The sequence below is a fragment of the Coregonus lavaretus genome, assembly GCF_964263955.1.
Source record: "Coregonus lavaretus genome assembly, chromosome: 14".
NCBI lineage: Eukaryota > Metazoa > Chordata > Actinopteri > Salmoniformes > Salmonidae > Coregonus > Coregonus lavaretus.
This window is the reverse complement of record NC_140001.1, coordinates 13,652,749-13,941,106: the sequence shown is the minus strand read 5'-3', so window position 1 is coordinate 13,941,106 and position 288,358 is coordinate 13,652,749. Positions and strand designations below refer to the sequence as shown.

Below are 288,358 nucleotides of genomic sequence, written 5' to 3'. Positions count from 1 at the left end.
CTGACATCATTCGGGTTCAGAAATTGCCAGCAGGTGTTAAACGCAGTCCCCTGGGGGCCCCTCAGGTTTAATTCCAGGTACATCCCTCCCAGGGGCAGAGGAAGCACTCAGCCTAACGAAGCACACATCTATACCAAGGTCCATTTGCAGGTTAAACAGCTCCATGCAAAGTTCCCAATATATCCCAGTGCCTGGGCTGGCTCTGAGGGCAGGTAGAATGCCCCCTCACGTACCTCCATTACGGCCCCTTCATGGAGCTCCCAGACAAAGGAGCAGAAGACATAGCCCCACTTTCTACTTCATCACAGCTATTATCAGTGACAAAACTTTTTCATTTCCATCAGACAAAACATTTATCACACAAATGTCTGCAAAATTGGAAGGGTGATTCTAGCTGATGTTAGACCCAATTGTTCCCAGGAGATTTCAAAATTGAGGAAACTTGTCTTTGATCTTTTCGGGGAGATTTGGGAGCTTTCTGTGAAGTCAAGAGTATTTTGATAGAGCTTTTCTTTATTTGGTTTGTCTTTAGTATAGTTTCTCCACCCTGCTACAGGTGGAAACAGGGTGACCCATGTTATCTACTGAATGCTGACTTAGCTTCTGGGTCACTGTTGCTGCGTTTACACAGACAGCCCAATTTTGATATTTTTTTCACTAATTGGTCTTTTGACCAATCAGATCATCTCTGAAAAAGATCTGATGTGAAAAGATCTGATCTGATTTGTCAAAAGACCAATTAGTGGAAAAAATATCAGAATTGGTCTGCTTGTGTAAACGCAGCCTGTGCAGTCCGATCTGATTACAGACTGCAGGGTGAATAGCTGCAGACCCAGACTGGATCACTTTCCAGCACAATGCATTATTAATCTAAGGGATAGATGACACAGAAACTCAGGGTTTATCAGGCCATGCTGTAGCGTAGCTTCACTGTGCACTGTTCAGAGTAAAGGCACAGCGGTAACACGTTACTTAAAGCATGCAGGTATAATGCTTATAACTTGTTGTAAGTATGTTTAAGCCTTTATATTGTCTTACAATTAAGTCTCTCTATGTATAAAAATGCCAACTTAGATTATCATAAACTCTTGAGTCTATAGCTTTCATGATTAGGTGCTGGGACATGCACGTTCTTTGGACAATTTACCATTGGGCAGTTTTCTAGGAATTGTATAAAAAATGCAGTATGTGTGTTGAAATTATCATGGAATGCACTTTATTTTGTTTTTGTTTTTTATTTGTTCAATATAAACCTAGTAGTTGATGTGAAGTTATGCAATGCACACTTTAAGTGAATACATTGGCAAAACAACAATATTGCTTGAGAAATGTATGTCATTGAAACACAATGATCTAACAATAGCACATAACATGATGAGATATTTCGGTAACAATTTACTTGACATCCGGCGTCATAACACGTTATGACATGGTCATAACCTGTCATAATATGGTCATAACACTGTCATGACACATATGTAGACCTGTTGTGACATATATAGTGTTCTTTTATGGCTGGTAATGACCCCTACATAAGATTGTCAAAACCCACGAAACCTACCACACAAGGCAAAACATTCCATTACACCATAGCCTACTTGTCAACTGTTTGTTTATGTTATATAACATTTTCCGTAATTGACCATATTAAATTATCATTGTAATTGGGTGTACATTGATGTCATACATGCACCTACCCCAATGCTCTGTTGCTGATGACTGGGATGAATGCAGGAGCAGATTTCAGGAGCAGGACAAGACACCCTCTTTGTGACTGATGACTGACATAAGGGCATGTACGTGATAGGCCTATCTGGCTTATATGATTATGATGGTCATAATGCTTCTTGGCAGTGTCATAAAGTGTATTTTCTTAGTCCAAGTAAAGTGACACAGGATGGTCCTAATTCTTCTTGACAGTGTCATAAAATGTATTTTCTACAAGCTTTTAAAATTTGATGAAAAAAACATGACTGTGAAGAATTCATTACAACAACAACAAAGGAATTAAGAAACAAACTTTCAAATGAAAGGAAACTTATTTGCAGGGAAAAAACACATTTGAATAAATGTGGGTTTGACGCTCTTATGTAGGTGTCATAACCAGCCATAAAATAATATTGTGTTATGTTTTATCACAACAGGTGTAAATATATGGGTCATGACAGTGTTATGACCATATTATGACAGGTTATGACAAGTTATGTCAACTGTTGTGACATTATGACATGGTTATGACCGTGTCATAACGTGTTAGGTGCTGGGTGTCAAGTAAAGTGTTACCCAAATTTCAATTAAGCCTAGAGATAACCAAAACGTATTGAACAGAGTGGATGTCTAAGAGTTGTTCCATTACCGGAGGCACACAATGTCCTGATTGGAAACAGCCATCTGACTGAGCTGCTGTGTGTGTTCCCAAATAATTGGCCACAGGAGACAGTGGATCCAAGGGACTAGCACAATCCATGTCAATTATAAAGTTGAGGTCATCGATGAACCATAATCTTAGAAGATTTCAGGACTGCCAGTCCATTGTTTTGGTACACTGGATAACTTCAACTTATTTTTCCTTCAGATAACTTCTATTTGGAACCATGGTTGGCAAACAGGGGAGGCAATGGAGGTCGTTGTGCAAAGGCCTTGTCCTGGGTACCCTACTCACTAGCTGTATGATCCTGCTCTACTGCCTTTCTGGGCCACAGGCCCAATTCAACCTGCCTGAGTAAGCAGGGGATGTTGGTGCAATGGTTGGGCATCCTTTGCAGTAGATAACGCATCAACAACATTCAGTAGCATTATACAGTGCATTCTGAAAGTATTCAGACCCCTTGACTTTTCCCCAAAAAAAATTACGTTGCAGCCTTATTCTAAAATGGATAAAATTACTTTTTTCCCTCATCAATCTACACACAATACCCCATATTGACAACGCGAAAACAGGTTTTTCTATTTTTTTGTGGAAATGTCTAAAAACCAGTTTTCGGTTTGTCATTATGGGGTATTGTGTGTAGATTGATGATGGGGGGGGGGGGGACAATTTAATTCATTTTAGAATAAGGCTGTAACGTAACAAGATGTGGAAAAAAGGAAGGGGTCTGAATACTTTCTGAATGCACTGTATATGATATAGCCCACAGATGATACAGATAACTTTATTTGCCATATTAATGATTGTAGTAATCTACTGTACTATGAGAGGCAAAAGGAGTTTTGCAGTCTTCTACAACATTGCATAATAGTAAATCAGTCTATAATGTTGGTAATTTCATAATGTGTTGTATTTGTACGCTTACTCTCCATAGGGGTCCAGTGCCTTACTCCTGTGCCCATCGACCTGCTCAAGCCCACACCAGACTTATCACAAACAGCTCCCACCATGCAGCGGGGCAGACAGGCATCTGCACTCCCAAAGTGGACATCATGTTCATGAAAACCCACAAGACAGCCAGCAGCACGCTCCTCAACATCCTCTTCCGATTTGGAGAAAAGCACCGGCTAAAGTTTGCCTTCCCAAACAGCCGTAACGACTTCTTCTACCCCTCTCCATTCCAGAGCTCCCAGGTCAAGGACTACAGGCCTGGCATGTGCTTCAATATCATCTGCAACCACATGCGCTTCAATGCACCTGAGGTGGCCAAGGTGCTCCCTACAGACACCTCCTACATCACCATCCTCAGAGACCCGTCTGAGCTCTTTGAATCCTCCTTCCACTACTTTGGCCGCCTGGTGCCCATGACCTGGAAAATACCAGGCGAGGACAAGGTGGGGGAGTTCCTGCGCGACCCCCGCCACTACTTTGACCCCAATGGCTTCAACTCCTTCTACCTCAAGAATCTGCTGTTCTTCGACTTTGGGCAGGACAACACTCTGGAGCTAGGCGACCCGCGGGTGGAGGAGGGCATCCGGGCCATCGCAGGCCGCTTCCAGCTGGTCATGTTGGTGGAGCACTTTGACGAGTCCCTCATGCTGCTCAAGGATGCCCTCTGCTGGGAAATGGACGACCTGCTCTTCTTCAAGCTCAACGCCCGGAAGGGCTCCACCGTGTCCAAACTGACCCCGGAGCTGAGGGCCAAGGCCCTGGAGTGGAACGCCGTGGACTGGAGGCTTTACCAACACTTCAACGCCACCTTCTGGAGGAAGGTGGAGGCATACGGACGCCAGCGGATGGCCGACGATGTGGCGGAGCTCCAGAGGAGGAACGCAGAGATGGCGGCCGTCTGTATCGAGGGAGGCCATGCTGTGGACGCAGGGAGCATCCAGGAGACAGCCATGCAGCCCTGGCAGCCCATCGGGGAGAAGTCTATCATGGGCTACAACCTGAAAAAGAATGTGGACAAGGCCCACCGCAAGCTGTGCCTTAAGATGCTCACCCCAGAGCTGCAGTACCTGACAGAGCTGGGGGTCAACCTTTGGATCACTAAACTGTGGGGTCATGTGAGAGACGTTATCAACTGGTGACTAGAGGGTCACTAGAGAGACACGAGCAAGAGGGGCCAAGAGAGCATGGCTGTGGCTGTGTGCCTGCTTGTGTGAGAGCCCCTATTGGATCGCATATGACCTCCATGGCCTGAATGCCTGCATAAGATCATAGGGGGTTTTGTTTTGCATAGCCTCCTCAATCATCGCATGATGAACTCTTCCTCTGTGTCAGCAGTATTGACTTGTTTGCCTTAAATAGAGTACATGTTTGTAGTATGTAATGTACCTGACAGGTGCTTGAGAACCGCAACGTTTGCGTTAGAATCTGAAGATAAGCATACCTCTTTAAAACGTGTTTGTGTTTATAGGTATAGCATACTGAATACCCTTTATACCCTCAGCCCTGCCAATCTTAGAGTATTTTTTAAATAAAGACTAAATTAAAAAGATGTCTGTTGATTTGCTTTATCAAGGTTGTTCGCAAAGTTAAGTTAATGTCTTGATGTGCATTTTGCTTTACTTTTCAAGACAGATATCTAGAAATCACAATATCTCTATTTTACACCCACTTTAGAAGTCATGCTAATAACACCAGATTATGTAATAACTTGTAATAATGTACTACTTTTTTCTGGATAATGTTATACATCACCAGATAACGTAATTGTTGAACAGATAACATAACTTTTTCTTGATAACATTACATTTTTCTGTGATTATTCTGTAAATAAAAAAGTAGTAGACCAATTAGTAGAACATTTGTAGAAAAAAGATCAGAAATAGGCTGCCCATGTAAAAGGCTATTTTCTATCCACTGCTTATGTCTTTGATTGGTCGGCTTCGTGGAGGGGGAGGAGCGTGGTTGGCAAGGGAAACAGGTGTGGGCAATAAGTAAATAAAAGACATACAAAATTATTGTAAGTAGAAGAGTATAGGATAAGATAAAAGGTAGAAATATAAGATTATTTCTTCATTTAAAAATGTTTTGGCTACAGCCCCTTTGTGTGTGAATTGTCTTGCTTCTTTTCTTCTTGATGGGTTTCATTTGGCTTTCATGTGTTGAGTTTAAGGTTGAGTGTTTAGATCTGAGCCTGGGTCAGGGAAGGTGTCTGGTGGGTGGGGGCTTAGATAGGAACCTTGTTTAGGGTAAGGGATACGGGGGGTTTGGGTATGGACTCGATTTAGGATAACTAAGGGGTATAGTTGGGTTTTCTTGTAGGTCAGGTGTCCAGTAGGGTGAAGAGAGGAGTGTCCTTGTAATTAATGCTTCTTCAATTGTTTTCTTTACTGATGGGTTATTTTTTGCTTTGGAAATGTATTGTTTTCCTAACAGGTCCAGGCATTCAGTGATGGTTTTCATGCCAGAGATATCATGGAGGTAGGTAACAGGTAAGTTGCTTGGGAGGCGGTAGGCTGCTCTTATTGCGGTGTTCTGCATGACTGGTAGTTTGTTTGTTTTTGAGTTTGGCTGATGACGTTTTCCAGGCTGGGGAGGAGTTCTCGATAACAGGCCTGATTTAGCTCCGGTACACTTTCAGTATTGTAGTTGCTCCAGGACTCCTCCCACAGGGCTTTTAGATGCTTTATTCTTATTTATCCTTCGGTTTCGAGGTTTTGAATGTGTATTGTCAATTTCATATCTTGCTGGAATGTCACCCCCAGGAACTTTGCGTTTTTTTCTGTCTTTAGGTTGTCTTTAAACTGTATAATTGATCAATGCACCATCATACCAGGTAATTTAATGCTTAAATACAAAGAAATTGATGAATAAGATATTTGGCTACAGAAGTACCATTTCTTACCGATCTCTACAGCTTTGGTCCAAAAACAAATCTTGTGAAATGATGTCAACACATGCTGGAGGAGTTATTGGCTAGCTACAAGTGGCTAGCTTAGCTAACGAACTAGCTACGTCGGTCGCGGCGTGGCACAGCGCGCATGACCAGAATGAGACATCGATGAATCACCAAAAGGCACACCCCATTTCTGTTAGAAAATTTAGAAAGAGGAGTTGGAAAGTTTTACATGCCCAAAGTCAACCTTTAAAGTCCAGGTAGCAGATAATGGACCCTAACATATATTTATGTAGTTGGTGCTGTACACTGAGTGTACAAAACATTAAGAACACCTTCCTAATATTGAGTTGCACCCCCACTTTTGCCCTCAGAACAGCCTCAATTCGTTGGAGCATGGACTCTACAAGGTGTCGAAAGCATTCCACAGGGATGCTGGCCCATGTTGACTCCAATGCTTCCCACAGTTGTGTCAAGTTGGCTGGATGTCCTTTGGGTGGTGGACCATTCTTGATACACACAGGAAACTGGCGTGAAAAACCCAGCAACGTTGCAGTTCTTGACACAAACCAGTGCGCCTGGGCCTGGCACCTACAACCATACCCCGTTCAAAGGCACTTAAATATGGTGTCTTGCCCATTCACCCTCTGAATGGCACACATACACAATCCATGTCTCAATTGTCTCAAGGCTTAAAAATCCTTCTTTAACCTGTCTCCTCCCCTCCATCTACACTGATTGAAGTGGATTTAACAAGTGACATCAATCAGGGATCATAGCTTTCACCTGGATACACCTGGATACACCTGGTCAGTCTATGTCATGGAACGAGCATAATGTTCATAGTGTTTTGTACACTCAGTGTATATTAACTGAACAATAATATAAATGCAACAAGCAACAATTTCAAAGATTTTACTGAGTTACAGTTCATATAAGGAAATCAGTAAATTTAACGAAATGCATTAGGCCCTAATCTATGGATTTCACATGACTGGGAATACAAATATGCATCTGTTGGTCACAGATACCTTAAAAAAAGGTAGGGGCGTGGATCAGAAAAACAGTCAGTATCTGGTGTGACCACCATTTGCCTCATGCAGTGCAACACATCTCCTTCGCATAGAGTTGATCAGGCTGTTGATTGTGGCCTGTGGAATGTTGTCGCACTCCTCTTCAATGGCTGTGCGAAGTTGCTGGATATTGGCGGGAACTGGAACACGCTGTCGTACACGCATCCAAACATGCTCAATGGGTGACATGTCTGGAGAGTGTGCAGGCCATGGAAGAACTGGGAATTTTTCAGCTTCCAGGAATTGTGTACCGATCTTTGCAACATGTGGCCGTACATTATCATGCTGAAACATGAGGTGATGGCGGCGAATGAATAGCATGACAATGGGCCTCAGGATCTCATCACGGTATCTGTGCATTCAAATGCAATTGTGTTCATTGTCCGTAGCTTATGCCTGCCTGCCCATACCATAACCCAACCACCACGGGACACTCAGAACATTGACATCAGCAAACCGCTTGCCCACACAACACCATACACGTGGTCTGTGGTTGTAAGGCCGGTTGGACATACTGTCAAATTTTCAAATGGCATTGGAGGCGGCTTATGGTAGAGAAATGAACATTATGTTTTCTGGCAACAGCTCTGGTGGACATTCCTGCAGTCAGCATGCCAATTGCACGCTCCCTCAAAACTTGAGACATCTGTGGCATTGTGTTGTGTGACATAACTGCACATTTTAGAGTGGCCTTTTATTGTCCCCAGCACAAGGTGCACCTGTGTAATGATCATGATGTTTAATCAGCTTCTTGATATGCCACACCTGTCAGTTGGATGGATTATCTTGGCAAAGGAGTAATGCTCACTAACAGGGATGTAAACAAATGTGTGCACAGAATTTGAGAGAAATAAGCTTTTTGTGTGTATGGAAAATATCTGTTATCTTTTATTTCAGCTCATGAAACATGGGACCAGCACTTTACATGTTGCGCTCCTATTTTTATTGAGTGTATATGGGTTCTAACTTGAACAATTATTTGTTAGTTTACAATTACAAAATGTATGCTCTCCGCATATAAAAACCACGAAGACTGCCGGAAAGGCACGAAGGCAAGATCGTAATTTTTGACTCACACCGTGAGCCTACTGTACTAAAACGTGAAGTTGTACTTCACGTTTTAGTATGGAAAACGGCTGTGAGGATTTTGTTAGAAATTGCGTAATTCAAATCTGGTATTGGAATAAGAGAAAACATAATCAAGAGATATTCAATCCAAGCTAAATTTATTATATGCAAAATGTATGTATGATAAGTATGAAGGTTCGTATACGGGCTCACTGAAAAACCACGCAGGGCAGACAGAGAACTAAACCATTGTTTACAGGTACTTTCTCAAATACTCTGACAGAGAGTTCCCACCTCTTCTGTTGGCCAATCAGAGTAAAGGACTGAGTGTGGTTTAGACTTTACTCAGCCAATCCGTTGGCGCACGGGTTAGTCCCACCCCTTGGCGCTCCACCGTTCCCAGGCATAAGTTGCTATCATAATAACCTGTAGAGTCAGCACCCAAAAGACTGTACATTCCTACATCCAAGGACGGTTCACAGACAACGGTTCACAGACAACAAAGAGGCAGTGTTCGTATCTGTAAGAAATACAAGTCTTATCTGTCCTTACCCTAACGTTCCACACATGAATCACAGCCTGTTATGTGAAACAATTTATATCAGTATAGTACAAACCTATGCTCCTCATTAATGCATTCCTTCTAAGCTATTCATCACTTCAATCCAATTATTAGAAAACAAATCCCAACAATTTTTCTACAATATTCACATCATATTGACACAATTTCAATCTTTATAGAATTGTTTTTTCATCAATTACATGCGGAAAAACATATTTGAGTAAACATTATCAAGCCAGCAGCAGATGAAACAGAAAGTGAATTCCCTCCTTCCTCTCTCCCTGGTTTTAGTTGCGGCTATCACTATCTAGTTGGCTAGCTTTAGGATATTTACTAGCCAATACCAGTGACAAACTTGGAAGTACACAAACAAAATCTAGCTAACTTATTTTGCCAGCTAGAAAAAAACTGCCACAAATGAATTCAGAAACAGAGAAAGAGGATAGCTAGCTATAGCAAGATAACGTTAGTTTCCTCTTCAACAAGAACCAACTGTGACAGCATTGATTCCAAGCATTGAACAAAATGCACAATCCACCCTCTAAAGAAAACCTGGCTCCTTTCTCTGAAATGCCACCAGATCCATTGACCTCCATCGCGACCAGAACTACTATTTTCCCATAGGCTTGTATTATCTATAGTATGACAGCACCAGCAGTTAGATACCAACAGCTGACAGACATGTTAATTTGGTTACTTTAGCGTTAATCAGTGTTATTTAGATGGAAGACGTGAGCTAAATGTGGTAGCTCTATATCTAGCTAACGTTAGCATATAGGTAGTAAACTATCTCTTTCACTTACCCGGTGAAGCCCTAATAATGCTCTGTCTCTGCTGGTACTGCTGGCTGTTTGTGATACTTTATAAGCCACGTTGTTGGTAGGAACAGCATCCACTTTGAAAAGCAATGTTTTGGTGAAGCCCTTCTTCCATTGTTGATAGCCATGGAAGTTCTCAAGGATGAAATGTGCCCTGCAGATTGACAGGTAGATGCCCAATTCACCTGTCTCATTCTCACAAATGTATCCCACTTTTTACTAAATGTTTAATTTGCGTGGCCATAGAGGCATACTCACAATTGCATAGCAAGTGTTGCTACATCCTGCTACCACACAAAGCTTGGCCATGTTGATGAATAAAAATGTAATTTCTAGCTTGCTCCATATTATATACTAACCCACAAGTTATTCATTATTTATTTAACCCCCACCAGTATATGGTGAGCATGGATTTTTATTTCCTCACTGTGTGACGCTGACCGCAGGCCGTTGTGGGATTGTTTCCGAAGTTAGAGATGATTTGGAGAAAACCTCAAACCTAACTTTTAGAACAATATTACAGTATTATAAAAATTGATATAAGAGTTTGTAATTTGGGAATGTTTTCTTGGGGTGGTCTCAGTTACTATTATATGTGTTTCTGGCATTGAGAAATAGCTGCTACATGCCCTTTAAAGGGCAACTCCCTACCCCAATTTCAGCCTTTGCCCAACCCCTTCATATAAATAAAAAATGCATTCAGGTGAGAAGTTGTGGGAGGGGGGAATTGCTCATTAATATTTATTTTGCAGGTAGGTAAACAATTTCAAGTGTGCTACAGGTATACTCCCCATTTCTATATGGCTCAAATCTCGCAGAGGCCATGGCTAGCTGCTCGCTTTTCTAATAGGCCAACGTGGTGCTGGGGGCGTCCAGCTGAGAACGTAGTTGTACCTGATCCCAACACTTTCTCACTAAAGCATACTTATTAGAAGTCCACTGACACGTTCTGATAATTCAATAAACTACATCACGTGAAAATGTGTATCTGGACAGTTAGCTCACAGTGGGAAGGCACTGAGTTTCTGACATCTATTTCCACTTGTGGCATGAGTTTGAATCCCCCATGTTTCTTATTTATTTTTTATTTTTTGTGGACTTACATTCATTGCAGCATTGTGTTGATACACTACATGACCAAAAGTATGTGGACACCTGCTCGTCGAACATCTAATTCCAAAATCATGGGCATTAATATGGAGTTGGTCCCACCTTTGCTGCTATAACAGCCTCCACTCTTCTGGGAAGGCTTTGCTGCGGGGGACATGCTTCCATTCAGCCACAAGAGCATTAGTGAGGTCGGGCACTGATGTTGGGCGATTAGACCTGGCTCGCAGTCGGTGTTCCAATTCATCCTGAAGGTGTTCAATGGGGTTGAGGTCAAGGCACTGTGCAGGCCAATCAAGTTCTTCCACACCAATCTCAACAAACCATTTCTGTATGGACCTCGCTTTGTGAACGGGGGCATTGTCATGCTGAAACAGAAAATGGCCTTCCCCAAACGTCTAGAATGTAATTGTATGCTGTAGCTTTAACATTTCCCTTCACTGGAACTAAGGGGCCTAGCCCGAACCATGAAAAACAGCCCCAGACTATTATTCCTCCTCCACCAAACTTTACAGTTGGCACTATGCATTCAGGCAGGTAGCGTTCTCCTGGCATGGATGTGTGCTTGATTTTATATACATGTTTGCAACGGGTGTGGCTGAAATAGCCGAATCCACTAATTTGAAGGGATGTCCACATTCTTTTGTATTTATAGTGTAAGAAAAGTGCAGTCATCACCTTGAAAATAAAGATTAAGAATTAATTTCATACGGAAATATGTCTTTATAAGCATTTTTCACAAACACACTGCTAGGGCCTAATCATATTACATACACTGCTCAAAAAAATAAAGGGAACACTTAAACAACACATCCTAGATCTGAATGAATGAAATAATCTTATTAAATACTTTTTTCTTTACATAGTTGAATGTGCTGACAACAAAATCACACAAAAATTATCAATGGAATCCAAATTTATCAACCCATGGAGGTCTGGATTTGGAGTCACCCTCAAAATTGAAGTGGAAAACCACACTACAGGCTGATCCAACTTTGATGTAATGTCCTTAAAACAAGTCAAAATGAGGCTCAGTAGTGTGTGTGGCCTCCACGTGCCTGTATGACCTCCCTACAACGCCTGGGCATGCTCCTGATGAGGTGGCGGATGGTCTCCTGAGGGATCTCCTCCCAGACCTGGACTAAAGCATCCGGCAACTCCTGGACAGTCTGTGGTGCAACGTGGCGTTGGTGGATGGAGCGAGACATGATGTCCCAGATGTGCTCAATTGGATTCAGGTCTGGGGAACGGGCGGGCCAGTCCATAGCATCAATGCCTTCCTCTTGCAGGAACTGCTGACACACTCCAGCCACATGAGGTCTAGCATTGTCTTGCATTAGGAGGAACCCAGGGCCAACCGCACCAGCATATGGTCTCACAAGGGGTCTGAGGATCTCATCTCGGTACCTAATGGCAGTCAGGCTACCTCTGGCGAGCACATGGCGGCTGTGCGGCCCCCCAGAGAAATGCCACCCCACACCATGACTGACCCACCGCCAAACCGGTCATGCTGGAGGATGTTGCAGGCAGCAGAACGTTCTCCATGGCATCTCCAGACTCTGTCACGTCTGTCACATGTGCTCAGTGTGAACCTGCTTTCATCTGTGAAGAGCACAGGGCGCCAGTGGCGAATTTGCCAATCTTGGTGTTCTCTGGCAAATGCCAAACGTCCTGCACGGTGTTGGGCTGTAAGCACAACCCCCACCTGTGGACGTCGGGCCCTCATACCACCCTTCAGGAGTCTGTTTCTGACCGTTTGAGCAGACACATGCACATTTGTGGCCTGCTGGAGGTCATTTTGCAGGGCTCTGGCAGTGCTCCTCCTGCTCCTCCTTGCACAAAGGCGGAGGTAGCGGTCCTGCTGCTGGGTTGTTGCCCTCCTACGGCCTCCTCCACGTCTCCTGATGTACTGGCCTGTCTCCTGGTAGCGCCTCCATGCTCTGGACACTACGCTGACAGACACAGCAAACCTTGCCACAGCTTGCATTGATGTGCCATCCTGGATGAGCTGCACTACCAGAGCCACTTGTGTGGGTTGTAGACTCCGTCCCATGCTACCACTAGAGTGAAAGCACCACCAGCATTCAAAAGTGACCGAAACATCAGCCAGGAAGCATAGGAACTGAGAAGTGGTCTGTGGTCACCACCTGCAGAACCACTTCTTTATTGGGGGTGTCTTGCTAATTGCCTATAATTTCCACCTGTTGTCTATTCCATTTGCACAACAGCATGTGAAATTTATTGTCAATCAGTGTTGCTTCCTAAGTGGACAGTTTGATTTCACAGAAGTGTGATTGACTTGGAGTTACATTGTGTTGTTTAAGTGTTCCCTTTATTTTTTTGAGCAGTGTATATAGAGCCAAACAGTGGATTTGTCATAACACCCATAAAACCTAGCGGTCAAACACGGAAATTGTTCCAAAAGTTTTCACAATCCATTTTTACCATAGGGGATTTTAGAACCACTTTAAACAAGGTCTGTGTTTCAGGTAGGCTTCACATGGCGTGACGTTTTGATAACCATGTAAATATCTGTAGGACAAGGTGACTTTTATCAATATATTCGGCTCTAGTTACTCTCAGCTTCGAAAATGCTAATTAGCATCAAAGTAGACAAGATGCAAGACTACAAATCGCAGCAAGCTCCTGCATGTCATCTATAGCTGACACCTTTGCTATCAGCAAGCTAGCTACCTTGATGCAAAACGAAATATATATTGAGCATTTTCATTTACTGTTTCATATTTTATTTAAATAATATTTGTTGGTTTATTTATGCATTCGGTCTTGTACAGAATACTATCCTATTAGCAGTCAGATATTTACAATGTGCCTTGAATACTAGGCTAGTTTTTGCAAAGAAGCTAGCTAGCTACCTACGTAGATTATATTAGTAACATACCCTTATTTTACCAGATCCTCTATATTTACCTGGTATATATTTAATCCCATATAATTACTGCCAAGAATATGAATGAGGTGAAATCTATTTCAATCCATGGTGTCAGAATGCACTGCTGTATTAATAGCCAGGACAAACGTATTTTCAAGATTTCACTAATGTCACTGAAATCAATAAATCATAGCACGTTTTGGGGCTCATTCAGTAGTTTTTACCTGATAAAGTAGAATCCTGTAGAAAAATTGTTAAAAGTTCCATTTATATTGCTAAAACATACATTGAAAATGATACTGTTGCTGCTTCCTGTTGTCATGGCTTTATGGTTTATGGCTGAGTGTCAAAACACGAGTTTTAGATGTTCAAACACGAGTTTTAGATGTTCAAACTCTGTCACGACTTCCTCCGAAGCTGCCACCTCTCCTTGTTCGGGCAGGCTGCTGCGTTCGTCGCCACTGCCGCTCATCATTCCATTTGTTTTGTCTTGTTTATTACACACACCTGGTTCATATCCCCTCATCAGTACCTGTATAAGTGTTCCCTCTGCCCCCTTGTCTTTGTGTGTGATGGTTTATTGTGGAGGATAGCTAAGCTCGGTGGAGCTTCGTGTATTTTGTATCGCCGGGATATTTCCCCGTGTGCCTTGTATTTTCCAGTGCGTCTGTTTTGCGCACTAGAGTGTTTGACGCATTTCTGCATAACTCTGTATTTACGGAATAAAGCCTGTTATTCTGTGATTTACCCTCCTGCGCCTGACTCCTTCGACATCACCTCATCACAAAATCATAATCAATATGCTGAAATAAATTGTACATATACAATACATAAAAGTTACTCCCTACACACGTGAACACTTGTGTTAAGATTACTTGGATTTTGCTAAATTAGTACCTTCTAAACTGCACATGCACCAAATATTTACCAAGCAGTCACTCTAGACTGGAATTGATTAGCTTGTGCTACTGTAATAAATAGCGCACGCAAATGAAGTTGCGCAGGACAGACAGTGATGAGCACAGAGAAAAAGAAGATCCAAAGGAATTGACATCCATTAGAAAAATGGAAATCACTTGCAAACCACTTGACCAAGAGGCAAGCAATGACATGATGTACGCAGGCTAAACAGCGTTTGTTGTTGAATATCTACATTTAATTGAAATACATGTAACCTACATTTAAGTATTATTTGCAGTTGTCATGACAATGAACACACCCTGAAGCACTGAATCAAAGATTTGTTATAACTAAACCATTGTTCTGTGACTGAATGGTCTGTGTTATCACCTTAATAATAGGCCTATACAGCGTGCAGTAGGATAGGTTGATCAGTTGATTGACAGGTGTACTACTGTAGAGCGATACACTTTCCTCTAGTGTGCATGCTCGCTAACGTTTTATAGTTATGTATAATGTATCGTTATAGTTATCGTCCTTGGTGTGGACGGCCCTTAACGCTTAAATTGGTAAATGCCGCCCTCTAGCGGATAACATGAATATGGTATGAATACAAGCAGTCGTTATAAAAATCAGATTGATTTGATAGATATCACGACTGCAACATTGATAGCCTACAAGATGGCGGAGTAGTGCAGTTGTGTTTTTATCGTATGTCTGTAAATGTCTGTAAATAGCCTGTAAATACCCTATTTTTCGTACATATTTCCCTATCAGACTTTTCATCCTTCTACAAGATATACTTTCCTGCAACCCGCCTCACTCAATGTGGAACGGATTCTATTATTGACTTACCTTTATCTAGAATCTAGAATCTCCAGTTGAAACTAGCTAGCCAGCTAACTAGCTACTTGCTATTAGCCACAGCTAGCGGTGTTTCACCCAGAACATTGGATTTTTTTCTGCGGGATTAATTTTAATCACTGGACATTGATCACCGGATATTCGGCCAGTCTGCACAGCGCGTTATCGACCCAGAACATATCAGTTTTTCCGCCGGTATCACTGAATCACTGGACCTTTAACTCCGGATTCGTCGCTACCAGCTAGCTACAACAAAACAGACGCTGTGGTCTGGCTAATCATCCTGAGCTAGGCCCATCTCCCGGCTATCTACCTCTCTGTCAACCGGACGGGACCACCTAGTGTTGACACGGAGCCCCGCCGATCCTACACGACTGGTCTGCCGACGAAATCGTCTGATGTGGTTACGACGTTAACCACGAAGATTCCATCCATCTGCTAGCCCTGGCCCGCTAGCACACGCTAGCCGTGGCCTCTTAGTCACTAGTACTTCACCACCGGACCTTATGATAACTCAGCTATACAGCTGATATCTGCTGGACTGTTCCTTTTTACGACCCCCCAGCCTAGCTAAACCTGCCAGCTAGCTACAACAAAACGGACGCTGTGGTCTGGCTAATCATCCTGAGCTAGGCCCATCTCCCGGCTATCTACCTCTCTGTCAACCGGACGGGACCACCTAGTGTTGACACGGAGCCCCGCCGATCCTACACGACTGGTCTGCCGACGAAATCGTCTGATGTGGTTACGACGTTAACCACGAAGATTCCATCCATCTGCTAGCCCTGGCCCGCTAGCACACGCTAGCCGTGGCCTCTTACTCACTAGTACTTCACCACCGGACCTTATGATAACTCAGCTATACAGCTGATATCTGCTGGACTGTTCCTTTTTACGGTACTACATCCTGTTTATGTTTAGCCTCAGCCCAAACATGGTTAGTTTATTGTTGTTTCGGTTATTTCTAATTGTACTATATCACTGTAGACCCCCCAGCCTAGCTAAACCTGCCTTAGATAGCTCCTTTGCCCCTCCCCCAATACACGCGGAGACCGACTCAATTGATGCCTCCAGCGATGCTATCTCTTTCATTGTTACCCAACGCTTAGGTTTACCTCCACTTTACTCATATCCTTCCATATCCTTGTCTGTACATAATGCCCTGAATCTTTTCTATAACACCCGGAAATCTGCCTCCTTTATTCTATGTACCCAATGCACTAGAAGACCAGTTCTTAAAGCCTTTAGCCGTATCCTTATTCTAGTCCTCCTCTGTTCCTCTGGTGATGTAGAGGCTAACCCAGGCCCTGCAGCCCTCAGTATCACTCCTACTCCCCAGGCGCTATCATTTGATGACTTCTGTAATCGCAAAAGTATTGGTTTCTTGCACATAAATATCAGAAGTCTACTTCCTAAGTTTGAGTTATTCACTGCGTTAGCACACTCTGCCAACCCTGATGTTCTAGCAGTGTCTGAATCCTGGCTCAGGAAGGCCACCAAAAATTCTGAAATTTCCATCCCCAACTATAACATTTTCCGTCTAGATAGAACTGCCAAAGGGGGTGGAGTTGCAATCTACTGTAGAGATAGCCTGCAGAGCTCTATCATACTATCCAGGTCTGTGCCCAAACAGTTTGAGCTTCTACTTCTAAAAATCCACCTTTCCAGAAATAAGTCTCTCACTGTTGCCGCTTGCTACAGACCCCCCTCAGCCCCCAGCTGTGCCCTGGACACCATATGTGAATTGATTGCCCCCCATTTATCCTCAGAGTTTGTACTGCTTGGTGACCTAAATTGGGATATGCTTAATACCCCAGCCATCCTACAATCCAAGCTAGATGCCCTCAACCTCACACAAATTATCAACGAACCTACCAGGTACAACCCTAAATCCGTAAACATGGGTACCCTCATAGATATCATCCTGACTAACATACCCTCTAAATACACCTCAGCTGTCTTCAACCAGGATCTCAGCGATCACTGCCTTATTGCCTGCGTCCGTAACGGGTCCGCGGTCAATTGACCACCCCTCATCACTGTCAAACGCTCCCTAAAACACTTTAGCGAGGAGGCCTTCCTAATTGACCTGGCCCAGGTATCCTGGATGGATATAGATCTCATTCCGTCAGTAGAGGATGCCTGGTTGTTCCTTAAAAGTAATTTCCTCTCAATCTTAAATAAACATGCCCCATTCAAAAAATACAGAACTAAGAACCGATATAGCCCCTGGTTCTCCTCAGACTTGACTGCCCTTGACCAGCACAAAAACATCCTGTGGCGTACAGCATTAGCATCAAATAGCCCCCGCGATATGCAACTTTTCAGGGAAGTTAGGAACCAATATACACAAGCAGTCAGGAAAGCAAAGGCTAACTTTTTCAAACAGAAATTTGCATCCTGTAGCACTAACTCCAAAAAGTTTTGGGACACTGTAAAGTCCATGGAGAATAAGAGCACTTCCTCCCAGCTGCCCACTGCACTGAGGCTAGGAAACACTATCACCACCGATAAATCTACAATAATCGAGAATTTCAACAAGCATTTTGCTACAGCTGGCCATGCTTTCCATCTGGCTACCACTAACCCGGCCACCAACTCTGCACCCTCTGCTGCAACTTGCCCATGCCCCCCCCGCTTCTCCTTCACACAAATTCAGACAGCTGATGTTTTGAAAGCGCTGCAAAATCTGGACCCCTACAAATCAGCTGGGCTAGACAATCTGGACCCTTTCTTTCTAAAACTAGCCGCCGAAATTGTCGCTACCCCTATTACTAGTCTGTTCAACCTCTCTTTCATAACGTCTGAGATCCCCAGAGATTGGAAAGCTGCCGCGGTCATCCCCCTCTTCAAAGGGGGTGACACTCTAGATCCAAACTGCTACAGACCTATATCCATCCTGCCCTGCCTTTCGAAAGTATTCGAAAGCCAAGTTAACAAACAGATCATCGACCATTTCGAATACCACCGTACCTTCTCCGCTATGCAATCCGGTTTCCGAGCTGGTCACGGGTGCACTTCAGCCACGCTCAAGGTCCTAAACGATATTATAACCGCGATTGATAATAGACAGTACTGTGCAGCCGTCTTCATCGACCTGGCCAAGGCTTTCGACTCTGTCAACCACCGCATTCTTATTGGCAGACTAAATAGCCTTGGTTTCTCAAATGACTGCCTCGCCTGGTTCACCAACTACTTCTCAGATAGAGTTCAGTGTGTCAAATCGGAGGGCCTGTTGTCTGGACCTATGGCAGTCTCTATGGGGGTGCCACAGGGTTCAATTCTTGGGCCGACACTTTTCTCCGTGTATATCAATGATGTCGCTCTTGCTGCTGGTGACTCTCAGATCCACCTCTACGCAGACGACACCATTTTGTATACATCTGGCCCTTCATTGGACACTGTGTTAACAAACCTCCAAACGAGCTTCAATGCCATACAACAATCCTTCAGTAGCCTCCAACTGCTCTTAAACACTAGTAAAACTAAATGCATGCTTTTCAATCGAACGCTGCTGGCACCCGCCCACCCGACTAGAATCACCACTCTCGACGGGTCTGACCTAGAGTATGTGGACAACTACAAATACCTAGGTGTCTGGTTAGACTGTAAACTCAACTTCCAGACTCACATAAAGAATCTCCAATCCAAAGTTAAATCTAGAATCGGCTTCCTATTTCGCAATAAAGCCTCCTTCACTCATGCTGCCAAACATGCCCTCGTAAAACTGACTATCCTACCGATCCTTGACTTCGGCGATGTAATTTACAAAATAGCCTCCAACACTCTACTCAGCAAATTGGATGTAGTCTATCACAGTGCCATCCGTTTTGTCTCCAAAGCCCCATACACTACCCACCACTGTGACCTGTACGCTCTTGTTGGCTGGTCCTCACTACATGTTCGTCGTCAAACCCACTGGCTCCAGGCCATCTATAAATCACTGCTAGGCAAATCCCCGCCTTATCTTAGCTCATTGGTCACCATAGCAGCACCCACCCGTAGTCTGCGCTCCAGCAGGTATATCTCACTGGGCATTCCCAAAGCCAACACCTCCTTTGGCCGCCATTCCTTCCAGTTCTCTGCTGCCAATGACTGGAACGAATTGCAAAAATCTCTGAAGCTGGAGACTCTTATCTCCCTCAATAACTTTAAGCATCAGTTGTCAGAGCACCTTACCGATCACTGCACCTGTACACAGCCCATCTGAAATTAGCCCACCCAACTACCTCATCCCTATATTGTTATTTATTTTGCTCTTTTGCACCCCAGTATCTCTATTTGCACATAATCTCTTGCACATCTAGCATTCCAGTGTTAATACTATTGTAATTATTCTGCACTATAGCCTATTTATTGCCTTACCTCCATAACTTGCTACATTTGCACACACTGTATATATATTTTCTGTTGTATTTCTGACTTTATGTTTTTTTACCCCATATGTAACTCTGTGTTGTTTTTATTGCACTACTTTGCTTTATCTTGGCCAGGTCGCAGTTGTAAATGAGAACCTGTTCTCAACTGGCTTACCTGGTTAAATAAAGGTGAAATAAAAACTAAAATAAAAACTAAAAAGGGATTTAATATCCCCTGCTATTTGGTTTTAATGATCATTTTGGAGGGGATGGTTACATGTAAAAAATATATTTTCCTCAAGGGAGGGCTATCTATATTCATTTCAAAGAGGTCCGATTACCTCCAGGTATCCCTCAATAGAAACAACGTTCACTCCCTTACCCCTAATGCGTTGACAAAACAGACCATGGGATGCCTTTTCACACTGAGATTTATTTGTCATGTTTATAGCAGTGAATGTCATATATTAATTTACAGTTATAGTATTTCTAACAGCCAATTTATGCTTGATCCAAAAATGTGGTCGGAGGCGCGGTATGGATGGTGTGACGCAAATTGCGGAGCCTCTGGAGGCATGCAAAGGACAAATGGATCTCTGTACCGCATCGCCGTGCACATCTTACATTTTGTAACAATGCGGAGGGCTCCATAAACTGTAGCTCCGCATTGACATGATTGGTTGACCGTAGGTGAGAGCGGGAGGTCCTGTGTAAATAGAAATTCACTTCCTTGACAACTTCCTCCACAACAGCTCTGCACTGCTCAGCGAAGCTCAAGAAGTATGAATGCCCTGACTTCTGCAGAGGCCAGATCACCATAAATTCTGCACGGCCAATGTAGAAAGCAGATGACCATGCAACGCTTTAAGTAGCAGCTATTGCCTACGTATAACAGGGGAACCAATTATTCTCACATTATGATAGAACCTTCAGATTTTTCTGCCTGACTGTGGCGCTCTTTACCTGATTTGTTACGATTTTCTTGTAATCACAACAAAACTACTTATTTTGTTCAAAGATATATAATAAATAACAAAGAGATATATTTAAATTGTGTTTTCTATGAAAAGATGGCTGGCTGAGAATAGAACATTGTTTTCTGCGTGAGTGTGGCGCTGTTTACAATTTCCTGGATTATCTTGTGACCATAACAAAACGATTTATTTTACTCAACTAGAGATTGAAATAAATGGTGTTTCTTTAAAAAGACTGGGCCTGGCTGACCTGAAAAATACATTAAGGGGAAAGGATCCACAGACACAGAGGTTGATTATCATTCTACAATGCTGGTTGCCATAGTTAACACAAACACAAGACAATGTAGGGTACCTGAATTGACTTAGAAAAGTAACATACGTAGCCCTACAGTATCACAGCAAGGTCAAATGTGTGTTAGTCAGTCAGATTATCCTGTGTCCACAGCAACACTATTGATTATTCTCTACCCCCAGTGCATGTGATGTACTATGGTCTTAGCCATGCTCTCACTAACCCTCATCTTTTCTCCTTCACGGTCTCTGTCTCTGTCTCCCCTTCCAGAGTGCCTGAGGCTCTTGGACCAAGACTGAGGACACCCTGGTCTGACACCTGGATGTGCTTGGCCCAATCCCACCTGGGCCCCATCTACCTGCTACCTGCTACCTGCCTGTTGCTGCCTCCTCTGGTTCTTTCTCCCCCTCAAGTCACACACACACACACACACACACACACACATTTCGCTACACCTGCAATAACATCTGCTAAATATGTGTATGTGACCAATACAATTTGATTTGATTTGATTTGACACACACACACACACACACACACACACACACACACACACACACACTATGCTTCAGTTCTTGTTTCGTTTTCAGTTCTTGTTAGAAAAATCGGAATATTCTATCATAAAGTGAGGACAATTAGTTTCCCTGCCTATTATATACAGTGCATTCGGAAAGTATTCAGATCCCTTCACTTTTTCCAATTTTTGTTACGTTACAGCCTTATCCTAAAATGGATAAAATAAATAAAAATCCTTAACAATCTACACACAATACCCCATAATGACAATGCGAAAACAGGTTTTTAGATTTGTTTTGCACATTTATAAAAAACAACAACTGAAAACCCTTATTTACATAATGTCACACCCTGGCTCTGGGGACTCTAATACAGTGGGGAGAACAAGTATTTGATACACTGCCGATTTTGCAGGCTTTCCTACTTACAAAGCATGTAGAGATCTGTAATTTTTATCATAGGTACACTTCAACTGTGAGAGATGGAATCTAAAACAAAAATCCAGAAAATCACATTGTATGATTTTTAAGTAATTAATTTGCATTTTATTGCATGACATAAGTATTTGATCACCTACCAACCAGTAAGAATTCCGGCTCTCACAGACCTGTTAGTTTTTCTTTAAGAAGCCCTCCTGTTCTCCACTCATTACCTGTATTAACTGCACCTGTTTGAACTCGTTACCTGTATAAAAGACACCTGTCCACACACTCAATCAAACAGACTCCAACCTCTCCACAATGGCCAAGACCAGAGAGCTGTGTAAGGACATCAGGGATAAAATTGTAGACCTGCACAAGGCTGGGATGGGCTACAGGACAATAGGCAAGCAGCTTGGTGAGAAGGCAACAACTGTTGGCGCAATTATTAGAAAATGAAAGAAGTTCAAGATGACTGTCAATCACCCTCGGTCTGGGGCTCCATGCAAGATCTCACCTCGTGGGGCATCAATGATCATGAGGAAGGTGAGGGATCAGCCCAGAACTACACGGCAGGACCTGGTCAATGACCTGAAGAGAGCTGGGACCACAGTCTCAAAGAAAACCATTAGTAACACACTACGCCGTCATGGATTAAAATCCTGCAGCGCACGCAAGGTCCCCCTGCTCAAGCCAGCGCATGTACAGGCCCGTCTGAAGTTTGCCAATGACCATCTGGATAATCCAGAGGAGGAATGGGAGAAGGTCATGTGGTCTGATGAGACAAAAATAGAGCTTTTTGGTCTAAACTCCACTCGCCGAGTTTGGAGAAAGAAGAAGGATGAGTACAACCCCAAGAACACCATCCCAATCGTGAAGCATGTAGGTGGAAACATCATTCTTTGGGGATGCTTTTCTGCAAAGGGGACAGGATGACTGCACCGTATTGACGGGAGGATGGATGGGGCCATGTATCGCGAGATCTTGGCCAACAACCTCCTTCCCTCAGTAAGAGCATTGAAGATGGGTCGTGGCTGGGTCTTCCAGCATGACAACGACCCGAAACACACAGCCAGGGAAACTAAGGAGTGGCTCCGTAAGAAGCATCTCAAGGTCCTGGAGTGGCCTAGCCAGTCTCCAGACCTGAACCCAACAGAAAATCTTTGGAGGGAGCTGAAAGTCCGTATTGCCCAGCGACAGCCCCGAAACCTGAAGGATCTGGAGAAGGTCTGTATGGAGAAGTGGGCCAAAATCCCTGCTGCAGTGTGTGCAAACCTGGTCAAGACCTACAGGAAACATATGATCTCTGTAATTGCAAACAAAGGTTTCTGTACCAAATATTAAGTTCTGCTTTTCTGATGTATCAAATACTTATGTCATGCAATAAAATGCAAATTAATTACTTAAAAATCATACAATGTGATTTTCTGGATTTTTATTTTAGATTCCGTCTCTCACAGTTGAAGTGTACCTATGATAAAAATTACAGAACTCTACATGCTTTGTAAGTAGGAAAACCTGCAAAATCGTCAGTGTATCAAATCTCCCCACTGTATGTTGAGCCAGGGTGTGTAGAGTCTATGTGTTTTGGTTCTACGTTCTATTCTAGTATTGTGTTTCTAGGTTGGCCAGTGTGGTTCTCAATCAGAGGCAACGAGTATCAGCTGTTGCTTGTTGTCTCTGATTGGGAGCCATACTTAAGCAGCCAGTTTTCCCACAGTGTTTGTGGGATCTTGTTCCGTGTTGGTTTGTGTTAGACCGAGGACGTCACGTTATCGTTTGTTGTTTTGTTGGTCGTGTGTACACTTAATAAAATAAGTATGTTTGCATTCCACGCTGCGCCTTGGTCCTCCTCCTTCGACGATCGTGATAGAAGATCCCACCAAACCAGGACCAAGCAGCGTGTCCAGGAGCAGGCAGCCTGGACATGGGAGCAGATATTGGACGGGCAGGGGTCCTGGACCTGGGAGGAAATCCAGGCCGGGATGGATCGCCGTCCGTGGGAGGAGACGGTGGAGGCGCGCCGGAGAGAGGAGCAACGGCGTCAACAGTGTCGTCGTCGGACGGACGAGAGGCAACCCCAAAACATTTTTAGGAGGGGGCACACGGCATGGGCGACGGGGCAGCAGGAGGCAGCTATAGGGCGTATTGGGAGGTTAGGTGAGGAGGCCACCAGGTTAAGGGGGCTATTGGTAAGGAGAGAGCAGGAGTTAGTGGGTCAGAGGGAGGAGCTACTGGAGGCTAGAAGGGAGAAGCAGAGAGTAGAGGCAAGGCGAGAGGAACTGAGTAGGCAGCTGAGGGAGCGGAGGGTTATGAAGAAACCCACTAAGTTAGTAGTGCGTGTGCCCAGTCCGGCCCGACCCATTCCTGCTCCCCGCACTAAGTTAGTAGTGCGTGTTCCCAGTCCGGCCCGACCCGTTCCTGCTCCCCGCACTAAGTTAGTAGTGCGTGTTCCCAGTCCGGCCCGACCCGTTCCTGCTCCCCGCACTAAGTTAATGGTGCGTGTTCCCAGTCCGGCCCGACCCGTTCCTGCTCCCCGCACTAAGTTAATGGTGCGCATCGTCAGCCCGGCCCGGCCTGTTCCTGCCCCCCGCACCAAGCCAAGGGTGCGCGTCGCCAGCCCGGCCCGGCCTGTTCCTGCTCCCCGCACCAAGCCAATGGTGCGCGTCGCCAGCCCGGCCCGGTCTGTTCCTGCTCTCCGCACCAAGCCAATGGTGCGCGTCGCCAGTCCGGCCCGGCCTGTTCCTGCTCCCCGCACCAAGCCAAGGGTGCGCGTCGCCAGCCCGGCCCGGCCTGTTCCTGCTCCCCGCACCAAGCCAATGGTGCGCGTCGCCGGCCCGGCCTGTTCCTGCTCCACGCACCAAGCCAGGGGTGCGCGTCGTCAGCCCAGTCCGGCCCGTTCCTGCTCCCCGCACCAAGCCAGGGGTGCGCATCGTCAGTCCGGTCCGGCCCGTTCCTGCTCCACGCACCAAGCCAGGGGTGCGAGTCGTCAGCCCGGTCCGGCCCGTTCCTGCTCCACGCACCAAGCCAGGGGTGCGTGTCGTCAGTCCGGCACAACCCGTGCCTGGGTCACCGGTGCCGGGTCAGGTACCGGTCAGCTGCTCCACATCGGAGCCTAAGCAATCCGCTCCACCGATGTCCAGTCCAGCTCCAGCCAGCGGGGCCAGACCGGACCAGGGGCGCTACGGGGGGATTGTTGGAGGGTGGTGGTCAAGCCCGGAGCCGGAACCGCCTCCGAGGAGGAATGCCCACCCAGCCCTCCCTTGTTCGGTTATGTTTAGGCGCGGTCGCAGTCCGCGCCTTTGGGGGGGGGGGGTACTGTCACACCCTGGCTCTGGGGACTCTAATATGTTGAGCCAGGGTGTGTAGAGTCTATGTGTTTTGGTTCTACGTTCTATTCTAGTATTGTGTTTCTAGGTTGGCCAGTGTGGTTCTCAATCAGAGGCAACGAGTATCAGCTGTTGCTTGTTGTCTCTGATTGGGAGCCATACTTAAGCAGCCAGTTTTCCCACAGTGTTTGTGGGATCTTGTTCCGTGTTGGTTTGTGTTAGACCGAGGACATCACGTTATCGTTTGTTGTTTTGTTGGTCGTGTGTACACTTAATAAAATAAGTATGTTTGCATTCCACGCTGCGCCTTGGTCCTCCTCCTTCGACGATCGTGATACATAAGTATTCAAACCCTTTGCTATGAGACTCGAAATTGAGCTCAGGTACATCCTGTTTCCATTGATCATCCTTGAGATTTTTCTACAACTTTATTGGAGTCCACCTGTGGTAAATTCAAGTGATTGGACATGATTTGGAAAGGCCCACACCTGTCTATATAAGGTCCCACAGTTGACAGTGCATGTCAGAGCAAAAACCAAACCATGAGGTCGAAGGAATTGTCCGTAGAGCTCCGAGACAGGATTGTGTCGAGGCACAGATCTGGGGAAGGGTACCAAGCCATTTCTGCAGCATTGAAGGTCCCCAAGAACACAGTGGCCTCCATCATTCTTAAAAGGAAGAAGTTTGGAACCACCAGGACTCATCCTAGAGCTGGCCGCCCGGCCAAACTGAGCAATCGGGGGAGAAGGGCCTTTGTCAGGGAGGTGACCAAGAACATTTTAAATTTTTTAAATTTTAGTCATTTAGCAGACGCTCTTATCCAGAGCGACTTACAGGAGCAATTAGGGTTAAGTGCCTTGCTTAAGGGCACATCGACAGATTTTTCACCTAGTCGGCTCCGAGAACCCGATGGTCACTTTGACAGAGCTCCAGAGTTCCTCTGTGGAGATGGGAGAACCTTCCAGAAGGACAACCATCTCTGCAGCAATCTGGCCTTTATGGTAGAGTGGCCAGACGGAAGCCGCTCCTCAGTAAAAGGCACATGACAGCCCGCTTGGAGTTTGCCAAAAGGCACCTAAATACTCTCAGACCATGAGAAACAAGATTCTCTGGTCTGATGGAACCAAGATTGAACTCTTTGGCCTGAATGCCAAGTGTCATGTCTGGAGGAAAGAGTGTCAGATCGAGGGAAAGATGAACGGACCAAAGTACAGAGAGATCCTTGATGAAAACCTGCTCCAGAGCGCTCAGGACATCAGACTGGGGCGAAGGTTCACCTTCCAACAGGACAACGACCCTAAGCCCTAACAGCCAAGTCAATTCAGGAGTGGCTTCGGGACAAGTCTCTGAATGGCCTTGAGTGGCCCAGCCAGAGCCCGGACTTGAACCTGATCGAACATCTCTGTAGAGACATGAAAATAGCTGTGCAGCGACGCTCCCCATCCAACCTGACAGAGCTTGAGAGGATCTGCAGAGAAGAATGGGAGAAACTCCCCAAATACAGGTGTGCCAAGCTTGTAACATCATACCCAAGAAGACTCGTGGCTATAATCGCTGCCAAAGGTCCTTCAACAAAGTACTGAGTAAAGGGTCTGAATACTTATGTAAATGTGATATTTCAGTTTTTTATTTTTAATACATTTGCAAACATTTCTAAAAACGTGTTTTTGCTTTGTCCTTATGGGGTATTGTGTGTAGATTGATGAGAAAAATTGTTTATTTAATCCATTTTAGAATAAGGCTGTAATGTAACAAAATGTGGGGAAGGGGTCTGAATACTTTCCGAATGCATTGTATGTAATGGGGAATTGACAAAAATAAACAATTTAAGGGCAAACAAGTCACACAATGAAACGATGAAGGCACAAAAATTGGCGGGAGACAGCTGAGGTATTCTAGAGAGCTGCACACATGCATTCTGGAGAGAGACACCTATATCTTCGCCACACACACCTCCCCTTCTTGTCTCAACATGTTTAATTATACATATTTTAGATGCTTTTCTGCATCTAAAATATTCAACGGGCTGCCCATATTGGCATAGGCCTACAAGCTTGTGATTTGAAACAATCCACAGGTATTTTTTAATAGAAGCTAATGATCCTCGATTCCTCTGTGGCTAAGTCAATCAATCAATCAATCAAATGTATTTATAAAGCCCTTTTTACATCAGCAGATGTCACAAAGTGCTATAAAGAAAGTCCATGCCTCAGGACTACCGGGCCTGACGACTCCTGGCTGTCCCCCTCCCCAGTCCACCTGGTCGTGCTGCTGATCCAGTTTCTGCTGTTCTGCCTTCAACTATGTCACCCTGACCTGTTCACCGGTTGTGCTACCTTGTCCCGGACCTGCTTCTCTCCCTCTCGCTCTCTCTCTCTCCCGCACCTGCTGTCTCGACCTCTGAATACTTGGCTTTGAAAAGCCAACTGACATTTACTCCTGAGGTGCTGACCTGTTGCACCCTCTATAACCAGTGATTATTATTTGACCCTGCTGGTAATCTATGAACGTTTGAACATCTTGAAGAACGATCTGGCCTTAATGGCCATGTACTCTTATAATCTCCACTCGGTCAAATAAATTATCAATATTTTAATATTGTATTTGGATGGGCAAGGAGGTACTGTCAAGGCGTCAGTGTAATGCAGTAGGACGAAGTCAGGCGCAGGACACAGAGCTAATAGAAAAAACGTACTTTACTCGTAGGTATCTTAATGAACATACCTCCACGCAGGGAGGAACAAATCCGCTCACATACGACAACCAAAACATGAACAAACACGCACAACACACAGTGTGAGCCAGAGGGTTAAATAGGGAAGACATAATTACATGATGGGAAACAGGTGAGACCAATACAGACAAAACAAGTAGAACATAAAAACATGGATCGGTAGCAGCTAGTACTCCGGTGACGACGAACGCCGAAGCCTGCCCGAGCAAGGAGGAGGGGCAGCCTCGGCTGAATTCGTGACAGGTACAGTAGGGCGGGCCAGGCCCCCTAAGGCCCGCCCATAACTCCATCTCTGTCTGCATCATAGAAACAATTACTAGTACTAATCAATTTTTCCTGAGCATATTTCAGGTCTGCTGAGCGCAAACTTGTTAATTGTGAAAATTCTGTGCAACTTCCAGCAGGTGTTTATTGTGAACACTGAGGCTGTAGCCGCTTTAAGTTACAGTTTTAACAGTGGCCAAGTAGGCTACTGTGGCTATTTGATCATAATTTACGCCTACCATAGTGGCCTACCATCAAAAACAATGGAGAAAATGCATCCCATAACATTTTAACATGGAAATAGCTGTTCTATCATTCAGCCTACAGTAGCAGCCAATGTGTGGTGTTCGATGTAGGCCTACATTCCATGAGACTTTTGAAAAAAACATGCAGGGCTTGACATTAACCTGTTTATCCACTTGTCCTTCACACAAGGAGGTGACTGAAAATGTTGTTTTGTTGTTTGATGCAAGAAACAACTTTACAAAATAAAATGCATTATTATTCCAATACCATTATTACAGAGAATCAGACAAATTATGCTACCCTCTGCTTATTGGCTACTTAGCTTATTCAAGCCTGTCTCAGAATACAACACTGCCCCTTTAAGAAAAAAACAAAGCTATTTACCTGACTTGCTTTTCGAAGATGTCTAGAAATCAGTGGAGGCAGGTGGGAGGAGCTATAGGAGGACAGTTCATTGTAATGGCTGGAATGGAATAAATGGAACGATATCAAACAGTATCAAATCACGTTTGACTCCGTTCCATTAATTTCATTCCAGCCATTACAATGAGCCTGTCCTCCTATAGCTCCTCCCACCAGCCTCCACTGCTAGAAATGTACACGTTTTGTGCTCTTGTAGGAAGCAATCCCTCCCCTATTGCTGACTTCAAATTATCTATAACTGGCCTTATAACTCACTAACTAGCAAAGGATATGAACAAAATGTGCACACGTGGCTACATGCAGCTCTCGCTTTGATCTCAAAACAGTTATGAGTGTCATTGCAGTAACCGTTTTGTATCGGTATGTTGCATTGTAAGTGGCTAATATTGATTTGATTCGATCACAATTGCCACAGTAAAGGGAAACGTTAATAGTGTTAACTAACAGGGAAAGCTCTAGAAAGTTGAGTGAAGTTCAGTATCGTGCTTCTCTCAGTGGGCTGATATTTCTACTGAGTGGCAGTCCCCAGGGGAGCTGCATAGCAGTCTCGGAGGTACTGCACACCTGCAGCTTAGAGGGAACATTGGTGCTATTTATATTTCTATGGTCCCCATAGCAGTAAAGCAGGAAGTAAAAGCAGTAACTACTCAACTGACATTACAATAAATACATTCCATTTATACATACATACCTTTTCGGATGCAGTTCAGTCACTCTTGTTCCCCCTTTCCCATATTCAAGTAATTTTACATATATTCTTATTAGCCTTTATAAACATAGAAACTTGGTTGCAGTTTCTATCTGTGCTAGAATGGTTAAAAAGGCCATAAAATGGAAGTAAATATTGGATATCGATATAGCCCAGAATCTCCATATCTGTGCATCCCTAACTTGAAAGTCTAAAACCACATAGAGAGTACATAGAAGTGATAATGGACCATATATTTTGAAATAACTGCCTTTTTTGCTGTCCCGCAAATTGATTTTGATGAACAAATCTGTCTCCAAAATATGTTCTGTCCTCTGTTGAATTATATTTTTTCTTGGTGTGTGAGTTAAAGGTTAAAGGGTTAACCACATATCTCATGCTGAGGAGAATGTGTGTGTGTGTGTGTGTGGAAAGCAGGTGGAGGAAGTCTACAAACCACCATCTTGTCACGCCCTGGCTCTGGGGACTCTAGTATGTTGAGCCAGGGTGTGAGTTTTCGTTTGTTTTCGTTCTAGTTTAGTATTTCTATGTTGGCCAGTGTGGTTCTCAATCAGAGGCAACGGGTATCAGCTGTTGCTTGTTGTCTCTGATTGGGAACCATACTTAAGCAGCCAGTTTTCCCACAGTGTTTGTGGGATCTTGTTCCTGTATAGGTTAGTGTTTTGCACCTTTGGACGTCACGTTATCATTTGTTGTTTTTGTTTGTGTTATCATTCAAATTAATAAAATATGTTCACCTTCCACGCTGCGCCTTGGTCCTCTGTACCCGACGAACGTGACAGAAGATCCCACCAACACTGGACCAAGCAGCGTGTCCAGGAGCCAGCGCCAGAGGTATCGCTAAAGGACATCAACCTCGACTGGGCTTGGCCCACGGGGAGGAGAGACCCCCAGACATTTTTTAGGGGGGGGCTCATGCCATGGACGACGGGGCAGCAGGAGACCGCGATAGAGCGGTCCAGCGGGTTTGCAGAGGAGGCCGCCAGGTTAAGGGGGCCACTGGTCACAGAGGAGAGGGAAAGTGTAGAGGCACGGCGAGAGGTACTGGGGTGTGTTACCAGTCCGGTCCGGCCCGTTCCTGATCCCTGCGTAGGGCCAGTGGTGTGTATCCCCAGTACGGTCCGGCCTGTTCCTGTTCCTCGCATCGAGCCTGTGGTGCGCGTCGTCAGCCCGGTTCGGCCCGCTCCTGCTCCCCGCACCAAGTCAGTGGTGCGCTTCGTCAGCCCGGTCCGGCCCGCTCCTGCTCCCCGCACCAAGTCAGTGGTGCGCTTCGTCAGCCCGGTCCGGCCCGCTCCTGCTCCCCGCACCAAGTCAGGGGTGCGTTTCGTCAGCCCGGCTCGGCCCGTTCCTGCTCTCCACACCAAGCCAGTGGTGTGCGTCGTCAGTCCGGCACAGCCCGTGCCTGTTCCACCGGTGCCTGGTTCGACACGGGTCAGCTGCTTCACGCCGGAGCTAGAGCAATCCGCTCCACCAGTGTGCAGTCCAGCTCCGGTCAGCAGGGCCAGACCGGACCAGGGGTACTTTGGGGGGTTAGAGGGGGTGGGGATCATGCCCGGAGCCGGATCCGCCGCCAAGGCGGAGTGCCCACCCGGTCCCTCCCCTGTGGTGTTTGGTTGGCGCGGTCGGAGTCCGCGCCTTTGGGGGGGGGGGTACTGTCACGCCCTGGCTCTGGGGACTCTAGTATGTTGAGCCAGGGTGTGAGTTTTCGTTTGTTTTCGTTCTAGTTTAGTATTTCTATGTTGGCCAGTGTGGTTCTCAATCAGAGGCAACGGGTATCAGCTGTTGCTTGTTGTCTCTGATTGGGAACCATACTTAAGCAGCCAGTTTTCCCACAGTGTTTGTGGGATCTTGTTCCTGTATAGGTTAGTGTTTTGCACCTTTGGACGTCACGTTATCGTTTGTTGTTTTTGTTCGTGTTATCATTCAAATTAATAAAATATGTTCACCTTCCACGCTGCGCCTTGGTCCTCTGTACCCGACGAACGTGACACATCTCTCATATCTCGGTAACACTTAATGAACTGATTTTGTGGGTTAGAAAAAAGGAAATAGCAGTGCAGTTGTTAACTTGTGGATTTTCACACACACACACACACACGCACACACGTTTGTCCTAATCTTAGTAAACAGAAGAAGAAGTGGTTGTTGGTGCAGGTCTCAGAAGACACTGTACCTGATAGCCAATAGCAGACCTGTTCAAAGTTTAATACCCAAATAAGGAAAAACTAAATTTGATGACTAATGACGTCTATAGTTTCTAGACTATAAAAGAGAAGAGACCTTTTGCGATCCATTATAGCATATTCATCATAACATTTTAACATCAATATCAGCATCACTTATACTCACACGTATCCTACAACCTTTTTTGATTAATCTACTTTCAACTCTCAAAGACAGGGTAAGAAGTTCCTTTTAGCTATTTTTCTTTGACTAATCTGGATATATATATATTTTATGTTTTTCTAAATATAAAAATATCTGACTTATTGGTGATTTAGCTGGAAGGCCCCCAAACAGAGCGTTGCTGTAGTAAATACAGGCGAATGAAGGTGTGGATTAGTTTCTCTGCTTCAGGCCGGGAGAGCGATGGTTTGAGCTGGGCGATGTTCTTTAGTTAGAAAAAGGATGTTTTACATACAGTATGTGCTTCATATGGGCATCGAAGGACAGATAAGGATCAAACTTGACTCTCAGGTTGTGCTGAAGGTACCGAACTGTCTGTTCAAGCAGTTGGCACACAGTTCGGAAAAAACTATTTAATCAATTTTAGAATAAGGCTGTAACTTAATAAAATGTAGAAAAAGTCAAGGGGTCTGAATACTTTCCGAATGCACTGTATATAACATTCTATTGGTTGCAAGAATTTTGTATAATAATTTAAACTGAACAATTCTAAGTTTTGAATCTGCCGTCGTTTTGTGTATCAGTTCATAAACCATGTGCCATGGAATCGGTACATTGAAAATCTCTTTCCAACTATTTTGGAATCTATATGGCACAGCTGTCAATTTTTTTGTTGTTAAATGAAACTGGTATACTTTTTTATTTATCACAATTTTCTTTAACCAATTTTGGTCTTTAAGGCACGGCCAACAGACAAGTTCCTTACTTTTTTCCCCTTCTACTTGCCTCTTCCATTTTTGCGGTAATGCTGCAATTAGTTGGTTGTAATTTTGGGTAGAGCAGACATTTCCATATTTTTTTGTTAGCTGCATGTGTGACCACTCCACAAGTCCTATTTATGATATAATTTAGAAAAATTATACCTTTTATTTATATTTTTTAAATCAATTAGTATATTTGAGTTTAACCATAATATTTGTTGTATTATTTGTTCTTTATTTTCTGGTGGATTAAACTGAAATTGCAACCAACTTTCTATAGCTAGTTTTAAAAATAGCGATATTTTGGAGATTATTTAATTTTCAAATAACCGAAAGTGAGAGGTTGTAATCTGAATAAAGGGAAAAAAGACATTCTTGAACATGGGGTGAGATGTTCTTACTAATCTGCTAGAGAACCAGTTCGGATTTAAGTATACATTTTGTATGACTGAATTCTTTAGTGAGAGGTCTAATGCGTTAATATTTAATCATTTCTGCCCTCCGAAATCATATTCATTACATAAATAGGCCCATTTAATTTTGTCTGGCTTGCCGTTCCAAATAAAATTGAATATTGTTTGCTCATATAATTTAAAAAACAAGTTGCTTGGTGTAGGCAGGGCCATAAGCAAATACAGTGGGGGAAAAAAGTATTTAGTCAGCCACCAATTGTGCAAGTTCTCCCACTTAAAAAGATGAGAGAGGCCTGTAATTTTCATCATAGGTACACGTCAACTATGACAGACAAAATGAGGAAAAAAAATCCAGAAAATCACATTGTAGGATTTTTAATGAATTTATTTGCAAATTATGGTGGAAAATAAGTATTTGGTCAATAACAAAAGTTTCTCAATACTTTGTTATATACCCTTTGTTGGCAATGACACAGGTCAAACGTTTTCTGTAAGTCTTCACAAGGTTTTCACACACTGTTGCTAGTATTTTGGCCCATTCCTCCATGCAGATCTCCTCTAGAGCAGTGATGTTTTGGGGCTGTCGCTGGGCAACACAGACTTTCAACTCCCTCCAAAGATTTTCTATGGGGTTGAGATCTGGAGACTCCAGGACCTTGAAATGCTTCTTACGAAGCCACTCCTTCGTTGCCCGGGCGGTGTGTTTGGGATCATTGTCATGCTGAAAGACCCAGCCACGTTTCATCTTCAATGCCCTTGCTGATGGAAGGAGGTTTTCACTCAAAATCTCACGATACATGGCCCCATTCATTCTTTCCTTTACACGGATCAGTCGTCCTGGTCCCTTTGCAGAAAAACAGCCCCAAAGTATGATGTGTTCACTCCCATGCTTCACAGTAGGTATGGTGTTCTTTGGATGCAACTCAGCATTCTTTGTCCTCCAAACACAACGAGTTGAGTTTTTACCAAAAAGTTATATTTTGGTTTCATCTGACCATATGACATTCTCCCAATCCTCTTCTGGATGCACTCTAGCAAACTTCAGACGGGCCTGGACATGTACTGGCTTAAGCAGGGGGACACGTCTAGCACTGCAGGATTTGAGTCCCTGGCGGCGTAGTGTGTTACTGATGGTAGGCTTTGTTACTTTGGTCCCAGCTCTCTGCAGGTCATTCACTAGGTCCCCCCGTGTGGTTCTGGGATTTTTGCTCACCGTTCTTGTGATCATTTTGACCCCACGGGGTGAGATCTTGCGTGGAGCCCCAGATCGAGGGAGATTATCAGTGGTCTTGTATGTCTTCCATTTCCTAATAATTGCTCCCACAGTTGATTTCTTCAAACCAAGCTGCTTACCTATTGCAGATTCAGTCTTCCCAGCCTGGTGCAGGTCTACACTTTTGTTTCTGGTGTCCTTTGACAGCTCTTTGGTCTTGGCCATAGTGGAGTTTGGAGTGTGACTGTTTGAGGTTGTGGACAGGTGTCTTTTATACTGATAACAAGTTCAAACAGGTGCCATTAATACAGGTAACGAGTGGAGGACAGAGGAGCCTCTTAAAGAAGAAGTTACAGGTCTGTGAGAGCCAGAAATTTTGCTTGTTTGTAGGTGACCAAATACTTCTTTTCCACCATAATTTGCAAATAAATTCATTAAAAATCCTACAATGTGATTTTCTGGATTTTCTTTTCTCAATTTGTCTGTCATAGTTGACGTGTACCTATGATGAAAATTACAGGCCTCTCTCATCTTTTTAAGTGGGAGAACTTGCACAATTGGTGGCTGACTAAATACTTTTTTTCCCCACTGTAGGTAAACTGGGATATGACTAAAGAGTTAATCAGGGTGATTTTTCCACAAATAGACAGGTATTTTCCTTTCCATGGTTACAAGGTCTTATCTATTTTTGCAAACTTTCTATTCAAATGTATTGTAGTGAGAACATTTCTTTATTTCGGGATATACATACCAAGTATGTCCACATCACCATCAGACCATTTTATTGGTAAACTACACGGTAATGTAAAAGTTGTATTTTTTAGTGATCCAATACGTAATATAGTACACTTATCATAATTTGGTTGTATTCCAGAGAGGTTAGAGAAATTATCTAGATCCTCTATGAGGCTGTGGAGGGATCCAAATTGTGGATTTAAAAGAAAACATGAATCAGCGTACAATGACACCTTTGTTTTTAAGCCCTGGATTTCTAGCCCCTTGATTTTATTGTTGGATCTGATTTTAATAGCTAACATTTCGATGGACATAATAAATAGATATGCCAATAGTGGACAACCTTGTTTTACTTCTATTGACAGTTTAATACTATCTGAGAAGTAGCCATTATTTAACAACTAGGGTTACTATACATAACTTTAACCTCAATCATCAAGTTTGCAGACGACACAACAGTAGTAGGCTCGATTACCAACAACGATGTGACCAATACATTTGATTTGATTTAAGAGTTTCTCCAAAATTGAAATTTTCCAGGCATTTATATATAAATTCCAGTCGTACTTTATCAAAAGCCTTTTCAAAGTCAGCAATGAACACCAGGCCTGGTTTCCCAGATTTTTCATAATATTCTATTGTTTCCAGTACTTGTCTTATATTATCTACAATGTATCGTCCATGTAAAAAACCTTTCTGATTAGGATGAATAATATCCCACAATACCTTCAATACCTTTAATTCTATGCCCTATGCGTTTTGCTAGATTTTTTGCATCACAACACTGAAGTGTAAGGGGCCTCCCAATTTTTTAAATGGATCTTTGTATTTACCACTTGGGTCCTGTTTCAGTAATAATGAAATCAGATATTCTTGTTGAGTATCTGATCATCTATAATTTTTATAGGAGTGATTAAAACATGCTAATAACGATCCTCTGAGTACATAAAAGGTTTGGTTTACCTCAACTGGTATGCCATCCAGCCCTGGAGTTTTCCAAGACTTAAAGGCTTTAATTGCATCAAGAAGTTGCTCCTCTCTAATTTGGCCTTCACATGAGTCTTTCTGTACAGCTGTTAATTTTATATTATTAATATTTTTAAAAATCCATACAATTAACTTCGGTTAGTGGAGATGGAGACTGAAATGAAACATATGCTTAAAATACTTTGCTTCCTCTTTCAAAATATTGTTTGGTGAATCATGGGTGACTGTCATTTGTAACAAGTTTAAGTAAATTCTTTTTGGTAGCATTTCTATGTTGAAGATTTAAAAAGAATTTGGTACATTTTTCCACAAATTCCATCCAGTTTGCTTTATTTTTTATAATATATTACACTTGACCTTTCTTGAATAATTCCTCCATTTCTTTTTCCTCTAACTTACTCTGTGCCTCTATGGTATTTGTTTCTTCTTCTATCTGTATTGTTAGTCCTTCTATTTCCTTTGTTAATATGAACTCTTTTTACCTAAATTGCTTTTGTTTTAGAGATGAGTATTGAATTGCCTGGCCTCTAAAGTCCCATACAATAATACGAAGGAAGGAAGGAAAAGCAGCCAACAAGTGCTCAGTATATGTGGGAACTCCTTCAAGACTGTTGGAAAAGCATTCCAGGTGAAGCTGGCCAAGAGTGTACAAAGCTGTCATCAAGGCAAATGGTGGCTACTTTGAAGAATCTCAAATATAAAATATATTTGGATTTTATTTTATTTTTATGTTTACTACATGATTCCATATGTGTTATTTCATAGTTTTGATGTCTTCACTATTATTCTACAATGTCGAAAATAGTACAAATAAAGAAAAACCCTGGAATGAGTAGGTGTGTCCAAACTTTTGACTGGTACTGTATATGTCCCCCATCAACACTTTTTAAACTTTTGGTGCCAGCGAGAATGACTGTTACGAACCCCGTGGCTTTAAACGTCTAGGGTGGATGGACAAGAGACCCGTAACATAATTCATGCAAATTAGAAGCGTGACATGGAACAGTGAGAACAAAAACTACATGACAACCATAAACTACCGTCAAACATAAAAGGTTTATTTTTGAACACACGGTAAAGGTTTGGGAAAAAGGCTGAGCAGGACCCAAGGAATGAAACAATAGTGTAAAAAAAAAAACTAAACTGATCTTGCCTGCCTCAAGAACCGCTAAGCTACTGCTAATCATACAAAAATTACAGTGGGTGGTCCGCTCAGGTCTAACTAGTGTTTTTAGACAGTTTTCTTCCTACGGGTAATGTACGCCCAAGGGCAACTTGCTTAAATTCCCCTTTTCCCAGAAACACACAAAGTTACCAAACAGAGTAACCAGCAAATGAGTGCGTACACAAAACACAGGACACCACAGTATCCATACTCACATACGGAAAATAGTCTCTCTAACAACAAACACAACTGACCGGCTTTTAAACAATGGGATGTGATTGAAAAACCAAAAACAGGTGGTGCAATGCAGAGGAATGTCCACTGATTGGTCCACCTCAGCAATCAGCAGACACCCCGACGACCACCAATCAGGAACATACAGGACACCTGTGATTAGGGCAGAAGGAGAGGAAAAACACAAAAAGACACAGGATACCTGTATCCGTAACAATTACATAAGAAAGTAGAGAATGACATAAGAAAGTAGTCAAGACGACTAGCTTGATTGAGCCTCCGCCATGTATATGCAACACAATCTCACACTCAATTTGAGCAAATATGTACAAAAACTATTTCAGCAGATTTCGTGCATTTTTGTGTGGCTTAATTCGTGTGAAAATACACACATTTTTGTGCAACTTAATTCGTAGGAAAATACACAAATGTTTATGCGACTTAATTAATAGGAAAATACATTTTTTGGGGGAAAACTTCGGAACAATCTTTTGAAAGTTATTGGAGCATTGCATTTTGGCCAATGGTGTTCTACACTGCCTTTCTTTGTGTCCCACATTTATTTATATAAAAAAACAAACGCGTTAACAAACAAACCCAAAATAAGTATAGCCAGTTATAATTGTAATGGTTTAGCAGATAATAAGAAAAGACGATCAGTATTTACCTGCCTAAAAGAGAAGGAATAATATATGTTTGTAAATGTACCATTAAAAAGTACCATAATGATTGAATGTCCATATAGCTGTACCATGATATTTGCACTGCTACTAAGTAAACCTCCAATTGTTCTCCACTTCTCCACTGTATACCCCCCTACCTTGTCACAACACAACTGATTGGCTCAAACGCATTAAGAAGGAAATCAATTCCACACATTAACTTTTAAGAAGGCACACCTGTTAATTGAAATGCATTCCAGGTGACTACCTAATGAAGCTGGTTGAGAGAATGCCAAGAGTGTGCAGAGATATCATCAAGGCAAAGGGTGGCTATTTGAAGAATCTCAAATATAAAATATATTTTGATTTGTTTAACGCTTTTTTGGTTACTACATGATTCCATATGTGTTATTTCATAGTTTTGATGTCTTCACTATTATTCTACAGTGTAAAAAAGTGTAAAAATAAAGAAAAACCCTTGAATGAGTAGGTGTGTCCAAACTTTTGACTGGTATCTTAATTTATTTCCACAATCAACGAATAATATTTATAATAATATAGGCAGTTCATGCAAAGGATTGTTACCTATAACCAGGATTGCCATTACAACAATTACGTTTTTGGCAAGCAATTATTATTTTGGCAAACAATTATTGTGATGGATCCTATATTGTCCCTAACATCGTTACCCCATAACAACAGATGTGGGATACACACACACACTCATACACAAACAACCACAAGCTCAGATGTTCAATAGTTGTTCCATCCCCGAGCCCAACTCAAGAAAATACTTGATGTGCGAATGTATATACAGTTGTAGCTGTTTGAGAAGGCACACAAAATTGAGCAAGAATGGGGAGATTTGATTAACCAATGTCAAGTCCTAGCTGATGGAGCTCAGATACACCCCCTTCCCCTGAAACACACACACACTGGTCCCCCGTTGTGACCATTTACCCAAACATCTCTGTGCAGTCAGAACTTTGATTATTTTGTGCCACCAGTCCTTTATTAAATTGGCATGTCCAAGGGCTGGGTTCAAATATGGAACACCTAGGCTGGGATTCAATTCAAGGCGCATTATAGAGCAGCACATTAGACAGCCAACAATTGAGCCTGAGGCTATGGCCACACTGAGATGCCTGAACACAGATTAAATTGTACAGTGGGGAAAAAAAGTATTTAGTCAGCCACCAATTGTGCAAGTTCTCCCACTTAAAAAGATGAGAGGCCTGTAATCCAGAAAATCACATTGTAGGATTTTTTATGAATTTATTTGCAAATTATGGTGGAAAATAAGTATTTGGTCAATAACAAAAGTTGCTCAATACTTTGTTATATACCCTTTGTTGGCAATGACACAGGTCAAACGTTTTCTGTAAGTCTTCACAAGGTTTTCACACACTGTTGCTGGTATTTTGGCCCATTCCTCCATGCAGATCTCCTCTAGAGCAGTGATGTTTTGGGGCTGTCGCTGGGCAACACAGACTTTCAACTCCCTCCAAAGATTTTCTATGGGGTTGAGATCTGGAGACTGGCTAGGCCACTCCAGGACCTTGAAATGCTTCTTACGAAGCCACTCCTTCGTTGCCCGGGCGGTGTGTTTGGGATCATCGTCATGCTGAAAGACCCAGCCACGTTTCATCTTCAATGCCCTTGCTGATGGAAGGAGGTTTTCACTCAAAATCTCACGATACATGGCCCCATTCATTCTTTCCTTTTTACGGATCAGTCGTCCTGGTCCCTTTGCAGAAAAACTGTCCCAAAGCATGATGTTTCCACCCCAATGCTTCACAGTAGGTATGGTGTTCTTTGGATGCAACTCAGCATTCTTTGTCCTCCAAACACGACGAGTTGAGTTTTTACCAAAAAGTTATATTTTGGTTTCATCTGACCATATGACATTCTCCCAATCCTCTTCTGGATCATCCAAATGCACTCTAGCAAACTTCAGACGGGCCTGGACATGTACTGGCACTGCAGGATTTGAATCCCTGGCGGCGTAGTGTGTTACTGATGGTAGGCTTTGTTACTTTGGTCCCAGCTCTCTGCAGGTCATTCACTAGGTCCCCCCGTGTGGTTCTGGGATTTTTGCTCACCGTTCTTGTGATCATTTTGACCCCACGGGGTGAGATCTTGCGTGGAGCCCCAGATCGAGGGAGATTATCAGTGGTCTTGTATGTCTTCCATTTCCTAATAATTGCTCCCACAGTTGATTTCTTCAAACCAAGCTGCTTACCTATTGCAGATTCAGTCTTCCCAGCCTGGTGCAGGTCTACAATTTTGTTTCTAATGTCCTTTGACAGCTCTTTGGTCTTGGCCATAGTGGAGTTTGGAGTGTGACTGTTTGAGGTTGTGGACAGGTGTCTTTTATACTGATAACAATTTCAAACAGGTGCCATTAATACAGGTAACGAGTGGAGGACAGAGGAGCCTCTTAAAGAAGAAGTTACAGGTCTGTGAGAGCCAGAAATCTTGCTTGTTTATAGGTGACCAAATACTTATTTTCCACCATAATTAGCAAATAAATTCATTAAAAATCCTACAATGTGATTTTCTGGATTTTTTTACTCATTTTGTCTGTCATAGTTGACGTGTACCTATGATGAAAATTACAGGCCTCTCTCATCTTTTTAAGTGGGAGAACTTGCACAATTGGTGGCTGACTAAATACTTTTTTCCCCCACTGTATATGCATTCATCAATTGTATGTTTTTGTACATCAAAAGTCTCTGTTGTCCAACATCGGGCAACGGATCACTCCCATTGAGAAACCATTGGCTCCATCCCGAATTTACGGGCACAAAATATCAAGTGTAGCCTAATTTACCTTTAAAAGTCTGTTATAGTACGCTGCTCTATAATGTGCCTTGGATTGAATGCTTGCCCTACTCTAAGCATTTTGGCAATAGGTCTTTACCTTTTGGCCAAAACAGACAAAACATGCTCAATTCTCACAGATGTAAAAATAATTGAGAATTGGTATGAAAAACGTAAATAATATTTTTTCATTACATTTTTTGTTTGTTTATTTGCTCTCTCTCTCTCTGACCCTCACAGCCTTACTCAGAATGAAGTATTTTTTATCCCTGGCTGTCGTCTGTGTGCTGTTCTCTGCAGGTAAGACTTAAAGTTTGTTTATTAGTCATATATGCATGATGTACGTGGAGTACACAGTGCAACGAAATGCTTACAGGTTCACCTCTCGACAATGCAACAACATTAAGAAAGTAATTAGGTGAATAAAAGAGTACAAAAAAATGCAAGGTCAATGAATAAAACATTTGATACAAATTTAGCGCACTCAAACAAATTAGTCATGATGACTACGTACAGTAGCTGATGAACGAGAAAGGAAATGTTATTTAAAGATAAAGGTGAAATAAACACAAAGATAAAGTTGTCCTCCAATATCTCTAACATCCTTATGTCCAGTGGCTGACCTCTTCTCTCTCTAGCTTATGGGTTAAAATGCTACTGTTCTGGCTGTGCCGGCGGAATAATGACCTGTCTCCACACCACGGACCGCTGTTCAAGTAACAATAACTATTACATTATTTATGTTATTGATAATAATAATCAATGAGTGAGGATATCTCTCTTCTATCATGTTGCGGACTTGTTTATGTAACAAAGAGACATACAGTATAATTTTTTTTGTATCAGTCCAAAGTTTGCAAAGTGATGAAGTTTGTACAGTGATAAACTTGAAAACAAAACAAAACTTTCCTTATGTAGACTTTGTCCTATTCCTTGTTTTAACCTTTATTTTCAACAAAGACCCGGAAGATGATGGGATGATGGTATAACATTCATTTATTTTTCAGCTTCGAGTAATGAAACTACCTGTACAATGGATTCTAACTGTGGAAAAACAATCTTATGTTGTGCGGAAGACCTGTGCAACGGTGCAAAGCATATTGGTCCCAGTGCGGTCATCCTGATGGCGTCTACAGCTCTCATCACACTCTTCCTCTGAAGCTCTGTAAAAACCTAATCTCTCCCTACAACCAACATCTATCACCTCTTAATCATCATCGTCACACTCGTCCTCTGACGTTCTGCTCTCTGTCCATCTTGTGGTCACTCTCTCTCTGAGTCTTCCCCTCTCCCATGCTCTTTACCTCTGTCTCTCTCGGTCTCTGTCTCACGGCTTCTCCCAGTCTATCTGTATAACACATTATTGATTGTAAAACGTAAAACATGTATGATGAAGAGTCTGGCTAATCTCTGTTTGTTGTTTTTGTTTAAACCAAATGAATAAATATTTATTTGATGTGCACCCTGTCTCTAACATTTACTGACTGTTGAACAGTCAGAACCTCAGGAAGGTGTCTGTTCAAGGCATTGTTTCTACCAAAGGCAACATTCATGTTTGACTATGAAATTCCTCACAGTAATGGAGAAAATAAGCCCCAAAAATAAATGTTTTAAATGTTTTGAGCACCCTACAAATGTTTGAAGAAGTATTGGAGTATAAGTGCTTCTATGACAAAGAAGCATTCTGCATTCTAGCCAAACTATGTTTGGATGAAATCACCAGAGAAAACAAAATAAACAAGGTAGGGTAATTTCCCTCTCTGTTGCAGCAAGTTTGGTTTTAAAACAGCACACAGGGGAAAAATGCAATTCAAGGATCTGTCTGCCCTGGCCTTCATTTTTTACGTCCCAAAAATAGACATCTATAAATGGTTCAGGTTTGGTCCGGTCCAGACCAGCCTTGATTTGGCCCAAACTGGTCTTGTTTGATGGCGGAGCTCATTAGAATAATACCCAGTGTGCTTTGCAAGTGTTCATTTTTACATCCGCATTTACATTTAGGTAATTTACCAGACACTTTTATCCAGAGCGACTTACAGTCAGTAAATTCAACTAAGACAGATAAACAACCACATATATCACAGTAATAGCAAGTAAAACATTTCTGTAACCTTAACTGAGAATTTTGTTGTAGTTAAACTGTTCTGTTAGTTGTGTCAGGGAACTTTTGAACAGGGTCATTGCCAGTTCTGAAGCTTTTGAAAAGGCTAACAAAAGTGCAAGTGACAGATGGGCGCAATAAACATGACACAATGCTTGCTTCGCTGACATGTAGATACAACTGAAATTATGTAAGATTGAAAATAAATGTTCAACTTCCTTAAAATAAGTTTTTTCAACTTTCACTTAGAACTGAAAATGAATGTTACTTCAATGTAGTTTTGCTCACTGGGTATTGTGAAGTTATCACTGCAACACTATTGTCAATAGAGCCCAAACACAATGTCATTAAGTTATTACTTGTACTGCATCATTGGTTTCTATAGAGACCTAACACATCATAATGGTCATGTCAAAGTCACACCCAGGCCATGTCAAAGTCACACCCAGGGCCAGAAAACCTGATGTTAAGGACAACATGGACAACCACAGCTCTAAGTCAGTGGCACGTTGGAGCGGAACACTTTGTCAAGACGTTGACCAATGTTGATCATTGCCTTTCTAGGTGTGCTGCATTATGGGTATAACATTTGTCCAACTCGCAACTACATGTCGACTGCATGACCTTTACAACAACCATGTGATCAAAGATCATGAACTTTCAACTGCAGTCAACTGGAAATGTCTGCAGTTGCTCCTCACCAACTGCAACTAGAAGTCAGAACCATAGAGATAGAGGACTCATCTTTGTATCTGTGCCATTATAGTGTTGTGACAGCATGGACAGCGCCATTGAGGCAATCTCCATTTTTAAGTAGTCAATTGTCTTCTTCACGATTGGCTGATCCCTCCTGATGACACGTCTTGACATGACTCCAACAGGGTCATCAGCCGGGATCAGCCAATGAAGTTGGAAGTCCCACTTACTTGACTACATTAAAATAATGGAAGCCCTCAATGGCGCTGCCCATGCTAATATAGCCTTTTGGACACTTTAGGCCTCTAGTGGCCGACCATCATTCTCTATGGTCGGAACCAAAGCATTGTGGGAGACAGCCTTCTTATTTTTTTGGGAAGCAAAAGGCACTAGATGCTCATAAATGGTTGATGTCGCCACCCAATGCTCCCTCTGCTGCTTAGCTCACTGGGACTGCGGCTCAGTCGAAATATCAACCCATGGAGAGAAGCACGAGATTGAACTTCACTCAACTTTCTAGAGTTTTCCCTGTTAGTTAACATTATCAACGTTTCCCTTTACTGTGGGAATTGTGAAAGAATTAACGCAAAATTAACCACATACCGAAACAAAACGAACAATGCAAGAGATGTGTTGTAGGCAGAGCGCATCGGAGTAAGATTCTATTGCATTGACACGCACGACTCAGCCCATACTCTACACAGTCCCGTGCGGCATTAACCAATCAGAGCTGCAGTAAGCCTACAGTGGGGAAAAAAGTATTTAGTCAGCCACCAATTGTGCAAGTTCTCCCACTTAAAAAGATGAGAGAGGCCTGTAATTTTCATCATAGGTACACGTCAACTATGACAGACAAAATGAGGAGAAAAAATCCAGAAAATCACATTGTAGGATTTTTAATGAATTTATTGGCATATGATGGTGGAAAATAAGTATTTGGTCAATAACAAAAGTTTCTCAATACTTTGTTATATACCCTTTGTTGGCAATGACACAGGTCAAACGTTTTCTGTAAGTCTTCACAAGGTTTTCACACACTGTTGCTGGTATTTTGGCCCATTCCTCCATGCAGATCTCCTCTAGAGCAGTGATGTTTTGGGGCTGTCGCTGGGCAACACAGACTTTCAACTCCCTCCAAAGATTTTCTATGGGGTTGAGATCTGGAGACTGGCTAGGCCACTCCAGGACCTTGAAATGCTTCTTACGAAGCCACTCCTTCGTTGCCCGGGCGGTGTGTTTGGGATCATTGTCATGCTGAAAGACCCAGCCACGTTTCATCTTCAATGCCCTTGCTGATGGAAGGAGGGTTTCACTCAAAATCTCACGATACATGGCCCCATTCATTCTTTCCTTTACACGGATCAGTCGTCCTGGTCCCTTTGCAGAAAAACAGCCCCAAAACATGATGTTTCCAACACCATGCTTCACAGTAGGTATGGTGTTCTTTGGATGCAACTCAGCATTCTTTGTCCTCAAACATGACGAGTTGAGTTTTTACCAAAAAGTTATATTTTGGTTTCATCTGACCATATGACATTCTCCCAATCCTCTTCTGGATCATCCAAATGCACTTCAGACGGGCCTGGACATGTACTGGCTTAAGCAGGGGGACACGTCTCGCACTGCAGGATTTGAGTCCCTGGCGGCGTAGTGTGTTACTGATGGTTGGCTTTGTTACTTTGGTCCCAGCTCTCTGCAGGTCATTCACTAGGTCCCCCCGTGTGGTTCTGGGATTTTTGCTCACCGTTCTTGTGATCATTTTGACCCCACGGGGTGAGATCTTGCGTGGAGCCCCAGATCGAGGGAGATTATCAGTGGTCTTGTATGTCTTCCATTTCCTAATAATTGCTCCCACAGTTGATTTCTTCAAACCAAGCTGCTTACCTATTGCAGATTCAGTCTTCCCAGCCTGGTGCAGGTCTACAATTTTGTTTTTGGTGTCCTTTGACAGCTCTTTGGTCTTGGCCATTGTGAAGTTTGGAGTGTGACTGTTTGAGGTTGTGGACAGGTGTCTTTTATACTGATAACAAGTTCAAACAGGTGCCATTAATACAGGTAACGAGTGGAGGACAGAGGAGCCTCTTAAAGAAGAAGTTACAGGTCTGTGAGAGCCAGAAATCTTGCTTGTTTGTAGGTGACCAAATACTTATTTTCCACCATAATTTGCAAATAAATTCATTAAAAATCCTACAATGGGATTTTCTGGATTTTTTTTCCTCAATTTGTCTGTCATAGTTGACGTGTACCTATGATGAAAATTACAGGCCTCTCATCTTTTTAAGTGGGAGAACTTGCACAATTGGTGGCTGACTAAATACTTTTTTTCCCCACTGTATATGCAAATAGACATTGCCATATCTGGATCTGTGCCATTTACTTTGAACTGGACTGTGTTTACAGCATGAGCGTTCGTGAGTAGATGCGCTTGTTTTGAGATCAAAGCAAGAGCTGCATGTAGCCACGTGTGCACATTTTGTTCATATCCTTTGCTAGTTAGTGAGTTATTAGCCCAGTTATAGATCATTTGTAGTCAGCAATAGGGGAGTGATTGCTTCCTACAAGGGCACAAAACGTGTAAATTTCTAGACATCTTTGAAAAGCAAATCAGGTAAATAGCGTTTTCTTGTGTTGTATTTTGAGACAGGCTTGAATAAGCTAAGTAGCCAATATGCAGAGGGTAGCATCATTTGTCTGATTCTCTGTAATAATGGTATGGGAATAATAATGCATTTTATTTTGTAAAGTGGTTTCTTGCATCAAACAACACAACAACATTTTCAGTCACCTCCTTGTCTGAAGGACAAGTGGATAAACAGGTTAATGTCAAGCCCTGCATGTTTTTTTCAAAAGTCTCATGGAATGTAGGCCTACATTGAAGACCACATATTGGTGCCTACTGTAGACTGAATGATAGAACAGCTATTTCTATGTTACAGTGTTATGAGATGCATTTTCTCCATTGTTTTTGAAGGTAGGCCACTCTGGTAGGCCTACATTATGATCAAATAGCCACATTTCCTACTTGGCCACTGTAAAAAACTGTAACTTAAAGCGGGTACAGCCTCAGTGTTCACAGTAAACACGCGCTGGAAGTTGCACAGAATTTTCACAATGTTCAAGTTTGCACTCAGCAGACCTGAAATTTGCTCTGTTCAGCGGCAGCTGTCTGCGGCAGCTGTTCCAAAAATGAAGACTGTCCCTGAAACAAAGACAGTTCTGCCAAGTTGTTCTGCGGGAGTTAGTCGAGGGAGGCCCCGCTCTCTCGCTTCCCCAGATGTTTAGTTAATTTCTTTTGCATTATTGTAGACTTTTCTGTAGCCTGTCAACTATGTGTCTGTCTATCCCTGTTCTCTCCTCTCTGCACAGGCCATACAAATGCTTCACACCACGTGGCTACTACCACTCTAATCTGGTGGTCCCTGCGCGCACGACCCACGTGGAGTTCCAGGTCTCCAGCAGACTCTGAAACTGCCGTTCTGAGGCCAACAAGGCAGAGTTCATCTCAGCCTACGCTACCCTCCAGTCTCTCGACTTCTTGGCGCTGCCGGAAACATGGATTACCACAGAAAACACTGCTACTCCTACTGCTCTTTCCTAGTCTGATCATGTGTTCTCGCATACCCGAGAGCATCTGGTCAGCGCGGTGGTGGCACAGGAATCCTCATCTCTCCCAAGTGGACATTCTCTCTTTTCCCCCTGACCCATCTGTCTATCTCCTCATTTGAATTCCATGCTGTGACAGTCACTAGCCCATTCAAGCTTAACATCCTTGTCATTTATCGCCCTCCAGGTTCCCTTGGAGAGTTCATCAATGAGCTTGACGCCTTGATAAGTTCCTTTCCTGAGGATGGCTCACCCCTCACAGTTCTGGGTGACTTTAACCTGCCGACACCTGTCTTCGACTCATTTCTCTCTGCCTCCTTCTTTCCACTCCTTTCCTCTTTTGACCTCACCCTCTCACCGTTCCCCCTACTCACAAGGCAGGCAATATGCTTGACCTCATCTTTACTAGATGCTGTTCTTCTACTAATCTCACTGCAACTCCCCTCCAAGTCTCCGACCACTACTTTGTATCCTTTTCTCTCTCGCTCTCCTCCAACACTACTCACTCTGCCCCTACTCAGATGGTAATGTGCCATCACAACCTTCGCTCTCTCTCTCCCGCTACTCTCTCCTCTTCCATCCTATCATCTCTTCCCTCTGCTAAAGCTCTGTTTCTGCTGCTAAAGCCACTTTCTACCACTCTAAATTTCAAGCCTCTGCCTCTAACCCTAGGAAGCTCTTTGCCACCTTCTCCTCCCTGCTGAATCCTCCTCCTCCCCCTCCCTCCTCCCTCTCTGTGGATGACTTTGTCAACCATTTTGAAAATAAGGTTGACGACATCCGATCCTCATTTATTAAGTCAAATCACACCGCTGGTCCTGCTCACACTGCCCTACCCTATGCTTTGACTTCTTTCTCCCCTCTCTCTCCAGATGAAATCTTGCGACTTGTGACGGCGGGCCGCCCAACAACCTGCCCGCTTGACCCTATCTGTCACGGTTTCGTCCGAGGCTGCTCCTCCTCCTTGCTCGGGCAGGCTTCGGCGGTCGTCGTCCCCGGAGTACTAGCTACCACCGTTGTATGTTATCGATGTTTGTTTGGTTTTGTCTTTATTGTACACCTGTTTCCGTTTGGGTTAATGATGTCCCCTATAAGTTTCTCGTTTTGTTAGTCATGTGTTGTGTGTTATTGTTCGCCTGTCATTTTGGTGCTGCTCGTGTTTTGTATTTTCCTGGTCTGTCGCACTGTGTGTTTTCGTGCGCTTGGAGTATTGTATTTTACGCACTGGTGCGTATCACTCGCCTCCTGTTTTGTTTGAGGTCAGTGTCTTGTTTATTGTTTTGTGCAGTAAAAGTCAGTTGACTTAGCTTCTGTGTCCTGCGTGTGACTCCTCCACCACATCCACCTCAGCCGGTTACTGACAGAATAACACACCCCCATGGAGTCAGCAGGAACCGCAGCAGCGCACGATCCTATGGAGGAGCGCGTCCGCGGGCAGGACGAGAGGATACAACAGCTCACGGTCGCCCTGCAGGAAGTAATCACCACGCTCCACCGATGGGATAACAGAGGGGTACCCACACCTCCACCTTCCGGACCTCCACCTTCGACCAGTCCTGCCATCCAAGTTCCGGAATCCAGGGGAATTCGGCTCTCGCTCCCGAGGGCGTATGATGGCACCGCAGCCGGGTGTCAGGGGTTCCTTCTGCAGGTGGAGCTCTACCTGGCCACCGTACACCCGGCGCCCTCGGGACACGAGAGCGTTTCCGCCCTCATCTCCTGTCTCACCGGCAAGGCGTTGGAGTGGGCCAACGCTGAATGGAGGGGGATAGACGCCGCCACCATCACCTACGCGGAATTCTCCCGCCGCTTCAGGGCCGTGTTCGACCATCCACCTGAGGGGGAAGCGGCGAGGGAGCGTCTATTCTAGCTCCGACAGGGGAAGAGGAGCGCACAGGAGTTCGCCCTGGAATTCCGGACCCTAGCGGCGGATGCAGGGTGGAATGAGCGGGCCCTCATCGACCACTACCGTTGTAGTCTACGGGAGGACGTCCGTCGAGAGCTGGCCTGCAGGGATACCAACCTCACGTTCGACCAGTTGGTGGACATGTCCATCCGGCTGGACACCCTGCTGGCCACCCGCGGACGTTCCGAGTGGGGTTCGTCCATTCCACCCTCCAGCACCTCCGAGCCGAGCCCAATGGAGCTCGGGGGTGCTGGCGCTAGAGAGAGGAGGAGGAGGAGCCCGAGGGGGGCCGTCCCCTGCACCAACTGTGGCCGTGGAGGGCACACCGCGGCTAGGTGCTGGGGAGGGTCTCCTAGGGGAGATGACAACAGGCCACGCACTGGGGAGCCCTTCCAGGTGAGTAGGCATCCCACTTACCCAGAGCTCTCTGTTGTGCACTTCTGTATACCTGTAAGATTTCCACAGGTTGCACCTCATTCCCAGCATAAGGCGCTAGTAGATTCAGGCGCAGCTGGGAATTTTGTTGATCAGAAATTTTGTTTAGAGTTAGGGATTCCCCTCCTCCCTGTTGACGCCCCATTTCCCGTTCATGCACTAGATAGCCGTCCGTTGGGATCGGGATTCATTAGGGAGGTCACAGCGCCACTTAGGATGTGTACGCAGGGGGGTCATGAGGAAACTATTCAGCTATATCTGATCGACTCTCCTGCGTATCCGGTGGTGCTGGGAATTCCCTGGTTGAGTACCCATAATCCTTCCATTTCGTGGCAACAGAGGGCTCTTAAGGAGTGGTCTGCCCAGTGTGAGGGGCGGTGTCTAGGTGTTTCCGTGGGGGTGACCTCAGTGGAGAGTCCAAACCAGGGGCCCGCAATGCACATTCCCCCTGAGTATGAGGATTTGGCACTTGTGTTCAGTAAATCGAGGGCGGCGCAGTTGCCTCCTCATAGACAGGGGGATTGTGCGATAGACCTCCAGGCAGGAGCAGCGCTTCCGCGGAGCCACGTGTATCCTCTGTCTCAAGAGGAGAAGAGGGCTATGGAGACTTACATAGCCGAATCTCTGAGACAAGGATACATACGGCCCTCCACTTCCCCTGCATCCTCGAGCTTCTTTTTTGTGAAGAAAAAAGATGGAGGGTTGCGCCCGTGCATTGATTACCGTAGTCTCAATCAGATCACTGTGAAATACAGTTATCCACTCCCTCTGATTGCGACTATGACGGAATCATTGCACGGAGCGCGTTTCTTCACAAAACTGGATCTCAGGAGCGCGTATAACTTGGTGCGCATTAGGGGGGGCGATGAATGGAAGACAGCATTTAGTACCACCTCGGGTCATTACGAGTATCTCGTCATGCCATACGGGTTGATGAATGCTCCTTCAGTTTTCCAATCCTTCGTGGATGAGATCTTCCGGGACATGCAGGGGCAGGGTGTGGTCGTGTACATAGATGACATTCTGGTGTACTCTTCTACCCGAGCCGAGCATGTAGCCCTGGTGCGCCGAGTGTTGAGGAGGCTGTTGGAGCACGACCTGTATGTCAAGGCAGAGAAATGTCTGTTTTTCCAGGAGTCGGTCTCCTTTTTGGGTTATCAGTTGTCCGCGTCAGGGGTGAAGATGGAGGTGGACCGTGTGTCAGCCGTGCGTAATTGGCAAACCCCAACCACTGTTAAAGAGGTGCAGCAGTTCTTGGGTTTTGCGAATTACTACCGGAGGTTTATCCGGTGGAGCGAAATTATGACGTAGGGGACAGGGAGCTGTTAGCCGTGGTACAGGCCCTAAAGGTGTGGAGGCATTGGCTTGAGGGGGCTCAACACCCTTTCCTCATTTTGACTGACCACCGTAACCTGGAGTACATCCGGGCAGCTAGGAGACTGAACCTGCCTGTGCCATTAAACCCCTGCAACTTATCCAGAACACTGCAGTCCGTCTGGTGTTCAACCTTCCCAAGTTCTCTCACGTCACCCCACTCCTCCGCACACTCCACTGGCTTCCAGTTGAAGCTCGCATCTACTACAAAACCATGGTGCTTGCCTATGGAGCTGTGAGGGGAACGGCACCTCCTTACCTTCAGGCTCTGATCAGACCCTACACCCAAACGAGGGCACTACGTTCATCCACCTCTGGCCTGCTAGCCCCCCTACCTCTACGGAAGCACAGTTCCCGCTCAGCCCAGTCAAAGCTATTCGCTGCTCTGGCACCCCAATGGTGGAACAAGCTCCCCCACGACGCCAGGACAGCGGAGTCACTGACCACCTTCCGGAGACACTTGAAACCCTACCTCTTTAAGGAATACCTGGAATAGTATAATAGTAATCCTTCTACCCCCCTTTACTACCACTGTCTTTTGTCTAAACTAACACCTGACTTATTTCACCTGCTAGCACTGACTTGTTTAAAGAAATGTACTTATTGTGATCGAGATGTAGTTGTCCCTGATTGCACTGACTTTGCTCACAGCTGCTTGTTTGAAGAAGTGTACTTACTGTGATCAATATGTGGTTGTCCCACTGGCTATCCTAAGTTGAATGCACCAATTTGTAAGTCGCTCTGGATAAGGGCGTCTGCTAAATGACTTAAATGTAAATGTAAATGTCAAAAATAAATTAGAGGGAACGTTGTCGCCACCTATCATTGGTTTTATCAATGCATGTTTACTGTTTTGGGTGGATGACTATTTAGAGCTTAAATACATATTTATCCTTACATCATTACAATCAAATTAAATGGCCTACATGTGATCCATATTTTTAACATAAATAAACGAAATATTCTACTTGCGACAATATAGCTAATGTATTTACCTAGATGTTACTGTAATGTTGTGTCCCATGTTATAGCCTACATTTAGTATTGTCTGTAATATTGTTGCCACCAAACAAATTAATATTTGTTGATTGTCTAAGTGTGAATAAAATTGCATACATATTGTAGGCTACACATGGGTTATTGTAGGGTACTTGTACACTGGCAATTTTAGAGGCTTAATCTGTGTCCAGGAAACCAGCCCTTAATGAGCAAGTACTGTACGTACATGGGAAAATAGCTACAAATGCATAGGAAAGCAAATGCTGATGCCATTTCTGTTGTTGAGGTGTGCAGGGGAAAGATGTTTGTGTTCTCCGGCCAGAGTGGAGCCAAGATCACCTCTTCCAGTTTAAGTTCAAGGGCCACATGTAAGTCAGAGCATACCAAGTAAGCCAGAGAAGACTGAAAGTTTATATAGCTTTAAGAAGACTGAAGGTTTATATAGCTTTAAGAAGACTGAAGGTTAATATCAAATCAAATCAAATCAAAAAAGTGTTAAGTAAAAAATAGATAAGTAAAAAATAAAAATAGCAAATAATTAAAGAGCAGCAGTAAAATAAAATAACAGTAGGGAGGCTATATACAGGGGGTACCGGTACAGAGTCAGTGTGCGGCAATGCAAATAGTCCGGGTAGCCATGGCTTGGGGGTAGAAGCTGTTAAGAAGCCTTTTGGACCTAGACTTGGCGCTCCGGTACTGCTTGCCGTGCGGTAGCAGAGAGAACAGTCTATTACTAGTGTGGCTGGAGTCTTTGACAATTTTTAGGGCCTTCCTCTGACACCGCCTGCTATGGAGGTCCTGGATGGCAGGAAGCTTGGCCCCAGTGATGTACTGGGCCGTACGCTTTAAGAAGACTGAAGGTTTATTTAGCTTTAAGAAGACTGAAGGTTTATTTAGCTATAAGAAGACTGAAGGTTTATATAGCCTTAAGACTGAAGGTTTATAAAGCCTTAAGACTGAAGGTTTATATAGCCTTAAGAAGACTGAAGTTATATATAGCTTTAAGAAGGCTGACGTTTTATATAGGCATTTTAAATGAGTAGACACAAAAGAGAGGTATTTAATGATGCTATGAAAGAAGTGCTTGTGCTGATGATGTCTGAGGGTCAGATTACCGAGATCCTGTCTTGTTAAACCTCCCGTTCCACCCAGGTGGATACGCATCCTGACCGAACACCTGCTTTCACCATATTGCTTAAATTTATCAAATCCTCTCAGATCTCCAGAAGTGCATAGGGTAGAAGGGCTTAGGGGTTGAAATGTATTCTCTGTACCCCAAGAGCAGTTGTGGAAATGTGGCATGTTTGCATTGTCTGTTGCATTGTCATATTTGTGGGTGTAGCCCTAATCTGATGTCAAAGAGGTACCCATGCGTCTGTATTGACCAGGCTACCAATACCTGAGTTGCATAGCAAGTGTGAAAAAAGACTAAGGTAACTTTGAAATGCTCCCACAGTGATTCATTGAGACTCGTACATTACATAAAACTTTGTCTCAATAAATCACTGCGAGCGTATCAGAGTTGTGGACATAACTTCAGATACTTCAGGTTCTGTTCTTTTTTTGTCTAGCACCTTAAGATATTGGATGTGCGTATTTGTAATCTTTTCTGACTTGCATAGGAAGCATGGCATTTGTGCCATTGTTTGACATTTTTAAGTACCAATGCTCTCTACCTTTTCCAGGATCCCCTTGGAAACGAGATGACCTCATCTCAAGGGTCAGTCCTGGTAAAAGATGTTGAATCAAATAGAAAATGTCTCTTGTGAAATGCCTTTGCTCTCTCGTCTTTCTTTTTCTACATTCACAGTTACAACTCAAACAAAACAAAAACAAAATAAACAACAGCTGTTTGGTTTAAGCCAATCAGGGTTCTGTTTACTCTTCTTTATCTTCTTATTCTTCTTCTTCTTCGATTTTGCACATGCCTAAACCCTCCCTTCTCAGTCCTCAACAACAGAAACAAACAAGCCACAGAGGAAATGGGAAATAAGCTACTGAAGCCACAGAGTGCAGCTTTAAGAACGTCAATGTCTATATAGTCAGCTTCTAATAGCGCAACAAGCCAAAGGTTGAGTATGTGCGTGGTTAGGGAGCAAAACTCAATTGTATCTTAAATAACCAAGCACATCCAAAGACCCCATAGAGTGATGGATTGTCTCCTTTGGATCTTCCCTTGCCTAAAATAATAATAATAATAAATAAATAAATAAATAATAATAATAATACATTTTATTTTAAGAGCTTTTCACGACACCCAAAGTCACTATACATACACAAGAAAATCAGCAGGATAGAAAACAATAAAATCACATATTAAAATAAGTAAGTACAGTGCATTCGGAAAGTATTCAGACCCCTTGACTTTTTCCACATTTTGTTACGTTACAGCCTTATTCTTAAATTGATTAAATAAAAATGTTTCCTCATCAATCTACATTTGCAAAAATGTCTAAAAACCTGTTTTCGCTTTGTCATTATGGGGTATTGTCATTAATCGTTAAAGACTCCAGCCACCCAAGTTCTATCCCAAGCCATAAGACTGCTAAATAGCCAACAAAATTGCTACACGGACTATCTGAGTCGACCTTTTTGCACTGTCTCTATGCACACTCACAGGACTCTACACAGTCACACATACTGACACTCCAACACACACATAACATGCACACACATTTATACTGACTCTACACACACACACACACACACACACACACACACACACACACACACACACACTCATATACAATCTTCATTTACGCTGCTGCTACTCTGTATATCATATACAGTGCATTCGGAAAGTATTCAGACCCCTTCACTTTTTCCACATTTTGTTACGTTACAGCCTTAATCTAAAATGGATTAAAAAAAAAAAAATCCTCATCAATCTATACACAATACCCCATAATGACAAAGCGAAAACAGGTTTTTAGACATTTTTGCAAATGTAGATTGATGAGGAAACATTTTTATTTAATCAATTTAAGATTAAGGCTGTAACGTAACAAAATGTGGAAAAAGTGAAAGGGTCTGAATACTTTCCGAATGCACTGTATATGATATACAGAGTAGCAGCAGCGTAAATGAAGATTGTATATGAGTGTGTGTGTGTGTGTGTGTGTGTGTGTGTGTGTGTGTGTAGAGTCAGTATAAATGTGTGTGCATGTTATGTGTGTGTTGGAGTGTCAGTATGTGTGACTGTGTAGAGCAGTCTTATGGCTTGGGATAGAACTTGGATGGCTGGAGTCTTTAACGTTTTTCCGGGCCTTCCTTTCACACCGCCTGATATAGAGGTCCTGGATGGCAGGGAGCTCGGCACCAGTGATGTACTGGGCTGTCTGTGCTACCCTCTGTAGCGCCATGCAATCGATGGTGGTGCTGTTGCCATATGTTGAAATGCATTTAAGGTCAAAACACACAATTGTGTCTCTGTGTTGTTCAGCATAACGTTTACAATCCAAGTATTGACTGAAGTAAATGAAATGGGCTGAGGTGGGACTGTTTAGTCACTCACTACCCCTATTAACCCTTATAAACTTTAGTTTTTCTTATCCGGCAGTTTTCTTGCTACCCAAAGTGCATGGTCCACGTGGACTACTGCGATTTGGAGTACATCCTTGGAGAGGTGGGTTCTGTCATCATGTGCTGCTGGGAGACTGAGCTGGGCTGTGTTCATTAGGCACAAAATGGAAGAAACCGGACTGGAACAGGAACTTGTCCAATAAGAAACACAATTTTTTTGTCTTCCTTTGCAAAACATTTTTAAAAGTTTCCTGTTGCATACCCTAATGAACATGACCCTGTCACGTAGAGGACAAAGGAAGGATCGGATGACTTTTAAGTGAACATCTCACTCCCTGGTTCCCTCGCTCTCTTTCTCTCTTTTTTCTCTTTTTTCTATATCACTCTCTTTTTCTCTGAGTGCAGAGGGAGGAGAGAGGCCTGGGTCACATTGCCATTGTTACTGCAAGATGCCAGTGGCTGAGAAAGAAGATCCTGCAGGCTCTGGATAGACAGAGACAGGTCAGTGGAGAGAGGTCTTCATTATTCTCTAGTCCTCAGGCACCCATGTATAGTAACAACAATATGTTCAATCACAGGGCTGTTGCGGTGACCGTATTACCGCCACACCGGCAGTCATACTGACCACAGTAAAATTCCACGTGACCGTTGAGTCACAGTAATCTCCTTTTAGTAATCTCCGCGCTGGACATGCGTTGGTAGTACCCAACTCGCTAACGATCGTCAGGTCGCTAATGGAGAGGTGTCCCTCTAACCATTCTGACATCAATGCAAATGCAATCAAAAATCACATCAAACACTTTTAATCAAAACAGTATGTGCTTTTAAAACTTACCTCACTGTGATTGATCAATTTGAAGAAAGAAGTTCAAAAACAGGTTGAAACTGAGTGGAAAACATAGTTGTTGTGGATGTTGTTTCAAAGCCTAACAGAACGAAATGGACAGGTGATGAAATGGACAGGTGACGATTAATTCAAAACACAAAACGCATAGGCCTATATATGAGCCTATATATGAGCCAGAAAAACATGAACAAATATGTATTTAAGATGTCTTTGGTACATAATTGGTCTAGCCTATACTCCAAAGTTAAACAAATTCAGAGTTAGCCAACAATTATAGTGAATTTCTATTTGATTTTGAATAGCCTATAGTAATAGGGCATTTTTTATATTTTCATAATTAATAGGCTGACACATTACCTTTAGCTACAGAATATCTCACCACCGTAAATTTCCATCTCCTCCCCTCGCTCCTTTATTCCTTTCTCGAGCGCGCAGAAAGAGGGGCTGTCAACAGTTTAATGAAATATGTTTCGTTGTGAAAACATGTTACTATCGATATTCCCAAACAGATTTCACTTGGTTTCCCAAATTAAGCACTGGGTAGCTGCAGGAACAGGGTTGGAGAGCCCATGGCATACAGAGTTTGGGCGGAATATCACCTGTCGCGCAGCGAGTGCATGCTCCTCAAACAGTGGTTGATGTGTGGAGTGAAATAACCGGAGTAGCCTACCCAGCATGAGTGAACAATGAACCAGTGGGAAAGTGGCCATTCGCTATTCGAGTGCATACAGATAACATGTATTTTTTCCCCTGTTCCTGCCCATTTGACAATGGCCCATTCTAAATCAAAACTAATTTTACATATTAGTAAAGACAAGATTAAATTGAGAATAATCTGATGGGTGGAAATATGATCACTTGATGAGAGAACAGCGTGTGCAGCCTGAGTCAAGGAACAGAGATCAAGCTTTTTTTGTGACTTTAGCCTATAATCATATAGGACCTGTTTCAATAATCACTTTTATGCTCAACATAGCCACTTTCTATGTGCACTCTCTCCGAAATGGGAAAAATAACCTTTATGTTTTATTCAGCTAAGTTAAATTATATTCTTCTTACTATAAAATCATATAATATAAAATAATGGCACAGGACTTCTAAGCATATCTTGTCTGCTAAATGAACAAGCCTACAGCCTATGGCATGGAGAATAGCCAGATAACATACAGTAGGCCAACTCATATTCTGTTCTTCTGAAATATGTTTTCTCCATATCATAATGGTTCTTTAGACCTGCCTAAAATGAATAATGGATTTAATGTGATGGTGTATATTCAATTGATTTATTATACTTTTTTTAATGTTCCAAAGGTGCGCATCACTGGCTTGTATGTGGCCTGGAGATGCTAAACGTGTTTATGTTCATTAACAGTCAATAACCATGAGACCGGCAGGCTTTTGCATGACAATAACCGGTTGGCAAAATTTCATGACCGCCACAGACCTAGTCAAGCAGACACTTTTATCCAATATCACGTACAGAACTGTCAACATTGACACATATGCTGTAGACCTGGCAAGTTGACTTGGATAGGAAAAAGAAGAGCGTTGAGTTCCAGGAGCCGGTCGAAGTAAAAGGCTTAATATAGAGTTTTTCAAGGGTACAGGTAGTAATGAGAATGCAAAGGCAAATCCACCAGTGGCTAGAAAGGATGGTATAACAGTCCTAGTGGCCAACAACGGGCAAAGTGGCTAAAAGTAATTATATATAGTCATTCTGAATTACTTATACATGCATCAGTACAGATGTTGGTTGATATGAAACTGATACTTATTTCAGTTGAAAAGTAAAAACATTTGCTGCTTTGGGTATAGAGAGTGGAGTTCGGATTGTCTCAAGTTGAGGCCTCTGAGAATCCTGTGTCCTGTGTGATTTGGGTCACAGGCTTATGGAAAACATTTTCATACTTCAAACTGTTTTAACTAACGTGTAAACTATTGACCTGGCTAATCATGTTATGATTATAAGCAAACATATGTGAGGATATGGTGATGGTGGATCTTGGTCATCTGGGTCGGCTCAATTTGGGTTTGGTTTGAGGGTTGCCCTCAATTCACTATTATGTTACCGTGCAGGAATCGAACCCTCAATGCTGGTTGCCAGCAACATGCCCCACCCACTGAGCCAATGGAACAATTCCTAATGATTTGAATGTGACGATTTCCTGGACACAGATTGAGCCTAGCTCTGGACTGAAAAGCCCTTTCAAAGGAGGTTCTCCATGAAGCATGTTTTTTAGTCCAGGACTAGGTTCAATCTGTGTCTGGGAAACTTGCCCATAAAGTGACTCCCCTGTCTGGTAGTAAACGTCCTGTCTCTGTGTGCAGAGGAGTAAACAACCAGAGGGGCTTGAGTAGGGGGCAGGGCCCTGAGGTCCCAGAGATATCCCAGCGGGCACCAGGGCATCGGGGAACCAGCCCATGCTGGAGGTGCACATCAGGGAGGCCGAGGCTCAACCCTTCGAGGTGCTGATGTTCCTCTACACAGACAAGATCCAGTACCCGCGCAGAGGTCAGAGTTCACCCACCGCCTCCTCATACCTATTCATAACTGAGTTCCAAGTCGACCGCTAACACACTAGTACCCTGCACCCCTGTACATCCGAGAGGATTGGATAGGTGTAAGAAATATGCCGGAAACTCTGCACTGCCTATCAGAAGGCAAGGTGGAGAAATTACCATGTTGCTTGAACCCATCCACTTGTCTCAGATCTACAGGAGTGCCTAGGGGGCTAGAGGGTGTGGGGTCGATTAGGGATTAGACACATACTGCATATGAACTCTCTTCAAAAGAGCCCAACATTGTTCCTGTCTTTCTTGCACTTGTCTTTTCTTTCTAGCACTGAATTTGCTGATAGTGACTAGTTTGAATAAGGTTTTATTTGCAATGATTGTGATGTGGTTGTTTTATCTAACTTAGTCGAATGCACTGACGTCTGTAGCCATGAAGTGCTTTGAAAGGCTGGTCTTGGCTCACATCAACACCATTATCCCAGAAACCCTAGACCCACTCCAATTTGCATACCGCTCCAACAGATCCACAGATGATTCAATCTCTATTGCACTCCACACTGCCCTTTCCCACCTCGACAAGAGGAACACCTACGTGAGAATGCTATTCATTGACTACAGCTCAGCATTCAACACCATAGTGCCCTCAAAGCTCATCACTAAGCTAAAGATCCTGGGACTAAACACCTCCCTCTGCAACTGAATCCTGGACTTCCTACGGGCCGCCCCCAGGTGGTAAGGGTAACAACACATCTGCCACACTGATCCTCAACACGGGGGCCCCTCAGGGGTGCGTGCTCAGTCCCCTCCTGTACTCCCTGTTCACCCATGACTGCATGGCCAGGCACGACTCCAACACCATCATTAAGTTTGCCGATGACACAACAGTGGTAGGCCTGATCACCGACAACGATGAGACAGCCAATAGGGAGGAGGTCAGAGACCTGGCCGTGTGGTGCCAGGATAATAACCTCTCCCTCAACATGACCAAGACAAAGGAGATGATTGTGGACTACAGGAAAAAAAAGAGGACTGAGCACGCCCCCATTCTCATAGATGGGGCTGTAGTGGAACAGGTTGAGAGCTTCAAGTTCCTTGGTGTTCACATCACCAATGAACTATCATGGTCCAAACACACCAAGACAGTCGTGAAGAGGGCACGACAAAGCCTATTCCCCCTCAGGAGACTGAAAAGATTTGGCATGGGTCCTCAGATCCTCAAAGAATTCTACAGCTGCACCATCGAGAGCATCCTGACTGGTTGCATCACCGCCTGGTATGGCAACTGCTTGGCCTCCGACCTCAAGGCACTACAGAGGGTAGTGCGTACGGCCCAGTACATCACTGGGGCCAAGCTTCCTGCCATCCAGGACCTCTATACCAGGCGGTGTCAGAGGAAGGCCCTCAAAATTGTCAAAGACTCCAGCCACCCTAGTCATAGACTGTTCTCTCTGCTACTGCACGGCAAGCGGTACCGGAGTGCCAAGTCTAGGTCCAAAAGACTTCTCAACAGCTTCTACCCCAAGCCATAAGACTCCTGAACAGCTAATCATGGCTACCCGGACTATTTGCACTGACCCCCCACCCCCACCCCCCACCCCATCTTTATACGCTGCTGCTACTCTGTTAATTATTTATGCATAGTCACTTTAACTCTACCCACATGTACATATTACTTCATCTACCTCAACTAGCCGGTGCCCACGTACATTGACTCTGCACCGGTACCCCCCCTGTATATACAGTGAGGGAAATAAGTATTTGATCCCCTGTTGATTTTGTACGTTTGCCCACTGACAAAGAAATGATCAGTCTATAATTTTAATGGTAGGTTTATTTGAACAGTGAGAGACAGAATAACAACAACAAAATCCAGAAAAACGCATGTCAAAAATGTTATAAATTGATTTGCATTTTCATGAGGGAAATAAGTATTTGACCCCCTCTCAATCAGAAAGATTTCTGGCTCCCAGGTGTCTTTTATACAGGTAACGAGCTGAGATTTGGAGCACACTCTTAAAGGGAGTGCTCCAAATCTCAGTTTGTTACCTGTATAAAAGACACCTGCCCACAGAAGCAATCAATTAATCAGATTCCAAACTCTCCACCATGGCCAAGACCAAAGAGCTCTCCAAGGATGTCAGGGACAAGATTGTAGACCTACACAAGGCTGGAATGGGCTACAAGACCATCGCCAAGCAGCTTCGTGAGAAGGTGACAACAGTTGGTGGGATTATTTGCAAATGGAAGAAACACAAAAGAACTGTCAATCTCCCTCGGCCTGGGGCTCCATGCAAGATCTCACCTCGTGGAGTTGCAATGATCATGAGAATGGTGAGGAATCAGCCCAGAACTACACAGGAGAATCTTGTCAATGATCTCAAGGCAGCTGGGACCATAGTCACCAAGAAAACAATTGGCAACACACTATGCCGTGAAGGACTGAAATCCTGCAGCGCCCGCAAGGTCCCCCTGCTCAAGAAAGCACATATACAGGCCCCTCTGAAGTTTGCCAATGAACATCTGAATGATTCAGAGGAGAACTGGGTGCAATTGTTGTGGTCAGATGAGACCAAAATGTAGCTCTTTGGCATCAACTCAACTCGCCATGTTTGGAGGAGGAGGAATGCTGCCTATGACCCCCAAGAACACCATCCCCACCGTCAAACATGGAGGTGGAAACATTATGCTTTGGGGGTGTTTTTCTGCTAAGGGGACAGGACAACTTCACTGCATCAAAGGGACGATGGACGGGGCCAGGTACCATCAAATCTTGGGTGAGAACCTCCTTCCCTAAGCCTGGGCATTGAAAATGGGTCGCGGATGGGTATTCCAGCATGACAAAGACCCAAAATACACGGCCAAGGAAACAAAGGAGTGGCTCAAGAAGAAGCACATTAAGGTCCTGGAGTGGCCTAGCCAGTCTCCAGACCTTAATCCCATAGAAAATCTGTGGAGGGAGCTGAAGGTTTGAGTTGCCAAACGTCAGCCTCGAAACCTTAATGACTTGGAGAAGATCTGCAAAGAGGATTGGGACAAAATCCCTCCTAAGATGTGTGCAAACCTGGTGGCCAACTACAAGAAATGTCTGACCTCTGTGATTGCCAACAAGGGTTTTGCCACCAAGTACTAAGTAATGTTTTGCAGAGGGGTCAAAAACGTATTTCCCTCATTAAAATGAAAGTCAATTTATAACATTTTTGACATGCGTTTTTCTGGATTTTTTTGTTGTTATTCTGTCTCTCACTGCTCAAATAAAGCTACCATTAAAATTATAGACTGATCATGTCTTTGTCATTGGGCAAACGTACAAAATCAGCAGGGGATCAAATACTTTTTTCCCTCACTGTATAGCCTCCCTACTGTTACACTTTTTTGTTGTTGTTTTATTTTACTTTTTTATAAAAAATAAATGCACTGTTGGTTAAGGGCTGTAAGTAAGCATTTCACTGTAATGTCTGCACCTGTTGTATTCGGCGCATGTGGCCAATACAATTTGATTTGATTAGATTTGATTTCAAAGTCTCTCGGATAAGAGCATCTGCAAATGACTAAAATGTCAAAATGTTTACCTGGACTCTCCTCAGGTCACGTCCAGGATGTTCTTCTGACCATGGACTTCTACAAGCTGGCTCCGGAGCAGCTGCGCGTGCAGTACATCGAGGCATCCGTGGGCCTGCAGAATGTTCTGAGCATGTGCAAACAAGCCAACAAGCTGCAGCTGGACCAGCTCAAGGTAAGGGGCCAGGCAGGAATCCAGAAGAGGGTTTTGCTAATACCAGGTTGTAAAATAAAGCATAAGCAAAACATTATTCTGTCATTAATCTACCGCTCACACGACCTGTTCCACTGTAGGAGCAATGCCTTAACTTTGTGGTGAAGGAGATGCACTGTAACCAGGTGATCATGACCAAGGAGTTTGAGCACCTGTCCACCCCGCTGATCGTGAAGATAGTCCGTCGGAAGCAGCAGCCTCCCCCCAGGGTGTACTCAGGCCAGCCCGTGGACATCGGCACCTCCCTGGTGCAGGACAAGAAGGCCTACTTGGAAGGAGGCGGCCTGGACTTTTGTGACATCGTCCTGCTGTTGGACGGACACCCTCGGCCCGCCCATAAAGCTATACTGGCCTCATGCTCAAAGCACTGTTACTGTATAGGGCTGTGTTCAGTAGGGAGAAACGTTTTGAAAAGGGGGATGTGCTACCTGAACTTGTCCAACGAGAACACAGGTTTCATTCCCCGTTGAGAAACGCTCTTGTTATGGTGTCGGCGTGTGCCCTACTGAACATGACCCAGGTCCATTTGAGTCACATGTGGACTCCCACAACCACTTGGAAGTGTGGTTGATGACGCATGTTGAGTGAATTTCCCTGACTGTGTGGCAGGTTGATGTTTATTGGGATGAATCTTGTCCTAGAGGTAGAACTGAGCGATTTCCACTAGACGGGCCAGCTACAAAGTCAAAATTGGCTATACATCGAAAACATTCATGAAAACATACATTCGCTTTTTGGACTTCATTTAAGGTAAGGGTTAGGCATAAGTTTAGCAGTGTGGTTAAGGTTAGGGTTGGATTTCAAATCAGATTTGATGACTTTGTGGGTGTGCCAGCTAGTGACTACGCTGCAGATCTGCCATTCACAATAAACAATAAACACTGGTGTGTGCGTGCGTCCGTTTGGATGTGTGCAGACTTGTATACAAGGTTAGGATTAGTGTGCAGACTTGTATACAGGGGTAACGGTTAGTGTGCAGACTTGTATACAGGGTTGGGTTAGTGTTCAGACTTGAATACAGGGTTAGGGTTAGTGTGCAGACTTGAATACAGGGTTAGGGTTAGTGTGCAGACTTGTATACAGGGTTAGGGTTAGTGTGCAGACTTGTATACAGGGGTAACGGTTAGTGTGCAGACTTGTATACAGGGTTAGGGTTAGTGTGAAGACTTGTATACAGATGTAAAGGTTAGTGTGCAGACTTGTATACAGGGTTAGGTTTAGTGTGCAGACTTGGATACAGGGTTAGGGTTAGTGTGAAGACTTGAATACAGGGTTAGGGTTAGTGTGAAGACTTGTATACAGGTGTAAAGGTTAGAGTTCAGACTTGTATACAGGGTTAGGGTTAGTGTGAAGACTTGAATACAGGGTTAGGGTTAATGTGCAGACTTGTATACAGGTGTAAAGGTTAGAGTGCAGACTTGTATACAGGGTTAGGGTTAGTGTGCAGACTTGGATACAGGGTTAGGGTTAGTGTGCAGACTTGTATACAGGGTTATGGTTAGTGTGCAGACTTGTATACAGGGTTAGGGTTAGTGTGCATACTTTTAAACAGGGTTAGGGTTAGTGTGCAGACTTGTATACAGGGTTGGGTTAGTGTGCAGACTTGTATACAGGGGTAAGGGTTAGTGTGCAGACTTGTATACAGGGGTAAGTGTTAGCGTGCAGACTTGTATACAGGGTTAGGGTTAGTGTGCAGACTTGTATACAGGGTTGGGTTAGTGTGCAGACTTGTATACAGGGTTAGAGTTAGTGTGCAGACTTGTATACAGGGGTAAGTGTTAGCGTGCAGACTTGTATACGGGGTTAGGGTTAGTGTGCAGACTTGTATACAGGGTTAGGGTTAGTGTGCAGACTTGTATACAGGGTTAGGGTTAGTGTGCAGACTTGTATACAGGGTTGGGTTAGTGTGCAGACTTGTATACGGGGTTAGGGTTAGTGTGCAGACTTGGATACGGGGTTAGGGTTAGTGTGCAGACTTGTATACAGGGTTAGGGTTAGTGTGCAGACTTGTATACAGGGTTGGGTTAGTGTGCAGACTTGTTACGGGGTAACGATTAGTGTGCAGACTTGTATACAGCGTTAGGGTTAGTGTGCAGACTTGTTTACAGGTGTAACGGTTAGTGTGCAGACTTGTATATGGGGTTAGGGTTAGTGTGCAGACTTGTATACAGGGTTAGGGTTAGTGTGCAGACTTTTAAACAGGGTTAGGGTTAGTGTGCAGACTTGTATACAGGGTTGGGTTAGTGTGCAGACTTGTATACAGGGGTAAGGGTTAGTGTGCAGACTTGTATACAGGGGTAAGTGTTAGCGTGCAGACTTGTATACAGGGTTAGGGTTAGTGTGCAGACTTGTATACAGGGTTAGAGTTAGTGTGCAGACTTGTATACAGGGGTAAGTGTTAGCGTGCAGACTTGTATACGGGGTTAGGGTTAGTGTGCAGACTTGTATACAGGGTTAGGGTTAGTGTGCAGACTTGTATACAGGGTTAGGGTTAGTGTGCAGACTTGTATACAGGGTTGGGTTAGTGTGCAGACTTGTATACGGGGTTAGGGTTAGTGTGCAGACTTGGATACGGGGTTAGGGTTAGTGTGCAGACTTGTATACAGGGTTAGGGTTAGTGTGCAGACTTGTATACAGGGTTGGGTTAGTGTGCAGACTTGTTACGGGGTAACGATTAGTGTGCAGACTTGTATACAGCGTTAGGGTTAGTGTGCAGACTTGTTTACAGGTGTAACGGTTAGTGTGCAGACTTGTATATGGGGTTAGGGTTAGTGTGCAGACTTGTATACAGGGGTAAGTGTTAGTGTGCATCACTCGTCTTCCTTCAATTCCATGTCCCTCATTTGGTCCATCCTTTCAGATCCTGGAGGCAGTAGACAAGACTCAGGCCTGGGACATGAAGAAGCACTGCCTGCACATCATCGTCCACCAGTTTATCAAGGTGGGTGGGCTACTGGTGTCTGGAGCCATGGGGAGGTTTTGCCCCCCACTCCACAGCTAAGCTAAACCCCTGAGGACAAACTCTGTGGGGAAGCCTCTACACCAGTGGTTCCCAACCAGGGTACTAGGACCCCTGGGGGTACTTGGCCTATCCACAGGGGGTATTTGAGAAGACTCATGAGACCATAGGCTTACTGGTAAAATGCACATTAGGGGGTACTCCAGGCAGAACAAAATGTAGTTGGTGGTACAGTAACCGAAAAAGGTTGGGAACCACTGCTCTACACAGTGGTTAGAGAAGAGACAGTTTACAGGCAAGCATGCAGTAATATATGCCATTTAGCAGTACAAGCAACTTATCCTTCACTGTTGTCCGCCCTCCTTACAGTGCCATGTGGGATTATCTTTTGTCTTAACAAGACAAGGAAAATTCTACGGTCCTTTTTGTTTATGCCAGGGGTCTCAAACTGTCTGCCTTCGGGCCAGATGCGGCCTTCAGTTGTCTTAGTAATGTCTTACGCGTCAGGGTTTTCAGTTTTGGATCCGCAATTGTTTCCTCTCCCCTTTTGGCTTTCTCGACTACGTTTCTATTCCCCTGTTACAGTCTTTGTTTGATCATCACAGTTTTTTATTTGTTGCTTCTTTCCTTCCTCCCATTCCCCTCCCTCCCTCCTGAAGGTGTCCATTCTCCCCAACCTGAGGTCCCTCAGCCAGCTGCTGCTGCTGGACATCATCGAGTCCCTGGTCTCACACATATCAGACAAGCAGTCTGCCGAGATGGGCTCTGACATCTAGGACCAGGCTGTTGACCTGCTCTCTCTACCGTAGCCCTCCGTGTCTGCTCCCTCCCTCATTAGTCATTCCATTAGACCAGTGGAGGCTGGTAAAAGGAGAAATGTGGAGGATGGGTTCCCTCTACCAGCTGCCACTGCCTTATAAGTTACTGTGGACCTTACATTACATTTCCTCAACCTTGTCCCAAATGTCCCATTTTATCTATGCTGGGTTACCTTGGATCTGCTCTCTAAATGGATCACGTTTGAATGTGCTGCGAGAAGAATACTGAACATTATACGATGACCACCTGAATGTGTATGTCTGGGCCAGGCTTGAGAATGCTGATATTGCGCTAGCATGAAGTAACCTCCCCCTCATCCTTGTTCAGTTGGCCTGATTTCAGTTAGCCTGATTTCAGTTAGCCTGATTTCAGTTAGCATGGTTTATAAGTACCCTTTTCATCTACACATTCTCTCATATGTTCATTTTATAATTTAATAAATGGTACATAAAAAATAAAAAAACGGATCAAGGTTGAATGTTGATTCTCCTGCATAGTAACATTACATACTGCAGGGTTCCCCAACTGGCTTAAAAGTATTCTATGTTTATTTGGCCCCCCAAGTTTTCTGAGCAAAAACATTATATACAGTGCATTCAGAAAGTATTCAGACCTCTTTACTTTTTCCACATTTTGTTACGTTACAGCCTTATTCTAAAATTGATTAAATAGTTTTTTCCCCTCATCTATCTACACACAATACCCATAATGACAAAGCAAAAACAGGTTTTTAGAATTTTTTGAAAAACGGAAACGGAAATATCACATTTATATAAGTATTCTGACCCTTTACTCAGTACTTTGTTGAAGCACCTTTGGCAGCGATTACAGCCTCAAGTCTTCTTAGGTATGATGCTACAAGCTTGGCACACCTGTATTTGGGGAGCTTCTCTCATTTTTCTCTGCAGATCCTCTCAAGCTCTGTCAGGTTGGATGGGGAGCGTTGCTGCACAGCTATTTTCAGGTCTCTCCAGAGATGTTCAATCAGGTTCAAGTACGGGCTCTGGCTGGGCCACTCAAGGACATTCAGAGACTTGTCCTGAAGCCACTCCTGTTGTGTGCTTAAGGTCATTGTCCTGTTGGAAGGTGAACCTTCGCCCCAGTCTGAGGTCCTGAGCGCTCTGGAGCAGGTTTTCATCAAGGATCTCTCTGTTGATTTTGGCTCTGACATGCACTGTCAACTCTGGGGCCTTTCCAAATCATGTCCAATCAATTGCATTTACCACAGGTGGACTCCAATCAAGTTGTAGAAACATAATAATAATAATAATTAATAATAATAATTGGTCATTTAGCAGACGCTCTTATCCAGAGCGACTTACAGGAGCAAATAGGGTTAACATCTCAAGGATGATCAATGGAAACAGGATGCACCTGAGCTCAGTTTCCAGTCTCATAGCAAAGGGTCTGAATACTTATGTAAATAAGGTATTTCTGTTTTTTATTTGTAATAAATATGCAAAACTTTCTAAAAACCTGTTTTCACTTTGTCATTATGGGGTATTGTGTGTAGATTGATAAGGAAAATCAATTTTAGAATAAGGCTGTAACGTAACAAAATGTGGAAAAAGTCAAGGGGTCTGAATACTTTCCGAATGCAATGTATATGTATATATATATATATTTTTTTTTTTTTTTGTATTATTATTATTGGACATAAAAGACTGTAAAAACACCAGGAAATCAGTTTCTAAGTTCTAAGTATTCCCACGCATAATAGAGAAACATGTATGCAAATGTCTACAAACTATTTGCAATCATCCTCTCAAGAAAAAATCGTCCCATGGCTGAATCTAGTTGATGATCCCTGACATGCTGTATGTATTATATGTGTGTGACATAGAATAACTCTTTATATATATATATTTAAGCAATACTACACGAGGGGGTGTGGTATATGGCCAATATACCACGGCTAAGGGCTGTTCTTAGCCACAGCGCAACACGGAGTGCCTGTATAAAGCCGTTAGCCGTGGTATATTGGCCATATACCACAAACCTCCGAGGTGCCTTATTGCTACTATAAACTGATTACCAACGTAATTAGAGCAGTAAAAATAAATGTTTTGTCATACCCATGGTATACAGTCTGATATACCACAGCTGTCAGACAATCAGCATTCAGGTCTCGAAGCACCCAGTTTATAATATAAAATGTATTTCAAGAAGAATTGAAGACATGTGGTCATTATTCTGAGGGGATAATTCCTTCCTTAGCAACTAAATCAATCATTCCTTCCTTAGCAACTAAATCAAACAGGATGGGAAATGTATCACCAAAGTATTTGCTCCTCTCTGCTGATCAATTATAAAATAGAAACATTTGAAGGTTTTTAACATCACAGGATATAATCAGTATCGTTTAAAGTCTGGATGGTTTCAGATGAGCTATGGCATGTCTGGTACTGAAGGGGTGTTTGTTTAAGCTTGGGAGAACCAGGTTTTGTTTAACATTGATGTTTGAATGGATGTTTGACATTGGCAAACACAGGACCTATATTGGTAATTCTCTGATTAACCAGCTGCTGTACAGTTTGCAGGAATACTCTGTTTTGTGTTTAGCTATGATGACATTCTACTGAGTCAAATGTTTCTCATGTTGGCTCTATCAAAGCCTTAATTAATGACCTATGTGAAATTCATCACTTAGTCTATGTATGTACACCCCATCCTGTCACCCAATATAGGTTGGCTTTGTGTCAATTGTTGTTTTGCTGAGAACTGTCACAGGGATTGTTATTGTCATTTTGTAAAGTGCAAAGATGTGATTGCTTATAGAAAAGGCTCCCAAAACCACATTAAGCAACAATCTGAACAACAACTGTTCTGACACAGTTTGATTGACTACCAGGTCTCTCTTTCTCCTGCGGTGTGCTTTGTCGACCCATCCCTGACCTGAAACATAATAGTTGAAAAGAGACTGACTGACCTGATTACAGCACAATGGATCTCATTCTCTCTGACACACCGGCTGCCAGTAGTGTGCAACCGACACTGCCTTCAGTCGTTGGGCTGCAGCAAGCTGGCGTTAGAAACTTAAAAGTATTTTACTTTTTCAAATTCAGCAGATGATGTTGAATCAGTGGACCACTTGAGGGAAATGGAGCACGTCAGCTGCTGCAGCAGCAGGTGGCTAGGGGAATCAAAGCTGAAGGAGAAGTCCAAGTCTACACAGTATGAAAAATGTATGCACTCACTAACTAAGTCGCTCTGGATAAGAGCGTCTGCTAAATGACTAAAATGTAAATGCAAAATGTTAATCCTTGACCTTTGTCTCTACAAATTAGCACTCTCTTTCAGCAGTTTCAGGTTCCACTGATATGTGGGAGATAAGCTTGCACAATGCACCTTTCAATAGAGTGGGCGAAATCCTTCCAGTTAAGCAAGGTTATCAGACCTTATAGGTTTTTCCCTTTTCATATTTTTTTTATGACATACTGAATGATTCATTAATTATATTTTGATATTTCTGTGTAGTCAACCATTCATTTTGGATTGTCAGTGTATAGCTGGGTCTACAAAACAGATGACCTGGGATGTGGACAAAATTAAAATGTTCACGTCTGAAAACAATTAACAAGCTTTGATTTTGCAGTGTAATGTCCCGGTTGTCTTGATTTTCTGTAAGTGGAATGTTGACTCCTTTCATCTGATTCCATTTGATTTCATGTAACATTTAAAAGAAGATGCTTTCCCTGAAGTGAGCGAATGAAAGACTTGAGGGCTGAGGGGCCTTGATGTTCCCTGCCAGCTACAAACCCAGACCTCTAAAACCTCAATGAATACCTCACCAAGTGTTGAGGTCTTTTGTAAGTAGTATTGCTTTGAGCACTATTCATAGTCTTGACACTTGAGACATTTGGCAAATCAACAGATTTTCTCTTGATTTCTTTAGAGAAAAAAACAACTTATCTTACATGAAGAGTTATTCTCATAAACTCTTATCGGTGACATCAGCACATGGTTGTATTTGAAATAATTAGCAGTGACTAATCAAAGAGTCCATAGAATTGGGCCACTGGACACCCTTGGGAGAGTTTTTGGCCCTTCCTCTTTTAATTTGTTCCCCCATGACCAACTTGCTCATGTTTCTCTGTTACCACACTCAGTCCCAGGATCCCACTAGACAGATCTGGTTTCATCTCAAAACAGTGCTCATTGTTCCCTACAACGATATTTAACACTACGACAAAACAATATGTCTGTTGTAATGCCTCAGACCTGGGATTATCTCCCAGTTATGCATTCTATTATAAAGCTGGATGACTGGCTGGGTCGGTCCAAGTGCTACCATAGGAGAGGGGGACGGGCTTCCCAGTCACTCACTAGCTGTTCTTCAGCCAGGACAGAGAGAGGGACAGAGAGAGGGACAGAGAAAGGAGCAAAGAGAGTGTGAGGAGTGTAAGCAACAACGACTGATACTGAAGATGGTGCTCCTGACCGCCAAAATCATGGAGAGGACTGCGCTCTTTGTGATATTCGGGGGTCTGGTCACTACTCTGGTCACCACCTTCATTCCCCTGTGGAAGACCTTGAACTCAGAGCTGAACGAAGTGGAGAACTGGTACTCAGGCCTGTGGCACATCTGCATCTTCGCCGAGGAGGTTGGGATGCAATGTAAAGCCTTTGAATCCCTCATGGCCCTGCCCGTGGACTTGCTGGCCTCCCGGGTGCTCATGCTGGTGTCTGTGGGCACTGGGGCCCTGGCCGTGGTGGTGGCCTTCCCAGGCCTGGAGGGGGTGGAACTGGGCTCTGGGAGGCAGCAGGGGTTAAAGAGGGGCCTCCTCATTGTCAGCGGGGTGCTGTCCTGGGTGTCGGGGCTCACCACCCTGGCCCCCGTCTCCCTGGTGGCCTACGTGACCATGGTGGAGTTCTGGAACGAGAACCTGCCTGACGTCGTTCCACGCTGGGAGTATGGCGAGGCCATGTTCTCCGGCTGGTTTGCGGGTCTCTTCCTGGTCATTGGAGGCTCTCTTTTCTTTGTGGCTGTGTGCATGGCAGATCACAACGGGCAGCAGCGAGTGGCCAGCCTCCCAAACACCCCCCAGGAGAAGCCAAGGAGTCAGTACTACTTAAAGACAGAGGTTTTATAGTCTCATTTTCAGTTAATGCATGGTGTTAGCTTATAATGCCTAGTTTGAATGAGAATGGTAAGAGAAGCTACAGTTGACTGTGTGAAGTTGAATTCAGACTGCGACTGCTTGGGTTTATTTTGAGATATGAAAAGTCACCTTTGAAATGTTTCAAAGATATATTTGTATATTTCAATATTGTTGAACATGGATAAAGTGCTGTATTTCTGAAGGAAAAGTGCAATGAAAACCTTTTGTCTGTAACCTGTTTGCAGTCTCTCATTTATTATTTGCATGAGACTCTGGTCATTGTAATTTGAGTGCCTAATTGGTTCCTGCACAGTAGGTCTGGTCTCTTGATATGCATCAAGCTGGATGGGTGGGCTCTGTCGCACTGTGAAGGTATTACTACTGGTGAAGATAATACAATTCCTTTCAATTATGTATTGTATGTTAAGAGAAAATATAATATATAAACTAAAGAAAGGAAAAGAAAAGATCACTGTGATTTTCCACAATCACTAAAGGTCTTAAAGGGATAGTTTGCCACAATATGACATGATATAGGGGGAGCTACTTGTTTTGTAATGCAAACTCTGCAGTTTTGTTTCCCTTAGTGGAGCTCAGGGTAAGTTCAGTTTTTTACAATTTAATGTTAGATGGTAACTCATCCTGAAAGTAGTCTCTGGGCCAGGAAAAGTTGTAATCCATGGTTCGGTTTTCTTTAAACAGCCACTATAAACTTCAGCTACCTTAGCCACTGCTAGATAAAAATAAATGGGAGTGGTAGGAAAGCTTGCAGTACCTTTGTAATTTGTTTTGTTGCCATATCACTTTGAAATAACATCAAGCTAAATAATTTAGTTGATTTGAGTTGATTTGGCCATAAACATTTTAATAGGTACGTATGCCTTTACCACTGTCATTGATTTTAGCTAGCGGTGTCTAAATTTAGCTGAAGTTTGTAAACCAAACCATGAATTACAGTTTGTCTGCACCCAAAGACTACTTTCAGGGTGAGGTACAGTTTAACATTACATGTTGTTCAACATTTTTCAACTTCATATTCATCATCAGCACCCCCCAACATCAACCTGTTGGATGGTCCGTTCCAACCATTATTATGAGCCGTCCTCCCCTCAGCAGCCTCCACTGGTGAGAGAGAGATGCATTCCAAAGCCCCACCTCTTCTGTGTTGTGTTTCATTTTGGGGCAGGGACTTAGCCACATGAGGCGGCCTGAGTTCTTAAAGCACATTTTGGCTCAGGGACACTACTATATGTTGTACAAGGAGCGAGACCCAAATAGAAGTTTGTTTGAGGAAAGACTGTAGCCTACTGTAAATGTAAAAGGGAGACAGCCAAACGATCATATTTATCACCAATAGGAGTAAAGTAAAATTAGTCCCTCTCTGTGCCAATGTCAGTTAAATCAGATGTTTAGTATTTACACATTGTAGTATTGCCCAGAGAGTAGTGAAGGGATTAAGCCTACACTTTAAGCATCTAACATTAACATTTGGAGATCATAGCACATAAATGAGGCACCCATGTGGCACACTCCTTTAATCTGTGTTTTTGGAGTGCATGGCTGGCTGTCTCTGGGGCACTGCGCGGATTGGAGTACTACTGTGATTAAATTCAACTGAGTGATGTACCAGTGATGTCATGTTGTTAACCTCCTCCTGCCCTTGGGGAGAGATTATCAGTCATCTCAAATCAAATCAAATTGTATTGGTCACATACACATATTCAGCAGATGTTATTGCGGGTGTAACGAAATGCTTGTGTTCCTAGCTCCAACAGTGCAGTAGTATCTAACAATTCACAACAATACCCACAAATCTAAAAATAAAATAATGGAATTAAGAAATATATAAATATTAGATTGAGATTTATAAATATTACATCTTGCCACCCTTATAGTAACAATACCACTTGACAGGTACACAAACACATTTCACACACATGCCAACACACACACACACACACACACACACACACACACACACACACACACACACACACACACACACACACACACACACACACACACACACACACACACACACACACACACACACACACACACACACACACACACACACACACTAACAGTGGTGCTGTTCTTTCACTGTGTGACCAGCAGAGGGTCTTGTGAGCAGAGCAGCAAGACAAGCAAGCCCAAATGATGCTTGTTTGCAGTGGTTGAGCATTACAGCCAAAGCAAAACATTTCATTTGCAATGTTATGGTTCAGGTTTCTCCTTTGGGTCTATAAGAATTGTAAGAAGCAAGAACTAATGTCAATATGGCAAATTACATATTATGTCACTTCAGTGGAGGCTGCTGAGGGGAGGACAGCTCATAGTAATGTATGATATATTTGATACCATTCCACTCATTCCGCTCCTACCATTACCATGAGCCCGTTCTCCCCAATTAAGGTGCCACCAGCCTCCTGTGTGTCACTTATTCCAAACTATTCAGAAAACATTTTCATGTCACAAAATAAACTATTTATACCCTGAAATATATACATCTGGGTTGTTCTTGAATTGCAGTAGCATTTGGGCATGGCATTACACAATTAAACAAGTTCATTTTTCTAGATTTGTATTTATTTGTATTTGGGTATCTTCCCATTCTAAATCAACTGTTATGACAGCTTAATTACTTTAAATATGTTTTATCATTATGATAACATAGGTATTTTAATAGCCTTCTTTTTTTATTGATCTATATATTAAACACTTTCTAGCATTTAAAATAACAGATAAATATCTCTAAATCCACAAAACATGTCCTCACAACTCATTATTACTGGTAGATTTGCAGTTTAAGGACTTGCATTAGGTTGTATCATTAGGTTGTATCATAGATAAACAGTTCAACATAAACAAAAACATGTATGATGTGTAACTATTTGTAGTTTTAAAGGGTTTTTCATGGTTGCGAAGCAGAGGGACCGCTATTCAAGAATGACTCATCTGTATGTTGGTGCAGTATTACCATAAAATAAATTCCTTTACAGGGAATATGATATGAGGTGCTGTATGGCCATTGTCAGAAGTTACAGAGGGGATTTGACAATTAATACATAATTTAATCCACACCAGAGCAACCAGCAAACCTATGCCCCATCCCCGAAATAAATAATGTCAAGGACAACTTCCCTGTGCCCTGTTCCCATTCCATCCACCAAGCAAAGGGGATAGAATTTTGGCCAATGTAGATAGACACTAAGCTGGCAAGATTTAGCATGGGACATGATCATCTTGTCATTTTCTGGTTGTAAACTGTTTTTCTGTTGGTAGAGACATCAGAAACCAGATTACAACCAGGTAAAGACATATTTTCTCCTAACACATTAGAAAGATGTCATATTTTGGTTATTAACTGGTCAGATAACCAGATTACAATCAGTTCAACCATTACAACCAGTTCTGCTGGTCACTTCCTTTTACAGCCAATATACAACTGGACCATAATGTTACATAAGAACGTCATTGCAATTAGTTTTGTCCACTGGGCAGTCAAGCCAGCCAGTAGATCCTCCACACAAAGAGGCATGCAGGCATACAGTAGAGCACACATGCATGCATTAAGCAGGCAGGCAGGCAAGCAGGCAGACAGACAATCAAAGAAAGCCGGCAGACCAGGCAGTACAGGGGGAGGGATCCCAGCCAATCTTTGATCAGGTTTAACGGGCCAGTCAGGCCTTTGGCATCTGAAGGTGAGGCTGAAAGGATCTGACCAGGAGGGGGACTGTGTGTATGTGTCTGTGTCTGTGTCTGTGTCTGTGTCTGTGTCTGTGTCTGTGTCTGTGTGTGCATGCATGCCTGTGTATGCGCACGTGTGTGGGAGAGAGAGAAAGAGTGAGAGAGGGGGAGAGAGGGGGGGAGAGGAGGGAGGAGAGGGGGGAGGAGAGGGGTGGAGTGGTGGAGCGAGGGAGGAGAGGGAGGAGAGCCGAGCACTGTGAGAATTCCTGCTGTGTTAGCATCCACCCAGCAACTCTGTCAATACTGTATCCAGCTGAGAAACGGGCAGAGGCCACTGGTGCTGCATTTGCCGGCTCCGTCAGTGAGCGAGAGCAGCTTCCACAATCCACCCCGATCAGTGTGCTGCTCCAGAGGTTCCTCCCAGGGATAGCACACCCACCAGAGCCTCAGCCGCTACTGCTGCGTCGGAGGGAGAGGAGGAGACAGGAGGAGAGCTGAACAGGAGATACGGAGTGGGAATACTCTAGAAGAGAGAGACAATCCCGGGGGAGGGACAGGATTCTTGGAGGACTGGTGCGATAGTATGCTAACGTGCTCCACAGGAAAGGCTGAACACTGGGGCATTTGACAGACAGACACTCAGCTGTGCACCTGCCCCACACTAGCTTGTTGGGTAAGATCCTTTTCCTTTTTTACAGTCAGTAGGCCAAGGACTGATTTAATGATTGTGCTTGTTACTGCTGATATAATATCTTATCATTAGATGTTTACTACTTTACTACATTCAGCATTATAGAGCCAATGAAGTAACTAGGTTCTGGGCCAGTTCCACATATTTCTGCAGTCCTGCTTAAAGAAGTGGAGCAATGTGGTGCAATAATATACTCAATACTCTGACACACAGTACACCAATGAACACAAGGCACTTCACAAACAAGCACATTCTTATACAGTGGCAAATGTACAGTAAATTACAGTAATCAAAATAAACAGCCATGTTAGGTAGAGAGTAATTGAGAGATTTTCTGACCTCAAAACATTAAGGGAGATTGTTCCTATACATGTGTATGAGTTGTGATATAATTCATTTGTTTAGTTTCATTTTGATATGTGTGTGTGTGTGTTTGTGTGTGTGTGTGTGTTCCTGGGAAATTTGTCATTTTATTAGTTGTTTCTGACATTGGTCCCCTGCAGGAGTGGACACCCCTCTGTAAAATGCTATTCTGGTTTTCCATGACATCACAATTCCTTTGGCCTAATTGGGAGGCAAACGCTGAAAGCAGCACCAAAATGCCCTGACACTACATCTGGACAGTACCACTGCCTGCTACTCAGCGTAACGTCTCTTCAATTCTACATTATTTGTCATATATCTGTAAACTTCACATTTCAGACTCAATGTTTCATTTCAGTAAATTCTGTTTGGTTTCATGTTTGGAGTAGCGTTACATGGTTAACACAACTAATTGTAGGTCGCTAGAACTTGTGTGGTATCACGTGGTATCCCTGCCTTATCCCATCAAGTGTACTAATGGTTAGCCTCTGAATTCCACAACAAGTTCAACAACCAGGGGTCTCTTCACAACCAGGGGTTTCTTCACAGTCCCCAAGTCCAGAACACTCCAGGAAACGCACAGTCCTACACATCAAGTAACTCATGCAAGCAGTAAAATCAGATAAAAAAAAAAAAAAGGTATGGAACAACACTGACTGTGAAGAGACACACACAGGCACACACACACATGCATACTCACAAACACACACACTAGCACACGCACTCTACACACACGTACATTTTAATAGTGTTGTATAGTGGTATTATACACTGAGTCTACAAAACATTAGGAACACCTTCCTAATATTGAGTTGCACTCCCTTTTGCCCTCATAACAGCCCTAACTAGTCATGGGCATGGACTCTACAAGCTTTCAAAAGCGTTCCACAGGGATGCTGGACCATGTTGACTCCAATGCTTCCCACAGTTGTGTCAAGTTCTTGATACACACAGGAAACTGTTGAGCGTGAAAACCCCAGCAGCGTTGCAGTTCCAGGCGCACACTCAAACCGGTGCGCCTGGCACCTACTACCATACCCCGTTCAAAAGCACTTCAATCTTAAGTCTTGCCCATTCACCCTCTGAATGGCACACATACACAATCCATGTCTCAATTGTCTCAAGCCTTAAAAATCATACTTTAACCTCTTAAGGATCGGACACTTTTCTTCAATTTTCGCCGAAAATGACATACCCAAATCTAACTGCCTGTAGCTCAAGACCTGAAGCAAGGATATGCATATTCTTGATGTGAAATTAATGTAGGAGAATATAACACATTAGATCTGGTAAAAGATAATACAAACAAAAAAAACATGCGTTTTCTATTTATTATTTGGTTCCATCATCTTTGAAATGCAAGAGAAAGGCCACAATATAATATTGCAGTTTAGGCGCAATTTAGATATTGGCCACTAGATGGAAGCAGAGTGTGTGCAAAGTTTCAGATTGATCCAGTGAAGCATTGCAATACTGGACTATTTTGTATGAAGTCTGCCCAAATGTGCCGAATTGGTCAATTGATACATTTTCAAGTACATAACTATAGAGAACATACAAAAATGATATGGTAATACAAAATGTAAGTTTACACACTGGTTCTCTAGCAAATTAGTAAGATTGTCTCACCCAATGTTCAAGAATGGCCTTTTGCCCTTTATTCAGATTACAACCTCTCACTTTCAGTTATTTGAAAAGGAAATAATCTCCCAAATATCACTATTTCTAAAACAAACCATAGAAAGTTGGTTGCAATTTCAATGTAATCCTCCAGAAACGACAGAACAAATAATGCAACAAATATTGTGGTTAAACTCAAATATACTAATTGATAAAAAACACTTTTTTTTTTGACAAAATGTTTAAAAAATGTATAATGTTCGTAAATGATATCATTGGTAGGACTGGTGGAGTTATGCAGCTAATAAAAACATATGGAAATGTCTGCTCTACCCAAAATTACAACCAAATAATTGCAGCATTACCTCAAAAATGGAAGAGGAAAGTGGAAGGGGGAAAAAGTAAGGAACTTGTCTATCGGCCTTGCATTAAAGAACATAATTGGTTAAAGAAAATTGTGATAAATAAAAAAGTATACCAGTTTCATTTATGGACCAAAGGATTGACAGCCGTGCCATATAGATTGCAAAATAGTTGGGAAGAGATTTTTGACGTACCGATTCCATGGCATAGTGTTTATGAACTGATACGCAAAACGGATTCAAATGTTAGACTTTTTCAATTTAAATTATTATATAAAATTCTTGCTACCAATAGAATGTTATTTATATGGGGGATACAATCTTCCCAGCTCTGCAGATTCTGCTGCGAAGAGACAGAATCATTAGATAATTTGTTTTGGTACTGTCCATTTTAATGACTCCAACCTAAGTGTATGTAAACTTCCAACTTCTGTTTGGCCATAATGACCATCGTTATGTTTGGAGGAAAAAGTGGAAGGCTTGCAAGCCGAAGAACAACATCCCAACCGTGAAGAACGGGGGTGGCAGCATCATGCTGTGGGGGTGCTTTGCTGCAGGAGGGACTGGTGCACTTCACAAAATAGATGGCATCACGAGGAAGGAAAATTATGTGGATATATTGAAGCAACATCTCAAGACATCAGTCAGGAAGTTAAAGCTTGGTCCCAAATGGGTCTTCCAAATGGACAATGACCCCAAGCATACTTCCAAAGTTGTGGAAAAATGGCTTAAGGACAACAAAGTCAAGGTATTGGAGTGGCCATCATAAAGCCCTGACCTCAATCGTATAGAAAATGTGTGGGCAGAACTGCAAAAGTGTGTGCGAGCAAGGAGGCCTACAAACCTGACTCAGTTACACCAGCTCTGTCAGGAGGAATGGGCCAAAATTCATCCACTTATTGTGGAAACCTTGTGGAAGGCTACCCGAAACGTTTGACCCAAGTTAAACAATTTAAAGGCAATGCTACCGAATACTAATTGAGTGTATGTAAACTTCTGACCCATTGGGAATGTGATGAAATAAAAGCTGAAGTAAATCATTCTCTCTACTATTATTCTGATATTTCACATTCTTAAAATAAAGTGGTGATCCTAACTGACCTAAGACAGGGAATTTTTACAAGGATTAAATGTCAGGAATTGTAAAAAAAACTGAGTTTAAATGTATTTGGCTAAGGTGTATGTAAACTTCAGACTTCAACTGTATGTATGTATATATGTATGTGTATATATGTATATATATAGAGAGAAAAAAACATATGGGGGATTGGAAGTGATGCAGACAATTACATTGATGGAAGTTACAATCTATCTGCAATATTAAAGCTGATCTACCCCCTAAGAAAATGTGTACAAAAAATAAATTAAAATAAAATCAATTTTACACACTCCCAGGAATGTCATGCATGATGGATCATTAGCTTATACACTAACTTTCACACATCTAGATGGCCGGGCGGGGTGGGTGTGGAGCCAGAGACAGCAAGGGTTCAAATTGTAGAACCCAGTTCCTACATTTTAAATATAAAAATGGATTTTATCAAACAAAACTATGCTACATTTTATCTCTGGGACCCTCAGGATGACAAATCAGAGCAAGATTACTGAATGTAAGTACATTATTTACCTTCAGAGGTGAATGTATCAAACCAGTTGCCGTGATAAGATTTTTGTTGTTGTGCACTCTCCTCAAACAATAGCATGGTATTGTTTCACTGTAATAGCTACTGTAAATTGGACAGTTGTCACGCCCTGGCTCTGGGGACTCTTATATGTTGAGCCAGGGTGTGGATTTTCTATGTGTCATTTTCTATGTCATGATCTAGTTCGTGTAGATCTATGTTGGCCAGGGTGGTTCCCAATCAGAGGCAGCTGATTCTCGCAGCCTGTTGGCACTAGTTATTTGTGGGATCTTGTTCCGTAAGGTTTGTTTTGGTGTATTAACCTAGGACTTCACGTATCGTTTGGTTTGTTGTTTTGTTCGTGTGTGTACTTATTAAAAGAATGTACGCTTACCACGCTGCGCCTTGGTCCGCTGTTTATAACGATCGTGACAGAAGATCCCACCTCGACTGGATCAAGCAGCGTGACGAGGAGAGAGGATGGACCTGGGAGGAGATGAGTGAGAGTCTGGCAAGAGGGATGGAGGCCATGAGCACGGGGGAGAGACAAGCCCAACATTTTTTTAGGGGGGGGCTCACGCCGTGGACGACGAGGCAGCAGGAGGCCGCGATAGAGCGGTTCAGCCGGTTAGCAGAGGAGGCCGCTAGGTTACGGGGGTCACTGGTCACGAGGGAGAAGGAGAGTGTGGAGGCACGGCGAGAGGAACTGAGTAGGCAGCAGAGGGAGCGGAGGTTTATGAGGAAACCCAGTCCCGCTCCTCGCACCAAGCAAGTGGTGTGTGTCACCAGTCCGGTCCGGCCCGTTCCTGATTCCCGCACAAGGCCAGTGGTGTGTGTTCCCAGTACGGTCAGGCCCGTTCCTGCTCCCCACACTAAGCCTGTGGTGCGCGTCGCCAGCCCGGTCCGGCCTGTTCCTGCTCCCCGCACCAAGCCAGTGGTGCGCGTCGCCAGCCCGGTCCGGCCTGTTCCTGCTCCCCGCACCAAGCCAGTGGTGCGCGTCGCCAGCCCGGTGCGGCCTGTTCCTGCTCCCCGCACCAAGCCAGTGGTGCGCGTCGCCAGCCCGGTCCGGCCTGTTCCTGCTCCCCGCACCAAGCCAGTGGTGCGCGTCGCCAGCCCGGTCCGGCCTGTTCCTGCTCCCCGCACCAAGCCAGTGGTGCGCGTCGTCAGCCCGGTCCGGCCCGTTCCTGCTCCCCGCACCAAGCCAGTGGTGCGCGTCGTCAGCCCAGTCCAGCCCGTTCCTGCTCCCCGCACCAAGCTAGTGGTGCGCGTCGTCAGTCCGGCACGGTCCGTGCCTGTTCCACCGGTGCCTGGTCCGGCACCGGTCAGCTGCTCCACACCGGAGCCAGAGCAATCCGCTCCACCGATGTCCAGTCCAGCTCCGGCCAGCGGGGCCAGACCAGACCAGGGGCGCTACGGGGGGGTAGAGAGAGAGTGGTGGTCACGCCCGGAGCCGGATCCGCCTCCGAGGCGGAATGCCCACCCGGCCCCTACCCTCTTGTGTTTGGTTGGCGCGGTCGCAGTCCGCGCCTTTGGGGGGGGGTACTGTCACGTCCTGGCTCTGGGGATATATGTTGAGCCAGGGTGTGGATTTTCTATGTGTCATTTTCTATGTCATGATCTAGTTCGTGTAGATCTATGTTGGCCAGGGTGGTTCCCAATCAGAGGCAGCTGATTCTCGTTGTCTCTGATTGGGAACCATACTTAGGCAGCCTGTTGGCACTAGTTATTTGTGGGATCTTGTTCCGTAAGGTTTGTTTTGGTGTATTAACCTAGGACTTCACGTATCGTTTGGTTTGTTGTTTTGTTCGTGTGTGTACTTATTAAAAGAATGTACGCTTACCACGCTGCGCCTTGGTCCGCTGTTTATAACGATCGTGACAACAGTGGAGTTAGATTAACAAGAATTTAAGCTTTCTGCCCATATAAGACATGTCTATGTCCTGAAAAGTAACCGGTCCCGTAGAGGTTAACCTGTCTCCTCCCCTTCATCTACCTTTATTGAAGTGGATTTAACAGGTGACATCAATAAGGGATCATAGCTTTCACCTGGATTCACCTGGTCAGTCTATGTCATGGAATGAGCAGGTGTTCCCAATGTTTTATACACTCAGTGTACATTTTGTGTTGTAGATATGTAGTGGTGGAATGATGTTATATGATTTACTGTTTTATTACATTTTTTTGTTTGTTTATTTTGTGATGTGCCTTACTGTGTCTGGACCCCAGGAAGAGTAACTGTGATGGGAATCGATAATAAATACAAATACAAAACAACCTACCTGACCTCTGCAGCCTGATAATGGTAAAAACACATTTCAGACATCAAACATTACATTCCAGACTTACACAATTTTCACCACCTATTGCATGGAAGCTATTAGCCATAGTAGCTACATGGAACTTTGTTCATCTTGGACATATAGATGCATTATTCCATAAATGCACTTTGATGATGGAGTAAATGTTACTCTAAAATGATGAGCCTTCTGTGCTCATGGGACTGCAATGACAAAAAACACATTTCACAGTGGAGAAACAACATTAAAAAAACAATGTTCGATTTTGATCTTACATGTACCTTATGGACAAAAACTTAAACAAGCATGCAAGCATGTACATCACAAAGGGGGGAATGCACTTAGTCACAATGTATGTGTCAAGGTGTCAGTGTGCAGCGTTAGGACGGAGTCAGGCGCAGGACACAGAACTGAGTAAACAACTAACTTTACTCGGGAAAACAACAAAATCTAATTTCCACGCAGGGAAACATAACAGCTCACAACAGTAACAACACCAAACAAAGAACAATCACGCACAAAACCATGAGGGAAGCAGAGGGTTAAATAGGGGACTAATCATACGTGATGGGAACCAGGTGTGTACAATCAAGACAAAACAACATAGAAAAATAAACTTAGATCGGTGGCAGCTAGAAGACCGGTGACGAAGACCGCCGATAGCCGCCCGCACAAGGAGAGGCACCAACTTCGGCGGAAGTCGTGACAGTATGATTGTTTCACATACTTCTAGAGCCTATTATTGGGGAATCTGATTATCTCTAATCCAATGTTTATAATACATTCATAGTGTAAAACTGGTAGCCTCTGGAAATAAACCAAAAAGTAATTTAAATTAACTGTCCAGTGTTTCCATTGTTTCCATATTTCTATGAAATATGACCTATATTTAACAACAATATGAGTAAAATGTTTTTCCTTCCAAAGAAATGGTAATTAAGTATGTTAAAAAGCATATTTCCTGTGTTGGAATGAGGTGGGCGTACCCCAACAACAGACTGGTGTGGGTGTATACCAGTCATTAAAAATATTAATGTGAGTAGACCGCTGATTGGCCGGTTCAGCCAATGAGCCTGTCACGCTCGTCGGGAACAGAGGAGGACCAAGGCGCAGCGTTGAAGGTGAACATACTTTATTTTAATGAATATACGAACAAAACGATAACGTGACGTCTACGGTTTAACACAAACCACACTGGAACAAGATCCCACAACCACTGTGGGAAAACAGCCTGTCTAAATATGGTTCCCAATCAGAGACAACCAGCAACAGCTGACACTCGTTGCCTCTGATTGGGAACCACTCTGGCCAACATAGAACTACAACTACTAGACAAACAAATGAAACGCACACCCTGGCTCAACATTCAAGTGTCCCCAGAGCCAGGGCGTGACAGTGCCAACATGACATCATGTTCTATTAGGAAATAGCAAGCATTTTTTAAATGGTCTGTTTGAGATACAAGTTTGATGTGGGGGTTTGTAAGTGTTTTTATTTCACCAATGTATGCTTTGGCCACAAATGTGAGTACAGGACGAGTTAACAAAGCTTCTTTCCACCCTTTAACAATTCAAACAATTGTTATTATTTCATCAGCTTTCCAGGACCTGTTTTTTTTATAAATTAAAACTGAGCAACAAGCTAAGTATTTGATCAGCATTGCAGGTTTTCTAACAAAACAAGAACGCTCAAAATGAGGTTAACTTCACAGGCTTGATTAGGCTCAGGACAAACATGGTAAATACATCTGTTAAATGTCTCGGACTTAAAAGTTTGTGACTCAAGCAGTGGTTAACACAATCTTGGGACGATCAAGCTTATCACGTATTTCACGAACCTGCAGTAATGGGGGAGAGGTGTGGTGTTACTTTGTCCTCGGTCCTTATCAGCCGTGGATCTAAGCGAGAGGCCTGATTTACCTGTGGAACAGGTGATAGGTGAATGAGATGTTAAATAACTAACTGTGATGTTACATGTAAATAACCAATCACCCATGCTCGAGGGACAAATTATCATGTTGGTTAATGTACAGCATAGAGAAACCACATGCTTACAGAAGGAAAACATACACTCTTGCATAGCATTACTGATGAAGATCTGACCGCATCTAAGTGATGACTTTCAGGGTTTACCAGATGAAGGTGAAAATGGAACCCTACGGTTGCTTGAGGAACCACAATCATTTTGGATACCTGAAGCTACTGAAGCTACTGGCTCTTGATGTCACTGAATCCTAGAGGCAGTGTGGAGTTTGTTAGTGTGTTATTGTCTCTGTAGGGATAAGGGCCACCTACTGCTTGGCCTGCTGTATCTGTTTGTGTATGGGCTTTATCATGACCTGGATGGGACAACATTCTCTTGGCAGTTTGACTTCATCTTTCTGGGGTGTGGTACCAACCCCTCAGGTGTGCCACACAGGTGATCAAATAAGGGTTGTTGACTGTGCTGCAGTGAAATGTTTGTGCAACTGGAGTAGTCTGTTTAGAAACACAGTGTGTTTACCTGGGCTGCTTGAAGAAAAGTAAAGTCCCTTTCTGAGTGATTGATGTGGCTATCGGAATTGATTCTGTTCCTCTGAGTTTAACATTCCTGTCGCTTTTTCAGTTTAACATTAGTTTCACTCAGATCCATTCTTGGGGTGGGTGTGTGGGGGGAAACTACCTAAGGGTTGTGCCGCAATGGCTAATTCCCTGCTACATTCCAGTAAAAAGTATTACATTTGTGGAGAGAAGTGAGTGAAACTGACAGCTTGTTTGCAGGAAGGATTATTAGCACTGCTTGGGGACAGGCCCAACGGTGAGCGACTGGGATCTGCGTCATATGTTGAGGACCAAATCTGCTTAACCTAACTTTGGGTTAGTACAAAATATTTATATTTCAGGCTTGCTGGAACATTTTACTTTTACATTTTAGCAGACGCTCTTATCCAGAGCGACTTACAGTTAGTGGCCCCCCGTGGGAATCAAACCCACAACCCTGGCGTTGCAAACGCCATGTTCTACCAACTGAGCTACATCCCTGCCGGCCATTCCCTCCCCTACCCTACCCTGGGCCAATTGTGCGCCGCCCCATGGGTCTCCCGGTCACGGCCGGTTGCGACAGAGCCTGGAGTCGAACCAGGATTTCTAGTGGCCTTAGACCACTGCGCCACTCGGGAAGTTTTTGACCCTTCTTCGTAGGGAAACATCATGCTCATGACAAAATGGCATTTTGCAATGTGTTTGTTGTTGGTGGGTCATTGAGATTGGTGATGCTATAAAATGAGTGTAGAAAATAATTAATGGTTGCCATGGCATTTTCACAAAACGTGTAGGGATTTGTTAGCATGCTCAGGTTCTATATTACCTTTAAAAAGATGACTAAACGGACTCTTGATAATTCCATGCTGCAAAACTTTAAACTTCTTGAATGTTTTTGTGATCATTTTGAATTGATATATTGTGAAGTATATACACTCATACACTTTCGATGTAGCAGTATGACAGCAATGACATGACACAGACATGTTCTACTGTGTGAAATGTTTCATAATTCAAGAGAGATCTTTCCATGTCTAACTTGGTCTCTGGAACTTTAACCACTGCTCCGTTCAAAAGTGCAAGCTACTTTTTTAACTTCAAGGACATGAAGATGTGCTCTGAATATCAAGTAGTTTGCTATTGCTAACGAATCCCACTGTGTTGCGTGATACACCTGCCATCCTGTGAATGCTTGTTACTGTAGTACTGCTCTCATATTCATACCAACAGCTGTATTGTTTAGCAACATCAAGTGGGTTGAAATATCACAAGCTCTGGCAGGGGTGTGTGGGCAATGTGTGGCAGCAAAACAAAGGTGGTTTTGAAACTCATTGGGCCTCTGCTTCCCTTCAAAACACAGTGACATGAAAGTTAAAGGTGCAAAGGCTGTTAATGGTTAACAACACTTACAGTGCCTTCAGAAAGTATTCATATCTCTTTACTTATTCCACATTTTGTTGTGTTACAGCCTGAACTGTCAAAACTGTAACTCGGCCACTCAGAAACATTCACTGTCTTCTTGATAAGCAACTCCAGTGTAGATTTGACCTTGTGTTTTAGGCTATTGTCCTGCTGAAAGGTTGTAGTGTATGTTATTCGTAGGTGTTACCGTCAATCAAGGAGTCTGCTCATACTGAACGTCGATCATAAGGTTTATTCAGATCACAAGCTTCAGCATGAGTAACAGGTGACATGACACCCGGAGAGACGCCTCAGAATGGCTGCTTGCTCTAACCTCTCCGTCATTTTCCCCCCTATTTATAAACAATGATGCCCCCTCTTCTGGCCAATCACCAGTCTCCCCTGTCTACAACCCACCTGTCTGTGGTATGTGGTATTACACCTAAAACATTGCCTTCTGATACTAACCTAAACAACATTCCTTGTTCCTCCAAAATAGTCATAATCTCAATACACGACAAGGTGAATTAATCTCCCAGTCTCTGGTGAAAAGCAGACTGAACAAGGTTTTCCTCTAGGATTTTGCCTGTGCTTAGCTCTATTCAGTTTCTTTTTTATCCTGAAAAACTCCTGAAAAACCACTATGCTTGGAAATATGGAGAGTGGTTCTCAGTAATGTGTTGTATTGGATTTGCCCCAAACATAACACTTTGTATTCAGTGGCGGCAGGTAGCTTAGTGGTTAAGAGCGTTGTGCCAGTAACCGAAAGGTTGCTGGTTCTAATCCCTGAGCCAACTAGGTGAAAAATCTGTCGATGTGCCCTTGAGCAAGGCACTTAACCCTAATTGCTCCTGTAAGTCGCTCTGGATAAGAGTGTCTGCTAAATGACTAAAAAATAAATAAAAACAAAACAAGTATTCAGGACAAAAAGTGAATTGCTTTGCCACATTTTTTGCAGTATTACTTTAATGCCTTGTTGCAAACAGGATGCATGTTTTGGAGTATTTGTATTATGTACAGGCTTCCTTCTTTTCAGTCTGTCAATTAGGTTAGTATTGTGGAGTAACTGCAATGTTGTTGATCCATCCTCAGTTTCTCTTATCAAAGCCATTAAACTCTGTAACTGTTTTAAAGTCACCATTGGCCTCATGGTGAAATCCCTGAGTGGTTTCCTTCCTCTCCGGCAACTGAGTTAGAAACACCATCCAAAGTGTAATTAATAACTTCACCATGCTCAAAGGGATATTCAATGTCTGCTTTTTTATATTTACCCATCTACCAATAGGTGCCCTTCTTTGCAAGGCATTGGAAAACCTCCCTGGTCTTTGTGGTTGAATCTGTGTTTGAAATTCACTGCTCGACTGAGGGACCCTACAGATAATTGTATATGTAGGGTACAGAGATGAGGTAGCCATTAAAAAAGCATGTTAAACACTATTATTGTACAGAATTTTAGCAATCAGGAAATAGTGGAGCAATTTCTGCATATTGCACCTTTAACCACTATTATTGAACACAGGATGAGTCCTTATGTGACTTGTTAAGCACATTTCTACTCCTGAACTTATTTCAGCTTGCGATAACAAAGGGGTTGAAAACTTATTGACTCAAAACATTTCAGCCTTTCATTTTAATTAATTTGTAAAAAACAAAAAACAAATCCACTTTGACATTATGGGGTATTGTGTGTAGGCCAGTGACACAAAATCTTAATTTAATCAATTTTAAATTCAGGCTGTAACAAAAAAAAGTCAAGGGGTGTGAATACTTTCAAGGGTTATGTATGCAACATTAAGTAACAATGTATGTTGAAAATTCTACCAATTAACATTATTAACACTATTACTTCCACTTCAAGGGCATTTGGACACACACATGCACGCACGCACGCATACACACACACACTCATTAGCTTCATAGTAGAGAGACAATAAGTGTTGGGGAGTAGTGAACTACATGTAGTTCAACTAGTAATTTAACTACATTTTGAAGTAGCTTGTGGTAGTTGAACTAAATTCAAATCTTGTTAGTGTTTTCAGTAGTTAATAACTTGTTTGTCATGTAGTGGTGCAGCTATAACTACTGGAACTACACACTACTTTTTTTAGCAAAAAGAAAAGAAAATATGAGTGAAGTAGGCAAGAATCTTCTTTCTTTTTCAGCATCAGACCTGTCAAATTCTCACTTGAAACATAGTTTTTGTTTTTAATAGGCTCAATTACACATTCTGTTAACATCTGACTCCAGAGTGATCTGTTCATGCAATTGTAATATATGAAACTTCAGATTTAGATCACTAAGTAGTTTGGATGTGGTGAACTACTTTTCAAAGTAACTTTAGTAAAGTAAACCATATTTTTCTTAAGGGTAGCTCTAGTGTAGCTTAACTTCTTCCAGTGTGAAGTAATTGGTAGCTTTGTAAACTATATTTTCAGAGTAGCTTCCCCAACACTGAAGACAAGTGTAGAAAACAAGTGACAACCTTTTCTCAGCCTTACATTGTTGCCAAGTGTTGCTGGAGGGCAGAGCACACAGGAATAGTATTAGAAGCTGCTTAGTTCTATACAACCTCAGGGAACCAAGTTAGGGCCTCTCTCACAAACATGGAGTTCTCTTCTCTGATCGGTGTACAGTTCCTACAGGTTGACGGACAACTACACACCCTCTCCTTTTCAAAAGGTTGGTTGATGAGGCTGTTTTTTTGGTGGAAAACAAAGATGTCAACAATGCCATTGAGAGCACTGTGGAGTGAGTGCTAGGCTAGCCCTTTAACTACCACAGTGGCCTTTCCAGGACTTTGTCCATGTTTCTCAGCAACATGAATGGCATCATGAATGCATATTAGTTCATTGGACAATTTCTAAGCCATGGTTGATATAAGTGGTTAATCCTCACATGTGATATAATCTCAATTACTTCGGAACATTATGAAAATATAACGTTTTCGTAATGTTGATATCAACTATTTAGTATCCTTAGGCAAACTCACAAACTGTATGGTATTTAAATGACCAAAATGGGTAGTGGTTCAAATAAATGCAAACACACCACACACACACACACACACACACACACACACCACTCTACAGAGGGACTCACAAAAAACCGCAAGTAGTCATGTGAGAACCTTATAGAACTGTGTTGTCAGCCTGGTCTCATAGACTAGATGTAACATAGTAAACGTAAATCCGAGACACTCAAATGAATATGATATGTTACGTTTGGTATGGCTATGTAAGACAGAAGGTTACTTAAGGCAAAAACGAAGGTAGGGTGATTGGTCGGGGTGGATGGGTGAGCGTATATCGCGAACGTCAAGCAACCCAAAGGTTTTGTGTTCATTTTAGCTAATTAGCTAATTTTGCAACTACTTACTGCTTTTTAGCTACTTTGCAACTACTTAGTATGCTAGCTAACCCTTACCCTAACCTTAACCCTTTAACCTTAACCCCTAATCCTAACCCCTAGCCTAGCTAACGTTAGCCACCTAGCTAACGTTAGCGTTAGCCACCTAGCCACCTAGCTAATGTTAGCGACAACAAATTAGAATTCGTAACGTATCATAGGTTTGGCAAATTCGTAACATATTGGAATTGATAACATATTGTATGAATTGCAATTCGTAACATATCATACGAATTGTAATTCGTAACATATCACACAAAATGGATGATGGACATCCACAAATTAATACATACCATACGAAACGTAACATATAATGCCAATTTACTATGTTCTATGTTATGTCTACCCCTGATTCCAGGTTGGTGTAGTGGTGCTGTTTGATGGTGGGGCTTTTGTAATCTCCCCATTTCTCCCTCCACCAGCCTCCACTGGGCTTTTCAGACACTCAGCTGTTGTTCACTCTTCCTTCTCCCAGGTGGTGATGTGGAAGAGCTGATGTCTACAATGGCTGACCTGGATCTACACCTGGACATACTGATACCCCCGTTTCAACGCTGTCGTGGTTACCTCCCGACACAGCAGCCCAACCCCAGGATCTGACCCATCTCTTCCTCACCTCCCCTGGGCTTCCTCCAGCCAGGCCTCCTAGCTCTACCCTGGGCCCATAATGGGAGGATGCCTCTCCAAAAGCAAACCAGGTGACCACCACCTCCACCACCTCCACCAACCCACTGTTCCCTCTGTCCTACCCCCTGTTCTCCTTCCCTCTGTCCTACCCCCTGTTCTCCTTCCCTCCGTCCTACCCCCTGTACTCCTGCCCTCAGTCCTACCGCCGTTCTCCTTCCCTCCGTCCTACCCCTGTTCTCCTTCCCTCCATTATACCCCATGTTCTCCTTCCCTCCGTCCTACCCCTGTTCTCCTTCCCTCCATTATACCCCATGTTCTCCTTCCCTCCGTCCTACCCCTGTTCTCCTTCTCTCCGTCCTACCTCCTGTGTCTCCTTCCCTCTGTCCTACACCCTTCCAAATCCTGGAATAATTGGCATTTGTTTGCCAGCTATACAGTATATAGGTCATACAAACCCCTCTCCTGACTGCCTTTGTAGCATGGCGATTTGTGGAGGAGGAATTTTAATGCTCTCAATTGCATTGCCTTCAAGAGGATTACATAGTCAAATACGAGTTTCAAATGTATGGCACAATGTATGACCGTTTCAAAGCAAACCTATCACTGTTTCAATGCAGTCAGCTTGTTGAAGGACGCAGGAAGTGCTGTAATCAAACACATTACGTTTTTATATCTTTGCTTGCTCCTAAAGCTTTGACTTTCAATAGTGCTTTAGCTCTTAGGGAGAGCGGTTTAAAAAACCAAAACAAATTAAACATAATTTTCACAAAAACAACCACTGCAATACCACACTATCAGCTATTATGAATAAAGTGGAGGGGATAGGGAGCTTGTGTCCAGACTTTAGAGGGTGCTGTGTTGGAACAGAGGCCCCTCACTGTGAAAAGTCTAATTAGTCAGAGTCTTTAGGAAACAAGTGGGGCCCTGAACGGAACTTTGGACACAGCAGTGATGAGCACCAGTATAGTTAAGAAACTAAACCAGACCAAAACTTTTACACAATGTTAGATAAATACATGTTTTTAACATGTATGTAGAATACAATATCACAACATCATTACTGTGTAATTATTCCTGTAAGTACAGTGTAAAAAGTATTGTAATTTCTTAAACTGTACTTAGGGCTAAGGTAAGGGTTAGGGTTAGGGCTAGGGAAAATCCAGAGAAAAATGAAAACATAAAGAGTTACATTAAGACGATAATAACTATTCAAGTGTATTGCCTGATGTGATACTGCAAATTTCTGAAAAGCGTGGGCTTAGTCAAAACATTGATGCACACCTTGAGTTTCTGCAGTCAGTGAAAAGCAGATTGGTACCTAATTTGACTAATACATTTTACATGATCCTTACAGATGTGTTAGTGGGAGCTGACCCCTCAATTTGATCCAATCAAATATTTTAGCAACATAGAGTCAATTCAACACAGAATAGTTTCTAAGACTAGGAATAATATGATGCCATCAGTGCCCACTCAAAATGACTAAGCGCATGATGCCTCTGAATGGAAAAACAGAAGGGAGAAAAGAAAGGAGAATGAGTGTGTGAGAGAGGGGGATGAAGTGATAACACATGGCAAAGTGAGAGAATGCAGTATAATTTCACCTATGTCGGAGTATCTCTTCCTCCAATGACAAGTATGTTTCTCCTGAGGTGTACATTTTATTCAGTTTTGCTGTCAATAAGTATTATTGCTCTTTGGTGCATTGGATCATCTCAGTGGAGAGAAAGATCCCTTGCTACCCTCCAGTGCCTATGCTACCCTCCAGTCCCTCGACTTCTTGGCTCTGACGGAAAAATGGATTACCACTGAAAACACTGCTACTCCTACTGCTCTCTCCTCGTCTGACCATGTGTTCTCGCATACCCCGAGAGCATCTGGTCAGCGGGGTGGTGGCACAGGAATCCTCATCTCTCCCAAGTGGACATTCTCTCTTTTTCCCCTGACCCATCTGTCTATCTCCTCATTTGAATTCCATGCTGTCACAGTCACTAGCCCATTCAAGCTTAACATCCTTATCATTTATCGCCCTCCAGGTTCCCTTGGAGAGTTCATCAATGAGCTTGATGCCTTGATAAGTTCCTTTCCTGAGGATGGCTCACCCCTCACAGTTCTGGGTGACATTAACCTCCCTACGTCTACCTTTGACTCATTTCTCTCTGCCTCCTTCTTTCCACTCCTCTCCTCTTTTGACCTCACCCTCTCACCATCCCCCCCTACTCACAAGGCAGGCAATACGCTTGACTTCATCTTTACTAGATGCTGTTCTTCTACTAATCTCACTGCAACTCCCCTCCGACCACTACTTTGTATCCTTTTCTCTCTCGCTCTCCTCCAACACTACTCACTCTGCCCCTACTCAGATGGTAATGTGCCGTCGCAACCTTCGCTCTCTCTCTCCCGCTACTCTCTCCTCTTCCATCCTATCATCTCTTCCCTCTGCTCAATCCTTCTCCCTCCAATCTCCTGATTCTGCCTCCTCAACCCTCCTCTCCTCCCTTTCTGCATCCTTTGACTCTCTATGTCCCCTATCCTCCCGGCCAGCTCAGTCCTCCCCTCCTGCTCCGTGGCTTGACGACTCATTGCGAGCTCACAGAACTGGGCTCCGGGCAGCCGAGCGGAAATGGAGGAAAACTAGACTCCCTGCGGACCTGGCATCTTTTCAACCATTTTGAAAAGAAGGTTGACAACATCCGATCCTCGTTTGTTAAGTCAAATGACACTGCTGGTCCTGCTCACACTGCCCTACCCTATGCTTTGACTTCTTTCTCCCCTCTCTCTCCAGATGAAATCTTGCGACTTGTGACGGCCGGCCGCCCAACAACCTGCCCGCTTGACCCTATCCCCTCCTCTCTTCTCCAGACCATCTCCGGTGACCCTCTCCCTTACCTCACCTCGCTCATCAACTCATCCTTGACCGCTGGCTATGTCCCTTCCGTCTTCAAGAGAGCGAGAGTTGCACCCCTTCTCAAAAAACCTACACTCGATCCCTCCGATGTCAACAACTACAGACCAGTATCTTTCTTTTCTCTCCAAAACTCTTGAGCGTGCCGTCTTTAGCCAACTCTCTTGCTATCTCTCTCATAATGACCTTCTTGATCCAAACCAGTCAGGTTTCAAGACTGGTCATTAACTGAGACTGCTCTTCTCTGTGTCACGGAGGCTCTCCGCACTGCTAAAGTTAACTCTCTCTCCTCTGCTCTTGTCCTTCTAGACCTGTCTGCTGCCTTTGATACTGTGAACCATCAGATCCTCCTCTCCACCCTCTCCGAGTTGGGCATCTCCGGCGCGGCTCACTCTTGGATTGCGTCCTACCTGACAGGTCGCTCCTACCAAGTGGCGTGGCGAGAATCTGTCTCCGCACCATGTGCTCTCACCACTGGTGTCCCCCAGGGCTCAGTTCTAGGCCCTCTCCTATTCTCGCTATACACCAAGTCACTTGGCTCTGTCATATCCTCTCATGGCCTCTCCTATCATTGCTACGCAGACGACACACAACTAATCTTCTCCTTTCCCCCTTCAGATAACCAGGTGGCGAATCGCATCTCTGCATGTCTGGCTGACATATCAGTGTGGATGACGGATCACCACCTCAAGCTGAACCTAGGCAAGACAGAGCTGCTCTTCCTCCCGGGGAAGGACTGCCCGTTCCATGATCTCGCCATCACGGTTGACAACTCCGTTGTGTCCTCCTCCCAGAGTGCAAAGAGCCTTGGCGTGACCCTGGACAACACCCTGTCGTTCTCCGCTAACATCAAGGCGGTGACCTGATCCTGTAGGTTCATGCTCTACAACATTCGGAGAGTACGACCCTGCCTTACACAGGAAGCGGCACAGGTCCTAATCCAGGCACTTGTCATCTCCCGTCTGGATTACTGCAACTCGCTGTTGGCTGGGCTCCCTGCCTGTGCCATTAAACCCCTACAACCCCTACAAGAATGCCGCAGCCCGTCTGGTGTTCAACCTTCCCAAGTTCTCTCACGTCACCCCGCTCCTCCGCACACTCCACTGGCTTCCAGTTGAAGCTCGCATCTGCTACAAGACCATGGTGCTTGCCTACGGAGCTGTGAGGGGAACAGCACCTCCGTACCTTCAGGCTCTGATCAGTCCCTACACCCAAACGAGGGCATTGCGTTCATCCACCTCTGGCCTGCTGGCCCCCCTACCTCTGCGGAAGCACAGTTCCCGCTCAGCCCAGTCAAAACTGTTCGCTGCTCTGGCACCCCAATGGTGGAACAAGCTCCCTCACGACGCCAGGACAGCGGAGTCACTCACCACCTTCCGGAGACACTTGAAACCCCACCTCTTTAAGGAATACATGGGATAGGATAAAGTAATTATTCTACCCGCCCCTTATCCCACCCCAAAGAAAGAAAAAAATAACATATTGTAAAGTGGTTATCCCACTGGCTATAAGGTGAATGCACCAATTTGTAAGTCACTCTGGATAAGAGCGTCTGCTAAATGACGTAAATGTAAATGTTAACTACATGACCAAAAGTATGTGGACACCTGCTCGTCGAACATCTCATTCCAAAATCATGGGCATTAATATGGAGTTGGTCCCCCCTTTGCTGCTATAACAGCCTCCACTCTTATGGGAAGGCTTTCCACTAGATGTTGGATCATTGCTGAGGGGACTTGCTTCCATTCAGCCACAAGAGCATTAGTGAGGTCGTGCACTGATGTTGGGCGATTAGGCCTGGCTCGTAGTCAGCGTTCCAATTCATCCCAAAGGTGTTCAATGGAGTTGAGGTCAGGGCCCTGTGCAGGCCAGTCAAGTTCTTCCACACCGATCTCGACAAACCATTTCTGTACGGACCTCGCTTTGTGCATGGGGGCATTGTCATGCTGAAACAGGAAAGGGCCTTCCCTAAACTATTGCCACAAAGTTGGAAGCACAGAATTGTCTAGAATGTCATTGTATGCTGTAGCGTTAAGATTTCCCTTCACTGGAACTAAGGGGTCTAGCCAGAATCATGAAAAACAGCCCTCAGACCATTATTCCTCCTCCACCAAACTTTACAGTTGGCACTATGCATTGGTGCATTCCAGCTGGTGAAGCGTGATTCATCACTCCAGAGAACGCATTTCCACCGCTCCAGAGTTCAATGGCGGCAAGCTTTACACCACTCCAGCCGACACTTGGCATTGTGCATGGTGATCTTAGGCTTGGGTGTAGCTGCTCGGCCATGGAAACCCATTTCATGATGCTCCCGACAAACAGTTATTGTGCTGACTTTGCTTCCAGAGGCAGTTTGGAACTCGGTAGTGAGTCTTGCAACTGAGGGCAGGCGATTTTTACACTCTACGTGCTTCAGCACTCTGAGGTCCCATTATGTGAGCTTGTGTGACCTACCACTTCGTGGCTGAGCTGTTGTTGCTCCTAGATGTTTCCACTTCACAATAACAGCACTTACAGTTGACCGGGGCAGCTCTAGCAGGGCAGATATTTGACGAACTGACTTGTTTGAAATGTGGCATCCTATAGTCCCCTGTGGCTCAGTTGGTAGAGCATGGCGCTTGCAACGCCAGGGTTGTGGGTTTGTTTCCCATGGGGGGCCAGCATGATAATGTATGCACTCACTAACTGTAAGTCGCTCTGGATAAGAGCGTCTGCTAAATGACTAAAATGTAAATGTTAACTAGGCAGGGATAATCCAAAAACAAAGCAGCTTGCATTGCTAGAAGAAATGATGCTATATAGAACCACAAATCAGCCTTGTTTTTTAGCAGTGTGTATGAATGTAAAATTACACTTTGTAAAATTACAGTACAAAAGTAAGACCAGCAACACATTGTGGATAAATAGCCTCAGTTAAAGGTAATAGGTTTTAGGACAGAGTCATCACACATAGTTTGCAAGTCATTGACAAATAAACCCCTGTCCAGGAGAAGGAGAGTTAAACCTAAATAAACACTTTATGCTATTTTAATGATGATAAAAAATTGCTCATGTACATGAATGGGCTGTGCTGCTTACTTTAGTTATTTAATTAATTAATTGATGTTCAATGATCATGTTACTCTTCATTTTATATAAAGTGAGCTCCAAAAGTATTGGGACAGTGACCATTTTTGTTTTGGCTCTGTACTCTAGCACTTTGGATTTGAAATGATGCAACGGCTAGGAGGTTAAAGTGCAGACTATCAGCTAAGGTTTTTCATCCATATTGGGTGAACCGTTTAGAAATTACAGCACTTTTTGTACATAGTCGACCCATTTTAGGGGACCAAAAGTATTGGGCTAAATTCACTCATGTGTAGTATTTGATTCCCTAAAATGGGGAGACTATGTACAAAAAGTGCTGTAATTTAGAAACGGTTCACCCAATATGGATGAAAATACCCTCAAACAGTCTGCATTTTTGCCTCATAGTCATTGTATCATTTAAAATCCAAAGTGCTGGAGTTCAGAGCCAAAACAACAACACATTTGTCACTGTCCCAATACTTTTGGAGCTCACTGTACATCAACCTCTCATCAAATACATGTAGCAATTACTTAAGATTTCAGATACAGTACATCTGATGTTTAGGATAGATTCTGACTTCAGCATGGTGCATATGGTTGAGTAGGCTATCAACTTATGGATTCAGAATTGCCCCGATCAGCAGATGTGATTTTATGATGTGAGAATCTAAAGAAAGATAATTTAAAAAATATAAAATATCCCTATAGCAAATCAAACACACAATGTGAATTCGCTTACATAAGATCCTAGTTGAAGATCTCTCCTTTGAAAAAAAAAAAAGATCCCATATGAGTGTGGGGATGGATGCCTCTCCCGTTTCCTCTCCTGTGATTGCAGTCACTCTCATGATTTTCCATTGATTTTAATTAAGACTTGCTCAGCAGGTCAGAATTCCAGGCAGATTATCGTGTAGGAACCGGATCGTCAGCAAAATATTTTTACAGCCAAAGAGATAAAGCTGGCTGCAGTGAAAACGGGTTGCACAACCACTTGTTCAAATGCAGAAATACAAACACCAGAGGCAACTTATCAGATGTCATCAAATGCCTCAGGGCGCCTCACAACAAATAAACCCACACATCCCCTTAGGCCTATCCTTATGTATATGTGTTATTTCTGCAAATATCTAATGCATGGTGTAGTGATCCTAAATATATGCTATAAAGCTCTCAAGGTTGTCACAGCAAATTTGCACCACATTTTTAAAAATCTTCTTAAGTATTTTCATGGTTACGTCAGTTTCATTCGATACAAAACCCTTCTCCATGGGGAGTCTGACGCTGAGTGCTGCAATCAAAGGAGAAATGAACATGAATATCAGTGGCTGCTGGTGACTTAAAAAGTTGAGGAGGATGATGGGTGAAAGTTGTGAACTAAAAACAAGTGAATACATTATTTATTTTTTAAGTGACTGGGCAAACATCAGCCTGAAAAGGGTGTTGTTTTGCTAATGGTCTGTGGTCTGTGTCCTGCAGTTTTCTAGTGGTCTGTGGTATGTGTCCTGCAGTTTTCTAATGGTCTGTGGTCTGTGTCCTGCAGTTTTCTAGTGGTCTGTGGTCTGTGTCCTGCAGTTTTCTAATGGTCTGTAGTCTGGGTCCTGCAGTTGAGGTGAAAGTGGAGCTAACCCTCCTGGACAAAGAAAAGGAAGCAGATGTGAAGTCCCCCAACGGAAAGGCAAGCCCCTTTTCTGACTGCAGACCCAACGGAGCGCTGGAACATTTCTCCGATGAGGACTCCGCTGCTGCCGCCCTCAGGCTCTACAAACCCAGCGACTACCTGGAGGCCTCCGTGTGTCATGTCAAGGATCTGGAAAATGGACAGTAAGGCCAAACAAAAGACAATGTATACTGTACCAGGTTAATCACCTGGAATTTGTATGGCTGGCCTCACAATTATTGTCCCTTCCTGTGTGTGTGTGTGCGTGTGTGTGTGTGTGTGTGTGTGCGTCTGTGTGTGTGCTCTTATCCCTGCATAGGATGCGTGAGGTTGATTTGGGAAGTGGCAGAGTGCTGCTCATCAAAGAACATGGAGAGTTTTCTGCAATCGGGCACAAGTGCCCACATTATGGGGCACCACTGGTCAAAGGTGAGTCCCGTTCTGCATCGTTTGCTTTTTTGGTGGAATATTGGTATGGAAATTCATATTTTTGCTGTCTTCTGTTATAATCAAGCTCTGAGATGGACAGGTGTATGATACAGTGGGATGTATATCTTTGTGTGTTGCAGGTGTCTTATCCAAAGGGCACGTTCGTTGCCCCTGGCATGGAGCTTGTTTCAACATCGCTACGGGAGACATTGAGGACTTTCCTGGGCTGGACAGCCTGCCCACCTTCCAGGTGACCTTCCTTGTTCGGTTCGCAATGCCATTCATATTCCCTGCCTTCACGTTCTGTCTCTAAGCATAATCAAAACCGTGTACACATTGCTCATGTCTGTTTGCTTCAGGTCCGAGTTGAAAAGGACAAAGTGATAGTTCGCGCTAACAAACAGGTAAAGACACTCTGGGACTATTTAGAACAGATCATTGTGCTAAATCAACTGATCCCCCTTTGTTGACCTGTGACCTGGCAAACATTTCTGTCTTCAGGATCTTCAGTCACAGAAGAGGTCAAAAGCCATGGCCCGATGTTCAGCAGTTAACTCCAGCACTGGCTTCAGCCACGTCCTTATCGTTGGATCAGGTGAGTTGGCCATTGAGCATCTCCTTGCACTCATACACTCAGGGATGGAAATTAAGCTAGCCCGCTAGCCCGTGGTTAGTACTTTTCAGACCGGGCTAGAAGAAATAGTGTTCAACTAGCCCACCGGCAACTGACATTTTGCCTTTTCAAATATCACATGGCACAGATTTTGGACCCGGGCTAGTAAAACATTGCAGTCTACTAGCCTGGCTGACCAGTGCCTAAAATAATACAATTCCATTCCTACACACACCGCTGGTAAAAAGAAGTCTGTTTGTTTATGTTCAAACTGTCGACTAGGACTGGAACTATATGTGTTCGGTTCATTATAGGTCCTGAGTATTCCAAAGAAGAATAGATGATAGCAGCTCCCAATAATTACTGCAACAACAAGGATTTTAGTTCATAGTGTCTTTGTACTACGCGTTTCAACTGTATGCTCTTTGTTTTAACGCACTTCAAATCGTTTTGTTTGTGTTCACACCGCTCTAAGATTGTGTCTGGTATGCCAAATTGAATCCATGCTCCAATTCACTACTATTGTTTCACTCAATAGTTACGGTAAAGGGAGCATGGATTCAGTTTGGGTAGCAAGGATCTAAGATTCTATATAGACGTTAAACGAGTGTCTTGTGTCTCCAGGTCCAGCAGGGCTGGTGTGCGCTGAGACGTTGAGACAGGAAGGCTTCCCCGATCGCATTGTCATGTGCACCATGGACAAACACCCACCCTATGACAGGCCTAAACTGAGTAAGGTTTGTACAGAGATCCAGAGCACACCACAGAGATGGTAAAAGGACTATCCCCATAAGGACTTAGTGACCATGAGGGTTCTTTAAGTTTACTATTCTTCTAGATACAAACATTGTTGACATTGTTGATGGAAGGACTACCAGTTATGCCCTACTGTATTTCATAGCAGATTGAATATTCTTCCCAGACATTTCATGCTCCAAAATACTTACTATTTTGTTATTGCTAGTATTATTAACCCACCTTGAACCCATCTTTAGTCTGTAATCGTGGGATAATATTGGTCCTGGCCAATGTAGAAGTTTGGCCATGATATCTATGAGAAAACGGTTTGCTGACCTTGAGTTTCAAATTGTGATAATGTTAAAAATGAAACCAAAAAATGTATGCTGCATTAGCATCATAAAAGTGGCATTTCTTCACTGAATGTCACCCACAACATTTCAATTTAACAAACGTCACCCCATAAACTCCAGCCTGTGGTATACTGTGCTGTGGTGCGGTGTAACTAACTATCTCCCTCTCAGTCCTTAGAGAGCACAGCAGAGCAGCTCCGGCTACGCTCCATAGACTTCCTCCAAGCCCACGACATCGAGTTGCTCACGGAGAAGGAGGTGAGACCTTAAACACTGATTATATAGGCTAAGTTTGAATCCACAACTGGGCTGTGTTCACTGGGGACTTTTCAAACCAATTGAAACAGCGAGTTGCTACCTGGTTGAATGTCTTCCAAGAAGAAGCAGGTATATCTCACTGGTCATCCCCAAAGCCAACACCTCCTTTGGCCACCATTCCTTACAGTTCTCTGCTGCCAATGACTGGAACGAACTGCAAAAATCTCTGAAGCTGGAGACTCTTATTTCCCTCACTAACTTTAGGCGTCAGTTGTCAGAGCAGCTTACCCATCACTGCACCTGTACACAGCCCATCTGTAATTAGCCCATCCAACTACCTCATCCCCATATTGTTATTTATTTTGCTAATTTGCACCCCAGTATCTCTATTTGCACATCATCTTTTGCACATCTATCATTCCAGTGTTAATACAAAATTGTAACTATTTTGCTCTATGGCCTATTTATTGCCTTACCTCCATAATTTACTACATTCGCACACACTGTATATATATTTTCTGTTGTATTTTTGACTTTATGTTTTGTTTACCCCATATGTAACTCTGTGTTGTTGTTTTTATCGCACTGCTTTGCTTTATCTTGGCCAGGTCGCAGTTGTAAATGAGAACTTGTTCTCAACTGGCTTACCTGGTTAAATAAAGGTTAAATAAATAAAATAAAATAAATAAAAAAGAAGATTTTCGTTTTGTTTCCGTTGCAAATGTCTGCTACGGTGTGCCCTACTGAATACGACACTGGTCTCCGAGCAGCAATGAAGTGGTATAGATTCCCTTGGTGATACCATGGCCCTATGTTCTCTTTCTAACTGGGATGTTTGGATATCATAGGCTGTGGCAGTGGATGTCAAGACGAGGGCTGTGACTTTTCAAGATGGCTCTAGGATGGAATACAGGAAGCTTTTCATTGCCACAGGAAGCAAGTGAGGAGTAACTGTAAATTGTCTTTGGTTGAATGCAATAAAATGGAATTCAATTCTGTTCTAGTTGATATTACCAGTTTTGACATCACTCATTCTTCTATTGACACTGATATACCCGTTTTTTGTCTCTTGTAAGACCCAAGCCGATGAACTACAAAGGCCAGGACGTTAGGAATGTGTTTCACCTCCGAACCCCTGAAGATGCTAACAGCGTAGCCAGGCTGGCCAACAACAAGAATGCTGTGATTGTGGGAACATCATTTGTTGGTGAGAGAGATGACAGACATGCAGTAGATAAAACAGTCACACATTCCTTTTTTAAGGAATGTTGATCTATAAGCCTTAAAGGGTTTATTAAGGCTACATTAAGTTGTAATTTGTTGAATTGTTGTTTCGAACCTTTGTATTGATAGTACTACTGTAATTGTAGCACTTATATCTGTAAATGTGTGCATGTGTAATCATCTGTATTCTCTGCATTAGGTATGGAGGTGGCTGCAGCTCTCACCGACAAGGCCCACTCTGTCTCCATCATTGGGAAAGAAGCAATCCCTTTCCGGAAGGCTCTGGGGGAGAAAGTAGGGAAAGCCATAATGAAGGTAGGGACCCACCCCTGGGAAGTCAGGCTCTGTGTCAGCCCTACTACCTCTAGAACACCTTCATCTGCATTTCTACACAGAGAAACGTATACTTTAAATGTGAATCATGTTCATTAGGCTCGATTTACCAGGCGCCACAAGGGAATATGTAGAGTATATTCTTATCGGTGCTCATGCACTTATTTAGACAATCAGGTAGATATTGGCCACTAGTCCTGTTTTTTCAGGGGAGATTATACTGTGTTTGCATGTGTGTGTGTGTGTGCATGCGTGCATAGGGTCTCAGCATGATAACACTGCATGTTCCCTGCTGATAACATAAGGCAGAGGGAGACTGTTGATACAGTCATACCTTGTAATACATAATGTGTTAACAATCCATTATTAAGAGAGTATTCATAGTAAGCGTTACCTCCTACCCGCCAATTACCCACTGGCATTAGTGATAGGCCTATGTATTTGTTATATTTGTAGCCGAACACAATTTAGGCTGAACTTAACAAAAGCTCAACTCTTTGAGAAGTAGCTTTGACCTTTGAACCTTAACCCAGTGCTATCTCTCTCTCTCTCTCTCTCTCTCTCTCTCTCTCTCTCTCTCTCCCTCTCTCTCTCTCTCTCACTGTGTCTGTCTGCCTGTGTCTGCCTGTCTGTCTGACTGACTTTTCAGCTGTTTGAGACAAACAGGGTGAAGTTCTACATGTTGAACGAGGTATCGGAGATGCTTGGCCATGATGGACAGGTATTCCGAAAGTGAGACAAACAGCATAACATGATGCACAGTTGGCTCTCTCCTTCCTTCTCTCTGCTGGCCAGTCAAGCCCACTTTTAGGCTTTGCCCAGATTCTCTACCATGCACACTTCCATTATGGATTTCACAATGGTGGAAACGCCCTCTGCGAATGATTACACAAATCCATGACGGGAAGTGTGCAACGATACAATTGGGGAGAAGGGTGGAGAATGGGGATGCAGCCATTGAATGGTGATGAACGGGTGTGACTGACCCTGATGTACCACAGTGTGCCAACAAAAAGAAAGGATAAGCAGCCAAGATTACTACCAATTACAGTCTCCATTTTGGAGTGTGGCTCAGTAAAAACAACGTGACAATACTGGTTTTGCAAAACAAATCTGAACTTTGTAGTCAGGAACAGAGGTAGTAGAACTGAGGGTAATCTAGTGGTAAAATGATGTGTGTGTTGCCTCACTGTTTTTGTCAGTGTTGTTTTTATGTTCCACAGTTGAAAGAGGTGGTTCTGAAGAGTGGGAAAGTACTAAGGGCGGACGTGTGTGTCATTGGCACAGGTGAGGAAGCTAGCTCAGAGACACAAACGCTCGTTCAGCAATAGCCTCCACTTTAGCAAATTCTCTCCTTTCAGTGGTGGTGCAGGAGTGTAATGTAGAGTTGATCCAACTCACTCTCAGCCATTGTTACTCTGCTTCCTGGTGGTGAATTAATTGTGGTTTCTATCTATGTGGGACCTCTGCAGGGTCAGGCCCAGCCACTGGCTTCCTGAAACAGAGTGGAGTTCACATGGATTCCAAGGGTTTCGTCCCCGTCAGCAAGGTAGAAACTGCAATTGTGACACACGGCATGGCATGCACAACAATTATAATATCACACAAATACTTTGAATCCACTCATTTCATTTAAAATGCCCTCATTTCATACAAACAATTTATTTCAGTGTTATTTGTAGAGCTAGAGACCTGAGTTTTTCCTGACAGGGAAAATTGCAGTTCTCATCTAATTTGTCAGGTGGATTGTCTACAAGTAAGAGATCCTCCTGATTTCCACATTGCCTCCTGTATTCTTCTGGATAACCCTCTAACCCTCAGACAATGCAGACCAATGTTGATGGTGTCTTTGCCGGAGGAGACATTGTGACGTTTCCTTTTCCGGGGCGCAGCAATAAGAAGGTGAACATCCCACACTGGCAAATGGCCCATGTGCACGGTAAGTGTTAATTGTTAAGTGCTAAGTATTACAGTGTTACGTGTTAAAGTGTGAGTTTTTCCCTAAGGGGTCAAACACTTAGCTGCATATCTGGGGCTGGATTTGCAGTGTATTGGTTTTTATGGAACCATTTCTGTTTGTTTGGGTTTGACAGGGAGAGCGGCAGCACTTGGCATTATGGGAAGACCCACTGAGATCAAAACAGTGCCCTATTTCTGGTCGGCCATGTTTGGGAAAAGCCTACGCTACGCAGGTAAACAAAGCCTCACTCCACAAGTAATATAAGTTAATACCGGTAGGGTCATTTAGCAGATTATATCCGAAGCACATGGCAGAACTGTCATGGACAGTGACACATCTGTTCATTATATGTGGCCTGTGCATGTATCCAAACCTCCACCATGGGTTTGCCAGCACCATGCACAGTCTAGCCCACTGAACCATTGGAAACTTTTTCACATACAAGTTATACAAGTTTTGTTTATGTACTGTATGAATTGTTTGGGAAATTGGGACTGAATAGGTGGCTAAAAGTAATCTTAAAATAGTGAGTTGGTAAGACTACTACCCAAATTGCTCTCCTCCAAATGTCTCTGTTGAGATTGTAGCTTCAGTACTGCCACCTAGCTGTGAAGTCAGATACTGAGGGTTTTCAGTCATCATAGGATTCAGAAGTATGCCATCATAATGGGTGTGGTGGTGTTGTGTGCACTCTTTTTTACAGACCTACTTAAGAAAGTGCTTTTATTCTATTACCAAGGTTACGGGGAGGGCTTTGATGATGTCATCATCCAAGGAGACGTGGACGAGCTGAAGTTTGTGGCATTTTATACTAGGTATGTGTCCAAACACCATCGTGGCTATCTACTGAGATGCGTTCAGCCATCGGTCCATGTTGTTTTGTAAAGTAAATCCTCTGTTTTGTTTTTGTCATGTTTTGTTCTTATATAATCCAGGAGTGTTCATCCTTACAACAGACTAAACTCTAGTAATCCTAGAGTTTTCCCTAAAAGTTTGTTGTCTAAAAGTTGTTTGGTTAATCTCTCCTACCTATAGGAGTGAGGAGGTGGTTGCCGTGGCCAGCATGAACTATGACCCCATTGTATCCCGTGTGGCAGAGGTCTTAGGGTCCGGAAAGACGATTAGAAAGCGAGATGTGGAGTAAGTACATTTCTATGGTCTTCAGTTGGGTCTGGGTGACAATGAGGTTGTTATGTTCTTTAGATTTTCCTAGGTTCACTATGAGCAAACACTGACCTCTATAAATGTTACCACATGATATGTGATAACTGTGATAGATGTTTCCTATGTTAATAAGTAGAAGAGGGTTTACATATTTGCCAGTGGGTGTCTGTCAGTTTGTTTGAAGGAAAGATCCATAAAAAAAACTATATTTGGTATTTGTTTCATTAGTCCACTGTTGATACAGTCCCAAAATGTTTTGCATGTCAACAATCAAGTTTTCAAAATATAGGAATGCAAATTTTTACTTTTTTAGTGGATTTCCCCTTTAAGATGTGTACTGTAATGCTTTACTGTAAACCAGGGGTGTCAAACTCATTCCATGGAGGGCCTAGTCTCTGCAGGTTTTTGGTTTTTCCTTTCAATTAAGCCCTAGACAACCAGGTGAGGGGAGTTCCTTACTAATTAGTGACCTTAATTCATCAATCAAGTACAAGGGAGGAGCGAAAACCCGCAGACACTCTGACCTCCGTGGAATGAGTTTGACATCTGTGCTGTAAACAATGTCTCACTTTCTCTAATGTTGATCCTTCATTTGTAATTGTGCATTCATACAATGAAGGCTGTTAACCCGACAACGCAAGTACGACAACTAAAGATGCATGTCTTTCTTAATCTGTCTCCACTAACAATCCCTTCATGTGCAGACAATTACATTGATAGAATCCACAATATACTGTATCTGCAATATTAAAGCTGATATACCTCCTAAAATATATATTTTTAGGAGGTATATCATATATATATATTTTTAGGAGGTATATCATATATATATATATATACACTACCGTTCAAAAGTTTGGGGTCACTTAGGAATTACCTTGTTTTCGAAAGAAAATCAATTGTTTTGGACAAATAAATTGCTTTTCTTTTGAAAACAAGGACGTTTCTAAGTGACCCCAAACTTTTGAACGGTAGTGTATATATATATATATATATATATATATATATATATATATATATATATATATATATTATATAAATCTAAATAAATAAAAATAAATCTCCTTATGAAATGGCTATGTGTGAAACGCTCTGTCAGAACAGCATGCTTATGCTATAATGACGTAGTTCACTTCCAGTCTTACACTCATGTTTTCTGTTGTTCAGAGCATAGACTACATTATCCACATAATTCTTGTCTAAACTGCATAATATGCACTCTGAGTGATGTTTTTTGTTGTTACGTGCAGGACAGGGGACATGTCTTGGTTGATAGACAAAGGGTCGCAGTGAGCGAGCCTCCACGTCTCAGGCTCTCCGTGCGTCTGGGGTCTGTTGGATTCTAAACTATGGACACTTGTGGTGCTGATGAGATGCTGGGCCATACTGTTGACATACAGCAGAAGACCCGTGTCTGGGACTGTTGCTCCCCTGGAATCGAGACTGAGATGGTTCTACAGTGAACCTCCACGGTGATAGGCTGTACATACAGTATTCTTACCAATAGCGTGAGCCATATATGATGTTAACATGTTCCAATACTGTAATGGCAGATCTGTGTCCTCATGCAACTTCACAGTGAAGCAATCCTGGATGCAGTCTCTGTGCTTCTGCATGATGTATCTACCTGTACACTTTGTTTATAAGGGGCCAGATAGGGGTATTGAATTTTTTTGTACATGCAACTTTGTATATAGCTATGATTCTCAATACACTGTAAACAAAAGGGCTATACAATTTTAAACTGGAGTTTTCTAAGGCTGAGATCAAACTCATTTGGTTAAGTATGCTCATGTTGGCTGAAACAGGCCATGTACAGTATATCTGGTAGTTGAAATAATAGGATTTTTAATAGATTGTTCAGCCCCAACTTGTAGAAGCAAAGACATTGTTACCTGTAAAAGCACATAAAAACAATGTTTAGGTTTGACAGCTTTGCATTGAGCCCTTTAAAGGCACAATGTTTGCCTCAAAGCCATGTGTTACTGCCTGGTCTCATAGACTAGACGTAACATTGTAAATGTAAATCCGGGACAAAAAATTAGTATGGTATGTTACGTTATGTACGTTATGTATAATGTGTTTAGCATTTTAGCAACTTTGCAGCTACTTATTCTTTTTTAGCTACTTTGCAACTACTTAGCATGTTAGCTAGCCCTTTCCCTAACCTTAACCATGTAACCTAACTCCCAACCATAACCTTAATCTTAACCCTAACCTTAACCCTAGCCTAGCTAACGTTAGCCACCTACCTAACATTAGCGTTAGCCAACTAGCCACCTAGCTAATGTTAATCACAACAAATTGCAATTCGTAACATATCATACGTTTTGAAAAATGTGTAACATATTGTACAAATTGCAATTGGTAACACATTGCATGAATTGCAATTCGTAACATATCATACAAATTGTAATTCGACATCTACAAATTAATACATACCATACGAAATGTAACAAATCAAACTAATTGGAGTATCCCGGATTTACATATACTATGCTACGTCTACCCCTGAGTCCAGGTTGATGCAAAGTATCATAATGAGATAAACTACACATAATCCATAGTTGCAGCAATTGAATGTCCCTTTCCCTACCTGACGCATAAATGCACGGACGTGCGCGCGCACACACACACACAAACATGAAATCCTCACAAGATGCTTACAAGTCACTCCTTTAAGGATGACAATGTACCTCTTTTTATTGGTGGGGACCTTTGTTGCCTGGCTCATAGATTGTATAAAAGAGAAATTGAAATGTACTTTAATCTATGTTCATGCTTGCGCAATAGAACAACATGTCTGTGCTTTCTAACAAAAGGAAAATTACTGTTCTTTTAGATTTGGTCATGTCATAGATGCTGAAGGCTATTTTTGGTAGTTGTCACATATGAGTGCTCTTTGTTACTAACTCAGGGAACTGGGGTTCGAGGCCTGGTCACATTGGGTTTGGTTCCGTTGCAAAAATATATGAATTTGTTTATTTTATTTTCTCACCATATATTAGTTCTCTGTATTTGACGAGGTCTTGTTTTCAGAACTTGCTTATAATTTCCTTAGATATGTAGAGGAGAAAGCATTCCCATCTCCATTTTGGCATGTTGAAGATTCCAAAATACTTAAGCCCAGAGGTGAAAGACATTTTAAAAGACATATTCTTCATACAGGGAAGCTTAGAATGGTATCTTTTATAATGGAAACTTTGAAATAAAAGTATTCAAAAAAAATTCTGTACTACTCTCAGCATGTTTTGGAATTAAAGGTACATGTACAGTGGGGTCCATAATTATTTGCACCCTTGATAAAGACGGAGCAAAAAAAAGACTGTATAAAATAAATAATCAATTTATCAGAGAAAGAGATTTTGTATTCATATTTATTTATTTTTTAAGATGGAGGTCAAAATTGTTGGCACCCGTTTTTAATATTCTAGCACCCCCCCCCCCCCCCTTGCGAGGATAATGACACTGAGCCTTTTTCTAAAATGTTTTATGAGATTGGAGAACATGTTTTGGAGGGCGCTTAGACCATTCCACCATACAGAATCTTTCCAGATCCTTGATATCCTTTGTCTGCGCTTATGGACTGTCCTCTTCAATTCAAAACACAGGTTTTCAATGGGGTTCAAGTCCGGACACTGAGATGGCCATTGCAAAATGTTGATTTTGTGGGCAATTAACCATTTATTTATGGATTTAGATTAGTGCTTGTAGTCATTTTCTTGCTGGAAGTTCCACTTGGGGCCAAGTTTCAGCCTCCTGGCAGAAGCAACCAGGTTTTTGGACAAAATGTCCTGGTACTTGGCAGTTCATGATGCCGTTGACTAGAACTGGGAATTGCCAGGGACCTCACGATACGGTATTATCACGATCCTTAGGTGCCAATACCATATGAATTGCGCTTCTCATGATTCTATATGTATTGCGTTTCGATACTCTGATTTTATTGCGATTCGATGTTCCAAACATATTGCTCGCCATATGTCTGCTGAGTTTTGATTAGTCAGAGAAATAAAAGTGCTGAAAACAAATTGTCTCCCTATTTAAAAAGAAGATGGAGAACAAGCTATGAATTAAAAATACTGAAGTTCAACCAACTAGCACAAAAATAATATTGCGATATGAACAAAACAATATGTTACAATATATCGCCAAAAATAATATCCCGATATGTAACTGTATTTTTTCCCCCATCACTACCGTTGACCTTAACAAAGGCCCCAGGACCAGTTGAAGCAAAATAGCCCCATAACATCAAAGATCTACCACCATGTGTTACTGTAGGTATGAGGTACTTTTCTGCATATGCTTCTGTTTTTCAACACCAAACCCACCACTGGTGTGCGTGGCCAAAGAGCTCTATTTTCATTTCATCTGACCATAGCTCCGGTTCCAATCCAAGTTCCAATGCCGTTTATCAAACTCCAGGCGGTGCTATGATCTGATAGAAATACATTAAAACAAGTGGATCTTCCAGCAAGACAATAACCCCAAGTACACATCAAAATCCACAAATAAATGGTTAATTTACCACAAAATCTACATTTTGAATGGCCATCTCAGTCCACGGACTTGAACCCCATTGAAAACCTGTGGTTTGAATTGAAGAGGGCAGTCCATAAGCACAGATGAAAGATATCAAGGATCTGGAAAGATTCTGTATGAGGGAATGGTCTAAGATCCCTCCCAATGTGTTTTCCAATGTCATAAAACATTTTAGGCTCAGTGTCGTTATCCTCGCAAGGGCAGGGTGCTGGAGTACTAAAAATAGGGGTGCCAAAAATGTTTACCCTTATCTTTTTTAGATGTTTTTATTACTTGTTAAACAAAATCTATTTATCTGAGCAATTGTATTAGTTTAAAATAATAATTTCCCTTTTCTTTTAGCATACAATATTGCTCTGTATTTATATTATTTATTTTATACAGTATTTTTTGTTCATCTTTATCAAGGGTGTCAATAATTATTAATTAACTTTATCTAAACGACAACGACACAAAGCCCTTTACAAGAATGACAAAAGAAGATCGTTGTACTTTCATGTTCTCAGAAACTGATCCCTGGTTTGTGATGATAACATACTGAACTATACACAGAAGAACACACACACAGGATTAATCAGAAAACATTTAATAATCAATTTTTAAAAAACGTTGTTGTTACAGAGTACAGGTTACAAATGTATAAGCCTCCTTCTTGAGGTACTTCAACTTGATAACTAGGCTTCAGCTTATCAGACGGTCCAAGGAAGTTCTAGAAGTTACAAGTATACATTATGTGCTTTTAGGAAAAGGCAAAATACAGAATACATAAATTCACACAATTTAACAAGTGTATTATATCGAAAAATGTATCAAACCGAAACACCACCAGTACACAAGAACCCCTAAAGTCCATGATTATTCCCTAAAGCAGTGGTATTCAAAGAGTATAGTTTTTGAGAAAGATAATTTGAAAGATACAATTTTATTGAGTAAATGTATTTATTGGTTTCTTTTCATTTTGACAAGAGATGAAAATGCAATGAATTGAAGGTTATTTGTTGATGTAAAAATCTAAATGTCATCCGATATGCGGTGCGGTCGCAATAAATTATTGGGGATAAAAATGGGGTCCCCAGAAATTCTGGCTGAAAAAAATGGGGTCCCGTTGAAAAAGTTTGAATGTCACTGCCCTAAAGCTACAGTGCCTTCAGAAAGTATTCACACTCCTTTACTTTATCCACATGTTGTTGTGTTACAGCCTGAATTAAACATTGATTAAATTGAGATTTTGTACACACAATACCCCATAATGTCAAAGTTGAATTGTGTATTGTTTTTTTAACAAATTAATTAAAAATGAAAAACTGAAATGTCTTGAGTCAATAGGTATTCCACCCCTTTGTTATGGCAAGCCTAAATAAGTTCAGGAGTAAAAATGTGCTAAACGAATCATATAATAAAGGTGCAATGTGACAAAGCAAGCAAGTGTAGATAATCATTATACCATCTAAACCGCTGTGAAATATATTTTCCATAACCAAAAATATTGTATTTAAATACCACTTTGTAACACAACAAAATGTGGAAAAAGTCAAGGGGTGTGAATACTTACTGAAGGCACTGTACATGGAAGACATTCCAACACATTTTCTATTCACAGTTTGAAAATGATTGCAAACAGCCCACTGTGGAGGTATTCTGCATTGTACGGGTATAAAGTACCTCAAAGCATGCAAGAGGCCAATAAATATATCTATACACTGTATTAATTACAGTTAACTGTTTTATTTTCTGTTTAAAATGCATTTGACAAATTGATCCAAAGACAATAGGTAAGACAAACTAAACTAAACCATATCATTAAATTATGTATTATAACTATGTACTAAACAACATGAGACATATTCAGGAGTTGAAATACAGATCGGTGATTGGGGTTTCACTTCACAGTTGACAAACAGGAATAGACTTCTCACACCTAGTTTCACTACTAAATCAAATTATATTTGTCACATGCGCTGAATACAACTGGTGTAGACCTTACTGTGAAATGCTTACTTACAAGCCCTTAACCAACAATGCAGTTCAAGAAATAATATTTAGTAAATTAACTAAAGTAAAAAATCTAATCAAATCAAAAAGTAACAAGAAAATTACATAACAATAACGAGGCTATATACAGGGGGTACCGGTACAGAGTCAATGTGCAGGTTAGTCGAGGTAATTTATGCATAGATAATAAACAGCGAGTAGCAGCAGTGTAAAAACTAAGGGGGGGGGCAATTTCTTGGGCCTTCCTCTGACACCGCCTAGTATATAGGTCCTAGATGTCAGGAAGCTTGGCCCCAGTGATATATTGGGCCGTACGCACTACCCTCTGTAGCGCCTTACGGTCAGATGCCGAGCAGTTGCCATACCAGGCGGTGATGCAACCGGTCAGGATGCTCTCAATGGTGCAGCTGTAGAACCTTTTGAGGAGCTGGGGACCCATGCCAAATCTTTTCAGTCTACTGAGGAGGAAAAGGTGTTGTAGTGCCCTCTTCACAACTGTCTTGGTGTGTTTGGACCATGATAGTTTGTTGGTGATGTGGACACGATCAGCTCCTTTGTCTTGCTCACATTGAGGGAGAGGTTGTTGTCCTGGTACCACACTGCCAGGTCTCTGACCTCCTCCCTATAGTCTGTCTCATCGTTGTCGGTGATCAGGCCTACCGCTGTTGTGTCGTCAGTAAACTTAATGATGGTGTTAGAGTCGTGCTTGGCCACGTAGTCGTGGTTGAACAGGGAGTACAGTAGGGGACTAAGCACGCACCCCTGAGGGGCCCCCGTGTTGATGATCAGCGTGGCAGATGTGTTGTTGCTTACCCTTACCACCTGGGGGCGACCCGTCAGGAAGTCCAGGATCCAGTTGCGGAGGGAGGTGTTCAGTCCCAGGGTCCTTAGCTTAGTGATGAGCTTTGTGGGCACTATGGTGTTGAAGACTGAGCTGTAGTCAATGAACAGCATTCTCACATAGAGGTGTTATTTTTGTCCAGGTGGGAAAGGGCAGTGTGGAGTGCGATTGAGTACTAGACTACTGTGCTGTGTGAATTCTACATTCTGTATTGGGCATCTATCTCATGAAAATAAATCAACACTCATTGGAGGTAGGAGAAAGCACTGGCCGAATATTTCATTTACCATCCATGTGGGAGCGCTACTCTGGTAATAACAAAAAGTCTGAAGTGTGTCTCCATATATATTGCTACAAATTAGCCTTCCCAGCCACACCCAGTGTTTTCACATCACCATCTCTATCTTTGCCTTCCCATAGAAAACGTCACTTTCCACACACTTGTTAGTGTTAATCAGCATTATGGATATGTTTTATTTATTGTCCAGAATACAGATACAGTGGTTCCTCAATTAAAAGTTGTGGGAAGAGGAAATTTCACAGCTTCCCGCACCGAACCTCTGAGCGAAGAACATCAAATCCAATTTTATTTGTCACATGCGCCGAATACAACAGGTGTAGACCTTACAGTGAAATGCTTACAAGCCCTTAACCAACAATGCAGTTCAAGAAATAGAGTTCAGAAAATATTTACTAAATAAACTAAAGTAAAAAATAAATAACACAATAAAATAACAAGGCTATATACAGGGGGTACCGGTACCGAGTCAATATGCTAAGATTAGCAAAGTAAGGAACTACCAAGCAACTTCAAACACATCATAATAATAAAATATAATAAAAAATGTAACTTATAAACATATAAATAGTTCCATACATGCTTTCAGAGGTAAATACATACAAGCCTCATAAAGTAACCAATATCTTTTTTCTTACAATCGCAGTTTTCCACATTTCATAAAAAAGGCACATTATATTTCTCTCACATATTTATTCATGAGTATATACACCCTGTCGTTCTCCGCTAACATCAAGGCGGTGAACCGATCCTGCAGGTTCATGCTCTACAACATTCGGAGAGTACGACCCTGCCTTACACAGGAAGCGGCACAGGTCCTAATCCAGGCACTTGTCATCTCCCGTCTGGATTACTGCAACTCGCTGTTGGCTGGGCTCCCTGCCTGTGCCATTAAACCCCTACAACTCATCCAGAATGCCGCAGCCCGTCTGGTGTTCAACCTTCCCAAGTTCTCTCACGTCACCCCGCTCCTCCGCACACTCCACTGGCTTCCAGTTGAAGCTCGCATCTGCTACAAGACCATGGTGCTTGCCTACGGAGCTGTGAGGGGAACGGCACCTCCGTACCTTCAGGCTCTGATCAGTCCCTACATCCAAACGAGGGCATTGCGTTCATCCACCTCTGGCCTGCTGGCTCCCCTTCCTCTGCGGAAGCATAGTTCCCGCTCAGCCCAGTCAAAACTGTTCGCTGCTCTGGCACCCCAATGGTGGAACAAGCTCCCTCACGACGCCAGGACAGCGGAGTCACTCACCACCTTCCGGAGACATTTGAAACCCCACCTCTTTAAGGAATACCTGGGATATGATAAAGTAATACTTCTACCCCCCCCCCACCCCCCCCCCCTCAAAAAATAATAATAATAATAAAAAATTTATATAATAATAATAATAATATTGTAAAGTGGTTATCCCACTGGCTATAGGGTGAATGCACCTATTTGTAAGTCGCTCTGGATAAGAGCGTCTGCTAAATGACGTAAATGTAAATGTATATCCATGAGAAAACATTAAATGCCTGATGAAAAACAGTGGCATGTTTAGGGTTGCAAATGGAAAGAATATTCCCGGTAACTTTAAAAATGTACTTGAAAGCTTACCGAATTTTGCAACCCTTGGCATGTACGCCGTTGACCAGTGTGATTAGGAAAATACTTACAAAGACGTCCTACAAAACAATGAATCCATGAAAAAGTATGACATGTAGATTTCCAATGGATCCCCCCCCACCCCCCCAATATCAGAAGTCATATTCAACTGCACACTGCGCGAGATACTCCTTTTATAGTTTCCCCTGTAGAAATAGGTTGAGAATGGTATACAGATTACATGTAGCCAGTAGCACATTTCATGCCTCAGAAATACACTAGTATGTGGACACCCCTTCAAATTAGTGCATTCGGCTATTTCAGCCACACCCGTTGCTGACAGGTGTATAAAATCCAGCTCACAGCCATGCAATCTCCATAGACAAACATTGGCAGTAGAATGGCCCATACTGAAGAGCACAGTGACTTTCAACATGGCACCGTCATAGGATGCCACCTTTCCAACAAATCAGTTCGTCAAATTTCTGCCCTGCTAGATCTGCCCTGGTCAACTGTAAGTGCTGTTATTGTGAAGTGGAAACGTCTAGGAGCGACAACGGCTCAGCCACGAAGTGGTAGACCACACAAGCTCACAGAACGGGACCACCGAGTGCTGAAGCGAGTAGCGCGTAAAAATCGTCTGTCCTCGGTTGCAACACTCACTACTGTCATGACTGTCCTGGGAGGATCCAAATGGGTCAGATCAGGTTTGCAGGGAGAGCTTCAACCAGACCCCCTCCCAACTGCAGAGAGGGGGAGGGAACTGGGCCGGGTTGACAGCTCACGCCCTGATGTAAATTAAAGGAGAAGACTCTCTCTCCCCCTCCACTTCGTTAGACTTTTCCCGCCGAAACTCTAACACGTTCAAAAAGTGAATACTGGAACAATATTTCTAACATAAGAACGTGGGGAATGGTCAGAGGAGATCTATAGAACAATAATGTCAATTGGGCTGTTATTTTGTGATGTCATTAAAAATGCTATAAAGGAAATACTGTAACTTATTAAGTATACCCACTACATGTACAACATTTTCATCTGATGCGTTGTGCATGAAATATGAAAAATTATTAAAGTATTTTTGTTAAGATAGGAATGTGATTTTAGGAGCCAGAAGAGATAATTTGCTATCTATAAACTTTGCACAGTAAGTAGCCACGCCCCGAGTGAGGTCAGAGGGCTTGTCAGCCCGACGGAACCGTCCCTTTCGACCAGCGTATATAAAAGGATTGGTTAAGAATTAACATAATAGACCAGAAAGACGCCTAGCTGCAGCTGTGCGTTTCAGGTGGAGAAGAAAACGCCCCTCCCGGATAATCACTGGTACGGCTGATTAGCTGTCCTAAGTACAGTATCGTCGAAAGTGAATTTAAGTGGGACCATTCTGCTACACTATCCAAACCATCCTACTAAGCTACTCTCATCACCCCACTGGGGAACCATCAACACGGCTGACTAGCCTATCTTCAAAGAAGCATCAACCAGAACGAGAGGAAGGAAATCCATTCTGTAGTTCTGTTCAGGACTACATGATAAGTCACCGGACAACTACAGAGGAGAACAACAGTTAAGACTTGTTGTAACCTTTTGGACAATCAGAGCCCTACGAGCGAGCCGCGAGAAGGCCCAACTCCCTTTCCAGGGCGGCCCGGTTCCGAGAGCTACACGGCGGCACCTCACGTAAATACATTAATGATTTCCTACTCCGAGCGGGCGGCGGTTCATGTGCAAAGTATAGGAGAAATATAAGTGAGAGTAATTTCTAAATGTACCAACGTTAAGTGTCTCGGTCCCGGTCTCTCTACCTCTCCCTCTTTTGTAACAAGCAGTCATGTTGTTGTCAGTCCGCTAGGGACTTGTTTTAAATGTATTAAGTGTGTATGTTATCCTGTGTTACCCTTTAGTTTGCTAGTTCATAAATAATTAAACCAATTTGTATAGTACTGAATCATAAGTAAGGCTCTGGTTTTTGCAGATGCAACAAGGTTACGACGTTCAGAATGATGATATGATACGAGGTTATGATTAATAAGTTGACTATTTATCGATGTGATAGGTATAGACCTTCTAGAGTTTAATTCGGGAGATGGTAACTCTTTAAACAACCGCTCTCGTGGTGCCCCAAATCCTAATGAGTTAATTGATACATGATTAATTTAAATTGGGTAACAATTAAACATAGTTAGTTAATTAGAGAAATAACAGTCATCAGATTCATGTTAAAAGTCACGTCACGATCAAGTTCCAAACTGCCTCTGGAAGCAACGTCAGCACAATAACTGTTCGTCGGGAGCTTCATGAAATGGGTTTCCATTGCCGAGCAGCTGCACACAAGCCTAAGATCACCATGCGCAATGCCAAGCGTCGGCTGTAGTGGTGTAAAGCTTGCCGCCATTAGACTCTGGAGCAGTGGAAACGCCTTCTCTGGAGTAATGAATCACGCTTCACCATCTGGCAGTCCAACGGACAAATCTGGGTTTGGCAGATGCCAGGAGAATGCTACCTGCCCGAATGCATAGTGCCAACTGTAAAGTTTGGTGGAGGAGGAATAATGGTCTAGGGCGGTTTTTCATGGTTCAGGCTAGTGCCCTTAGTTCCAGTGAAGGGAAATCTTAACACTACAGCATACAATGACATTATAGATGATTCTGTGCTTCCAACTTTGTGGCAACAGTTTGGGGAAGGCCTTTTCCTGTTTCAGCATGATAATGCGCGCTTGCACAAAGCGAGGTCCATACAGAAATGGTTTGTCGAGATCGATGTGGAAGAACTTGACTAGCCTGCACAGAGCCCTGACCTCAACCCCATTGAACACCTTTTGGGATGAATTGGAACGCTGACTGCGAGCCAGCCCTAATCGCCCAACATCAGTGTCCGACCTCACTAATGCTCTTGTGGCTGAATGGAAGCAAGTCCTCACAGCAATGTTCCAACATCTTGTGGAAAGCCTTCCCAGAATAGTGGAGGCTGTTATAGCAGCAAAGGGGGGACCAACGCCATATGGAACCCATGATTTTGGAATGAGATGTTCGACGAGCAGGTGTCCACATATCGTTGGCCATGTAGTGTATATCTAACCTTTACACCTGAAGTATGAAAAATGTACGCACTCACTAACTGTAAGTCGCTCTGGATAAGAGTGTCTGCTAAATAACTAAAATGTAAAATGTAAATGAAAATTATTTCAATTAATTCTCACCTTCTTGGCATGACAACATCCTGGACGTAATCGCTGTACTCTGCGAGGCTCCGCTTCTCCTTCTTGGTCAGAGTCCTAGTTCCTTGGCTGAGGACACAATCACATGACAATGGCTGTCAATCACAATTGAAATGTATTCAACGAGTGGGGAAAAAAGCAGAGTAAGCGATTACTCTGAGAGCGAGAGACAGAGAGAGAGAGAGAGAGAGAGACACTGATTTTGCTTATTGTGCGAAATACTTGGCAAGAAATAAGAAAAAGTAGCAGAGTGCACCAAATATTATCACAATCATCATCTGATATCCAGTCCCACAGAAAGACCATTACACCCTGTTGAGACAAGCATAACAACAGCAGTATTTAGAACATGATTAAGGCAAAGGGATATGAGTCGGATTATGAGTCTTAAATCCATTAGAAGAACTGCATCATAATGCATCTGCAGTAGTGCCTAGGGAGGAGGGGCTAGGGGTTTATTTACATTTACTTTTTAGTCATTTAGCAGACGCTCTTATCCAGAGCGACTTACAGTTAGTGAGTGCATACATGTTTTCATACTGCCCCCCCCCCCCCCCCGTGGGAAACGAACCCACAATCCTGGCGTTGCAAGCGCCATGCTCTACCAACTGAGCTACAGGGTATGAGTGTTTGGTGTCAGGGGTGACCTACTGTGGAGAGCCCGAGGGCATTGGCCAGCACTTCTCCCAGCAGCTCCTCTGGGGAGAGGTTGTTGACGATGAGGAATGGTCCCAGGGGTTAATGGAGCTTTGTGGCATGTAAAGGCAATAAGAGAGGAATTGCCTTGCCCCCTATTTTTGGGGTTGAGTGCCTTGTTCAAGGGCACAACAGTAGCATGACCCCAGCAGCCAGTTTAGTACCCACTTTTTCATGATCACCCAGCTCGGGACTTGAACCAGCAACCTTTCAATTACTGGTCCACCTCACTAACCTCTGGGCTACCTACCGTTTCCTGCTCTTACCTATCCTGGGCCAGTTTGCTGTTGATTGTGGAGGAGATGAGGTCACAGTCCTTCTCCAGCTGGTCCAGGGTCTGGATGGCCTGGTTGATGGTCTTCCCTATTGTCTGACATGCCGTCGATCTGGATCACACACCGGCTCAGCTGGACAACAGGACAGAGGAATAAGCAGCCAACCTTTTGGTCACACAACATAATCGGCCATAAAGTGCACATATTGCATTTGGGCTTTTGAGTTTCATATTGACAGTGGTTATGATGCTCTATGAGAGCTGAGTGTGTTGGTCAGATTTTGATGAAATAGTGATATACTCACGTCATAAGAAGGAATTCCCCTCGACCACGCCCATAAATTGGGGAAAACAAAACATGCCAAAAAGCTGCTGTGTTCTTTAATGTACAGTGGCTTGCGAAAGTATTCACCCCCCTTGGCATTTTTCCTATTTTGTTGCCTTACAATCTGGAATTTAAATGGTTTTTGGGGGGTTTGTATCATTTGATTTACACAACATGCCTACCACTTTGAAGATGCAAATTCTTTTTTGTGTGAAACAAACAAGAAATAAGACAAAAAAACAAAAACTTGAGCGTGCATAACTATTCACCCCCCCAAAGTCAATACTTTGTAGAGCCACCTTTTGCAACAATTACAGCTGCAAGTCTCTTGGGGTATGTCTCTATAAGCTTGGCACATCTAGCCACTGGGATTTTTGCCCATTCTTCAAGGCAAAACTGCTCCAGCTCCTTCAAGTTGGATGGAATCTGCTGGTGCACAGCAATCTTTAAGTCATACCACAGATTCTCAATTGGATTGAGGTCTGGGCTTTGACAAGGCCATTCCAAGACATTTAAATGTTTACCCTTAAACCACTTGAGTGTTGCTTTAGCAGTATGCTTAGGGTCATTATCCTGCTGGAAGGTGAACCTCCGTCCCAGTCTCAAATCTCTGGAAGACAGAAACAGGTTTCCCTCAAGAATTTCCCTGTATTTAGCGACGTTTTTGCTGTGAGCCAATGGGGTAACCACAGGTTGTTTTCCCCACAGGCAGGCGGGGCCGCAATGTTCTATCTAATATCGACTGGGACTATAGTGGGGCCTCCCTCAGCGGAAATGAATTGGTGCAGGAGAGATGCATAAATCCACGACCATCCATCGAACATTTTTTACATTTTTAGTCATTTAGCGGACGCTCTTATCCAGAGCGACTTAAAGTTAGTGAACACATTTATTTATTTATTTTATACTGGCCCCCCGTGGGAATCAAACCCACAACCCTGGCGTTGCAAACGCCATGCTCTATCAACTGAGCTACATCCCTGCCGGCCATTCCCTCCCCTACCCTGGACAACGCTGGGCCAATTGTGCGCCGCCCCATGGGTCTCCCGGTCGCGGCCGGCTGCGACAGAGCCTGGATTCAAACCAGGATCTCTAGTGGCACAGTTTGCACTGCGATGCAGTGCCTTAGACCACTGCGCCACTCAGGAGGACCGAACAGACTCATGGCCCTTGATCACCGGATGGGGGAGCGATTACTCAGGCCTGAGGCTGCTATTGTCAAATGTGGCTGATCAGGCCCTGTGGTTTACAACCCCTAGTCCCCCCGAGACAGCGTATAAAATTCCCAGCTGTCATATTTCAAGTAATTCATCCTGTTCTCAGCGATCCACAGCCAAATTATAAAAATGCCTGGTAAAGTAGTAGCTGAAAATGAAATCTCCAGCATTACAACTACTTGAATGACTTTGTCACATGAACTGTGAGGCAAGCCCAACAGGGGCAGAGGTCAGTAGGGTGGGTTGGCCTGAATATCCTGTGAATAAAACACCAATACATTTCGTTCTAATCGTACATATACATTGAAATATCAGGAAATGCTTTAAGAATGCTTTTCAACCTATATTTGTGACTATGTGCATACGTTTATAGAATGTTGGCAGTCCTGGACTAGAGTCTTTTATATTGGACGAGGTCTCTGGATAGTACGGTCTAGCCTTGTTCCATGATGTCTTACCTTCTGGGGGTTTGGGATGTACACTACCGTTCAAAAGTTTGGGGTCACTTAGAAATGTCCTTGTTTTCGAAAGAAAAGCAATTTTGTCCATTAAAATAACATCAAATTGATCAGAAATACAGTGTAGACATTGTTAATGTTGTAAATGGGTATTGTAGCTGGAAAAGGCTGATTTTTAATGGAATATCTACATAGGCGTACAGAGGCCCATTATCAGCAACCATCAGTCCTGTGTTCCAATGGCACGTTGTGTTTGCTAATCCAAGTTTATAATTTTAAAAGGCTAATTGATCATTAGAAAACCCTTTTGCAATTATGCTAGCACAGCTGAAAACTGTTGTGCTGATTAAAGACTAGTTTAGTATCTGGAGCATCAGCAATTGTGGGTTAGATTACAGGCTCAAAATGAAAAAAAAGAACTTTCTTCTGAAACTCATCAGTTCTGAGAAATGAAGGCTATTCCATGCGAGAAATTGCCAAGAAACTGAAGATCTCATACAATGCTGTGTACTACTCCCTTCACAGAACAGCGCAAACTGGCTCTAACCAGAATAGAAAGAGGAGTGGGAGGCCCCGGTGCACAACTGAGCAAGAGGACAAATATATTAGAGTGTCTAGTTTGAGAAACAGAGGCCTCACAGGTCCTCAACTGGCAGCTTCATTAAATAGTACACGCAAAACACCAGTCTCAACGTCAACAGTGAAGAGGCGACTCTGGGATGCTGACCTTCTAGGCAGAGTTGCAAAGAAAAAGCCATATCTCAGACTGGCCAATAAAAATAAAAGATTAAGATGGGCAAAAGAACACAGACACTGAACAGAGGAAGATTGGAAAAAGGTGTTATGGACAGACGATTCGAAGTTTGAGGTGTTCGGATCACAAAGAAGAACATTTGTGAGACGCAGACCAAATGAAAAGTTGCTGGAGGAGTGCTTGATGCCATCTGTCAAGCATGGTGGAGGCATTGTGATAGTCTGGGGGTGCTTTGGTATTGGTAAAGTGGGAGATTTGTACAGGGTAAAAGGGATCTTGAAGAAGGAAGGCTATCACTCCATTTTGCAATGCCATGCCATACCCTGTGGACGGCGCTTGATTGGAGCCAATTTCCTCCTACAACAGGACAATGACCCAAAGCACAGCTCCAAACTATGCAATAACTATTTAGGGAAGAAGCAGTCAGCTGGTATTCTGTCTATAATGGAGTGGCCAGCACAGTCACCGGATCTCAACCCTATTGAGCTGTTGTGGAAGCAGCTTGACTGTATGGTACGTAAGAAGTGCCCATCAAGCCAATCCAACTTGTGGGAGGTGCTTCAGGAAGCATGGGGTGAAATCTCTTCAGATTACCTCAACAAATTGACAACTAGAATGCCAAAGGTCTGCAAGGCTGTAATAACCTTGTCAATGACTACATTTCCTATTCCTTTTGCTATATTTCCTATTCAAATTCATTTCATGTATGTTTTCATGGAAAACAAGGACATTTCTAAGTGACCCCAAACTTTTGAACGGTAGTGTATATGGTGGGCATCTCACAGCCACACTTGTTTAGCCCTGGCCTGCGACACAGTTCCTGAACTATCTGCATCATGACATGGGAAAACAACAGTTAAAACAAAAAAGGTATTCTAGGGATTCCATGTATGCAATATTCTAAGCTTGGGGTAATAACATGTGCAATTATACATATTATGCTGTGATAATAATAGCAGTGTTTCCCCTATATGCATTTAGCTGTGGCCCACCACCGCTGCTAAATCGTGTACACCACTGCAATTTCTTATTTTTATAATGTAGCTATATAGATGCCCCCCCCCACCCCCCCCCCCCCCCCCACCCCCCAGGAAGACCCCAAGATGACTACCAAGTTACACTATATATAGGTTTTAAATGAATTAAGTGTGTATGTTATCCTGTGTTACCCTTTAGTTAGCTGGTAAACAAATAATTAAACCAATTTGTATAGTACTGAATCATAAGTAAGGCTCTGGTTTTTGCAGATGCAAGGAGGTTACGACGTTCAGAATGATGATACAGTGAGGGTAAAAAGTATTTGATCCCCTGCTGATTTTGTACGTTTGCCCACTGACAAAGAAATTATCAGTCTATAATTTTAATGGTAGGTTTATTTGAACAGTGAGAGACAGAATAACAACAAAAAAAATCCAGAATAACACATTTACAGTGGGGAAAAAAAGTATTTAGTCAACCACCAATTGTGCAAGTTCTTCCACTTAAAAAGATGAGAGAGGCCTGTAATTTTCATCATAGGTACACGTCAACTATGACAGACAAAATGAGATTTTTTTTCTCCAGAAAATCACATTGTAGGATTTTTAATGAATTTATTTGCAAATTATGGTGTAAAATAAGTATTTGGTCAATAACAAAAGTTTCTCAATACTTTGTTATATACACTTTGTTGGCAATGACACAGGTCAAACGTTTTCTGTAAGTCTTCACAAGGTTTTCACACATTGTTGCTGGTATTTTGGCCCATTCCTCCATGCAGATCTCCTCTAGAGCAGTGATGTTTTGGGGCTGTCGCTGGGCAACATCTGGAGGTTGAGATCTGGAGACTGGCTAGGCCACTACAGGACCTTGAAATGCTTCTTACGAAGCCACTCCTTCGTTGCCTGGGTGGTGTGTTTGGGATCATTGTCATGCTGAAAGACACAGCCACGTTTCATCTTCAATGCCCTTGCTGATGGAAGGAGGTTTTCACTCAAAATCTCACGATACATGGCCCCATTCATTCTTTCCTTTACACGGATCAGTCGTCCTGGTCCCTTTGCAGAAAAACAGCCCCAAAGCATGATGTTTCCACCCCCATGCTTCACAGTAGGTATGGTGTTCTTTAGATGCAACTCAGCATTCTTCAGACGGGCCTGGACATGTACTGGCTTAAGCAGGGGGACACGTCTGGCACTGCAGGATTTGAGTCCCTGGCGGCGTAGTGTGTTACTGATGGTAGGCTTTGTTACTTTGGTCCCAGCTCTCTGCAGGTTATTCACTAGGTCCCCCCGTGTGGTTCTGGGATTTTTGCTCACCGTTCTTGTGATCATTTTGACCCCACGGGGTGAGATCTTGCGTGGAGCCCCAGATCGAGGGAGATTATCAGTGGTCTTGTATGTCTTCCATTTCCTAATAATTGCTCCCACAGTTGATTTCTTCAAACCAAGCTGCTTACCTATTGCAGATTCAGTCTTTCCAGCCTGGTGCAGGTCTACAATTTTGTTTCTGGTGTCCTTTGACAGCTCTTTGGTCTTGGCCATAGTGGAGTTTGGAGTGTGACTGTTTGAGGTTGTGGACAGGTGTCTTTTATACTGATAACAAGTTCAAACAGGTGCCATTAATACAGGTAACGAGTGGAGGACAGAAGAGCCTCTTAAAGAAGAGGTTACAGGTGTCACGGTTTCGGCCGAGGCTGCTCCTCCTCCTGGTTCGGGCAGGCTTCGGCGTTCGTCGTCCCCGGAATACTAGCTGCCACCGTTGTATGTTTCGTTCTAGTGTCCTATAAGTTCCCTGTTTTGTGTTAGTTAGATTGTGTGTTGTTGTTCGCCTGTCGTTGTGCTGCGTGTTTTGTTTCTTGTTTGCTGTTTTAGTGTTTTACGCATTGTGCGTAAATGCTCGGCTCTGATTGTTTCGAGGTAGTTTGTTTACCGTTTCCTTGTTGGATTTTTGAGTAAACTCTGTTGGACTGAGCCTCGGTGTCCTGCGCCTGACTTCCACACCACATACACCTCACCACATGACAGAACAACACACCTAAAATGGAGTCAGCAGGAACAGCGGCGGCACCCGATTCCCTGGAATACCGGATTAATTCCCAGGACGCCATGATCCGGCAACTCGGGGCCGCTATGGACGAGGTGTCCAACAGACTGCGCCGTTTGATGAATCGGGAGGTGCCCACGCCTTCTCACACCATCCCAGCACCAACGGCCAGTCCTCCTCTCTCAGCACCGGAACCCAGTGGCATTCGGCTCTCGCTCCCGAGGGCATATGACGGTTCTGCAGCCGGGTGTCAGGGCTTCCTCCTACAGGTAGAACTTTACCTTGCCACTATACACCCGGCGCCCTCGGGATACGAGAGCGTCTCCGCCCTCATCTCCTGTCTCTCCGGAAAGGCGTTGGAGTGGGCCAACGCCCACCACCATCACCTACGCAGAGTTTTCCCGCCGCTTCAGGACTGTCTTCGATCATCCACCTGAGGGGAAAGCGGCGGGAGAGCGTCTATTCCACCTCCGACAGGGGAAGAGGAGCGCACAGGAGTTCGCACTGGAGTTCCGGACATTAGCAGCGGATGCGGGATGGAATGAGAGGGCCCTCATTGACCACTATCGGTGTAGCCTACGAGAGGACGTTCGTCGTGAGATGGCCTGCAGGGATACCAACCTGTCGTTCGACCAGCTGGTGGACATCTCCATCAGTCTAGACACCCTGCTGGCTACCCGCGGACGTCCCGAGTGGGGGCCGTCCATTCCATCCTCCAGCACCTCCGAGCCTATTCCTATGGAGCTCGGGGGTGCTGGCGCTAGAGAGAGGAGGAGGGAGAACCCGAGGAGGGCCACCCCCTGCACCAACTGTGGCCGTGGAGGACACACCGCGGCCAGGTGCTGGGGAGGGTCTTCTGAGAGAGGGGACAACAGGTCACGCACTGGGGAGTCATTTCAGGTGAGTAGGCGCCCCACTTACCCAGAGCTCTCTGTTGGCCACATGAGCATTCCTGTGCGTTTTCCACAGGTGGCACCTCATTCCCAGCATAAGGCGCTAGTAGATTCAGGCGCAGCTGGGAACTTTATTGATCGGGCATTTTGTGCTAGGTTAGGAATTCCCCTTCGGCCGGTAGAAGTTCCATTCCCTGTCCATGCATTAGACAGCCGGCCGTTGGGGTCGGGTCTGATCAGGGATGTCACAGCACCACTGACGATGACTACGCAGGGGGGTCATGAGGAAATCATTCAGTTCTATCTGATTGACTCTCCTGCGTACCCAGTGGTGTTGGGGCTTCCCTGGTTAAGCACCCACGATCCTACCATAGCGTGGCAACAGAGGGCTCTTATGGAGTGGTCTGCCCAGTGTGTAGGGAGATGTCTAGGTGTTTCCATAGGGGCGACCTCGGTAGAGAGTCCGAACCAAGTGCCCGCACTGCGCATTCCCCCCGAGTATGAGGATTTAGCACTAGTGTTTAGTAAATCGAGGGCAGCACGGCTACCTCCTCATAGACAGGGGGACTGTGCGATAAATATCCAGACTGAAGCAGCTCTTCCCAGGAGTCGTGTGTATCCCCTGTCTCAAGAGGAGACTGCGGCTATGGAGACTTACATAGCCGAGTCCTTGGCACAGGGATACATACGGCCCTCTACTTCTCCGGTCTCCTCGAGTTTCTTCTTTGTGAAGAAGAAGGATGGGGGATTGCGCCCGTGTATTGATTACCGTAGTCTCAATCAGATCACAGTAAAATACAGTTACCCACTTCCACTGATTGCGACGATGACGGAGTCATTACGCGGAGCGCGGTTCTTCACAAAGTTGGATCTCAGGAGCGCGTACAATTTGGTGCGCATTAGGGAGGGGGATGAATGGAAAACAGCATTTAGCACCACCTCGGGTCATTACGAGTATCTCGTCATGCCGTACGGGTTAATGAATGCTCCTTCAGTCTTCCAATCCTTTGTTGATGAGATTTTCCGGGACATGCATGGGCAGGGTGTAGTGGTGTACATTGACGACATTCTAGTGTACTCTTCTACACGAGCCGAGCATGTAGCCCAGGTGCGCCGAGTATTGAGACGACTGTTGGAGCATGACTTGTATGTCAAGGCAGAGAAATGCCTGTTCTTCCAGGAGTCCGTCTCCTTTTTGGGTTATCGGTTGTCCGCGTCTGGCGTGGAGATAGAGGTAGATCGGGTATCGGCTGTGCGTAATTGGCAAACTCCAACCACCGTAAAAGAGGTGCAGCGGTTCTTGGGTTTTGATAATTACTACCGGAGGTTTATCCGGGGCTTTGGACAGGTTGCAGCTCCCATTACGTCCCTGCTAAAGGGGGGTCCGGTGCGCTTGCAGTGGTCAGCTGAGGCGGACAGGGCATTTGTCAAGCTGAAGAACCTGTTCGCCTCGGCCCCGGTGCTGGCGCATCCGGATCCCTCTTTGCCTTTCCAAGTAGAGGTGGACGCGTCCGAGACCGGTATTGGGGCAGTCCTGTCACAACGGTCCGGCACGCCACCTAAGCTCCGCCCCTGTGCGTTCTACTCCAAGAAGCTCAGCTCGGCGGAGCGCAATAATGACGTTGGGGACAGGGAGCTGTTAGCTGTAGTCCAGGCCCTAAAGGTGTGGAGGCATTGGCTTGAGGGGGCTCAACACCCTTTCCTCATTCTGACTGATCACCGTAACCTGGAGTACATCCGGGCAGCTAGGAGATTGAACCCTCGTCAGGCTAGGTGGAACATGTTCCTGACCCGGTTTGTTTTTAAGATCACATACATCCCTGGGTCCCAGAACGGTAAGGCAGACGCCCTGTCCCGGCAGTATGACACAGAGGAGAGGTCCATTGAGCCTACTTCCATACTGCCGGAGTCTTGTCTGGTGGCTCCGGTAGTGTGGGAGGTCGATGCGGAAATCGAGCGGGCGCTGCGTACCGACCCTACTCCCCCCGAGTGTCCTGTGGGGCGGACGTACGTTCCGCTCGAGGTTCGTGATCGGCTTATTTCTTGGGCTCATACATCACCCTCCTCTGGACATCCTGGTATTGGTCGGACGGTGCACTGCCTTAGCGTGAAATACTGGTGGCCAACGTTAGCCAGGGATGTGAGGGTTTATGTCTCCTCCTGCTCGGTATGTGCCCAGTGTAAGGCACCTAGACATTTGCCCAGAGGTAAGTTACATCCTCTGCCCGTTCCACAACGACCATGGTCCCACCTCTCGGTAGATTTTGTGACCGATCTACCTCCTTCCCAGGGTAATACCACCATTTTGGTCGTTGTGGATCGGTTTTCTAAGGCCTGTCGTCTCCTCCCACTGCCGGGTCTCCCTACTGCCCTACAGACCGCCGAGGCCCTCTTTACCCACGTGTTCCGGCACTATGGGGTCCCCGAGGATATTGTGTCCGACCGAGGTCCCCAGTTCACCTCCAGAGTCTGGGGGGCTTTCATGGAACGCCTGGGGGTCTCGGTTAGCCTTACCTCGGGGTACCACCCAGAGAGCAATGGGCAGGTTGAACGTGTGAACCAGGATGTGGGTAGGTTTTTGAGGTCCTATTGCCGGGACCGGCCGGAGGAGTGGTCGAGGTATATCCCCTGGGCAGAGATGGCCCAGAACTCTCTCCGCCACTCCTCCACCGGATTAACACCTTTCCAGTGTATTTTAGGGTATCAGCCGGTCCTGGCACCGTGGCACGAGAGCCAGACCGAGGCCCCTGCGGTGGACGAGTGGATTCGGCGCTCGGAGGAGACGTGGGACGCTGCCCATGTCCATCTGCAGCGTGCCATCCGTCAACAAAAGGCGAGCGCCGATCGCCACCGCAGTGAGGGGCCGGTGTACGCACCGGGAGATCGAGTCTGGCTCTCGACTCGAAACCTGCCCCTCCGCCTGCCCTGCCGGAAGCTGGGTCGGTGGTTTGTGGGGCCCTTCAAAGTCCTGAGAAGATTGAACGAGGTGTGTTACAGATTACAACTACCTATTGAGTACAAAAATATTAACCCCTCGTTCCATGTGTCTCTTCTCAGGCCGGTGGTAGCTGGTCCACTCCAAGAGGAGGAGATAGGAGAGACCCCTCCACCCCCTTTGGACATCGAGGGGGCACCGGCGTACAGGGTCCGGACTATATTGGACTCGAGGCGCCGGAGGAGTGGTCTCCAGTATCTCGTGGAGTGGGAGGGGTACGGTCCGGAGGAACGGTGCTGGGTGCCTAGGAGGGACATTCTCGACCCATCCCTCCTGACAGAGTTCCACCGTGGGCATCCCACGCGCCCGGGTCCGCGTCCTCCTGGCCGTCCCCGAGACCGGGGTCGGCGCACGGCTGGAGCCGCGCGTCAAGGGGGGGGTACTGTCACGGTTTCGGCCGAGGCTGCTCCTCCTCCTGGTTCGGGCAGGCTTCGGCGTTCGTCGTCCCCGGAATACTAGCTGCCACCGTTGTATGTTTCGTGTATTGATTGCTTTAGTCTGTCTGGTACACCTGTGTCTGTTTGTGTCCTAATTACGTGTCCTATAAGTTCCCTGTTTTGTGTTAGTTAGATTGTGTGTTGTTGTTCGCCTGTCGTTGTGCTGCGTGTTTTGTTTCTTGTTTGCTGTTTTAGTGTTTTACGCATTGTGCGTAAATGCTCGCCTCTGATTGTTTCGAGGTAGTTTGTTTACCGTTTCCTTGTTGGATTTTTGAGTAAACTCTGTTGGACTGAGCCTCGGTGTCCTGCGCCTGACTTCCACACCACATACACCTCACCACATGACAACAGGTCTGTGAGAGCCAGAAATCTTGCTTGTTTGTAGGTGACCAAATACTTATTTTCCACCATAATTTGCAAATAAATTCATTAAAAATCCTACAATGTGATTTTCTGGATTTTGTTTTCTCAATTTGTCTGTCATAGTTAACGTGTACCTATGATGAAAATTACAGGCCTCTCGTCTTTTTAAGTGGGAGAACTTGCACAATTGGTGGCTGACTAAATACTTTTTTTCCCCACTGTATTTGCATTTTAATGAGGGAAATAAGTATTTGACCCCCTCTCAATCAGAAAGATTTCTGGCTCCCAGGTGTCTTTTATACAGGTAACGAGCTGAGATTAGGAGCACACTCTTAAAGGGAGTGCTCCTAATCTCAGCTTGTTACCTGTATAAAAGGTCCTCTGGTCCTCTGTAGCTCAATTGGTAGAGCATGGCGCTTGTAACGCCAGGGTAGTGGGTTCGATCCCCGGGACCACCCATACGTAAAAAATGTATGCACACATGACTGTAAGTCGCTTTGGATAAAAGCGTCTGCTAAATGGCATATTATTATTATTACACCTGTCCACAGAAGCAATCAATCAATCAAGATTGTAGACCTACACAAGGCTGGAATGGGCTACAAGACCATCGCCAAGCACCTTGGTGAGAAGGTGACAACAGTTGGTGCGATTATTCGCAAATGGAAGAAACACAAAATAACTGTCAATCTCCCTCGGCCTGGGGCTCCATGCAAGATCACACCTCGTGGAGTTGCAATGATCATGAGAACGGTGAGGAATCAGCCCAGAACTACACGGGAGGATCTTGTCAATGATCTCAAGGCCGCTGGGACCATAGTCACCAAGAAAACAATTGGTAACACACTACGCCGTGAAGGACTGAAATCCTGCAGCGGCCGCAAGGTCCCCCTGCTCAAGAAAGCACATATACAGGCCCGTCTGAAGTTTGCCAATGAACATCTGAATGATTCAGAGGAGAACTGGGTGAAAGTGTTGTGGTCAGATGAGACCAAAATGGAGCTCTTTGGCATCAACTCAACTCGCCGTGTTTGGAGGAGGAGGAATGCTGCCTATGACCCCAAGAACACCATCCCCACCGTCAAACATGGAGGTGGAAACATTATGCTTTGGGGGTGTTTTTCTGCTAAGGGGACAGGACAACTTCACCGCATCAAAGGGACGATGGACGGGCCATGTACCGTCAAATCTTGGGTGAGAACCTCCTTTCCTCAGCCAGGGCATTCAAAATGGGTCGTGGATGGGTATTCCAGCATGACATTGACCCAAAACACACGGCCAAGGCAAACCTGGTGGCCAACTACAAGAAACCTCTGACCTCTGTGATTGCCAACAAGGGTTTTGCCACCAAGTACTAAGTCATGTTTTGCAGAGGGGTCAAATACTTATTTCCCTCATTAAAATGCAAATCAATATATAACATTTATGACATGCGTTTTTCTGGATTTTTTTGTTGTTATTCTGTCTTTCACTGTTCAAATAAACCTACCATTAAAATTATAGACTGATCATTTCTTTGTCAGTGGGCAAACGTACAAAATCAGCAGGGGATCAAATACTTTTTTCCCTCACTGTATGATACGAGGTTATGATTAATAAGTTGACTATTTATCGATGTGATAGGTATAGACCTTCTTGAGTTTAATTCGGGAGATGGTAACTCTTTAAACAACCGCTCTCGTGGTGCCCCAAATCCTAATGAGTTAATTGATACATGATTAATTTAAATTGGGTAAAAATTAAACATAGTTAGTTAATTAGAGAAATAACAGTCATCAGATTCATGTTAAAAGTCACATCACGACACTACCGAGTTCCAAACTGCCTCTGGAAGCAAAGTCAGCACAATAACTGTTCGTCGGGAGCTTCAGGAAATGGGTTTCCATGGCCGAGCAGCTGCACACAAGCCTAAGATCACCATGCACACTGCCAAGTGTCGGCTGGAATGGTGTAAAGCTCACCGCCATTGGACTCTGGAGCAGTGGAAACGCGTCCTCTGGAGTGATGAATCACGCTTCACCATGTGGCAGTCCGACGGACTAATCTGGGTTTCGCAGATGCCAGGAGAACGATACCTGCCTGAATGGATAGTGCCAACTGTAAAGTTTGGTGGAGGAAGAATAATGGTCTGGGGCGGTCTTTCCTGGTTCGGGCTAGGCCCCTTAGTTCCAGTAAAGGGAAATCTTAACGCTACAGCATACAATGACATTCTAGACGATTCTGTGCTTCCAACTTTGTGGCAACAGTTTGGGGAAGGCCCTTTCATGTTTCAGCATGACAATGCCTGCGTGCACAAAGCGAGTTCCATACAGAAATGGTTTGTCGAGATTGGTGTTGAAGAACTTGACTGGCATGCACAGAGCCCTAACCTCAAACCCATCGAACACCTTTGGGATGAATTGGTTCGCCGACTGCGAGCCAGGCCTAATCGCCCAACATCAGTGCCCAACCTCACTAACGCTCCTGTGGCTGAGTGGAAAGCCTTCCCAGAGGAGTGGAGGCTGTTATAGCAGCAAAGGGGGACCAACTCCATATTAATGCCCATGACTTTGGAATGAGATGTTCGACGAGCAGGTGTCCATATACTTTTGGTCATGTAGTGTATTTCAAATAAATGTAATACCACCCAGTTCTGAACCAACTAGCATAAACAAACACACGTTTCTCTACAAACTTCGATCCAGTCACTGCATGGATAGCAGAGGGATCTAGAGATCTAGATGCAGGTCAAACGGATAGAGCATTATCAAAGAGTAACTGACCTGTATGTCCATCTCCCTCCCGGCTTTGTCTGCCTTGCTGAGGTAGAATTGCAGCTGTGTTTCTCCACGATGTTGAGTGTGAGCTTGAACAGCTTGCACAAGACCTGGCCCATCGGGTCGAAGAACACAAAGACCAGGTCCGCCTGCTCCCCTGGAGAGACACGTAAAGATAAGAGGCAGCCCCAATTAGAGTGATTTTCTAAAAGATGCATAGTTATTTCAAAAGGCATCCTCTTTGTTACACCCCATCATCCCCCCACACCCACTGACCCACCAACCAACATACCAGAATGATTACACAAGGTGATGCAGTCCTACCTATGTGATGTGATCAGGGTGTGTGCGTGTGTTCGTGCGTGCGTGCGTGCGTGCATATACTGTATGTGAAGCCACACCAGAGTAGGGAATGAGTCATGGAATCATATCAAACGAGGGAATAGCACAGTTGACATCAAAGGGAGGCCATGTCCCCGTCCACGAATGTCACCAGGCTGAACTTCTTCTGCTTGGGGGTGGAGATCTCAGCCAACAGGTAGTCAGTAACATCTACAACACACGCCAACCGGGTCAGCCGTCCCCAATTCGCTCCCTATCCCTCCCCCTTGGCCCTAACCCTTTAATGTTAGCAGATCTGTAGGGTCTGGATAGGTATAAGCAGTGTAGTGGTGGAGCTTCCACCATATTGCTTCCACTTTACATATCTGCAAACATTAGCGGGTTAGGGTCCAGGAGGAAGGGGTGAATTGGGACTGGCTGTGTGCATACATCCAAAACTGGATTCTGTACTAAAGTGTGGCCCTTCTGGAGAACTTGTGGGTGATAAATAACAAGTGGAGTCCCACTGAAGGCTGTCAGCTCCAATGTCTGTTTTATTTGTTACCCATAAAGCTGCAGTGCGGTCAATACTTGGAAAGCCGAGGACACGGCCCTAGTCTGCGAGAATGCAAGTACTGTCCATTCAAAATTGTTAAACTAAATGATTTTACATACGTCTGCAGTAACAATTATGATTAATTGTTTGTAAACTACTTCAATAACCCTCTGATTTGATCCAGAGCAAGTAGTACACATCGTTTGACGGTGCAGTAGGCTACTTCACTAAAAACCCTCTCCTCGGGCAAAAACATGCCCTCAGAGATCAACCCTCAATTTGACCATGGGATCCCCATTAGTTGACGCCATAATGTTAATTCTTCCTGGGGTCCAACACAGAACTAAAAAGACATTACAAACAATAACAATTAGACATTACAGACAATTCAAATACCTGACAGGTAATAAATGTAACATTCAGTAGACGCTATCTAGTCCCTGTCCAGTAATATTGTCGATCACATTAGATGTACTTTTATTGTTTTCTTGAAGGTGGATTTACTTTTTGTGAGTTGGTAAAGAATTCCATTCAGTGATTGCTCTGTGTAAAACTGTAGATTTTCCTGGGCCTGGGGGGTATCAGATGCCCTGAATTAGCCTGAATCATGTCTTAACATCACCATCTGCAGAGAGTTCTGTAGTCATAGTTACCCACAACAGCTCTTCAACTGGCAGCTTTACAGCGGAGAGGGAGACATAAAGCTAGCCAGTGAAGAACGACTGTGAAGCAACGCACAGTGTGGGTTACATGACTCCACACACACGCACACACACAATGTAGCTATGACTGACCCTCCCCCTCCGCCCAACCCGTTCCTTCTCAGCATCAGAACAGGATGACTGTTGAGAGACACATACCCACCCTCCTCCTCCCCCTTTGGTTGTCACTGATGCTTTTTCATTGAGAGAGGCTAGTGTTACCAGCCAGTACAATTCACAGCCTTGTGCTGCTGTTGCTGTTGGTGCACATCAGCATTCCCAACATTCTCCTGCATCAACATGGCTGCTCGGTGCTCGCTCCCCTAATGCATCAATCTCCCCAGCGGCTCGAGACGAGACGTCTCCATAGATTTCCACCCACAGGCCCCGTCTCCATTCACAACCCAACCAAGACCCAAAGGCAAGGTCCCTTCAACGGCACAACAGAGCTGCATGTCAAACACAGTTACCGAGGTCCAGCTCCTCTTACTGCACTCCAGTAGGGTCCAGTTATAAGACATTGAGGATGCAGCGCAGACACCTGTGCCTGCCCCTATAGGGGTTGACAGACGGGAGACGACTTGTGCTACTACTGTTGTCATTATACAAGAACCTCTAAAAATAGCCAATCAGATAGATTGGATACAGACATGCTCCTTTAATAGATTACTTAATTGCAAGCAGCCCTAATAAGCCTCTTGAAAGGTGAAAAGGTAAAGAAAGATATTCTATTCTGGCCCTGCTAGCGCTGGGCTGGCCACCTCAGACAGAGGGATACATACCCGCCACATCCAGTGCACCAGGAAAAGGGCAAAGGCTGCAAAAATGCTGCATCACCCTAGGATCAGCTACACCTGTCCATGTAATGTGATTCATTGTGATCTAAAAAGGCAAAACTGATCCTAAATCAGAGCTCCTCCTCCGAGATGCTAGACAACACGGCCCTGAGGGGCAGCACAGGACAGGGGCCGCATGTATCAAGCATCTCAGAGTAGGAGTTCTGATTTAGGATCAGTTTTGCCTTTTTAGATCACAATGAATCACATTACATGGACAGGTGTAGCTGATCCTAATTTGATACATATGGCCACAGAGTAATGTAGTATACACAACCAGAGTTTGACCAAACCGACGGCTGTCAAAACAAATAACTTCTTGACGAGAGTTTGATTAAAGACTGGTGTTCCAACACTGTGGAAATGATACTAGGCATATTGTTTTATAATACACCTGTTCCTCAGGAGTACACACTTTCTGTTCAGACATCTGCTCAATCACCCTTCACTGCAAGGCGTACTGAATAGTGGCAAGCAAATAGAGAAAAGCGTCTTAAAAGACAGTATAAGCCAGCAAACAAAAGCCAATAATCTCACAAAAGATTAAGAAGGATATCAAACAGCGTTTCGATGAGTCATCCTCCGGTGCCTAATAACATCTCAACATGTCTTTGGAGAGAGAGGCGTTGGTGTCGGGGGTGGTGTGGAGATAAATGTCTACTGTATCCAGGACAGATCCATGATGATTCTCCGGCGGTGGCAGGTGGCTGCGGGTGCCTTGGCTGCGCCATCTCTAATGGCTGTGACATTTCTCAGCCGCTCCTCCTCCTGTCCTCCCGACTCCACCGCACTGCCGTCGATGGGGCGTGTGACTCACAGCTCCGTACAGTACAGTGTACACTCTGCACCCGGTGAACCCTCTCTCTCTCAGTCTCTCTCTGTACTACACGTCTCACTGTCAATGTGGCGCCACACTGAGCCACACTGCACAGCCCTCCTCTGGCCCGAGACACCTTGGGCACACCCACACAGAACACATCTACATTATGATTCCCACCTACCTGGTAGCCATCATACTGGAGCTCCAGCCTACTGCAGTGTCACATACCGCACATCATAACAGCCGAAATAAAATATGTTATTGGTGTTGTTGTATTGTTGGGGATCTGATTCATTCTGTCACCATCAATTGTTTTGCTGCAGACACATAATTTAGCTATCTTCTAAGTGTCATATCCTAAGATGATAGCAGGACTTGTTGTGAAACAATATATAAGTAGTGTTATATGTCCTTATCTGATGGTCCTATGTAATCCCAAATTCACCTCCATCTCATAAATACAGAAATGAGATTGAAAAGCAACCACACAGAGTCTGTAGGACAGATGAAGTGGTAAATTCCCTGATATACTCAAAGGGCACGTCCCAGATCAAATCAAATCAATTTTTATTTGTCACATACACGTGTTTAGCAGATGTTATAGCGGGTGTAGCGAAATGCTTGTGCTTCTAGCTCCGACAGTGCAGTAATATCTAACAAGTAATATCTAACAATTTCACAACATATACCTAATACACATAAAACTAGTAAGGAATGGAATTTAAGAAAATATACAGTGAGGGAAAAAAGTATTTGATCCCCTGCTGATTTTGTACATTTGCCCACTGACAAAGAAATGATCAGTCTATAATTTGAATGGTAGGTTTATTTGAACAGTGAGAGACAGAATAACAACAAAGAAATCCAGAAAAACGCATGTCAAAAATGTTATAAATTGATTATCTCAGTCCCAGCTTTGAAGCACCTGTACTGACCTCGCCTTCTGGATGATAGTGGGGTGAACAGGCAGTGGCTCGGGTGGTTGATGTCCTTAATGATCTTTTTGGCCTTCCTGTGACATCGGGTGCTGTATGTGTCGTGGAGGGCGGGTAGTTTTCCCCACGATAATGCATTCGGCAGACCGCACCTCCCTCTGGAGAGCCCTGCGGTTGCGGGCGGTGCAGTTGCCGTACCAGGTGGTAATACAGCCTGACAGGATGCTCTCCATTGTGCATCTGTAAAGGTTTGTGAGGGTTTTAGGTGCCAAGCCGAATTTCTTCAGCCTCCTGAGGTTGAAGAGGCTCTGTTGCGCCTTCTTCACCACACTGTCTGCGTGGGTGGACCATTTCATTTTGTCAGTGATGTGTACGCCAAGGAACTTGGGGGGGGAGTAATCTCATCATTGTTGGTAATCAAGCCTACTACTGTTGTGTCGTCTGCAAACTTGATGATTGAGTTGGAGGCATGCTTGGCCACGCAGTCATGGGTGAACAGGGAGTACAGGAGGGGGCTAAGCACGCACCCTTGTGGGGCCCCAGTGTTGAGGATCAGCGAAGTGGAGATGTTGTTTCCTACCTTCACCACATGGGGGCGGCCTGTCAGGAAGTCCAGGACCCAGATGCACAGGGCCGGGTTCAGACCCAGGGCCTCGAGCTTGATGATGAGCTTGGAGGGTATTATGGTGTTGAATGCTGAGCTATAGTCAATGAACAGCATTCTTACATAGGTATTCCTCTTGTCCAGATGGGATAGGGCAGTGTGCAGTGTGATGGCAATTGCATCGTCTGTGGATCTATTGGGGCGGTAAGCTAATTTAAATGGGTCTAGGGTGACAGGTAAGGTAGAGGTGATATGATTCTTGACTAGTCTCTCAAAGCACGTCATGATGACAGAGGTGAGTGCTACAGGGCGATAGTCATTTAGTTCAGTTACCTTTGCTTTCTTGGGTACAGGAACAATGGTGGCCATCTTGAAGCATGTGGGAACAGCAGACTGGGAAAGGGAGAGATTGAATATGTCCATAAACACACCAGCCAGCTAGTCTGCGCATGCTCTGAGGACGCGGCTAGGGATGCCGTCTGGGCCAGCAGCCTTGCGGGGGTTAACATGCTTAAATGTCTTAACCACGTCGGCCACGGAGAAGGAGAGGCCACAGTCCTTGGTAGTGGGCCTCGTCAGTGGCACTGTGTTATCCTCAAAGTGGGCGAAGAAGGTGTTTAGCTTGTCTGGAAGCGAGACGTCGGTGTCGGCTACGTGGCTGGTTTTCCTTTTGTAGTCCATGATTGTCTGTAGACCCTGCCACATACGTCTTGTGTCTGAGCCGTTGAATTGCGACTCCACTTTGTCTCTATACTGATGTTTTGCCAGTTCAATTGCCTTGCGGAGTGAGTGGCACCCTATTCCTTAGTGCAATACTTTAAAGACGCAACCAGAGACTATGATGACTCAGAATTGAGCATTAGTCATCAAGACGAACTACCTATAAACCTCTAGCTCTTATCAGACAGACCCACCCTATGGAGAGAAACAATCAGCACTAGGTTACAGTGGTCATCTTTGGATCTTCAATAAGAAATCAATGCATTCCAAGTAGATTTGATGCAATGTTCTGATACCGTGGACGAAGTCACTTGGGTCAGATTTACAACTTTACGCCTTCGCACCAGTGTAAAGTGAACTGTTTACCGCGAAATGGTCTGTATTCACAATCAAGTGTGAATTTTAAACGTGTGTGTTTTAATGCTCCCTTAACAGAACAGGTGGAAACTTAGCAGACACTGTGGTGGTTCTGAGGTAAATATGCTTCCCATAAGAATGGACAGGAGTACACAGAAGTTTCATTAAGTTACAGGTGGGCAGACTTTCCTGCCACTGTGGAAACGACAATGGGTTCAAAATAGGAATACAGCATCAACAGTGAAATATAGGCCCAATATAAAGCTGTGGAAATTAGACTGCAATCAATCTTACTCTGTCATTACTCACGCAAGAAAAATATAAATTGTTCCACAAACAGACTGGTACTCTGGAAAGGATTTCAAACCACAGGGGAGGCCCTACCTTTAAACTCCAGGAGCGGTAGAGATGGAGCGTGGCATTTCCCTGTGGAAGATAAAAAGATGGTGAGAGAGGTGGTAGGAACAGACAGACAATGTCTAGGTACGTGTGGACTTGTTGTCAGAAAGATGTCTTCCTCCTTCCATAGCCAGGCGAGGCGGCACTCTTAATCTCAATGACAGGGGCTTTGCTATGGCTCGCGCATGGCTATTAGCCCTTCCTGTATATATAGCAGATAATCCTTCCAGTCCCTCACTATAATTATATTATTCATCTTCATCTCTTTCACCATGGTAGGGGAGGGAGGGAAAGAAAGAAGCTTCTTCCCTAGCCTGATGATACTGCATATACACCTCTCTCTCTCTCGCTCACTCGCTCTCTCCATCCGTGCTCTCCCTCAAATTCAAAAGTGCTTTGAGAGACATTCACAGCAGTGGTGGCGTGGTGCTATAAACTTACCGTCAGTGATTCTCTTCTCCGACCGTTTGTGATAAATGTAAATCCCTGCATTTCGATGGCAACGCCTGTTTTCTGAATATGGCAGCGATTGAAATTGGGTCAAGAATATACTCCACTTTGACATTAATTCCATCACTGGTGAAATCACAGAATCAAATTGCTAATATGAACGAATATTGATTTCAAATGTATAGGTGACCATATGAGATTCATGATATCCACCAAGGCTACAGTGATAACCATGACAATGTCAGACAGAGCAAATGTGCAACAAAACAGAATCTTTCAATATCATACTGTATGTATTAAACACAAATACATCTACATTCTTAGGTAATTCATACCCTCAATCATTTGATTGATGCCTTTCCATTAGGAAATGTCTCAGATAATCACCTGATTGTTAGGCCACAATGTCTAGGCTAAAATCTTGTAGCACCTCCAATCCCTGTCCCTGCGTGGTCATTTGTTTATTTATTTCCATCCATCCTTCCATAATTTTCGTCTCACACTCGACTCACCTCTTGATTGTGGCCTAGCCTGTTCTGGCCCTTAACAGCTATTGTGAAAGTAGAAATTGGGGAGTTATATTACCAATTAATAAAGGATCTCTTTCCAGCAGTGGTTCCCCATTATCATCACGATGATCTTCTTCCGTGGAAGAAGAAGCCGGAGACTCAGGCGGCTCGCTATCTTCACCAGTCCTGAACACACAAATACAGTGCCTTCGGAAAGTATTCAGACCCTTTTCCCACAATTTATTACTTTACAGCATTATTCTAAAATTGATTAAATTGTTTTTTCCCCGCATCAACCTACATACAATACCCCATAATGACAAAGCGAAAACAGGTTTTTAGAAAGTTTTGCTAATTTATTAAAAATAAACTGAAATATCACATTTACATAAGTATTCAGACCCTTTACTCAGTACATTGTTGAAGCACCTTTGGCAGCGATTACAGCGCCAAATCTTCTTGGGTATGACGCTACAAGCTTGGCACACCTGTATTTGGAGAGTTTCTTCCATTCTTCTCTTCAGATCCGCTCAAGCTTTGTCAGGTTGGATGGGGAGTGTCACTGCACAGCTATTTTCAGGTCTCTCCAGAGATGTTAAATCGGGATCAACTCCGGGCTCTGGCTGCGCCACTCAAGGACATTCAGAAACTTGTCCAGAAGCCACTTGTGCGTTGTCTTGGCTGTGTGCTTAAGGTCGTTATCCTGCTGGAAGGTAAACCTTCGCCACAGTCTGAGGTCCTGAGCGCTCTGGAGCAGGTTTTCCTCAAGGATCTCTCTGTACTTTGCTCCGTTAATCTTTGCCTCAATCCAACTAGTCTCCCAGTCCCTGCCACTGAAAAACATCCCCACAGCATGATTCTGCCACCACCATGCTTCACTGTAGGGATGGTGCCAGGTTTCCTCCAGACGTGACACATGGCATTCAGGCCAAAGAGTTACATTTTTGTTTCATCAGACCAGAGAATCTTGTTTCTCATGGTCTGAGAGTCTTTAGGTGCCTTTTGGCAAACTCCAAGTGGGCTGTCATGTGCCTTTTACTGAGGAGTGGCTTCCGTCTGGCCACTCTACTATAAAGGTCTGATTGGTGGAGTGCTGCAGAGATGGTTGGCCTTCTGGAAGGTTCTCCCATCTCCACAGAGGAACTCTAGAGCTCTGTCAGAGTAACCATCGGGTTCTTAGTCACCTCCCTGACAAAGGCCCTTCTCCCCCGATTGCTCAGTTTGGCCTGGCGGCCAGCTCTTAGAAGAGTCTTGGTGGTTCCAAACTTCTTCCATTTAAGAATGATGGAAGCCACTGTGTTCTTGGGGACCTTCAATGCTGCATACATTTTTTGGTACCCTTCCCCAGATCTGTGCCTCGACATAATCCTGTCTCGGAGCTCTACGGACAATTCCTTCGACCTCATGGCTTGGTTTTTGCTCTGACAACTGTGTGACCTTAAATAGACAGGTGTGTGCCTTTCCAAATCATGTCCAATAAATTGAATTTACCACAGGTGGACACCAATCAAGTTGTAGAAACATCTCAAGGATGATCAATGGAAACAGGATGCACCTGAGCTCAATTTAGAGACTCATAGCAAAGGGTCTCAATCCTTATGTAAATAAGGTATTTCTGTTTTTTATTTGTAATAAATTTAAACAAAATTCTAAAAACCTGTTTTCACTATGTCATTATGGAATATTGTGTGTAAATTGCTGAGGAAAATGTTTTATTTAATCAATTTTAGAATAAGGCTGTAACGTAACAAAATGTGGAAAAAGTCAAGGGGTCTGAATACTTTCAGAAGGCACAGTACATACAGATCTGGCGGTTTTCTTTATTTTACACACTACTGTAACAGTTATGGGTCAGGTGAGCCATGATACAGGACTCTATCGGGGCTAGGGTCATCCAGTCCGTCATACTACTTAACAGATACAGTGCCTTCAGAAAGTATTCATACCTCTTGACTTATTCCACATTTTGTTGTGTTGTAGCCTGAATTAAAAATAAATTAAATAAAACAATTTTCTCACCCATCTACACACAATACCCCATAATGACAAAGTGAGAATATTTATTTATTTTTATTTCGAAAATAAAATACAGAAATATCTCATTTACATAAGTATTCACATTCAATTGGGATACCCTGATTAAATAAAAGTTAATAAACACTTTTTTAAAGGGATATTCAATGTCTGCTTTTTATTTTTTACCCATCTAACAATAGGTACCCTTCTTTGCAAGGCATTGGAAAACATCCCTGGTCTTTGTGGTTAAATTGGTGTTTGAAATTCACTGCTCACTCTGCTACAGGAGAGTGGCATTAGAGTTATTTAAGGCTGCAATGTGTAACTTTTTGGGCGACCCTACCACATTCACATAGAAAAATGAGTTATAGATCTGTCATTCTCGTTGGAAGCAAGTCTAAGAAGCAGTAGATCAGTTCTATGTGCTCTATTTCTATGCTTCCCGTGCTTAAGTTTCGTTTTTGCATCTTTTACTTTCAGTTTTATACACCAGCATCAAACAGCCTAAAATACAATATTTTTGGTTATGGAAAATACATTTCACAGCGATTTAGATGGTCGAATGATTATCTACACTATAATTGCTTGTTTTGTCACATAAATTGAAATTAGGCGAACTATTCAAAAAAAAAATACCTTTAAGGGGATATAAGCCATGAGCATGTACAGTACAGTAGTCGGCCCAGAGAGCATGATCTGGTCAACAAACTGTAGGCTATATTTTGACTGTAGGCTATATACAGTATATATGACAAAGATGGCATATGACCAATATTGTGAATTGCCAAATACACACTCACTCAGTTAAAACAACAACACATACACGCACATAATTTACCACAGTAAAATACCCTACCCCTGGGATGAATTTCAGTGTTTGGGGAGAGTGACATAATATCACTGGATAGTGACAGCAAACGCTTGTTGATCTGAGTAGAATATTCAAGCTGGTGTAACACTTTGTTTGACCTAAGCAGAAACTTTCAAATGAATGGCTACTTTGTTGCACAGCAGGCTGTTTGTTAATGGATCATATATGTGTGCAGCAATAGCTTGCTATTTTTACGTTTTCTGTCGATATATAAATTGTGGCATTCTCACAAGATTCGTTCACTGGGTGTGGTCATCGCGGATTCCAGAGGGTTTGCCAAAGAACGGGCCTTTCTGCCGCCCGACATTATGACAGCGATAGATCTACTGCCCGTAGTATGCGCTCCAGCAGGTATATCTCACTGGTCATCCCCAAAGCCAACACCTCCTTTGGCCGCCATTCCTTACAGTTCTCTGCTGCAAATGACTGGAACAAACTGCAAAAATATCTGAAGCTGGAGACACTTATCTCCCTCACTAACTTTAAGCATCAGTTGTCAGAGCAGCTTACCGATCACTGCACCTGTACACAGCCCATCTGTAATTAGCCCACCCAACTACCTCATCCCCATATTGTTATTTACATTGTTATTTATTTTACTCATTTGCACCCCAGTATCTCTATTTGCACATCATCTTCTGCACATCTATCACTCCAGTGTTAATACTAAATTCTAATTATTTTGCTCTATGGCCTATTTATTGCCTTACCTCCATAACTTACTACATTTGCACACACTGTATATAGATTTTCTACTGTGTTATTGACTGTACGTTCTGTTTATTCCATATGTAACTCTGTGTTGTTGTTGTTTTTATCGCACTGCTTTGCTTTATCTTGGCCAGGTCGCAGTTGTAAATGAGAACTTGTTCTCAACTGGCTTACCTGGTTAAATAAAGGTTAAATAAAATAAAATAAATAAAAAATACCTTCCACTAGCTTCAAAATGACCTGGGGAACAGTTACAGTGTTGCACAGGATCTCTGATTTGGCTCCACTTCTTGCTTCTTATGACGACAGCACCGCCTTGAGACTTAAGTGTAGAACTACAGCTCAAAAGAACAAGGAGGCCTACTGTGTGTCGCCCCATGGGTCTCCCGGTCGCGGCCGGCTACGACAGAGCCTGGATTCGAACCAGGATCTCTAGTGGCACAGCTAGACCACTGCGCCACTTGGGAGGTAGGAATATCAACTTAACTTTAGAAGCAAAATTCGTTTTTCATCAAAAGAATACACTGAACAAAAATATAAAACGCAACATGCAACAATTTCAAAGACTTTACTGAGCTACAGTTCATATAAGGAAATCAGTCAATTGAAATAAATAAATGATGCCCTAATCTATGGATTTCACATGACTGGGAATACAGATATGCATCTGTTGGTCACAGATACCTTAAAGAAAAGGTAGGGGTGTGGATCACAAAACCAGTCAGTATCTGGTGTGACCACCATTTGCCTCATGCAGCGCAACACATCTCCTTCGCATAGAGTTGATCAGGCTGTTGATTATGGCCTGTGGAATGTTGTCCCACTCCTCTTCAATGGTCATGCAAAGTTGCTGGATATTGGCGGGAACTGGAACATGCTGTCGTACACATGTTCAATGGGCGACATGTCTTGTGAGTATGCAGGCCATGGAAGAACTGGGGAATTTTCAGCTCCCAGGAATTGTGTACAGATCCTTGCGATATGGGGCCGTGCACTATCATGCTGGAACATGAGGTGATGGCAGCAGATGAATGGAACGACAATCAGGATCTTGTCACGGTATCTCTGTGCATTCAAATTGCCATCGATAAAATGCAATTGTGTTCATTGTCCGTAGCTTATGCCTGCCCATACCATAACCCCACCGCTACCATTGGTCACTCTGTTCACAACGTTGACATCAGCAAACCGCTCGCCCACAAGATGCCATTTGTGAAACGGATTCATCCATGAAGAGCACACTTCTCCAGCATGCCAGTGGCCATCGAAGGTGAGCATTTGCCCACTGAAGTCGGTTACGACGCCGAACTGCAGTCAGGTCAAGACCCTGGTGAGGATGACGAGCACGCAGATGAGCTTCCCTGAGACAGTTTCTGACAGTTTGTGCAGAAATTCTTCGTTTGTGCAAACCCCCAGTTTCATCAGCTGTCCGGGTGGCTGGTCTCAGACGATCCCGAAGGTAAAGAAGCCGGATATGGAGGTCCTGGGCTGGCGTGGTTATACGTGGTCTGCGGTTATGAGGCCAGTTGGACGTACTGCCAAATTCTCTAAAACGATTTTCAGAGGCAGCTTATGGTAGAGAAATTAACATTCAATTCTCTGGCAACAGATCTGGTGGACATTCCTGTAGTCAGCATGCCAATTACACGCTCCCTCAAAACTTGAGACATCTGTGGCAAAACTGCACATTTTAGAGTGGCCTTTTCAGTGGCGACCCGTCATTCAGGGTAGGTGGGCAGAGCTGTTTTTAGCCCCACCTGTTTAGCAATTATTTTCGTACAAAATGTTATTTTGGCATTAATACGTGTCACATATCAGTTTGCAAACAATGTAAAAAAATATATGTAATTGAGTTAATAAACATGGTCTCTTTTTTGCTTTCTTGAGCAAAAAACTCCAAAATGCAGGTGGTTCAGCCTAGCTCAGTGCTTTCTGTGGTGGTGGGGCAGCCAGCAGAAAATACAGAGCGTAGGGGTTGGTAATGTTCTCTAGTTGCGCCGTGATTGGCTCAGTCTTCTGTCACTCATGGGGATACTACGTCGCAACAAAATCTACGGGGAGAGCTCGAAAATTCAAGCCCCTTGGACGCTGCCATAGAGTTACATTAGACTTGCCCATCCAAGAAGGTTCAAGGTCATTGGCCACAGATAAAATGACGTAAAATCACATTATATCTACAGTAGCTTTGATTGGACTGATCATGTCAACATCATACTTACAAAATCTTAGCTAGCAAGCTAGCCGTCATCATCATGAATGAAGTGGACAATGTACTGGCAAATCCTTTTCAATCCTTGTCATATGAAGAGAAATTATGAACAGAAATTATAGATAAAACGTATCGGTGCTCATCGGCCATTGGACATAAACATTACACAACAAGTTGGAAATTGCAAATTCAACAATGAGTGGTTTGGAAGGAATCAGTGGCTAACTGCAAGCCTTGCAAAGCAATCAGTAGCCTGCTATTCAGTGGAGTGGATGTGTGGTCCAAGTATGGGTTTAAGGGACTCTTTTCCAAGATTAAAAGGATAAACATTCAACACTGGCCATGCTGTCAATCCAGCATGATTTCTGCCGTGTTAAAAACTGGAAACTCAGAACTGGGAAACCTCAGACTTCAGTGAGTTCAAAACAACTGCGAACTCTGAAAAAAAACGACCTCCGACTGGGAAAACACGTTTTGAACAGTCATCCAACTCTGAATTCCAAGTCGGGAACTCAGGCCTCTTTCAAGAGCTCCGACCTGAAGAGCACTAATGTCATGATTCGACCTTGTTCTTTTCATAGTTCCCAGTTGTCTTGAAAGCACCATTAATCCAGAGAATGCCAGATTTTGGTGAAAAGTTTGATGACAACATTTGCCCACGAAGGACCGCCGTGACACCTTCCTGTTCAAGTGAGCACAGGACAACAAGGTGAGTCCAAAAATAGCTTGTATGCTGCTGCATAAATGATGAAATATGCCAAGGAGATATGTACATTGCCTTCGGAAAGTATTCAGACCCCTTGACTTGTACCACATTTTGTTACGTTACAGCCTTATTCTAAAATCGATTAAATAGATCAAAAATCCTCAGCAATCTACACACAATACCCCATAATGACGAAGCGAAAACAGGTTTTTTGAAATTTTTGCAAACGTCGTAAACATAAAAAACTGAAATATCTTATTTACATAAGTATTCAGACCCTTTGCTATGAGACTCGAAATTGTGCTCAGGTGCATCTTGTTTCCATTGATTATCCTTGAGATGTTTATACAACTTGATTGGAGTCCACCTGTGGTAAATTCAATTAATTGGACATGATTTGGAAAGGCACACACCTGTCTATACAGTGGCTTGTGAAAAGTATTCACCCCCCTTGGCATTTTTCCTATTTTGTTGCCTTACAACCTGGAATTGAAATGGATTTTTTTGGGGTTTGTATCATTTGATTTACACAACATGCCTACCACTTTGAAGATGCAAAATAATTTTTTTGTGAAACAAACAAGAAATAAGACAAAAAAACTGAACTTGAGCATGCATAACTATTCACCAGACGGAAGCCACTCCTCAGTAAAAGGCACGTGACAGCCCACTTGGAGTTTGCCAAAAGGCACCTTAAGACTCTCAGACCATGAGAAATAAGATTATCTGGTCTGATGAAACCAAGATTGAACTCTTTGGCCTGAATGCCAAGCGTTACATCTGGAGGAAACCTGGCACCATCCCTACGGTGAAGCATGGTGGTGGCAGCATCATGCTGTGGGGATGTTTTTCAGCGGCAGGGACTGGGAGACTAGTTAGGATCGAGGCAAAGATGAACAGAGCAAAGCACAGAGAGATCCTTGATGAAAACCTGCTCAGGACCTCAGACTGGGGTGAAGGTTCACCTTCCAACAGGATAACGACCCTAAGCACACAGCCAAGACAACGCACAAGTGGCTTCTGGACAAGTCTCTGAATGTCCTTGAGTGGCCCAGCCAGAGCCCGGACATGAACATGATCGAACATCTCTGTAGAGACCTGGAAATAGCTCTGCAGCGACACTCCCCATTCAACCTGACAGAGCTTGAGAGGATCTGCAGAGAAGAATGAGAGAAACTCACTAAATACAGGTGTGCCAAACTTGTAGCGTCATACCCAAGAAGACTCGAGGCTGTAGTCGCTACCAAAGGTGCTTCAACAAAGTACTGAGTAAAGGGTCTGAACACTTATGTAAATATATATTTCTAAAAACCTGTTTTTGCTTTGTCATTATTGTCACACCCTGATCGGTTTCACCTACATTTCATTTTACATTTCAGTCATTTAGCAGACGCTCTTATCCAGAGCGACTTACAGTTAGTGAGTGTATGCATAATTTTTTCCATACTGGCCCCCCATGGGAATCGAACCCACAACCCTGGCGTTGCAAACGCCATGCTCTACCAACTGAGCTACATCCCTCCCGGCCATTCCCTCCCCTACCCTGGACGACACTGGGCCAATTGTGCGCCGCCCCATGGGTCTCCCGGTCGCGGCCGGCTACGACAGAGCCAGGATTCGAACCAGGATCTCTAGTGGCACAGCTAGCACTGCGATGCAGTGCCTTAGACCACTGCGCCACTCGGAATACTCGTCTTGTACTTGTCTCCACCCCCCACCAGGTGTCTCCCATTTGTCCCCATTATCCCCTGTGTATTTATACCAGTGTTTTCTGTTTGTCTGTTGCCAGTTCGTCTTGTCTCGTCAAGCTTACCAGCGTTTTGACCGTATTCCTGTTTTTGTCTAGTGCCCAGTTTTGACCATTCTGTCAGCCCCGACCCTGAGCCTGCCTGTCGTTTCTGTACCTTTCAGACTCTGCTCTGGATTACTGACCTCTGCCTGCCCTTGACCTGTCGTTTGCCTGCCCCGTTTTTGTAAATATACTTTTGCTATTTCGAACTGTCTGCATCTGGGTCTTATCCTGAGCCTTGATAGTACGAACTGGCCATGACGGACCCAGCAGACTCGGACTAGCTCCGCAACGCCGTCTCCTCCCAAGGAGCCACCATTGGGAGGCACGAGGGGTTGCTTTGTGGTCTTATGGAGGGTTTGCAGACCTTGGCCGAATATTGAATACATTTCTGGAGCAATTCCGCGGGTTGTATGTTAGGCAGCCTACCACGACGGTAACCTCCCAGCCCCTCAGTAACCCGGCTGTCAACAGCGCGTCTCTCCCGGCCACCCCGACTTCCCCAAACCCCACTTACCTCCACCAGAACACTTCGCTGGAGCGTTTCTCGCTCAGTGTTCCCTCATCTTTGAGCTGCCCTCCTTCCCCTCACACCGCTCAAAGATAGCGTACCTCATTAATATTAATTAATACGCCATTTAGCAGACGCTTTTATCCAAAGCGACTTACAGTCATGCGTGCATACATTTCATACAACACTGATGTCCGGGAGGGCTCTCGCCTGGGGTACGGCAGTGTGGGAACAACAGTCTGCCGTGTGCTTCAGTCTGGAGGAGTTTGTGGACGAGGTGAAGAAGGTTTTCGATTCTCCATTGTCCGGTAGAGAGGCTGCCCGGAAGTTACTCCAGCTTCGGCAAGACTCCCACAGTGTGGCAGACTATGCGGTGGATTTCCGCACGTTGGCGGCTGAGACTGCATGGAACCCGGAATTGCTGTTCGACATGCTCCTGCACAGATTATCTGAGGAAGTTAAGGACGAGCTAGCAGCCCAGGAACTACCTACGGATCTCGACTCGCTTATCACATTGACTATCCGGATCGATGGGCGGCTGCGGGAACATAGGAAGGAGAGGAGGTCCAATTCCACTCGCCCACCCAAGGATTCCACCTCGCCTCCGAAAGGCATCCCGGAAGTCCCCGACGTCTCCATCTCCGAGAGAATCCGAGGCTACCCGAGTTTCCCAGAGAGTCTCCGAAGTCTGCCGATTCGCCACTTCCCGAGTCGATGCAACTAGGCAGAGCTAGGTTGTCTCCAGCCGAACGTTTACGCAGGCTTAATCCTAACAGTTGTCTGCATTCCGAGACTACTGGTCATTTTGTGTCCTCCTGTCCACTAAAAAGACCAGGCTCACCGGTAGGGGTGGCGAGTACTCTGGTTGGCCATACGGATAACTTTCCCTCTCCCCTTACTCGCACCCCTCTCCATGCCACCCTGCTGTGGGGGAACCAGTTGAAATCTCTTCGGGTACTCATCGACACAGGGGCAGATTAGTTTTATGGACGCTACCCTGGTGTCCGAGCTGGACCTCCCCACTCAGCCCCTCCCCATTCCCATGGACGTTAGAGCGCTGGACGGGTCACCCACAATACCACTCCCATCAACCTACGAGTGTCAGGGAACCACAGCAAGGCTATCCAATTCCTGCTTATTAAGTCCCCTCAGGTTCCTGTGGTATTGGGATTGTCTTGGCTCCAGTGACACAATCCCCTCATCAACTGGACTGCTGGTGCCATCATGGGCTGGAGCCCGTTCTGCCACGCCCATTGCCTGAAGTCGGCGCAGCCTGCCCCGGGACGTCTTCCTGTGGGCTCGGAAGTTGCCCCGAACCTCTCCGCCATTTCCTGCAGAGTACCAGGACCTCCGGGAGGTTTTTAGTAAGGCCCGGGCCACTTCGCTTCATCCGCACCGACCCTATGACTGCGGGATCGACCTTCTCCCGGGCATTTCACCACCCCGGGGATGACTGTATTCACTGTCGGATCTGGAGACCAAGGCTATGGAGACCTACATTGAGGACTCCCTGGCTGCAGGGTGTAGCCGGCCTTCTGCCTCCCCCGCCCGTGCTTTGACTACCTGGACCTCAATGACATTACGGTTAAGAAGCGCTACCCGCTACCACTCATTGCTTCGGCCTTCGAGCCGCTCCAGTGGGCCACCGTTTTCTCCAAGTTGGACCTGCGGAACGCCTACCACCTGGTGCAGATACGGGAAGGGGATGAGTGAAAGACTGCCTTCAACACGGCCAGCGGTCACTACGAATATCTGGTCATGCCATTTGGTCTAACCAACGCTCCAGCTGTGTTCCAGGCCCTGGTTAATGACGTTCTCCTCGACATGTTGAACCGGTTTGTCTTCGCCTACCTTGATGACATCCTCGTTTTCTCCCACTCAGCCCAAGAACACATGGTCCACGTCCGACAGGTCTTCCAGCACTTCCTGGAGAACCAGCTTTTTGTGAGAGCAGAAAAGTGTGAATTCCATTGCTCCACCATCCCCTTCCATGGTTACATCATCGCTGCTGGGAATGTACAGATGGATCCCGGAAAGGTGAGAGCGGTGGTGGATTGGCCCTAACCTACATCTAGATTGCAGCTGCAATCCTGGGATTTGCCCATTTTTATTGCCGCTTTATCCGGGGTTACAGCACCTCTCCCAAGGTTCCGTTCATGTGGTCCCCAGCTACAGATTGGGCGTTCCGGGACCTCAAACACCCTTTCACCACAGCTCCCATATTAGTCCATCCTGACCCGTCCCATCAGTTCGTGGTGGAGGCTGACGCTTCGTATGTCGGAGTAGGGGCTGTCCTGTCCCAGCGTTCTGCCCTGGACCTCAAGCTGCATCCCTGCACTGCCTTCTCCCATTGTCTTAATGCCACGGTTTAGTTCTCCCTCTCCTAGCGCCCGGGTTCCAAGAATATCAAGCTGGATGCGCTCTCACGCCGCTATAGCCCAGCAGCTACCCCTTCGGACCCCGAGACCATCCTCCCCACCTCGTGTCTGGCGGCGGCTCTCAGCTAGGGAATTGAGAAGCAGGTCCCTGAGGCGCAGCATTCCCAGCCGAACCCCAGGGGGGATAACCGGATGTTTGTTCCTGACGCTATCCGCCCCTCGGTCCTGGAGTGGGCCCACTCCTCCAGGCTAACCTTCTATCCGGGTTCCCGTCGGACCCTGGCCTTTGTGCGACAACGCTTTTGGTGGCCTACCATGGTTCCTGACGTCTACGCATTTTTCGCCGCCTGCACGATCTGTGCGCATAATAAGACTCCTCGGCAAGCTCCGGCAGGTCTCCCTCAACCCCTTCCTGTCCCTCGCCGTCCCTGGTCACACATATCCCTGGACTTCGTCACTGGTCTCCCCCCGTCTGATGGCAACACCGTCATCCTTACTGTAGTGGACCGGTTTTCCAAAGCCGTCCTTTTCATTCCTCTCCCCAAACTACCCTCTGCCAAAGAGACGGCCCAGCTCATGGTGCAGCACGTCTTCTGGATCCATGGACTCCCAGTGGACATGGTGTCCGACCAGGGTCCTCAGTTCTCGACCCAGTTCTGGAAGGCGTTCTGCACGCTCATTGGGTCGTCGGCCAGCCTGTCGAAGCGAGCCAATCAGGACCTGGTTGAGTACGCCCGCAACACCTTTCCCTGCTCTGCAACTGGTCTCTCGTCTTTTGAGTGTTCCCTGGGATATCAGCCCCCGCTCTTCCCGGAGCAAGAGGAAGAGGTCGGCATACCCTCGGCCCAGATGTTTGTCCGCCGCTATCGCCGTACCTGGAAGAGAGCCCAGTCGGCTCTTCTTAAGACCACCTCCAGGTATCGACGACAGGCGGACCGCCACCGGACCCCGGCTCCCCGGTATCGTCTCGGGCAGAGGGTATGGCTGTCCACTCGGGATCTGACCCTCCGGGTGGAGTCTCGCAAACTTTCCCCCGTTTTATCGTCCCTTTCCCCATCTCCAAGATCATTAGCCCCTCTGCTGTTCTGTACTGCCTGCCTTTCTGTAATTGTGACACTGTTCTGGATTACCAACCTCTGCCTGCCTGCCGTTGCTGTACCTTTAGGACTCTGCTCTGGATTACTGTCGTTTACCTGCCCCGTTTTTGTAAATAAACTTTTGCTGTTTCGAACTGTCTGCATCTGGGTCTTATCCTGAGCCTTGATAATTATGGAGTATTGTGTGTAGATTGATGAGGGGGAAAAAACAATTTAATCAATTTTAGAATAAGGCTGTAACCTAACAAAATGTGGAAAAAGTCAAGGGGTCTGAATACTTTCCGAAGGCACTGTATACTGTAGCTAAGAAAGTAATACTAAGTGTATGTTGTGTAGTAAGCTGTTAGTAGTCCTTGTGCCTCACCCTAATAATTTGGTCCCTTTTCACCTCATAATTTAGCCTACTGTTCTGACTTGGTGGTGCACACGTAGCTTTTAGCCTGTTTTAGATAAATGTCATCATCGAATATTGTAAGAGCTTTCATTTTCTGCTTATATACCCCCTTTATGTGTTCTACGGTTCTGACTTGGTGGACAGGGAAAATACTGTAAGAATGGCCCATGTTCTGAATTCTGTCGCTGTCCGTTTCAAAAGTGCTGAACAAATAGTTATATTGACTACGTCCGTCCTAGCGCGCTCATTCATGTCTTAATCGAAATTACGGATTGCCTCTTATCCGCTCGTCGTGCCCTTATGCCATAGTTTGTACATCTCAATTGTCAGTAGAAACCACATTTGTTTAAGCAAGTTAGCCATATCAGCTATGCTTTTTTTAAAAGGCAGTAAATGAGGCTGAATTAACTGTTTTGCTGCCAGACAAGGCTCCGCTGATAGCCATGTGTAGCGGTGCTAAGGTGTTGGGACAGTTTTATTTAGGCCCTAACAGTTTGTGGGCACCGTTTGTCACCATTACAGTCCATTTAATGTATTGTTTAGTGTTGTGTTGTGTAGTGGCTTTGCTGGCATGCATCTAACAAAAATTGGGGGAGTTTGCCCCACCAAGATTTACATGCTAAAATCGCCACTGGTGTTACCATCAATCCAATGCATTCTAACAACTGATCGGCAATTGCTATAGAGCTTTGATAACTTCCCATTTAATTAACTAAACATAACACAAGGCTACAACAACAATAAACTGAAGTTATAGGCTATTTATTAAACCCCTTTGCCAGCCCCAGGTAGGCTACACAATTGGCACAAATTGATTTGCAATGACTCCAGTGATATTGTCATTTTAACATATTTATTGTATTAAATGGTAGCCTACAGTAGCCTACAATGGCATATAAATGAATAGGCTAATTGATGGCCAACAGAGGCGAATGTATCATTCTCCACTTTTAATGTCAGTTTCATTGAGGACTTTTCCCTATAAAAAGAACCACGCGAGGGAGTTAGAAAACTTCCATTCAAATGTCCACTCGCGCAGCCCCGAGACCCAAGAACTGAGCATGCGTAAAACACATTTCTTTAAGCGAAGTCGACATTAGAATGGAGTTTAAACCACCTCTGAGCTAATATATGTAATGCACCCAAAGTCGTTTTCGAGTGCTTTGTCTCCATTATTTATTGATGTGCATCAGTTCTAGAGTGTTGATATGTTTTATGGAAAAAGGGTTGGAAAAAAATAGGTGTCTCCATAATGACAATCTAAATAGCCTACCTACAACTGGTAACAAGTTGTCACGACTTGCGCGCATGCTGCTCTTTCTCCTCTTACTCACGTGGCTCAGCCAACAGTGGACTAACTGCCTGCTGTAGTGTATGGGGGGTGATTCGTGCCAGAATTAAGCCTCGTGAAGCTACTGATACCTCTCACCAAGTCACCTAATGTCTTCCTAGCACCATAAAATACCACCGTAAATTAACATGGACTGACAATGGAGATGTGTTTTTTTATAAGGCTCAAACTGCCGACACCTTGCCAGAGTAATCTAATCAATTTCATTTGTCAATTTAGCTAAAGTAGGCATATCACCTCAATACAAAAATTATTAGGCTAGTTGATATCGCAGCCAGCCACCATTACTGTGCAGATATGCCTATTTCTCACATCAATACAGACACAAGGGCTTCTTTGTTGGAGGTAGACCTATTCAGAAATAAGAGGTAGCCTAGGTCTCTAGTGGCACATTCAAAACAACTCGGAACTCGGCAATCTCTGACTTCCGACTTCAGTGCGTTCAAGACAACTGGGAACTCTGAAAAAAATGAGCTCAGACTGGGAATATATTTATTTTTTTAACGGTCATCCAACTCGGAATTCCAATTCAGAATCTCTGGCATCTTTCTCTGACCTGAAAATCACTGATGTCATGATTTGACCTTGTTTTTCCCCCAGAGTTCTGTCACCATGCAATCCTTAGGCTATACATTTCTGTGGAGATGTCTTATGGTTAAATGCAGGGCTCAAATTAAGGGGGTATGTGAGGATATAGGCCTAACTCTTATTATAGAGACGGGCAAAAAGCATATGCTACCCCTTGTTTGCTTAGCCTTAGAAAAAACAACGGTCCAGATTATATAAAGCGATCTAGGCTATAACAATGATTAACTCCACGATTATTTCCGCATAGTCTACTAGCCTATCGAAGGTCTTCTTCAGCCTCAACATCACAGGAAAATGTGTTTGGTTTATTAAATGCTCCGCAATTTAGAATATTAGCGGTAGGCTATGCGTACCGCAAAATACCAAAAAGATAGAATCGGTATGGGTCTCTGCATAGACCAAACAGCTTAACAGATAAACACTTTTTTATTCAGGAGAATCGCATTGAATCAGGCTATTCATTTCAGTGCAGTTGCGTTCTTACGCATAACCTTAGCCTAAACGGAACCGAAAACACCCCAGCCTGTTTTGATCACAGATCATGATGAAGCCTGAACATTTCAGCTGTTTGTCACTGATTTAGCCCACAATCACCTACAGATTTGATACACATGAAGACCTATATTTAATCTGGATTTGACAAACAATAGCCTGACGAGGATCCTGACTTTTCCCCACGTTATATTTGTTACCAATTAGGATAAATGTATTCATATGAATAAGCTTTTGTTTTCCTATTAATTTGCATAGGCTAACCACTGCGATTAATTTTATTTACAATCTTCTGCTTTTTATGAATAAACAGGCATCGGGGTAAAAAATAATATCCTTTCGATGCACCCCCACACTTACCTTACAGATTACAAAATCAGCTAATTTTGATTCATACACTTGCTTGTCTGGCTGGCATGTTTTCATTTTAAACAGGCCTTCCCTTATCTACACTGAAATAATATTATTTCAGTAGTCCTCTATTATGATAGTGTTTGCAGTGCTAGTGTTTTTAGCTAATCTGTGTATCTCACATTATGTGCCCAGTATGACAGTTGTCTTGTTCTTTCTTAGCAGATAATGACAACATGACAATAACAGTAGCTGATGTAATGAAAGGTTGGAGGGTGGACGGTAACGGAGGACATCAGGTGGATCCATGTCTGGGTATTAGGCAGAACCCCTAGGTCCTGGAGCACAGGAGCAGAGTAAAGGGAACAGGGTAGGAGACAGCGACGTAAACAAGCAAACACACAGGTTACAGGTTTATCAGGTATGTCAAAATACAGTTATTGAATGACTTAATTTAAATGTTTGATTAGACATGCAATCATGTTTATGGCAGACAGAAAATAAAGGATACCTGTCTGTAATTTTCTATGTCAGTGGGGTTGATGAGGGAGGTAAAGGATGGTCCCTGGAAAAGATAAGAGAGATGAGTTGTGAGAGAAACTCCAGGGTGGTGTCATGACCACCGGAGTCATACACCTTAACAGTACCTAGCTGGAAGCGGCGGTTACTTAACGTGACCCAGTGGTTAGCCTTGAGATTGACTATTTGGAGAAACCCCTGGGCCAGTGTTGGTACTGCTGACAGCATGGTGGTGCCGTCCACTACGAGGAGGCAAATGCAAATAGTTATCATCTGAGATTTTTATATTCACCTTAACGGATGGTGACCCCAGCTAGGAGTGAAAGAGCAGCAAGGTTTCCCAGGTCTCGCCTTCCTTTCGTCCTTCTTCCAAGCCAAGTCATTCGCCCGGATGTCGAAGCACTTGGTCCCCTTGATTCTCCTCCGGTGGCTCTCCTTCTGTTTCTCCTGTGCCTTGTCCATGTTCAGTCTCACCTTGATTGATAATAGAAATAAATGCAATTATATTTCATATTATTACAAATACATCTCTTACATATCTCTTGGTGGGCCCAAAAATAAATTAACAGCTGACAATATACCTGGTCAAAAACCTCCACATCCTTCTCATCTAGTTCGACAACTTCCACCACATCAGGTGGAGTTTCAGTGATCTCAAAGTACGTTATACAAAAATAGCAATAGACAAACACTAAGTCAATCACACATTTTTTATACTACAGTATATGCAATAATTGTATATACAATTGCATTGTTCACCTCAGTAAACAGCTGCGGCTCCCTTCCGTACAGCAGGCGATAGGGTGAGTACTCTGGAGGCCTGGACGCTGCTGTTGTGTGCAAAGATAATTACCTTCAGGTTGTCCTCCCACCATTCCTGGTACCCGTCAAGGGACTTGCCCATGGCAGTCCCGTTGGTCCGTTCATCCAAACCTGGAGTCACCATACATCTACACATTCACTTATATATAACTCACTGTACTATCACTGTCAATTTTGAAAAAACTATAAATTACTGGAGGCCTATGCGAAACAATGCTACAACCATTACATTATTAACCATTAACATGTAAGCTAACATTGACTGAAACCAACTAGCCTAGAGCTAACTAGTGCTTAGCCAAGCTAAATTTGGTTAGCATCAAGCTAGCAAACTGTTAAATGCTATTTTCGTACAAATATTAACACTAACACATTTTATTGTGACATCACATATTTACATATATTACCTAAAGTAAACGACGACGCCTTTGTTCATAGAAAATAAAACGTTGTTGAAAAAAAAGTACAGAAAGTTCGGACGCCATCTTAATCCCTTCTCTTACATGTAAACCATTAGCAACCTAGCCAAACTCCGTTACTTACAATGGGGAAAAACCAACCAGTTTTTCACTCGGTTAAAACTCCCTTCAATCGCCTTCAAACATCACCAAACTCATGGACTATGTAGTTAACCATGTTACCTCAATATTTTGAGAGTCATATTGCACTTTTGCACATTACATACCTGAATTAATAGGGTAAAATGATGAGATGGAGAAACTTTCGTTTTCAGTAGTAGTCATTGTCCAAGAAGACACCTCCAAGATCTCACTAACGCACTCCATTGACGTCACTGCTCCCCCTAGCGGCAGTAATCATATACATACATTAAATGTAAATACCTGGGAGGCCTAGAAAATGATACAAGGGATGGCTCCATAAAATATCAAACGAAATAAAACATCAAAAATATGACCATACATATTTGTGTGTCACATATACACATGGCATATACTTGGTTACCACCTTGACATCTCTGATCTGCTTGCCTCAATAAATTAATTCTAGAACATTGGTAGCCAGGATTAGCTATTTGTATTTGGGCAGCGCACAATTGGCCTAGCGTCGTCCGTGTTTGGACGGTGTAGGCCGTCATTGTAAATAAGAATTTGTTCTTAACTGACTTGCCTAGTTAAATAAAGGTTAAATAAATAAATAAATAAAATAACGGTGCAAGCTAGACACATGTTATCTTTTGTTTGCATGTGAGCATGTCTTTTTTTGTCGGTCCTGTCAATGTTGAGTGATCACACATGCCTCAGCACACAAGGTTACTTTGCCTGCTTGCAAATGTGTGCTTAAAGTGGGGATGTTTCATAGTATTTCTGATTATCTTAACTCCCCACCACCAATGAATATATATATATATTTTTTTTTTACAGAAAACCACGGAACCACCACTGCAATATAGGCCTACACTCAGATAAAAAGGTGCTATCTACAACCTAAAAGGATTCTTCCGCTATCCCCATAGGAGAAGCCTTTTTGGTTCCAGGTAGAACCCCTTCTGTGTCTAGGTAGAACCCTTTTGGGCTCCATTCCACAGAGGGTTCTACATGAAACCAAAAAGACTTCTACCTGGAACCAAAAAGGGTTCTCCTTAGCCAAAGAACCCGGTTGGAACCACTTTCTCAAAGAGTGTACTCAACAAGTTTAGCCTGTTAAGTTTACACCATTTCATTCTGTACTCAAACATCTGCCTGGTATTCAAGATAACACGCAACATAGCACCACCACCGTTGAAGGTTTTCGTCAACCTCTGTTCAGACTTAAGTAGCAGTGTTCCAAGAACCTCCACCAGGGGTGACTGTAGTATCTTCAAACGGACAAAAAGGAGACAGAAGAGGCCACCCCACACTCATTTTATTTATTTATTTTCATACTGTATGCTCTCACTCTCATCACTATCTCCTTTGTCATCTACTCATGTATTTTCTTGGAACTCCATCCATACACACACACACACTGTTGTATACGGGCTGCTAAAATTCTCGACAATTGCTATTCGAACTTCCGGGATGGTTATAAGGCCCTACCCCGCCCTCCTTTCGGCAAATCTGACCACAACTCCATTTTGCTCCTCCCTTCCTATAGGCAGAAACTCGAACAGGAAGTACCCGTGCTAAGGACTATTCAACGCTGGTCTTTACCAATCGGAATCCACGCTTCAAGATTGTTTTGATCACGCGGACTGGGATATGTTCCGGGTAGCTTGCGAAAATATAATTTAGATGAATACACTGAAACGGTGACTGAGTTTATCAGGAAGTGTATAGGAGATTTTGTGCCTACTGTGACTATTAAAACCTACTCTAACCAGAAATCGTGGATAGATGGCAGCATTCGCGCAAAACTGAAAGCGCGAACCATGGCATTTAACCATGGCAAGGTGACTGGGAATATGGCAGAATACAAACAGTGTAGCTACTCACACCGCAAGGCAATTAAACAGGCAAAACATCAGTATAGAGACAAAGTGGAGTCGCAATTCAACGGCTCAGACACAAGACGTATGTGGCAGGGTCTACAGACAATCACGGACTACAAAAGAAAAACCAGCCATGTCGCCAACACCGACGTCTTGTTTCCGGACAAGCTAAACACCTTATTCGCCCGCTTTGAGGATAACACAGTGCCACCGACGCGGCCCACTACCAAAGACTGTGGGCTCTCCTTCTCCGTGGCCGATGTGAGTAAGACGTTTAAGCATGTTGACCCCCGCAAGGCTGCCGGCCCAGACGGCATTCCTAGCCGCGTCCTCAGAGCATGCGCAGACTAGCTGGCTGGTGTGTTTATGGATATATTCAATCTCTCCCTATCCCAGTCTGCTGTCCCCACATGCTTCAAGATGGCCACCATTGCTCCTGTACCCAAGAAAGCAAAGGTAACTGAACTAAATGACTATCACCCCGTAGCACTCACCTCTGTCATCATGAAGTGCTTTGAGAGACTAGTTAAGGATCATACCACCTCTACCTTATCTGTCACCCTAGACCCACTTCAATTTGCTTTCCGCCCAAATAGATCCACAGACAATGCAATCGCCATCACACTGCACACTGCCCTATCCCATCTGGACAAGAGGAATACCTATGTAAGAATGCTGTTCATTGACTATAGCTCAGCATTCAACACCATAGTACCCTCCAAGCTCATCATTAAGGTCGAGGCCATGGGTCTGAACCCCGCCCTGTGCAACTGGGTCCTGGACTTCTTGACGGGCCGGCCCCAGGTGGTGAAGGTTGAAAACAACATCTCCACTTCGCTGATCCTCAACACTGGGGCCCCTCAAGGGTGCGTGCTCGGGCCCCTCAAGGGTGCATGCTCAGCCCCCTCCTGTACTCCCTGTTCACCCATGACTGCGTGGCCAAGCACGCCTCCAACTCAATCATCAGTTTGCAGACGACACAACAGTAGTAGGCTTGATTACCAACAATGACGAGACAGTCTACAGGGAGGAGGTGAGGGCTCTGGGAGTGTGGTGCCAGGAAAATAACCTCTCACTCAACGTCAACAAAACAAAGGAGATGATCGTGGACTTCAGGAAACAGCAGAGGGTGCACCCCCCTATTCACATCGACGGGACCGCAGTGGAGAAGGTGGAAAGCTTCAAGTTCCTTGGCGTACACATCACTGACAAACTGAAATGGTCCACCCACGCAGACAGTGTGGTGAAGAAGACGCAACAGAGCCTCTTCAACCTCAGGAGGCTGAAGAAATTTGGCTTGGCACCTAAAACCCTCACAAACTTTTACAGATGCACAATTGAGAGCATCCTGTCGGGCTGTATCACCGCCTGGTACGGCATCTGCACCGCCCGCAACCGCAGGGCTCTCCAGAGGGTGGTGCGGTCTGCCGAACGCATTACCGGGGGCAAACTACCCACCATCAGACTGTTAAACTGCCATCACTAGCACATTAGAGGCTGCTGCTGCCTATTGAAATCACTGGCCACTTTAAGAAATGGAACACTGGTCACTTTCATAATGTTTACATATCTTGCATTACTCATCTCATATGTATATACTGTATTCTATAATATTCTACTGTATCTTAGTCCATGCCGCTCTGTCATTGCTCGTCCATATATGTATATATTCTTAATTTCATTCCAGATTTGTGTGTATTGGGTATATGTTGTGAAATTGTTAGATATTACTTGTTAGATATTACTGCACTGTCGGAGCTAGAAGCACAAGCATTTCGCTACACCCGCAATAACATCTGCTAAACACGTGTATGTGACAAATACAATTTGATTTGATTTGACTACTGTAGCATGTTGTTTACATTTCTCACATTTTAGGCGTCCAGCTTTAGCCTTGGGTGGATCATGTTGCAATGAGATGGGCACAGAGGTATGTATGTACAGTCCATTTCAGTGTGGCAGCAAATTAGTTGAACAGGAGAAGAGGATGTGGTTGCTTGTGGAGGGAGAGCAGTGTAGGTGGTGGGTAGAACAGCTACAGTGAGGCTGATTGGTTGCTCTGGCTCATCTCTTCTTGACTAAAAGAAAGATAGATTTAGAAATTAGTTGCCATAGTTCAACAGCTGAAAATTCTTCTTTAACATACTCCCAGAGATAGCAAGACATTCAGTATTCACTGAATGAAGTAGCCTACCCATCCCCATTTAGAATTTCCTCCATCAATGAAATAAATTATACTATAGCACATTCAATGACATTATTATTGTAGACTATAGGGTACTCCTGTACAGTGGGGAAAACAAGTATTTAGTCAGTCACCAATTGTGCAAGTTCTCCCACTTAAAAAGATGAGAGAGGCCTGTAATTTTCATCATAGGTACACGTCAACTATGACAGACAAATTGAGATTTTTTTTCTCCAGAAAATCACATTGTAGGATTTTTCATGAATTTATTTGCAAATTATGGTGGAAAATAAGTATTTGGTCACCTACAAACAAGCAAGATTTCTGGCTCTCACAGACCTGTAACTTCTTCTTTAAGAGGCTCCTCTGTCCTCCACTCATTACCTATATTAATGGCACCTGTTTGAACTTGTTATCAGTATAAAAGACACCTGTCCACAACCTCAAACAGTCACACTCCAAACTCCACTATGGCTAAGACCAAAGAGCTGTCAAAGGACACCAGAAACAAAATTGTAGACCTGCACCAGGCTGGGAAGACTGAATCTGCAATAGGTAAGCAGCTTGGTTTGAAGAAATCAACTGTGGGAGCAATTATTAGGAAATGGAAGACATACAAGACCATTGATAATCTCCCTTGATCTGCGGCTCCACGCAGGATCTCACCCCGTGGGGTCAAAATGATCACAAGAACGGTGAGCAAAAATCCCAGAACCACACGGGGGGACCTAGTGAATGACCTGCAGAGAGCTGGGACCAAAGTAACAAAGCCTACCATCAGTAACACACTACGCCGCCAGGGACTCAAATCCTGCAGTGCCAGACGTGTCCCCCTGCTTAAGCCAGTACATGTCCAGGCCCATCTGAAGTTTGCTAGAGTGCATTTGGATGATCCAGAAGAGGATTGGGAGAATGTCATATGGTCCGATGAAACCAAAATAGAACTTTTTGGTAAAAACTCAACTCGTCGTGTTTGGAGGACAAAGAATGCTGAGTTGCATCCAAAGAACACCATACCTACTGTGAAGCATGGGGGTGGAAACATCAAGCTTTGGGGCTGTTTTTCTGCATAGGGACCAGGACGACTGATCCGTGTAAAGGAAAGAATGAATGGGGCCATGTATCGTGAGATTTTGAGTGAAAACCTCCTTCCATCAGCAAGGGCATTGAAGATTAAACGTGGCTGGGTCTTTCAGCAAGACAATGATCCCAAACACACCGCCCGGGCAACGAAGGAGTGGCTTCGTAAGAAGCATTTCAAGGTCCTGGAGTGGCCTAGCCAGTCTCCAGATCTCAACCCCATAGAAAATCTTTGGAGGGAGTTGAAAGGAGGATGTTGCCCAGCGACAGCCCCAAAACATCACTGCTCTAGAGGAGATCTGCATGGAGGAATGGGCCAAAATACCAGCAACAGTGTGTGAAAACCTTGTGAAGACTTACAGAAAACATTTGACCTGTGTCATTGCCAACAAAGGGTATATAACAAAGTATTGAGAAACTTTTGTTATTGACCAAATACTTATTTTCCACCATAATTTGCAAATAAATTCATAAAAAATCCTACAATGTGATTTTCTGGAGAGAAAAAATCTCATTTTGTCTGTCATAGTTGACGTGTACCTATGATGAAAATTACAGGCCTCTCTCATCTTTTTAAGTGGGAGAACTTGCACAATTGATGACTAAATACTGACTAAATACTTTTTTTTCCCACTGTATCTACCTTGTACAATACCGTAATTATTGAATGAAGTAGTATACCCATCCACATTTACAATTTCATTTATCAATTAGATGAATAATACCAGCACATACAGTTACAGTGGGGAAAAAAAGTATTTAGTCAGCCACCAATTGTGCAAGTTCTCCCACTTAAAAAGATGAGAGAGGCCTGTAATTTTCATCATATGTACACGTCAACTATGACAGACAAAATGAGGAAAAAAAATCCAGAAAATCACATTGTAGGATTTTTTATGAATTTATTTGCAAATTATGGTGGACAATAAGTATTTGGTTAATAACAAAAGTTTCTCAATACTTTGTTATATACCCTTTGTTGGCAATGACACAGGTCAAACGTTTTCTGTATGTCTTCACAAGGTTTTCACACACTGTTGCTGGTATTTTGGCCCATTCCTCCATGCAGATCTCCTCTAGAGCAGTGATGTTTTGAGGCTGTCGCTGGGCAACATGGACTTTCAACTCCCTCCAAAGATTTTCTATGGGGTTGAGATCTGGAGACTGGCTAGGCCACTCCAGGACCTTGAAATGCTTCTTACGAAGCCACTCCTTCGTTGCCCGGGCGGTGTGTTTGGGATCATTGTCATGCTGAAAGACCCAGCCACGTTTCATCTTCAATGCCCTTGCTGATGGAAGGAGGTTTTTTACTCAAAATCTCACGATACATGGCCCCATTCATTCTTTCCTTTACACGGATCAGTCGTCCTGGTCCCTTTGCAGAAAAACAGCCCCAAAGCATGATGTTTCCACCCCCATGCTTCACAGTAGGTATGGTGTTCTTTGGATGCAACTCAGCATTCTTTGTCCTCCAAACACGACGAGTTGAGTTTTTACCAAAAAGTTATATTTTGGTTTCATCTGACCATATGACATTCTCCCAATCCTCTTCTGGATCATCCAAATGCACTCTAGCAAACTTCAGACGGGCCTGGACATGTACTGGCTTAAGCAGGGGGACACGTCTGGCACTGCAGGATTTGAGTCCCTGGCGGCGTAGTGTGTTACTGATGGTAGGCTTTGTTACTTTGGTCCCAGCTCTCTGCAGGTCATTCACTAGGTCCCCCCGTGTGGTTCTGGGATTTTTGCTCACCGTTCTTGTGATCATTTTGACCCCACGGGGTGAGATCCTGCGTGGAGCCGCAGATCAAGGGAGATTATCAATGGTCTTGTATGTCTTCCATTTCCTAATAATTGCTCCCACAGTTGATTTCTTCAAACCAAGCTGCTTACCTATTGCAGATTCAGTCTTCCCAGCCTGGTGCAGGTCTACAATTTTGTTTCTGGTGTCCTTTGACAGCTCTTTGGTCTTGGCCATAGTGGAGTTTGGAGTGTGACTGTTTGAGGTTGTGGACAGGTGTCTTTTATACTGATAACAAGTTCAAACAGGTGCCATTAATACAGGTAACGAGTGGAGGACAGAGGAGCCTCTTAAAGAAGAAGTTACAGGTCTGTGAGAGCCAGAAATCTTGCTTGTTTGTAGGTGCCCAAATACTTATTTTCCACCATAATTTGCAAATAAAATCATTAAAAATCCTACAATGTGATTTTCTGGAAAATAAATTCTCAATTTGTCTGTCATAGTTGACGTGTACCTATGATGAAAATTACAGGCCTCTCTCATCTTTTTAAGTGGGAGAACTTGCACAATTGGTGGCTGACTAAATACTTTTTTTCCCCACTGTACATTATTGTAGAATAGGCTACTCCTGTATCCACACTATATTAGGATACCATTATGATTTCATTGGTCTTGTCAGACATGATTTGAAGGTCTTTGATCGAAGTTGTATGTTGTACCTTGTTCCCTTCTTCAGTGAAAAGTAGTTATGCGTCCCCCATTCAATTCAGTTCGAGTGTGAATGTGTAGGCCCATAGCTCCAGCACACAATGGCATGTAGGGGTAGTGTATTACAATGTAAAATATGTACAGTACCAGCCAAAGGTTTGGACACACCTACTCATTCCAGGGTTTTTCTTTATTTTTTACTATACATTGTAGAATAATAGTGAAGACATCAAAACTATGAAATAACACATATGGAATCATGTAGTAACCAAAAAAGTGTTAAACAAATCAAAATATATTTTATATTTGAGAAGTAGCCACCCTTTGTCTTGATGACAGCTTTGCACACTCTTGGCATATTTTCATTTACAATGTAATTCACCCATGGAATAAATAATAGTAGCACATCAAATTATGTTATTATTGTACACTAGCCTACTCTCCTATCGACACAGTAAATAATATTGCCTACGTATTTTCAAATACTGTGCCGGTCTCTCACTCTATGAACGGTCACTGCTATCAGGATTCCTTGGGACGTCCCTACCCTGAACCCTAAACCCTAAACTAGAACCCTTAACTAACACTAAACTGAACCCTTTTACATTTATACTTGATTGAGGTAGGGACATCCCAAGGAACCCGAATAACACAGACCCTCTGGGAAAGCCTATGAACTCCTCTATTCGACTGAAAGCCATGGACACAACTCTTATTGGTTGTCTGATGTAGGCTACTGGGAACTGGTAACAACACAGTCTGTGATTGGCTAACAAAATGTAGATCTGTATACAGCGAGATAAAATAACATACCATGCCATGAGGTGTTGATGGAAAGACAGATTACCTATATGTTGGACATAATCTTTTCTAGGCAATTAGCGATAACAGGAAATACACAAGCCATAGGCTACACTATAGCTCAAGGTGGCTACTTCGGAATGTCTGCTTGCACAGGAAAAACTGTACGTTTCTAACATTTATGGTTGAGATTTAATTACTATAAATATAAACTATGCACCTTATGACTTTCATTAACACGCAGGCGTCACGCAGAAGTTAGTAAGGCGTTGGTATGACGACATGTTAGTTACACGCAGGCGTCACGCAGATGTTAGTAAGGCGTTGGTATCATGTCATGTCAGTCAGACGTTCAATGGTAAGCGACAGCCACATGGTGGTACGGTTGCTAAGGCTTAATTCTGGCACATATCATCCCCCATAGTAGTGCTCTCTCAACACTCACCCCTCCAGCCCTCCCCACCACTCACTCACTCACTTAGCAACAGCCTGCCTCACTGCCTGACAGTCAGCAGCAGGTCACAGCAAAATATATATTTCATTCTTAAAGAAAAATGACATGGCGGCCGTGGTGCAACTTATAAATAGGCCAAAAACCCGCAACCTGCGACCAATACATTTTCACCCCGGACATAATTTTCAAAGTAGCCCAATATTGGGAAAACCGCGAACATGGCAACCCTGGGTATTATCACTCATACTGTGGTACTCCACGCGCGCTGAAATCTACAACCAACGTGATGTTGGCACCGCTTAAATCTACTCCCACCATGACATTAGAACCACCCACCGGGCGAAATGGCATGAAAAGAGTGTGTCCATACCTTACATGCTGACTAGACCGGGCACGCGTGTATGTTGATTTTGTCCATCCACACAAGACGCGATCAGGACGTGCAGGTTTAAATATCAAAATGAACTATGAACCACCTATATTAATTTGGGGACAGGTTCGAAACGCATTAAACATTCATGGCCATTTAGCTAGCTAGCTTGCTGTTGCTAGCTAATTTGTCCTGGGATATAAACATTGGGTTGTTATTTTACCTGAAATGCACAAGGTCCTCTACTCCGACAATTAATCCACAGATAAAAGGGTAAACCTAGTTAGTTTCTAGTAATCTCTCCTGGCAACCAACTTTAAGGTGCATTACCACCACCGACTGGAGTGTGGACTTCAGTTCAGCTTTCAATTACCCACGTGGGTATATGCTCCTAAAAACCAATGAGGAGATGGGAGAGGGGAACTTGCATGTCAAGTGTAAAAAATAGAACCAAGTTCTATTTTAGCGCCTGGCTACCCAGATGCTCGTTGACGCGCGAGAGCAGTTTGGATGAAATTATTGAATAACGTGAGCGAGCGTTGCAAAATAAATGTACACATACATGTTATTCAATCATTGCATCCACACTGCTCGTGCGCGTCTGCGTAGCCAGGTGCTAAAATATAACTTGGTTCTATTTGTGATGCTTGACTCGCTGCAAGTCCCGCCTCTCCCATCTCCTCATTGGTTTTTAGGAGCATATACACACGTGGGTGATTGAAAGATGAACTGAGGCCCACACTCCAGACCAGTTAGTGGTGGTAATGCACTTTAAAAGTTGGTTGCCAAGCGCCATATAAAGTCCAAAGAAGAAGAAGAAGCCTGAAGGAGGAGAGATTACTAGAAACAAACTCAGTTTACCCTTTTATCTGTGGATGAATTGTTGGGGTAGTGGACCTTTTTGGACATGTTTCAAGTGTTTGCAGAAGGGAGAAAATGTTATAAAAGTGATGAAAATGTGACATGTTGCAATTGTGGTAGGAACCATGAAGCCACGTCTTTTGAATGCCCCACAAGGGTGAAAGAGAATGAGGTGGCGAAAGTCAGGGCTATCCAGAGCATATCATATGCAGCAGCTGTTAAAAAGGTTGATGGTTTGAATGGTGCACTTGAAGAGTCCATGGTGGTGGAAAGGCCTTCACTGCAGGCTGCAGGGGTTGCCTTTCACCAACAGGATCCTGACATTTTAAAGGTTAAGAAGGTGGACTTCGTGGCCTTTATAGCTATGATGATAAATGGCACTGCCAAGGTGGCGAGAAGGTCCAGGAAGATAGAAATCCTTGTGGAAGCGGCGGAGCGGTTCCTGGGGCTGAAAGATTTCTCGGTGAAGGAGTTATATGGAATATTGTCACAAGCCGTACCACCCTCTCAGGCCCTAGAGCCTGAGAAGGGAGATATGGAGAATTGAAAGAAGGAAGAAGTGGGAGTTTTGTTTTGTTTTGTCAATGTACTATTTTTATTTGGGTGGATTAAGTTAGTTTCCCTATCACGTATGAATTTCTTTTTACCTTGTTTTGGTTCCAACCCGTCCAGTTGGTGGCGACAATACACCTTTTGGGGTTTTAGTCCGGCATAAAGCCCACAAAAGAAGAAGAAGAAGAAGAAGCGTAGAGGACCTTGTGCATTTCAGGTAAAATAACAACCCAATGTTTATATCCCAGGACAAATGAGCTAGCAACAGCAAGCTAGCTAGCTAAATTGCCATAAATGTTTAATGCTTTTCGACCTGTCCCAAAATTAATATAGTTGTTTCAGAGTTCATTTTGATATTTCAACCTGCGTGTCCTGATCGCGTCTGGTGTGGGTGGACAAAATCAACATGCGTGCGATGGCGCACACCTAGTCAGCATGTAACGCGAGCGGTGTGGTCAGCATGTTAGAAGAAACTAACATCCGTGTGCATGGCGTAGTGTTTGGCTGGAGCAAGGAGTCTGGGTAGCCAGGCAAATGTCTGACAGTAGTACCTAAGACAGGCAGAAACTGCTTCCCCAATAGAAATCCCCGAACACGCTTGTAGGTGATGTCATGTTGGCTAGCTAAGCTCATGTGCAGATACACACGTACAGTGGCTTGTGAAAGTATTCACCCCCCTTGGCATTTTTCCTATTTTGTTGCCTTTTTTGGGGGTTTGTATCATTTGATTTACACAACATGCCTACCACTTTGAAGATGCAAAAGACCTCCGTCCCAGTCTCAAATCTCTGGAAGACTGAAACAGGTTTCCCTCAAGAATGTCCCTGTATTTAGCGCCATCCATCATTCCTTCAATTCTGACCAGTGTTCTCGGGGTGATGAGAGGTGTTGGGTTTGCGCCAGACATAGCATTTTCCTTGATTACCAAAAAGCTAAATTTTAGTCTCATCTGACCAGAGTACCTTCTTCCATATGTTTGGGGAGTCTCCCACATGGCTTTTGGCGAACACCAAACGTGTTTGCTTATTTTTTTCTTTAAGCAATGGCTTTTTTCTGGCCACTCTTCCGTAAAGCCCAGCTCTGTGGAGTGTACTGCTTAAAGTGGTCCTATGGACAGATACTCCAATCTCCGCTGTAGAACTTTGCAGCTCCTTCAGGGTTATCTTTGGTCTCTTTGTTGCCTCTCTGATTAATGCCCTCCTTGCCTGGTCCGTGAGTTTTGTTGTGTTGCCATATTCTTTCCATTTTTTAATAATGGATTTAATGGTGCTCCGTGGGATGTTCAAAGTTTCTAATATTTTTTTTATAACCCAACCCTGATCTGTACTTCTCCACAACTTTGTTCCTGACCTGTTTGGAGAGCTCCTTGGTCTTCATGGTGCCGTTTGCTTGGTGGTGCCCCTTGCTTAGTGGTGTTGCAGACTCTGGGGCCTTTCAGAACAGGTGTATATTTACTGAGATCATTTGACAGATCATGTGACGCTTAGATTGTACACAGGTGGACTTTATTTAACTAATTATGTGACTTCTGAAGGTAATTGGTTGCACCAGATCTTATTTAGGGGCTCCATAGCAAAGGGGGTGAATACATATGCACGCACCACCGTTATGTATTTGTTCTAATTTTTTGAAACAAGTTCTTTTTTTCATTTCACTTCACCAATTTGGACTATTTTGTGTATGTCCATTACATGAAATCCAAATGAAATCCATTTAAATTACAGGTTGTAATGCAACAAAATAGGAAAAACGCGAAGGGGGATGAATACTTTTGCAAGGCACTGTAATCGGGTCTAACAGTTGTCTCGCGCTGAACTGCGTATGTTGCAAAGTTGTTTTTGACGAAAATCAAAACGTGTCAGTTTGTCACTTTCACGAGGTTGGAGTAATAACATGTTCAACTACTTAAAAGTTTGGCTCGAATTTAGGTTGTGCCTTTAGATTTTGAGAAAATTAACAACTAAGGAAAAATGTTTCTGTTATCTCATTGACTTCTCTAACCCCAAACCCCGGCCTGGTCTGCTTGGTATGTTTTGCAAGTGTTCCCGGAAGTCTCGCGATGTTGCACCTCTGGGTTTAGAAACTCTGTGTTAGCACGGTTTACAGTATTTATTTAGTAGGCTATACATCAAATAATATAAGTAACTTAATGCAAGGGTCTCTTGTCTACAAATTGGGTAAGAATTGTGTAAGTTTGTGTAAACTTGCAAGGTTATTATAGGATAGAGTGAAAGGTATCTAGTCCCCATAGGCTCAATATGCTAGTCAATACTGAATAAATATATTTATGTTTTTTCACATTGTGAAAATTAATTTAGAAATGGAAATAATTGAATTTATAGCAAAGACATGTAGGGCCTATCTGGCAACAGTTAAATTACCATGATGCTGACCAAGAAGAGGCTTATGAGCTTTGTTGGTCACTTGACTTCACAAACAATGAGGTCTTTATGATCAATGAGGAAAATTGCCACACTAATGAAAATAGGTCAAATCCAATATTTCCATATTATATTCTACCTCTTGTTAGTTTCTAGTTTTTGTACATGGTTTTCATATAGACCTGGCTCTAGCTTTTAAATCACACCTTGCCAAATGAGAGCAGTTCATTTTTTTTTATAGATCAAAATAATGGACAGTCAACCTCAGTGGATGGTACAATTTCTTCACTTGTTTCACATCAGTTTGAGGTAAATTTACTGCATAGGCCTACTGATAGCACAGAGTAAAGGAATGTTGATGTGTGCTGTCAAGACTTCATTAAACGCCCTAGTGATAATAATACAGGCTAGGCTACAATGGAATCACACATTAGAACTGCTGTGTGCCCTTGGGTGCTACCAGGCCATAAAAAGCCTAGGTTTTTTAATCCATAAGTAGGTTGCAGTTGCCTAACTTTCATTAATGGTGCCTTTTGAATGTTTTGGCTCAATGAACCAAAAATGGATAGCAATGAAGAGTCTGCAGAATTAAAGAAAGAGGTAGGCCTAACAGATTTTCTTGGTTTATTGATATAATGATAAAGGTAAAAATAGCCTGTTTGATGACGATATCCGCACAGAATGGATTATCTGTAACCGGTGTGTGAGAGAGGAATGCCTTTCAGACAGTCATTTTCAATGGTTGCTGTGTAAAGAGTGCAGAATTGACTGTAATTCAATGTTATGCTCAGACGATGGAACACTGGTTAGAACAACTGATCATTTGTATTATAATCAGTATATTTACTGCTCATCCAACCATATTCTCGAAAGGCACTCCGCTTAAGGATGAGTACGTTAGAGCAAACATTGCACTTGTAAGATAAATCTATTTTGCTTGACAGCAAAACCTATAGATTAAACAAAGAACAGGACTCAAAATGACTAAAAGAGATACGGAATATCAATCTTTGCTTGAAGGCAGCACAGAAACAAAACAGAAAATTAAGGTATGTATAATAATACAAAAACAATAAGAATGTGTTATTACTATATTAGTAATAATAATAATGACAACAGTAATAACACAGTAATGACAAATTATTATAATTACTACTATTATGATTACTATCATTACAATTGCTTGTAATGACAGTTTAAAAGTGAATTATAGTGTTACGAACCCCGTGGCGTTAAACGTCTAGGGTGGATGGACAAGAGACCCGTAACATAATTCATGCAAATTAGAATCGTGACATGGAAACAGTGAGAACAAAAACTACACGACAACCATAAACTACCGTCAAACATAAAATGTTTATTTTGAACACACGGTAAAGGTTTGGGAAAAAGGCTGAGCAGGACCCAAGAAATGAAACAATAGTGTAAAAAAAAACTAAACTGATCTTGCCTGCCTCAAGAACCGCTAAACTACTGCTAATCATACAAAAATTACAGTGGGTGGTCCGCTCAGGTCTAACTAGTGTTTTTAGACAGTTTTCTTCCTACGGGTAATGTTTGCCCAAGGACAACTTGCTTAAATCCCCCTTTTCCCAGAAACACACAACAAAGTTACCAAACAGAGTAACCAGCAAATGAGTGAGTACACAAAACACAGGACACCACAGTATCCATACTCACATACGGAAAATAGTTTCTCCCAACAAACACAACTGACTGGCTTTTAAAACAATGGGAGGTGTAAGTGGGAAACCAGAAAGAGGTGGTGCAATACAGACGAATGTCCACTGATTGGTCCACCTCAGCAATCAGCAGACAAACGGATGTCAATCGACCACCAATCAGGAACATAAAGGACACCTGTGATTAGGGCAGAAGGAGAGGAAAAACACAAAAAGACACAGGATACCTGTATCCATAACATATAGGTTACATGTTAGTCCATAATACATACATGTATTATAATACATATCACTGTTTTAAGTGTCCTTCACCTGCAAATAGGGCCTCAAATTCTTATAAAGTTATTTAAAGAAACCTATAGTCTACTTCATTGTCTACACTTGGCTATTGTAATTAATAACCTTAGCTAAAATATAGTTGATCTGTATTTGTGCCTCATTTGAACTTCTGAACGCTATCTAATAGTTAAATATGATAATGATTAGGCTACTGTTATTGAAGGTATCCTTTTTCTGTTAAATAATGAATGTTAAAGAGTACTACTGCACAGAATCTGTACATATTATGGAACGCTAAACCACCAATTATGTGTGTTATTGGTTTCAGCGTCCTAACACATCCCTTCTACTGGCAATTTGTGCAGCTTGCATCGGAGGAACCTTTCAATATGGTTATAATATTTCGATCATCAATGCCCCCAACAAGGTAAGACATTATTGTCAATATTTGTCTACTTAAATTGACTATACGTAGATAGCTAAAGAGGAGAGGTTTAGTTGTTATTGAACTGATGAGATGATGATGAGGACATTGGATAATCATTTGCATCCTGCCCTCATTGAACCATGCCTGTGTGTTCAGAAAACAGTCACAGTCACATGCAGCCCTGGAGACTATGTTCCATTTTAATCTTAGGTCACACTACAAGGGAATCTTGACTAATCATTTAACACTAACAAGAATACTCTTTTGAGTAAAAAAAAATGTTAATTCTACCATGTAATTTCAGTAGCCTTGTGTGGTTGGTACATTTCTCACACACATTCAGAGGCACAGATGTAGGATTTTAATTTGATCTATATGTGCACAGCAAAAATAATCCTGCAGCAACAGGATTTGAACATTTAGTGCATAATGTTGCTTAATCGGTGGTTATGCTATTAGTTGCATGGCCAAAAGTAGGCTACATGAAAAGTGCAATACTATTAATATAACTGTTGGTTTTCAGTGAATTTATGTAAATCACGAAGCTCATCTGCATTTCCTGCGATGCAGGAACTTTCTCAGCAACAAAAGAGTGATGAAATTAAGATCTTACAACTGTAATAATACAAAAAATCATGCAAATTACTTTTACATTTCAGCTGTGAGCAATGCATTCTCTTTTCAAGGCAGCATTGAGTAAGGGGTGCTTTCTTTGTCCAGTTTGTGCAGAATTTCATCAACCAAACCTGGCTGGAGCGCTATGAAGAGGACATCTCAGAGCAATACCTCACTCTACTGTGGTCCAGCATCGTGTCCATTTTCACAATAGGAGGATTTATTGGAGCGACTATTGGTGGAACACTGGCTATTAGATTTGGGAGGTATAGAGAAGTGTTTTGTTAATAGTGGCTACTGGCTAGAATCCTCATTTGGGTATTTGTGTCAGTCTCCAATTTTACACATACAGTGAGGGAAAAAAGTATTTGATCCCCTGCTGATTTTGTACGTTTTCCCACTGACAAAGACACGATCAGTCTATAATTTTAATGGTAGGTTTATTTGAACAGTGAGAGACAGAATAACAACAAAAAAATCCAGAAAAACCCATGTCAACAATGTTATAAATTGATTTGCATTTTAATGAGGGAAATAAGTATTTGACCCCTCTGCAAAACATGACTTAGTACTTGGTGGCAAAACCCTTGTTGGCAATCACAGAGGTCAGACGTTTCTTGTAGTTGGCCACCTGGTTTGCACACATCTCAGGAGGGATTTTGTCCCACTCCTCTTTGCAGATCTTCTCCAAGTCATTAAGGTTTCGAGCCTGACGTTTGGCAACTCGAACCTTCAGCTCCCTCCACAGATTTTCTATAGGATTAAGGTCTGGAGACTGGCTAGGCCACTCCAGGACCTTAATGGGCTTCTTCTTGAGCCACTCCTTTGTTGCCTTGGCCGTGTGTTTTGGGTCATTGTCATGCTGGAATACCCATCCACGACCCATTTTCAATGCCCTGGCTGAGGGAAGGAGGTTCTCACCCAAGATTTGACGGTTCATGGCCCCGTCCATCGTCCCTTTGATGCGGTGAAGATGTCCTGTCCCTTAGCAGAAAAACACCCCCAAAGCATAATGTTTCCACCTCCATGTTTGATGGTGGGGATGGTGTTCTTGGGGTCATAGGCAGCATTCCTCCTCCTCCAAACACGGCGAGTTGAGTTGATGCCAAAGAGCTCGATTTTGGTCTCATCTGACCACAACACTTTCATCCAGTTCTCCTCTGAATCATTCAGATGTTCATTGGCAAACTTCAGACGGCCCTGTATATGTGCTTTCTTGAGCAGGGGGACCTTGCGGCCGCTGCAGGATTTCAGTCCTTCACGGCGTAGTGTGTTACCAATTGTTTTCTTGGTGACTATGGTCCCAGCTGCCTTGAGATCATTGACAAGATCCTCCTATGTAGTTCTGGGCTGATTCCTCACCGTTCTCATGATCATTGCAACTCCACGAGGTGAGATCTTGCATGGAGCCCAAGGCGAGGGAGATTGACAGTTATTTTGTGTTTCTTCCATTTGCGAATAATCCCACCAACTGTTGTCACCTTCTCACCAAGCTGCTTGGCGATGGTCTTGTAGCCCATTCCAGCCTTGTGTAGGTCTACAATCTTGTCCCTGACATCCTTGGAGAGCTCCTTGGTCTTGGCCATGGTGGAGAGTTTGGAATCTGATTGATTGATTGCTTCTGTGGACAGGTGTCTTTTATACAGGTAAACTGAGATTAGGAGCACTCCCTTTAAGAGTGTGCTCCTAATCTCAGCTCGTTACCTGTATAAAAGACACCTGGGAGCCAGAAATCTTTCTGATTGAGAGGGGGTCAAATACTTATTTCCCTCATTAAAATGCAAATCAATTCATAACATTTTTGAAATTTGTTTTTCTTGATTTGTTTTTGTTGATATTCTGTCTCTCACTGTTCAAATAAACCTACCATTAAAATTATAGACTGATCATTTCTTTGTCAGTGGGCAAACGTACAAAATCAGCAGGGGATCAAATACTTTTTTCCCTCATTGTAGGCTATTATTACTATTTTGGCAATATCCATTTGACTGTATGCATTTTTTCTCTCCAAACAAGGCACTTTCAATAAATGTTTTATTAATGGCAAATATTCTCTGTGTCACAGAAAAGGGACACTGATGATGAACAATGCATTTGCCTTACTGGCTGCTCTGTTGATGGGCCTGAGCTACCCCACTGGATTATTTGAACTGCTCATCATTGGACGATTTTTCACAGGAGTAAACGCGGGTAAATATGTCAGTCAGTTAGTCAAGTGAAGTGTTGACATCAGCAGTTTGCAGTCTTCATTCGTAAGATGAGTGTGTTGAAAAATATAGATGTATTGAAGGTTCTGTCTTGTCTGTAAGTCAATGTGCCATACTTTATTCTAACAATCTGCTGATTTGCAGGCATTGGCATATGCGTTCAGCCACTGTATCTGGGGGAAATCGCCCCAAGGGCACTTCGTGGTGCCATGGCGATGGGGACCTCTATTTTCATCACTGGGGGCATCCTTACTGGACAGGTGATTGGGCTTCAGTAAGTTAAGATCATCCTGGACTAAAGCCTACCTCACAGAGTACTTTGAAATGAAGACCTGTGCATAATGTATTGTGTGTGTGTTCCCACAATGATCCTGCAGTGAGCTCCTGGGTAAAGAAGAATACTGGCCCATCCTTCTCTCCACCACCTGTATCCCAGCGTTCCTGCAGCTCCTCATACTGCCCTGGTTCCCAGAGAGCCCTCGCTACCTGCTGATCGACAGAGGGGATGACGTTGGATGTGGAACCGGTATGTTTCAATCACATGTAAAAAGCTCTCTCACATAGGAACCGACTCCTTTTCTTAAAACAACATTCATCGTGCTTTAAACTATTTTGACAGAAAAAAAGTTGTTTCGGTGACAAAGTTGGAACAAAGTGTGCAAACCTATATCGTAATCTACAATCATTGATCTAAAAAAGAGAACTGAGCTGTGTCACTCTCCGTCCCTGAACATTGATTTGACATGGTGCACATGGTGGAAACTTTGGAGGGGGTGATGATTCAGCCTTTATCTCAGATCAGAAGGGTCGGAACTCGGAAACATCAATTGTACAAATATTTCCCCTTGAGAGACATACCAGGTCAAGCACATGACTGCATTGCATACTATAACAGCAGGTTACACTGCTAGGCAATGTCTCTCTAGTCACACAATCCTTGATTCTCAAAGAAATATTACTGTGTATCCCACTGTGTATGTCTGGTTTGGTTGGCTGGGTGGGTGAAGGAGTGGATTCCTGTTTGTTTGAGTGTGAGGGATAACAAATTAACCGTGGAGAGGAGAGAGACCATGTGAGCTATCTTGTGTTCCCTGTGGACAGCGATGAAGCAACTCCACGGCACAGATAACTTTGACCGCGAGTGGGAGGACATGGAGAGGGAGAGGATCAGCGCCATGGGGATCAAACCCAAGAAGCCCTGGGAGCTGTTCATGGACCGCAGCCTCCGCTGGCAAGTCCTCACCATCATCCTGATCAACGGCGCCCAGCAGCTCAACGGCATCAACGCTGTACGTCAGCAGCAGACCTATTCACCACATGACCCTATGAGCCCTCAGGGCTGCAATGTTTCTCAGTATAAACTCAAGTCAGCTGAGATGAGAAGATGTTGATTTAAATGTACAATATTCCATTCAATTAGAACCCTTTTGGGTTCCAGGTAGAACCCTTTTGGGTTTCATGTAGAACCCTTTCCACAGCGGGTTCTACATGGAACCCAAAAGGGTTCTACCTGGAACCAAAAAGGGATCTAAATGGAACTCAAAAGGGTTCTACCTAGTACCAAAATGGATTCTACAAAGGGTTATCCTATGGGGACGGCCAAAGAACCCTTTTAGGTTCTACATAGCACCTTTTTTTCTAAGAGTGTATGTATACCCTGTACTGTCTATATTCTATAACAACCTGCATGTCCTGCAGGTTATATGAACTTAACGTGAGAGTTCTGTGAATGGAATATTGTACATATTGTACACAGAGGGTTCTACCTGGAACCCAAAAGGGTTCTACATGGAACCAAAAATGGTTCTAACTGGAACCGAAAAGGGTTCTCCTATGGGGACAGCCGAAGAACCCTTTTGGAAGCTTCTTTTTGTCAGAGTGTAGGGTATGGTATACACTATACACTATAGGGTATAATATGAAGCCCCTGTGTTTAATTTATTTTCTATTACTCTCTCTCTCTCGCTCTTTCAGATTTATTTCTATACAGATTATGTATTTGAGGCGGCTGGAATTCCAGAGGTTAACATACCCTACGTAACTGTGGGCACAGGAGCCTGCGAATGCCTCACTGCCCTTACCTGTGTAAGTGTCAACTATTGCTCATAGTACAGATACTGTATATCCAAATATTTAGAAGCATGCATGGAGTATATTGTAGAGCGTAAATGTAACCCCATGCCTTTTTTCCACGACTGATCATAGATTTCATCATGCTATGGTGGTATTCCCACAATACTGTTCTCATAGAACATATTTATTTTATGATTTACAGTTCCTTACAAAAGCATTCATACTCCTTGGATTTTTTCACATTTTATTGTGTTACAGAGTGGGATAAAAATTGATTTAATTGTTTTTTTTTGTCAACAATCTACACAAAATACTATTTTTATTGTATTTTTTAGACTAATAGAAATTAAATAACAAAAATATAGTCGTTGCATAACTATTCAGCTCCCTGAGTCAATACAAGTTAAAAACACCTTTGGCAGCGATTACAGCTGTGAGTCTTCTTGGGTAAGTCTCTAAGAGCTTTATACACCTGGATTGTGCAATATTAGCCCATTATTCTTTTCATAATTCTTCAAGCTCTATCAAGATGTTGGGGATCATTGCTAGAAAGCAATTTTCAAGTCTTGCCCTAGATTTTCAAGCAGATTTCAGTCAAAACGGTAACTTGGCCACTCACGAACATTCACTCCAGTGTAGATTTGGCCTTTTGTTGTAGATTATTGTCCTGCACCCAGTGTCTGGTGTAAAGCAGACTGAATCAGGTTTTCCTCAAGGATTTTGCCTGTGTTTAGCACCATCCCGTTTCTTTTTATCCGGACAAACTACCAAGTATTTGCCAATGTCAAGCATACCCATACCATGATGCAGCCACCACCATGCTTGAAAATAAGGAGGCAGTTACTCAGTGACGTGTTGTGTTGGATTTGCCCCAAACATAAGGCTTTGCATTTAGGCCAAAAAGTTTATTCCTTTGCCGTGCTTTTTTTTTGCAGTATTACTTTAGTGCGTTGTTGCATACAGGATGCATGTTTTGCAATATTTTTATGCTGTTTATTTGTATTCAACTTTTCACTCTGTCATTTAAGTCATTATTGTGGAGTCAGTACAATGTAGTTGATCAAGCCTCAGTTTTCTCCCATCACAGCCATTGAACTCTGTAACTGTTTTAAAATCACAAATGGCCTCATGGTAACATCCCTGAGAAGTTTCATTCCTGTCCTGCAGCTCAGTTCAGAAGGACGACTGTATCTTTGATGTGTCTGGGTGGTTTAATACATAATCCACAGCATAATCATTAACTTGACCATGCTTAAAGAGATATTCAATGTCTGATTTGTTACTGTTCCCCATCTACCAATCACTTCCCTTCTCAATGAGGCTTTCCAAAAGCTCCATGGTCTTTGAAGTTAAATCTGTGCTTGAAATTCAATACTTGATTGAGGGACCTTACAGATATCGTATGTATGGGGGACAGAGGAAGGGTTAGTCATAAAAAAATAATGTCAACCCCTATTATTTCACACAGAGTGAGTTCATGTAACTTATGTGATTTATTAAGCCACATTTTACTGCCTGAACAAAGGGGCTGAATAATTATGCAGTGACTATATTTTAGTTATACAATTTTTATTAATCTTTGAAAAAGTATTTTTCTTCCACTTTGACATTACGGAGTATTTTGAGTTGATTGTTGACAAAAAATGGAAATTAATTCAATTTTAATTCCACTTTTAACACAATAAAATGTGAAGAAATCCAAGGGTTATGAATACTTTTGCAAGGCACTGAATGTAACTATTCATCCAGTGGATTAACATAAAGTTCTGGAGCAGGTTTTCATCAAGGATCTCTCTGTACTTTGCTCCGTTCATCTTTCCCTTGATCCTGACTAGTCTCCCAGTCCCTTCCACTGAAAAACATCCCCACAGCATGATGCTGCCACCACCATGCTTCACCGTAGGGATGGTATTGGCCAGATGATGAGCGGTGCCTGGTTTCCTCCAGACGTGACGCTTGGCATTCAGGCCAAAGAGTTCAATCTTGGTTTCATCAGACCAGATAATCTTATTTCTCATGGTCTGAGAGTCCTTTAGGTGCCTTTTGGCAAACTCCAAGCTGGCTGTCATGTTCCTTTTACTGAGGAGTGGCTTCCGTCTGGCCACTCTACCATAAAGGCCTGATTGGTGGACTGCTGCAGAGATGGTTGGCCTTCTGGAAGGTTCTCCCATCTCCACAGAGGAACTCTAGAGCTCTGTCAGAGTAACCATCGGGTTCTTAGTCACCTCCCTGACAAAGGCCCTTCTCCCCCGATTGCTCAGTTTGGCCTGGCGGCCAGCTCTAGGAAGAGTCTTGGTGGTTCCAAACTTTTTCCATTTAAGAATGATGGAGGCCACTGTGTTCTTGGGGACCTTCAATGCTGCAGACATTTTTTGGTACCCTTCCCCAGATCTGTGCCTCGACACAATCCTGTCTCGGAGCTCTACGGACAATTCCTTCGACCTCATGGCTTGGTTTTTGCTCTGACATGCACTGTCAACTGTGGGACCTTATATAGACAGATGTGTGCCTTTCCAAATCATGTCCAATCAATTGAATTTACCACAGGTGGACTCCAATCAAGTTGTAGAAAAACCACAAGGATGATCAATGGAAACAGGATGCAAAAATGTTATTTAATCCATTTTAGAATAAGGCTATAACGTAACAAAATGTGGAAAAAGTGAAGGGGTCTGAATACTTTCCGAATGCACTGTATTTAATGAAGATACCAGTGGTGTGATACTAGGTATGATTGGAAACGTGTTAATTAGGTTTTTCAACTAAGAAGATCGTATATTTCTCCACGGCTTGTCTGCTGTTATGTCATGTGAGATGCTGTGTCTTTCAGGGCATGCTGATCGAATCTCTGGGACGAAAAGTGCTTATCATCGGAGGGTACACCCTTATGGCTTTCTGGTGTATTTGCTTCACTCTGACACTCACCTTCCAAGTAAAGCATCTTTGATCTAACAATTCCATTTTGTGTGAATGTTTTAATCAGAATAAGATACATGTATTGCACTTATGCATTTTTAAATGTGACTTGCTAGTTTCTATAACGTCAGCAATAGTATGTTTCTATACCCTTATGTGCTACCATAAGAAAAATTATATAAAATAAATCACGTTGGTGTTGCCAACCCTGAATGTTGCTTGGGTGGCCACTTTGGAAACACTAGTTTGTTTATGATTTAATTGTTGTGTTCTTTCTTTGAACACAGGGAGCAGGCCCATGGATACCTTATCTTAGTATGGGATGCGTCTTTGCTTTCATACTGAGCTTTGGCTTGGGACCAGGTAACCGACAGAACTTACGTAGAACTCATTTATGCCAGTATTGTGTGATCTCGCAGCAATATTATTTCTTATCTGATTATAAATCAATTTAAAACTAACACTTTACCTCAGGGTTAAGGTCAATTCCAGTCAAATCAGGAAGTACACTGAAATTCCAATTATTTTCAATGCTTTTCAATTAGGAACATTTTGAATTGAAATTTGGTTTACTTTCTGAATTGACTGGAATTTAAATGGAATTGACCCCAACCCTTCTATACCTTCACTTTGTCCTTTGCAGGTGGTGTGACAAACATATTGATCACAGAGTTATTCACACAAACCACACGGCCTGCTGCGTACATGATCGGAGGGTCCGTGAACTGGCTCAGCTTCTTCTTCATTGGCATGGCGTTTCCATTTATTGTGGTAGGTTCCAACTGTTTCGTGATACTTAACCTTTAAAATAAGGTGGTTATTGTTAGGTTCTACGTATTGATCAATGGCGGTCAGTGCCGTTTATGATGAGGGAGCACAATTAATTTTTTCATGAGCATGGCCTTATTTCTATTACAGCATGTTGGATGACTGTCATTCATATTCCATTCACCCAGTTCAATGTAACATCGATAGGTTTAGGCTATTATATGATACTAGAATTTTCCCTATACCCATCATGAGGTAGCTACAACCTAGTCTATGAATTAAAGTTTACAACGTAGGTGCACACAGGTCGAGAGAAAAATTTAGATGACAGACAGTGACACATGGACAGACAGTGACACATTCAATACCGCCTTGCACACTCTTGCCTGCATCTAGCTTATCTAGGGTGTAATCATTAGTCCAACAGTTGCAACTGAGAGTTTCTATTAGACAAATTCAGGTATTTTTATCCCAGTTTCGTTTGCTTCCATTTAAGAAACGTTTTTCAACAGAATTGGGGGAATGAATACACCCCTGATCACGCATAAACAGAGTTCATTTTCATAGCAGCCACGTCTTCATTCTAGCCTCTATGCACTCTCCTCCTCTCACTTTTTCCCTTCATTTGTGGACTTCAATGAACAACACATCAGCTGTATGTGACCAGGCGAAAAAACCTTTCCAAGCCAAACCATGTCATAACCGCTACACACAGCCTACATCGTTGTCCCCATATTAGCTAAAGTAATGTCCTAGTCAACATAGCTAATAGAACTAATGCGTTAGTAAACCCGCTACAATCATGCAGTAACGTTACAGTATATAGTCAGTAAGCAGTTGGACCGGCGGGCCCCAGTGGCAATAAATTAATAAAAACAAAAGCTTACCTTGACTTGGAAGAGTTCCAGTGTTGTGTTGGATAGTCATAGCCAGCTAGCTAACATAGCTTCCCTCTGTTTGAGCCGGGTATTTGAGTAACTAAACTAGCCAGCTGCATTTGCTAGCTAAGTAAGTGAAACTGAAAAAAACGACAATCTCTCTCTCTCTTGCTTCTCCTTTTTTGAAGAAATGAATTTGTTGAAAACTGTTCAACTATTGTCTTTCTCTTTGAGTCAACTACTCACCACATTTGATGCACTGCAGTGCTAGCTAGCTGTAGCATATGCTTTCAGTACTAGATTAATTCTCTGATCCTTTGATTGGGTGGACAACATGTCAGTTCATGCTGCAAGAGCTCTGATAGGTTAGAGGACGTCCTCCGGAAGTTTACATAATTACTGTGTAAGTCTATGGAAGGGGGTGAGAACCAAGAGCCTCCTAGGTTTTGTATTGAAGTCAATGTACCAAGAGGAGGACGGAAGCTAGCTGTCCTCCGGCTACACAATGGCGCTACCCTACAGAGTGCTGTTGAGGCTACTGTAGACCTTCATTGCAAAACAGTGTGTTTTAATCAATTATTTGGAGACGTGAATATATTTAGTATAGTTTTATCTAAACAGGATAACTTTTTCAATGTTTTACTATTTTTATTGTTATGAAATTCACTGAGGAGGATAGTCCTCCCCTTCCTCCTCTGAAGAGCCTCCACTGGTATTGATATCAGAGTAGTTTGATATCAGTACCGTCGACTGATATGGAATTAGGATATGGTTGTTTTGAGAGCTGGTTCTAGATGGATTTGGTCTGCTCTTCTACCCCCACAGACTAAGTTGCAGCAGTACTGTTTCCTGGTGTTCTTGGTCGTTTGTGTCTTGGTGGCTGTATACATATTCCTGGTAGTCCCCGAGACGAAGAACAAAACCTTCCTGGAGATCCAAACAGAGTTCCAGTCTGGAGAAAAGAGGAAGGCTTCCAAAGCTGACTACGGCCCAAGGACAACATTGTTGTCAACCCCTCTGTGAAACACAGCTCCAGTGTTTGCTGCAAGGACTTGTCAAATCTGTCCACACTACTTCTTATTCAACAACTGGTAGTGTTATGAATATCTCACTGTCATATTGATTTTTAAAAAGTTCCAGAATGTTCGTTCTTTGTCAGGGATCATGATTTTGAAGAGTAGGCATTATGATAACTGGGATAATATGATAATTGGTGCTGTTAATGTTAAGTCCAGATCGGCAACATATTGGATCAGTTTTTACAATTATATAGGTTATAAACACTAATGATTTAAGGCTCAGTAGTTTAACATACTGGTCATATGGTATTAGCTACTCAGGATTACATTATAAGAATTTTACTGGAAAATGTGTTGACATTAGATTTTTATCTGTATCTGCCAACATTTGTCAATTAACCTTTTGAATGAATAAAATACCATTTGAGATGACTATCCTCCAAGTGCGTATTTCCAATAAAATCTGTCCACAACATGTCAGTCTCCTAAATGAACACATGGAGAGAGGCTTACAAGTTTGCAGCCCACTTTATATGTGAGGCAGTCTATGATTTCTCTGATTCGTTTCGTGGATTTACTGGACCATACCATACTCACACCCAAATAATCTCCAAACAAACCAGCACTCAGTTCAACGTTTTTGTGCTTACACACTTACAGCATCATATTGCAGTGTAGTCATAATGTGTTGTTACTTTACTTACTTTTTAGTTACTCAACATTTCATTTGAGGTTGGACAACCGAGATTAAAATCAACAGTATCACAGCCATATGGCCAGGCCAGGGCACGTGATAAGGAGGCTGTCTAGAAACTGAACAAAGGAATCATTCATGTTTTTTTTTAAAATGCCATTGCAGCATTATAATACAATACAATTGGTAATATTGAAATATAATAAACCAATTTGAAATGACAAAGTGAAAACATGTTTTTAGAAATGTTTGCAAATATCTCCTTTACATAAGTATTCACACCCCTGAGTCAATACTTTGTAGAAGCACCTTTCGCAGCGATTACAGCTGTGAGTCTTTCAGGGTAAGTCTCTAAGAGCTTTCCACACCTGGATTGTGCAACATTTGCCCATTATTCTTTAAAATATTCATCCAAATCTGTCAAATTGTTTGTTGATCATTGCTAGACAACCATTTTCAGGTTTTGCCATAGATTTTCAAGTAGATTTAAGTCAAAACTGTAAATAGGCCACTCAGGATGTCAGGCTCGTTGAGTACAGGATTGGACCAAGGTGCAGCGTGGAATGCATACATGTTTATTCACTGAGTTAACACACGACAAAACAACAAAAGCAACGTAACGTGAAGCTCACAATGGCTACACACAAACAAGCCAAACAAGAGTCAAGATCCCATAACATACAGTGGGGGAAAAAAGTATTTAGTCAGCCACCAATAGTGCAAGTTCTCCCACTTAAAAAGATGAGAGAGGCCTGTAAATTTCATCATAGGTACACATCAACTATGACAGACAAATTGACAAAAAAAATCCAGAAAATCACATTGTAGGATTTTTCATGAATTTATTTGCAAATTATGGTGGAAAATAAGTATTTGGTCACCTACAAACAAGCAAGATTTCTGGCTCTCTGTAACTTCTTCTTTATGAGGCTCCTCTGTCCTCCACTCGTTACCTGTATTAATGGCACCTGTTTGAACTTGTTATCAGTATAAAAGACACCTGTCCACAACCTCAAACAGTCACACTCCAAACTCCACTATGGCCAAGACCAAAGAGCTGTCAAAGGACACCAGAAACAAAATTGTAGACCTGCACCAGGCTGGGAAGACTGAATCTGCAATAGGTAAGCAGCTTGGTTTGAAGAAATCAACTGTGGGAGCAATTATTAGGAAATGGAAGACATACAAGACCACTGATAATCTCCCTCGATCTGGGGCTCCACGCAAGATCTCACCTCGTGGGGTCAAAATGATCACAAGAACGGTGAGCAAAAATCCCAGAACCACACGGGGGGACCTAGTGAATGACCTGCAGAGAGCTGGGACCAAAGTAACAAAGCCTACCATCAGTAACACACTACGCCGCCAGGGACTCAAATCCTGCAGTGCCAGACGTGTCCCCCTGCTTAAGCCAGTACATGTCCAGGCCCGTCTGAAGTTTGCTAGAGTGCATTTGGATGATCCAGAAGGGGATTGGGAGAATGTCATATGGTCAGATGAAACCAAAATGGAACTTTTTGGTAAAAACTCAACTCGTCGTGTTTGGAGGACAAAGAATGCTGAGTTGCATCCAAAGAACACCATACCTACTGTGAAGCATGGGGGTGGAAACATCATGCTTTGGGGCTGTTTTTCTGCAAAGGGACCAGGACGACTGATCCGTGTAAAGGAAAGAATGAATGGGGCCATGTATCGTGAAATTTTGAGTGAAAACCTCCTTCCATCAGCAAGGGCATTGAAGATGAAACGTGGCTGGGTCTTTCAGCATGACAATGATCCCAAACACACCGCCCAGGCAACGAAGGAGTGGCTTCGTAAGAAGCATTTCAAGGTCCTGGAGTGGCCTAGCCAGTCTCCAGATCTCAACCCCATAGAAAATCTTTGGAGGGAGTTGAAAGTCCGTGTTGCCCAGCGACAGCCCCAAAACATCACTGCTCTAGAGGAGATCTGCATGGAGGAATGGGCCAAAATACCAGCAACAGTGTGTGAAAGACTTACAGAAAACGTTTGACCTGTGTCATTGCCAACAAAGGGTATATAACAAAGTATTGAGAAACTTTTGTTATTGACCAAATACTTATTTTCCACCATAATTTGCAAATAAATTCATAAAAAATCCTACAATGTGATTTTCTGGAGAAAAAAAATCTCATTTTGTCTGTCATAGTTGACGTGTACCTATGATGAAAATTACAGACCTCTCTCATCTTTTTAAGTGGGAGAACTTGCACAATTGGTGGGTGACTAAATACTTTTTTCCCCCACTGTAGGTAGGCAAAATGGCTACCTAAGTATGATCCCCAATCAGAGACAACAATCGACAGCTGCCTCTGATTGGGAACCACACCCGGCCAACATAGAAATCCACAACATAGATATACACATACATAGATATTCACACCCTGACCAACCCAACTAGCGAACTCTATGTCAGGGCGTGACAGTACCCCCCCCCCCCCCAAAGGTGCGGACTCCGGCCGCAAAACCTAACTTAACAGGGGAGGGTCCGGGTGGGCATCCAGCCTCCGTGGCGGCTCCGGCTCCGGGCGTGACGTCCTCTCCCTTTCTGCCTCCCCGTTGCACCCCTGGTCCGGTCTGGACCTCGGCGTGATGCTTCCCCTCTCAGTCCTCCCACGATGCACCAAGCCCTGTCTGGACCCTGGTGTGGGAGGCCCCGACCCTGGAGAGGGGCTGACGTCTGGGCCTAGACCAGCAATCCCCCGTGATGCACCAAGCCCTGTCTGGACCCTGGTGTGGGAGGCCCCGACCCTGGAGAGGAGTTGACATCTGGTTCTGGAGTGGAGCTGCCGACCGGGGCTGAACTGGACCCCGGTGGATCGGACTGCTCTGGCTCTGGACTGGAGCAGCCAACCGGGGAAGGACTAGGCACCGGTAGAGCAGACTCCTCTGGCACTGGAGTGGAGCCGCTGACCGGAGCTGAACTGGACCCCAGTGGAGCGGACTGCTCTGGCTCTGGACTGAAGTAGCTGACCAGAGCTGGACTAGGCACCGGTGGAGCGGACTGCTCTAACACTGGAGTGGAGCAGCTGACCGGAGCTGGACTAGGCACCGGTGGAGCGGACTGCTCTGGCATTGGAGTGGAGCAGCTGACCGGAGCTGGACTGGACACCGGTGGAGCGGACTGCTCTGGCCCCAGCCGTACCGGGCTGGGGACACGCACCACTGGTCTGGTGTGAGGAACAGGCATGGGCCGCACCGGGCTGGGAACACGCACCACTGGTCTGGTGCGAGGAGCAGGCACGGGCCGTGCCGGACTGGAGACATGCACCACTGGTTTGGTGTGAGGAGCAGGCACGGGCTGTGTCGGACTGGGAACACGCACCACTGGTTTGGTGCGAGGAGCACGCACGGGCCGTGCCAGACTGGAGATACGCACCACTGATTTGGTGCGAGGAGCAGGCACGGGGCGTACCGGGCTGGCGACACGCACCACTGGTTTGGTGCGAGGAGCAGGTACGGGCCGTACCGGGCTGGATACACGCACCACTAGTTTGGTGCGGGGAGCAGATTCGGGGCGTACCAGGCTGGCGACCCGCACCACTGGTTTGGTGCGGGGAGCAGGTACGGGCCGTACCGGACTGGATACACGCACCACTGGTAACCCAGTGCGTAGAACCGGAGAAGGATATACTGGACCGTGGAGGCGCACTGGAGGTCTGGAGTGTAAAGCTGGCACAACCCGTCCTGGCTGGATGCCCACTTTCGCACGGCACGTGCGGGGCGCTAGCACAGGACGCACTGGGCTGTGAAGGCGCACTGGCGACACAGTGCGTATTTCCGCATAACTTGGTTCCTCAATGAACACACACTCCTTACAGCGAGTACGGGGAGTTGGCTCTGCTAAACCTGGCTCCGCCAGCCTCTGCTCTAAGGCCCGAGCTCTCTGCTGCTGGAGGGTTAACTCCTCTCTCAGCTCCTCCTGTTGCCTGGCCAGCTCCTCTCTCCGTGCATCCACTAATTCCTTCTCCCTTTGGGCCTCCTGCAGCGCCTCCTTCTGAAGTGAGAGCTCCTGCTCCCTCTTCTCTAACAGCCCCTGTAATGTGGTGGCCTCCTCTCTCATACTGCTGATCCGCAGGTCTTGGAGGACCTCTACAATAGCGGCCTCCTCCTCCACATTCAGCCCTTTCCCTCCTGCTTCGTCGACCACCCCGTGTGCCCCCCAATTTTTTTTATTTATTGGGGTTGCCTCTCGGGTCTCCTTCGTCGTTTCGCATTTTGGAGTCGCCGTCGATCCGGACTCCAGCCCTCCTCCATTACCTCACCGTAACGGACGGCTTCCTCCTCGGTAATTTTCCCCCAACCGAGGAGGACATCTACCAATGTTGCTTCCCGCTGTGTCCAGGGTGTTTGCTCCTCCTGGGCACGCTGCTTGGTCCGTTGGTGGTGGGATCTTCTGTCACGCTCGTTGAGTACAGGATTGGACCAAGGTGCAGCGTGGAATGCATACATGTTTATTCACTGAGTTAACACACGACAAAACAACAAAAGCAACATAACGTGAAGCTCACAATGGCTACACACAAACAAGCCAAACAAGAGTCAAGATCCCACAACATAGGTAGGCAAAATGGCTAACTAAGTATGATCCCCAATCAGAGACAACGATCGACAGCTGCCTCTGATTGGGAACCATACCCGGCCAACATAGAAATCCACAACATAGATATACACATACATAGATATTCACACCCTGACCAACCCAACTAGTGAACTCTATGTCAGGGCGTGACACAGGAACATTCACTGTCTTCTTGGTAAGCAACAGAATGGTGGACTGAAGGCGGAGCGCTCAGACTTGCGCACTCAGTCCGGCTTTCAACTTACTCTTGAAAGTTGTAATAATAGAATGCACAAGGTACAATTGCGAAATTGGTTAGTGCATCATCAGTTTTCCTCGTCATGTCAGTCATTGCATACCTTAGAGAGCTATTCATAACTTGTCAGATGTGTCCATATCATCTAGCCCATGTCAGCTAATGTTTTTTAGCTAGGTTATTTAGCCCATTGATTTTGTTGTAATGTTTGAGTCACTGAAATATCACATGAATACACATTAGACATGGCAAAATGTATAGAATTAGCTTTAAATCTGCAAAGTTTTCTCTGCAACCCATGACAAAATGTGTAGAATTGCTGGAAATAAGCTTTAAACCTGCAAAATATTCTGCAAAACTGTTTGAACAGTTTGTGTCATGAACAGTGCTTGTGCCCATAGAAATAGACATGGCGCACGCACAAGGGGAGCGCGGGATGTTTACCAATGCTGGAAGGGGGGCCTGAGTGAAAAAGTTTGGGAACCCCTGTTTTAGGTTACTGTCCTGCTGAAGGTGAATTCATCTCCCAGTGTCTGGTGGAAAGCAGACTGAACCAAATTTTCCTCTAGGATTTTTCCTGTGCTTAGCTCTATTCCGTTAATTTTTTATCCTAAAAAACTCCCCAGTCCTTAACGATTACAAGCATACCCATAACATGATACAGCCACCACTATGATTGAAATGATGTAGAGTGGTACTCAGTAAAGTGTTGTATTGGATTTGCCCCAAATATAACACTTTCTATTCAGGAAAAAAAGTTAATTGCTTTTCGACATTTTTTGCAGTATTACTTCAGTGCCTTACTGCAAACAGGATGCATGTTTTGGAATATTTATATTCTGTACAGGCTTCCTTTTTTTCACTCTGTCAATTAGGTTAGTATTGTGGAGCAACTACAATGCTGTTGATCCATCCTCAGTTTTCTCCTATCACAGCCATTAAACACTGTAACTGTTTTAAAGTCACCATTGGCCTCATGGTGAAATCCCTGAGCGGTTTCCTTCCTCTCCGGCAACTGAGTTCAGAAGGAGGACTGCATCTTTGATGTGTCAGGGTAGTTTAATACACCATCCACAGCATAATTATTAACTTGACCATGCTTAAAGATATATTCAGTGTCTGATTCTTTATGAGGCTTTCGAAATGTTCCCTGGTCTTTGTAGTTCAAATCAAATCAAATGTTATTTGTCACATACACGTGTTTAGCAGATGTTATAGCGGGTGTAGCGAAATGCTTGTGCTTCTAGTTCCGACAGTGCAGTAATATCTAACAAGTAATATCTAACAATTTCACAACAATATACCTAATACATTGGGGCAATAAGCAAATTGAAATGGGTCTAGGGTGACAGGTAAGGTAGAGGTGATATGATCCTTGACTAGTCTCTCAAAGCACTTCATGATGACAGAGGTGAGTGCTACAGGGCGGTAGTCATTTAGTTCAGTTACCTTTGCTTTCTTGGGTACAGGAACAATGGTGGCCATCTTGAAGCATGTGGGAACAGCAGACTGGGAAAGGGAGAGATTGGCTTAACAAATCACATAAGTTATATGGACTCACTCTGTGTGAGTTTAATCTGTGCTTGAAATGCAATACTTGACTGAGGGACCTTACAGATAGATGTATGTATGGGGGACAGAGGAAGGGGTAGTCATCATGTCAACCCCTATTATTTCACACAGAGTGAGTCCATATAACTTATGTGATTTGTTAAGCCAAATTTTACTTATGATCTAATTTAGGCTTGCCTAAATAAAGGGGGTGAATACTTATGCAATGACTATATTTTTGTTATTTAAAGGTGCAATATGCAGAAATCGCTCCACTATTTCCTTGTTGCTCAAATTTGAATAGTCCGCCTAATTTCAGTTTATGTGACACAACAAGCAATGTATAGTGTATAGAATCATTGTGCCATCTAAACCGCTGCGAAATATATTTTCAATAACCATAAATATAGTATTTTCAGCTGTTTGAAGCTGGTGTACTAAACTGAAAGTAAAAGACGCAAAAACTGAACTTAAGAACGTGAAGCATAGAAATAGTGCACACAGAACAGATCTACTGCTTCTTAGACTTGCTTTCAATGAGAATGACATATCTATAACTCATATTTCTATGTGAATTTGGTCAGGTAGACCAAAAAGTTACATATTGCAGCTTTAATTTTTATTAATTTGCAAACGTTTGTAGAATTTTCTTTTCACTTTGACATTATGGAGTATTTTGTGTAGATCAATTACCCAAAAAATCACAATTAAATCTATTTCAATCTCCCTTTGTAACGCAACAAAATGTGGAAAGAGTTCAAGGTGGTGTAGACTTTCTATAGGCACTGTATATTGTGAAAGTACAGATACTCAAACTTTTTTTGACACCACACTCAACAAAGCAAGTCCTGCTGGCTCAAGTTTTATCTTTTCTTGATTATTGCCCAGTCATATGGTCATGTGCTGTAAAGAAGGATCTAGAAAAATTGCAGCTGGCCCAGAACAGAGCGGCACGTCTGCTATTCACTGCAATCAGAGGGCTAATATCAATACTATGCATGCCAGTCTCTCTTGGCTAAAAGTAGAGGAGAGACTGACTGCATCACTTTTTGTTTTTCTAAGAAACATTAATGTGTTGAAAATTCCAAATTGTTTGCATAGTCAACTTATACACAGGACTGACTTACCCCACCAGACATACCACCAGGAGTCTTTTCACAGTCCCCAAATCCAGAACAAATTCAAAAAGACATACAGCCATGATTGCATAGAACTCCCTTCCATCTCAGATTGCTCAAATGAACAGCAACCCTGGTTAAAAATGTTTAAAAAACAGATAAAGCAACACCTCATGGCACAACTGATCTTTCCTACTTGATCTAGATATTTTGTGTATGTACTGATATTTTTATTTATTTAACTAGGCAAGTCAGTTAAGAACAAAATCTTATTTACACCGGCCAATTGTGCGCCGCCCTATGGGACTCCCAATCACCGCCGGTTGTGATACAGCCTGGAATCGAACCTGGGGGTCTGTAGTGACACCTCAAGCAGTGAGATGCAGTGCCTAAGACTGCTGCGCCACTCGGGAGCGCTATGTAAGCTATGTGTGACGTTTTAAATTGATGTAGTTCTGTCCTTGAGGTGTTGTCTATTAATGTTCTGTATTATGTCATGTTTTGTGTGGACCCCAGGAAGAGTAAGCTAATGGGATCCTAATAAAATACCAAATACTAAACTGATGGTTTGTAACTTTCATGTTGTTTTTACAGCCATATGATCTACTTTTCAAAATTGAGTATGACCTGCAAATATTTACTTAGAAATTAGATTTTAAGCGTTCTAACAAATATTTGTATAGCTCATTGTTCTGTCGTTCTAATACTAACATGTGTTTTTTTATAAAATCTAAAAGGATCATGGGCAATCTGCTGCTAGTCCATCCATTGATTACGCCTTGCACGCACTGAGTTATGCGCTTGCACGTCTTTTGTTTTCACTCAGTTGGTGGCAATGTAGCTCACAGTACCTAGTTGCTAGTTAAGAATACAAATACGTTTATCATGGCTGGTAGAAAGGCATTAGAAGTGTATTTAGATTTATTGTCACAACCATGTAGAGCAATACATATATTTCTGAACTGCAATAAAATTTCGCACACGGTGAAAACTGTTGCGATACGAAAAGGTGAGTTTACAGCTGGCTGGGCTACTAGCTAGCTAACGTAGCTTTGGGTTACAACTAACGTTACCAAGAACATCTAGCTAACATGCAAGCAATCTTATCCTTAAGGTTCCAGGTTCCTACTACTACACAGGTTATTCATGTTAAATGGAAATGCATATTTATGTTTGATATATTTATTAACAGACTGAGCGATACTTTGTTTTAAAAGCAGAGCTCTGTCCTGCATTGAACGTAGGTCTACTGTACCTTGAACTTTGTCCTACTGCGGCCTGCGTGCATGATCTCTGTTGATAGTTATCCCCAGTGTGTAGGATACTTGCAAGCAACCTACCTAGCTATTCAGAATGTCAGTCAATCTATGCTATTATTTCACAATCGACAATAGACGTAAACATGAACAATTGACAGGCTTCCGTTGTTTCTACATTAATCAATACATCAAAGAAATGTAATTAACATGTATCAATAACTTTGTTTATATATATAGGGGAGAATAGGACTCCAGAGTATACAAAACTCAATCCCATGCAGAAGGTCCCTGTGATGGTCGACAATGACTTTGTTCTGACTGAGAGGTAAGATTCTTGATTCACTGTCAGATCCTACTTGTTGAAGGCTTTAAAAAGGGAAAATAAAAGGACATTTCCCCTCCCTCATCTTGTTATAGTGATGCCATATTAAAATACCTGGCCACCAGATACAATGTCCCAAGTAACTGGTATCCCCGCCACCCGGAGAGGAGGGCGAGAGTGGATGAGTACACAGCCTGGCACCATACTAACACACGACCACATGCGGCCAAGGTCTTTATCATGGAGGTAAGGCTCGCTCATGGAACTCATTGTATGCTATATGTCAGTTGGCAGGTGAAATGTAGCCTAGTCCCACCGCCACCATCTCTTTGCAGCCAAGATATTACACATATGCAATAGACTTTAGTAGACCATGTTATAGCTGATGTTCTGTCTGTTGTTGATGGCACGCAATGCTGCTTTGTGGTGTAGGTTTTACTGCCCCGTATGACAGGGCAGCCCACAGACCCACTGAAGGTGGAGAGGGCTTTAGCAGACCTGGGTGACACTCTGGAGAAGCTGGAGAACATGTTCCTCAAGAGGCAGCCCTTCCTCTGTGGAGATGACATCAGCCTGGCTGACCTGCTGGCCATGTGTGAACTCATGCAGGTGAGGAGCAGTGGACCAACTTCACCAGCAGAGTTCAGCCACTGGGTGAAGCAGACACTTCTGCTGAAAAGATGGTCTCAGCCTGTCTGACCACTTACTACAGTATATTTAGATTTATGGATTGCCTGAATGCTACCCATTTACAGAATCACCTGATTCAGCCTAAATAAATTGACTGCTTGCTCTCAGCCCCTAGGTGGCGGTAGAGACATCCTGAAGGATCGGCCCAAGCTGTTGAGCTGGAAGAGTCGGGTCCAGTCTGCGCTGGGGGACTCTTTTGATGAGGCACACATAGTGCTGTACCGTCTCCGGGACAGGTCCAATGCCAAGCTATGAAATAATCTGAATATGGTTTGATATGAAAGCTTTCACAATGATTAACAGCAGCACTACTCACAGATGAATGCACTGATTATGCTTGTGCTGTCCATGTTGACCTAGAGATTGATGTTCTGTTTAAAGGCTCTATGGGTGAGTGATCAGAGTGCTTTACATGAGCCACTGTATGATATGATGCAAAATTAGTAGCTAGATGGTACAGGTTTACGAACAAGAACCTTGATCTGGGGTGAAGATGGGAAATGTTCAATAGAGTAAAGATAATATTTTTTAATGATATACAACTGTCAAGAATTATGGGATGCACAACAATAAAAATCCTGTGGAGAATAACAGTTGTTTATACAAAAACAATTATTTACAAAACGGGAGGCAATTTCCAGTAGACATAGCTCCACATTGTTGCGGCGATATGTGAATGCTTCCATACAGCCGTTACACATTAGCTAGTATAAGGCATAGCAGGCCAATTTTCAACTAACCTGTTCTCGGTGATACTTTCTTTGTTCTTGATACGGGAGAAAAGTGCATTTTATAAATGTCCATGTCCAGTTACAGGTGGTTCTCCCCCAAATTTTTTTATTCAAACAGATATTAAATCCACGTTTTGTATTGAGTGAGAAATGCAAATGCCTCTTGCATGTGTGCAGATCTGTTTTGGTCGCACTGTGACGCTCCATCATCTACTTCTACACGTGGCCGTGTCACATAGAAACGTCTAGTTCCTACAAAGATCTTGGGAAATGCAAGATGCAGCTAAAATGGCAAGGGAACTCCTCACTCGGTGCAAAACGTGGATTTAATATCTGTTTTTTGGATAACCACCTGAAACTGGACACTGACATTTATAAGATACACTTTTCTCCCGAATCGAGAATGACGAAAGTATCGCCAAGAACAGGTTAGTTGAAAATAGGCCTGCTATGCTTTACACTAGCTAATGTATAACTGCTGTATGGAAGCATTCACATACCACCACCGTAACAATGTGTAGCTAGCTCTGCATGTGCCCACAAGTTGGAACTCAACATGCAGTAATCAAGTACATTTCAGTTGATTGTACTATTCTTAACAGGGACATTGTGGGAATGATTACAGTGATGCGTGATAAAAGGCAATATACTGATTTCATATAGGCCTAATTGCCAGAAGAAAAATACCAGGGGAGTCTCCAATGGGGTGATGAGGGTGGAATGTGACTCATGTTGCCTCTGTGGATGGGCCTGGTCTCCTCTTTGTCGGCTGCTGCTCGTCCTCATCTTCTCGTGACCTCTTTCCGGTTGAGGCCTAAAGTAACAAGAGACATACTTCAATTTTGTGAGCAACAACATACTCTGGACAATATTGACATATGGCAAACCTTCTCCCAAGGGGACCATCAGATAGTTAACATTTTTGTTCTCGCCCTGCACTTACGTACCTAATTCAACTAATCACCAAGAACTTGCTTAGTTAAATCAGGCTAGAACAAAAATTTGGACTGTCTAGTGGTCCCCCAGGAGAGGGGTGGGAAACACTACTGTAGTAGAATGACATTATTTCTCACTGCTGTGAAATCGCCGGAGTCTGCTGTGGCATCGGCATCTCTGGAGTCCTTGGGGTACATGATGCCTTCAGCGGTCTCCTTCATTGCCTCATCCTGAGATGGAGATTGATGGGATCAGAGAGCTGCCACTTACAACACTGCCTAGCCCAAAATACCCCCTCCTTCCACTATGTAGTAAACGTACCTGCCTTGATGGCACTGGGGCCAGGCAATGAGAGACGGCAATAAACCTTACCATCAGCCAGGGATGCTGTAAAGCCTCCTCAATGGTGAGGCGGGCATTGGGGTCCACTCGAAGCAGTTTCTTCACAACGTCTTTGGCTAGACATGATAGGATAAGTAAAATAAGTATCGGACAACATTTAATTATCAATATGACTGTAGTAAAGTAGCATAAGTTGTTTACAAACTCAAGACAGGTGGAATCCATTTCAAATGTATATTTTCTCTAGCACACGTATGACAGAGTTAAACATAGTCATGACTCTCCCTGGGTGAGGATCAAAGGTCTCACATCAGCTTGGCAAATGGCCGACAACAACCCTCTTACCCACAGGGGGCTGTGCCACATTAATACTGCCATAAATTAGAGAAGAGGAGGATCTATCGCTGGCATTCTAGTATGGTGAAAGGAATGCCTTTGTTTCAGAGACAATTTTGCCGCCCAAAAACTTCAACCTCCAACAATGAACATTGGGACAATATATTTCAACATCCAAACGTTGGGAATGATGAGAAATGGAATATGGAAAATGAATGTCTATTTTGTGATGTCATTAAATTTTTTATAAAGGCGTTATAACAAAAACATTGTGACTTGAAGAGTTTTTACACTGTGTATATCAAGTTTACATTCTTTACCTTGTGTAGAAAATATCAAGGAGGAAGACAATGTTTTCGTGAAGATAGGAATGTGATTTTAGCTTTCTAACAAAATCATAGTGATGATAATACTTTTGCCTCGTAACTAGCCACGCCCGAGGGAGCTCAGAGAGCGTGTCAGTATGACGGAAACGCCCCTCTTTACCAGAGTGCATAAAAGAATGAGATAAGAATTATCAGATCAGACGGACCTCAAGCTGCAGCTTTTGTCCATATTGGTCCCGACCCTGAAAATCAACGAGGTGAAGACGACAAAGTTGCCTCCATTAACAATCAATGTTACGAGTAGCTGTTCTAAGTACTGTATCTAAGAAGGTGAATTTAAGTGGGACCATTACTCTTTTCAAACCATCGTCTACTACACTGCTCTCATCACCCCACAGGGGATCATCGACACGGCTAAGCAGTCCTCAGAAGACCACTTCCAGAACGAGTGAAAGTAAACAGACAACTAAAAAGAAGGACATTGTGACCTCTTGTGGACAATCTGAGCCTTGCATCTAAAAGGCCATCCGAAAGAGAAGGCCCAATCGACCCCTTCCCACGAAGGCCTGTGTCCAACAGAGATACACAACGAAGACCTCCAACACGTAAATACATGCACTGTTTTTCTTCCCAAACGGGCGGCAGTTCCGGGCAAAGTAGTTCCGCTCCCGCTCTTTAACTCGCCATCTTTTGTAACAAGTGTCATATTGTGTTAGTCCGCTAGTGTCCCATTTTTCATTGTATTAAGTTTCTAATCCCTACCTATACCGTGTACGTGTTTGTATCTTGTGTTATCATTTTTAATTAGATGTGTAAATAAATAATTTAAATCAATTTGTGTGGTACGGAATGATCAGTAAGACCCGGGTTCGAGCAGACTTAAAGAGCCTACGTCTCAGAATGAGACTGATGTAAATGATTAATAAATGACTGTTAAATGATAAGAGATATCTAGATCTCTTTAGAGTTAATTCGGAAAACGGTAACTCGTTAAACAACTTTTCCCGTGGTGCCCCAAATTCCTAATTAGTTAATTGTTACATGATTAATTTAATCTAGTAACAATTAAACATAGTAGGTAATTATTTGATAAATAATAGTCATCACAATAATGAAAGTCACGTCACGACAACATGCATGCAGTACATTTTTATGTCATTTTGATGAGGATTTACATTAGTCCCTTACCATCATCGGAGATACCGTCCCATTTTGATGGAATGAATGTATAAATTCCCTGCGTGATCTGATCCCTGACTGACAAACCAGTTCGTGCATTAGGGTAGAATGGGGGATAGCCTGCCAAGCTGTGAGGGGCAGAGAAGTAAACTTCACATTTAAAAGTCTGAACACTTATAAGTGAAACTGTGAACAGGAAAACTTTGTGTGCTGTTGAAAAGTAAACTTGGCTCAAGTTATTTACAAAAGGGACTGAAATAATTGCATTACAATGCCCTTTGTACACTGATAAACCTGGAAACATTTAAAGTTGCAACAAAATTATTGGGATAGTGACACTTTTTTGGGGGGTGCGCTCTGTACGTACTCCAGCACTTTAGATTTCAAATGACACAATGACTATGGGTTTAACGTGTGCAGACTGTCAGTTTTAATTTGAGGGTTTTTTCTTCCATATTGTGTGAACCGTTTAGAAATTACAGCACTTTTTGTACATAGTCGCCCTATTTTAGGGGACAAACTCACTTATGTGTATTGAAGTAGTCCAAAGTTGAGTATTTAGTCCAATATTCCTAGCACGCAATGATTACATCAAGCTTGTGACTCTACAAACTTGTTGGATGCATTTGCTGTTTGCGTTTCAGATTATTTTGTGCCCAATAGAAATGAATGGTAAATAATGTAGTGTGTCATTTTGGAGTCACTTTTATTGTAAATAAGAATATAATATGTTTCTAAACACTACTAAATTAATGTGGATGCTACCATGATTACGGATATACAGTGGGGAGAACAAGTATTTGATACACTGCCGATTTTGCAGATTTTCCTACTTACAAAGCATGTAGAGGTCTGTAATTTTTATCATAGGTACACTTCAACTGTGAGACGGAATCTAAAACAAAAATCCAGAAAATCATATTGTATGATTTTTAAGTAATTAATTTACATTTTATTGCATGACATAAGTATTTGATACATCAGAAAAGCAGAACTTTATATTTGGTACAGAAACCTTTGTTTGCAATTACAGAGATCATACGTTTCCTGTAGGTCTTGACCAGGTTTGCACACACCTGCATACAGACCTTCTCCAGATCCTTCAGGTTTCGGGGCTGTCGCTGGGCGATACAGACTTTCAGCCCCCTCCAAAGATTTTCTATTGGGTTCAGGTCTGGAGACTGGCTAGGCCACTCCAGGACCTTGAGATGCTTCTTACAGAGCTATTCCTTAGTTGCCCTGGCTGTGTGTTTCGGGTCGTTGTCATGCTGGAAGACCCAGCCACGACCCATCTTCAATGCTCTTACTGAGGGAAGGAGGTTGTTGGCCAAGATCTCGCGATACATGGCCCCATTCATCCTCCCCTCAATACGGTGCAGTCGTCTTGTCCCCTTTACAGAAAAGCATCCCCAAAGAATGATGTTTCCATCTCCATGCTTCATGGTTGGGATGGTGTTCTTGGGGTTGTACTCATCCTTCTTCTTCCTCCAAACACGGCGAGTGGAGTTTAGACCAAAAAGCTCTATTTTTGTCTCATCAGACCACATTACCTTCTCCCATTCCTCCTCTGGATCATCCAGATGGTCATTGGCAAACTTCAGATGGGCCTGGACATGCGCTGGCTTGAGCAGGGGGACCTTGCGTGCGCTGCAGGATTTTAATCCATGACGGCGTAGTGTGTTACTAATGTTGTTTTTTTAGACTGTGGTCCCAGCTCTCTTCAGGTCATTGACCAGGTCCTGCCGTGTATTTCTGGGCTGATCCCTCACCTTCCTCATGATCATTGATGCCCCACGAGGTGAGATCTTGCATGGAGCCCCAGACTGAGGTTGATTGACCGTCATCTTGAACTTCTTCCATTTTCTAATAATTGCGCCAACAGTTGTTGCCTTCTCACCAAACAGCTTGCCTATTGTCCTGTAGCCCATCCCAGCCTTGTGCAGGTCTACAATTTTATTCCTGAAGTCCTTACACAGCTCTCTGGTCTTGGCCATTGTGGAGAGGTTGGAGTCTGTTTGATTGAGTGTGTGGACAGGTGTCTTTTATACAGGTAACGAGTTCAAACAGGTGCAGTTAATAAAGGTAATGAGTGTAGAACAGGAGGGCTTCTTAAAGAAAAACTAACAGGTCTGTGAGAGCCGGAATTCTTACTGGTTGGTAGGTGATCAAATACTTATGTCATGCAATAAAATGCAAATTAATTACTTAAAAATCATACAATGTGATTTTCTGGATTCTTGTTTTAGATTCCGTCTCTCACAGTTGAAGTGTACCTATGATAAAAATTACATACCTCTACATGCTTTGTAAGTAGGAAAACCTGCAAAATCGGCAGTGTATCAAATACTTGTTCTCCCCACTGTACCTAACTATCCGTAATCATGGTAGCATCCACATTAATGTAGAAGTGTTTAGAAACATTCTATTCTTTTTTACAATAAAAGTGACTCCAAAATGACACACTACATCATTTACCATTCATTTCTATTGGGCACAAAATAATCTGAAACACAACCAAAACAAACAGTAAATGCATCCAACAAGTTTGTAGAGTCACAATCTTGATGTAATCGTTGCGTGCTATAAATATGGGACCAAATACTAAACTTTTGACTACTCACATAAGTGAATTTGTCCCAATACTTTTGGTCCCCTAAAATGGGAGGACTATGTACAACAATTGTTGTAATTTCTAAACTGTTCACCCGATATGGATGAAAATACCCTCAAATTAAAGCTGACAGTCCTGTATATCTACTACAGTCAGAGCAAGCAGCACTGTTATGTCTGTGATCCTGGCATCAGGTGCATGGATCCCTACCACACAAACAGGACGACCCCTAAACTCCAGGCATCTACAGCCCTGCTGTAGCCCACAGTGATTGCGTCCGTAAACACCTCTGGTGCCAGGTATGTGGGTGTTCCACAAAGGGTCCTCATCAGGGCAGACTCCTCCAGTATCTTGGACTGATTAAAGTCTGTGATCTGTCACATAGAAAGAGAGAGCGGGAGGCCTGTAACTCTTCACTTCAGTGAGGCTATTCAACCAAGCTTTTAGTTTTTTCCTGTTCTCCAGATCTAGTATGTCTAGAGGTCCGCTTCAGGAGGGCAATGAATTTAAGTGGATAACTTTATCTACCCTCACGTACTCTTGATCTACCATGATCATTCACTGTGGAAGAAATACCCACATTGGGATTTGAGAAACCTTACCTTGATGACGCAAACATCGTCGTGAGACGAAAGCAGCACATTTTCAGGTTTGAGGTCTCTGTGGATGATGCCATTGTTGTGAAGGTACTAGTGGAGGATTGCAAGATAAACAAGCATAAGGAAGCAGTTGAATATCTACTCAAGCAACATTAAGTATCTCCAGTATAAAACAAGATGATGTGTAAAGGTATGGCGTATTTTGACATTTCAACATTAGCACATCACACCGGAACATATTTCATAAATCCTACCATGAATTTGCATGGCTACCCAGACTCATTCCTCCAGCCAAATGCCACGCCCACGAGCGTTTGTTTCTTCTCCTCAATGAGTCTGGATTTGAATCCCTCCCCGACCCTTCTAGAATGCGAACACATTCAGACCGTCTGATTGGTCCCAGAAATCGATGCGTTGGGCCAGAGCCAGAACACATGGGTAGTGACGTTTGAAAATGTGTAATTGGCTTTGATACTCTGATTGGTTAGACGATACAATTGCTGATGACTTTGTTTTGTACAACACCCCTCGTCACCACAAATGACTTCAATGATGGCAGATTCAGACTGAAGTATGTAGAAATCGATAGAGCAGCGGAAGAATTCAGTGTGAGTCGTCAGGCAAATCCTAAATATCACTCTTCTAAAAATTCTAATGAAAAAAATTGAAAATACATCAACCCACCCACCTCTACTGCTTTCAACATCTGGTAAAAATATAGCTTGGCAATTGGCTCCTCGATCTGTTGCTTGCTTTTGACCCTGTCGTAGAGTTCTCCACCCTCCATGCTGAAACACAACACATGCTATCAGTTGAAACGGTATAAAACAAAGGGAAGGGAAATACTATGCTTGTGACAATTATACTTCTGAGGAGGGCTATAGAAAATATTACACGCCACACAAATTATGTTTCTCATTGATAAAAAAAAGTGGCTGCGTGAATGAAACACTAAACTCACAGCTCTAAAACAATGTAGTATGAGTCATCTGTTTGGAAGAAGTCTTTTGTTTTGATCAGACATGGCTGGAAAAGACAGGAGGCAAAAGTTACACACACATAGAAAAATAGCTGGCAAATACTAGAGGACTTTTTGATACAAAGTGGTAGAAAAGTGTGATGTCTGTGGCTTTGTCCAGTAGAAAACATACGTTGAAAATGACTACTTCTATGGCATTTCATTACCCCAGGGAAGAAAACATTGTTGGACATGGCGGCAGGTAGCTTAGTGGTTAATAGCGCTGTGCCAGTAACCGAAAGGTCGCTGGTTCTAATCCCCGAGCTGACAAATCTGTCGATGTGCCCTTGAGCAAGGCACTTAACCCTAATTACTCCTGTAAGTCGCTCTGGATAAGAGCGTCTGCTAAATTACTAAAATGTAAATGTAAAAGAGCCATTGCTTTACTAGGCTCCTTGGCAGTTATTACAGCATAATAAGTTTGAGATATACAGTTGAAGTCGGAAGTTTACATACACTTAGGTTGGAGTCATTAAAACTAGTTTTTCAACCACTCCACAAATTTCTTGTTAACAAACTATAGTTTTGGCAAGTCGGGTAGGATATCTACTTTGTGCATGACACAAGTAATTTTTCCAACAATTGTTTACAGACAGATTATTTCACTTATAATTCACTGTATCACAATTCCAGTGGGTCAGAAGTTTACATACACTAAGTTGACTGTGCCTTTAAACAGCTTGGAAAATTCCAGAAAATTATGTCATGGCTTTAGAAGCTTCTGATAGGCTAATTGACATAATTTGAGTCAATTGGAGGTGTACCTGTGGATGTATTTCAAAGCCTACCTTCAAACCCAGTGCCTCTTTGCTTGACATCATGGGAAAATCAAAAGAAAATCAGCCAAGACCTCAGAAAAAAACCTCCACAAGTCTGGTTCATCCTTGGGAACAATTTCCAAACGCCTGAAGGTACCACGATCATCTGTACAAACAATAGTACGCAAGTATAAACACCATGGGACCACGCAGCCGTCATACCGCTCAGGAAGGAGACGCGTTCTGTCTCCTAGAGATGAACGTACAGTCGTGGTTAAAAGTTGAGAATGACACAAGTATTGGTCTTCACAAAGTTCGCTGCTTCAGTGTTATGAGATATTTTTGTCAGATGTTACACTGAAGTATAATTACAAGCATTCCATAAGTGGCAAAGGCTTTTATTGACAATTACATTAAGTTTATGCAAAGAGTCAATATTTGCAGTGTTGACCCTTCTTTTTCAAGACCTCTGCAATCCGCCCTGGCATGCTGTCAATTAACTTCTGGGCCACATCCTGACTGAAGGCAGCCCATTCTTGCATAATCAATGTTTGGAGTTTGTCAGAATTTGTGGGTTTTTGTTTGTCCACCTGCCTCTTGAGGATCGACCACAAGTTCTCAATGGGATTAAGGTCTGGGGATTTTCCTGGCCATGGACCCAAAATGTCGATGTTTTGTTCCCCGAGCCACTTAGTTATCACTTTTGCCTTATGGCAAGGTGCTCCATCATGCTGGAAAAGGCATTGGTCATCACCAAACTGTTCTTGGATGGTTGGGAGAAGTTGCTCTCGGAGGATGTGTTGGTACCATTCTTTATTCATGGCTGTGTTCTTAGGCAAAATTGTGAGTGAGCCCACTCCCTTGGCTGAGAAGCAACCCCACACATGAATGGTCTCAGGATGCTTTACTGTTGGCATGACACAGGACTGATGATAGTGCTCACCTTGTCTTCTCCAGACAAGGTGTTTTCCGGATGCCCCAAACAATCGGAAAGGGGATTCATCAGAGAAAATGACTTTACCCCAGTCCTCAGCAGTCCAATCCCTGTACCTTTTGCAGAATATCAGTCTGTCCCTGATGTTTTTCCTGGAGAGAAGTGGCTTCTTTGCTGCCCTTCTTGACACCAGGCCATCCTCCAAAAGTCTTCGCCTCACTGTGGGTGCATATGCACTCACACCTGCCTGCTGCCATTCCTGAGCAAGCTCTGCACTGGTGGTGCCCCAATCCCGCAGCTGAATCAACTTTAGGAGACGGTCCTGGCGCTTGCTGGACTTTCTTGGGTGCCCTGACGCCTTCTTCACAACAATTGAACCTCTCTCCTTGATGATCCGATAAATGGTTGATTTAGGTGCAATCTTACTAGCAGCAATATCCTTGCCTGTGAAGCCCTTTTTGTGCAAAGCAATGATGACGGCACGTGTTTCCTTGCAGGTAACCATGGTTAACAGAGGAAGAACAATGATTTCAAGCACCACCCTCCTTTTTAAGTCTGTTATTCTAACTCAATCAGCATGACCGAGTGACCTCCAGCCTTGTCCTCGTCAACACTCACCTGTGTTAACGAGAGAATCACTGACATGATGGCAGCTGGTCCTTTTGTGGCAGGGCTGAAATGCAGTGGAAATGTTTTTTGGGGATTAAGTTCATTTTCATGGCAAAAAGGGACTTTGCAATTAATTGCAATTCATCTGTTAACTCTTCATGACATTCTGGAGTGTATGCAAATTGCCATCATCAAAACTGAGGCAGCAGACTTTGTGAATATTAGTATTTGTGTCATTCTCAAAACTTTTGACCACAACTGTACTTTAGTGAGAAAAGTGCAAATCAATCCCAGAACAACAGCAAAGGACCTTGTGAAGATGCTGGAGGAAACAGGTACAAAAGTATCTATATCCACAGTAAAACGAGTCCAATCTCGACATAACCTGAAAGGCCGTTCAGCAAGGAAGAAGTCACTGCTCCAAAACCGCCATAAAAAAGCCAGACTACGGTTTGTAACTGCACATGGGGACAAAGATCGTACTTTTTGGAGAAATGTCCTCTGGTCTGATGAAACAAAAATAGAACTGTTTGGCCATAATGACCATCGTTATGTTTGGAGGAAAAAGGGGGATGCTTGCAAGCTGAAGAACACCATCCCACCCGTGAAGCACGGGGATGGCAGCATCATGCTGTGGGGGTGCTTTGCTGCAGGAGGGACTGGTGCACTTCACAAAATATATGACATCATGAGGAAGGAAAATTATGTGGATATATTGAAGCAACATCTCAAGACATCAGTCAGGAAGTTAAAGCTTGGTCGCAAATGGGTCTTCCAAATGGACAATGACCCCAAGCATACTTCCAAAGTTGTGGCAAAATGGCTTATGGACAACAAAGTCAAGGTATTGGAGTGGCCATCACAAAGCCCTGACCTCAATCCTATAGAACATTTGTGGGCAGAACTGAAAAAGCGTGTGCGAGCAAGGAGGCCTACAAACCTGACTCAGTTACACCAGCTCTGTCAGGAGGAATGGGCCAAAATTCACCCAACTTATTGAGGGAAGCTTGTGGAAGGCTACCCGAAACATTTGACCCAAGATAAACAATGTAAAGGCAATGCTACCAAATACATTTTACATTTACATTTTAGTAATTTAGCAGACGCTCTAATTCAGAGCGATTTACAGTTAGTGAGTGCATAAATGTTTTCTCATACTGGCCCCCCGTGGGAAAGGAACCCACAACCCTGGCGTTGCAAGCGCCATGCTCTACCAACTGAGCTACAGGGTACCAAATACTAATTGAGTGTATGTAAACTTCTGACCCACTGGGAATGTGATGAAAGAAATAAAAGCTGAAATAAATCACTCTCTACTATTATTCTGACATTTCACATTCTTAAAATAAAGTGGTGATCCTCACTGACCTAAGACGGGGAATATTTACTAGGATTAAATGTCAGGAATTGTGAAAAACTGAGTTTAAATGTATTTGGCTACGGTGTATGTAAACTTCCGACTTCAACTGTAAATAGGCTATTAGAAATGACAATACTTACATGGTCAATCTTTTGAAGGATCTGGATCTCTCGTTCTGCACTTCGTGTGGCAGTCTATAATTGAACAAGGATGACTGCTACATTTATTGCAGTAGCTAGTATTCATAAACTAGAACAGGAGGAAAATGGTGATAAGACTTACGCCAACAGATGCCGGGAAGTCCTTCTTGTTGATAGTCTTCACGGCCACCTTTTTGCAAGTGGCCCTCTCAAATGCCAGTTTCACTTCCCCGCACACACCACTGGTATAACAAATCATATTAGAATGTTATTCTGTAATTCAAAACAAAATCATATGAGTAACAAGATTTAGTAAAATACACATGTTAAAATACTCACTTACACTCCAATCTTTTTGGTGATCAGGTATTTCTCACTTAACTCTTTGGGTAAGTTGGACTGTTCATCCGCCATGAGATCAATGAACACAAACACTAATGAAGGGAGAAACAATCAGTTTAATTTATTATTAATGCAACGAGTAAGGGAATGATGCCATATACTTAATGTTTAGAGCTACATGGAATATAATAGCATGCTGGATAGGGCCTCCTGGCTGCTATTTAAGTATCAGTGATTAAACAGAAATTAATTGAAATAAACCTCTGAAACAAGGGTACCTTTGTGGCGTTCTTCAGCAAGGGACAACACTGCATTGTTCGCTAGCGGCAACATTTTTCCTTGTCCAATAATTTTACCGTCAACAAACGTGCCATTGTTACTGTTGTCAAAGACATAGACAATGTTCTTCTCCTGCAACGTAAAGATCTGACCGTCATTACAGAGCACACTGATGAACAAAACAATGGACTTCCTTAAATAAAATAGATATTTGTGAAAAATGAATAGACCTACTCGGAATATCCTAAAATGTTTATTGCTGTATGCAGCAAATCTGGATGATTTCCTCAGTATGGGGACGTCAAAGCAATAGTTACATTTAGTGTGCCGGCCAAACCAAGCGTAGTCTTCAACACAGTCTGGGGGAAAAAGTAAAACTAACACCATCACTTCAATAGAGGCTAAGAGAAGAGAATACACATAGATGCTAGTGCTAGTTGAGAAATACTAAAAATCTCTCACACACACAGTATCCACATGGGCCACTTTCAGCAGGACACAACGTTGCGCAGTGTTTAAATGAACGGAAATGCTACTGATCTGAAAGACCAGTTGAAGAACATTGTGATTACTGATTATGGTGGCTCAGAGGACGATTTTGTACAGTGTGCTGCTGCAGTAGTTTTACGATTTCAAATGGTCACACTGTTTTTGATCAGGGCCCGGTTTCCCGATAGCGATGGAACTTTTAGGCTTACGAGTGTTTTAATGATGCATCTTTCCCACAATGGACGAAGATGCAACATCCGTTTCCCAAAACACCACACAGAGAAAACGGTCGCTAAGTGCGTTGTTGGATAGAAAGAAAGGGAGCGCTGCTCTCAGATCAGCCTTCTTCATTCAAATCTTACCTTAACATTATAATTATTTCACAATACTAACGACAGATCAGCTCCTAGAGAGATATTACCACCTATGGCTGCAAATATTGAAGTGGCTTATTCTAATGCTTACCCAATAAAAATGCACTAAAATCACTGCTTTGGGACATCATTGCCCACAAGTTAGGCTACACATCATTAAATATATTGATTAATTACAGACAGTAGCCTACAAGTAGCAAAATAGGAAGTTTTCAAGTGCAACGATAATAATGTTTTGGGAAACAGCTCAGGGATTTAACAATGCTCCTATGAAGGTTCTAACGGTGAACTTAGCCTTAAGATGCTTTGAGAAACCGGGCCCTGGTCACACTCCACCACACCCACCAAATGGGATGAAACATACCTCAAATTATGTTCCCGCACCATTGTGGGAAAACGTGTTGTTCAGTACAAACTGTAGCAAAACGTTTAATCAACTAAACTCCCCCAGTATTCACTGCCTAAAGGTATCCTAACCACCCAGATAACAGGGGCACGTCATGTGGTTGTTGCACTCACTGTAGGCTCTGAAGCCTCTCTGCATAGGCAGCAGGAGGCCCCAGGGCTGTGGCTCTGGCTCCTCTGGTATGGAGCCCAGGTCCCTAACAGGGATGGTGTCCACTGAACTGACCGTGCCTGACCCAGAGGATGACTGGCTGGCGGAGCCTGGAGCAGAGGAGGAGCTGGAGCCACTCTGGGACTGGGTCTGAGGCTGCGACTGGGTCTGGCTGCCAGCGTCTGGCTTCTCCTGGGACATGGCCAATATTTCTCCTCTGTCTGGGTCTATAAAAGTAAATAACACACCACTCAGGTTATCTTCACATCTTTCAATTTTCCAAACAATGTGCCCCACATCCGTAAACTAAGCAAAGTCCTCATATAACTTGCATGGGGGAATACTAAGCCGTGCAGTATGAATATGAATGCATGATTGAATGATATCAACGAATGATTATGTGCGGTGTCTGGAGAATCCATGATCTTGGCAACTCCTTAAGTTAAGTGGAATTGATTCAACATGCTCCATCTATTTACAAATACGTTTCTTGTTTATAGTTTCTTGCTATCAGTGCGTAGTGTTATCTGGTAACCTGTCCTGCGAGGTATCCTCACCAAACATGAATAACTAGTGCAAAACTAAATCAGTTTCACAGGTGTCCCCATTTCCGTAGCTAGCTAGCACCTCAGCGAAATTAAGTGGTTGTTTGGTAGCCGAAGAAATGTGACGACTTGCTAGCTATAGTGTGTGCAACTGAACAATATTTTAAACATTATGACATTTATAAGAATTACCATTTAAATACACTTTTACACTTACCGGGATTTCGAATTATTCGCAGCACGTGTACATTTGCCGGGGAAATCGTATCTCTAGAGACTCATGGGAAATGTTGTTTGTTTTTCCTTACACGTCACCCGAATCTTAGCAAGTGAGAAGTTTAGGATTTTCCACGTGATTTTCAGCAGCTAGCTAACATTTGCTGCATGGATATACACATCTGATATGGACCATGTCATTTTGATCAATTACCATTCTTAGGACAAGTCATTTAGCCTACATCCAGTAATTAGCTACATTATTTCGGGAGTTAATAATCAATGGACCGTGTCACACTTGTTTTCCGCAACCTAGCTAGCTAAGTAACGTTAGCTTTCTGTGCTAGCTAGCTACCATTCATACCATCACCGATTGACTGGTTAACCATCAACATGGCAAAGCATAAAACATCTGCAAAAACTCTTATAATTGAAGATGGTAAGTTGTTAATTCCGTAGTTAATCCAGTATAGATACTAAACTAGCTGATCAGTATCCAGATGACATAGGCTACTTAATATTCACATCATTGTATGAGACAACACACATCCAATCTACCTAAGGCAGGTGCACATCTGTTCAGCGCCATCGAAGAGTGATCAGCGAGTGATGATGTGTGTGATTAGTGTTGGGTTGAAAACCTCTGCTACTGTGCTGGTTTGGCCTGGGTGGTTGTTTGAGATCATGCTGCTGGCATGGTGTTGGAGGGCCAGTAGGGGGCATGCTTCCTCCTGGTCAAAGTACTCTGGCACGGTGCTGTCATTTAGTGAGACATTCTGGACTCACAGGTTATTACAAATCTCATGGCACGTGTCATCCACAACAAAGTCAAACTCTTGTGTGTCTCCAATAATGACAACTAGACAGTTTGAAAATGACTATCTTCCAAATATGTACCGATATGTCTTATTTCATAGATGAAGTCCGAGAAGATGGTGACGATATGAATCCCTTCTCCTTCAAAGAGTTCATCCGCAGTAAAAACCAAGGGGATCCAGATGAGAAGAAGTACTCAACGCGAAAGGTGCTGATCATTTTAAATGAACCAGTGTTACATTCAATCCCAGAGATGAACTGTTACAAAGCCTATGCATGTAATTTGGTGTTAGGTCATTGGAGGTGTTCATTCATTTGAAAAATGTCACTGCATAATATTGAAAAGTCTGACCACTGTTAAGATTATTACTTTTGATGTAATTTTGTTGTGAAGGTGACCTACCTTCTTACTGCTGCATCTTGTGTTGTAGAAGGCATATGGGAGCACATTCCTGGCAGAGGGGGAATATACTACCCCGGGCCCTAAGAGCTTCGATCAAGACTTCCAGGGACACTTTTACATAGACCCCGCACCGTTTCCTCAGTCTCTGGACAATGAGACAGAGGAGTGGGCTGGGAGTTACCAGCCATCAGCTATTGAGGAGGCACATGAATTTAGACTGTGTGGCACTGCAGCAGCAGACAGCAGCACATACTCTGGTCAGTCTTCCCTGTGCACCGAGGAAGAAGAGGATACTTCCTCATCTGTATGGCAGATGGATGAAGAATTCTCACCAAAGGCCCTCAGGGACAGGAGGGCACCAGTGAACTATGAGGGAGATGACAAGACATCCATGGCAGAGCTCTCCTACAAGACCAAGAAGAGTAGTACAGAGAATGGCCATAGGGATCAACAAAAGGTTATTTTGGTATCTCTCTCTCTTTGCTTACAGATGGACATCCCTTCAAACTGGATATCATAGGGGTATACTACAAAGCAGGATCGATGAGTTAGTCAGCTAACTTGCCAAAATATTCTAAAATAACTACATTTTTTAGAAACATAAGCTTGAAATGGGCATGGTCTAATTGACTCAACAAACAAAATCACATATCCAAGTTTAGTTTTTTTTAATTAAGCAGAAAATCAATAGTTATTTCTGGTTGTTTATCAAAGTTAGCTGGCCAACTCATAGATCCTGCTTTGTAGTATACCCCCCATGTGTGGTTGGTATTTTATTTTGTTTATTTCTGTTTCTCTTTTAAAGCTGAGGGAGGAAAATGCGCAGCTCAGGAAGAACATTAAAGATCTTGTGAAAAAGTCTGAGAATGATGGTCAAAGGTAGGTGGACAGAAGTGATATGGTCTGCTAAGTACAGACCTTCCTGGGGTGTGAGAGGAATTTAGGGGATGGTGTTAAAGCCCTTATATTATGTTATGGCATGGGAGTAAAGCTTTGAATATCCCTCTTCAGATGTATATTGAAGATGTCAACTGTACACATGTTCATGCTATTTAAAGAATGTTAAACCTATGCTCATCATCATGTCTCTCTGACTGACCCATAGAATTCGACACCTCACAGATGAGTTGCACAAGAGAAGAGTGCAGGAGGAGAGGGAGGCTCAGGCTTTAGAGACCATGGTCCACTCCGTAGAGCAGAACCTGCAGTTAATGACCGTATGCACCTGTCCCTCTTTCTCCTACTTCATCAGTTTGTCAAGGATTAAGAATATGTTTTGTTCACTGATCATCTGGAAGATGTGAAATATATCTCAATAAAATTACAAGCAAATGTCATGATTAGTTACTAAACAGAAGTGTGTTGAGATATGAAGTCTTATTCATTACTTTGACCTTTTCTTCTTGACAGAACCGAGCAGTGAAGGCTGAAAACATTGTATCAAAACTCAAACAGGAGCTTCATCAATTACAGGTTTGACTCTTACTGGTGTTACTGCATGATTAGCTCCATTGACATACACTACCAGTCAACAATTTGGACACACCTACTCATTCAAGGGTTTTTCTTTATTTTTACTATTTTTTTTACATTGTAGAATAATAGTGAAGACATCAAAACTATGAAATGACACATATGGAATCATGTAGTAACCAAAACAAATCAAAATATATTTTATATTTGAGATTATTCAAATAGCCACCCTTTGCCTTGATGACAGTTTTGCACACTCTTGGCATTCTCTCAACCAGCTTCATGAGGTAGTCACCTGGAATGCATTTCAATTAACAGGTGTGCCTTCTTAAAAGTTAATTTGTGGGATTTCTTTCCTTCTTAATGCGTTTGAGCCAATCGGTTGTGTTGTGACAAGGTAGGGGGGGTATACAGACGAAAGCCCTATTTGGTAAAAGACCAAGTCCATATTATAGCAAGAACAGCTCAAATAAGCAAAGAGAAACGATAGTCCATCATTACTTTAAGACATGAAGGTCAGTCAATACGGAACATTTCAAGAACTTTGGAAGTTTCTTCAAGTGCAGTCGCAAAAACCATCAAGTGCTATGATGAAACTGGCTCTCATGAGGACTACCACAGGAATGGAAGACCCAGAGTTACCTCTGCTGCAGAGGATAAGTTCAATAGAGTTACCAGCCTCAGAAATTGCTTCCCAAATAAATGCTTCACAGAGTTCAAGTCACAGACACATCTCAACATCAACTGTTCAGAGGGGACTGTGTGAATCAGGCCTTCATAGTCGAATTGCTGCAAAAAAAACACTACTAAAGGACACCAATATGAAGAAGAGACCTGCTTGGGCCAAGAAATATGATCAATGGACATTAGACCGGTGGAAATGTGTCCTTTGGTCTGGAGTCCAAATTTGAGATTTTTGGTTCCAACCGCCCTGTCTTTGTGAGACGCTGTGTGGGTGAACGGATGATCTCCGCATGTGTAGTTCCCACCGTAAAGCATGGAGGAGGAGGTGTTATGGTGTGGGGGTGCTTTGCTGGTGACACTGTCTGTGATTTATTTAGAATTCAAGACACACTTAACCAGCATGGCTACCACAGCATTCCCGCAGCGATACGCCATCCCATCTGGTTTGGGCTTAGTGGGACTATTATTTGTTTTTCAACAGGACAATGACCCAACACACCTCCAGGCTGTGTAAGGGCTATTTGACCAAGAAGGAGAGTGATGGAGTACTGCATCAGATGACCTGGCCTCCACAATCCCCCGACCTCAACCCAAATGAGATGGTTTGGGATGAGTCGGACTGCAAAGTGAAGGAAAAGCAGCCAACAAGTGCTCAGCATATGTGGGAACTCCATCAAGACTGTTGGAAAAGCATTCCAGGTGAAGCTGGTTGAGAGAATGCCAAAAGTGTGCAAATATGTCATCAAGGCAAAGGGTGGCTATTTGAAGAAACTCAAATATAAAATATATTTTGATTTGTTTAACACTTTTTTGGTTACTATATGATTCCATATGTGTTATTTCATAGTTTTGATGTCTTCACTATTATTCTACAATGTAGAAAATAGTAAAAATAAAGAAAAACCCTTGAATGAGTAGGTGTGTCCAAACTTTTGACTGGTACTGTATGTTTGCACAGTGTTTCCCCTATATTTATTTAACAGCGGTGGCCGACCGCTGCTGAATTGTTGCCACCGCAGAAAAGAATTCTGTATTAAAAAATATATATTCAGTGGGGAGAACAAGTATTTGATACACTGCCGATTTTGCAGGTTTTCCTACTTACAAAGCATGTAGAGGTCTGTAATTTTTATCATAGGTACACTTCAACTGTGAGAGACGGAATCTAAAACAAAAATCCAGAAAATCACATTGTATGATTTTTAAGTAATTAATTTGCATTTTATTGCATGACAAAAGTATTTGACCACCTACCAACCAGTAAGAAGTCCGGCTCTCACAGACCTGTTCATTTTTCTTTAAGAAGCCTTCCTGTTCTCCACTCATTACCTGTATTAACTGCACCTGTTTGAACTCGTTACCTGTATAAAATACACCTATCCACACACTCAATCAAACAGACTCCATCCTCTCCACAATGGCCAAGACCAGAGAGCTGTGTAAGGACAACAGGGATAAAATTGTAGACCTGCACAAGGCTGGGATGGGCTACAGGACAATAGGCAAGCAACTTGGTGAGAAGGCAACAACTGTTGGCGCAATTATTAGAAAATGGAAGAAGTTCAAGATGACGGTCAATCACCATCGGTCTGGGGCTCCTTGCAAGATCTCACCTCGTGGGGTATCAATGATCATGAGGAAGGTAAGGGATCAGCCCAGAACTACACGGCAGGACCTGGTCAATGACCTGAAGATAGCTGGGACCACAGTCTCAAAGAAAACCATTAGTAACACACTACGCCGTCATGGATTAAAATCCTGCAGCGCACGCAAGGTCCCCCTGCTCAAGCCAGCGCATGTCCAGGCCCGTCTGAAGTTTGCCAATGACCATCTGGATGATCCAGAGGAGGAATGGGAGAAGGTCATGTGGTCTGATGAGACAAAAATATAGCTTTTTGGTCTAAACTCCACTCGCCGTGTTTGGAGGAAGAAGAAGGATGAGTACAACCCCAAGAACACCATCCCAACCGTGAAGCATGGAGGTGGAAACATCATTTCTTTGGGGATACTTTTCTGCAAAGGGGACAGGACGACTGCACCGTATTGAGGGGAGGATGGATGGCGCCATGTATCGTGAGATCTTGGCCAACAACCTCCTTCCCTCAGTAAGAGCATTGAAGATGGGTCGTGACTGGGTCTTCCAGCATGACAACGAGCCGAAACACACAGCCAGGGCAACTAAGGAGTGGCTCCGTAAGAAGCATCTCAAGGTCCTGGAGTGGACTAGCCAGTCTCCAGACCTGAACCCAATAGAAAATCTTTGGAGGGAGCTGAAAGTCTGTATTGCCCAGCGACAGCCCCGAAACCTGAAGGATCTGGAGAAGGTCTGTATGGAGGAGTGGGCCAAAATCCCTGCTGCAGTGTGTGCAAACCTGGTCAAGACCTACAGGAAACGTATGATCTCTGTAATTGCAAACAAAGGTTTCTGTACCAAATATTAAGTTCTGCTTTTCTGATGTATCAAATACTTATGTCATGCAATAAAATGCAAATTAAATACTTAAAAATCATACAATGTGATTTCCTGGATTTTTGTTTTAGATTCCGTCTCTCACAGTTGAAGTGTACCTATGATAAAAATTACAGACCTCTACATGCTTTGTAAGTAGGAAAACCTTCAAAATCGGCAGTGTGTCAAATACTTGTTCTCCCCACTGAGTGTACAAAACATTAGGAACACCTGCTCTTTCCATGGCATAGACTGACCAGGTTAATCCAGGTGAAAGCTATCATCCCTTATTTATGTCACTTGTTAAATCACTTAAATTAGTGTAGATGAAGGGGAGGAGACAAGGAATTTTAAGCCTTGAGACAATTGAGACATGGATTGTGTATGTGTGCCATGCAGAGGTTGAATGGGCAAGACAAAATATTTAAGTGCCTTTTGAACTGGGTATGGTAGTAGGTACCAGGCGCACCGGTTTGAGTGTGTCAGGATCTGCAGCGCTGCTGGGTTTTTCACACTGAACAGTTTCCCTTGTGTATGAAGAATGGTCCACCACCCAAAAGATATCCAGCCAATTTGACACAACTGTGGGAAGCATTGAAGTCAACGTGGGCCAGCATCCCTGTGGAACGCTTTCGACACCTTGTAGAGTCCATTCCCCGCAAATTGAGGCTGTTCTGAGGGCAAAAGGGGGTGCAACTCAATATTAGGAAAGTGTTCCTAATGTTTTGTCTAATCAGTGTATATATATTTCTGCTGAGACATGCTTTCAAATGGATAGTCGTTGGCTCAATGAATGGAAGTGTATCTATGGGAACAGCTAGCATGACATTGCGCTAGCGCTAGTAGCGCAACCCTTGCCACTACTGCTGAAAAAAATCCTAGGAGAAACACTGTTGCATGATTTGATCCTCTTTATATTGCAGGGCCAAGTGGAGGGGTGCCGGTATGAGAATGAGAGACTTCGAGCTAGAGAGACAGCTGCCTTAAATACTATGAAACATAACGCACAAGTGGCCTCGGAGTACCTTAACAAAGCAGCACTCAATGCTGAGACTTCCATCAAGTAAGGTTTCCCTCCCATAGTGTCATCTGCATACAGATGTGAATAGACAGTTCCTAATATTGATTGTGTGGGTATTTGGTCAAATGCAACATGCAATTTCAGTTCATAGTGTTTTCTAACCATAATTAAACATTGTGGTATTTGCTCCAAGTTCTTTGACCAGGCTTTCAGTTTGATTCTGTCCACAGGCAATTACTTACAGGAGCAGAAACTCTTTGTCTAGTATCTCAACTGCTGCAGTCCATCGACAACATATCTGAGATTCACAATGAAGGCTGATGGAGTTTAAGGAGGCTATAGAGTTCAGATCTAGGACCATCCAGCAAGGAACTGGAAAACAATGATGGCGTGTCAGTGTCACTCAACACTCACAGAGAATCTAAAGTTGTGGTGTGTGCACTGATTTGTGACAAAATAAAAATTATTGCTTTTTTTTACTTTTACTTCATAAAATCTTTCGTTTTGAACCACTTTAACAGGCCATTTGAAAACATTATGCTAACAGCTGTATTTAAAGCTGAGGCAAATATGACTCAAGATTCCGATTAATAAACATGTGACTCAAAGTTGGTTGTGTTTTATTTTGTGAGCATTGTTTACACATTTTACACTGCATATGTTCCACACAATCTTTGCTTGAATGTAGTCCTACTATTCGCAGTATGAATTATCAGGAGATTTCTGTAGCTACTTGTCAGTTAATTACTTCCTACGTTTTCCAACGTCTGATAGCACTACATTTTTTAAACCAGAAATTGTATTGTATTGACTTTTGCTGAGACTGTCAGAGAGTCTGGTTAGTAATGCGTGTCTTTGATTGAGTTTTTGTTGATTGTACCAGTATTAAATAATAAATAAATACATTATTATACCAGGTCAAATGGACATTTGGCATTAATTTCATAGGTATTCATGAATGCCAAACATAGTTAGCCTTTTTTTTGTTGGCCTGATTGGATAACAGTTATGTGGATCCTACCAGCCACCACCATGTACAGAATCTCAACCCATAACCCCCCTCCCTCTAATGTGTATGTGTAGGTTAATGTGTGTATTGTATTTTGATGATGTATTGTGCTAATCTGGAAAATACACTTTTGTTTTAGCATTGACTCCGTCTAATTATTATTATTTTTAAACGCTCTGAGTTTAGAAAGGGTTAGTGCTATCCCTAACCTTAACCCTTACTTAACACTTGCCATTAACCATTTTACAGTTCAACTTCAATTGGGGTAGGGACGTTCCAAGGATCCCAGATAGCAAGTAACGTTGAGAAACTAGAACTGCTCTGTAAAGCCTGTGACGTTTACTGTGGCACTCGTGTTGCATTGTGGGTGTTTCATGCATTTGACGATTACAACGCTAAATTTGATTGTTTTAATCAAGGAATTGAGTTGGAACATTCGTTTAATCTAAATTATTTATGAATGCCACGATATTAAAGACAACAAATTTTGATTCCTTCAAAATTGCATGCTGGGAAATGTGCTAATGTTCCAGCCCTGTCGTTTGCGGCGCGTAGAGATGTTAAACGAAACAGCATGCCAACCAATTTTATTGGGATTTAGCTAGCTAGCCAGTTACTTGTTTAACATATTTCTAACATATTTTCCACATCATATTTTGTGTAAATCATATCAAGACACATCTGTTAACTTGTCTGCTTGGATGACACTTTTGGTAAGTAACGCTAGTTAGCTCGAGCTAAATTAGACCATACTTTATGACTGATGCTGAAGTTGATGGATGTTGCTTTTGATTTAGGGTTATTTCAGGTGTTGTTTGTTAGTTACTGATTTAGTTGCAAATGTTATGTTGCTGTTCGCGCATGGGTTTGGATTCCAGCACGCCCCACCAGCTCGAGTTTCCACTAGTTTGCTAGCTACCACAGCCACAAAGTCAAAATTGGCTATATCGTAAAATTCAGTTTTTTGTTTTTTATTTAAGGGTAGCCATAATATTAGCAGTGTGGTTAAGGTTAGGTTTAAAAACACATTTTAAGAAGATACATTGTAGAAATGGGCGGGGTTTATGGCTGTGGTAACTAGTGACAACCCCCTAGTTTGCTGTTTATGTTGACACTAGCTACAGCTTGTTACAACAGATATTGAAAGATGTTTGGTATCCATTCCTGGGAGTTACAGGTTAGGTACTGTTTGGTGTCGCACAGAATTTTCGACCAACCTTAACTTGGCGATACTATCTTCGTTCTCAATTCGACCAAACATCTATCTTCTAAAATGTCCTTGTCCAGTTGCTAGTGGTGCGCTTGAATTGAGAAGATGCTCCCTTATTAAAAAATTTTTTTTTTGCTCCATGAAGTAATCCAACAATGTGTTTGCTGCAATCTTGTCTATTTCAAATATTCTCTCATTGATGGAGACAGATGAGTGTCATCATGAAATGCGGCAATTTGTTTGGCCGAATCGAGAATTAAGATAGTATTGCCAAGTTAAGGTTGGTCGAAAAGTCTCTGTGCTACACCAAACATAGCTCAAAAACCCTTCTCCGTAGGGTTTTCAGTGGCTAGTTTAGCCCACTGTTGTCTGTGTGTGAACTACAATACCGACGTTGTGTTTTAACGTTTAGAAACGTCAATAATCATCGCTTGCGAAGCGGTTTTCGAAACATATGCTGATATGCCCCTTATCTTTCATATTCGCGAGAAATAATCTTTCAAATAAAAAAGATGCACTTACCGTAGCAGATCTATAAACTGTGCCTCCAGTTGACGAACTACACTTCCTCCCCAGTTACGCTTACTCACTAGCAGTGGTGGAAAAAGTACCTAATTGTCATACTTGAGTAAAAGTAAAGATACCTTAATAGAAAGTTACTCAAGTAAAAGTGAATCAGCCAGTAAAATACTACTTGAATAAAAGTCTAAAGGTATTTGGTTTTAAATATACTTAAGTATGAAAGTAAATGTGATCGCTAAATAATACTTAAGTATCAAAAGTAAAAGTATAAATCATTAAAAAATCATATTATTTAGCAAAGCAGATGGCACAATTTCTTTTTTTTTTTTTTTTTTCGGATAGCCAGGGGCACGCTCCAACACTCAGACATTATTTACAAAATATGGGATTTGTGTTTAGTGAGTTGGCCAGACCAGAGGCAGTAGGGATGACCACATGTTCTCTTGATAAGTGCGTGAATTTGACTATTTTCCTGTCCTGCTAAGCATTCAAAATGTAACGAGTACTTTTGGTTGTCAGGGAAAATGTATGGAGTAAAAAGTACATTATTTTCTTCAGGAATGTAGTGAAGTAAAAGTAGTCAAAAATATAAAAAGTAAAGTACAGATACCCCAAAAAAACTACTTAAGTAGTCCTTTAAAGTACTTTACACCACTGCTCACTAGATGGCTAATAATCACAGGTGGCGGCATCTGTCTTCCGGTAACAAGTGCTGTAAGGTGTGTAGTAATTTCTCGCTGATATGAAAGATATGTTCCTTATGTTTCCAAAACCGTACCGCAAGTGATGCGTTTGAACCAGGGGTTAAATTATTTTTCAATCGTTTCGTTCTGAATAGAACCGTATTTTTTTTTTCATTCCATTCCACTGTTCCGACCAGCAAAATAAAGTTCTGAACCGGTTCAAACCCCTAAAAAGTAACGGTTTTTGGGGGGTGGGGGGGATTTAGCTCAACATTAATTTACTTCACCAATCAGTGCAGATCAGAGTTGTGAGCAGAGTTGAGGGGTTGGAAATCCAATGAGTGGTGAGTAACCGCTCTGGTGCACCATGTCCTTTTCTAGCGCTCCTTTTCTACCCCTCCTCTAAAAACCGCTCCATGCTCACAGGGAAAGAAGCTCATTTAAAATCACAATTTAACCAACACCCATCTATTTTTGTGACTACCTGGACTTACCAATTGGTTTTTAACTATTGAATCCAAACCATATGGATTTGAATGAAAAGTATTTGTGAATAAACATGAAAAGGTGAATGTAAGAAGCGAACATCATTTCAAATAGGCTACATGTCATATTAAACAGCATGTAAACACTCTAAATAGATCAGGAGCCAGACCGGGAGCCTAAGAAGGAATGAAAATGAATTATATAGGCAATATTATTTGAATTATTTGAAGGCTATAGCCTACAAGGAAATACATTGTGAAGTATGAAGAAAAAAAATGTATGCAAGCTCTGGATAAGAGCGTCTGCTAAATTAAAAAAATAATAAATGAAGCATTTGCGAGTGCAACACAATGGGCTGGTAGGGACAGCATTTAAACAACATTTCGTTCTATTAAATAATTAGTCATTAAATTGTGCATATAGGCTGTGACTTAGAATTAAATACAAATTAAACAAAAAATGACTTATTAGTGCCTTTCAATTAAGTTTTAGAATTAATTTTTAGAAACACGAGTTTGGCCAGTCTATGGCTTCAGGTTCATGCGATGGTGCCTGGAGAGCCGGCCAGCAGCGGAGAATATCCTCTCCACCCCTGCAGAGCCACTGGGGATGCTAAACACCCTTTTGGCCACTCTTGCCAGGCTGGGCAGAGGTGCAGAGTTTTATTTTTTATTTTTCTATAGGTAGGCCTAAAGGTTTTTAGGCAAAATAACCCAATCAAAACTGAAAGCTCCTTGACCGTGAGAATATGCCAGGCTTATTAGGCCAAAATAAATGATGGCCTATTGAATAGATAATATAACCAAAATGAATGAAACGTTTAAGAGACCAGATTTTTTGTTAATAAATACTTTGCTACAATGACACACCTAGTTATCTACCCACCTCATTCCTTTCTTTTAGCATGTGCACGTAGTAAGTACACATCATACTTTTGGGATAAGTGTCTTTAAAGATTCCACAATGATTCTTTAGTTGTGGATGTTTCATCTAGCCAGCGTGTAACAACTGCCAACTGCTCGCGAGAAGGCCGACGCTCCAGCGGTTGGGAATGTCGCTCCAGTAAAATTGGGCACGCTCCGCTCACATACGCTGGTGCGGATAGAGCAGCTTGCTATGGAGCAGGCAAGCTATTTACATGCATTGGACAGACAAGTGTAGGGCGCGAGATGTGTCTGAAATTTTGCAGGTGGAGGAGGAGGCTTGGTTTGACGCGCTGGGCATCTTGTTATGACAACCATTATCTGAATTAGGCCCACATAATTATCTACGGAGGAGTGGCTTCTATAAAGGAACTTTGAATGTCTGAACTTCAGAGAGTTGTCTTAACTAACATTGGACCCGAGCTAGATAGCTAGCTAACAAGCTTGTGTGTGCAGAGCAGCACCAGATTAAAAATACCTTTTTGTAGTTAAATCCAATGTGAAACATGATAACTATAGTGTCCTTATCTAGTATTTAAAAAGTTAATACATTATTATCTTATTAAATCTCTCTCTCCCTAATCTCTGAATCACGCAGGCTACAGTAGACTATTCTTAGGAGGGGGAGGGGCAGGTTGCATACGCAGTGGCAAAGGTTTTCAACTTTTATTTATTTATTTATTTCACCTTTATTTAACCAGGTAAACCAGTTGAGAACAAGTTCTCATTTACAACTGCGACCTGGCCAAGATAAAGCAAAGCAGTGCGATAAAAACAACAACACAGAGTTACATATGGGGCAAAACAAAGTCAAAAATACAACAGAAATAAATATATATACAGTGTGTGCAAATGTAGCAAGTTATGGAGGTAAGGCAATAAATAGGCTATAGTGCAAAATAATTACAATTAGTATTAACACTGGAATGATAGATGTGCAAGAGATGATGTGCAAATAGAGATACTGGGGTACAAATGAGCAAAATAAATAACAATATAGGGATGAGGTAGTTGGGCGGGCTAATTTCAGATGGGCTGTGTACATGTGCAGTGATCGGTAAGGTGCTCTGACAACTGATGCTTAAAGTTAGTGAGGGAGATAAGTGTCTCCAGCTTCAGAGATTTTTGCAATTTGTTCCAGTCATTGGCAGCAGAGAACTGGAAGGAATGGCGGCCAAAGGAGGTGTTGGCTTTGGGGATGACCAGTGAGATATACCTGCTGGAGCGCAGACTACGGGTGGGTGTTGCTATGGTGACCAATGAGCTAAGATAAGGCGGGGATTTGCCTAGCAGTGATTTATAGATGGCCTGGAGCCAGTGGGTTTGGCGACGAATATGTAGTGAGGACCAGCCAACAAGAGCGTACAGGTCACAGTGGTGGGTAGTATATGGGGCTTTGGAGACAAAACGGATGGCACTGTGATAGACTACATCCAATTTGCTGAGTAGAGTGTTGGAGGCTATTTTGTAAATGACATCGCCGAAGTCAAGGATCGGTAGGATAGTCCGTTTTACGAGGGCATGTTTGGCAGCATGAGTGAAGGAGGCTTTGTTGCGAAATAGGAAACCGATTCTAGATTTAACTTTGGATTGGAGATTCTTAATGTGAGTCTGGAAGGAGAGTTTACAGTCTAACCAGACACCTAGATATTTGTAGTTGTCCACATACTCTAGGTCAGACCCGTCGAGAGTAGTGATTCTAGTCGGGTGGGCGGGTGCAAGCAGCGTTCGGTTGAAGAGCATGCATTTAGTTTTACTAGTGTTTAAGAGCAGTTGGAGGCTACTGAAGGAGTGTTGTATGGCATTAAAGCTCGTTTGGAGGTTTGTTAACACAGTGTCCAATGAAGGGCCAGATGTATACAAAATGGTGTCGTCTGCATAGAGGTGGATCTGAGAGTCACCAGCAGCAAGAGCGACGTCATTGATATACACAGAGAAAAGAGTCGGCCCAAGAATTGAACCCTGTGGCACCCCCATAGACTGCCATAGGTCCAGACAACAGGCCCTCCGATTTGACACATTGAACTCTATCTGAGAAGTAGTTGGTGAACCAGGCGAGGCAGTCATTTGAGAAACCAAGGCTATTTAGTCTGCCAATAAGAATGCGGTGGTTGACAGAGTCGAAAGCCTTGGCCAGGTCAATGAAAACGGCTGCACAGTACTGTCTATTATCGATCGCGGTTATAATATCGTTTAGGACCTTGAGCGTGGCTGAAGTGCACCCATGACCAGCTCGGAAACCGGATTGCATAGCGGAGAAGGTACGGTAGGATTCGAAATGGTCGGTGATCTGTTTGTTGACTTGGCTTTCAAAAATGTTTGAAAGGCAGGGCAGGATGGATATGGGCAGACACTGGAATGAAGGCTTTGCATAGGCGCTTTGTTGCAAAAAAAAATGCCTGGAACGTAAAATAACGTTATTAACCAGTTCCCATGCTTTTAAAATAACGGTTCTATTCCGGAACAGTATAAATTACTTTTGTTCTCGGTTCTGATTTTGTACCTAGAAAATTTGTTGTTTTCGGTTCTGTTCCCTGAACCGGTTCCAACCCCTGGTTTTAAAGTTCAAAACGAACGTCTGGACTCTTAACAAAAGTCCCCCGGCCAGAAAATACTATCATCAATAGGCACTAAAGGTACAGTGCATTCGGGAAGTAATCAGACCCCTTGACTTTTTACACATTTTGTTACGTTACAGCCTTATTCTAAAATTGATTCAATTGTTTTTTCTTCATATATCTACTCACAATACCCCATAATGATAAAGCAAAAACAGGTTTTTAGAATTTTTGCAAATTTATTAAAAATAAAACACTTATCACATTTATATAAGTATTCAGACCCTTTACTCAGTAATTTGTTGGAGCACCTTTGGCAGCTTTGAGTCATCTTGGGTATGACGCTACAAGCTTGGCACTCCTGTATTTGGGGAGTTTCTCCCATTCTTCTCTGCAGATCCTCTCAAGCTCTGTCAGGTTGGATGGGGAGCGTCGCTGCACAGCTATTTTCAGGTCTCTCCAGAGATGTTCGATTGGGTTCAAGTTCAGACGTGACGCTTGGCATTCAGGCCAAAGAGTTCAATCTTGGTTTCATCAGACCAGAGAATCTTGTTTCTCTTGGTCTGAGAGTCCTTTAGGTGCCTTTTGGTAAACTCCAAGCGGGCTGTCATGTGCCTTTTACTGAGGAGTGGCTTCAGTCTGGCCACTCTACCATAAAGGCCTGATTGGTGGAGTGCTGCAGAGATGGTTGTACTTCTGGAAGGTTCTCCTATCTCCACAGAGGAACTCTGGAGCTCTGTCAGAGTGACCATTGGGTTTTTGGTCACCTCCCTGACCAAGGCTCTTCTCCCCCCGATTGCTCAGTTTGGCCGGGCGGCCCACTCTAGGTCTTGGTGGTTACAAACTTCTTCCATTTAAGAATGATGGAGGCCACTGTGTTCTTGGGGACCTTCAATGCTGCAGAAATGTTTTGGTACCCTTCCTCAGATCTGTGCCTTGACACAATCCTGTCTCGGAACTCTACAGACAATTCCTTCGACCTCATGACCTTATATAGACAGGTGTGTGCCTTTCCAAATCATGTCCAATCAATTGAATTTACCACAGGTGGACTCCAATCAAGTTGTAGAAACATCTCAAGGATGATCAATGGAAACAGGATGCACCTGAGCTAAATGTCGAGTCTCATAGCAAAGGGTCTGAATACTTATGTAAATAAGGTATTTCTGTTTTATTTGCAAACATTTCTAGAAACGTGTTTTCGCTTTGTCATTATGGGGTATTGTTTGTAGATCGATGAGGATATAAAAAAAAAATCCATTTTAGAATAAGGCTGTAACGTAACAAAATGTGGAAAAAGTCAAGGGGTCTGAATACTTTCCGAATGCACTGTAGTTAGCGTCTATGTTTACATATCTTGCACTACTCATCTCAGATGTATATACTGCATTCTATTCTATAATATTATTCTGTATCTTAGTCCATGCCACTCTGTCCTTGCTTGTACATATACAGTGGGGAGAACAAGTATTTGATACACTGCCGATTTTGCAGGTTTTCCTACTTACAAAGCATGTAGAGGTCTGTAATTTCCAGAAAATCACATTGTATGATTTTTAAGTAATGAATTTGAATTTTATTGCATGACATAAGTATTTGATACATCAGAAAAGCAGAACTTAATATTTGGTACAGAAACCTTTGTTTGCAATTACTGAGATCATATGTTTCCTGTAGGTCTTGACCAGGTTTGCACACACTGCAGCAGGGATTTTGGCCCACTCCTCCATACAGACCTTCTCCAGATCCTTCAGGTTTCGGGGCTGTCGCTGGGCAATACGGACTTTCAAAGCTCCCTCCAAATATTTTCTATTGGGTTTAGGTCTGGAGACTGGCTAGGCCACTCCAGGACCTTGAGATGCTTCTTACGGAGCCACTCCTTAGTTGCCCTGGCTGTGTGTTTCGGGTCGTTGTCATGCTGGAAGACCCAGCCCCGACCCATCTTCAATGCTCTTACTGAGGGAAGGAGGTTGTTGGCCAAGATCTCGCGATACATGGCCCCATCCATCCCCTCAATACGGTGCAGTCGTCCTGTCCCCTTTGCAGAAAAGCATCCCCAAAGAATGATGTTTCCACCTCCATGCTTCACGGTTGGGATGGTGTTCTTGGGGTTGTACTCATCCTTCTTCTTTCTCCAAACACGGTGAGTGGAGTTTAGACCAAAAAGCTCTATTTTTGTCTCATCAGACCACATGACCTTCTCCCATTCCTCCTCTGGATCATCCAGATGGTTATTGGCAAACTTCAGACGGGCCTGGACATGCGCTGGCTTGAGCAGGGGGACCTTGCGTGCGCTGCAGGATTTTAATCCATGACGGCGTAGTGTGTTACTAATGGTTTTCTTTTCGTCCCAGCTCTCTTCAGGTCATTGACCAGGTCCTGCCGTGTAGTTCTGGGCTGATCCCTCACCTTCCTCATGATCATTGATGCCCCACGAGGTGAGATCTTGCATGGAGCCCCAGACCGAGGGTGATTGACCGTCATCTTGAACTTCTTCCATTTTCTAATAATTGCGCCAACAGTTGTTGCCTTCTCACCAAGCTGCTTGCCTATTGTCCTGTAGCCCATCCCAGCCTTGTGCAGGTCTACAATTTTATCCCTGATGTCCTTACACAGCTCTCTGAAAGTCTGTATTGCCCAGCGACAGCCCCGAAACCTGAAGGATCTGGAGAAGGTCTGTATGCAGGTGTGGGCCAAAATCCCTGCTGCAGTGTGTGCAAACCTGGTCAAGACCTACAGGAAACGTATGATCTCTGTAATTGCAAACAAAGGTTTCTGTACCAAATATAAAGTTCTGCTTTTCTGATGTATCAAATACTTATGTCATGCAATAAAATGCAAATTAATTACTTAAAAATCATACAATATGATTTTCTGGATTTTTGTTTTAGATTCCGTCTCTCACAGTTGAAGTGTACCTATGATAAAAATTACAGACCTCTACATGCTTTGTAAGTAGGAAAACCTGCAAAATCGGCAGTGTATCAAATACTTGTTCTCCCCACTGTATGTATATATTCTTAAATCCCATTCCTTACTTATTTGTGTGTATTGGGTATATGTTGTGTAATTGTTAGATATTACTGCACTGTCAGAGCTAGAAGCACAAGCATTTCGCTACACCCGCTATAACATCTGCTAAACACGTGTATGTGACAAATAACATTTGATTTGGTTACACCAAACAGTACCTAACCTGTAACTCCCAGTAATGGATACCAAAAATCTTTGATTAAATCACATTATCTGGTGTAACAATCTGTAACTATGTTGTTACTAGTGTAATGTTTAGGTTAACTTAGCTAGCTAGCTAGCTAGCTACTGTATTTTAAATGTATTTTGTGCTATTAGCTGGTCTCTGGTTTTGTTATCATTGATTTCCCGTTGTTTTTAAAAGGTGCCTCATTCATTATGTCCTCGGATGACCTTCTTGCACAGAGGGAGAAAATCGAGCGCCAGATTCTGGCGCTCGAGCGAAACCTTGGTCCGGAAAGCAATTCCGGCATTGAACTACTATCTTCAGACAGTTGTGCATCTGGTGGGTATCTAAAGCATGCTATTAAAGTCAGGTTGAGTAAAAAAATAAAAATAAAGCTTTCTTGGACTCAGGGATGTATCCTTGGGATTAGATGGGGGGGTAAAGTTGCTTCTACATCATTGTTGCAGTGGGGTTCTATAGAGGGGAGACCCTGACTCCTGCTCTAATCATAGAATACAATGTAGTCTCCACAACTCCTTGGCTGGCTTCCTAAATCTGTTATTTGTTTTCACTGTTGTCAGATGATGGATCAGACGACAATGCTTCTCAACCAGAAGATTTGGTAAGACTCATTGACATCACCAATAGTACCTTGTGACCATGATTTATTTCAGGTGAATTGAGAAATAATGTCAACCTGCTCTTCTAGGGTCCTCCGGGGAACCTGGAGGCAGAGCGGGAGCGTATACAGAGAGAGATTGAAGCGTTGGAGCGCACTCTTGGCCCTGGTGTATCTAATGCTGAGATTATGTCAGGTAGCTATGGCCCTTGCCTTGTGTTGTTTCAACAGGTTATTCGTTATTTCGACAGGTTATGCATTGTTTCATGGATTTAAGTTTTCCTGCTAGTATACATTTATACCGTGTGTGTGTGACCCCTTTTATAATGTGTTGAAACAGATGTGGATGGCCAAGGAAGTGCAACAGAATCGGTTAGTATTGATTAGCATTTTCGCAATTCTAACACTCCAGTTTAACACAGTATGTGAAGGAAAGTTACTGTAACATGGCCTTGCTCTCTCCTTTCTCCCACATCTGGTAGAGCGAAGAGGACAGTGCTGAGGAGCTGAACCTACCCCAGAACACAGATACATGTCTGCAAATGAACCTGGTTTATCAGGAAGTGTTGAAAGAGAAATTAGAGGAGCTGGAGCGACTGTTAACAGACAATCAACAGCAACAAGTAAGAGACCAATAAAAGCCTACAGCTTATCTTAAAGGTGCAGTCTGAAATCTGTTCAATTAATATTTTCACGTTTTTGCTCTGAGCTGTGCAATGTCCATGCGATGTAATAATTTCTGTCCGTCTTTCCCTACAGAAAGAGATTATGTCTCAGCTGTCTGGCACAGGAACTCCCCAGGCTACCACATCTGGACAACCCACACTGAAGCTTTTCTTGGGGAGCTTTCTGAAGCCCTATTTCAGAGATAAAGTCACATTTCTGGTAGGGATGAGTGCGGATTCAGTACAATATGAGCAGGGCAAGTGGTTATACCTACATGATTTTACATTGCCTCTCTAATTCCCACAGGGCCCACCCGCTAATCCAGAAACCAGGGAGAAGATGAGTAAGAGGATCAGACCTACTGACGACGTCAAGATGAAAAGATGTGAGTCTAAAAAATAATGTGACAACACATCACCATTATCGGAGAGTGACATATGTGGTGTCTTGGTGACTGTTAAATTCATGATTTTGATTTTTCAGGGGAGGGGTGGCAGAAGACTCTGCTGATAAATGCTGTAGTCAAAGACAGCATGAAACGCATGATACAGCCCAAGCTGTCCAAGTAAGTAAATGGTGATTGTTTTCCCCTGAAGAGTATCTTTGCAGAGTATCTTTAATCATGCATATTATCCTATTAAATGGATTTTGAAATGGGAATGTCTTATTTGCTCCTGTGCTTTTCAAAATGTAGCAAAACTTCATATTTTTACACAGTTTTATGAAATGTAGGTAACATCTTTAAGGATTGGTGTTGACCCAATGGCCTTCATGAATGACATGATTTTCGTCTCATAGGGTGGAATACCTTACACAGAAAATGGCCAAAGCTGAAAACATAGAAAAGCTAATCCTGCGGAAACAAATCACTGAAATTGAAAAGGACATTGAGGCCATCAGGTGATTACCATCATAACTATTTTACGGGAAATAACGATCTAGCCATTTAATTCCAAGATGACACCGGTTATCATGTCAGACAGGTCTGTTTTGTGTTCGTTCTCACTTTACATGAAGAGATTGAATTGTTCAATTGTATTGCATTGTAATGTTCATAGACTCCAACTTAGACTAGTATCTGAAGCCTTTTGTGGTTCCTGAGTGAAACCATTGCTATATAACTGTTGCCGGATCTGCTTTCCCTTGCAGTGCACTGAAGGAGGATGAGCTGCTGGCTGGCCGCTATGATGACCATGACTGGCAAAAGATTTCCAATATTGATGTGGGTTGAGTAACTGCTGTCATCTCCTCCATTCATATCTTTTTCCTATTGTTAAAAAGGTGTAAATGTGGAGGCTAACATCTTATTCCTATCCAGTTTGAAGGCATCCGTGAAGCTGAGGACATAAAAAGCTTTTGGCAGAACTACCTGCATCCCTCCATTAACAAAGCCAGTTGGAAGGAAGACGAAATTGAGATGCTCAAGAAAGTTGCTGTGAAATATGGGCACCACAACTGGGATCAGATTGCTGGTAAACTTGGGGTAAGAGCAGACAATATTGGTCAAATAGCCTTATCATGATCATTACGCCCTCCTATCGGTGGGATCCAGAGGTGATATTTCTAGTCCTGATTTGTACAGTTTGATTGATCGATTTGACTTTTTTTTTTTAGAGAAGTGCCTGATACTGAACCGTTACATTTCTCGGTAGTAGGTAGATCAAGTGTAATTCCCTGAACGTCTTAACATGACCAATTTCTTTGAATGTGTAAACTATTCAGTGTTATCCATTCTGAACTCATGTCCTCTCCCCTGTCTGTCACACACAGACCAACAGGACAGCCTTCATGTGTCTCCAGACATACCAGCGCTACATCTGCACCGACTTCAAGAGGAGGATGTGGGGCAGAGTGGAGGACGAGATCCTTAGAGAGCTGGTGGAGAAAATGCGAATAGGGAACTACATCCCTTACACCCAGAGTAAGTCCCCACCACCCAATGTACAACCTGGCTTTTACTCATTACCTATGTTATTGTTGGTGCACATCAATGACAGTTGTTGTTGTTGTCCCCAGCTTATGCTCCTGTAAGAGCATAAACTGATAACTGATGATAATGTCTGCACTCACTACTGTAAGTCACTCTGGATAAGAGCGTCTGCTAAATGACTCAAATGTAAATATACAGTGGGGGAAAAAAGTATTTAGTCAGCCACCAATTGTGCAAGTTCTCCCACTTAAAAAGATGAGAGAGTCCTGTAATTTTCATCATAGGTACACGTCAACTATGACAGACAAAATGAGAAAAGAAATTCCAGAAAATCACATTGTAGGATTTTTAATGAATTTATTTGCAAATTATGGTGGAAAATAAGTATTTGGTCAATAACAAAAGTTTCTCAATACTTTGATATATACCCTTTGTTGGCAATGACACAGGTCAAACGTTTTCTGTAAGTCTTCACAAGGTTTTCACACACTGTTGCTGGTATTTTGGCCCATTCCTCCATGCATATCTCCTCTAGAGCAGTGATGTTTTGGGGCTGTCGCTGGGCAACACGGATTTTCAACTCCCTCCAAAGATTTTCTATGGGGTTGAGATCTGGAGACTGGCTAGGCCACTCCAGGACCTTGAAATGCTTCTTACGAAGCCACTCCTTCGTTGCCCGGGCGGTGTGTTTGGGATCATTGTCATGCTGAAAGACCCAGCCACGTTTCATCTTCAATGCCCTTGCTGATGGAAGGAGGTTTTCACTCAAAATCTCACGATACATGGCCCCATTCATTCTTTCCTTTACACGGATCAGTCGTCCTGGTCCCTTTGCAGAAAAACAGCCCAAAAGCATGATGTTTCCACCTCCATGCTTCACAGTAGGTATGGTGTTCTTTGGATGCAACTCAGCATTCTTTGTACTCCAAACACGACGAGTTGAGTTTTTACCAAAAAGTTCTATTTTGGTTTCATCTGACCATATGACATTCTCCCAATCCTCTTCTGGATCATCCAAATGCACTGTAGCAAACTTCAGACGGGCCTGGACATGTACTGGCTTAAGCAGGGGGACACAGCAGGATTTGAGTCCCTGGCGGCGTAGTGTGTTACTGATGGTAGGCTTTGTTACTTTGGTCCCAGCTCTCTGCAGGTCATTCACTAGGTCCCCCCGTGTGGTTCTGGGATTTTTGCTCACCGTTCTTGTGATCATTTTGACCGCACGGGGTGAGATCTTGCGTGGAGCCCCAGATCGAGGGAGATTATCAGTGGTATTGTATGTCTTCCATTTCCTAATAATTGCTCCCACAGTTGATTTCTTCAAACCAAGCTGCTTACCTATTGCAGATTCAGTCTTCCCAGCCTGGTGCAGGTCTACAATTTTGTTTCTGGTGTCCTTTGACAGCTCTTTGGTCTTGGCCATAGTGGAGTTTGGAGTGTGACTGTTTGAGGTTGTGGACAGGTGTATTTTATACTGATAACAAGTTCAAACAGGTGCCATTAATACAGGTAACGAGGGGAGGACAGAGTAGCCACTTAAAGCAGAAGTTACAGGTCTGTGAGAGCCAGAAATCTTGCTTGTTTGTAGGTGACCAAATACTTATTTTCCATCATAATTTGCAAGTAAATTCATTAAAAATCCTACAATGTGATTTTCTGGATTTGTTTTTCTCAATTTGTCTGTCATAGTTGACGTGTACCTATGATGAAAATTACAGGCATCTCTCATATTTTTAAGTGGGAGAACTTGCACAATTGGTGACTGACTAAATACTTTTTTTCCCCACTGTAAATGCAAAGCTCTCAGGATACTGTCCACTGCTCTACTCTACTGATTTGTCTCTGTAGAAAAAGTGCTTGTTCAATATAAGATACTGTAGCTTGTCATGGTAGTGCGTCATGTGTTGGGTTCTGGTAATTCAACTTGCTTTCTCCATGATTTCTGTTGTACTCCAGTCTCCTATTTCATGGAGGGCCGGGATTCATGCCAGCTGATGTATCGGTGGACTCAGGTTCTGGACCCCACCCTCACGAAAGGCTATTGGTCTAAAGAAGAAGATGAGGTATGGGCAGGAGGGTCTTTAGCTTTTTTTGTTGGAAATAGTGTCTTTAGCTTCATCAAATCTGTTTCAAGGACCTTTTGCGATGTCCCCATATTTACAGTATAGGTGTTTGATAATATAAGTTGTGCTCCGATTTTTGGTTGTTGTTGCAGATGCTACTGAGAGCAGTGGCTAAACACGGGGTGGGGAACTGGTGGAAGATCCGTCAGGATGTGCCTGGCAGAAATGATGGCCAGTGTAGGGACAGGTGAGGACTAATATTGACTCTGATCGATTGGGCCAACGCATTAACCAAACTCTCACGACATTCACTGACAGTCTCCCTGATGGCCACCCTATTCTAGATCAAAAAATCTACCAGCCACTCAGATGTTTTGGTAACACTTTACTTGACACCCAGGGTCATAACACGTTATGACACGCTCATAACTATGTCATAATATTTCATAACAGCTGACATAACTTGTCATAACCTGTCATAATAGGGTCATAACACTGTCATGACCCATATATTTACACCTGTTGTGACATATATTGCGTTATGTTATGGCTGGTTATGACACCTGCCAAAAGTTTCCTTTCGTTTGAAAGTTTGTTTCTTAAGTCCTTTGTTATTGTAATTAATAATTTAGTCCCGCCCCAAAATTCATCATATTTTAAATAACTTGCAGAGAATACACTTTATGATACTGTCATGAAGCATTATGACCATCCTGTGTCACTTCACTTGGACTAAGAAAATACACTTTGACACTGTCAAAAAGCATTTAGACCATCATAATCATATAAGCCAGATAAGCCTTTCACGTACATGCCCTTATGTCAGACAAAAAGAGGGTGTCTTGTCCTGCTCCTGAAATCATCCCAGTCATCAGCAACAGAGCATTGGGGTAGGTGCATGTCTGACATCGATTTGTGTGAAATTACAATGATCATTTAATATGGTAAATTTCTGAAAATGTTATATAACATAAACATATTGTTGACAAGTAGGCTATGGTGAAATGGAATGTTTTGCCTTGTGTGGTAGGTTTTGTAGGTTTTGACAATCTTATGTATGTGTCATAACCAGCCACTCGTCTCCCGAGTGGCACAGTGGTCTAAGGCACTGCATCGCAGTGCTAGCTGTGCCACTAGAGATCCTGGTTCGAATCCAGGCTCTGTCGTAGCCGGCCTTGACCGGGAGACCCATGGGGCGGCGCGCAATTGGCCCAGCGTCGTCCAGGGTAGGGGAGGGAATGGCCGGCAGGGATGTAGCTCAGTTGATAGAGTATGGTGTTTGCAACGTCAGGGTTGCGGGTTCGATTCACACAGGGGGTATGAAAAAATAAATAATGTATGCACTAACTAACTGTAAGTCGCTCTGGATAAGAGCGTCTGCTAAATGACTAAAATGTAAATGTAAAATAAAATAATGCAATATGTCACAACAGGTCTAAATATGTGTAATGAAAGTGTTATGATCATATTATGACAAGTTATGTTGCTGTTATGACATTATGACATGCTTATGACTGTCATAACGTGTTATGACGCTGGGTGTCAAGTAAAGTGTAACTGTTTTTTTTTTTCTTCCCCCAGACAAAATATACTTTTTTCAGCTGAAATTACACCAACAAAACACACAAAAATGGATGAGCATGCTTTGTAATGTTTCTAAAACAAATGTATTACTAGTAAGACGTAACGTGGTATATTGTTTAATTTCATTTCTTGGTGACCGGAGTCTTTCAACCAAAATGTCACAGAAAATGAGGTTACCATGGTAGCGCGACTCCAGTCATGTTTGTGCCTGTGAGATTGAGTCTGACTAGTAGAAGCGTTGTCTTCTCTTCCCTAGCAGTTGAAACTCAAACATAGAAAAACAACCTAGCTTGTGAACAAAACAATGTAAATAGCCAAGAAACACAAGGACAAAGTCTCACTTCAGTAGAATTTAGTTTCAAGTAAATTAGACCAACTTTTATGCCTATGTGCAGCGCTTCTAGAAATTAATGTTTCACTCTGCTCTTTACATGCACACAGCCCCCAGCCAGGCAGTGTTGCAGCGCGAGGTGGAATAGGCTATATAGGATTCCTAGTTTGACTTTGTGCGACTAATTTACCAGCTATGAAACAAAGCGGCAAAAATACTTTGAAAACAACTACTGCAGCATTTATTTGACTACAAATGTGATCATACTTGACTATTTTTATTCACAAATGCAAGTGAAATGCTCGCACTGTGGAGCCCTGACCACCCGCCAACATGGCTGGTGAAATGGACATCTTACACACCAATGCCAAAATCTACCCGCATTTGGCAGGTGGCGGGTGTTAATCTTTGGCCCTGCAGCCATGGTATATCAGATCTTATATCACGGTATGACAAAACATTTATTTTTACTGCTCTAATTACTTTGGTAACCAGTTTATAATAGCAATAAGGCACCTCAGGGGTTTGTATTATATGGCCAATATACCATGGCTAAGGGCTGTATCCAGGCACTCCGCGTTGCGTCATGTGTAAGAAAAGCCCTTAGCCATGGTATATTGGCCATATACCACACCCCCTGGGGCCTTATTGCTTAATTAGAACATACTGTCACTGACAAACCGTTGTTCCATTCTGTAGGTACGTGGACGTCCTGATTGGGAACGTGAAGAAGGGGCCCTTTGACGAGGAGGAAAAGGCGCAACTCAGACGATTGGTGGAGAAATATGGATGTAGGAACTGCTATAGAAAGCTGACTCGCACAGAAACTATATCAAAAATAATCAGGTTACCTTTCTTGATAATGGTCTAACAGTTTATTTTGTCCTTTTTTTAATAGGTAAATGGTCTAAGATAGCTGCAGAAATGCCTAACAGAATTGACTGCCAGGTCCTTCAACAGTGGAGGAGAATGAGTGGGTACAAGGTGAGTGTTGACTATGTAGCCTTATTGTCCTTCTCAACTCAATCTGTGACACTGGACACAGTTCATTACTCTCTTGTTTTTGTAAATAGCCCAAACCTCGGAGGGACAGAAGGAGAAGAGGATTGCAGAGAAAGGCAGTGGCTGTGAGGAGCATCAAGAGTAGGCTGAAGAGGCTAGACGATGATGTGCACTCAAGCTCCGATGAAGAGGAGAGCGTCAAGATGGAATTTATGGACAGTGACGATGAGAAGAAAGAGAAGTTATTTGAACTGTACGGGTCTGATCAGGAAAGTGACATTTTCGAAGACTACACCCAACCAGACATGGAGCAATGGATCCCCATGCCAGAGAAGCAGTTTGAAGGGCCGGGGATGTTGAGGAGCATGATGGTTGAACGGCCCAGCGAGGACACAACGCAAGAGCAGGAAGTGACGGACAGCCATGCCGCAGCACGCAAGTTCATGGTGGTACGCTCTACCGTCCTGGACCGCTTTGGCAAGCCTGCTGCCACTGTCATTGGACAAAACCCCCCAATCCTGGCAAAGAAGGTACTGGCATTTATTTATAAACAGTCATGTGATTCGTTGCACCATTATGTGTATAGCTTATACAGATTTTGAACACCCGTCCCTAGATGAGCCTTTATGAAGTTGTCAACCTAAAATGTATGCAACCATTGTCATTTTGTTCCCAAATACCACCATCATCATAAAGCAGAGACTAGATCTGCATCAGTACCCATAGCTACATATTTACTTAATCGGAGTGCATCACAGAAGGGGATCACTAGGCAGTTAACATTAATAAACATTCAATCATTCATCAGCTGTGTAGCTCATTTAAAGTGAGTCTCTTTGTTTATGAACTCTGAAATATGATTATTATTTTAGAATATGTAGTAAAGTTAGCTGGCTAACCCATTGATTCCTGCTTTGTGACGTAAGTAAAGCAGCGTGTGACATTCTCTGTATGTGTTCCTTCTAAAGGATTACAACAGTGACCTGGCCATGCTCAAGGTGTGCTATGGAGAGGTGAGAAACCTGATTGCTTGGAAGAAAACAAATGCCACAAAACATGTAAGTCGCCAGGGGACACACATTTTTTTGCCTCTCTTTATGTGGTGAAACAGGTGTTTCAATTGCTTTTTATCCCAAACAAAGATGATTCCAGTGGATACATTTTTGTTCATTTGTCAGAATAGATTTAGTGAAAATGATATATATTTTTAAAGGAAGTGACACAGATTGAGCTTTGTTAATACAGATGTCTTCTCCTTGTAATGCCTGTGACGCATGTCTTCTGTTTTCTGTCCCATGTAAATGTCTGCAGAAAAACAGTGGGTCTACGAGCGGAGACCAGGGGAAGCCCCACAATTCCTCAAGGCAAAAGGACTCCTCTGCCAACAGTGAAACCTACACAACTCTCAACTATTCCCTTCAGTTGGCAGTCACTCCCTGGGTGGGCAATGTGCTTATGCCCCCACCAACCTCTTCAAACAAGCTCCGTGAAGGTACTTTACGAGTTGTCACAGGCAATACGTCCCAACTTCTCTCACTTGTAGAAAAGTAAAATGAGCATTCTTGTTGTTACATAATGGGTTTTGGAAGACTGAACCAAGGACTTGACTTGATCGAGAGTTATATACAGTAAGTGTACAAAACATTAGGAACACCTGCTCTTTCCATGCCATAGACTGACCAGGTGAAAGCTATGATCCCTTATTGATATCACTTGTTAAATCCACTTCAGTCAGTGTAGATGAAGTGGAGGAGACAGGTTAAAGAATGATTTTTGAGACATGGATTGTGTATGTGTGCCATTCAGAGGGCAAGACAAAATATTTAAGTGCCTTTGAATGGGGTATGGTAGTAGGTGCCAGGCACACTGGTTTGTGTATCAACAACTGCAACGCTGCTGGGTTTTTCTCACTCAACAGTTTTCCGTGTGTATCAAAAATGGTCCACCACACAAAGGACATCCAGCCAACTTGACACAACTGTGGGAAGCATTGGAGTCAACATGGGCCAGCATCCCTGTGGAACGCTTTTGACACTTTGTAGAGTCCATGCCCTGACGAATTGAGGCTCTTCTGAGGGCAAAAAGGGGGGTGGAACTCAACATTAGCAAGGCGTTCCTAATGTTTTGTGAACTCAGTGTATATAGAGAGTTGGGCCAGGTTTTAGAACGGCTGCCATGTTAGCGCCTTTATTCTAGACATTTTGGTGACGTAACAATACAAGAGCGCCTCCAACAGTTCCCTATGGAATGACCCGCTGTAAACAAGCAGAACAGAGCAACGAATTTCATTTTTATTGATTAGCATTTGGGATGATGTGTATCCAAGTCTGTACTGTGTTGTGGTGTCAACAAATTGCATATCTGCTTTCACTGGACGTCTTCATAGGTTTGAAAACTATCAGAAATAAACAGCACAATGCAGAAGCTTCACTTATCACTTAGCAATGGCTATGGAGGAGAAAAGTGCTGGCCCATGTTAATTCCAATGCTTCCCACAGTTATGTCAAGTTGGCTGGATGTTCTTTGGGTGGTGGACCATTCTTGATACACACGGGAAACTGTTGAGCATGAAAAACCCAGCAGCGTTGCAGTTCTTGACACAAACCGGTGCGCCTGGCACCTACTACCATACTCCGTTCAAAGGCACTTAAATATTTTGTCTTGCCCATTCACCCTCTTAATGTCACACATACACAATCCATGTCTCAATTGTCTTAAAAATCCTTCTTTAACCCGTCTCCTCCATCCTCCTTCATCTATACTGAATGAATTGTATATAACAAGTGACATCAATAAGGGATCATAACTTTCACCTGGTCAGTCTATGTCATGGAAAGAGCAGGTGTTCTTAATGTTTTATATAGTCAGTGTATATGACTCTAAATGTATCCTACTTTCTCTTGTTTTTGTAGCGGACATGGTACGAGAGAGATCAGAGAGCATTGGACTCACCAAGACCCCAGTGTTCTTGTTCTTTCTGCAGGTAGGGAATGAACCCATAAAGGCAAAGTTTTATATGAATGAGCACAATTATGCCATTATGTTAGTTGGGTTTTACTTACGGATGCAAGCACCTAGGCCTATGCAGAAATTCTGGCATGTATTCTAATGCTGATAGACAGGCACGAATTACCTCAAGCTACATATCAACAACATATGTTCTTTATTGGCATATCAAGAGCACATGACTAGCTATTATGGTACACAATTAATGCATCATAACATCAGTCCAGAATATCAGAAAAGGGTTAACTGATAATAATGCCATATTTTGAATCCAGTGTCAGCCGATCCTGATCATATGAACATTATATAATGCATTTTCTAATGTGATCTGAAACAGGTCCTCCGTGTAGATGCTGAGGGCTGTAAGCAGATAATTAAAATGCGTAACAAACAAGTGAGTATAATTTACTACACTATAAACAAAAAGTCCTCATACTTTACAACCTTTACACAGTTTTATGTTTTTGCATGTATAATAATTGCTACTTACGGTGCATTCGGAAAGTATTCAGACCCCTTGACTTTTTCCACATGTTGTTATGTTACAGCCTTATTCTAAAATGGATTAAATAAAACATTTCCCTAATCAATCTACACACAATACCCCATAATGACAAAGCAAAAACAGGTATTTAGAAATTGTAGCAAATTTACATAAGTATTCAGACCCTTTTTTTATGCGACGCGAAGTTGACCTCAGGTGAATCCTGTTTCCATTGATCATCCTTGATGTTTCTACAACTTCATTGGAGTCCACCTGTGGTAAATTCAATTGATTGGACATTATTTGGAAAGGCACACACCTGTCTATATAAGGGTCCACAGTTGACAGTGCATGTCAGAACAAAAATCAAGCCATGAGGTCGAAGGAGTTGTCCGTAGAGCTCCGAGACAGGATTGTGTCGAGGCACAGATCTGGGGAAGGGTACCAAAACATGTATGCAGCATTGAAAGTCCCCAAGAACACAGTGGCCTCCATCAATCTTAAATGGAAGACGTTTTGAACCACCAAGACTCTTCCTAGAGCTGACCGCCCGGCCAAACTGAGCAATCGGGGGAGAAGGGCCTTGGTCAGGGAGGTGACTAACAACCTGATGGTCACTCTGACAGAGGTCCAGAGTTCCTCTGTGGAGATGGGAGAACCTTCCAGAAGGACAACCATCTCTGCAGCACTCCACCAATCAGGCCTTTATGGTAGTGGCCAGATGGAAGCCACTCCTCATTAAAAGGCACATGACAACCCGCTTGGAGTTTGCCAAAAGGCACCTAAAGGACTCTCAGACCATGAGAAACAAAATTCTCTGGTCTGATGAAACCAAGATTGAACTCTTTGGCCTGAATGCCAAGCGTCACGTCTGTAGGAAACATGGCACCATCCCTACGGGGAATCATGGTGGTGGCAGCATCATGCTGTGGGGATGTTTTTCAATGGCAGAGACTGGGAGACTAGTCAGGATCGAGGGAAAGTTGAACTGAGCAAAGTACAGAGAGATCCTTGATGAAAACCGTCTCCAGAGCGCTCAGGACCTCAGACTGGGGCGAAGGTTCACCTTCCAACAGGACAATGACCTTAAGCACACAGCCAAGACAACGCAGGAGTGGCTTCGGGACAAGTCTCTGAATGTCCTTGAGTGGCCCAGCCAGAGCCCGCTCCCCATCCAACCTGACAGAGCTTGATCTGCAGAGAAGAATGGGTGGAAACTCCCCAAATACAGGTGTGCCAAGCTTGTAGTGTCATACCCAAGAAGACTCGATGCTGTAATCGCTGCTAAAGGTGCTTCAACAAAGTACTGAGTAAAGGGTCTGAATACTTATGTAAATAAGATATTTCAGTTTATTTATTTATAAATTTGCAAAAATGTCTAAAAACCTGTTATTGCTTTGTCATTATGGGGTATTGTGTGTAGATTTCATGAGGGGGGGAAAAAACTATTTTATCCATTTTAGAATAAGGCTATACAGTGGGGGAAAAAAGTATTTAGTCAGCCACCAATTGTGCAAGTTCTCCCACTTAAAAAGATGAGAGAGGCCTGTAATTTTCATCATAGGTACACGTCAACTATGACAGACAAAATGAGAAAAGAAAATCCAGAAAATCGCATTGTAGGATTTTTTATGAATTTATTTGCAAATTATGGTGGAAAATAAGTATTTGGTCACCTACAAACAAGCAAGATTTCTGGCTCTCACAGACCTGTAACGTCTTCTTTAAGAGGCTCCTCTGTCCTCCACTCGTTACCTGTATTAATGGCACCTGTTTGAACTTGTTATCAGTATAAAAGACACCTGTCCACAACCTCAAACAGTCACACTCCAAACTCCACTATGGCCAAGACCAAAGAGCTGTCAAAGGACACCAGAAACAAAATTGTAGAACTGCACCAGGCTGGGAAGACTGAATCTGCAATAGGTAAGCAGCTTGGTTTGAAGAAATCAACTGTGGGAGCAATTATTAGGAAATGGAAGACATACAAGACCACTGATAATCTCCCTCGATCTGGGGCTCCACGCAAGATCTCACCCTGTGGGGTCAAAATGATCACAAGAACGGTGAGCAAAAATCCCAGAACCACACAGGGGAACCTAGTGAATGACCTGCAGAGAGCTGGGACCAAAGTAACAAAGCCTACCATCAGTAACACACTACGCCGCCAGGGACTCAAATCCTGCAGTGCCAGACGTGTCCCCTTGCTTAAGCCAGTACATGTCCAGGCCCGTCTGAAGTTTGCTAGAGTGCATTTGGATGATCCAGAAGGATATTGGGAGAATGTCATATGGTCAGATGAAACCAAAATATAACTTTTTGGTAAAAACTCAACTCGTCGTGTTTGGAGGACAAAGAATGCTGAGTTGCATCCAAAGAACACCATACCTACTGTGAAGCATGGAGGTGGAAACATCATGCTTTGGGGCTGTTTTTCTGCAAAGGGACCAGGACGACTGATCTGTGTAAAGGAAAGAATGAATGGGGCCATGTATCGTGAGATTTTGAGTGAAAACCTCCTTCCATCAGCAAGGGCATTGAAGATGAAACGTGGCTGGGTCTTTTCAGTATGACAATGATCCCAAACACACCGCCCGGGCAACGAAGGAGTGGCTTCGTAAGAAGCATTTCAAGGTCCTGGAGTGGCCTAGCCAGTCTCCAGATCTCAACCCCATAGAAAATCTTTGGAGGCAGATGAAAGTCCGTGTTGCCCAGCGACAGCCCCAAAACATCACTGCTCTAGAGGAGATCTGCATGGAGGAATGGGCCAAAATACCAGCAACAGTGTGTGAAAACCTTGTGAAGACTTACAGAAAACGTTTGACCTGTGTCATTGCCAACAAAGGATATGTAACAAAGTATTGAGAAACTTTTGTTATTGACCAAATACTTACTTTCCACCATAATTTGCAAATAAATTCATTAAAAATCCTACAATGTGATTTTCTGGAGAAAAAAAATCTCATTTTGTCTGTCATAGTTGACGTGTACCTATGTTGAAAATTACAGGCCTCTCATCTTTTTAAGTGGGAGAACTTGCACAATTGGTGGCTGACTAAATACTTTTTTACCCCCACTGTAAGGTAACAAAATGTTGAATAATCAAGGGGTCTGAATACTTTCCGAATGCACTGTATAAACAATTTGAACAGAGCTTATTGTGACGTCAATTTATCTGTTTCAGGCGGCACTCATGGGACACAAATCTTGGGAAGCGAAACAGGGTAACACGTTCTATTTGTATATCGCCTTGAATATGTAATATCCTGTGAAAGTGACGGCCTCTTATGCTTTACTTCCGTATCGTTCCCCGTGCTGTTTTGAATAGACATAGTGGTTATATCTTCAAATTCATGAAAATGCGGGCATTTAAAATGTATACAGTGGGGGAAAAAAGTATTTAGTCAGCCACCAATTGTGCAAGTTCTCCCACTTAAAAAGATGAGAGGCCTGTAATTTTCAACATAGGTACACGTCAACTATGACAGACAAATTGAGAAAAAAAAATCCAGAAAATCACATTGTAGGATATTTAATGAATTTATTTGCAAATTATGGTGGAAGATAAGTATTTGGTCACCTACAAACAAGCAAGATTTCTGGCTCTCACAGACCTGTAACTTCTTTAAGAGGCTCCTCTGTCCTCCACTCGTTACCTGTATTAATGGCACCTGTTTGAACTTATCAGTATAAAAGACACCTGTCCACAACCTCAAATAGTCATACTCCAAACTCCACTATGGCCAAGACCAAAGAGCTGTCAAAGGACACCAGAAACAAAATTGTAGACCTGCACCAGGCTGGGAAGACTGAATCTGCAATAGGTAAGCAGCATGGGTGAAGAAATCAACTGTGGGAGCAATTATTAGGAAATTGAAGACATACAAGACCACTAATCTCCCTCGATCTGGGGCTCCACACAAGATCTCACCCCGTGGGGTCAAAATGATCACAAGCAAAAATCCCAGAACCACACAGGGGGAACTAGTGAATGACCTGCAGAGAGCTGGGACCAAAGTAACAAAGCCTACCATCAGTAACACACTACGCCGCCAGCGACTCAAATCCTGCAGTGCCAGACGTGTCCCCCTGCTTAAGCCAGTACATGTCCAGGCCCGTCTGAAGTTTGCTAGAGTGCATTTGGATGATCCAGTAGAGGATTGGGAGAATGTCAGATGAAACCAAAATATAACTTTTTGGTAAAAACTCAACTCGTCGTGTTTGGAGGACAAAGAATGCTGAGTTGCATCCAAATAACACCATACCTACTGTGAAGCATTGGAGTGGAAACATCATGCTTTGGGGCTGTTTTTCTGCAAAGGGACCAGGACGACTGATCCGTGTAAAGGAAAGAATGAATGGGGCCATGTATCGTGAGATTTTGAGTGAAAACCTCCTTCCATCAGCAAGGGCATTGAAGATGAAACGTGGCTGGGTCTTTTCAGCATGACAATGATCCCAAACACACCGCCCGGGCAACGAAGGAGTGGCTTCGTAAGAAGCATTTCAAGGTCCTGTAGTGGCCTAGCCAGTCTCCAGATCTCAACCCCATAGAAAATCTTTGGAGGGAGTCGAAAGTCCGTGTTGACAGCCCCAAAACATCACTGCTCTAGAGGAGATCTGCATGGAGGAATGGGCCAAAATACCAGCAACAGTGTGTGAAAACCTTGTGAAGACTTACAGAAAACGTTTGACCTGTGTCATTGCCAACAAAGGGTATATAAGAAAGTATTGAGAAACTTTTGTTATTGACCAAATACTTATTTTCCACCATAATTTGCAAATAAATTCATAAAAAATCCTACAATGTGACTTTCTGGATTATTTTTTTCTCATTTTGTCTGTCATAGTTGACGTGTACCTATGATGAAAATTACAGGCCTCTCTCATCTTTTTAAGTGGGAGAACTTGCACAATTGGTGGCTGACTAAATCCTTTTTTCCCCACTGTATAAAATTATATTTGTGTTTGTGGATGAATTGACTTCTACCAGATACCTTTTTATGACGTTTTTGCACTTGAAGACCAGTGCACTAAGTTTCTGCGCATTGAAGACCTTTTTTTTTTTACTACGAAAGTTGAGAAACTACAAGGCTGAAGGGCAGTCACTTCCTGCTTACTTTCACTGCGTATTCTCACCAACAAAAATCACTTATACATTAGCTAAGAGCTTCATCACCCCGATCAGCGATGGTCAACTGCAAAGTATATTTTTTAAACAAATCTATTCATCGATATTAAATGTATAATTGTGGTGATTACACCCATATTATTAGTGAATTAAGTTTAACATAAATACCTCTGTTTTTATTTACTTATTCTAGCTTCATTGAAAAAACCAAAGCAACGGCATGGTCCCAGAACGGTAGCCAGTATGCTGAACCAGAAGGGAAAGGAACAGCAGAACAGTCAGCAACAGAACAGTCAACTTGTGATGATGTTCCCTCAGACCTTTGTCATTGCACAGCCTGTAGTACAGTCCACCCCACATCCAGCGGTCCCCTTCACTCCAACTTCCAGACAACAACTCATGCCTTCCACACTTACCCAACCCGGACCCTCTACCCCCAGCCGACCCATACCCGCCACACCTGGTCAACCTGTACCCTCTACCCCCAGCCGACCCATACCCTCTACCCCCAGCCGACCCATACCCTCCACACCTGGTCAACCTGTACCCTCTACCCCCAGCCGACCTATACTCCCTGCTCCTGTCCAATCCTCAACCATAATAGACAGGGTGAATGTTCAGGCAAATGAGAGTCCTTCAGCAAAGAAACGCAATCGCAAACCTACTGAGAAAGCACAGGCCAACAAAGAGGTCAAGGATGCTGCAATTGCTAAAAAGTCAGTGGAACAGTCGCCCAAACGCAAGAAAGCCCGTATGCAAAGTCCTCCCAATGGAAACCTGGTTGGCCAAGTTTCGGACATAATTCTGTCCCCTCCACAAACTGCCTGGGTCCTGACGCCCAATGGACTTGTGCCAATCAGTGGCATTGGCATCCAGATGACACCTCAGAATCTACCAGAAAAGGCTTTTGCACCTGCTTGTCGATCGTCTGTTATTATCAACCAGCAAGTCCCTCTAACACTAAATGCTGCTGCAGCACAGGCCTCCTCCAATGTGACCGATGTCTGCCCATCTCCCTCTGCCTCATCCATAGCACAGGGAACTGCCTCCCCATCTGTTTTCTCCTCTCCCTCTGCCTCCACTACCTTCATAAGCAATACTGCTCCAAGGATGACCAACCCAGTGAACAACGTGAGAATGACTAACCCAGTCCTGCAGACTGTGGCAACCACTGCTCCCCAGCTCAATGCAGTGTCACCTGTTCTCTCCGTCCCCATGAACACGGTCATCTCGGCTCCCATCAGACCACAGACTGGCCTGCCACAGGCTTTAGTCCTCAATGTCCCTCCAGGCTCTCTTCCGGCCTCATTCCCTCAGGGAGCCTTCCGAATCGTGCAGCTTAACCCCCCTAAACGTGCCCCTCCACCCCGCAATCCAGAGCTAATACAGTTTGATCCCAACCTGATGTTCACGGAGGACCCGGCCCAAGTGAGAGAGTGGTTGAACGGCAAGAATGGAGTTGCGCTTCCGGAGTTGGACGTCACTCTGCCCTACCTTCCCCCCTTTGTCAGCAACTTGAATACGCTGTCGAATGTCCTGAAATGTAAAAAGACGTTGGCCATTAGTGCCATGCTGGTCCTGCGCCCAGAGGAGAAAGAGAACCTGGAAGAGGAGCAGCAGGTAGCGGCAGTGCGGAGCCTCGTGGCAGAGCGTTTCAGCCATAACCCGGGCTACGTGCTCTTGAAGGCTCGCTTCTTGTCTTGTTTCACCATGCCTGCTCTTCTGGCTACTATCAATCCAGTCAAACTTTCCAAGTCTCCCACCCCGGACCACAGTGATGTGGAGGAGGAACCGTTCAGGAACCGTCCTGGGGAGCAGAAGTATACTGTGTCTGTACAGCCAACAGCACTCCAGGTGAGTTCAGCCTCAAACCAATCATCCTTCATGTGTTCGATACACTGCCTTTCTGTCCTCTTCTCTCACTGAACCGTTGAGCGGATCTTGTTTTGTTCTTTTCTCAGGCCCCTCTGCTAAGCACTGATGGAACAGGAGCCCCCGCCACCTTCTTCTCCGGAATCACCACAAGAAATAAAAGCCGCAACCTCGACATGGACACGGAGTAATTGGAATAGTTTTGGAATGAGGTGTGGTCTTACGGGTTAAACCAGTTTTCTGTGTTTGAAAGTTCTTGCCAATTTTGTTTTGTCACTGTCATAAAAAGGGATGTTACTGGAACTGATAGAAGGTAGCTGTATTCTATGACGTCACTCAATACAGTATAGTTGCTGTTGAAATTGCACTTAACGAATGGTTCATATTTGTACTTGTTTTTGTTCATAATTGAATTATTCTTATACATTGTGAAAATAGTATTTTGTTGACCTGTACATATTTTGCAATAAATCATTCTACTTGTTAATAAATGTGTATATATTGGATCTGCAGAGCACATTGGTCAGATCGGCCCTCAACAAGCAGTTTTTTGCAGACCACATAGTGGTCACTGAGGGTGCATAATAGTTCAAATCTGTGCAGAAAGTACTAGCTATAAAACTCACTATATTCTGTCAGGGTGGTTTATTTTTGGCCAGAAATGTCCTCAAAGGGGCACACCTCTCCTGTGAACCTCTCCTGTGAACCTCGCCTGTGAACCTCGCCTGTGAACCTCGCCTGTGAACCTCTCCTGTGAACCTCGCCTGTGAATAAATGTTTATTAGCCAGGATGCAAAAGTTTATTAGCCTCAAACTAAGGATGCAATTGTTTATTAGCCCGAAGGATTGTGCAGTTTCATGAGTGATGCAAAATTCAGGTAACTTTCCCAAAATCCTCAGGTGTTCCAGTAGTCCTGGTTGAAAGATTTCTGGAATCAGGAATAAGCAGGAAGTTGCAAATTCTCAATCCACGATCTCTGGAAAAGTTGGGACTTTTAGGAAAGTTACTGGAATTTTGCAACCCTAGTTAAATGGATTAATATTACATTGTGTGTATATAAACCAGTAAATACTCAATAAAATATTTATAAGCAATATTCTCTCCCTGATGGGCGAGGAACCTGTTTTCTATATTATTTACAATGAAAATATATTGTAGCTTAATTTTAGAAACTACAGCAATCAAGTCAGTGTAATAATGTGTTTCATCAACTGAACTGTTTTTCATCAACAAACGAGGGAAGGAAGTGATTGAGTCATTGCCTCACAGTCCTTAAACGAGGTGTCTGTACTACTGCCAATACTCTTATCACTAGTCACTCCATTTCTGTGTTGGTTTATTGGGAATAAAGGAACATGTTGGTAGGTAGATTATTCACAATTTTCCAAGAAGGCACTACTGTTGGTACACTTTGACAATTGCACATTGTTTTCTTGAAGAGTTTGTCTCGGCACACAGTAGCACAAAATGGGGGAAATGAAAAAACAAATGACTCCTACAAAAAGGAACTTGACTCTTGCGTCATAAAACAGTATTTCCACATTATGAAAGTTCCACATTTGGATTGGCACCACTTAACCATCTAGCGTTCACTCCCAGTTGAAGGAGCTCTGAGACAATCATGACTGACAGTCAGAGTGTGTCAGATATGGAGGATGAGCAGTGCTGGGCCCAGCTGGAGGAATACAGACTGCTGCTGATAAAGACCATTGAGCCGTCGCAAATCACTCCTTACCTGCGTCAGTGCAAGGTGCTAAGCAGTGAGGATGAGGAGCAGATATTCAATGACTCCAGTCTGGTCATCCGCCGACGCAAAGTAGGTAAGGCAATATCCTCTATTTCAGGTCATTGAGCAAACAAAGGGTCAAGTGTTCCACTTTCTACTTTGAACTACAATAATTTGGTTGCATTCCAGGTCTTTATTGAAGGCGCACAGTGCTTCTCAGAAGATTGCTATATGTCAATTCAGGCGTTAAGAGATGTGATCATCTGCAAAATAAATATGACCTGGAATGTGCCCACAATCTCCTGAAATGCATGTCCGTACCTTATTTTTTAAACCTCAGATCCATGTTCACAGGTGTACTATTGGATATTCTTCAAAGAACTGGACTCAAAGGCTATGTGGCATTCCTCGAGAGCTTGGAGCTGGACTATCCTCAATTGTATCGCAAAATTACTGGCAAAGAACCTGCCCGGGTCTTTTCTATACTAGTTGGTGAGTGGCAATACACCATCACGTGTTTCCATAGACAAGTTGTGTATCTATCATTAAAGCTTGTAGGTATTTGTGTAAGATATACTGTAAGTTGAATTTCTTGGCATGATCTTTCGAAGTGCTGGTGTCTGTGACAATGGATTTGATCCAAAAAACAAAACATCCTGTCTTCTCTCTGACATCATAGACACGGTGGGTGAGTCAGGACTGACTCAGTTCTTGATGAGCGAGGTCACACGTCTACAGAAGGGCCTGCAGGAGGAACGCCGGCGCAGACAGGAGGCCACTTCGGCTGTAGCCGCGCAGGAGGACACCTTACGGCAGCAGCAGGTTAGGGAGAGGGAGCTGCGGAAGCAGCAGGAGCGCGTGCAGTGTATGAGGGAGGAGAGGGACAGGCAGTTGGAGGTCGTACGCCACCTGAAGGACGACAACTACAGCCTGATGTACAACGTGACCAAGCTCAACGAAGAGAAGAATAGTGCTCTCATGTCCAACCGGGATCTGCAGCTGGAGGTGAGAGAGAGGAGGAGGAGGAGGAGGAGGAGGGGAGGGGAGGGGGGTTGCAGCTCTGGCAAACCCAAACACATCAACTTATGAGAAAAGCAATCACTATTGGTTTACATCTTCAGTATAGAAAAATCTCTGTAGTCAGACATGTGGAGACATTCGTTATAGAACAGCACAAAGTCAATCGGCAACAACTAAAAAAGTTTTGATGGGATTTTCATTAATCACTAGATAGAGAAGCTGAAGCACAGTCTGATGAAGGCAGAGAGTGACTCGAAAATCCAACGCAAGCAAACTGTGAACCTGAAGAATGCCATTGAGGAGAGACCCAGTCAAGACATGATCTGGCAGCTCCAGAGAGACAACGATCTGCTAACAGCGCGCATCCAGGAGCTGGAGAGCTCAGCTCAGGTATGGGGGGAAACCCAAACACATCAACTTATGACAAAACCACTAACTATTGGTTTACATTTTAAGTATAGAAAGACCTCTGTAGCCAGACATGTTGAGACATTCGTTATAGAACAGCACAAAGTCAGTCAGCAACAATGAAACATTTTGGAATAACATTTAAGAGTGGCATTTTGGTTCAGTGATAATTTCTCAGTAAATGTTTAGGAATGCAGTGAAATAAAAAGGACCCTGCACTGCACTGGACACATTTTGGAATAACAGCTAGGAGTGGCATTTTGTGCACCACAAGATAAATGTTTTCACAAATAGTGATTGTTCAGATGCACAATTGTACAATTTTTACATTACTGAGCCAAGTCGAGCCAAGTCGTGCTGGCTTGGTTAGGCATCCACTGTTATGGCTATGGTTCAACCCAACACTCAGAGAAACCAACACGACAAAGGGAGTGGAAGAAACAAAAATATTTTAATAAAAGTTCAAATTGTCTTAGTCCAAAAACAACTGAAGTAAAGGAACAGAGTGGGCTAGTCGGCTCCGGAGGAAGGAGAGGCTGAGGCAGGCAGGCAGGCAGGCAGGCAGGCAGGCAGGCAGACCGACAGGCAGGAAGGCAGGCAGGTTGGGAGGTATGTCCGAACTGAAGACAAAACAAACGACAGGTTAAGGAGAGTGGAGAGCCAGGCTGAAGACAAAGACAAAATAACTTTACTGGTGAGCCAAGTTACCGCTCTGGTAAGAACAACGATCTGGCGCCGGTGGAGAGCCATGCCCAGGAATAAGTAGTGCAGGTTGATGAGAGAATAGGATGCAGCTGCGTAGGCAGGAATCACTGGAAACAACCCGCAGCTGCACAGGAGAGGCAGATCCTGAGCACGCCCCCTGCTCCACTCCAGACACACCCACATAAAGGGGACAAACACACATACAACAGAAAAAGAGGGGACAAAACAAGGAGGAAGGGAAACAGAAAAGGGAGAGACAAGCTGCCCACATAACATCCACTATAGTTTGCTGGAACTGTGCTGAAAAGGACAACGTGAAAATAAAATATGAGCCAGCACAGTACGGTTCATGTCGGTACAGTAGTGTGAAAAAAGTACTGGATTAAGTGAGTAGTGTGACAGGATTCATCTGTATGTTCCAGCAGGGGACAGCTCCAGCCCCCTTGGATCAAGAGAAGCTGAGTGCTGAGAGTCTAGACAACAACAAGCAGCACTCTCAGGCTCAGCACCAGGAGCTGGTCAACAACATCTACACCCTACGCAGAGATCTGCACGATGCTGAGGCACTACGTAATCGGGTACACATCACGACCTGATGCACTGAGCACTGCTTAGGAATAGTTGTAGGAGAAGACTACTGATTATACTGAATTTCTTAAATATAAGCTATTCATCTGCTCTTTCAACACAAGTGCAAGAGGAACAAAAAATTCCAAACACAAATCATATTATTTCCTCAAAAATGCTGATCCTGAGCATCAGGATGAATATATTTCCTTATTTTTGTCATCTGCCCAAGCGTGTTCCTCATTCATTGGAATAGCTGACTGTGTGAAGTTAAATTGTTCAAGTTGTGTTTTCCGATGTGACAAGTTATGTTGTTCCAATTGTAATATATAGGTTTGATTTGTTCTTGCAGTACTTGGAGGCAAAGGAGGTTCTTGACTTGAAGTGCACAACATTGAAGAAAGATGCAAAAATGTATCGTGACCGAATGAAGGATATCCTGAAACAGATGGATGAGGTTATCAGGGAGCGAAACAAGGTGAACATGGTGTGATTTTAGGACTGTATGATTATAGGACCTCACTGTCTTGGGAAATCCTAACTTCCCCTTCACTTAGTCTCCAAATGACATCAATGCATGGCTAAGTGAAAATTCAACTTTAGTGAAGGTTAGGATTCACCCCATACTGCTTATTTCTTTCATCCAAAAGAGTTGACTTCTATTTGATCAAAATTAAAGAGTTGACTATCTGTGTGGTTGTGATCAGAAGCTCATCTGCACCGTTGCCATTTGTTTCATATAAACCACTACAGCAAAGCAAACCAAGGCATGTGTTTTGTGGTAGGCCATCGCCTCTCGAGAGGAGTACCACCAGGAGAATTCACGGAGCCTCCAGGAGAAGGACCAGTACCGGAAACAGATTCGGGAGCTGGGTGAGCGCTGTGATGAGCTGCAGGTCCAGTTGTTCCGGACTGAGGCAGAGGTTATGGCTCTACAGACCAGGCTTCACAGAAACACCTGCTCCCCACATGACGTGAGAATGGATTCCACCAACCACTTCCATTTAGATCTGTCTTTTAACTCAAACATAAAATATGTCATCAGAATCACTGAACTGGCATTGCAAGCTTTTCAGATTCTATTTTCATTCACTTTTGTTTCTGTCTATTTTGTTTATATAGGATAGCGTAAGACAGCCTATTGATTTTGGAAACATATTTATATTGATTTACAATTTCCCTCTCAGACGTCAGACTTTGAGAATTGTTCCTTGCTGATATTGTAAATGTAGTTTACTTCCTGATTTACAACAAATGATGTCCATGCAGTATTATTACATTTGCAATGTTCAGGGATCTGAATAATTCTACTTCTACTTTTGACCTCTCTGTGTTTCCTCTTTTACAAATGACCTGCAATGATCCATCCACTTTGGCAGCTCATGTTTTCCTGTCTCTGCAACCCACTTTAGATCGAGTGTTCTCTTTTTGTGTGTTCTCTGCCACAGAAAAGCCAGACCAGTGAGGAAGACTGCAGAGATACATTAACCGAAGGCAAGAAATCTATGAGAAGTGACAAATAATCATCACACATTTTTTTATACAACAATGATCAGAAAAGTTATACTTTTTGTGTTCATGGTAATCATACGCTTAGCTTGAGATATGATTTGACCATGATTTTTGAACTCCCAGCATTCTATGTTGTTAGCTACATAAAACAATTCTTTATCACAGCTAATAGTGTGGAGCTGCAATGTCAGACATCGGGGGAGTATGATGTGTGCATTGGTTTGCAAGTCCACCCGTTGTGTGCAGAAGGGTCCAGGGAGGATAATATCTCAGCAGTAAGTACCTTCAATTGTTTATCTCTTGACTAGTTCACATCTGTCTGGCCTGGCGTTGTGAGCTTTTCTTATTATATAATAAGCCACTTGTTAGTAGTCACTTCACGTCAACTGAACCTCAATTCTCTCCATCTGCATGGAACACACTTCACATTTTAGCGCCTAGAAGAAAGAAAAAAAATCAGTTTAAACAGGAAGATAATATGAAGTTTATGGTTACTGTGTATTGTATATGTATTTTGCTTTGCTCCACGTGACAGGAAAAAGCTTTATCGGAGGATGAGCTCTCAGACTGCAGCAAGCCCAGAAGAAGGTGTAACTTCTACTACAGAAGGTTGGCAAGTTTATATGTTTTAGAGAAAACCACATAAGGGCATTTGTTGAATATGCAGTATCTGTATTTGGTCATAAATTGTTTGCATAGGGGTAAAACTGCTATGGGTTATGTATGGGAGTGATTTTGTTGAGGTGAAGGGACTTTTCTGCTGCTTGTGTTATCCTGTTATTTGTAAATATATATATATATATATATATATATATATATATATATATATATATATATATATATATATATATATACAGTTGAGGTCTGAAGTTTACATACACTTAGGTTGGAGTCATTCAAACTAGTTTTTCAACCACTCCACAACTTTCTTGTTAACAAACTATAGTTTTGGCAAGTCGGTTAGGACATCTACTTTGTGCATGACACAAGTAATTTTTCCAACAATTGTTTACAGACAGATTATTTCACTTATAATTCACTGTATCACAATTCCAGTGGGTCAGATGTTTACATACACTAAGTTGACTGTGCCTTTAAACAGCTTGGAAAATTCCAGAAAATTATGTCATGGCTTTAGAAGCTTCTGATAGGCTAATTGACATCATTTGAGTCAATTGGAGGTGTACCTGTGGATGTATTTCAAGGCCTACCTTCAAACTCAGTGCCTCTTTGCTTGACATCATGGGAAAATCAAAAGAAATCAGCCAAGACCTCAGAAAAAAAATTGTAGACCTCCACAAGTCTGGTTCATCCTTGGGAGCTATTTCCAAACGCCTGAAGGTACCACGTTCATCTGTACAAACAATAGTACGCAAGTATAAACACCATGGGACCACGCAGCCGTCATACCGCTCAGGAAGGAGACGCGTTCTGTCTCCTAGAGATGAACGTACTTTGGTGCGAAAAGTGCAAATCAATCCCAGAACAACAGCAAAGGACCTTGTGAAGATGCTGGAGGAAACAGGTACAAAAGTATCTATATCCACAGTAAAACGAGTCCTATATCGACATAACCTGAAAGGCCACTCAGCAAGGAAGAAGCCACTGCTCCAAATCCGCCATTAAAAAGGCCAGACTACGGTTTGCAACTGCACATGGGGACAAAGATCGTACTTTTTGGAGAAATGTCCTCTGGTCTGATGAAACAAAAATAGAACTGTTTGGCCATAATGACCATCGTTATGTTTGGAGGAAAAAGGGGGATGCTTGCAAGCTGAAGAACACCATCCCAACCGTGAAGCACGGCGGTGGCAGCATCATGCTGTGGGTTGCTTTGCTGCAGGAGGGACTGGTGCACTTCACAAAATAGGTGGCATCATGAGGAAGGAAAATTATGTGGATATATTGAAGCAACATCTCAAGACATCAGTCAGGAAGTTAAAGCTTGGTCGCAAATGGGTCTTCCAAATGGACAATGACCCCAAGCATACTTCCAAAGTTGTGGCAAAATGGCTTAAGGACAACAAAGTCAAAGTATTGGAGTGGCCATCACAAAGCCCTGACCTCAATCCTATAGAAACTTTGTGGGCAGAACTGAAAAAGCATGTGCGAGCAAGGAGGCCTACAAACCTGACTCAGTTACACCAGCTCTGTCAGGAGGAATGGGCCAAAATTCACCCAACTTATTGTGGGAAGCTTGTGGAAGGATACCTGAAATGTTTGACCCAAGTTAAACAATTTAAAGGCAATGCTACCAAATACTAATTGAGTGTATGTAAACTTCTGACCCACTGGGAATGTGATGAAAGAAATAAAAGCTTAAATAAATCATTCTCTGTACTATTATTCTGACATTTCACATTCTTAAAATAAAGTGGTGATCCTAACTGACCTAAGACAGGGAATTTTTACTAGGATTAAATGTCAGGAATTGTGAAAAACTGAGTTTAAATGTATTTGGCTAAGGTGTGTGTAAACTTTCGACTTCAACTGTATGTAATTATTTCATTCTTCAACAACAGGAAATGTGGCCTTAGGAGGTCAAAGGCCACATGCAAGGATTGCACACCTTGTGTCCTGGACATCAGCAGTGGAAGTGGCAACACTGACACAGATGGGATGTGACTGAGAGAGGGGGAATAGAGGAGTGGCTGGGGGACATGGCAAGGTCCTTCAGAAACATAGGCTAGTTTAATTTCCTTCACAAAAATATTAGAATTATTAAATCAATTGAAATAATCATTTTGTTGAAATTACGTACACTACCAGTCAAAAGTTTGGACACACCTACTAATTCAAGGGTTTTTCTTTATTTTTACTATTTTCTACATTGTAGAATAATAGTGAAGACATCAGAACTATGAAATAACACATATGGAATCATGTAGTAAACAAAAAAGTGTTAAACAAATCAAAATATATTTTATATTTGAGATTCTTCTTTGCTGATTTGAGCTGTTCTTGCCATAATATGGACTTGGTCTTTTACCAAATAGGGCTATCTTCTGTATACCCCCCCCCTACCTTGTCACAACACAAATGATTGGCTCAAATGCATTAAGAAGGAAATAAATTCCACAAATTAACTTTTAAGAAGGCACACCTGTTAATTGAAATGCATTCCAGGTGACTACCTCATGAAGCTGATTGAGAGAATGCCAAGATTGTGCAAAGCTGCCATCAAGGCAAAGGGTGGCTATTTGAAGAATCTCAAATATTAAATATATTTTGATTTGTTTAACACTTTTTTGGTTACTACATGATTCCATATGTGTTATTTCATAGTTTTGATGTCTTCACTATTATTCTACAATGTAGAAAATAGTACAAATAAAGAAAACCCCTTGAATGAGTAGGTGTATCCAAACTTTTGACTGGTACTGTATATGTTTAATCTTTGTATTGTTCTAATAAAATTGCTATATTTTGAACAGTGACTGCATGATGAATGTGTTTCTGTATGCAAGTTACTTGTACCAGAGATGGTATAGAAGCTTTCCTCTAATATCTTTGCTTGTACCTCTTAATGTGCATTTTTAGTCATGCAAAAGCAGAGGAAAGTGGATACCATACCATAGCTAGTAAGAAAGGCAAAGAAAATTTAAAGGGGTTGTCACTAGTTACCACCGCCACAAAGTCAAGGTTAGCTATATTGTAAAAATTCATGAAAACCAAAAAAAAAAAAAAGCTTTTTGCTCTTAATTTAAGGGTAGGTTTCGGCATACGGTTAGCAGTGTGGTTAAGGTTAGGGTTCAGTTTAGGTTTAAAATTATATTTTAAGATTTAATTATTATAATTATTTAATTGTAAATCGCTCTGGATAAGAGCGTCTGCTAAATGACTAAAATGTAATGTAATGTAAGATGAGAAATTGTAGAAATGGGCGTGGTTTATTAATTTATGACTTGTGGCTGTGTTAACTAGTGACGACCGTAAAGAGGGGCGGCAGGTAGCGTAGCGTTTAAGTGCGTTGGGCCAGTAACCGAATGGTAGCTAATTCGAGTCCCCAAGCCAACTAGGTGAAAAATCTGTCGATGTGCCCTTGAGCAAAGCACTTAACACTAATTGCTCCTGTAAATCGCTCTGGATGAGAGCATCTGCTAAATGACTAAAATGTAAATGTTAAATGTAAGCTACAATTTGTATAGAAATCTTTGGTGAAGAGGCGTGGTACACACTTGCACTTTGTGCTCTAAATGCACATACTGTTTGGCATTTATGGACACAAAATGTTGCAATGTTTGCATCATTGGTTAGAATTTTGTGTCACGGAATTTATTTATTTCACAAACGTTACATCAAAGATAGTACAATATGAAGATGGGCAGAAACTGCTTCTCCAATAGAAATCCCCGATCACGCTTGTAGGCGACGTTGGCTAGCTAGGCGCATGCGTAGAAAGACGTCATCGGGTCTAACGGTATCTCGCACTGAACTGCGCATGTGCAGGCCTTCATAAAGTTGTTTTTGACGAAAATGAAAAAGTGTCAGTTTGTCAGTTGGAGTAATAATAACATGTTCAACTACTTAAGACTAGCTGTGTTCGAATACCATACTAACATACTGTATACTACATACTTAATGAGTATACTGGGTGCGTTCGTAAATTCACTCTGGCCATCTACTCCAATTTCAGAGCACTCATCCGAGTGTACCAGAGTGCAGAATAACTGATGTTAACATATTCAGGATTTCCATGTCAGTGTTGGCAGTGTCACACTCCTAAAAAACAAACAAATGAAAGACATTGTACTGTAGCAAGCTAGCTATCTGTCTAGAATAGCCTGCTATGTTACTAGCTAAGTAAGTTTCGTTATACTACTCTAGCTATTGCCATTTCAGCTGACAATCAGCTGATTGCACTTGCTAACGTTAGCTAGCTAGCTAGCTAGCTTGATGTTACTGTAGTTAAAAACAAGGTTAGTGACACACTGACACCAGGGGCGGTGTGTTCATTAGGGCGATATGGGCGACGCACTACCAAACGGGAAAAGGAAGGGATTTTTTTTCTAATCAATTGTATCACGGCAACAGTAGTTATCAGTGTTCTAATCTAGACGTCCGATCTGCCACTAAATGTCCAATCAGGCTAAAGTCGTGCTTCAAATGGCCCCGCCCCTTTTGGGGCGATTTCAGTCAGGTTGAAAATCGCCCCAGAAGTCTCTCATAGACTCTCATGTAAAATCTTTTTTTTTCAAATATCAGAGCTTTCAATACAATCTCTATGGGTTGCGGGAGGGCTTGCACTTACGCGCTTTTGTCATACGTAACATAACCATGAACGTAACTAAGAAAAGAGCGGGTAGCAGCGTCAATCAATTCACGTACTACTGTCAAGATGGCAAGCGTTCAGTGCAACTCGATTGTCTCTTTGAAAGAAGTTCCTTTTTGTCGGCGAACAAATCAAGATAAATTGGCAGTGAAACAATTAGGACCTCCCAGACCAAATTTAATAATTCAACAGGTTTCTACTAAAGGGGGAAAGTCCTACACCCGAGGATTTTCCAAAAATTGGTACGAACGAAAAACCTGGCTAGCAGGCTGCGATGTAGCTAATGCAGTCTTCTGCTACCCCTGCTTACTCTTTCACCCTGAAGGCGGCACGGCAGACAGCACCGCTTGGACAGCAACTGGTGTAACGGACATGCACCATCTTTCAGAAAAGATTAAGAAACATGAGCTGTCAAAGACCCACATGGATAGCTGTTTGAGATTGTCTGCTTTGGGGAGAGTGAACATTGCCACTCAACTGGATGAGGGATACAGGCTAGCTGTCCGCCGCCACAACGATGAGGTTAGCAAGAACCGCCACATCCTCAGCCGGCTAATCCAGTGTGTGAAGTTTTGCTGAGTGTTTGAGTTAGCTTTGCGAGGCAAAGATGAAACTGAGGGCTCCACCAAACCTGGTATTTTTCTTGGACTTGTCAACTTTGTGGCACAATTAGATGAGGTGTTTTATGGAAATGCATATTGTTTATGCAGTGTTGAGGAATGTGAAAGAACACCCGTGATTATTTTTACTGTGATAACTTATTTTGCTTTTGTAAGCCAACACTTTTGAGATCAGTCAATAAATGCTTCTGATATTGACTTATATGCTGCCCCTGTCTTCATGTTGTTCCTGGACATATCTTTTTTATAATGTGTGTAGGTCACCTAAATCATCAGAAAAATTGCCCCCCCTGAGAATTTTTTCAGGAGCCGCCACTGACTGACACACCAAATGCATGTTGCAAGGCCAATGTGTTGATCTTACATTGTCATAATCACTGTCGCAGTCAACCAGTCTCAAAAATAGTTGAAACAACATTGTTTACTACCCAAAAGAGAGCAGTCACGCCTTCTCTGTTTTCAGCCATTTTTATTTTGAGAACCGTTTTATCGTTGGTAAATTCGTCATTATCAAGTGCTCGCATTTCAGAGCAGAGCTTTGTTGATGATCACAAGTTTACTGGAGAACGGAGACCAAGTAGAGACTTTCGGACAAGGTGGATAATTGTATAATATGAGGCAGTTTATTCAGAGGTAAAGATATCTGTAAATAGCGTGCACGGACCCGTTCGTCAACCTCGTAGGGAGATATCTGAGAGCGAGCCCCTAAACATTGTGTGCTGACATTTTATACAATAAAATAAAGTAGGTTGATTCTAGTAGTTCTGATCTTCTGATTGGTCCTGATGAGTTGGTCGAGGTCACCTCCATTGCATTGGCTCTGAGTCGGGTTCTCTGTCTTCAGATGTTCAGCCTAAGAGAAGGGGTTTTTTGTGTGTGTGTGTGCTTAACAATGATGATGTGTGTGTGTGTGCATGTGTGTATGTGTGTGTATGCCCTCAGAGCAATAACTCGTGAGTTGGGAGAACTGAGAGACCTATGGCGTGGGTGTTGTCCATAGCCACCTGCTGATAAGGCCGACAAGATAGAAGTCTTTGTGCATTGTATTAAATACAAAGGCCCAACACAAGATGGGTCATGCACAAGATTTTAGTCAGACCAAGCTATAACATTATATATTTACTACGACAGCTTCCAGAGTGAATTTACGAACGCTCAACAGTCGGTGGATATGGCTGGTGTCAGTAAACGTCGGCAAAAAAACTTAATTAAATTGTTACCAGCAGCACAGTTACCAACGCTCTGGATAACATGAAAACAGCCTAAACAGCTCTGCAAGGGCGAGTAAACCGGTCAGAGCGAGGTGTTCTCTCATTTGTGTCAGGAATTAGCTAGCCAACGTTAGCCAGTTAGTTTGGGTGCTTGACTGCCGTTGTGAGGTCAGAACGCTCGGATCAACCCTACTCCTCGGCCAGAGCGTCCAGTGTGCACTCTGGCACTCCAGATTGAATTTACGAACACACCCTAGGATGTGCCAGATTATATTTCGAGAAAATGAACAGCTAAGGAAGAATTGTTCACTCCTCTCATTGATATCTCGGAGTAATAACATGTTCAACTAGTTAAGACATTGTCTCGAATATAGGATGTGCTCTTAGATTTCGAGAAAATGAACAGCTAAGGAAGATGTTTTACTTCTCTCATTGATTTCTCAACCACCAAAGCCCGGTATGATCTGCTTCGCAAGCGTTCCCGGAAGTCTCTCGATGTTGCGTCTCTGGGTTTAGAAACTCTGTGTTTACTTGTTACAAACTACACCCGGATAGCTTCGAGGATCTGTTGTCATAGCGACGAATGGACGCTGTGGCTGGCTCAGATGGAATCGTGAGTTAGCTTCCTAGCTAAACTCAATCGAACTTGAGCTAATAAGGTGATAGCCAAATAAGTATTAACTCTTTACATTATATAGATAAAATAGAAGACAATGTATTGTCATGCAATGTAGATTTTCAACTATGGCTAGGCTTGGCGCTTGAGCTGTTTTGCTAAATACTGAAGTTGCAAATAACGTTAGCTGACGTTACAGTAGCCGCTTGATTGCATTGCATGTTTCGGTAAACTACACAAAATCCCTCTCTCGACATTATGGCGGAGACTCGTGTCATTCCAAGTGGGAAAGTCTACCGCCAGATGTTTGACGCCCAGGTAGGCTATAGGTTGTTTATTGATATCAAATGCTAAATGTGATTTCCTCTTTAAAACGTTTCGTACTGTCTATGTTGTTGCACGTTAAAGCATGGCATCAATTTTATCCTCAGGTTCAGCTGTCAAGGTCTCTACATGATACTCGGAGGAAACGTGAGACTAATGAAGGATTCTTACCAAGGGACAACCCTCCACTTAGTAGGGACACAGACACTGGTCTGCAGCAGCGGATTAGAGCTCATCAGGCTGAAACCCACCAATGCTCAGAGGAAATGGCTGTTAGGTACAGGCACTGTGGAATACAAATTGCATCCTTCTTGCATACTCAGAACACATTCCCCACTGGGCACAGACGTAAATTCAACGTCTATTCCACGTTGGTTCAACATAATTTCATTTAAATTACATTGAAACAACAAATCAAATCAAATCACATTTTATTGCTCACATACACGTGTTTAGCAGATGTTATTGCGGGTGTAGTGAAATTCTTGTGCAGTGCAGTAATATCTAACAAGTAATATCAAACAATTGCACATTGATTCAACCAGTGTGTGCCCAGTGGGTCATCGCTTATTGTCATTATGCAATATGCATGTACTTTTGAAGGGGGTGTCTGAGTCTATCTGACCCTGTTTGACACCACAGGGACCAACTGTTCTCAGGCATCAAGCATTGCCAGACGAGTGAGGAGCAGCTTGTTGAGGAGGAGATCCGTGGACTACCTGACCATGTTGGCAAGTAGCACACTAAAGTTTTGCGAGCTTAAACATTGTAAGGGTGAGGAGCAGCTTGTTGAGGAGGAGATCCGGGGACTACCTGACCATGTTGGCAAGTAGCACACTAACGTTTTGCGAGCTGTTTAAACTTGCCAACATGGTCAGGTAGTCCACGGATCTCCTCCTCAACAAGCTGCTCCTCACTCGTGATGAGTGATGGTAGGTGAATGCAGACTTGTGCTTGATTTGCCTGAGGTTATTGATCCATTCCATCTTATCTCCGCAGTGGCAGAAAAACCAGGCTCAGACATCATTGACCGCCTGATGGAGAAAAAGCAGAGGAACCACCTAGAGGCTATGGCAGAGTTGCACAGGGACCTTTCTGTGCTCAGTGTGGTAGGCACCTCATATTCACTACAGTACCAAGTTTGAATTTATATATTGAAGCAGTCATAGGCATAGTATAATTTAAAAACAAGTTTATTATGTACTTGAAGTTAGTACAATACAATTTTGAGGTATTTTATAATATTTATAATTGTAGTAGTTTAGAAGTGACACAATGCCTTATTGCTCGCAGGAGTATGAGACATTATTCAGGCAAACTGGGCAAGAGGTGCTGCACCAACTCTCAGTGTACGATGGCAATGTGGAGAGACAAATGCAGAGGATTGAAAATATTTCTGATTTGGAGAAGTTCACCTTACAGGTCAGAATAGCCTTAAATGGCTTCTCTTTACATGGCATCAATACAATAAATAACCAGCAACAATAATTTGAATTATCACAACTTCTCTTACAGGAACTTCATGAGTTCTGGGATACAGTGAAACAAGAGTCAGTGATGAGGAGGAAGTGGATCAAGGATCTGGATGATACACTGGCTAAGTATGAGTCTGACAGAACAGCCATGGTGAGTCTTATACAACAGTACTATAAATATTCACTATGGAAGTTACTTGATATTGTTCTTGACATTGTTCTATTGGTGTCCAGATTGCAGCATTGCTGAGAAAATACACAGGGAAACTGGAAAAAATCTGCTACGTAATGCCCTCGGATATCCACCGACTGATCAATAGAGAAGCCATGGTAGGATGTTCTTGGTGCATTATCATCAAGGTAGTGTAGAAATGACACTAACTGCAGTGCATGGAGACACTCATGTCGCCTCCCTCTGCAGATGATAAACCAGGCTATTCTGGCAAATAGACGAGCAGTGGCCAAGCTCTACCTGAACCTGATGGAGAATGATCTACAGAAGCAGGTATTCCACCGACTCAGATGGGAGGACAAGCTGCAAGACTGGAAGAGGTTTAAGGTCCTTGGTGTGGTCAGCAGGTTCAAGTAGGTTGTTTCTTCAGTGTTCAACAAATTAATTCATCTCTTCCGTGGAAAATCTAGTAGGCTATTCTCTGGCTTTAACTTTGACTACCAAAAAAGTCTGCGTCCTTATATTTTAGTTGTGGTATTTAGTGTTGTCATAATTGCTGGTTAACTTCTAAATCCCATCAACCTTTTGCCATTAGAGATTTCATGGGAAGCCCTCCAATCCAGTGTCCCAAGGACGTACAAGCTATTCTGGACACCATGCGTGCAGCACAGCAATCTTTTCGAGAAAGACGCATCAAAATTCTTCAGTCACTCACGTAAGTGAGCAGGCAATATCCACTTTTTGTGGGACAAGTCAGTGTGTCACACTTAGGGATACATTAGACAGAAATGACGACAACGATTGATTCGTTGTGTGTGGGTTTATTTGTAGTGCCATGATACCTCCAAGATGTTCAAAGACTCTAATCACTGAGTGGTATAACTCTTTGTCATCTGTCAACGAGCAAATTGGTGAGCAAATCCTTGTTCTATACTATCTTATACTGTCTTATACTGTTCTATACTGTCTTATACTGTTCTATACTGTTCTATACTGTCTTATACTGTTCTATACTGTCTTATACTGTTCTATACTGTCTTATACTGTCTTATACTGTTCTATACTGTCTTATACTGTTCTATACTGTCTTACTATTATGTTTATATGCAAGTTTTGTGTTTTACATTTCTATGTTTCCTCAGATTGTATGCACATTGATTCAATGAGGAAGCTACATTCCTATTATGAAAATACCTGGCAAGAATGCCTAACTGAGGTAGAACAAGTCAAGGTACACATCAGTCATGCTTTTCTTTTCCACCTTTTAGATCATCTTATTTAAAGCCCATCTAGGGACTGATTCTGGAAATTAGCACAAGCTAAAGCATGATGGTGCAATGCACCTGACTCTTGATCATTCATTGTGTCAATGTTTTAATTGTAAATTATTATTATATTATCTTTGAATTATAAATATTTCTCATTTAATTTCCATGTCAAAGTCACATTTTCCTTTTCATTTGTTTACTTAGAAAGAGATTACTACATATGGGGTTTCTCCAGAAGAGATCCAGGACATTGTTAATGCTGAGTTCCTGCCTCTGATTGGGAAATGCCAGAGCCAGACCGAGGAGCGCCATGCCGCCATGGATGTAAGTCCTGGGAAAAGAGAAAGTCAACAACAGCAGTGTAATTTTCATTCATCCTGTTAAAGGTTGGTGTTCCATAATGCCCTGACTTTCCGTCTCTTACCCCAGAGAGCGTTTGAGTCTTTGGCCAAGAGAGCTGCTGTGCTAAGTAAGTCCCTTTTCAAATTCACACGTGGGGCATCTCACCTGTGGGAGGTGCACAGTGCTGGGCTGCAGAGGAGGGAGCAGCAGCTGCAGGACCAGCTGGACGAGGTGCGCTACAGTCAGGAGCATGAAATCCAGGTGAGCCTCACTCCCAGTCCCCACCACCAGCCCCCCCAGCACTGCCCTGTCACCAGAAGGACCAATGATACTGATAGCAGAACAAGGTCCCCTGATAACTCCCACTGGTGTCTGTTTTCCAGAAGAAGGAGGCTCATCTCGATGTTATATTGGACAGACTGAGACAGGAGAGCACTGAAGAGGCACTCAAAATCACGCTGGAGAAGACTCTACACTCCCTGGATGAAATAAAACTTGTGTAGGCTACTATTGGTTGTTTTTCCAGAAATATAATAGTATTTCTCTACAGAAGGAGTTTTTTCCTATCCTGGTCCCAGTACTGTATGTGCTATGTAGCCAACCTCACATACAGGATAGGCGTTTCCTATAGCTGTTGTATGATTTCCCTAGATACATGCACTCCTACAAAGAAGAGGTGGACACAGTGGAGAGTTATCCTGCCATGGTCTTGGAGGAGCTGCACTCTTACAGCTCTGCTGTCAGTCGATTCTTCAACGTCAAGGAGATATATACTGGTAGTCAGGTACGGATTTAAGATGTAAAGCAAGCCACTATTACTATAAAGATTAGCCTTGTACAGACGATTTCTTCATCACGTTAAGGGTCTGTCCTTTAACCACAGGACTCGGAGGAACTTCGCTCTCTTTATCCTGTCATAAACCTTGGTGAGTTGGATATTGTCCTTTAGCAGCAGTCGCTTTCAATGGTGTGACATTGCTTCAGGATCCTATGTATGAGTGGACATTTGTGTGATGGTGGATCAATAGATTTAACTGGGAGGGCCAGTGTGAAGAGGACAAGACAGATCACTGCACAGGGAAGGAAACGTTGTCCGGGAGGATTCCAGAAAAGTCCAAATCCAGCACATTCATCCTTTGATGAATTTGACACTGAGGTACAAATCCATGCAAAAACACACACTTTTATTTTACCATGGCAGTGTAGGCATGAAATATAAATTGTTTGTCCTTGCTGTAGGATGACATTGATTCCCATCGGGAGTTTCTTGACTCTCAGTCCAGTGAGACATTCTGCACCTCTAAAGGCAATGTGTACAACGGCCAGAGCTTTGTCTCGGACACGGAGCAGGATTCCATTCCATCTGAGATGGAGTTGGTTGTGTTCCCCAGAAGTCTCCTTGCGGATCTACAAAAAGAGTACAGGCCTGGATAAAACAATTTATCTGTAGTACAAGTCATTATTTACTGTTGAAGGAGAGCCTCTTTCTGAACAATGGTCCTCTTTCCTTTTAGTATACGTCTGTTGTTTTTCAATCACCTCGAAGAGAGATATCAGACGGCTCTGACCAACACTATGAATATTGTGGCAGCCAAGAAGGAGGCGCTGAAGTCGGAGCAGGATCTCCGACTGCACCTCCACCAACCACGGGCTAAGAGAATCGAGGTGGACATCCACAATGTCCGTGCTGGTGAGAAGATTAACCCTCCACTCAAAATAAACAGTCCTCACCGTAGTTTATTGTAAATGAATTTACATTTGTCTGTCTGTCTGCCCTATTTAGCGGAACTGGTACTGCACAGAGATCGTGTGGATAGGCACTGTAAAGGCATCTTGCAGGCCCTTGGCAACTGCCGAACGGACTTCCACGAACTCCAGATTCGACAGCACAAACTGACTGAGGACTTCAGATCCCAGATTTACAGCATGGAGGATGTCTTTACCTATGCCACCAAGTCAGACGTGTAAGGACATTTGTGGTTATCTAACAGAACGTTTAGAACATCCAGTTACGTGCGGTAATGATGACCCATGTTGCTCTTTTTCTTCTTCTTTGTCATTGCATCACTGCTTGTCTCTGTCCTCAGGCTGGTTGGCCTATGTGGTACCCTGCAATCCAATTTGGAGAGCCACATGAACATCATTCAGGCATCACAGAGAAACTTCAGACAGACTCTGGAGTCCAAGCTGGATGGCCTAAGAGAGACCAACGTCCAGTTAATCAAATCCTTTAAGTATGAGTTGTTCCTCTATCCTGAGTTGTTCCTCTATACTTTTGTAATAGGGTGTCACAAAGTATGGATTATTTGGTAAAATATGGCCTTTATGCCTGCAGGCTGTTCTCAGATGGAGGGAACTTCACACCCAAAGAGATAGAGGCGCATCACAAACGGATTGAGAAAATGGTTAAACGTATCGACACCAATGATGAGGCCATAATGCTGGATATGGAGGGGACAGAGTCCAAGTGTCTGGAGCTGGTATGAACTTTAACTAAGCCCAAAGGAAAGTCACATTACATGCATTTGTTTTCAGCCAGATTATTTCAGTGTTACATATTTGTACTGAGCTTTGCCATACCAATGTTGCATTTCCCCCTTAGGCGAAGGATGTGATAAACAGATTTGAGGAGAAATTCCACTTTTTGACAGTGGATTTGAAGTTTCTGGAGAAAATCCAAGGAATGCTAACAAATACACAGGTTCAGATAAAAACGGAGGTACATTATTATATCTGGTCTGCCCGCCTCTCATGATGGCTCTCTTGTTTACCTTCTTGCATCCCTCTCTTGCCATTACTCATATCTTAACTTACACCCACAGGTCAAAATGTGTCTGTTTCTCTTTTACAGGCAACAAAGAGTAACATGCAAAAGAAGAAAATCAACAGCCTCCTGACCGAGTTAAAAAGTATGGTAGATACTTGTGCCAGAAGCAGTCCAGAAAAGGTACTAAACTCAATCAAAATGTGTGCTGATTGATTTATGTTTTTCTCTTGTAAAAGACTACTAGACAGAGCCTCACACGTTATTTTTTTATCTTTTTTTGTTTTCGCATTAATAACAGCATATTTGTACTAATTGTCCTAATATACGTTCATTCATTTTCCCTCTTGTAGACAGTGACGACAGATTATGTTTTCACCTTTACATGGTCTATAATAGAGGAATTGAGGGCACGATGCCATTATCTTGAATGCTTTTTGGTAAGTCTGTTGCAATGGATTTAAACTCTTATATATAAACATACATAAAGACAGCTTACCCAAAAACACATTGTTGTATGAGAAATGGACTGTAGCGGATTTTACTATGTTGTTGTTGATCCATAGTTTTTATTGTTGCATTGACAATGACTGAGGTCCAGCTAGGGTTCAATGCAGTGTGTTTTGTGTGCAGAACCCTTCCATGGCAGTCCTGATGCCTGAATGCCCTCTCCAGGGGCCCTTCGCTGTAGCGGCACGCCCCAAGTCCCGCAAGTCAGCCAGCCCTGCCACGGACGGCCTGCTCCAGCCCAGCCGCATGGGGGTGTCCTTCATGGATGATGTGGCCGTGGGGGTCATCAGGGGACTGCTGAGGTCAGAGAGAAGCTCACACAGCCTCTAATAATAAAATCTGTAACTCTGTTTATAAGGCCATAGAGAATCATGTTCATGCAGACAGTATTAATTTATGATAGTGGCTGTCAGAACTCCCTGGTCAAAGAGGAGATGTATTAAGTCCAAATATGGCCAATTTAATGACTGATCTTTTACATGAGAAATGCAGTGAAAAGCAGAACTGACATTCTCTGATGATTCCTCAGGCTAAGCAAGCCTAAAGTCACCCAGGAAGCCAATTCAGAGTCGACAGAGAGGGTCTCAGCAGCAGTCACAGGTACCAGCCATGTTGGCTTACAATGATGTCACCCACTTCAGAGGAAGATGAAATTCAATCTAGCCAATAAGAACTAGCCTGGTGCCCAGACTCTGAGCCATATTGCTGTTTGTACTTAGCTATGCTAACGTACTATGTGGTCTGTTTGGCTCCCAGGCTAGCCAAGAACAAATGCAAAAAAAGTAATACTGGTGGAAGTAAGATGTAATGTTTTGTCCCTCTGTGCTCTCTGTAGTCAGGTTGTCGTCTCCTATTGGGCAGAGGTCAGGGGATTCTGCCGAATCTGTCAGTGCACAAAGGTCAGAGGGAACCTTTTCATGTCGTTATCACTGGGGCACAATCATGCAGAAATCACTTGTAGTAACAGTAGAGTTACTGTATAGCTTATTAATAGATTAGTATTGCTGGTCAGTTTACATGGAGACCTAAGCACTCTCATCTATTTATTTTATAGTGTGAAGAGGTTTTCCAAACCCACTCGCTTTGACAAGAGATTCCAGGTGTTTGGTCCCAAACCAGAGATGCATGGCGTGTGAGTAGTCCCTTAAAGCACAGCAGCATGCCCTACTGAGATCAATGCTTTGCACATCAATACTGATTTCAATTCTCTCACTGCTGAAGATAACATCTGTCATTCTTTCAGAACTGCCTTCAAAAGTTTGATAAACGGCATTCTTTGGAAGACCAATGATATTCTTCTCCTGGTTGCTGAGGTAACAGCTCCTTCTTTATAATCTGCAGTTAAACCCAATATTGCCATGTGTCTTTTGATCCTATGTTATTTGTAGTAAGTCTAATATTCACATTATTCAAAATCTTCCCAATGTTAATTGCCAGTAACACTAATTTAATTGTGTGTGGCGATCAGGAGTTCTATAAGAAGAAGGAACGCCGGCCTATCACAAGGCCTCAGTACCTCCAGGAGACGTTTGAACAATGTGCAGAGGAGATGAACAAAAGGCTGCTCATCTACCAGAGCCAAACTCAGGACTACCACAACAACTGTCTGCAAGGTTAGCATGGACTTTTGCATTTCCATCGATTGGATACAGTTGAGGCACATTTTGTATTTCAAAGCACATTTTCTCACCCTTCCTCTCCCTCCTGTCACGTGTTCCCTAACTTTGGATAGAATTCCGACAGCAGCTGAAGGACATTGAGGAGTGTCTTTCCAAGGTGCCAGGGGTGCTGATCTCTAACCTGGGAGAACAACACCTGGAGAGCCTGAGCCAAGACACGGACAACATCCGTCAACAGCTAGGCAACAGTCTGGAGGAGAGCGAGGGGAGAAAGGTACTGTGGCCCTGTTTGAATACTCTTCTTTCGGTCTTTCCTTGAGGAAATCTCTGATCTGACAAGGTAAGATTGGTGAAAGCAATAGAGTGGAAACCATGGGCTGGATTCAATCCGCATCGCCGAAGGTCCGCCTTCAAATTTAAAGGCAATTTCTGATTGAGCCGACATATGCAGCATTTACAGTGAATGCAGTCTCTGCGACCGTGGGAACATTGTCTTTAACTGTCAATCGCGCTATATAGAAGACCTTCAGTGCGGATTGAATAGAGCCACATGTCTTCATCTATTCACTCATAAATCAGTAATTATCTCAAGGGAGGAAAGATGCATTATAAAATATATTCCAACAGAGCCTATGAAAGCACATTGCTACACCTAAAGCTGGTAGGACTGGGGGTGGAAGTCAGTCATACTAGTGAATATCCTGGTGTGGAAAGGCATTCATGTCTGTAACTTGTCCTTTCAGAAAAAGCACAGTGGCAAGCTGAGTGTGCGTCTGAGCCATCCTGCTTGTGAGAAAGAGCTGGAGGCCTTGAATCGTGCTGAAGAGGAGAGACAAAGAGAGCTGACCAATGCCATCACGAACACTCTGCAAGAGCTACAAGTAAGCACCGACCATACAGTGCCTTGCAAAAGTATTCATCCCCCTTGGCGTTTTTCCTATTTTGTTACATTACAACCTGTAATTTGTAGCTCAGTTGGTAGAGCATGGCGTTTGCAACGCCAGGGTTGTGGGTTCGATTCCCACGGGGGGTATGAAAAAATAATAATAATAAAAAATAATGTATGCACTCACTAACTAAGTCACTCTGGATAAGAGCGTCTGCTAAATGACTAAAATGTAAATGTAATTTAAATTGATTTTATTTGGATTTCATGTAATGGACATACACAAAATAGTCCAAATTGGTGAAGTGAAATGAAAAAAATAACTTGTTTCAAAAAATTCGAAAAAATAAATAACGGAAAAGTGGTGCGTGCATATGTATTCACCCCCTTTGCTATGAAGCCCCTAAATAAGATCTGGTGCAACCAATTACCTTCAGAAGTCACATAATTAGTTAAATAAAGTCCACCTGTGTGCAATCTAAGTGTCACATGATCTCTAACATGATCTCAGTATATATACACCTGTTCTGAAAGGCCCCAGAGTCTGCAACACCAAAGGCCCCAGAGTCTGCAACACCACTAAGCAGGCGGCTCCACCAAGCAAGCGGCACCATGAAGACCAAGGAGCTCTCCAAACAGGTCAGGGACAATGTTGTGGAGAAGTACAGATCAGGGTTGGGTTATAAAAATATATCAGAAACGTTGAACATCCCACGGAGCACCATTAAATCCATTATTAAAAAATGGAAAGAATATGGCACCACAACAAACCTGCCAAGAGGGGGGCGCCCACCAAAACTCACGGACCAGGCAAGGAGGGCATTAATCATAGAGGCAACAAAGAGAACAAAGATAACCCTGAAGGAGCTGCAAAGCTCCACAGCGGAGATTGGAGTATCTGTCCATAGGACCACTTTAAGCCGTACACTCCACAGAGCTGGGCTTTACGGAAGAGTGGCCAGAAAAAAGCCATTGCTTTTTTAAATAAGCAAACACGTTTGATGTTCACCAAAAGGCATGTGGGAGACTCCCCAAACATATCGAAGAAGGTACTCTGGTCAGATGAGACAAAAATTGAGCTTTTTGGCCATCAAGGAAAATGCTATGTCTGGCGCAAACCCAACACCTCTCATCACCCTGAGAACACCAATGTTTTTCATTGGCAGGGACTGGGAAACGGGTCAGAATTGAAGGAAAGATGGATGGCGCTAAATACAGGGACATTCTTGAGGGAAACCTTTTTCAGTCTTCCAGAGATCTGAGACTGGGATGGAGGTTCACCTTCCAGCAGGACAATGACCCTAAGCATACTGCTAAAGCAACACTCGAGTGGTTTAAGGGGAAACATTTAAATGTCTTGGAATGGCCTAGTCAAAGCCCAGACCTCAATCCAATTGAGAATCTGTGGTATGACTGAAAGATTACTGTACACCAGCGGAACCCATCCAATTTGAAGGAGCTGGAGCAGTTTTGCCTTGAAGAATGGGCAAAAATCCCAGTGGCTAGATGTGCCAAGCTTATAGAGACATACCCAAAGAGACTTGCAGCTGTAATTGCTGCAAAAGTTGGCTCTACAAAGTATTGACTTTGGGGGGGGTGAATAGTTATGCACACTCAAGTTCTCAGTTTTCTTGTCTTATTTCTTGTTTGTTTCACCCCAAAAAATATTTTGCATCTTCAAAGTGGTAGGCATGTTGTGTAAATCAAATGATACAAACCCCCAAAACATCTATTTTAATTCCAGGTTGTAAGGCAACAAAATAGGAAAAATGCCAAGGGGGGTGAATACTTTCGCAAGCCAGGAAAAATGCCAAGGGGGGTGAATACTTTCGCAAGCCACTGTATCCACATCTGTTTTCACCTCATCAGCAGTAGGGAGTTGGCAGTTCGGTGGCTGTGAGTCTCATGGATGCACATTATTATTCATTTTGTGGATTTCAGGCATGTGTGAGGAAACATGGGGAGGAGTTTGTGAGAGCACTCACCTCTCTGACAGAGAACCTGCTGTTCCAGATGGACAACCTCCTGACCGTAGATGAGGTCCAAGTTGGCCGTAAGTCTCCATCCATCCTCATTTTACATTTTAGTCATTTAGCAGACGCTCTTATCCAGAGCGACTTACAGGAGCAATTAGGGTTAAGTGCCTTGCTCAAGGGCACATCGACAGATGTTTCACCTATTCGGATCGGGGACTAGAACCAGCGACCTTTCGGTTACTGGCACAACGCTCTTAACCACTAAGCTACCTGCCGTCCTCGCAAGCCTTGTTGATTTAAAAGTGAAAATAACAGCCTTCCGTTTGATCTGATCTGGATTGTAGAAGCTGAAATGAAGAGCGAAAATGTCACCACTCTAATTGGCCCAAAACAAGCTGGCACGCCGCTAAAGGAGAAGCAGAGTGCACATCAAATACAGAGAGGCAGCAGGTAAACACAGACAGGGAGTGAAAAGCACAAGATGGTGGTACAGTAAAGACTGCAGTAATATTTTCATATAGTGCACCTCTTTTATTATTTGTTTAAATAAATATGATTAATACAGTCCTAGAAATGTAACCATATATGACATTTTATGTGGTAGAACGTGGCCAGGAATCTCTTACTTTGGATCCAGTGCTGACGGTCCAGTGGAGCAACCATGCAAGGAAACAGCCTCCATCACCACTGCCAAGACCACCGTAGGCCACCTGAGAGCAGTGGAGGCCCGTGACTCTATGTACCAGGTAGGAGGCTAAGTCATTAACCTCAGACATGTGAGCAGACATACTGTGAGGGAAAAAAGTATTTGATCCTCTGCTGATTTTGTACGTTTGCCCACTGACAAAGAAATGATCAGTTTATAATTTTAATGGTAGGTTTATTTGAACAGTGAGAGACAGAATAACAACAACAAAATCCAGAAAAAAGCATGTCAAAAATGTTATAAATTGATTTGCATTTTAATGAGGGAAATAAGTATTTGACCCCCTCTCAATCAGAAAGATTTCTGGCTCCCAGGTGTCTTTTATACAGGTAACGAGCTGAGATTAGGAGCACACTCTTAAAGGGAGTGCTCCTAATCTCAGTTTGTTACCTGTATAAAAGATACCTGTCCACAGAAGCAATCAATAAATCAGATTCCAAACTCTCCACCATGGCCAAGACCAAAGAGCTCTCCAAGGATGTCAGAGACAAGATTGTAGACCTACACAAGGCTGGAATGGGCTACAAAACCATCGCCAAGCAGCTTGGTGAGAAGGTGACAACAGTTGGTGCGATTATTCGCAAATGGAAGAAACACAAAAGAACTGTCAATCTCCCTCTGCCTGGGGCTCCATGCAAGATCTCACCTCGTGGAGTTGCAATGATCATGAGAACGGTGAGGAATCAGCCCAGAACTACACGGGAGGATCTTGTCAATGATCTCAAGGCAGCTGGGACCATAGTCACCAAGAAAACAATTGGTAACACACTACGCCGTGAAGGACTGAAATCCTGCAGCGCCCGCAAGGTCCCCCTGCTCAAGAAAGCACACATACAGGGCCATCTGAAGTTTGCCAGTGAACATCTGAATGATTCAGAGGAGAACTGGATGAAAGTGTTGTGGTCAGATGAGACCAGAATCGAGCTCTTTGGCATCAACTCAACTCGCCGTGTTTGGAGGAGGAGGAATGCTGCCTATGACCCCAAGAACACCATCCCCACCGTCAAACATGAAGGTGGAAACATTATGCTTTGGGGGTGTTTTTCTGCTAAGGGGACAGGACAACTTCACCGCATCAAAGGGATGATGGACAGGGCCATGTACCGTCAAATCTTGGGTGAGAACCTCCTTCCCTCAGCCAGGGCATTGAAAATGGGTCGTGGATGGGTATTCCAGTATGACAATGAGTGGCTCAAGAAGAAGCACATTAAGGTCCTGGAGTGGCCTAGCCAGTCTCCAGACCTTAATCCCATAGAAAATCTGTGGAGGCAGCTGAAGGTTTGAGTTGCCAAACGTCAACCTCGAAACCTTAATGACTTGGAGAAGATCTGCAAAGAGAAGTGGAACAAAATCCCTCCTGAGATGTGTGCAAACCTGGTGGCCAACTACAAGAAACGTCTGACCTCTGTGATTGCCAACAAGGGTTTTGCCACCAAGTACTAAATGGGGTCAAATACTTATTTCCCTCATTAAAATGCAAATCAATTTATAACATTTTTGACATGTGTTTTTCTGGATTTTTTTGTTGTTATTCTGTCTCTCACTGTTCAAATAAACCTACCATTAAAATTATAGACTGATCATGTCTTTGTCAGTGGGAAACGTACAAAATCAGCAGGGGATCAAATACTTTTCCCCCTCACTGTACACAGAGGCTAGCTATAATACATAGAATTACATATTAGAATGTTCAATTAAATAGGATGTCTGTTGTAATATGTGTGTTTGGTTTGGGGCCCACAGCGCTATGAGCAGCGGTACAGGGAGGAGCTGGGCCGGGCCATGCAGGAGAGCCATGTCCAGAGGACGGAGGTGCAGTGCTGGGAGGAACACTGGAGAGGTTTACTGAACACTCTGACCCAGCTCAACGCTGAGTGAGCACCTAGCAACTCTGCACCGGAGCTCACCGTTTTCTACTGCAGCACTAGACTAGATTAAAATTAGATTTCCTGTGACAAACAAATTCATGGTTTGCATTTTTCTTTCTCTGTTCCTGGAGTGGCGCAGGTACTACAGGATGTTGTTCTAACTAAGCACGACACCTGACCAACTGAGCTAATTGATCAGTTCAGTGATTGACTAAATTCAACACACCTGGTCTTCCAGGTGATGAAGTGCCTGCAGCACTCCAGGACCAGGATTGCCTACCCCTGGTCTATTAACTAATTTACCAAAACTCCATCCCACCAAAACAGGCTGAAATTTCAGGCGATCTTTTCAAACAGCTCTTACACTAAAAGGTCATTATCATCGTTATCACAATTTCACAGTATTATTCCAATCTCAGTAGCTAGGTTTCCATCCAATTGGCGACAGATTTTCATGCGAATATTCAAAAATCTGCATGCGAATATTCAAAAATCTGCATAAAGTAAATGGGCGCATTTTTCTACAAATGGTGTGTTTCCACCAAACTGACTTGTTGCAGATAAAAGTAATTGCATGATGACATAGTGCACACAAAAATGTACTTTTTCGCTTAAGTTTTCACGTACAGAATACAAATCCAAAATTCAATGTGTTTCCATTGCATTTTCAGGTCTACCGATAGTTTTGTCACAAAAACTGTTGTGTTAAATAGCAAATGTGCCTACTCTGGTCTTGAAACGTGCCCTCTAGCCAACAGCTAGCAGATACAGTGCGGGTAGGCTGCTGTACATGATGAGATTATTATGGATAAGAGTGAGAATATTTTTATTTGTAAAACGGCAGTCGAGCATCATGTCACCAGAATAAGACCCTCAATATTTATTGGAAAGGAGCATCACCCTGTGAAGTGCATAGTAACTTATTTAATCTGTAGCCTAATAAACTGCATAGTTTCTCAAGTCATAGTGGGAGGACCACACACCATATCATTGCATGACTCCAAGTTTACTTCGATATGATGGTTGTTATATCAATATTTGTGCATAATTCATTTATTTTACAGACACAAAAAGATTCCTCCATGTCAAATGAACAAATTATCTGTGGGTATTTATAAAATTGTACCGAAACTACCTGTTTCCATCACAGCTGTAGTAAAAATATGTTTTATATGGTATGACTTTAAGCGCATAAAAACTGTGCATGGAAAGGGGGTTTGTGTGAGAATTTTTTTTTTTGTTTTGGACTGCACTTGGCCTTTAAAAAGTGGTTCATCACAGTGAAAAAATCTCAGTAAATGATAGTGAAAAATAAATGTAAACATTTCATGGTTTTCACATTGACCGGCGCTGTAGAAGTGAGACATTTTCAAGATGTCCCTCTAAGATTCAAACAGTTTTTTGACCCAAAGTTCTCTTATCCCATGTAGATGAACTTGCCGATAAAATCATGCTCATCCATTCTACCTTAAAAAACAACAACATGTTAATAAGAGAAAGGCCTTGCTTTGGAACTGTTAGTCTCTGCCTTATTCCTTCAGGGCCTTTCTGCCCTGTGCAAATGTACGGCTTCGCCTCTCCCCAGCCGGTGTGATTGTATGGTTTACATTTTACATTTTAGTCATTTAGCAGACGCTCTTATCCAGAGCGACTTCCAGTTAAGACTTAACGTCTGCGATACAGAATGTCCTAACTGTCCCTCTAGTGCAGTGAGGCCAGCTCCATAAAGAGCATGCCAGTGAGAAGCACACCTAGAGAGAGGGGAGAATGCTTTAAAGATTAAGACCACTGTCATGTGAAAGGCAACAGTGTGACGTGATTCATTCCCAACCCGAGGTGTGCCACTGGTGCTCACCGCAGCATGTGTGTGTGCAGGTGCTCCAGAACCACAGAGATCAGCAGGAGTTGGAAGGTGAGCGCTGGCAGGTAGTGGTACAGGAACAGTGTCTTCTCCATCATGAAAGAGGGCAGGTAGTTGACTGGACAACAAAGTCATTACATGTCATGTTTAAACATTACATGTCATGTTTAAACATGGTGCGTGTCAAAGTGTCACTTTTTGCAATGTGTCAACATTATGTTAGTGTTTACATATTGCATGTACTAAAGGTGCATGTACCTTCTGGAACGTCTTCAATTTTCCGTCGCCTCCCTAAGATACGATAGGATAAGAAGGAGGTATATCACAAGGACAAGGTTTTCCAGGGTCCAAGTGACAAAGTTCCCAATCAGGTGGATCTGGACTTGAAACAGGGTAAAGGCTAACACATGGTAGCGCTATAAAACTCAAATGTTAGAATTCATTAATACACACAACTGTTCAAATCTTGGCTGGAGTACAGTAGATATTAGAATATAAAGCTCACTTTTTTTTTAAGGGAGTGAGTGACTGACACAAAGGTTGAAGCAAACCTACATCACTTGTAGGGTGAAGCCAGTATCCAATGTGTGCATTCATAGTGATCCATTCTAGAGGTGAAGAGCTGTACTTGTGTTCAGACTCCTCATGCTTTACCGTCAGCATCTTCCACTGTCAGACCAACACAAAGGAGAGAACATATGACGTCCACCAATGAAACAGCAACAAAAAGCATCGTAGGTATGCCATCCTATTCTTACCTGCAGTTCCAGGAATTTTGCAATGAAGGTGAGGTTGCGGTTGATGTCAATGTGTGTGGGGGAGTGTAGCTCCAGCTCTCTTCTGCCATACTCTCATCATTACACCCACCACACACTAATAATGACACAATGTATAGCATTGATTCAGTTGAGAAGAAGCATGATGTTCAATTGGTAGAGCATGGCACTTGTAATGCCAGGGTAGTGGGTTCGATCCCCGGGACCACCCATATGTAAAACTGTATGCACACATGACTGTAAGTCGCTTTGGATAAAAGCGTCTGCTAAATGGCATATTATTATTATTATTATTATGTTGAATAAATGTGTTATGAAGGTTGTTATGAATGATACTGCAACAGATGGGTATTATGACTGGTTTCGTAAAGGTTTTATGAATGCCTTATGTATAACCCATTTAAGTAAAGTGTTACTGAATGTATTTGATGTGTTTGGACAACATACTCCTTCCTTAGCGGTGCTCTTCTACATTCCACACCCCACTGGGCTGGTAGTCAACACCTCACTCAGCTGCACAGTGACAATAAGAGAAATAGGGTTTCAATGTTAGCAGATAGAAGACACTAAGGCCAGGATTCAACCCTGACCACGGAAGATCCGCATTGTAACACAGTTGACATTTAAAGGTAATTTCCGATTAAGCCGACATCTGCAGCGTTTACTTTGAATGTGATTTCTGCGACCGTGGTAACATTGCCTTTAAATGGTGCATAGTCGAAAAGAAGTGATCGGCTTGAATCCCTGCCTAAGAAGACAAATAGTTTGTTAAGAACTCCCCTGGGCTGCCTGAGCATACCTTGATCACAGCCGAGTTGTGGACGTGAATCAAACATACTTCAGACAGAAAAGTCTTCCACACCCCTTGTTCGGCCTCCCTGCTGGCAATGTCCTACAGAAGAACTGTGTTACGACGTCAGTATCTCTCTTGCTGTCTATATACAGTGCTTCCAGAAAGTATTCACACCCCTTGACTTATTCCACATTTTGTTGTGTTACAGCCTGAATTCAAAATTGATTCAATATATTTATTTGCAACCATCTATACACAATAGCCCATAATGACAAAATGAAAAAATTTTAGCAAATGTATTAATAATGAAATACATAAATATCTCATTTACGTAAGTATTCACACCCCTGCCCTGAGTCAATACTTTGTAGAAGCACGTTTGGCAGCGATTACAGCTTTGAGTTGTCTTGGGTATGTCTGTATCAGCTTTGCACATCTGCATTTGGAGATTATCTCCCATTCTTCCTTGCAAATTTGTTAAGCTCATAAATTAAATGGGAGCGGAGCGATGGTGAACAGCAATCTTCAAATCTTTCCACAGGTTTTCAATGGGATTCAAGTCTGGGCTTTGGTTGGGCCACTCAAGGACTTTCACATTCTTGTTCTGAAGCCATTCCAGCGTTGCTTTGGCTGTATGCTTGGGGTCATTATCCTGTTGGAACGTAAATCTTCGCCCCAGTCTAAGGTCGTTTGCACTCTGAAGCAAGTTCTCATCAAGGATTTGCCTGTATTTGGCTTAGGGCTGACCCCATTTAGTCGACTGGTCGATTGTTTGGTCGATAGGCTGTTGGTCGTCCAATAACTTTTTTGTTGAGCAGTTACAAAAAAACAAAACATGTAATGGCACATGTCTTGATTGACGCCTGTCTCGGTGGACTAATCCATTGCGGAGGCCATGGGGATGGCTCACCAGTAGTACATTTAACATAATTTCTAATCTACTATGTTTGTTTGGTTACCGTAATTTGTGTTAATGCATTCAATATATTATTATTACAGTCTTTTACAGTTCTCATTGTCGGAGTGGACACGTTGTTTGCAGAGCGCACAACCTAGGCCACACTTGTGAGAAACACGTTTTGGTTTATTTCATTCCATTTACGAGCTTCTCAAAGTAATTTTTTCTTCAACATTTTTCTAAACAAAGTCAGTTTTTTCATCCATTGAGAATGACAATAGTGGAAACGTCATAAAATAGGCCTACCTGATTACTTCTTATCCCTTGCGCAAATAGCCTACAGCTGTGTCTGTCTGGAACTCACTGGCGCAGGAAACTCTGAGGGTCCAGAATATTTTATACAATATTTGTTGCAACTTTGTTAGAGCAAGCTTTGGGCTGGACCAAGTTGATTGTTGATACAATGTTTCAAGTTCCTCGCAGACAGGCCATGTGTAGCCAATGTGATTTATTTATTTTAGGATATTTTCTACCTGCAGGCTGCAATGTTTTAATTTGTTGGCTTTATGTAGGCTATTTTTACATAGTTGGTAATGGCAATAGAAGTTACTTTTAGATTTGTATAATTTTCATTTAGATATAATTGTTATTAATCACATGACAATTATTTTGAGATACAAAGACTTTATTATTTTAAAAAATGAAACTGTTCCATGAAAATGTGCATATGACAATCATTACTGGCATGCAGATCCGTAGAAATGGTAAGATAAATTGGCACTCCAAATGGAAAAGGTTGCCAACAACTTCGGGAGAGTAATGGCAGAATCTGCGAAGGCCAGCAGCAGTGGGAAGAGGTGGTTCAGGAACAGTTTTTTTTTCTTCTGGTTAGGCTATCTTGATCTCTGGCTCCCTCTTGAGTCATTTGTGTGTAATCACAGTGTGCTTAAAGTAGCTCAGTAGCCTACATACAGTTGACTTTATTAAAACGTAGGGTGTGTCTATATATGGAAAGATACACGTTTAAAAATGGCGATCAGTCGATTGGTCGAAAGAACAGACGACTCTTGGTCGAGCCCTAATTTGGCTCCATTCATTGTTCCCTCTATCCTTACCAGTCTCCCAGTCCCTGCCGCTGATAAGCTGTCACACCATGCTTCACGGTAGGGATGGTGTTAGACGGGTGATGAGATGTGCCTGGTTTTCTCCAGACATAGCCTTTGCATTCAGGTCAAAGAGTTAAATTTTTGTCTCATCAAACCACAGAATCATTTGCCTTATGCTCTGTCTTTCACGTGCCTTTTTTCAAACTCCAGGCGTGCTGTCATGTGCCTTTTTCTCAGGAGTGACTTCCGTCTAGGTTCACGGTCTAGAAGCATGGTTGCGACTGCTCGGTAGTCGATTTTAGGGTCTGCTTCGGTTGGAGAGATGCCTTCTGATTGGCTAGACTTGGAAATACCTGGACTGCTTTCAGTTTAATTAAGGTTTTGCTACGTTCCGTGACGATTTGTACTCAACGACAAAGCTCCAAAACGGTGCACACCGTTCTTCAACAGTCTTCAAGGTATATTGGGTAAGTTTTCTCCTGTTTGGTGGGTGTGGTGGGGGTGTGAACAGATGTGAATTGTAGTTTTTATGCCCCATCAAATAAACAAACAAAATAAATTGTTTATTTCAATGTTTAAAAAAATATTGCTAACACAAGATTCAAAATGACATTGCCCATTCATAGACGGTAGCCTTATTTTACGAACATATCTGCCATGTGAGGGAAATGCCCCGACGCTCTGACACTCCTCGTTTGCGATCAATTTCTGGAAACATTTGGAAATTTACTTTCATATCAGAGTGAAATTATTTTTCTAATACAAAAGACACATTTACTGTTCGCAGTTTTAGCACAGTTGCAGGTACACAGCTCTGTTTTGAAAAACACATGCTTCAAGCCAAAGCAGGATGATCAAAAGGTCATTAAGTTTTGACTGCAAGTTTTTGCAGTTGCTCTTTACCAACTACATCCCGCAGCCATCGCCTGCATTGTGGGAGGGTTTATTGTCAACCAATCATTAGGTTGATTGTGTTTGACCCACGTGAATGAGGGAGTTCTATTAACCTGAGCCACGGTGCACCGGTCTATGGCCAGTGACGTGAACTGGCAGAAGCGGTGAGGGAGGAGCGCCCTTCTCAAATCGAATAGTAATCTGCGACGCTGGGTCATGCTGTCAACAAGGCAGCATGGTGCATCATCCAGAAACATACACTGAACAAAAATATAAACACAACATGTAAAATGTTGGTCCCATGTTTCATGAGCTGAAATAAAATAAATGTTCTATACACACAAAAAGCTTATTTCTCTAAAATGTGCACACATTTGTTTACATCCCTGTTAGTGAGCATTTCTCCTTTGACAAAGATAATCCATCCACCTGACAGGTGTGGCATATCAAGAAGCTGATTAAACAGTATGATCATTACACAGGTGCACCTTGTGCTGGGGATAATAAAAGGCCACTGAAATATGCAGTTTTGTCACACAATGCCACAGATGTCTCAAGTTTTGAGGGAGCGTGCAATTGGCATTCTGACTGCAGGAATGTCCAACAGAGCTGTTGCCAGATAATTAAATTTTAATTTCTCTACCATAAGCCACCTCCAACGTTGTTTTAGAAAATATGGCAGTACATCCAACTGGCCTAACAACCGCAGAACACGTGTAACCACACCAGCCCAGGACCTCCACATCCAGCTTCTTCACCTGCGGGATCATCTGAGGAGGAAGAGATGGGGTGCTAAGGAGTATTTCTGTCTGTAATAAGGCCCTTTTGTGGGGAAAAACGAATTCTGATTGGCTGGGCCTGGCTCCGCAGTGGGTGGGCCTATACCCTCCCAGGCCCACCCATGGCTGCGCTCCTGCCCAGTCATGTGAAATCCATAGATTAGGGCCTAATTAATTTATTTCAATTGACTGATTTCCTTCTATGAACTGTAACTCAGTAAAATCTTTGAAATTGTTGCATGTTGTGTTTATATTTTTGTTCAGTATATAATGTTTGAATTTTCAAACTAGTATTCATTGGGAAGGCAGATAAAGCGTTTTAATCAAAAGCAATCACTTTTGCATGTGAAAACACAGAATCCTACTAATTACTCCACATGCTTAATCTAGCCTATCTAGGCTTTGCCACTTTTGTTTTGAGCCGACTTCGCCGTGGGATTTGAACGGGGCACCTGGCTCATGCCCGGGAGGCAACCCGGTTCCAAAACGAATGCTATCACTTTTCACCCAGTGCAAACTCCTCCCACCGGGATAACCATGGCCAGATAATCAATCCCCTCATTCTGGCCAAAGACATGACTAAAACAGGAACCAACTTCGCCTTGATTCATCTACACTACCGGTCAAAAGTCACTCTCCTTCTTGGTAAAATAGCCCTTACACAGCCTGGAGGTGTGTTGGGTCATTGTCCTGTTGAAAAACAAATGATAGTCCCACTAAGCCCAAACCAGATGGGATGGCGTATCGCTGCAGAATGCTGTGGTAGCCATGCTGGTTAAGTGTGCCTTGAATTCTAAATAAATCACAGACAGTGTCACCAGCAAAGCACCCCCACACCATAACACCTCCATGCTTTATTGTGGGAAATACACATGCAGAGATCATCCGTTCACCCACTCCACGTCTCACAAAGACACTGCGGTTGGAACCAAAAATCTCCAATTTGTACTCCAGACCAAAGGACAAATTTCCACCGGTCTAATGTCCATTGCTTGTGTTTCTTGGTCCAAGCAAGTCTCTTATTCTTATTGTTGTCCTTTAGTAGTGGTTTCTTTGCAGCAATTCGACAATGAAGGCCTGATTCACAGTCTCCTCTGAACAGTTGATGTTGAGATGTGTCTGTGACTTGAACTCTGGGAAGCATTTATTTGGGCTGCAATTTCTGAGGCTGGTAACTCTAATGAACTTATCCTCTGCAGCAGAAATAACTCTGGGTCTTCCATTTCTGTGGCGGTCCTCATGAGAGCCAGTTTCATCATAGCGCTTGATGGTTTTTGCGACTGCACCTGAAGAAACTTTCAAAGTTCTTGAAATGTTCCGTATCGACTGACCGTCATGTCTTAAAGTAATGATGGACTGTAGTTTCTCTTTGCTTATTTGAGCTGTTCTTGCCATAATATGGACTTGGTCTTTTAGAAATAGGGCTATCTTCTGTATACGCCCCTACCTTGTCACAACACAACTGATTGGCTCAAATGCATTAAGAAGGAAAGAAATTCCACAAATTAACTTTTAAGAAGGCACCCCTGTTTTTTTAAATATTTTTATTTAGGAGCAATTAGGGTTAAGTGCCTTGCTCAAGGGCACATCAACAGAATTTTCACCTAGTCGGCTCGGGGATTAGAACCAGCGACCTTTCGGTTACTGGCACAACACTCTTAACCACTAAGCTACCTATCACCCAGTTTAAATGTGTTAATTGAAATGCATTCCAGGTGACTACCTCATGAAGCTGGTTGAGAGAATGCCAAGAGTGTGCAAAGCTGTCATCAAGGCAAAGGGTGACTATTTGAAGAATCTCAAATATAAAATATATTTGAATTTGTTTAACACTTTTTTTGGTTACTACATGATTCCATGTGTGTTATTTCATAGTTTTGATGTCTTCACTATTATTCTACAATGTAAAAAATAGTACAAATAAAGAAAAACCCTTGAATGAGTAGGTGTGTCCAAACTTTTGACTGGTACTGTATATACAGTTGAAGTCGGAAGTTTACATACACCTTAGCCAAATACATTTAAACTCAGTTTTTCACAATGCCTGACATTTAATCCTAGTAAATATTCCCTGTCTTAGGTCAGTTAGGATCACCACTTTATTTTAAGAATGTGAAATGTCAGAATAATAGTAGAGATAATTATTTCTTTCAGCTTTTATTTCTTTCATCACATTCCCAGTGGGTCAGAAGTTCACATACTCAATTAGTATTTGGTAGCATTGCCTTTAAATTGTTTAACTTGGGTCAAACGTTTCGGGTAGCCTTCCACAAGCTTCCCACAATAAGTTGGGTGAATTTTAGCCCATTCCTCCTGACAGAGCTTGTGTAACTGAGTCAGGTTTGTAGGCCTCCTTGCTCGTACACGCTTTTTCAGTTCTGCCCATACACTTTCTATAGGATTGAGGTCAGGGCTTTGTGATGGCCACTCCAATACCTTGACTTTGTTGTCCATAAGCCATTTTGCCACAACTTTGGAAGTATGCTTGGGGTCATTGTCCATTTGGAAGACCCATTTGCGACCAAGCTTTAACGTCCTGACTGATGTCTTGAAATGTTGCTTCAATATATCCACATCATTTTCCTTCCTCATGATGCCATCTATTTTGTGAAGTGCACCAGTCCCTCCTGCAGCAAAGCACCCCCACAGCATGATGCTGCCACCCCCATGCTTCACGGTTGGGATGGTGTTCTTCGGCTTGCAACACCCCCTTTTTCCTCCAAACATAACGATGGTCATTATGGGCAAACAGTTCTATTTTTGTTTCATCAGACCAGAGGATATTTCTCCAAAAAGTAAGATCTTTGTCCCCATGCGCAGTTACAAACTATAGTCTGGCTTTTTTATGGCGGTTTTGGAGAAGTGGCTTCTTCCTTATTGAACGGCCTTTCAGGTTATGTCGATATAGGACTCGTTTTACTGTGGATATAGATACTTTTATACCTGTTTCCTCCAGCATTTTCACAAGGTCCTTTGCTGTTGTTCTGGGATTGATTTGCACTTTTCGCACCAAAGTACGTTCATCTCTAGGAGACAGAACACGTCTCCTTCCTGGGAGGTATGACGGCTGCGTGGTCCCATGGTGTTTATACTTGCGTACTATTGTTTGTACAGATGAACGTGGTACCTTTAGGCGTTTGGAAATTGCTCCCAAGGATGAACCAGACTTGTGGAGGTCTGAGGTCTTGGCTGATTTCGTTTGATTTTCCGATGATGTCAAGCAAAGAGGCACTGGGTTTGAAGGTAGGCCTTGAAATACATCCACAGGTCATTTTCTGGAGTATTCCAAGCTGTTTAAAGGCACAGTCAACTTAGTGTATGTAAACTTCTGACCCACTGGAAATGTGATACTGTGAATTATAAGTGAAATAATCTGTCTGTAAACAATTGTTGGAAAGATTACTTGTGTCATGCACATAGTAGATGTCTTAACCGACTTGCCAAAACTATAGTTTGTTAACAAGAAATTGTTGGTCCTCTGTAGCTCAGCTGGTAGAGCACGGCGCTTGTAACGCCAAGGTAGTGGGTTCGATCCCCGGGACCACCCATACACAAAAAAAAATGTATGCACGCATGACTGTAAGTCGCTTTGGATAAAAGCGTCTGCTAAATGGCATATTATTATTATTATAAATTTGTGGAGTGGTTGAAAAATGAGTTTTAATGACTTCAACTGTATATACATTTGCAAACATTTCTAAAAACATTTTTCTGCTTCGTCATTATGGGGTATTGTGTGTAAATTGATGAGGAGAAAAAAAAAAAACGATTTAATCCATTTTCGAATAAGGCTGTAATGTAATAAAATGTGGAAAAAGTCAAGGGGTCTGAATACTTTCCGAATGCGCTGTACATGAAATGTCAGGTGCTGTCTAAATGGTGTCTCAAAGCATGGTATTAAATTGCGTAAGTGTCTTGAGACATAGCATTGCATGTCTTCAAGACATGGCACAAAATGACATTAGGTGTCTTGAGACACGACTTGTCTCTCAAGACACCCAATGCCATTTTGTGCAATTTAATACCATGCTTTGAGACACTACAATCATTATTCAATAATATATGTACACTGAACAAAAATATAAATGCAACATGTAAAGTGTTGGTCCCATGTTTCTTGAGCTGAAATAAAAGATCCCAGAAATGTTCCATATGCACAAAAAGCTTATTTCTCTCAAATTTTGTGCACAACTTTGTTTACATACCTGTTAGTGAGTTTTTATTTATTTATTTATTTTATTTCACCTTTATTTAACCAGGTAAACCAGTTGAGAACAAGTTCTCATTTACAACTGTGACCTGGCCAAGATAAAGCAAAGCAGTGCGATAAAAACAACAACACAGAGTTACATATGGGGTAAAACAAAACAAAGTCAAAAATACAACAGAAATAAATATAAATACAGTGTGTGCAAATGTAGCAAGTTATGGAGGTAAGGCAATAAATAGGCTATAGTGCAAAATAATTACAATTAGTATTAACACTGGAATGATAGATGTGCAAGAGATGATGTGCAAATGGGGTACAAATGAGCAAAATAAATAACAAATAGGGATGAGGTAGTTGGGCGGGCTAATTTCAGATGGGCTGTGTACAGGTGCAGTGATCGGTAAGGTGCTCTGACAACTGATGCTTAAAGTCAGTGAGTATTTATAATTTGCCAAGATAAACCATCCACCTGACAGGTGTGGCATATCAAGAAGCTGATTAAACCGCCTGATCATTACTCAGGTGCACCTTGTGCTGGGGACAATAAAAGGCCACTCTAAAATGTGCAGTTTTGTCACACAACACAATGTCACAGATGTCTCAGGTTTTGAGGGAGCGTGTAATTGACATGCTGACCGCAGGAATGGCCACCAGAGCTGTTGCCAGAGAATTGAATGTTAATTTCGCTACCATAAGCCACCTCCAACATCGTTTTAGAGAATTTGGCAATAGGTTTCAACCGGCCTCACAACTGCAGACCACGTGTATGGCGTCTTGTGGGCGAGCGGTTTGCTGATGTCAACGTTGTGAACAGAGTGCCCCATGGTGGCGGTGAGGTTATGGTATGAGCAGGCATAAGCTATTGACAATGAACACAATTTTATTTTATCGATAGCAATTTGAATGAACAGAGATACCGTGATACCACATCAAGTAACTAATGACAGCAGTAAAATTAGATTTAAAAAACAGATAAAAATACACCTTATGGAACAGCGGGGACTGTGAAGCAACACAAACATAGACACATGCATACAAACACACAATAACATATGCACTATACACACATGTACACATGGATTTTGTGTTATAGATATGTGGTAGTAGAGTAGAGGCCTGAGGGCACACACTTAATATGTTGTGAAATCTGTTATGAATGTATTGTAATGTTTTTAAAATGTAAAACTGCCTCGGCAGCAGCTATTGGGGATCCATAATAAATAGAAATACAAATGTGTCGCGCTGCATGAGGCAAATGGTGGTCACACCAGATACTGACTGGGTTTTCTGATCCACTCCCTCCTTTTTTTTTTAAGGTATCTGTGACCAACAGATGCATATTTGTAATCCAAGTCATGTGAAATCCTTAGATTAGGGCCTAATGAATTTATTTCAATTGACTGTATTCCTTATATGAACTGTAACTCAGTAAAATCTTTGAAATTGTTGCATGTTACATTTACATTTTTGTTCAGTATACAGTACATGAAATGTTGTCAGGTGCTGTCTAAGTGGTGTCTCAAAGCAATGTATTAAATTACGATAGTGTCTTGAGACATAGCATTGCATGTCTTCAAGACATGGCACAAAATGGCATTGGGTGTTTTGAGATGTCTTGAGACACAAGTCGTGTTTTGAGACATCTTGAGACACAAGTTGCGTCTCAACAGACGTCTTAGAAATGTGTCTTAAGACATCCTAAGACATCTTCAAAACAGCAATGTCTCAAGACATCTTGAGACACAGGTGATGGCTGGGTATGTACAGTGCCTTCAGAAAGTATCTACAGCTCTTGACTCTTTCCACATTTGGTTGTGTTGAAGCCTGAATTTAAAATGGATTAAATTTAGATTTTGTGTCCCTGATCTACACACAATTCCCCATAATGTCAATGTGGAATTATGTTTTTAGGAATGTTTATACATTAATTAAAAATGAAAAGCTGAGCTGTCTTGAGTCAATAAATATTCAACAATTTTTTTATGGCAAGCATAAACAGACAAAATGACCAAAAGTATGTGGACACCTGCTCGTCAAACATCTCATTCCAATATCATGGGCATTAATATGGAGTTGGTCCCCCCTTTGCTGCTATAACATTCTCCACTCTTCTGGGAAGGGTTTCCACTAGATGTTGGAACATTGCTGCTGGGACTTGCTTCCATTCAGGTAGGGCACTGATGTTGGGCGATTAGGCCTGGCTCGTAGTCGGCATTCCAATTTATCCCACATTTTTCGGTGGGGTTGAGGTCAGGGCTCTGTGCTGGCCAGTTAAGTTCTTCCACACCAATCTCGACAAACCATTTCTGTATGGACCTCGCTTTGTGCACAGGGGCATTGTCATGCTGAAACAGGTAAGGGCCTTCCCCAAACTGTTGCCACAAAGTTGGAAGCACAGAATCTCTAGAATGTCATTGTATGCTGTAGCGTTAATATTTCCCTTCACTGGAACTAAGGAGCCTAGCCCGAACCATGAAAAACAGCCTCCACCAAACTTTAGAGTTGGCACTATGCATTTGCGCAGGTAGTGTTGTCATGGCATTCGCCAAACCCAGATTAATCCATCGGACTGCCAGATGGTGAAGCGTTGTTCATCACTACAGAGAATGTGTTTCCACTGCTCCAGAGTCTAATGGCGGTGAGCTTTACACCACTCCAGCCGACGCTTGATCTTAGGCTTGTGTGCGGCTGCTCGGCCATGGAAACCCATTTCATGAAGCTCCCGACGAACAGTTGTTGTGCTGACATTGCTTCCAGAGGCAGTTTGGAACTCGGTAGTGAGTGTTGCAACTGAGGACAGACGATTTTTACACGCTTCAGCATTCGGCGGTCCCATTCTCTGAGCTTGTGCAGCCTACCACTTCACGGCTGAGCAAAGTGGAAAAAGTAAAGGGGTGTGAGTAATTTCTGAAGGTACTGTATGTCTGCAATCAATCCTGTTTAAAGGAACAATTGGCCTAAGTCCAGTCTTAAGTAGCCACTAAAACAGTCAAACAAATATGGCTTTTCTGCACCTGTTTCTCAGTTGCTATTCCATAGGCTTTGCAGATACAGTTCTCTCTACTTACGCATAACTGTAGCCTTCTGGTTGCAGAGCTAACATGAGATTGTTGTAATGGGTATTTTCTCACGCTGCCCAGTGAGGGTGGTGATCATTACCCTGGCTGGTGATGAATCGAGGAGCTGGGTTTTAATCCTGTAGATTGATGGTTCTGCTAGGTGTGTGACTGAGAGGGAGGTCTGGCTGTGTGGCTGGCTGGAGCACACTGTCGAGCTGGGAGAGAGAGCGGGGGCCCAAATATCACCCCCCTGGGTGGATCAACCGCAGGTCCCACATTGGGTCTCTCTCACTCTCTCTGTCTCTCACCATTGTCAGCACATATGCTCATTGTAGTGGTCCATCATTGAGTTTTGATTCAAAATGTGATGTTTTACTAGAATCAGTCTATTGGTGAACCTCCTGAAAAATGCATTGTAGAATAATAGTGAAGACATCAAAACTATGAAATAACACATATGTAATCATGTAGTAACCAAAAAAGTGTTAAACAAATCAAAATATATTTGAGATTTGAGATTCTTCAAAAAGCCACCCTTTGCCTTGATGACAGCTTTGCACACTCTTGGCATTCTCTCAACCAGATTCATGAGGTAGTCACCTGGAATGCATTTCAATTCACAGGTGTGCCTTCTTAAAAGTTAATTTGTGGAATTGATTTCCTTCTTAATGTGTTTGAGCCAATCAGTTGTGTTTTGACAAGGTGGGGGGGTGGAGGGGGTATACAGAAGATAGCCCTATTTGGTAAAAGATCAAGTCCATATTATGGCAAGAACAGCTCAAATAAGCAAAGAGAAATGACAGTCCATTACTTTAAGACATGAAGGTCAGTCAATACGGAACATTTCAAGAACTTTGAAAGTTTCTTCAAGCGCAGTCGCAAAAACCATCAAGCGCTATGATGAAACTGGCTCTCATGAGGACCGCCACAGGAATGGAAGACCCAGAGTTACCTCTGCTGCAGAGGATAAGCTCATTAGAGTTACCAGCCTCAGAAATGGCAGCCCAAATAAATGCTTCACAGAGTTCAAGTAACAGACACATCTCAACATCAACTGTTCAGAGGGGACTGTGTGAATCAGGCCTTCATGGTCAAATTGCTGCAAAGAAACCACTACTAAAGGACACCAATAATAAGAAGAGACCTGCTTGGGCCAAGAAACATGAGCAATGAACATTAGACCGGTGGAAATGTGTCCTTTGGTCTGGAGTCCAAATTGGAGATTTTTGTTTCAAACCTCTCTCACTAACTGATTGTACATACTGTATGATTTCAGTTTGTGAGTGTATGATAGTGGTTGGAAACATGTTTATTTCAACATCATTTATAAACAAAAGCATCTCAAGGTCCTGGAGTGGCCTAGCCAGTCTCCAGACCTGAACCCAATAGAAAATATTTGGAGGGAGCTGAAAGTCCGTATTGCCCAGCGACAGCCCCGAAACCTGAAGGATCTGGAGAAGATCTGTATGGAGGAGTGGGCCAAAATCCCTGCTGCAGTGTGTACAAACCTGGTCAAGACCTACAGGAAACGTATGATCTCTGTAATTGCAAACAAAGGTTTCTATACCAAATATTAAGTTCTGCTTTTCTGATGTATCAAATACTTATGTCATGCAATAAAATGCAAATTAATTACTTAAAAATCATACAATGTGATTTTCTGGATTTTTGTTTTAGATTCCGTCTCTCACAGTTGAAGTGTACCTATGATCAAAATTACAGACCTCTACATGCTTTGTAAGTAGGAAAACCTGCAAAATCGGCAGTGCATCAAAATACTTGTTCTCCCCACTGTATATATACTGAGATCATGTGACAGATCATGTGACACTTAAATAAAGTCCACCTCACTGCAATCTAACTAATTATGTGACTTCTGAAGGTAATTGGTTGCACCAGATCTTATTTAGGGGTTTCATAGCAAAGGGGGTGAATAGATATGCTCGCACCACATTTCCGTTATTTATTTTGTATAATTTTTTGAAACAAGTTTCTTTTCTTCATTTCACTTCACCAATTTGGACTATTTTGTGTATGTCCATTACATGAAATCCAAATAAAAATCCATTTAAATTACAGGTTGTAATGCAACAAAATAGGAAAAACGCCAAGGGGGATGAATACTTTTGCAAGGCACTGTATGCCGGAGTCTAAATGTAGCAGAGGTTATTTGGAATTCCCACTAGTTTCCCAAGGTCAGTAGGACAAACGTCAAATAATGCAGTGAGTTTGTGAGTTCAAGTAGCATCTACAGAGGACTGCAGTCAAATGTCCTGTGTGTCAAACTAATGAGCAGGGACTCGTTGCTCAGAAATCCACAGATGTCTCTGTTAGACAACTTTTTGTTCATCATGCAACATTCTCAAGAGTTTAATTATTTATTAATTCAGACACCCCAAGAACTGTCTCCACTTGTGGAAGTTGAAACATCTACCTCTCAATCTTCTGTCTGATGCCCACACAGGGTACGGTCATGTTTTGTGCATTCTCTACATGTGTCCTCTCAGGGTTTCATTTATTTTCAAGCATTAATCACAATCACTGCACTTACATATTTTCTCCTCAGTGTGTATTCTCTGATGACTATTTAATGGATTTGCATCACTAAGCATTTTCTATGCACAGGACAAATATACCCTTAGTGAGTTGGAAACCAGTGGTGAAAGATTTGCCACTATTTTAACAGTAATATAGTTTCTTCCCCTCTGTGACTCCCCATATGCCGTCTCCTTATATGCTTATTCAGATTGGATTTGTTAGTGAAACATTTGTCACAATCCTGGCAGTGAAACGGTTTATCACCCGTGTGAATCCTCATATGCACTCTCAGATTACTGCTACTGATGAAACATTTGCTACAAAGATGACAATGATGTGGTTTGTTTCCTGTGTGGATCTTCATATGAGATTGCAGAGAACCGCTATAAAGGGAAACATTTGCCACACTCATGGCAAAAATAGAGTTTCTCCCCTGTGTGAAC

The 288,358-nt window shown here is 43.1% G+C and overlaps 11 protein-coding genes, 1 long non-coding RNA gene and 1 pseudogene across 16 annotated transcripts in view; 10 read left to right on the top strand and 3 right to left on the bottom strand.

The window, feature by feature from the left end:
• Window positions 1–2,594: 2,594 nt before the first annotated feature.
• On the top strand, window positions 2,595–4,458 carry LOC311141465 (galactosylceramide sulfotransferase-like; the record flags this gene model as incomplete). Its single annotated transcript, XM_084176804.1, has 2 exons — window positions 2,595–2,722; window positions 3,303–4,458. The coding sequence occupies 2 exons, from the start codon at window positions 2,595–2,597 to the stop codon at window positions 4,456–4,458; spliced, it is 1,284 nt and encodes a 427-aa protein (XP_084032930.1).
• Window positions 4,459–32,078: 27,620 nt separating this feature from the next.
• On the top strand, window positions 32,079–42,565 carry LOC311141484. Its single transcript, XR_014614225.1, has 4 exons — window positions 32,079–32,165; window positions 41,344–41,403; window positions 41,742–41,819; window positions 42,111–42,565. It is a non-coding gene; the product is annotated as an uncharacterized lncRNA (long non-coding RNA).
• Window positions 42,566–70,924: 28,359 nt separating this feature from the next.
• On the top strand, window positions 70,925–71,743 carry cldn26 (claudin 26; the record flags this gene model as incomplete). The annotated part of the gene is made up of 1 exon (XM_084176458.1): window positions 70,925–71,743. The coding sequence occupies exon 1, from the start codon at window positions 71,078–71,080 to the stop codon at window positions 71,741–71,743; it is 666 nt and encodes a 221-aa protein (XP_084032584.1). The 5' UTR covers window positions 70,925–71,077.
• An 18,646-nt stretch (window positions 71,744–90,389) lies between these two features.
• On the top strand, window positions 90,390–106,345 carry LOC311141501 (apoptosis-inducing factor 3-like; the record flags this gene model as incomplete). Its single annotated transcript, XM_084176843.1, has 19 exons — window positions 90,390–90,420; window positions 97,928–98,144; window positions 98,300–98,409; window positions 98,550–98,659; window positions 98,769–98,813; window positions 98,911–99,004; window positions 99,647–99,759; window positions 100,285–100,371; window positions 101,220–101,311; window positions 101,448–101,578; window positions 101,795–101,910; window positions 102,578–102,649; window positions 103,152–103,215; window positions 103,401–103,477; window positions 103,750–103,867; window positions 104,022–104,120; window positions 104,628–104,703; window positions 104,924–105,028; window positions 106,303–106,345. The coding sequence occupies 19 exons, from the start codon at window positions 90,390–90,392 to the stop codon at window positions 106,343–106,345; spliced, it is 1,800 nt and encodes a 599-aa protein (XP_084032969.1).
• An 11,163-nt stretch (window positions 106,346–117,508) lies between these two features.
• Window positions 117,509–138,490, bottom strand: LOC311140890 (annotated as a pseudogene). The gene is made up of 7 exons: window positions 138,413–138,490; window positions 137,957–137,998; window positions 132,154–132,274; window positions 131,729–131,879; window positions 122,004–122,098; window positions 118,493–118,612; window positions 117,509–117,599 (listed from the first exon to the last, which is right to left on the bottom strand). The product of its transcript is annotated as an uncharacterized misc_RNA (transcript).
• A 28,599-nt stretch (window positions 138,491–167,089) lies between these two features.
• LOC311141362 (solute carrier family 2, facilitated glucose transporter member 11-like) lies at window positions 167,090–182,631 on the top strand. Its single transcript, XM_084176660.1, has 12 exons — window positions 167,090–167,132; window positions 171,586–171,684; window positions 172,405–172,565; window positions 174,365–174,489; window positions 174,651–174,780; window positions 174,884–175,032; window positions 175,608–175,795; window positions 176,481–176,591; window positions 179,410–179,511; window positions 179,783–179,858; window positions 180,139–180,266; window positions 181,967–182,631. Exons 4-12 carry the CDS (start codon window positions 174,378–174,380, stop codon window positions 182,162–182,164), a joined length of 1,194 nt encoding a protein of 397 aa, XP_084032786.1. The 5' UTR covers window positions 167,090–167,132; window positions 171,586–171,684; window positions 172,405–172,565; window positions 174,365–174,377; the 3' UTR covers window positions 182,165–182,631.
• Window positions 182,632–191,159: 8,528 nt separating this feature from the next.
• LOC311141196 (glutathione S-transferase theta-1-like) lies at window positions 191,160–193,222 on the top strand. Of its 2 annotated transcripts, none has more exons than XM_084176457.1 (5): window positions 191,160–191,367; window positions 191,855–191,942; window positions 192,065–192,185; window positions 192,372–192,548; window positions 192,738–192,978. In XM_084176457.1, exons 1-5 carry the CDS (start codon window positions 191,244–191,246, stop codon window positions 192,882–192,884), a joined length of 657 nt encoding a protein of 218 aa, XP_084032583.1. In that variant the 5' UTR covers window positions 191,160–191,243; the 3' UTR covers window positions 192,885–192,978. The 2 variants fall into 2 exon arrangements, with proteins under 2 accessions (XP_084032583.1, XP_084032582.1); XM_084176456.1 differs by having other exon boundaries at window positions 191,163–191,367; window positions 192,035–192,185; window positions 192,738–193,222.
• A 624-nt stretch (window positions 193,223–193,846) lies between these two features.
• LOC311141593 (serine/threonine-protein kinase Chk2-like) lies at window positions 193,847–207,413 on the bottom strand. The gene is made up of 15 exons (XM_084176965.1): window positions 207,311–207,413; window positions 206,512–206,775; window positions 205,364–205,488; window positions 205,129–205,261; window positions 204,852–204,942; window positions 204,651–204,750; window positions 204,509–204,562; window positions 200,651–200,715; window positions 200,378–200,477; window positions 199,693–199,779; window positions 199,301–199,464; window positions 196,489–196,607; window positions 194,669–194,754; window positions 194,434–194,526; window positions 193,847–194,174 (listed from the first exon to the last, which is right to left on the bottom strand). The coding sequence occupies exons 2-15, from the start codon at window positions 206,747–206,749 to the stop codon at window positions 194,088–194,090; spliced, it is 1,542 nt and encodes a 513-aa protein (XP_084033091.1). The 5' UTR covers window positions 206,750–206,775; window positions 207,311–207,413; the 3' UTR covers window positions 193,847–194,087.
• Window positions 207,414–207,422: 9 nt separating this feature from the next.
• LOC311141595 (endosome-associated-trafficking regulator 1-like) lies at window positions 207,423–215,308 on the top strand. 2 transcript variants are annotated; one of them, XM_084176969.1, is made up of 8 exons: window positions 207,423–207,748; window positions 208,227–208,333; window positions 208,557–208,985; window positions 209,334–209,407; window positions 209,634–209,745; window positions 209,939–210,001; window positions 214,058–214,197; window positions 214,386–215,308. In XM_084176969.1, the coding sequence occupies exons 1-8, from the start codon at window positions 207,703–207,705 to the stop codon at window positions 214,474–214,476; spliced, it is 1,062 nt and encodes a 353-aa protein (XP_084033095.1). In that variant the 5' UTR covers window positions 207,423–207,702; the 3' UTR covers window positions 214,477–215,308. The 2 variants fall into 2 exon arrangements, with proteins under 2 accessions (XP_084033095.1, XP_084033094.1); XM_084176968.1 differs by having other exon boundaries at window positions 207,445–207,748; window positions 208,557–208,994.
• Window positions 215,309–215,716: 408 nt separating this feature from the next.
• On the top strand, window positions 215,717–244,445 carry LOC311141015 (snRNA-activating protein complex subunit 4-like). Its single transcript, XM_084176293.1, has 25 exons — window positions 215,717–215,877; window positions 224,944–225,084; window positions 225,327–225,367; window positions 225,455–225,560; window positions 225,705–225,736; window positions 225,847–225,987; window positions 226,124–226,249; window positions 226,337–226,415; window positions 226,514–226,595; window positions 226,829–226,930; window positions 227,180–227,252; window positions 227,349–227,513; window positions 227,801–227,951; window positions 229,917–230,023; window positions 230,176–230,270; window positions 232,638–232,729; window positions 232,837–232,922; window positions 233,012–233,470; window positions 233,909–233,998; window positions 234,252–234,432; window positions 235,853–235,923; window positions 236,284–236,340; window positions 239,615–239,654; window positions 241,755–243,415; window positions 243,523–244,445. The coding sequence occupies exons 2-25, from the start codon at window positions 224,958–224,960 to the stop codon at window positions 243,622–243,624; spliced, it is 4,266 nt and encodes a 1,421-aa protein (XP_084032419.1). The 5' UTR covers window positions 215,717–215,877; window positions 224,944–224,957; the 3' UTR covers window positions 243,625–244,445.
• A 610-nt stretch (window positions 244,446–245,055) lies between these two features.
• Window positions 245,056–252,808, top strand: card9 (caspase recruitment domain family, member 9; the record flags this gene model as incomplete). Of its 2 annotated transcripts, none has more annotated exons than XM_084176802.1 (11): window positions 245,056–245,254; window positions 245,515–245,652; window positions 245,840–246,165; window positions 246,391–246,570; window positions 247,716–247,871; window positions 248,213–248,338; window positions 248,646–248,834; window positions 249,309–249,354; window positions 249,538–249,647; window positions 249,908–249,981; window positions 251,895–252,808. In XM_084176802.1, 11 exons carry the CDS (start codon window positions 245,056–245,058, stop codon window positions 251,995–251,997), a joined length of 1,647 nt encoding a protein of 548 aa, XP_084032928.1. In that variant the 3' UTR covers window positions 251,998–252,808. The 2 variants fall into 2 exon arrangements, with proteins under 2 accessions (XP_084032928.1, XP_084032929.1); XM_084176803.1 differs by having other exon boundaries at window positions 247,719–247,871; window positions 251,895–252,071.
• A 4,541-nt stretch (window positions 252,809–257,349) lies between these two features.
• Window positions 257,350–271,011, top strand: ccdc180 (coiled-coil domain containing 180; the record flags this gene model as incomplete). Its single annotated transcript, XM_084176292.1, has 37 exons — window positions 257,350–257,409; window positions 257,523–257,692; window positions 258,058–258,146; window positions 258,415–258,524; window positions 258,709–258,837; window positions 258,931–259,041; window positions 259,125–259,220; window positions 259,312–259,475; window positions 259,658–259,777; window positions 259,894–259,973; window positions 260,205–260,293; window positions 260,535–260,654; window positions 260,760–260,933; window positions 261,056–261,171; window positions 261,324–261,456; window positions 261,556–261,598; window positions 261,701–261,828; window positions 261,912–262,090; window positions 262,187–262,362; window positions 262,456–262,636; window positions 262,760–262,906; window positions 263,008–263,152; window positions 263,275–263,391; window positions 263,524–263,619; window positions 263,790–263,876; window positions 264,070–264,248; window positions 264,476–264,546; window positions 264,782–264,845; window positions 265,001–265,078; window positions 265,190–265,259; window positions 265,415–265,559; window positions 265,679–265,839; window positions 266,309–266,446; window positions 268,393–268,504; window positions 268,772–268,877; window positions 269,032–269,173; window positions 270,877–271,011. The coding sequence occupies 37 exons, from the start codon at window positions 257,350–257,352 to the stop codon at window positions 271,009–271,011; spliced, it is 4,461 nt and encodes a 1,486-aa protein (XP_084032418.1).
• A 16,311-nt stretch (window positions 271,012–287,322) lies between these two features.
• Window positions 287,323–288,358, bottom strand: part of LOC311141195 (uncharacterized protein) — a 10,023-nt gene continuing 8,987 nt past the window's right edge. Inside the window, exon 2 of the mRNA XM_084176455.1 lies at window positions 287,323–288,358. This exon is cut by the window's right edge and continues 926 nt beyond it. Within this exon, the coding sequence (XP_084032581.1) occupies window positions 288,299–288,358 (60 nt within the window). The 3' untranslated portion in view covers window positions 287,323–288,298.

Excerpts from the sequence above, each read along its gene's own strand:
- LOC311141362 (XM_084176660.1), top strand. The coding sequence starts at position 174,378 with ATGATGAACAATGCATTTGCCTTACTGGCTGCTCTGTTGATGGGCCTG. Across the intron at positions 175,796-176,480 it reads AGCTCAACGGCATCAACGCT|ATTTATTTCTATACAGATTA; the intron begins GTACGTCAGCAG and ends TCGCTCTTTCAG. Across the intron at positions 179,859-180,138 it reads GAGCTTTGGCTTGGGACCAG|GTGGTGTGACAAACATATTG; the intron begins GTAACCGACAGA and ends TGTCCTTTGCAG.
- LOC311141196 (XM_084176456.1), top strand. The coding sequence starts at position 191,244 with ATGGCTGGTAGAAAGGCATTAGAAGTGTATTTAGATTTATTGTCACAA. Across the intron at positions 192,186-192,371 it reads CCAAGGTCTTTATCATGGAG|GTTTTACTGCCCCGTATGAC; the intron begins GTAAGGCTCGCT and ends TTTGTGGTGTAG. Across the intron at positions 192,549-192,737 it reads CCATGTGTGAACTCATGCAG|CCCCTAGGTGGCGGTAGAGA; the intron begins GTGAGGAGCAGT and ends GCTTGCTCTCAG.
- LOC311141593 (XM_084176965.1), bottom strand. The coding sequence starts at position 206,749 with ATGTCCCAGGAGAAGCCAGACGCTGGCAGCCAGACCCAGTCGCAGCCT. Across the intron at positions 204,563-204,650 it reads ACTTCCCGGCATCTGTTGGC|ACTGCCACACGAAGTGCAGA; the intron begins GTAAGTCTTATC and ends GTTCAATTATAG. Across the intron at positions 196,608-199,300 it reads GGGGTCGTCCTGTTTGTGTG|CTTGGCAGGCTATCCCCCAT; the intron begins GTAGGGATCCAT and ends TGCCCCTCACAG.
- LOC311141595 (XM_084176968.1), top strand. The coding sequence starts at position 207,703 with ATGGCAAAGCATAAAACATCTGCAAAAACTCTTATAATTGAAGATG. Across the intron at positions 208,995-209,333 it reads ATCAACAAAAGGTTATTTTG|CTGAGGGAGGAAAATGCGCA; the intron begins GTATCTCTCTCT and ends TCTCTTTTAAAG. Across the intron at positions 209,746-209,938 it reads AGAACCTGCAGTTAATGACC|AACCGAGCAGTGAAGGCTGA; the intron begins GTATGCACCTGT and ends TCTTCTTGACAG.
- LOC311141015 (XM_084176293.1), top strand. The coding sequence starts at position 224,958 with ATGTCCTCGGATGACCTTCTTGCACAGAGGGAGAAAATCGAGCGCCAG. Across the intron at positions 225,368-225,454 it reads CTTCTCAACCAGAAGATTTG|GGTCCTCCGGGGAACCTGGA; the intron begins GTAAGACTCATT and ends CTGCTCTTCTAG. Across the intron at positions 226,596-226,828 it reads ATACAGCCCAAGCTGTCCAA|GGTGGAATACCTTACACAGA; the intron begins GTAAGTAAATGG and ends TTCGTCTCATAG.